Genomic DNA, 261877 nt, shown 5'->3' on the forward strand with positions numbered 1-261877 from the left:
AGTAAGTTCCAGAACAGCCAAGGTTACCTAGAAAGGCCCTGTTTTTAAGCACTAACTTGGAGGCACACATTACAGAAGAAGAGTGGGAAACAACAATCGGGGGAAAGGCCAATAAATAGAGCCAATATGGTAGAACTTGTAATCCTCCTGCCTCTGCCTCCCAGTGCTGCGACTGCAGGTGTGAACTGTCATACAAGACTCTCAAGATTCTTCTGATTTTATTCAGTTTTTGTTTGTTTTTGAGACAGAACCTCTACAGAAACATATGAATTTGAATCCCTATCAAAATAACTAAAACAATTATTTGAGAAATAAGACTATAATGGGGCTGGAGAGATGGCTCAGTGGTTAAGAGTACCCGACTGCTCTTCCAGAGGTCATGAGTTCAATTCCCAGCAACCACATGGTGGCTCACAACCATCTGTAAAGAGATCTGATGCCCCCTTCTGGTGTATCTGAAGACAGCTACAGTGTACATATATATATATATATATATATAATAAAATAAATCTTTAAAAAAAAGACTATTGTATTTATCATCATTTGAGAGAGAGAGAGAGAGAGAGAGAGAGAGAGAGAGTAGGTAGGTAGGTGGGTATACATGTGGAGGTCAAAAGACTTGTTGGAGTTGGCTCTCTCCTTCTAAAAACTCACTGGCCCAAAATTCATAGTTTTACACAGTTGGTTAGATATGTAAGCAAGGCACAGAACAACAACTTACCATGCTCACCCTAAGAGCCTGCCGGAGGGAGAACAAACCAAACCCAAGGGGAACAGGATGGAGGGAATGGGAAGAAAGAGACAAAGTTTACAGAGAAAACAAGTGAGACACTAAACACAGCTGACACATTTTTAATCAAGCTGACTAAACAATGTGTAAATTACCGAAGTCAGGAATGAAGAGGGGAGAGGAGTGTCTTCCTCAGCCAAGCCAGGACTAGAGGGAGGCAAATGGGAAGCCTGGTATGCAGGGACTCAGGGAGTGCCGGCCATGATGCTGAGCAGTACCTGTGGGTGAACACAGACTCTGCACTCTCAAGGCCTCATCCAGAATCAGGAGTGCAGTCCAGCACCACCTACAGCTCTGCTCCAGCACAGTAGAAGAGAAGGATGGGTCCCCAGCAAGGTGAGCATGAAAACCACAAGCCCTGGGGAATCTGACTGGATTTCCAAGAAAGTGAAGGCGCAAGTAAGTATCTTACCACGAAGAAGCCCAGCTCTCGGGCCTTCACTTCACCTTTCACTGCTTAAAGGAGAAGGAGTACAAGTCCTTCACAGACTCTGTAAAGGAGGAGAGAGAGAGAGAGAGAGAGAGAGAGAGAGAGAGAGAGAGAGAGAGAGAGAGACCTCCTAACACTCAAAGGTCAAATAACACAGCACAGGCGAAGTTATCATATCCCTTCCAAAGAGTAGGAGCCCCTAACAGGACACCACCCACCAAACCAATAATAATAATGATAATGATAATAATAATAATAATTAATAATAAATATGAAAACCATACACCCCAGCCAAGTGGGCCTATCCAGAAGTAAAAAAAAAAAAGCTTAAAATTAAAAAAAAAAAAAAATCAGCCACCAGGCTCTGTGGTACGTACGTACCTGTAATCTCTCGTGTTTAGAAGGCTGAAGCAGGTGAGTTTCAAGTTTAAGGACAGAGTGGGCAACCTAGTGAGTCCCCAGTCTCAAGTATATATCCATTCACAAATTAATAAAACAGCCTATTCAAAAATCTCTACCGTGATGCGCCATCTCGGGTAAAGACAAAACCCAACCGGGCCATCGTCAAGCATGGGCTCTCCCTGCCTCGGTCCCCTGATGCTGGAACCGGCATCGGCCACCTGGCCTGCTTATTTGTCATTTGCGACCATGGATCCACATTTTCATTCAGCATTTGCCATGGATCTACTTTGGTAGTCTTACTGTTTCACAGTGTGGGGCTCTATGGATGGACTCCATTAGACTCCATTACCCACTTATCCATTCTTCTATAAGAAGCCCACTGTTTTAATGACTATAGTTTGCTTAGCCCATGAATACGTGGTAGGATGGGGCCCGGGCAACAGCTTTAGTCTATGAAGTACTGCAATGCAAGCCTGAGGACCCGCCTTCAACCCCCGGAATCAATAGGTGTTGTGGGCACTGTAAAGCCAGACAAGGCAGAGACACTAGGAGTTCTGGGGCTCCTGGGTCAGCCTAACTCAGTGAACCCCAGATCCTGAGAGATTCTGGCTTTAAAATAAAAGGACCAGGGCTAGAGTGATGCCTCAGCAGTTAAGAGCACTGATTGCTCTTCCAAAGGTCCTGAGTTCAATTCCCAGCAACCACATTGTGGCTCACAATCACCTGTAACGGGGTCTGATGCGCTCTTCTGGTGTGTCTGGAGACAGCTACAGTGTACTCATAAGTGAAATAAGTCCTGAAAAAAGAAAATGGGCTGCTCCAAGGAAGGGCAGCAGGATCTCTTTTCTCTCTGTGGTGAAAATAGTCTTAGCTGTTCATGCTCTTCTAACCCATATAAAATATAAAAATAACATCAGTCCACAAACATGCTGCCAGGATTTTTAACTGAGTGTACTGGACCTATGTATTAATTTTAGTGGAACCAACACCTTTTGAATGTTAAATATTCCCATCCTTCCGAAAGGCCCGTTCTTTTTTTTTTTTTTTAATTTTTTTTTATTAACTTGAGTATTTCTTATTTACATTTCGAGTGTTATTCTCTTTCCCGGTTTCTGGGCCAACATCCCCCTAACCCCTCCCCCTCCCCTTCTTTATGGGTGTTCCCCTCCCCATCCTCCCCCTATTGCCGCCCTCCCCCCAACAATCCTGTTCACTGGGGATTCAGTCTTAGCAGGACCAAGGGCTTCCCCTTCCACTGGTGATCTTACTAGGATATTCACTGCTACCTATGAGGTCAGAGTCCAGGGTCAGTCCATGTATAGTCTTTAGGTAGTGGCTTAGTCCCTGGAAGCTCTGGTTGCTTGGCATTGTTGTTCATATGGGGTCTCGAGCCCCTTCAAGCTCTTCCAGTTCTTTCTCTGATTCCTTCAACGGGGGTCCTGTTCTCAGTTCAGTAGTTTGCTGCTGGCATTCGCCTCTGTATTTGCTGTATTCTGGCTGTGTCTCTCAGGAGAGATCTACATCTGGCTCCTGTCGGCCTGCACTTCTTTGCTTCATCCATCTTGTCTAATTGGATGACTGTATATGCATGGGCCACATGTGGGGCAGGCTCTGAATGGGTGTTCCTTCTGTGTCTGTTTTAATCTTTGCCTCTCTATTCCCTGCCAAGGGTATTCTTGTTCCCCTTTTAAAGAAGGAGTGAAGCATTCGCATTTTGATCATCCGTCTTGAGTTTCATGTGTTCTATGCATCTAGGGTAATTCAAGCATTTGGGCTAATAGTCACTTATCAATGAGTGCATACCATGTATGTTTTTCTGTGATTGGGTTACCTCACTCAGGATGATATTTTCCAGTTCCAACCATTTGCCTACGAATTTCATAAAGGCATTGTTTTTGATAGCTGAGTAGTATTCCATTGTGTAGATGTACCACATTTTCTGTATCCATTCCTCTGTTGAAGGGCATCTGGGTTCTCTCCAGCTTCTGGCTATTATAAATAAGGCTGCTATGAACATAGTGAAGTACGTGTCTTTGTTATATGTTGGGGCTTCTTTTGGGTATATGCCCAAGAGAGGTATAGCTGGGTCCTCAGGTAGTTCAATGTCCAATTTTCTGAGGAACCTCCAGACTGATTTCCAGAATGGTTGTACCAGTTTGCAATCCCACCAACAATGGAGGAGTGTTCCTCTTTCTCCACATCCTCACCAGCATTTGCTGTCACCTGAGTTTTTTATCTTAGCCATTCTCACTGGTGTGAGGTGAAATCTCAGGGTTGTTTCGATTTGCATTTCCCTTATGACTAAAGATGTTGAACATTTCTTTAGGTGTTTCTCAGCCATTCGGCATTCCTCAGCTGTGAATTCTTTGTTTAGCTCTGAACCCCATTTTTAATAGGGTTATTTGTCTCCCTGGGGTCTAACTTCTTGAGTTCTTTGTATATTTTGGATATAAGCCCTCTATCTGTTGTAGGATTTGTAAAGATCTTTTCCCAATCTGTTGGTTGTGAAAGGCCCCTTCTTATTCAGCCCTCTTGTCTGTCCTTTAAGAGAGGTAGAAGCTCGCTGGCCATAAAGGTCAAATGAGGTTTTTACCGGTTTAATCTCTGGGTGCATTTTCCTTGATCTGTATCTTACTTTCTATTGCATATAAAATGTTCGCAGAACAACGATTTTTTTCTTTTATCAGACCCCTTCCTCAATTAAGAAGTTCTGTGAGCTCGCTGATTCTTTGGTTTTCCTATGCCCTGCCCGGCGCTGTGAGGGAGCAGGAACTTGGGCGGGACCCCTGTGGGTTTCTTTCACCTGTTACCTGGGCCGGGCCAATGGCAGCGCGGGCTGCGGGCGAGCACCAATCCGACTGCCAACCCCCACCCCGCCGCCAGCCCTAGTCCGGACGCCCGAGCCCTCGGGGGAAGGGAGCCGTGGCACTCGGGGAAACTTCTGGACAAGATGGCCAGGCTCTGACTGGTTGGGCGCGCACAGTCCCCTGCAGCAGCAGCAGAGGAGGCCCATGGCGGTGGCCGAGCTCTACGCGCAGGTAGGGGCGCGGGGACACATCTGTGCACCTGCCCGGACCTGTGGAGGAGCGGAGGCCGGGAGCAGCTGCCAGCTCCACCCGGGTCCCCTGTGGGTGGGTACACCCAACGGAAGGCTGCTATTCCATGCCCGGTGGCTAGATCACCCAGACCCTTCCTGCTGCCACTGATGGAATCTGAGTCCCGCAGTGGGCAGGAGCTTCGATCCAGCACCACAACCTTTGTAACCAGCATTGTGACCTTCCAGGCCCTCGGAGTCTGGAGGACTCCGAGGCAAGATCGGTGGTGTCTAGAATGCTGGTGAGCTTCCCTGAGCGGGTTGAAGACCCTCAGGGGAATCTGCCTGGAGCTGCCTGGTCTGAGCACATGAACCAGCAGCCCAGAGTCCCAGACCCCGGGCTCTGTTGGGCTCTTACTAGCCAATGTGCTCAGAGAGTACCTCCGACAGGCCTGACCCTGAGCACGAGCATTGTGGAAAACTTCCAGGGGTTAAGAGCTTCATTCTCATCCAGAAAAAAAAAAAGGGTGAAAATAATTGACGCTTTAAAAAGAGCCATGACACAGATCCTGCTACACTGTTGCAGGGGAAGTTAGAACCCTTTAAATTCTGACAGATGGGACTAGAATGGATTCTATTGGAACATTTACACACACACACACACACACACACACACACACACACACACACACACGAGTAGCTTAATGGGGGTTTGGGGAGGGGTATTGTTTGGTTTGGGGTTTTGTTTATTGAGATTGTGTCTCACTGTGTCACTCCAGGTAGCCTGGAAACCACTAGGGAGATGGGGCTGGCTTCAAACTTACAGAGTTTTGCCTGCCTCTGCCTCCAGAGTTCTGAGATTAAAGGTGTGGGCTCCATGCTTCACCATATTTCTTAGGACAGGTTCTTGCTTTGTGTCCCTGACTGGAGTGGCCCTCCCTACATAGCCCAGGCTGACCAGACTTGAGGAGACTTTGTCTCAGCTACTGGAGCAGTGGCATTAGAGACATCCCCCACCCCACCTATCTTTATGCCTTAAATGTAAAAGGCACTTCCACTATCAATGTATAGTAAAGGGTCCTTGTCAGGATTATCTTTCCATGGGGGTTGGGGGAAGAGTTTTGTTTAAGGAATAAATTACAGCACACATCGAAGAGGAAATCCCTCTGAGGCATTTAAACCATTGCTGATCAATTCTGCACCTTTATCCTTGTCCCAAGCTGGGGTCTGAACCAAGGGCCTGTGCTTTCTGGGCAAGCACTCTACCAGGAAGCTCAACCTTTTATCTAGAATATTTTACTAGAGACAATGTAAACAAGCAGGTGACCTGCCATGTTTCTAAGTCTTCATGTGATTATCAGAAGAAGAAAAAAAACTTTAAAAAAACCCTGCCTTGTTGGGTATTTTGGGGCATAGGTGGCTGATCATTGACCTGTTTTGAGTAACGATTTTTTCTTGAAGCAGAAATACACGGGTATACCTACCCCTATCTCTAAGAACCCTATCACTGTCTGTGACCCCAGCACTGAGGCAAGAGGCCTTGGGTTTGATGTTAGCCTGGGCTACATAGTAAGTTCCAGGCAGCTAGGGTTAAATAGCAACACTTTTCTCAAAAATAAGTTAGGACATTGTAGAAAGGGGGGTGGGGTGTTCCAGATTTCTCTGTAGAAACACTGCAAAGAAAGGTGTTTTGTTTTGTTCCGGAATTGTTTCGCCTACCAAGGTATTTTCTGGTTCTTTGATGTGAGAAATGACAACCTGATGTCTGCTGGGGCCTAGAGAGTGTGGGGGAGACAGAGCTGGAGCAGATGGGGGTGTTGAGTGGAAATGGAAGGACCGGGTGGTAGGTAAGCTGTCTCCTCAGGATCCCAGCCATTCAGGGGCCTGGATAGATCCTAGACACAGAGGGTGGGGACGCCAAAGTAGAAACTGGCCTGGAAATATGGGGACAAGGGACACGCCAAGGATGACCTGGCGTCTGTGTGATTGAGAACAGGGTGTGTATGGGCTGCATAAAAGCCATTAGGAGAAGAAAATGTTTCTGAGAGAGGTCATCAAGCACATTATTTTTTAACCAGCGTTGTGTTGAAGTAAGGAGAAGACACAAGGGAGAGTAAGTGAGTGGGGAGTGCAGAGCCTGGGGTATCTCTCAAAATGAGCTCAGTCCTCAGAGGGGAGCCCTCCACCGGCTGTGGGCACTGAAACCAAGGCAGGAGTGCCACTGCAAGAGAAAAGAGAGCCAAGGCTGGGACAGAGGAGTGTCTGCATGCCAAGGGAGCAGCAGCCAGCAGCCAGATGAGCCATCACAGAGGAGGAGCCAGAAAGGCTGGGAAGTACCAGGAAGGGAGCTTCCCAGAGGGAGAGGGGACTCCTGAGAGAGTCCATGGGGCAGGAAGTGCAAAGCAACCCACCTCTCTCCATAGCTGCCGGCCTTGGAAATGTTCCAAGCAGAATTACTCGAAATCCCTTTGAGAAAAACTGGTTTGACCAATCCCCACTTAAAAACTGTGGTCTGTCCCTCTCAAATCCCAATGCAGCCGTAAGGCCCACTTCTGCATCCTCACTGAGCCCCTGCCACTTTTAGCTGGCTCATGCCTGCTAGGCAGCCTGCCTGTTCTTCACAGCTTGGTCTGCCTGGTCACCACTGGCTTGGCACCTGCTTCGTTAAGGAGCGAGCACACCATTCAGCGTCCATCTGAGCAGCCCTCCTGCCGGCACCCACCGGCACACTGTTAACACGGTCAGCTCTCCTCGGCCGACCACTACCTGTAAAGACCAGGACACAGTGAGAGCACTCAAAATGCCTGCTCTGTGCACACATGAAGGAACGGGGGGTTCTGTTTACAGTGACAGCTGTGGACATAATCTTATTTTTTTCTTATCTTGCACGAATATTTCCATGAACCAGAAATCACCCTCAGAACCTTCTTTTGATCTGAAATAGTCTAGAAAAAAAATTATGTGTTACACCTTCACATCCCATTCTATACAGGGCTCAGATCAAGGACGTTGTCTGAGGTTACGCAGAGCTGACAGAGTCGGATCCTTAATGCCTCTCAATGCCTTGACCTGGGCCCTGTCCTTATCATCTTCAAGGAATTGAAGTTTTTTCCCACACAGAGGACTTGTGGAAAGTCCATCTGCTTCCTAGCTGTATACAGTAACTATAGAACCAAGCCCAGTGTCCAGCAAGTAACAAGGCCCCACCGTGGTGGGGCAGGGAGCCGTGCAAACCCTGCCTCAGAACTTCACAGTGCCATGGGAGAGGCCTCTGAAGACCAAGAGCCTGTACATGCCTGACCACTGCTGAGAAAGGTTGTAGGGTCAAAAGCTGCTCCAGGCCGTTCTCCAGTCAGCCCCTCTGCTGGTGATGTTGCCATCTACCAGCTGCTCAGTGGGCTGTGGGCAGAGCTGACGTAGGCTTTGCCCAGAAAGGTACAGTCTTTAAATTGTGTACCTGTCTTGCTTGAATATGAAGAGTTCGCGGGTGAGATTGGGTGCCAGGACTGTAGACACACAAGGAACTCGTTAAAAAGTTAGAGTCACCATTGTTTGATCTATGAGTAGTTCAAAAGGTCAAAAGTGAAGAAGGGTCCATCGACAGTCAGCCCTGTCCACCCTTCAGCATCCTCTACAGCTGCACACACACACAGACACCTTTATCGAAGCCGCGTCACCACTTGAACTAGGACTGTGGATTGCCAAGGACTTTGGGGTCTGCTGTCTAAAGGTATTAGAATTGCAATCTTGAGATCGACTATAAATCTTGGCTGTGGGCTCAAAGGTGCAGGCGCTGGAGCAGTTGGAGAAGTAGCTAGAACTCTCTAGAAACAGCTTGCCACATGGAAGGGACAGAGATCTCAGGGAGGGACCTACAAGGAATAAGTGAAGAGGAAGAAAACAGAGGTGTGATGTCACCTGTCTGGCTCAGGTGCCCTGAGCATAGAGATTCCAATCCAGGAAGTACAGCCAGGAGAAGGCTCCTGTCAGTACACAGTCCGTGTCAGCCTTCAGGCCACGTGCATGGTGAATGCCAGAAGACCCTCAGACAGGTGGGCCACAGCTCACTGGTGACTGTGATGCAGGAGGATGTGACATAACCTTGAGCCCCTGTTGCTTCCTCAAGGCGCTCTCTGGTCCTAGCTTTGCTTCATTCTGGGCTCCTTGGTGAGGAAGCCCAGCAAAGGCCTAGAGGCAGCCTTTTGGCTCTCAGCCCTGCGGCAAGCTTGGCTGGCCATTCCAGGATGTAGGCTTCTGTCTCATGAGTCATGTGAGAGTTGGTCACTCTGTTTGCACAGCTTGTGTGTATTTTTCTAAATGCTTCAGTTAGCTCTCGCTGTGGCTTAGAGTGTCGCCCCGTGGATAGAGGAATGTGGGGAAGGAGGACAATAGATGTCCGTGGAGCTGAGTAAACTGGAGTGTTTGCTTGGCAGGCTGGGTTTCTGACGTAGGACTTTAGATCTCAGGCAGTGTATGGGCCTGGACAGGAGGACCAGTGGGCATGGTTACCTGGGATGCTGAGGTGCGTGTAGCAAAGAAGAGGAGCGTAGTCGCGTGCCTTTTATCACTACCTGCCGCTGGATGATACTTTTAGCTGAAATGACTCCAGAGGTCGCTAGGAAAGCCCTGGACAGTCAGGCAGGTAGCTTCTCAGGGTCATCGTCAGAGCCACACGCATGTCAAAGCAGAAGTCACAGGCGCTGTCTTGGTCCTTTAAGATTCTCTCTGGTGTGCTCTTGGCTTCTCTGGGTTTGAATTCGAACATCAGTGAAATGGGAGTATTGACCAGCTCAGCGGCTGCTTAGTAGCTCCCAGAGCCCAGTGTTCCTCTGAAAGTCTGAGCCGAAGGGACCTCATCCTCCAGAGAGGCTCCCATCTGAACACCTCAACTTTCTCCTGCTTCATACAGCATCTAAAATAAGCTGTCAGCCACTCTAAACTTGACAGGAAGATCTCAGCAGATCATTACAAGACTTTTAGCTCTGAAATCTTATAATGGACGATTCTTGCTACACACAGAACATGTGTGTATCTTGGGATACACACAGAACATGGCTTAACAAATTACAGTGAGAGTGGGCACAAGCCCTCATATCAAGTCTGGATGTTTCAACCCAGTAGGAGAAAAGGGGTCCCAAGAGCAGACAAAAGTCAGAGACATCCACACTCCCACTGTTAGGGGCCACAAGAACACTGAGCTACACAACTACAGCAAATACACAGAGAACGGAGCTCAGACCCACACAGCATCCACGGTTGGCACTTCAGCCTCTGTGAGCTCCTGTGAGCCCTGCTCAGTTGATCCTGTGGACTGTGCTCTTCCGGTGTCCTCTATCCCTCTGGCTCCTGCCATCCTTCCTCCCCATCTTCGGTGGGGTTCCCCAGGTTCCACCTAGTGATAAGCAAACACTTGGATTAGCAGACCTGAGGTAGGCGATGTGTGGTTGTGATGACAAGGATGCACGTGGTGGGTGTGGGTATATCTAAGAGGTGTGTCTATGTGTTCAGGGCTCCATGCAGGTCTGGGTTGTTGCCTGATTGTCTGCTGGGCTACCTCCATTGTCATATTAATTCTCTCTCTCTCTCCCTCCCACCCCCCACGTCTCTCCTGTCTTTCCTCCCCTTTTCTCCTTTCTCTCAGCTTCTCTCCTTTCAGCTTCTCTCCTTTCTCTCAGCTTCTCTCCTTTCTCTCAGCTTCTCTCAGTTTCTCTCCTTTCTCTCAGCTTCTCTCCTTTCAGCTTCTCTCCTTTCTCTCAGCTTCTCTCCTTTCTCTCAGCTTCTCTCCTTTCTCTCAGCTTCTCTCCTTTCTCTCAGCTTCTCTCAGTTTCTCTCCTTTCTCTAAGCTTCTCTCACCTCCCCAACTCCCATTTTACATCTAACCCAGCTCCTGTCTATCAAGGATCAGATCTACTTAGGTGACTTAGTCATGATCAATGTTTAATGACTGTCTGCGAATCAAGACAATTTACGTTAGCTAACAGATAATGATCCCGTCGGCCTATCTAGTATGGATGCCCTGGACCTCTTTGTTTTTTCCTGTTCTACATTTCCTCCAACCCCCTCTTGAGACTCTCGAGCTTAAAGAACCTGAGAGAGACTGTGTGACTATGTGTGTGTGTGTGTGTGTGTGTGTGTGTGTGTGTGTGTGAGAGAGAGAGAGAGAGAGAGAGACTCTGTGTGTGTATGAGAGAGAGAGAGACCCTGTGTGTGTGTGTGTGTGTGAGAGAGAGAGAGAGAGAGAGAGAGAGAGAGAGAGAGAAGAGGTCAAAAGGTTAACCTTAGATATTGCACTTTCTTAGGTACCGTCTTACCTTGCTTTTTTTTTTTCTTCTTTTTCTTTTTTTCGGAGCTGGGGACCGAACCCAGGGCCTTGCGTTTGCTAGGCAAGCGCTCTACCACTGAGCTAAGTCCCCAACCCCTTACCTTGTTTTTTGAAGCAAGGTTTTTCACTTGGCCTATAATTCACCAAGTAGGCTAGGCTGGTTGGCCATGGGTCTACCTGTCTCCACCCTACCCCCACGCCAAGCTCAGGATTATGAGCGTGTCTTAGTTGCCCTTCTATTGCTATGGTGAGACACTATGACCAAGGTGACCTGTATAAGTGGAAGCATTTAACTGGGGGCTTGCTGACAGGTTTAGGGGTGAATCCAGGGCCACCATGGCAGAAGGCAGACAGGCTTGGTGCTGGAACAATAGCTGGGAGCTTTACATCCTGACCTACAAGCACCAGGCAGATAGAAAAGACCTGGAATGGGCTTTTAAAGCTTCAAAGCCTTTCTTTAGGGGTTATGGAACTGTTTAGATGGTTTGTCTGATCCTGATTTAACTTTGGTACTTGGTCTCTGTCTAGAAAATTGTCCATTTCATCCATAATTTCAGTTTTGTTGAGTATAGGATGGGAAAATATCTTTACTAATCCTATATCCAATAGAGGGCTAATATCTAATATATACAAAAACTCATGAAGTTAGACTCCAGAGAATCAAATAACCCTATTAAAAATGGGGTACAGAGCTAAACAAAGAATTCTTAACTGAGGAATATTGAATGGCTCAGAAGCACCTAAAGAAATGTTCAACATCCTTAGTCATCAGGGAAATGCAAATCAAAACAACCCTGAGATTCCACCTCACACCAGTCAGAATGGCTAAGATCAAAAACTCAGGTGAGAACAGATGCTGGCGATGATGTAGAGAAAGAGGAACACTCCTCCATTGTTGGTGGGATTGCAGACTGGTACAACCACTCTGGAAATCAATCTGGCAGTTCCTCAGAAAATGGGACATAGTGCTACCTGAGGACCCAGCTATACCACTCCTGGGAATATACGCAAAAGATGCCCTAACATACAACAAAGAAACATGCTCCACTATGTTCATAGCAGCCTTATTTATAATAGCCAGAAGCTGGAAAGAACCCAGATGTCCTTCAACAGAGGAATGGATACAGAAAATCTGGTACATCTACACAATAGAGTAACTCAACTATTAAAAACAATGACTTCATGAAATTCTTAGGCAAATGGATGGAACTAGAAAATATCATCCTGAGTGATATAACCCAGTCATAAAAGAACACACATGGTATGCACTCACTGATAAGTGGATATTAGCCCAAAAGTTTGGAATACCTAAGAAAAAATTCACAGAGCATATGAAGCTCAAGAAGAAGGAAGACAAAAATGTGGATGCTTCATTCCTTCTTAGAAAAGGGAACAAAATACTCACGGGAGGAAATACAGGGACAAAGAGTGGAATAAAAACTGAAGGAAAGGCCATCCAAAGACTGTCCCACCTGGGGATCTGTCCCATATGCAGCCACCAAACCCAGTCACTATTGCTGATGCTAAGAAGTGCTGACTGACAGACACCTGATATGGATGTCTCCTGAGAGGCTCTGCCAGAGCCTTACTGATACAGAGGAGGATGCTTGAAGCTAACCATTGGAATGAGCATGGGGTCCCCAATGGAGAGGTTAGAAAAAGGACTGAAAGACTATACTTTCAGGGATCATTTCTATAGTTCGTTACTAGAAAAAGGACTGAACGAAATGAAGAGTTTTGCAACTCCATAGGAAGAACAAGAATATCAACCAACCAGAACCCCCCCCCAGAGCTCCCAGGGACTAAACTACCAACCAAAGAGTACATGAAGGGACCCATGGCTCCAGCCCCATATGTAGCAGAGGATGGCCTTGTATGTCATCAATAGGAGAAGAAACCCTTGGTCCTGTGAAGGCTCGTTTTCCCAGTGTAGGAGAATGCCAGGGTGGTGAGGTGGGAGTGGGTGGCTGGGAGGGGAGCATCCTCATAGAAGCAGGGGAAGGGAGGGTAGGAGAAGTGGAAACTGGGAAAGGGAATAACATTTGAAATGTAAATACATAAAATATCCAATTTTTAAAAGTGTAAAAAAAAATTTCAAAGCCCACTCCCAGTGACACATCCTCTTCAACAAGGTCAACCTACTCCAACTGGGCCACACCTCCTAATCCTTCCCAAACTGTTCCACTAACTGGCAACTAAGCATTCAAATATACGAACCTATGAGGGTCATTCTCAAACAACTACAGAGTACAAGACACAACACCTAGCATTGTTATGTAAGGTTTTGGAATTATATGCAGGTCTTCAGGCTTACAAAGTTAGATTTGATGATGATGATGATGTGGTGGTGGTAGTGGTGGTGGTGGTGACGATGACGACGACGAGGAGGACAATGTCGTCATCAACTTGACCCAAGCCAGGTTCATATGGGAAGAGGGAACTTCAGAACTTCAGTTGAGAAAATACCTCCATTAGAATGACCACTAGGCAAGCCTGTGGTGAGCATTTTCTTGATTAAAGGCCGATGTGGGAGGGCTTAGCCCATCATGGACAGGGTTATCCTGGTAAGGTTGCCCTGGGTTCTATAAGAAAGCAGGCTGAGCAAGCCATAGACAGCAAGCCAGTAAGCAGAACTCCATGGCCTCTGCTTTGGTTCCTGCCTCCAGGTTTCTGCCCTGTTTGAGTTCCTGCCTTGGCTTCTCTTACCAATAGACTATGGTCAGGATATATAAGCCAAATAAAGCTCATCCTCCCCAGGTTGCTTTGGGCCAGTGATTTATCACAGAAATAGAGTGCAAAGCACTGTTCTGCAAGGTAAGCACTTTTCTGAGCGGCCATCGCCCAGTGCCTTGGTTCTGAGATCTTTACAGTCAACTTTCAGAAAGTCCGCCTGCCTCGGGGAAGGATGTGGCTGTCTTAGGTAGGGTTCTTATTGCTGTTCTTGGTACTGCACAGCGTCTCTGTGTGAGGGCCTCCCGTTCATGTTCCTGTTTGCCTACCTATTCCCCAGCACAGTGGGCTCTCCTGGAGGGTTGGGAACCTACACTGGTACTTTGTCAGATCTCCTTTTTAAAAATTATTATTTTTATTTATTAATTTATTATTTATATTTATTAGTATTGGAGGGTGCATGTGTGCCATAGTGCATAGGTGCAAGTCAGAAAAAAAAAAAAAAACCTTCAGAATTGATTCTCTCCTTTCACCACATGGATCCTGGAGATGGAACTCAGGTTGCCAGAGCCAGTGGCAAACACCTTTATCCCCTGAGCCATCTTGCCAGCCCTGCCAAATCTCTTCTTATAAGGCCACTGTTCCTATAATCCCATCCTGTCAGGGCTCTCACACCAGACCTCATTTACCCTCGGTGAGCTCCCAGGCCCCAAACAGTCACCACATCAGGGATCAGGACGGCCATACTGCAGGAATCCTGGAGGGACACAGTTCAGGAGCACAGTAGGATACGCTGCACAACACTGACAGGAGACCACCAGCTCCTGTTGGGAAGAGAGCTGAGTGAGCAACTGCCCAGGGCCTTCTGCAGTCCCCAAGGTGAAAATCCTTGGCCACTGCCAATGTACAGCAGTGATAATTGAGCAATAGCCAAGTGCGATGGGTGTGTGTGTGATCCTGGCTCTCGGAAGGCAGGAGGACTGCCAGTTTCAGACCAGCCTGGGAAGCAGGCTGAGACCCTGTTTCAAAATAAGAACAGTCCTGGATAATGCTTCTGTAACAACCGTGCTTCTTTAGTATTTTATGAAGTGCTTTTATTTGCTTGTTTTGTTTTAGAAACAGGGTCCTGTGTATCCCAGGCTGACTTTGAACTCGGTATATATCCATGAATGACCCTAAATTCCTGACACCATACACACACACACACACACACACACACACACACACACACCTCCTGAGTGTTACAAGTGTGCACCACTATGTCTTGTTTATTCAGTCCTGGGGGTAGAACCCAAGGCTTCATTTATGCTAGACAAGCACTGTACCACCAAAGTCACATATGCAGCCTCAATTGCTTTCCAGGACCTATTCTTAGCCTCCTAGCGCCCCTGTAAAGAGGACTGTATATCATTTTACGGGTATAAAAAGAGGTACCAGAAATTAAATAAGTCGTCTATTGATAGAAGCCCAAATCCTCTGCTGAGTCTTGCAGAAAGTTCCCACTTTCTATTAGGGAACCCTCAGATTTTCTTCCCACCCCAAGCTTGCAGTTTTTCATAATCTGTTCCTGAAACTTTGAAACTCAGCTGTCTATGAAACAGGGCCAGTAAGCCTGGTGGTGCATCGCCAGCACACTAAAATTACCTCCTCACAGCACAAGAGGACGCGTTAGTATTCTGAGATGATGTGTGTGTGCCTGTGTGTGAGTGCCTGTGTGTGTGTGTGTGTGTGTTCACATACAAAGGCCAGACATCACCATGTTTGTTGAGACAGGGTCTCACTGGAATCTAGAGCTCACTGATTGGCTAGGGTGGCTGACTGGCCTACCTCAGGGATCCACCAGGGTTCTAAACACCTCGGCTGGCTTTTTACTTGGCGGCTGGGACTTGAACAAGTCCCTGTGCTTAATACAGCAATCACATTACCTACAGAATTATCCCTTAACCTTGAAAGTCTTCTTAACGTGGGCATTGATCCAGTTGACAGGATGTAATCCTGCTTCCTATGGGGATCTAATGATCTGTGTTTGGGGTTTTCAGATGTCGAGATTAAACCTGTCTTTTCCTGTGGTCAGTACAACAGGGTTTGGATCCCAGATCCTGAAGAAGTTTGGAAGTCTGCTGAAATTGCGAAGGACTACAGAGTGGGTGACCAAGTCCTCCGACTCTTGCTTGAGGATGGCACGGTGAGGGTCCCTGCTGTCCATAGTGGATAATGACATAAACAGCCTGGGCAGGGGAGGAACTTGGAGGGAAGTAGTTTGATCCCCAGGCAGGATCCAGATGGGAAGAGGGAGCTAGATCTCAGGGAGAGGTGGGAGGTGTGGAAGGAGACTGCAAAGCTAGGAAGTCAGTCTAGGAGGTATAGATTACGTAAGGGTTGGGAGGCTGTGTGGAAGGCACAGAGACAGAACCAGCAGTGGTGAAAAAGAAGGCTCAGACGTCCTCCAGGGCTCCAGTGGGAGGTGCTGCTGCAGTTAACCACAGGCCACCCCAGTCTTGTTCATCGAAACTGAAGATTTCGTGACTGGCTTTAAGAAGCCACCCCTCTGGGTTGGTTCATAGCCAACATTGGCTTTGTGCTGTTAGATGCAAGTCTTAGATGCAGAGCTGGCCAACTCTCTGTGCTCCTTTGGATCAGGGGTGGGCTGGGAATTCCTTATCAACGTTAAATGCTGGAATTTACAAAAACACACATAGATACACCACATACCACCTCCGGGCATCTGGTCCTAGATATCAGGCATTTCCTGAGATCTCAGAAGTGGCAGAGAAGGAAGGATCCGTGCTCTGGGGTCAGGCCCCACAGCTTGCTAAGTCTGGATCCCTTACTCGCCACATAGGGAAGGAGCTAATGACGGCGTGATGTCACAGGTCAGGATGCTATGGTGCTGTATTGCAGGACATCTTGCTCTTCCGTAGCTCCCTGTAACTCTTACTGAATGCCACACTGGGTCCTAAGTACCTCAGGATTAAACAGGCGGCTGGGCCTGGGGAGGGAAGACTTGAGAAAGCAGCTGCTGGTGCAATTAGCAAGCTCCAGGTGGCCTTTCCCTGGCCAGGGAAACGGAGAATGGCAGGCAGCCAGTGCCTCTTACCTTAACCCTTCCTTGTACCAGAGGACAAAGCTTGCTTTGTGTAGAATATGTCACCCCTGCCTCCATCTCTCAATCTCATGTTTTCCCCTCCCCCAGAGAAGACTAGCTGGCTAATACATTCTCTCTCTCTCTCTCTCTCTCTCTCTCTCTCTCTCTCTCTCTCTCTCTCTCTCTCTCTCTCTCTCACCTGAGCTTCCTCTAGTAGTAAAGCAGGAGTGGAGGCATCAGGATACTGTTATTACGGGGCAGCGGCAGCGGGGGGGGGGGGGGGGGGGCAGTCCTTTCAGTCAGGATGCCATGAAGGACTACAAAATCGCCTTCCTTGTGCTCAGCAGATGCTTTGGGGAATGTGAGATTAGCTCCTAGGAAAGAAGGTCCGAACTGGGGAAGCCATTCATCCACAGTCGAGGATGACAGGGCCAGCCCCCTCCCCCACACAAGCTCCTTTAGATACTTCTCATCCTCCAGTGTGTCAACTAAGGAGACACTTGGCAATTTCAGAGCCATGAGGCACCTGAGGCTGAGTTGTCCCAGCAACAGCATCTTCCCATGTCTACATTCCCATCGCCCCTATGGTAGACATAGAGTGGGGCCACTGGATACATGTCCTTGGCTTCCTACCACCTTCCATCACAGCCTCTGCAGCTCTGAGGACCCCCTCACAGAAGAGGAGCGTCAGGTAGAGGGAGGGGACGTGCTTTAAGACACACAGTCAATGCTTTGATCCCCTGGCTCCCAGTTTTTCATTGCCTTGAGTCACCTAGAAAGGTGATTTCCTTTCTCCTCTACTTAAAAGTTTCTAAGACAGGTGTGGTGACCCACCTGTAATCCCAGCAGTGCTGAGGCAGGAGGATAGAGGGTTTCAATGTGAACTACCTAGTAAGACTCTGTCTCAAAAAAACAAACAACAAACAAAAACTTGTGGGGGCTGGAGAGATGGCTCAGGGGTTAAAAGTACCTACTGCCCTTGCAGAGGACCAGAGTTCAATCCAGGGACCCCACATGATGACTCACAGCCTTTTGTAATTAGTTCCAAGGGGGAAATCCAACGCCCCCTTGTGGCTTCTTCAGGCACTGCATAAATGTCATGCATGCAAGTCAAGCAAACATCCACACACATACACCCCCCACACACAGCCTCTTAAAAAGCATGGGGTGGGGCCAGAGAGATGGCTCAGTGGTTAAGAGCACCGACTGCTCTTCCAGAGGTCCTGAGTTCAATTCCCAGCAACCATATGGTGGCTCACAACCATCTGTAATGGAATCCGATGCCCTTCTGATGTGTCTGAATATAGTGATAGTGTACTCATATTCATAAAGTACATAAATAAGACTTTTTAAAAACTGAAAGAAAAAAGTGTGCGGTGGTGTTGTTTTGGTTTGGGTTCTGTTGTTGTTTTATGGGTTATGTTGTTGTTTCTGTTGATGCTTCTACGAGAGGTGGGTAGGAGTAGACAGTTTAGCGGTAATACTAAAAGTATTACTAAAAGCCCTTTATTTCCAGAAGTTTAGATCTGTCTTTGTTTGTAGGAACTGGATTACCCTGTGGACCCAGGGTCACTGCCTCCGCTTCGGAACCCAGACATCCTGGTGGGTGAGAATGATCTCACAGCCCTCAGCTACCTCCATGAGCCCGCGGTGCTGCACAACCTCAGGATCCGCTTCGCAGAGTCCAAACTCATCTACACCTACAGCGGTAAGGATCCAGTGTAGCCCCGAGGCTGTCTGCGCGTCCTGAGCACTCCGACGCTGAGCGTTGAGAGTGCGTGTGAGGAGTGTCTATGTGCGGAGAGCTGCTCGTGGGAATGAAGATGCGCTACGAGGAAAGATCGCCATGGGCCTGTGTCTGAGTCTCGCACCACATCCAACACATGTATTACTTGTTGGGACATTGTTGTCATTATTACGTTTACGCTGGGACTTGCGAAGACGCAGTTCATTTCCCCACGTGTCACCCCATCCCGACATCAGAACAGCTTTAGATGAAGGGGACTGTCAGATAGCCAAGATTCAGAGCATTGAGTGACCTGACCTAAGTCAAGCAAAGGCTTTTAGTGAAGAACCGGGCCTTCTGGAAAGAGCCTGCGGGGGTGGGTGTCTCCTTCTGTTTTCTGTTGCAGTAATAGAGAATATCTGAGCCTTGATAACTTACAAAGAACAAAAGTTTGGCTCATGGCTCTGGAGGGTGGGAAGCTTAAGAGCTGGCGCAGTCACCCTCTGAGCATCTGGTGAGGGTTTCCTGACGTGAGACAGAGCAGGTGTACGGATGCGAGTGTCTTCCACACAGGCTGCCATGGGGTCCCCCCGATCCTCAGGACCTCATCCATGTTAATAACTTTCCCAAGACGGATCTCCAGGTGCTATTAACATGTGAAGGGTTGGCAGTAAGTTCCCAAACCACTGACTTCCGTGGATAGGGGAGGACCCTGAAACCAAAGGCCCGCCATCTTGATTATGTTCTGTAACCTATTTGCATATGCGTCAAGAGTTTGACATAAAAAGAAGTATGGATTCAAGGGGGGTCACCAAGGAGGGGTCACTCATGAAGGAGCAGATGGGATGAGCCCCTTCAAGTCTGCTAACCACACCTCACCTCTTTCCTCAGGAATCATTTTGGTGGCTATGAATCCTTACAAACAGCTGCCAATATATGGGGATGCCATCATCCACGCCTACAGCGGACAGAACATGGGCGACATGGACCCACACATCTTTGCGGTTGCAGAGGAGGCCTACAAGCAGATGGCCAGGTAGTTTGCTTGCCAGGCTGGCCTTCCTGGCTCTGCCTGCATTCTCTGCATTTGCCCAGCCCTCATAGTGAAAGGAAACTGTTCTGAGCTCCTAAGTCAGGTCTGTGTTTCCCTGAAGCACATTTGGTTGGAGGGAGACCACTGACTCTGCAGCGTGAGATGTCTCTGTTTATGGTTTGGTTTTGATCCAATTTAAGGAGGCAGAATCCACTGCCAGCTAAGCACGGGTTCTAGCCACGGGTTTGGACTTTAACCTGATTTCCTCGCTTTGCTTTTGCATGACCCTATAGATTTTGCTACTGGACATTTACAAAAATCCTCTTGCAACAAAGCACTGGGTTCACACTTCCAGCATCATTGGTACCCTCAGGACAGCCCATAATATCCATGCCTTTCCACAGTAACCTAACCCCTAGAGTGCCAGCTACCTGGCATACACAGTGGGCTAAAGGGAGAGCTGATATTTGGGCCCAGGTTTCCATGATTCTAAGTGTAAGTTGTTGCTCCCATGACTGCCTTCGTGCCGCTCCATTGCCCTTGTCTGTAGGGTGCTGGAGAATAAAAACGCCATCCTAAAATTGTCAAACTCTTCACAGTCTGCAAAAGAACTTTCTCACCCAGTGGTCTCCTTCAGGTTTTGCCACACTCCTGTGAAGTTCGCTGCACTGCTATCATGCCCCCATCTTGCATAAGAAACCAAGGCATGGGCTCTGGACCTGCCTCGTAATTCTGTGTATAGCAGCCGAATGGTCCTCATCTGCAGGGCAGACTCTAGCAAGCTCACTTCTGCTCTGCGCTTATGGCCAAGGAAGCCATGGTGACATAAACAAGGCATGACTCTCTTCTGCAGGGAAGCCTAGTGGGCAACCTGAGGCTAAAGTTCACCTCTTTCAAGCCTTCAGAGACTGAATGATGCCTACCCCCATCCCTTAAGGTAGACCCCATATCCACAGGGTCAAGCTAGTGCCTAGCTATCTCCTTCATACTCTGCGTCACATGGATCAAGAGAAGGGATCGCCTTCCAGATGACAGAGCCCCCGCAGAGCAACATGGGACATACCCACATGGCCAGATAAGGCTGGCCTACCCTTCCACTCAGCAGTAGCTCAGCCTCTCACAACAGGGTCATGTTCCCAAGAAGGAAGAAAGGATGGATGTCTGAGCTGTTGAGATTGCTCCCAACCATAGCACCTCCTGCTTCTGGAGTTTTCTGGTTTCAGCAGACCTCTCAGAAACCCCTGACAGACATTCTGATGACCATCATCTGAAGTGACAGTCTGGTCATCATCATTGTGAGGTCAATGGAACTGCAGGGCCATGTCCGTTTCCAGCTTGAATCCATGTCACTGGAATAAAGGACTAAAATAAAAATGGGCTCGTGGAGGACTGGCTTGGTGGACTGAGCCAACTGCCTTTCTTGAGAGAGTGTTGTCTGCAACCTTTTAAGGGTCTTCCTTTCTTCCTTTTTGAGATGAAAGGACTGGACCAGGGACTTCAGCATCACCATAGGAGGCTACATGCTGTGCCCCCAGTCAACTCCCATGACGGAGTCCCAGACTCACACAACTGTAAAATTGATAAGTATGCCACAGGACTTTTGCAAAGAATAACCGGCGTCTAACACCTAAGTGGCGCCAATCCCACGGCTACAGTATACCACCACAGTCCTGTGGCTTGAAAAGCTTACGGCACGATTTTTAAAATATCTTCATTATGTAATGGTGTGTAGGCTTATAGAACACATATGTCCCCAAATATATTTTGAATCGTTGCTCTTAAAATAATGTGAGTAGGATGTGCAGAAGTTGCTACTGGGGCTTGAGGAAGCTATCCTGAGAACGTCCTTTGAAAGCTAGCCTGAGCCTGGCCAATTTCGGGACAATTCCATCTATCTCCTGTGAACATGGCTCTCTGTACCTAAGCTCACGCTTTTTATCAACGGCATGTTTGGTGCTGAGGACCCGCTTTTGTCCTGGGAGGCTGAACTCCCAGGCCTCTGAGGGCAGGCACAGAGTCCCTGATGTGTGGGTTCCAGGTAAACAGAACTTCTTACAGGCCACGAGATCCATTCCCTGAGTCAGGAACATAGCCATTATGAACAATAAGAAAGCTCATGGGACGTCTGTACCAGTTTCCTGTGTCTTCCGACCATGGCTTCTCCCTTGGCTGATCTTACTCTGAATCCTAGCCATGGTTTTGACTGTAAATCTACACCCTTCTAGTGGTTGATGACTTTGGCCATGGTCTTGGGTACCTCAGCACCGAGGGACAAGTGTCGTAGTGGGAAACACCGTGTGTTCTCTGTGATCACATATTAAAAAAGAGGTAGAAGGAAGTTCATTGAGTATTTGGACCCTGGGGCAGTTCCCCAACAGCCCATTTTCTAAATTAGATAGATGGATAAGTAGGTAGGTAGGAAGGCAGGCAGACAGAAAGAGAGACAGACAGACAGATGATAGACATACGATATTTTGTTTTGCTTTGGTTTGTTGTTGTCATTGTTCTTTTTGTTTCTTTGTTTCTTTCTTTCTTTGTTCTTTGTCTCTTGTAGCCCAGATGGGCCTCTAATATTCTATATAGCTAAAGATGACCTTGAACTTGAAATTCTCCTGCCTCCACTTCCTCAGTGCACCACCATGCCTGGCTTACCGGGAACCCAGGGCTTCATGCCTGCTAGGCCGAGCCACGTCTCTCTCCCTCCTCCTCTGGTCCTCTCTAGAGATAGGTCTTGTTACGTTGCCTAGACTGGCCTTGAGCTTTCCTGCCTTTTTAATGGAGAGAAGCTAAGCTTCCTTAGTTCATTTCAGTGCATCTCTCGTGGGTTACTTTTAGGAACAATAGGAATCAGTCCATAATCGTGAGTGGGGAATCTGGAGCCGGGAAGACTGTCTCTGCAAGATACGCCATGAGGTACTTTGCCACCGTCAGCAAGTCCAGCAGTAACGCCCATGTGGAGGAAAAAGTCCTGGCATCCAATCCCATCACTGAGGTAGGCACAGGGCCACTGAAGGAGATGCTGAGGGATGGAGGTACAGGGGAGAGGGGTGAGGAGGGAGGTAGCTCTTCCCATGAGCTATGTCTTTGATGCAACTTCTTCCTTTAAAGACCAAAGGAGTGAGGGAGGGCAAGAACAGCGACAGAAGATTGGAGGGCGTGAGACCTGCCAAGGCTCTCTCTGCCTGTGGATCTGGACACTGGGTCATCAGATTTCAGGAACCCAAATGAGTCCTGACATCCTGGGAGCAGTCCCCAGCTACGTGGGGATCACGAGTGCTTTCAGCCAGCAGACATCTACTCTCACAAACTGGCTGTTACCCGCTTTAGAGTTTTGCGAGGGGATTGTTTGAGCTTTGAGGATCTAAGGTTAGTCATAGAGTACTGACAGCTTACCCCTGGGTATATGCTAGCTATAGTCACTTTTATTCTTTTCACCAGTGGAGCAGAGCCCCCACATAGCACCCCAGGATGAGCAGACACCCCATGAGACAAAGTATTACCTAGAACGTGCAGGAGAGGGACTCCCGAGGCCAATGATGTACGCCCTACAACATGAGAAGATTGCAGAGAAAGGACTTGGTAGTGCAGCCTGCGAGACGCGCACACACACACACACACACACATACACACAAACACACAATACACACACACACAAACACACACAGACACACACACACATACACATATACACACAAACATACACACACATACACACACACACAAACACACACACATACACACATACACATACATACACCACACATACACACATACACACACACATACACACACATACACACACACACACAAACACACACATGCACGCACACACACTCCCAGAGCCCTCTCCCTGTTTCCCAAATCAGAACCTTCAGGGACTTTACTGCCTGCTTTTTTGAAACCATGTCGGGCAGTATTCAACATAATGGAAAGAAGTAAGGCTCGGTCTTTAAGGTCAGGACTCTGTGCTAACAGAGCATATTTTAAAATGAATTACCACACAGATAAAGGGGGAACTGAGCACACCTTAAGTGCATAGCTACAGGCACAGGCTGGCCACATGGAAAGACAATTCACCATCCAATATAGTAATAGAGAAGCCATCCAGAAGAAGTGTCACGTGACACGTGTTATGGCTATACACACATGTATATACACATCTGCCTGTAATCCTAGCACTAGGAAGACTGAGGCAGAGGGCAGAGGAGTGGTAAGTTTGAGGCCAGTCTGGAGATAGTGAAAATGTTTGTGGGTGTGTGTGTGTGTGTGTGTGTGTGTGTGTGTGATAGAGAGAGAGAGAGACAGAGACAGAGACAGAGAGACAGGGACAGAGAGAGAAGAGGAAGAGAGAGGAGAGGAAGAGTAGGAAGAAAATGAGGAAGGCATTCAAGCAGAGTAGATTCAAGAACCGGGTGGTGGAGGTTGTGGTGTCAGTGCACGCCTTTCAGAACTTGGAAGGCAGAGGCAAATTTCAGGACAACCAGGGCTACACAGAGAAACCCTGTGTTGAAACAAAAGAATAAAGAATGAAAATTAGCCCCTGAGGTGGGAGGTGGGAGGTGGGAGGGGCAGTTTATGCAGCTGACTAGGAAGTCTGCATGGGAGGGAGCAAGGTTAGAGGTGAGCCAATGAAGGTGTGGCCCTCAGTAAAGTCGTGCCTGCACAGCTGACACACTTTATACTCCTACTTTGCTCCTACCAACTCTTAGTGCATTCAGGTGCTATCGCAGAGAACCACAGGGCTTACAAAGAATTGTTATTTCTCACGGTTCTGGTGGTGTAGAACAGAGGCCAGGATGCTAACACGGCAGGGCCCTCTGAAGACTCTGTTTAGTGTCTTCAATGGCTGAGAAAGAGAACATGGACAGTTCTTCGCTGAAGAGTCTTTTTTTATATTGGCATGAAATCCCCTCCCCTCACGCCTTCCCAAAAGTCCTGCTTCCTAATACCAACACAAAACGTGAGGGTTTCAGTGCACAGACATCTGGGCTGGTGAAGTAGTAGCTCGGTGGATAAAGGCGTGTGCTGCCAAGCACGATGACCTGAGTTCAGTCCCGGGACTCATAAGGTAAGGAGAGAAGGCTGAGTTCCACAAGTTGACTTCTGACCACCCTCCGTGTGTGTGCATGTACTCACACACATACACAAGATAATTCTTAAAAGAACCGTGACCGTGGGAGGACATGTTCAGTCCACAACAACAAGATGCATATGTTTCCGTATTGCAAGTACCAGACATGACAAAAGGAGTTAACTTTTACAGCGTTCTACAGAAAATAGTCATGGACCCCAGGGCTGTGAATCCCAGAATCCGTGCTCCTTCAGACTCAGGGGAACCAGGCTGCCCTTCTCAGCCCCAGGCTCCTCCACTAACCTGCCCTACCTCCATGAGTGACGTAGGATGTCACTGGTCACCACTCCCGTGATCCTGAGCCCTGTGTGTTCTAGGCTGTTGGAAATGCCAAGACCACTCGCAATGACAACAGCAGTCGGTTTGGGAAGTACACGGAAATCAGCTTTGATGAGAGAAACCAGATCATCGGCGCCAATATGAGAACCTACCTCCTGGAGAAGTCCAGAGTTGTCTTTCAGGTAGGGATGGGAGTATTAAACTGGGGCTGGAGAGATGGCTCAGTGGTCCAGAGCTCCTCCAGAGGTCCCGAGTTCAATTCCCAGCAGCCACATGGTGGCTCACAACCACTTGTAGTGAGATCCAATGCCCTCTTCTGGTGTGTCTTGGAGACAGTGTACTTGCCTATTTAAATAAATATAATTTTTTAAAAAAGCATTAAACCTCCTTGTCCCTAGCTCTAAATATTGCTTATGTAATTAGACTCATTGGACCGCCTGTGGCTTCTGCAGCCTGAAGGATCCGGTCTGACTGGCTTTCCTTTCCCCTTCAGGTTCTTTTTCTGTTCTTCCTTTTAAAAGCAAAAGTTAATGTGTAGATGCGGACTTGTGTGTTGTAGAATTGAGAATAAAGGTTACTGTTTTCTGACTGGGGAGAAAAGAAAACCCTTATAGTTTAAAAAATCGTCTGTTTCTTTCTCAAACATGAACACTGAAGCAGGCAGGACCACCCGCTGACCTGGCTTCCTGTGGGTGAGAGAGGCGATTAGAGTTGGGGGTGGGGGCGTTGAAAGGCTACTCTGTGTATAAAATGGAGACACTTCTTAAAATGCGTTCGCCAGAGCAACAGGAAACTTCGAGCAGCCTGATGATGTCCCAGAATTTTCTGCTTATAAAAACTACACCATGCCTTTGCACGGAATATTTTCATGTAATGTTTTCCTGGACCTTCTACATGAAGATCCTCTCTGGACCCCAGTTCTTGCTCAGTCACTAGGACAGCCAGCTGATATCTGGCCACAGGCACCAGTGTCTATTCCAGGAATCAACCTTCTAAAAGGGCATCTAGGGGCCTCTAGTTGAAACCCTGGCATTTTCATTGGTAAAGGGTTGGTGTAATTTGAGATTTTTTTTTTTACAGTCAGAAAATGAACGGAATTACCACATCTTCTACCAGCTTTGTGCATCCGCACAGCAGTCAGAATTTAAACACCTTAAACTGGGTACGTGGTGGAAGGCACATGAAAGTCTCTTTTCTGAAGGCGTTTAAATTCTTCGTTAATATCTTCCTTATTATAACATAACTTTAAAAAATGATTTTGTCAATTTTAATCCCAGCACTTAGGAGGCAGAGGCAAGCAGATCTCTAGGTCCAAGGCCAGCCTGGTCTACAGGGTGAGTTCCAGTACAGCCAGGGTTACACAGAGGAAATCCTGTCTTGAAAAAAAAACAAACTATGTTGTCTAAAAACATAGGACAGTCTTTAGACCTGAAATGAATGCATGAAGAAAATCAATTGGGTTGGCTGTGGCACCATGCACTGATGGCCTCAACACTCAGAAAACAGAGAAGAGGGACACCACAAGTTCAAGACTAAACTGGTCTACTTAGCAATTTATAGGTTACATAATGGAACCTGAGGTGGGGGAGGGAGGGATGGAGGGAGGGAGGGAGAGAGAGAGGGAGAGAATGGGCTGGGAATATCTCAGTCGAGTGCCCATACCTAGCATGAAGCCCCAGTACATTCCCTGCCCTGCAAATACCTATAATCCCAGGAGATGTGGAAACAGGAGTGTTAGGAACTAAAGCCAGAGCTTTAGAGTCAGCCCTGCTTGTAAGCCCCTGCTTCACTGTCACATAAGGGGAACCCTGAAAGAGACCTTCGTTTTCCTGACTCCCAACTTTAGTTTCTATGATAGCCTGGTAAAGTGTTTGATGGAGCCCATTAAGTGTGAGCTTCCTTTCCTGTTCCTTCCTCCTCCCCACCCCCATCTCTTTCCCTCTCTTTTTGATGGGACTTTTTGATGTAGCTCAGGCTAGCCTTGAACTTAGCACTGGGACACAGAGGAGAGCAGGCCTGCCTGGCCTTTTCTTATTTCTGATAACCATGTGTGTCAGATTTCTGAGTTGTGGGTGGAATTGACTGTCCTTTCGGTTCCAGGGAGTGCAGAAGAGTTCAACTACACAAGAATGGGTGGGAACACTGTCATTGAAGGCGTCGATGACAGAGCTGACATGGCGGAGACCCAGAAGACCTTCACATTGCTGGGTAAGGGACACCATGCTAGCCAAGGCAATGCACACTCTGGGAACATCAGAACGGGACTTGGCGGCAGGGGTTGGGGGTGCAGTTATGTGCACACTGGCTGCCCTTCGAGAAGACCCAGGTTTGATTCCTAGCACCCAGTTGGCAGCTCACAGCCACCTCCAACTCCAGTAACAAGTTGATTGACCCCAGGCACTGACTCGGCTCTACCCAGTCCCAGCCCTGCACACAGACATAGAGTCAGACGCAGTTCCCAATAGTGGACAAAGAAACACCTCACAGGGCTAATGGCTAGAGCCGCTGCTGGGCTGTGTGATGTGTCAAAGGCCTCAGGTGGTGACTAGGGTGGAATCTGTTGTTTCCGACAAAGAGATTCTGCTCAGGACTGTTGCCTGTGGGTCGCTCTCTCCTCGATTTTCTGGGCACTGCCATGTTAAACACAGGTAGAGATCGCCATCTGTTTCTGCCGTTCCGCAGCCCTTCCTGTCGTGCAGTGACCATTGTCACTGACTGTCATTGTGATCCTTGGTCTCTGTCAACAAGTCAATACCCAGGCTCCTGGGATGGGGCCTGGCACACTCACTCCCTGGTTTCTGATCCTAGCCAATGTGGTATTAGAGTGACGTTGTCTCAGAACAGATGGCGACTTACTGAAGTTTAAAATTCGTTCACATTCAGTGTCGGTGAGGCTGCACGTTTTTGACTTTGAAAGGCCTGGTGGTCAAGAGATTTGGTTAAAGACCACAGAACGTTAGCGGAGTGCCCCTGGTTCTGTGGTTTCCTATGCTTTTCTCAGCCACTGATTTGTCATTTGTCACATCAGTCACCTGCCGGCTTACCAGGCTCAGTTATCACTCAGTTCCCCAGACCCAACAGAGCCAAAATGCTCTGTGAGTTTTTGGTCTAGTATCTCTCATCTGTGAAGCAGAGAAAATCCACACGGTATTGAGATTACTTAGAAACCTGCCTCCCAGACGATCCAGGACCCCAGGTTTCCTCCGTGGAAAGTTTGCATAGCAACAACTGATCTCTGGCACTTAGGGCCTGCTGTCTTGCTGGACAGCAAGGGTGGCACCAGCCTCCCTTCTGGTCTCCACACAGCATGGACAGGGACGGCTTGGACAGGGATGGGACGAGGCCCCAGCATCTCCCCATGCTCACAGGAGTGCTACAATCACCACGCGTGGGTGCATCCCGGTTAGCACAGCACAGTTCACAGCTGGATGCTGGACACTCTGTCCTCCTAGCAGCTGGCTTAGTTTATTTTCAGCACTAGGAAATGGACCAGTTCCCTCTATTCCACACACATCAGTCAAGACCCCAGAGGTATTCTATGGCAAAGTCAAAAGAGGATTAGGGGGAGAGAGGGAGAGTTTATTTATGGCTGGACCAACACAGAGCCTGTGGGTGAGGTCCAGACAAGCCACCAGGGATAGCAGGGACCCAGGACTAGTGGCAGAACTGTCCTTACCTTCTTCCTGTTCAGACTCATCATTGTCCTATGAGTCTGGCAGGAGATTCAGTGCTGGGACAGGGACAGATATCTCTGTCTGAGGCCACACAGCCAAGCAGAGGCCACATTGTACAGGAGCTGGGGCAGACATGCTCATCCCCTCCTCTTTCCCTCTGCCTCCTGCTCCTCCTGCTCTTCCTATTGGTCATCAGCATCTTTGTTGCCATAGTTACCACACTGTCTTCCTTGTCATAGTTATTGTTGCCATATTCCTCCTCCTGTCCCCTTTTCTCCTGCCCTGCCCTCCTTTATCTCCTTCCAAGGCTCTCCATTAATCAGACCCATGCAGAGACCCAAGGACACAAGAGCCCACTGCCTTGATCCACAGTGATAGGGCTGTGCCAACCTAGGGCACACCTTAAGAAGGATTCTGGGAGCTTATGGGCAAAGAGAAAAGAAAATTTTAAAATTACGTATATAGGGGCTGGGGATTTAGCTCAGTGGTAGAGCGCTTACCTAGGAAGCGCAAGGCCCTGGGTTCGGTCCCCAGCTCCGAAAAAAAGAACCAAAAAAAAACAAATTACGTATATAAAACACACCAGAGCCTAGTTTCCTTAGAATCTCACTTAAAATAGCTGTGTAAAAGGAGTTGTCTTTCTTTGTTGTTGTTTTGTTCTGGGTTTTGTTGTTTTTCTTTGAAACAGAGTCTCATGTAGTCCAGTCTGACCTTAAACTTGATACATAGGATGATCTTGAACTTGTAATTCTCTTCCCCCACCTGATTGCCTCAGCTACAGACATGCTCACTACAGCTGGTCTGTGTGATGCTGGGAATCAAACCCAGGGTCCCCCGCATGCCAGGCAAGCACTCTACCAGCCTGGCTATACCCTCAGCCCCAGATACAACTGAACTCTCCAGCAGCCCAGGAGAGAGGAACATCCCCACCCCCGCTGGCTGCAGCATTCTCATCTAGGAGAGGAACTGTGAAGTGCTCTCACTAAGTCCACTTCACACCCCTGCCCCATGACAAGCTCACTTCACACCCCTGTCCCATGAAACTTCACCTCACACCCCTGTCCATGAAAAGCCCACTTCACACCCCTGTCCTATGAACAGCCCACTTCACACCCCCGCCCCAACTCCTGGCACTGCGACTGGAGTGAAGAATTCTTAGAAGAATCCTAGTGCTGTATTATGGGACATAGGAGGATGGCAGTGCCTTGACTTGGGGAATGTTTACTTTGCAGGATTCAAGAAAGATTTTCAGATGGATGTTTTTAAGATCCTAGCTGCCATCCTGCATCTGGGCAATGTGCAGGTCACCACAGTGGGCAACGAGAGGTCTGCAGTCAGTGTAAGATTCATGTTCACTTTGCCCTTCCTTTGGGTGTGAAGGTCAGGGGGGCACAGCTCATGGCTCACTGGCTACCATGGATGAGAACAGCCATGGTTGGACCTGCTAGACAGACTGGTTTAGCAGGAACGAGGAAGAAAGCTTTCCGGGGTTGTCTTATTTGTCACAGGGCATATGTGCCGAGAGAGAGAGAGAGAGAGAGAGAGAGAGAGAGAGAGAGAGAGGGGGGGGGGGAGTGTTGTAGAGGGGTGCTATGTGTTCTTTTATTCAGCAACATCTATGGAGCCTATGTGTCCCAGGGCTTGTTGTAAGCTCTGTGAAACACCATCAGACCAAACAGGAAGTCCTGACCTCACGGGAAGTGTGATCTGGAGAAAGTAGGAAAGCCTACCTACCATAGACTGAGGGTAGGCAGTGGGTCTCGCTCCTCTCCCCAGCTCTCCTGCTCACCTCGTAAGGTGTCTGGGGTGTACTTTTTGCCCTCCTCCAACTCAGAACTGGCCCTCCCTCCACCAGTGTGCAGGCCTTGCAGAGTTTGCCAATCCTCTGATGACTGGGATACTGAGAGAGCAGAGAATAATGTGGTTGTGGCTCTGACCTTTTCCTGCCAAACTCCCATAGAGTAAACATGGTTCCCACCCAACAAGCACAGCCACCGAGAGCACTACTGCACCAAGTTTGCCACTGGGCCAAGAGCTTAGAAAGGAAAGAATTCTAACACTTTTTGTTAAGTCATTTAATTTTATTTATGTGCATGCGTGCTTTGCCTGCATGCATGTCTGTGCCCCCTTGCATGCCTGCTCCCTGGGAGGCCAGTAGAGAGTGTCCGATCCCCTGGAACTGGAAGTACAGGCAGTGGTGAGCTGCTACGTGGGTCGTGACATTCAGACCTCGGTTCTCCCAAAGAGCAGCCAGCGCTGTTAACTGCTGAGCCTTCTCTCCGGCCCCAGCTAAGACTTTAGAAAAAAAGAGCCCTCTGATTATTGACCCTGGCTTTGGTACGGCATACAATTCATCTATTTCAGGAGCTTAGAATGTCAGACAAACTGAATTCGGGTGAAGCTTTCCTCTTAAAAGTCCACTGCCTGCTGCCCCTGTGAATCCCTTTCCTAGGTGACAGCTCCTCCCACTGAATCTCTTTACTTCAGGGATTTGGTCCTTTCTTAGACAGAAAGGCTCTGCCAAGTCCTTCCCCAGAGAGAAGTTCAGGTAGGGTCAGAAGGAAGTTCTGTGCTGGTGTGGCAGCAGCAAGAAAGATGAGGGGCAGGGGCTAGAGAGATAGCTCAGTGGTTAAGAGCACTGATTGCTCTTCCAGAGGTCCTGAGTTCAAATCCCAGTGGCCACATGGTGGCTCACAACCACCTGTAATGAGATCTGACGCCCTCTTCCAATGTGTCTGAAGACGGTGTACTTATAAATAATAAATAAGTAAATCTTTTTTTTAAAAAAAGGGGTGAGGTGAAGAGCAAGGAGAAGGCAGGGCCACTTGGAGTTTAAATTTTTTTCCTCCATTTTCTGAGCATTTAAAGAGCAGTCACTGTGTGATGCTGCCTACCTCAGGAGGAAGGATGGTGTGTGGTCACATGGAATCACGCTCCCTGGCCAAGAGACAAGAGCTGGAGGCAGTACATGCTGGCTAAGGCAATTAGCACCCCGAACCCCTTGTCTGCAGGCCAGCGGGGCACCTCTCATGTTCAGACTCAAGAAGAGAAAAGTCCCCCATTAGCTCCGGTGCTGAGACACTAGCTCAGGCTAGGAGCTCCTCCCAGATCTGTGGTAACAATACTTTGCAGGGCAGAGAGATCCCTTAAGACAGATCCTAGTCGCACCTGGTCCGTGTCCAATCCTCTGCTGACAGCGTGTGTCTGGAGAAGTCACAGAGGTGCAGAGGAGGGGGCACAGTTGTGTGTATGGGTGGAGCAGGCCCACAAGCTTCCACAGCCAGAATGAAGAGACCCAGAAAGACACAGCCAGGGTCGCTAGGCATCACCACAGCAGGGAGAGTGTCACCACAGCCTCCTGCTCTACCCCAGGCTTAGTTTCAACCACGAGGCCTGACTGTCTCACATAGCTACTCTTTCCTTGGACAGCTTTGGCCAGATGGGGCAGTATTAACTTTGGATGTGTGGTGACCCCGATGAGACTTGTGTTTGTTTTTTTACAGGAGGATGACAGTCACCTGAAGGTGTTCTGTGAGCTCTTGGGCCTGGAGACTATCAAAGTGGCTCAGTGGCTATGCAACCGAAAAATAGTGACCTCCTCAGAAACTGTGGTGAAGCCCATGACCAGGCCTCAGGCCATCAATGCCAGGGACGCGCTGGCCAAAAAGATCTACGCTCACCTGTTCGACTTCATTGTAGAGCAAATCAATCAGGCATTGCACTTCTCAGGCAAGCAGCACACTTTTATTGGTGTTTTGGACATTTATGGGTAAGATTCTCTTCTGCGTGCCCGCTTCTCCTCGTTTAAATGTCAAACGCCCTGTTATTTTTAAGTTGCACCCTTCCACTTGTCTTGCATATTTTAAAGATGATTTTTCCCCCTCTGGGTTGCATGTAGAGATGTTAAATATAGCTCCTGGGTCATGGTGTCCTTTCTGTAGAGTGCATTGAATAAACGGCAAACAAGGGCTAGGGAGATTTCTTAGCGGGCAAGATGCCTGCTATACAAATGTAAGTTTGGACCCTGACACAAAGCACAAGGGAGGCAGAGGGAGGCCAGCATAGCTGACCTGATGGGCTCCAGGCTCAACTAAAGACCCTGTCTAAAAAGAGGGCAATAGTGGAAGATACCCTGCCTTCCATGTGCATACATGTATGAGCACATACATGCACCTACAACAGCACAGGTACACAATAAATGCTAAACTAACTCACTGTGCAAACCAGCAAACATCACTGTGTGACAGGGCCCCTGGTAAGAGGCTTCTTGGTCCAAGCCATCTGGAAGCCATCCACTTAGAGATGTAACCACCAAAGCTTGGAAGAATTAAGCTGTTCACAGCTGGTCCTTTGGCAGAGGGATGAGGTCCACTTCAATCCCCTACAGGGCCCTGAAGTACTGAGCCCTGTAATACCCTCCTGTCCCCCAGGAGAACTGCTGGTTATGGTTGGATGGCATCCCCCAGTCTGCCTGGCCTGCCGTCTCCCTCCCTCACACATCTGCATTCCTGTTCTTTCTTGAGAGATAAGGGCTCGGCTTGCCCCACCCCTTCTTCAACTGTCCCACCCCTACTTCAAACAGCACAAAGCTTGGGCCACTTTGGAGTTTGGTCTCATCTTTCTCTTTGCCCTGTCCTGCTTTTCTGATCCTGGATCCTGCTCCTGCTGAAGGTGCTTGCAGAAGGCAAGGTGGAACCTGGTGCTGGGCTGTCCAGTTGTCAGAACCCCCCTCGGTCTCTGTCAGAACCCCCTCGGTCTCTGTCAGAACCCCCTCGGTCTCTGTCAGAACCCCCCTCGGTCTCTGTCCCTGCCACTCTCCCAAGACCACACCTGGCCTCTTGGGCACACCACTGGGAAGATTGTCCCAGAAAAGACTCGATACTTTCCATCAGTTAGGGACTCCTCCTCACACAAAAGGGAGGCACAGCCCTTCAACTTTTCACCCAGGAGAGCCAGCTGTTCCAGGTATTGACGGGAGTTAGCAAAGGGAGGGACTGTTTCATATAGATTTTAAGTGATTACTCATGGCTCTCAAGAAAACATATCAACAGTTCTAAAATACTAATACAGGACAGGATTAGGCTAGTAAATTATTTACCTTATCTTATCCCAAGAAATAATTTGAATAACCAGTAAAAAATTGAGTAAAATTGGGAAAAAAAATAATGTAGCCTAGTTTAAAACTCTTACATTGAAGTGGGAAGTGTTTGCTGTATTTTCTTGAACTTGCCTTTATTTTTTTTAAAAGACTTGTTTATTGTGTGTATATGAGTACACTGTAGCTGTCTTCAGACACACCAGAAGAGGGCATCAGATCCCATTACAGATGGTTGTGAGCCACCATGTGGTTGCTGGGAATTGAACTCAGGACCTCTGGGAGAGCAGCCAGTGCTCTTAACCTCTGAGCCATCTCTCCAGCCAGAACTTGCCTTTAAAAATAGTGGACTTCATAGCTTAGGAATATATTTCTTCATATTTTTAATGATTTATTTTTATAAACGTGTGTTCATGTGTGTACATGTAGGTTTGTGCATGTGTGAGTGCTAGGGCTTATAGAGTCCAGAAGAGGGCGCCACATCCCTGACACTGGAGTTCAGGCACTTGTGAGCCACCCAACATTGGGTACTCGGAACTGAACTCTGTCCCTCTGCATGAACAGTAGGTGCTATTAACTGCCAAGCCATCTCCCTAGCCACTTGTTTATACTTTTATCTAACAAATAAGTACTTGCCAGGCACTGTGCGATGAAAGGTCCCTGCCTTCTGGGACTTCATTTTACTAGTGAAGAAGGCAAGGAAGGAGAAGTCAGAGTGACTACTGTGAGAAAAAAGATATGTGTGCATGTGTGCACATATGTGTGTATGTATGTGTGCATGTGTGTGTGCACACATATATGTGTATGTGTGTGTGCATGTGTATGTGTGTATGCATGTGTGTGTGTGTGTGTGTGTTTGTGTAGTATGATAGGAGAGGGAATTCAGATCCACAGAGTTCCAGACCGCTGTAGTGAAGAACTTGAATTTTGCAGCTAAGTGGCTGACTGTACAATGAAAGTGCTCACAAATTTTAAAACTTGTTAGAGTCCGTTAACATTACTAGTTGGGAGATGAAGCGCTTGTGTAGTGGATATAAAACTGGTTCATGGATTCACAGCTACCCCCTAAGTGGAAGCTCTTGTGGCCCAGGGTGAATCACTCACTCCTTAGCACGCTGGCCTGTGTGTTGATTCAGGTCCTAACACATATCGTGGCTTCGGGGAACTGAGCTCAGCTTAACCCAGATATGACAACGGCTGCCAGGAAAAGTTAGCATCCTTTAGCACAGGTGAAACTGCAGCCGGGAGCTTTGAGGTTCAACTGCAAAGGGAAGGAAACTTAATTTTGATGTCCCGGGCTGTCGTATGTTTATGCTCTTTGGAGCAGGCTTGGAAATGTCTGGGTCTGAGGCTAGCCCTCTGGGCTAGACTCTCCAGCACTGCAGTGGCATGTTTTCAGAGCACTGAGAGCCTCTCCTGCAGGATTGTCAGGACAGTCAGGTGGAAGAAGTCACCAAGCCATGAGCCTTAACGCCCTGGTCTTGGTGCAAACCATTGTCCCAGACAGCACGCCTCTGGCATCTTAAGTCGTAAGTCCCTAGGTTTTAAACTTCAGCTCACGGTACCTACAAAGGATCATCATTTGACATTGTGCCCTATTGAGGGAAACCCTGCTCCTTTTGGCCTTGGCCTGGTCCCTTCCAGGTCCAAGCTGGCTTCCATTTCTGGTGCCTTCACAATGTTACAAAAAGTGGTACAGCTGCCTCCAGTCAGCCTGGAGCTGTCCAGGGACCTACGGTGGGGCAGTGACCCCAGAGGACCAGAGCCACAAGGGACAAAGCCTTGGGCATGGAGAGGAGGGTAGAGGATGGGGATGCAAGCTAAAAGCTGACTTTTGGGTACCATTTGCTGTCCTTTGGGTCTCACCATGGCCTCTTGGACTCTGACCCTCCGTGAAGCAATGAAGTTATATTAATCCTCCACCTGAGGCAGTTAGAGCACAGAGAGGTGAGGCACACAAAGGCAGGCATCTTTTCAGGCTTCCTCCCAGCAGGATGCTCACCCCCCACTACCCTCAACCCTCCACAGGCAGAGGAGTCAGGGTAAAGTGGACACTGCGACCTCCTCTTGAGAATCAGCTAATGTGAAATCCTGGCCTGGGTTCACGAGTGGCCACAGCTGACGAGCTAAGCGAGGCTGTTCCTTCAGACAATCCTGCTTGTCGCAGGCCCCAAGGGGCTCACTGCTGTGCAGTAAGCATCCAATCCCCCATCACTGTATTCTGCCTGACTGCTCCAGGCTCTCGAGTTTACAAGTCACCCAGGTAACCCTGGAGACCGCTATTAAAGCCTGAACACAAGGCAGGGATGTGTGTGGCTTCCTGCTGGGCTAAGTTATTAAATGACCTTAGAGTTTTGTTCCAGGAACTCTGAAAGCCAGCCTGGGGAAGGCAGAATTGTCCTGTCTGCCCTCTGGATGGTCAGCGGGGAGAGGAGAGAAGTGTTCTCCCGTTGAAAGCCTAAGTGCTACTACCAATCAGATTCAGTGCTATGTCCTAAGAAATGGAACTAATCTCTCAGTCATTTTCCATTCTGTAGAGGGAGGACAGTAATGCCGACTCTGGTATTACATGGATTAATCAGTATGCCACTTGTAATGCCTGGCTTGGGGAAGAGGAATCATGTACAGTCAGATTCCTGTCCAGCCAGTGGGGAAAAGGGTAGTTTGTCAACTGGCAGCCAGCTTAGAAGGAGCCAGCAAGCAGCAGCTTTGAAGTCGTTCAGACTTGCCGAAAGCATAGCAAACCTCTTAAGCTATGGAGTCGTCACACACACACACACACACACACACACACACACACACACACACACACGCATGCAGGCACATGCACACTTTGCTATAATGAGCACCTAGGTCCTGGGCTTGCTCTCATTTTATTGTTCAACTGTGTTTCAGTTTTGAGACGTTTGATGTAAACAGCTTTGAACAGTTCTGCATCAATTACGCTAACGAAAAGCTGCAGCAGCAGTTTAACCTGGTAGGTGACTCTTTGTCTTCCTGGGGCGAATGCCCAGCCCTCTGCGTGCACGGAAAGAGACACAGTCCTTTACCAGTTCCTCATTCAGAAATCCAAGCATGCATGGGTCGAGAGATAGAAAATGCCCTGATAGTTCGAGTTATACCTTGAGTTGCTATGCCGCTTTGTGGCTGTATCTTGAAACTGCACCGCCATCTTTGGCTTCCTTTTTGGAACAACTTGGGGTGCTTTCTTTCCTCCCCATCTGTCACCCGTTTCCTTCATCCTCCAGGAGGAGCCTGAACAAGATCCTGGGGAAGCCTCCTTGAAACTCTGAATTCTAATAATACGTTTTGCCCACTGCCTGCATAGCAGACATTCTCTCTGGCTGCCCTGCCCTGGCTGGGCTGATCCAGGCTAAGGAGGCTGCTTTTGTCCCCAGAGAGCAGCAGTAGACCACAGCCACTCAGGATGGTGTCAGGGTGACAGCCAGACCCATAAGAGACCTCTTAGTGGCTCTGTTCTGGGGAGGGGTGGCCAGTGTTCCAGGGTCTTTCTGATCACACATTGGACCCTCACATCTGTACCTTCTGGGCTTGCATCAAGCCCTTCAGGTCTCTCTTTGATGTTGTTTAATTTCCACCTTATCTCCGGGATACCCCAGCACGTCTTTAAACTTGAGCAAGAGGAATACATGAAGGAGGACATCCCTTGGACTCTGATAGACTTCTATGACAATCAACCTGTGATTGACCTGATCGAAGCCAAAATGGGCATTTTGGAGTTGCTGGATGAAGAATGCTTGGTAACTGTCAGAATAACTGGCTTCTTTTTCAGTCTTTGAGTAGCTACAGATAGGCCTACCACCGAGCTTCTTCTCGGAGCTATGTATGGAAAGCCAGATGTTAAATTTGCTTGGATATTAAATCTGAGACACTAATGTGGAGCCTGAACCCTGGGAGCCTGGGATCCTCCCACCTTAGCACATTTATGTACCACCCTTGGGTATGAATGGAAAAAATGAGATGTGACACACGTCTGTGCATGGTGGAGGAGGAGGCTTATTGTGTGTGAGTGAATAACAGATACAGGGAAAAAAGGAGCCGGGCTATGGGTAAGGTAGAGGGAGAAAATTTATTATAGATATGCGGAAGAGGACAGTCAGAGGCAAGGACATCTGGGAGAGTCCAGAGTGGGCGTGACCCTGAGCTGGACCATGTGAGGAGAGGGAGGAGAGGAGAGGGAGAGGGGAGAGCAGGGAACCAGGTGCAGCAGCCAGGAGGCCAATGGTACAAAGAGCAGGGGAACCAAAATGGTTGGACTATATAGAGAAGGGCAACCTAGCCTCCTGGGCTGGAGAATTTAGGGTAGGGGGCAGGATGGCCCTGTAACAGGTAGGGACCAAGGGATGCAGAGAAAACCTAGTAGCCAGGCCCCCTCTGATATGTTAAATAGGCACCCCACCCTTTTGTCTGTGATTTGTAGATATGAGGGAAAGAACAATCAGCGGCATCTGGAAGGGTCCAGACTGAACTGGGCCATGAAAGGAGAGATGGGCAAGAGAGGACAAGAATGGGGCGAGGGGGGCATGAGGGCAGGAGTGGAGGACTGAGAGACCAAGAGGCCATATAGCCAAGAGGGCTGGTTATATAGGAAAGAACAGCTGGGGGAAGGCAGTGCAGCTCAGGAGCTGGGGAAATGGAGGGTATGGGGCAGGATATACCAGCCAGGTGACCCCACAATAGGTACTAGTGAGCAGGGACTGGGGGAGACTGATGGCCAGAGTCCACTTGAAAATGGTAGACACCTCATTCAGTCATTTGTCCTGGTACCAGGCACAACCCCTAGGGTGACATCCAGCAAGGAGCTTGTCTTGGAGGCCAGCAGGCAGGCAGATGTATAGGGTGTACGGTGAATGGCTCCACCCTGTGTTTAGTGTGAGTCACCCGGAGCGGATCGGGAGGGAATGTCACAGCCATATGATTCCAGAGAACCTGTAGGAGTCACTTAAAGGTGGGTCAACACAACCCTGTGCCCCAAGAACAAATAACCCCCTGGAGAGTGTGAATGGACTGGAAACAGTTGCTTCTGACACTTGAGCAGTCACCACCCCCAAAGATATATTTGCTTAAAAATAATGACACACTACTTCAGGTCCAAAAGAAACCAGACAAACAGCTAACTGTGGCGCCTGTTAGCATACCAAAGTGCACCCAGGCTTCCGGGCTCTCTCAGTACCTGTGACTCCTCTCACCCCACCCTTGTCCTAACCATTTCCAGCTTCCCTTCCCCAGCTTCTCAATCCATTTCAGCTATGCGCTCTCGCCCCCCCCCTTCTTTTTTTGTCCCTCTCTTTCTCTTCTCTCTTGGTTCTCTCTTCTCTTCCCCTCTCGTTCTCCTCCCTCTCTTTCCTCTTGTGACCCGCTTCAATCTGCCAGTCAGATTCAGTCTACTTTCTCTCTCTGCTCGGGACTCTTCTAGATGCTTCTGGCTACACCCTTACCTCATATCTACAATAACCTTCCCCTACACCATGCCTTGGAACAAATCATGCCCTCATTTTTATACACAGTAAAACTACCACTGCTCTGTGATTCTTTCCTGGAATTCTTGGTTCCGTGGTTCTTCCCGATCACCTTTTCCAGCACCACCTATGCACCAGCTCTTGCAGGCATCAAGCCAGTGTTCCAGAATGTTCTAGAGCCAGGAGTATTGAGGCTAAGGTAGACTTCAAGTATTTGTAAGTACTGAAGGTGACCCGGAAGTCACTGAGCCACAATGGAGTATGGAATTCACTCTTCAGGTTGAATTTAACTGGTAGTGTTTAAATGCCAGCATTAAAAACTGGTTTTCTGGGGCTGGGGATTTAGCTCAGTGGTAGAGCGCTTACCTAGGAAGCGCAAGGCCCTGGGTTCGGTCCCCAGCTCCGAAAAAAAGAACCAAAAAAAAAAAAAACTGGTTTTCCAAAGAGCTTAGCTGGAGGAAGTATGACCTTGGTTATGGGAGGCAGAAAAGCCAAATAAAATCTATTTTCCCTGAGAGGGGGTAGGGAAGACACACACCTGGTGTTGCCCTTCCCACTCTACTGGGAATGGAGCCAGGTTCCCATCCCAGTCCTCTTTCCTTGAACTTTGAAGCGTCTGTGAGAAGAGTAAAATAGTGCCTATTCTGCATGTATGTAAGTCTTCATTCAGTGTCTTCTAAAGGGACACTGGTATAGCCATTTAAATATTGGGATAAAGAGTTCATATATTTGTTCATAATAAAAAATAATTATCTACAAAGATTAATAAGGCCAAAGATACATGAGTGTTTAGAATTTCTCAGAGCAGTGGTTCTCAACCTGTGGATTGTGGTTCTTTGGGGAGAGTTGAACAACCCTTTCGCAAGAGTCGCCTAAGACCATTGGAAAACACAAATATTTACAATTCATAACAATAGCAAATTCAGTTTTAAAGTAGCAACAAAAATATTGTTATGGCTGGGGTCACCACAGCATGAATAACCATATTCAAGGGTTGAAACATTAGGAAATGTGAGAACTGCTGGCCTAAAGGGAGAAGGCCCACTGCTGTGCAGCAGCTCCCTGAGGCAGCAGATGACCTTGGTGCCCCCAGGTCAGCTTCTTTCTTCCCTCTTCTATCTTGTTTCTGTACTGGAGATTTTCCTTGCCCTTCTCTTCCAGTTGCCTCATGGAACTGATGAAAACTGGCTTCAAAAGCTGTATAACAATTTTGTCAACAAGAACTCTTTATTCGAGAAGCCTAGAATGTCAAACTCATCCTTCATCATCCAACATTTTGCTGACAAGGTACAGTGATGTCTTGACCAACGTGCCATACCCAGGTCAGAACTTTTCTGCTGTGGTTGGATTCAAGCCCCACTGGGGGGAGTGGGGGAGACAACTGCTCAGTAAAATGTTTGCCTTACAAGCATCAGGACCTGGGTTCAGTCCCCAGATCCCTTTGTAAGACAAACCAGGCATAGTGACACACATCTAGAATCCATTAGGAGAAGATGTTTTATTGTTGGTAAAAGAGAAAAAAATTTCTAGGCATCTGGAAGGGTCCAGAGCAGAGAAAGAAGCAGACTGGACGAGAGAAGGGAGAATGGCAGGAGGGAATAGTGGAGGGATAGCAAAGAGAGAGAGAGAGAGAGAGAGAGAGAGACAGACAGACAGACAGACAGACAGACAGACAGACAGACAGAGACAGACAGAGAGACAGAGACAGAGAGAGAGGGGAGAGACAGAGAGAGACACAGACTAGCGAGATAGCTAAAGCAGGACTAGAATAGCAGGTTATAAGAACAAGTATCTGGGGTAGAGAAGCCTATGAGCTAGAGCAGGCCTGGGGGCTGTGGGTTGTGTCAGAAGTCAGCTCTGACATGACAGGTACACTGAGGCAGGCCATAGGGTCGGTGATTGGTCAAACAGCAGACTTTTCTACAAGTTCCTGCGGAATGTTGGCTTATATCTAAACACCAGAAATCCTCCTATTGTCCGGATTGAGTTCCTTTCTGGATATATGTACTGCCTGAGACCTAACAATACACACACAAAGAGAGCCTGGGGGTGTAGCTCAGTGGTAGAATGCATGCTTAGTGCATGTAAAGGCCCGGAATTGACCCCATGCACTACAAAGAAAAGAAGGGGAGAGAGGGAACTGGCTTGTACCTGATGCTTCGTGCTCTGGCCTCTGGGGTAACGGGCTCCTCTCTGCACAGGTGGAGTACCAGTGTGAGGGGTTCCTGGAGAAGAACAGAGACACTGTCTACGACATGCTGGTTGAAGTCCTCAGAGCAAGCAAGGTTGGCAGGGTTCCCAGGGGCACGGGCTGCTGGTCATTGTGTACCTGACACAAGAAAGGGTAGAGTTGAAAAGAGGAACTACTGGGTAGCAACAGCACCTCCAAGTGGTTTTTTTTATTTCCTTCTTTTTCCCAGTTGAATAAAATTCCAGTATATCCGTGCATCACATTTTATTTGTTTTAGAATTGAGGGCAATGTACATTTTAGCATCTGAAAACATGGTCAATTGTATACCTGCCAATGACAGAGAAAGGAGTCAGCTAACACAGCTGACCGGGCCAGTGCAGCTCACACTAGGCTCCTTCCCTGACTCACAGGAATGTGGCACTACCTGGGGGTCAGGCCCTGTTCTCACTTCTGAGGACACAGCAGTGACCTTGCCTGATGGCCAGGTCTTCCCAGGGGCACATAGTGGAAGCCATGTCCCTTCACACATACACAACAGTGTGAGGTCCCCATGGCACTCAAAGAAATCCAAAACCAAGGAGCTGGGGATATGTCAGTGAGTGAAATGGCTGCCTCACCAGCAAGAGGACTTAAGTTTATTCCTCGCACCCAAGTCAAAAAATGAAAACAAAACAAACAAAAAACACTTGTCTATATCCCAACACTGAGGGGGCAGAGACAGGCAGATCTCTGGAGCTTACTGACCAGCCAGAGTAGACAAGTTACTAAGTTCTAGGTTCAGTGAGAGAGCTCCTCTCAAAATACAAGGCAATGAATGAAGACACACCAAATGCCAATACATACACACATGTGCACACATCTACATACAATGGGCACACACATGCATGCACATGGGCATGCACACACATACAAAAGGAAAGAAAATCAAACCAAGTTTAACGGGTGTGGCCTTGGGCATCAGGTTCTAGAATCCACTGCTTGGAGTGATGAACATTATCTCCAAATGAATGAAGGCCTTGTGGCCATTTTCTTTTCCACTTCAGATCTTTCCTGATAAAACTTTAAGAAGAAGGTATTCCATAGCTAGGCCTTCATTTTATAATCATCTGGTCTACATTTATTTCCCTCTTTTAGACAATCCAGTCATTTAAAGTGCTCAGATGTTTCGACAGTTCCCATGGAGTCCAGGCAGTTGCCCTGATGGGTATAAACAAAGGCCACCCTCAGCAAGGCAGCTCACAGAGGAGCATTCGGTGTTGAAACATGGTGGTCGCATCTTTCACATCTTCTGACAGAATTAGTTGACTTTCTTTGCTGATTACTTAGCCCAAGCTTACCTCAGGGTCCTGTCTAGAAGATGTCTTACAGACTAGGTCTGTCTCCTGAACTGACAGGTGGGAATTCCAGACTCAGTCTGTGCTTGAGGGCACAGGAATGCTCACACACACACACTCTCTCTCTCTCTCTCTCACACACACACACACACACACACACACACACACATACACACACATGCATACACACGCACACACATACACACACACATATACACACACACTCACACACACACTCACACATACACACACACATACACACACATACACACTCACACACTCACACACACACATACACACACATACACACACATACACACATACACACACACTCACACACACACATACACACACATGCACACACACACACACACTCCCCACTCCCCCCACCCCTCCCCCACTTTGGAGTGCGTTAGGCAATGCCCAGGGTCCCGCTTTGGAGGCCGTTATCCACTTTAAAAGAATGAAGAGCAACAGAAGACAGACCCTTGACACAACCGATTCACAGCAGAGTATGGATGCCCCAAAAGAGGGGCAAATAAAGATGAGAGAGCAGAGGCAGGACCGAGGCCAGCCTTGGCTATACACTCATAATCAGGTGTAGGTCAGCCTGGGCTACACAGTGAGACCCTGCCTCAAAAACCGAAAGGCTCCGAGGAGCTAGCTCAGTAAGTGCTTGCCATACAATAATGAGAGCCCGAATCCGAGTCCCAGAACCCATGTAAAAAAGCCAGGCGCAGTGGTACACACATGTCACCCCAGCAAGTGGGGGAGGCAGAAACAGGGGCTTTCTAGTCTTCTTGTATTCTGATCTGGGTAAGCGCCAACTCTACATGAGAGGCCCTGTCTCAAAAGCAAGGTAGACCCTGTTCTTAAGATTGTCCTTTGGCTTCCATACACATGTTTACATACACGTTTACACACATGAACACACACACTGTACATGAAAGCATCCACATATACACATAGATATAGGGATATGGGTTCAACATTGTAAGCAGGGTGTGGCCGGATGCCACTAATGGCCCTGATTTGTAAGTAGGGCTTGGATCTACAGAGAGGGGTGGCTGGGCTCTGAAGAGAGTCCAGCTGAGCCAAAGGGCCCAGCAGAGCCAGGGGATGTCTCTTCTCTTCTGCCAGATGGCACAGTGCATGCATTTAGACACTTGTACAGTTGTCCTCTCTCTCAGTCCCAGGAAGCCATGGGCATGACCATGCGGGAGGCCCTCCATACATAATGGAGTTCTGGCTGTGGAGGTGGCGGGAACCATCACCCTGGATCCGCTCATTTAGATAGCCGTCACGATTGTGTATTTGGTCTGTGCGGGTAGGGATACTAAAACCCTCCCTGTTCCCTTCCAGTTTCATCTCTGTGCCGCCTTTTTTCAAGAAAGCCCTGTTCCGTCTTCTCCCTTTGGGGCAATGATCACAGTCAAATCTGCAAAGCAGGTCATCAAGCCGAACACCAAGCACTTCCGGACCACGGTTGGGAACAAGGTACACGGGGGCGAGGTGGGAGACGGTCACGGTAAGGCCAGCTCGGGGGAGCCAGACCGTCGTGGACGCACAGCCCGGGCCTGGCTTCAGACAACCCATCTTCAACCTAACTTCAGTTTAGCACATCCCAGCGCTCCCTCCCTACCCATGAGTAGTCACATGGTGTATTAGGTTTCTGCTGCCAGGGAACCCTGGTCAGGTAGGCTGTACCTGTTAACCACAGTCATAGCGCAAAGCCTGCCCTGACAGTTGCTTGTGCGAAGTTACCTCCTCTTTTGAAAGAAGTTTTAAAAACTTTTCTTTATGTGTGTAGGGGTGTATATATGTGAGGACACGGGTGCTCACAGAGGACAGAAAAGAGTGTTGGAGCACCTCGAGCTAGAGTTACAGGCATCTGTAAACCACCCAGTGTGGGTGCTGGGACCAAGACTAAGGTCCTTCGGTAGAGCCTCAAGTGCTCTCTGACTGGCTCTCCAGCCCCAAAGTTACCTCTTCTTATGATCATCTTTATTTGTCTGCAATAAGCAGTGAGTTATTACAGAGTAACATCTGACCCCGGGTCCTGCTTCCCAGTTCCGCAGCTCCCTGTTCTTGCTCATGGAAACCCTCAATGCCACCACACCCCACTACGTCCGGTGCATCAAGCCAAATGATGAGAAGCTGCCCTTTGAGTGAGTATTCCTGTCACAGAAGGAGAGCCCTTCAAAAGTGACATCCTACTGTGGCCAAAGGCAACTTAAGGAAGAAAGTTCTTGGGCTAGTGCTTTGGGAGGGAGACTCTCTCTAATGGCGGAGGAGGAGGAAGAGGAGGAGGAAGAAGAGGAGGAGGAGGAGGAAGAGGAGGAGGAGGAGAAAGAGGAGGAGGAGGGGGAGGAGGAGGAAGAGGAGGAAGAGGAGGAAGAGGAGGAGGAGGAGAAAGAGGAGGAGGAGGGGGAGGAGGAAGAAGAGGAGGAGGAAGAAGAGGAGGAGGGGGAGGAGGAGGAAGAAGAGGAGGAGGGGGAGGAGGAGGAGGGGGAGGAGGAGGAGGGGGAGGAGGAGGAGGAGAAAGAGGAGGAGGAGGGGGAGGAGGAGGAGGAGGAGGAGGAGGAGGAGAGGCAGCAGACAGTCAGAGCAGGAAGCTAAGACCTGACATCTCCATTCGCGCACAGGAAGCAGAGAGAGCTAATTGGAAATGGGCCAAGGCTACAAACCCTCAAAGCACCTCCTGTCCCCCAATGCACACACTATGTGCTTCCTCTAGTAAGGCTCTAACTCCTAAAGGTTCCATAACCTTCCCAAACAGGTCACAACTGGGGACTAAGTCGTGTCTGGCAGAGGGGGCACACGCCTTTAATCCCAGCAGTTAGGAGGCAGAGGCGGGTGGATCTCTGAGTCTGAGGCCAGCCTGGTTCATAGAGTGAGGTCTAGAAAGAACAGCCAGAGCTACACAGAGAAACCCTGTCTCAAAACAAAATGGAAAAACGCACCAAAACGCACAAAAATGAAAAAAAAAAAGCACCACCAACAGAAAACACAGACTGGGGGGCTGGGGATTTAGCTCAGTGGTAGAGCGCTTACCTAGGAAGCGCAAGGCCCTGGGTTCGGACCCCAGCTCCGAAAAAAAGAACCAAAAAAAAAAAAAAGAAAAGAAAACACAGACTGTGGGTTTTTTTCTCATTCAGAGTACGAAGATTTTGGAGTTTTTCTGAGATTTCCCATGAACTTTCTGAGTTCTTTAATCATTCAAGCAGGGCTACCTTTTACATATTTACACCCCTGAGCTTGAAATAATTGTCTGCAAGCCAAGGTTAAACACCCAGGACCCAGCCTCCCTGCATATGTAAGGGAGCATATGTGTCTGTAGGCTACCAACAGTGGTAGACCCCAAGCTACTGTAGGCTTCTTTTTTTTTTCCTCCATCTTTATGTAGTTGAGTATTTCTTATTTACATCTCAACTGTTATTCCCTTTCCCCGCCTCCAGGCCAACATCCCTCTAACCCCTCCCCCTCCCCTTCTAGATAGGTGTTCCCCTCCCCATCCTCCCTCCATTACCCCCCCCCCAGCAATCACGTTCACTGGGGGTTCAGTCTTAGCAGGACCCAGGGCTTCCCCTTCCACTGGTGATCTTACTAGGATATTTATTGCTACCTATGAGGTCAGAGTCCAGGGTCAGTCCATGTATAGTCTTTAGGTAGTGGCTTAGTCCCTGGAAGCTCTGGTTGCTTGACATTGTTGTACATATGGAGTCTCGAGCCCCTTCAGTTCTTTCAGTCCTTTCTCTGATTCCTTCAACGGGGGTCTCGTTCTCAGTTCAGTGGTTTGCTGCTGGCATTCACCTCTGTATTTGCTGTATTCTGGCTGTGTCTCTCAGGAGAGATCTACATTCAGTTCCTGTCAGCCTGCACTTCTTTGCTTCATCCATCTTATCTAGTTTGGTGACGGTATATGTATGGGCCACATGTGGGGCAGGCTGAATGGGCATTCCTTCAGGCTCTGCTCTCAACTTTGCCTCCCTATTCCCTCCCAAGGGTATTCTTGTTTCCCTTTTAAAGAAGGAGTGAAGCATTCACATTTTGATTATCTGTCTTGAGTTTCATGTGTTCTGTGCATCTAGGGTAATTCAAGCATTTGGGCTAAAATCCACTTAACAATGAGTGCATACCATGTGCATTTTTCTGTGATTTGGTTACCTCACTCAGGATGATATTTTCCAGTTCCATCCATTTGCCCATGAATTTCATAAAGTCATTGTTTTTGATAGCTGAGTAGTATTCCATTGTGTAGATGTACCACATTTTCTGTATCCATTCCTCTGTTGAAGGGCATCTGGGTTCTTTCCAGCTTCTGGCTATTATAAATAAGGCTGCTATGAACATAGTGGAGCACGTGTCTTTGTTATATGTTGGGGCATCTTTTGGGTATATGCCCAAGAGAGGTATAGCTGGATCCTCAGGCAGTTCAATGTCCAATTTTCTGAGGAACCTCCAGACTGATTTCCAGAATGGTTGTACCAGTCTGCAATCCCACCAACAATGGAGGAGTCTTTCTCTTTCTCCACATCCTCGCCAGCATCTGCTGTCACCTGAGTTTTTGATCTTAGCCATTCTCACTGGTGTGAGGTGGAATCTCAGGGTTGTTTTGATTTGCATTTCCCTTATGACTAAAGATGTTGAACATTTCTTTAGGTGCTTCTCAGCCATTCGGCATTCCTCAGCTATGAATTCTTTGTTTAGCTCTGAACCCCATTTTTAATAGGGTTATTTGTCTCCCTGCAGTCTAACTTTGTGAGTTCTTTATATTTTGGATATAAGCCCTCTATCTGTTGTAGGATTGGTAAAGATCTTTTCCCAATTTGTTGATTGCCGTTTTGTCCTAACAACAGTGTCCTTTGCCTTACAGAAGCTTTGCAGTTTTATGAGATCCCATTTGTCGATTCTTGATCTTAGAGCATAAGCCATTGGTGTTTTGTTCAGGAAATTTTCTCCAGTGCTCATGTGTTCGAGATTCTTCCCCACTTTTTCTTCTATCAGTTTGAGTGTATCTTGTTTGATGTGGAGGTCCTTGATCCACTTGGACTTAAGCTTTGTACAGGGTGATAAGCATGGATCGATCTGCATTCTTCTACATGTTGACCTCCAGTTGAACCAGCACCATTTGCTGAAAATGCTATCTTTTTTCCATTTGATGGTTTTGGCTCCTTTGTCAAAAATCAAGTGCCCATAGGTGTGTGGGTTCATTTCTGGGTCTTCAATTCTGTTCCACTGGTCTATCTGTCTGTCTCTGTACCAATACCATGCAGTTTTTATCACTATTGCTCTGTAATACTGCTTGAGTTCAGGGATAGTGATTCCCCCTGAAGTCCTTTTATTGTTGAGGATAGTTTTAGCTATCCTGGATTTTTTTGTTATTCCAGATGAATTTGCAAATTGTTCTGTCTAACTCTATGAAGAATTGGGTTGGGATTTTGATGGGGATTGCATTGAATCTGTAGATCGCTTTTGGTAAAATGGCTATTTTTACTATATTAATCCTGCCAATCCATGAGCATGGGAGATCTTTCCATCTTCTGAGATCTTCTTCAATTTCTTTCTTCAGAGGCCTGAAGTTCTTATACAGATCTTTCACTTGCTTGGTTAAAGTCACACCGAAGGGCATCCCTCCATTGGATGGGAGCCAAAATGTTACCGCCCACACATCTTTTTACCTGTTGATACTGTTGGTACATGTTTTCCCCCACAAGGTGGCCCCTTCCCCATCATCCCCCTTAGACCTCCTTCCCCTACCTACCTACACCCCCAGCTTCTAGCCTCACAGAAAGACTATTCCAGAACATTCTGTCAATGTGTCTGGTGCTCTGTACGTGTGTTGGGGGTGAAGGGGCAATGGGACTGAATCTTGCTGCCTGGGAGTCTGAAGCCCAGGCCTCCCTGTGCACATGGTCTGCATCACTCGGTAGCTATGAAGCCTTAACACATAAAATTGCTTTAAGGTTTGACTCTAAACGGATTGTCCAGCAGCTGCGAGCCTGTGGTGTTTTAGAAACGATTCGAATAAGTGCCCAGAGCTACCCTTCCAGGTAGGCTGTTGTGAGTGAAGGCACAGAGAAGCCACCAAAGGGGACCACACCCATTGGTAGAAAGTTTATTCAGGGGGAATCAAACTGGTGTTGTGTGTGGTGTGTTTGGGGAATCAAACGAGTGTGTGCGTGCATGTGTGTGGTACATGGGAGGTGGGTGTGAACCAAAATCCCTGGGGGCTAGTGTGGGGGACTTTTATCTGTTGCAGACTTGGTTGAGTTAAACAGGAACTGGATGCCCTTTGTGGGAGGTGGCTAACTGTAGGGGGCCGATAAGGGAAGTAAAGACTTTTCCTAACAGAAAGCTGCTTCACAAGATTTCTGAGGAACACTGAGTTTAAGTTTTTGTCTACCCAGTAACTGGTAGCCATCCTTTTCTTTCCCCAATCAGAGTCCAGACTGAGCTGAACCAAGGCTGTCCTTTGGGACGCCATCAATGGCACTGCCTTTTAGGGGTCCACTTCGGACCTAACATTTGTCAGTCCTTGTTCAAGTGTTTGCTGAGAACAGAGGGTGCAGTGGCAATATTTTTTTGCATGCTTTGCATTTTGCAAAGTGCATTATCCTGGGAGAGGGACAGGTGATGAAATTCCCAAGGATGAGTTTATTTTGGCTTATGGTGTCAAAGGTGTCAATGGCCGTTTGGCTCTGTTGCTCCTGGGCACATCACTGACCGCAGTAGGCAGTCAGAGGGATAAGAAGGGGCCAGTTGACAAAGCCGTACCCACAGTGAGCTTCTGCATCCAGCTCAGCCCTTATCTCCTTCCTGGTTTCTGCCCACTCTCCGATAGCATCTAATTCAGCCCCCATCCCTGGGCTAAGCCATGACTTAGGCCAGAACCCTCACGATTCAGTGTTTTTCAAGAGTCTCACCTCTGAGCACTGCACTAAGGACCTAGCCTTACACATCCGAGTCTTTGGGACATATGTAATATCCAAACTGTGACACAAGTGCTGTGTATCTCAGAAGATACCAGCACCCCAGGCCCCCATCTCAGCTGCCTTGTCAGAACAGGAGCTGAGGAGGTCAGAGGGATGGGGGATAGGCTAAGTCCGTTCATAGAGAAGGTGCGAGTGCTGGGTGGTCTTGGTGGTGACACAGAGAGGGTCACCAGAGCCCACTCCACCATGTCCCCTGTGGGAGGGGGCTGAGGGAAGCAGCGCAGTCTACTGCACGAAGAGCCTCCTCCCTGACACACCTGCCTGCTTCTCCCCGACTTTTCAGGTGGACATACCTCGAGTTCTACAGTCGCTACGGTGTCCTCATGACCCAGCAGGAGCTGTCCCTCAGTGATAAGAAGGAGGTTTGCAAAGTGGTTTTGCACAGGCTCATCCAGGTGGGTCTCACCTGCTGGGCTCTTCCCGGCGGTATGCCTCTCAAACGTATCCCTTCCTGCCAGTAAGATAATGGCAGTCATGGCCCCTGAGGTAAGAGCCCTTAACAGCAGGCATCTCCTGTGGAGATCCAAACCCTGGATTCTGCAGCCATCCTCCTGGGATCCAATACCGTCTGACAGGACATGGTCAGATGAGGTGGAACCAGCTCCACAAGGTGGTCGTGTTGCTCAGCATGAATTGAGATTATCGCTGAGGTGATGAGTTAGGCCAGAGAGGAGATGACAAGCTATGACCGTGGGGACATGGAATAGGGGTGTGACGATGGCAAGCTACGATGGCTAGGAAATGGGACAGAGACTTGAACCCAAAACCAGGACAGAAAGCAATATGCACCTTGAATAGATGTTTCTAGATTATGATTCTGGTTTTTTTCCCCCCTGCCTTGTACATAAGCAACACCAATGATTTGAGAATCATTTGACTCTCTCAAATTGCAAAAAAAAAAAAAATCTTTATTTTGTAGTTATATCTCTCTTCTCTTCCAGGATTCTAACCAGTACCAGTTTGGCAGAACCAAGATTTTCTTCAGAGCAGGACAAGTGGCTTATTTAGAGAAACTCCGCTTGGATAAACTGAGGCAGGGCTGTATTGTGATCCAAAAGCATGTGCGTGGCTGGCTGCAGAGGAAGAAGTTCCTCCGAGAGAGACGAGCTGCCCTGACAATCCAGCAGTACTTCCGGGGCCAGCAGACAGTGAGGTAAGTGGTGAGGAAGGTGGCACTGGGGCTATTTCCCAGAGCTCCCCATGGAGAGCAGCTAGGTCACAGGGCCTTCGCTGTCCACGTACCCAGGAGAGGAGGAGCTGCTGGGGACAAGACCCCTTCTCTTGCTCCGTGGACACAGGTGTGGGTCAGAAGCCCCCTCCAGTGGCTGTGAGCCTGGGTATGAGAAGGGCCTGTCCTGTGTGCCAGCTCTCCTACAGTACAATATAGAGATTATTTCATGGTTATTTTACTTATATTTCTTGGCCATTCATAAATCTCCCTCGTCGTGGATCCCTCCCCTTCCGTACACTCTGAAGAGAAGAGCCTGTTTACCTCCGATACTTCAGGCAGACGGTAACACGTTTTTCTGTGTGGAGTCAGATAGTAACTATTGGAGCCCTTAACAGTCATGACCTCTGATTCAGCTTCTGCCGTTATAGCCTGAAAGCAGGTACAGTAGTCTTTTTTTATTCGTAGCTGTAAGAAAGGGCCTGAGGCTTGACACTTTATAAAGAAAAGAGATTTGTTCAGACCACAGTTCTGGAGTACGAATTGTTTTGGCCTCTGATAATGGCCTCTATTGCTATGACACAGTGTGACTGAGAAAGTAGCCAGAAACAGCCATGTGGAGGAGAGACCAAGTGCCTGGGGCTTCCTCTCTCTATATAAATTCACTCTCTTGGGCAACTGGGTCAGAAGAACGCTGGGTTTAAGGCAAGGCTGGGCCGCATAACAAGTACTAGGCCAGTCAAGACTTCATAACAAGACCCTGTCTCTAAATAAGTAAGGGCTGGAGAGTTGGCTCTGTAGGGGAGAGTGCTTGCTACAAGGTGTAACCACTAAGAACAGTTTGTATCCAAGCACCATATAAAAACAGCTGAGCTTGTCCACACAGGCCTAAACCAGAAGGCAGGAGGACGGCTAGAGCTTGCTGGCCACCGGCCTGGCTCCAGGTTCAACAAGAGACTTTGTCTCAAGTGAATTAGGCAGAGAGTGAGAGTCGGAACATCATGTTCTCCTCTGACTCCAGATCTGCAGCTCCCAACCCATCTTCCACAAATGAATGAATGAACAAGTAGGGTTCCGGGGTGCTGTCTCGTCATCACAGTCTCTGTGCACCTGCGCTGTGCGCCTGCACACACGTGTGCACCTGTGCACCAACTGGGCAAGCAGACGCTGTGTCGACCCACATGGCTCCCCAGCGCCACACAGTGTCAGGGGAAGCCCACACAGGCCTGAAGTTGCATCAGGATGAACTCATTGATGGTAGAGATGTTAGAACCTGAGAACCTCCCACCCCTGGCACTGAAAGGTGCCGCCCACTCTCTGGTTCAGGCTGAGGCTCTAGTCACCCACTCACACTGCTGTCTCTCCACCCAAGGAAGGCCATCACTGCCACTGCCTTGAAGGAGGCCTGGGCAGCCATCATCCTCCAGAAGCATTGCCGAGGCTACCTGGTCCGTAACCTGTACCAGCTGATCCGTGTGGCCACCATCACCATCCAGGCACACACCAGGGGCTTCCTGGCCAGGAGGCGGTACCGGAAGGTATGGAGTGAACTTAGGCTGCTGTTCCTCGTTGCACTTTCCTCAAGGCAAGGGTTCTGGTGAGAGAGGGATCCTCACTGCCCTGGGGGTTTGCCTGAGGGGTTGCTCCAGAAGTCTGGGATGAAGGCTCAGTGGGTCGATGATGGGAGACTCCTGTCTGCACCGTGCAAGTGCTCCAGGGCTGGGTCTCCCAGTGATGAAGGACCCAGAGAGAGAAACAGGAGGTCAGTCTGACATTTCACCAAGCTCCTTCTCCAGTTGCTGCAGGAGCACAAGGCAGTGATCCTTCAGAAGTATGCGAGGGCATGGCTGGCCCGGCGCAGATTCCAGAACATCCGCAGGTTCGTGCTCAACATTCAGCTGACTTACAGGGTCCAGCGCTTGCAGAAGAAGCTGGAGGATCAGGTAGGCACCCAGAGCATCTGTGCATGTGTGTGTGTGCATATGCGTGTGTATGTGCATGGCTGGTGTGTGTATGTGCGTGTGTGTGCATGATCATATGTGTAGGGTATATGTGTAGGTGCACATACATGTGTGTGCATGTTTGGTCTCTCTGCTTTATTCTTTTTGAAGCAATGACTGCCAGTCAAAGCCAGAGCTCACTCGCATTGCTAGTAACTCTACCAGGCAGCTTCCTCTAGGAATCCCCAGGCTCGACCGTCCAAGGCTGGAATCGCAGGCCACCACGCCCCCAGCATGTTTGTGGATTCTGGAAACACAAAGCACTTTGGCTTTGGAGGCAGCTCTTCTCTTGCCTTTGCCTGCCTCCTGTGAGTCTATCTTGACCTACTAAGTGCCCTAGCTGTGCTGCCCAAAACCCACTCCATGGCCACTGGAGCTACCCAAGCTCCCTCTTCAGAAGTCCTTTATTTTTTGTTTTTTCCTTTTGTTTTTATTTTGTTTTCTTTTCAAACAGTAATATCTGGGTCCGTGGATGAGGGCACAGCATATGATTTTTTTTTGAGAGAAACACAATACGACTTCAAGCATTAAAGTTCTAGTCCCAGGAGCAGACAGGCCCTTTGTGACCGGAGTCACCAGCTCAGAAAGAATCTGCCTCCCTCAGTTCTCTGTAAAGATGCTAGTAAATGTCACCTGCGGTAAGGGTGACTGCTGTCAATAGATGCCACCTTGGAGGCACGAATGCAGCAGCTGCTTCGCTCTGAGCTAACCTCTGACCTCCCAGTCTTTCTCTAGAACAGAGAGAACCACGGGCTGGTGGAGAAGCTGACAAGCCTGGCCGCTCTGCGGGTTGGTGATCTGGAAAAGGTTCAGAGGCTGGAGGCAGAGCTGGAAAAAGCAGCGACCCACAGGCACAGCTATGAGGAGAAGGGCCGGAGATACAGGGACTCGATGGAGGAGGTCAGGAGTGTGCCACATGAGCGGCGGGGCCCACCTTCCCGTCTCTGCACAGTAGGCAAATGTCGCCTGTGCTTCAGTAAAGCAGGGCTTCAGGGCACTAACGAGGGAGCCCAGAGGACTGGACTCTGAAGCTTAGGGAAGGGCTCAGCTTCCCTCCCTATCCACCTTTACAAGCTGACACAAGTCCCAAGGAGCACAGCTGGCTGCTTCCCCTTCTCCCTCTGTCACATGTCCACCTGCATGGGTGCTGGAGGCCTCCTTTCCCTGACCTGTGACTCAGGATCCGGGGAAGACTTTCATCTCTGTGGTCTAGTGAGAAATCCCAACATCCCCCATTAATCTCCTAACTTTACTGATGGCTACTTGTGCAGCTTGGCCGAGTCACTGACCCTCTGAACTTTTGTTTTCTTATATTTAAAGTAGAAATGACAAAAGGGGGCTGGAAAAATATTTAAGGGTAAAGTTTTCATGTGAAATAACTTAGCCAGTGTCTACCATGGGCCACACACAGGCGTGAACAGGTGCATTCTAGCATTTTCTAACAGATTTTTATTCATTACTGTCTGTTCTCCTGTGCCTTCCAAAGTCTCGAGGCTCCCACATTGGTAGCCATAAGTCCCCAGAAGGGCCCTCTCTGTGACCTAGTGCATGGAGGGGGGAGGGATGGTGCCCATACGGCTGCTGTGGTCCTTGGTGGCTCTGCCAGTCATGGCCATCCCCACCAAGGGGTCCACAGGTCCCTGCAGGCCTGTCATCAAGAGAGGTTGAAAGAACAGACTGTGCCCTGTTCCCCACCCCCAAATCACAGCAGCCTCAAAATGTGAATCCACCGTGTATTGTGAACTAAGACATTAATTAATAAACTGCCCTGGGTACTCAGAACTCGGGAGAGGCCTGAGACATTCCTTGGACTTGGGCTGTTCTCCCAGATGTCAGATGTCAGTCATGGCTGGGGAGGTGAGGACCGATGTCTGATTTGAAGTCCCCTTGGGTCCCTGATTCTGTGGCTGGTGCAGGCTGTTAACACTGGCTGAGCCAAGCATATGTGATTGAAAATGTCAGCACAGAGCTTGTCTCCCGGGCCAGCAGCAGGGTCACCAAGGTCTCCTCATGTCCCTTCCCTTCACTAGAGATTGTCGAAGCTGCAGAAACACAATGCAGAGCTGGAGTCGCAGAGAGAGCGAGCAGAGCAGAGTCTACAAGAGAGGACTGAGGAGCTGAAAGGTACCCGGCACTGGGTGTCACTCAGCACTGTGGGTACCACGGGTCTCCCATGTGTGGTTGGTGTACCATGCGTCAAGGGGATAAGTGTGTATAAAAGGTGTGCACTTCACCCTGTCTGTGCCTCATAACCAGCGGCCCTAAGGTTTTAACCAAGGGAGGAGAATGTGGAGTGCATAGTGTGTTGTATGTTTGCATGTACTGTGTTGTTCATATGTGTGTAAGTGAGTGAGAGTTTGAGTGTGTATGAGTGTATATGAGAATGTATGTGTAAGAGAGTGTGCATGTTTGGGAATTTGTGTGTGAGTAAGAGTGAGTGTGTAAGAGTGTTCATGAGCCTTCATGAGTGTGTGGAGATGTGTGCATGAGTGTGTGTGTGTTTGAATATACGAGTGTATGTGTAAGTGTGTAAGAGTCTCATGAGTGGCCTGAGGGACCTTGCACATGCTTTGCCCAGCATGTGGACTAAAGGGGCACCAGGCCCGGGGTGCAGGACTGAGTGGAGGGGAGGTTATTAGTGCCTCTAGGACAGGACTTCTGGGGTCCCAACAAGAAGGTGCACCCCGACTGTAGACCAAGCTTTGGAGCCCTCTGGAGAGAGTGGGGAGCAGAGGTGTTTGGGAGGAACCTGGAGCCTGAGCAGGGAAGGGCTTGCCTCACTGAACTGCTTTTTGTTACATCATTGATTGCTTTGTGGGGAGGAGGTTCTTTAAGTGACGTTTTCCACAAGAACATTTAAATCCTCAGATATGTAACTGAAAAATGGCCTGGTTGGTACCCATGGCATGTCTGGGTGGATAGTTTTAGAAGAGTTGTTATTTTTTGAAGCCCCTAACCTTCTTATCTAGTTCGTGAGGAGTTGCATGTTCCCTCACCCCGAGTCTCCATGGTAACAAATCCTCCAAGGTGGCTCTGAAGTGTGAGACACTTAAGACATTGTCTGGGGCTGGGGATTTAGCTCAGTGGTAGAGCGCTTACCTAGGAAGCACAAGGCCCTGGGTTCGGTCCCCAGCTCCGAAAAAAAGAACCAAAAAAAAAAAAAAAAAGACATTGTCTGGTAGATTTGTTTCAAATACCATTCTATGTCCACAGAAAAAATGGACCAGCTCACCAGGCAGCTGTTTGATGACGTACAGAAAGAAGAACAGCAGAGACTGTAAGAAATGCTTCCTCGAGCCCCCATGCCCCTCTCCCGTCTGTCCCATCCCTTCCCTTTCCTTCTCCTTTCTCTCCCTCCCTTCCCTTCCCTTCCCTTCCCTTCCCTTCCCTTCCCTTCCCTTCCCTTCCCTCCTCTTCTCTTTGTTTATGATATGGTCCCAGGTATCACTGGCTGGCCTTGAACCTCCTACAGAGCCTAGGATGTCCTTGAACCCCTGACCCCCTGCCTCTCTGTGCATCACCACCGCTGGGAGTGGAACCTGGGGCCTTGGGCTCACTAGTCAAGTCCTCCATCAACAGAGCTACATCCCCATCCACTCTGCTCTTTTCTGACTCGCTTCTCAGCTTGAATCTAGTATAATCCAGATCCCGGCAGGTAGAGCATGGATATTTTTAAGAGGTGGGATTTTTAGAATCTCAAGGGCCCAGTTCTAGGGTGTACCACCTCAAATGATGCCGTGCTCTGAACTGTCCATTCTCCTGCTGATAGATCCTCACTGGTCCCATGACCTTGGGTTGGATCCGCCCCCTTCTGATTTCAATCATAAATCATCTGATAATTCTCAGAGATTCAAGTCTGGGCTCCTTTTCTCAGAGGGAGTCCATGGTTTATAGATCTAAGTGGGGAAATGCCAGAGTGATGGGGAGATGTGGAATATTCTCATCATGTTTCTTGGGGGACAGAATCTCAGGGTGCCTGGGATGATGAGGTACCAGTTCCCTATGCAGTTAGCAGAAAACCGTGGTCTAGAGAAGCAGGTGGGGAAGGAGACTTCCAAAGACTGAGGAGCCAGCTGCACCGGTTACCCTGAGCTCCCAGCTGTCCAGCCTCAGTGAGGCTGTGCAGGCCTGTGAAGTGAGCAAAACTGTGTCCCCCTTAGGCCTCCTCACAGCTCCATTTGGGCCCTGATCATCTATCTGTGTATGCTTGGCCCCTGCACAATCCTCAGAGGCACAAACTGCTAGCAGACCCAACAGGCTCGGTCTTAGGATCTGAGGTTTGTTGTGCCTCAGACTCCGGGTTTAATTTTGGTTTTGGTTTTTACTGGCATCTTGAGAATACTATAGGGGCTAAAGATATGGCTCGGCTGTTAAGAACACTGACTGCTTCTTCTGAGAGGACCCAGGTTCAATTCCCAGCACCCATATAACAGCTAACCATTGTCTGCAATTCTGAAATCTGACACCCTCACACATCCATACATGCAGGCAAAAACACCATCACATATAAATAAAAATAAATAATTTTTTAAAAAAGAGAATACTGTAGTCAGTTTGGGGGGGTGTTACAAAGTTTAAAGGTTTATTAATATCTATAAAAAGAGATAAAACAGAAATCTCTGTGGAGCATGGGTCTCTTCCTCAAAGTCTCCTCCTTTGGGCTGTTAGAGCAAATCTACCAAGGCTCTGGGTCGGCAGCCCAGCAGCGGGAGACTGCAGGAAGCTCACAGAGCCCCCGGGACTGCCTCAGTTCTGACTGGACCCTGTGAATAAGCAAAGTTTGTCTGTGTCATGTGTCTCTTGATAGTTGTCATCTTAGTTCGTCCCTACTTGTTCAGTTCAGGGACGCTCTCACAAGGAATTCAGTTTCCACATACTTTGGGGCACCTTGCTTTGCCAAAATATATTCTAAAATTCTTAAAACAAGGAGTGGAGAGATTGCTCACTTGCTAGACAGCCAGAGTGGGAGTCGCAGCACTCAAATGAGTTGGGTGTCCAAAGACACCTGTGTCTCTAACCCGGAGGGGTGTGATCCCTCTTCTGGCTTCCGTGTGCAGAGATGCAAGCATCAGGGTACACAGTGCATACACTTACAGACACCTGCTTTCACACACATAGACATGTAGATACACAGACAGACAGACAGACAGACAGACAGACAGACAGACAACTTTTAAATTTCTTGGAAGGCAAGATCTCTGGATATAAAAATGGTCCGACTGTTTATGTCCCTTATCTGAAGCTTAGGGGCAGAAGGGTTTTGGTTTTAGTTTTCCATATTTTGGAGACTTGACTTAGACATTACTAACAGAGCACCCCTCCTCCCACAGTCCCAAATCCTAAATGTTTCAAAGATGGAAAGCTTTCATTTTCACACTGGTGGTGCGGTCCTGGATTTTAGCATTTCTGATTTAGTTTGGGGAATTCGGAATGCTCCGCCTGGATTTTTAAGGACTAAACCAGAACCCTGGGACGTCCTGAGAACTTAGAAGGGCCAGAACTTGACAGAATGTGCCAGGTCTTTGCTGAAGGATGTACATCCCACAGTATGGGACACGGGTATGGCCTTGAGATGGGAACACCTTAGCACCCAGTGTGACTTCAAGTCCAGCATCTCTTGTCCTGTGCTCTGTGATCCTCAGAGAGTTTCTCACACCGGATGATCTAAGACATTGGTTTTAGACTAAGAGAACAGGAAACAAACAGGACCACAGGCTGCTGTGATGGCCACATGGGTCCTAACCCATCTCCTCCTTTGGCGTGGAGGGGTCTCTTCAATATTTACTGTATATTGTCTTGTTCAAAAACTAGAAAACCAACTCTAAGTTAGATTTTCTTCTTTTACCATTTAGACTTCTTGAAAAAAGTTTTGAGCTGAAAACACAAGCTTATGAGAAAGAGATAGAGTCTCTGAGAGAAGAAATTAAAGCCCTCAAGGATGAGAGGACGCAGCTGCACCACCAGCTGGAGGAGGGACGGGTCACCTCTGACAGCCTGAAGGGGGAGGTGGCCCGTCTAAGCAAGCAGGCAAAGGTGTGTGCTGCCTTCTAGATCCTCCAGTGACTCCCACAGATCTACACAGAAACAGTGGCAATGTCTTGGATTCAGGGTACGGGGTGGGGGGTGCCCCAGGTGGACTGTTCTTTTGTTGAGAGATTTATTAACACCATAGAGGGTTTCTAAAGAGAGCTCAGGGGAGGCATTGCTAGGGGTCCCTTCTTACAGATTAAGGCAAAATGAGGAGGTTGAGTAGCCTGTACTCCGGTTATCATGGATTCCTGGGTGGCAGGAGAGGGGTTAATGGTTCAGCCATGTAGCTAAGTAAGGTGTGTCTATCACACAGGAGGTGCCCCTGTAACCCCATCTTGCCTAGGGTGTCTGGAAACAGCCTTTCCCCAAGGAAGAATGAGAGTCTGAATCACAGAGAGTGCTTTCTTTTATAGCAGCTGAGAGGGTAGAAAGAGAAAGGGGTGCTGAGGGGTGAGTGGTCCTGTAGCTGCTAGCCCCATCTTACTTTAGCATTTCCGTGTTCCCAAGGGATCAGACGACAGGAGCATCCATGCAGGCTGAAGGCTCACAACACCCGGGTGCTCTATTCTCTCAAGTTCCAGCCTCTGGGCTTTCTGAGAGTGTATTTCATATTTGAAAAGTCATCTTCTAACACTCTAAGATTGTAGCTATGCAGTTCTTTAAATAGACAGACTAAAAGAATACTTCCTATTTAAATTATAAATTCAGGTGAACCCTTATTGTTTATCATGCTATAAACTTATGAACACCTGTACTGAAGTGAAATTGTTGCCTTCTGCCTTTTATACTGTTACCCAAAATTCACATGCATGATCAGGAGGGACCTCAGGTAGGCTGGGGGACACAGCCTGCTTAGTAGACTGCCTTTCTAGCACACAGGAAGCCCTGGCCTTGAACCCCAGAACACCAAAGTCAGAAATAGTGTTGCTCTTCTGTAATTCTAGCATGTGGGTGCTGGGAATCAAGCCCATGCCCTTTGGAAGAGCAGCCAGAGCTCTTAACTGCAGGGCCATCTCTCCCGGCTGACCTTAAACTGGGGGAATTGTGAGCCTGCACTTGGATGCTTTCAGAGGTCTGGCTTTCCAAGACCTTAACCATCATTAAGCTGTCTGAGGAATGTAAGGAGATATAAACATTACCTGAAATATGTAAAGAACCATAAAGAGAATCACGGCTTCTGACTGGGCAGTCCCGTGAGCTTGGCACATGATCCCAAATTCACCTTTTAACCTTCAATTCAGCATAGCTTCGTTTTCTAACCATTGAGGGTTCACCTTGTTCTACTCACTTCAAGATCTGTTAGAAGGACCAGGTGCCTAGGGCAGCACTCGATGTTTGATCCCCCTCCTCTCCGAGTTGGATGCTGGGGCCTGTCAATACTCAGAGTAACAGAGTGTTTAAGGGAAGGGGGGTGATCACCCCTGCAACCCCTGAGAATATTTCTGTCTTAACTACAAAATACACAAGCCTGAGGTATTCCTTGAGATGATCTTGCAGTGTGAACAGCGGTGGATTCAGCCCATTTGAAAGCAGAGGTGCTTATAAGAAACTGTCCCCTGTGATCTTCCCAAGGTGCCTAGCCTCTGGTCTCTGTGATTAGTCCTCCTCTCAGCCTAGCTGAGGACAAAAGCTTCCTAGGAAAGAAATTACCTTCTGCCTTCCCCACCTGTGACATTACCTGACCTGCCCTCTGCCCTTCTCAAGGCAAAATTGTTTTCTTCCTTTACAATAGGGGAGCTAATTCCTGCTGCCAGGTAGGCCTGCAAACAGTTGTGTAGTTGAGCTGCTTCAGGGCAAGCTGTGAGGCTGTCTGTGAGAGCGAGATAAGATTCCAGCTAGGAGGCTGCGTGGAGGCGGCAGGCCACCATATGCTGTGTGATGGGTGTGCCCTCGCCTGATGGGAAGTGTGTAACGGCTGTTTTCTCTGCACTGGGTTTGGCTCTGCTTTAGACCATCTCTGAGTTTGAGAAGGAGATAGAACTGCTGCAGGCACAGAAGATAGATGTGGAAAAACATGTGCAGTCACAGAAGCGGGAGATGAGAGGTACCAGGGCATGGACTGCTTAGTGGGTCGTCTGGACCGCTTGCTGGTTGGCTGCCTGAGAGGGTGGTTGGTGGGCTGGGGGCCAGCTGGTAGGTTATTCAGTGGCAAGAAAGCCGTGCTCAAATTCAATTTATGCTGCTCTCTCTTTCCTTCTAGAACGGATGTCAGAGGTCACCAAGCAACTTTTGGAGAGCTATGACATTGAAGACGTTAGAAGCAGGTAATCAATTTTACATAATCAGACATTTACAAATGTAAAACAGGTTGGAGAAGTGGCTGAGCAAAGTGTTAGCATGTGAGTGTGAGCCCTCGAATCAAATCATGTATTTCAAAAGAAGAATCACGTGCTTGTAACCAACCAATGGGGAGGTAAAGACAGAAGGACCCTGGGCTTACTGAGAAGCTAACGTAGACTACTCAGTGAGATCCAGACCACTGAGAGACTGCCTCGAGATGGTGTTGGGGGTGCTGGGAAGACAGATGGTTCGGGGGTAAGAGTGCTTACTGCTCCTGCAGAGGACCAGAGATCAGTTCGCAGCACCCATGTCAGGCTATTCACAATCACCTGCAACTCCAGCTTCATAGGGGACCTGATGCTGTGTTCTGGTCTCCACCAGCACCTGCACACACATACACACACACACACACACACACACACACACACAGATGCATGCTCACACATGCACACACACACACACTCATACACAAACACACACGGATGCATGCTCACACATGCTCACACACACACACGGATGCATGCTCACACATGCACACACACACACACACAGATGCATGCTCACACACGCACACACTCACACATAAACACATACATAATCTTTTATAAAGCAAGACGAACAGTCCTGTAGGAATGACATACACAAACCACGTGAAGTGTGGGCAAGGCTTCTTGGTTTCGTGCCTTCTTTATTTGTTCTCTAGGCTCTCCGTGGAAGATCTGGAACATTTAAATGAAGATGGAGAACTTTGGTTTGCCTACGAAGGACTAAAGAAAGCAACTCGGTTAGACATTCCCTTGGGATTCTGGTTTGGTTGGTTGGTCTGTTTTGTTTTCCCAGAGACAAGACAATGTTGAGAAGTTCATCTTGCTTACAGTTGACCTATTTCTTAGGGTAGAAATATAAAATGACTCCTAGAAAGACTTCTCTGAGAATTCAGCCGTTTGCCTAGTGTTTGCTAACAACTAGTTACAGGGCTGGGGATTTGGCTCAGCTGAGTGCTTGCCTGGCATGCATAAAACTCTGATTTCCATCCCTCACACTGAAGAAATGGGGCGTGATGAGGCACACCCCGAACTCTAGCACTCAGAAATCCAAGATCATCCTTAACTGCCTAAAAAATTTGAGGCTAGCCTGGGCGAGAGACCGTATATCAAAAAGCAAACAAAATCTGTACTGGAGAGATGGCCAGTAGTTAAGAACACTGACTGCTCTTGCAAAGGACCCAGGACTCACGTGGCTGCTCACGGCTATCTAGAACCCCAGCTCCAGGGGATCTGATGCCCTCCTCTGGCCTCCACAGGCTTTGCACACACACACACACACACACACACACACACACGTGAATTCTCATGTATTCTTTCACTAGCTCATGTAGCCTTCCCACTGCTCCTAGCTCACATCAGCTTAGTGACACAGCAGGGTCCCCAAGGGCTCATATCAGGGCCCCATCTTGTACACTCAGTGAGTCCTCAAATTATATTAAGATGCATAGTCATAACTGTATCACACAGAATAGAGGACTTCAACTATTAACTGTAAAAGCATAACCAAGTTACTTCTAAAATGAAATTTCTTTGTCATTAACTGTGTGTCTGATTACAGTTCCTAATTCCCTCCGCCTCTGTAAAAGCATGGTCAGTTTTAGGTCCTGAGGGTGAAGTGCTGACCCTAGCTTTCTCAGCTGCTGCACCATGACCCCTCTGTGACCAGCCCAGCAACACAGAAGCCATGGGCTCATTCCTCCACCCTTTCTTTAACAGCGTTCTGGAGAGCCATTTCCAGTCTCAGAAGGATTGCTATGAAAAAGAGATTGAAGGTCTGAACTTCAAAGTCGTGCATCTGAGCCAAGAAATCAACCACCTGCAGAAGCTGTTCAGAGAAGAGACAGACATCAATGAAAGTATTCGTCATGAAGTCACCAGGCTGACATCAGAAAACATGGTACGGCCTCACCGTGCCTGCTTATCAACATTGTCCCAGAGACGTTCTTCACCGGCGGAGCAAAAATCAGCTCTCGGCAGCTAAACAACTCGCTTTAACTAGTTCTTTAGTGATAAATAACTAGGTCAGAAGATAGATCTACACAGTGTCCTCAGGACAGAAAACACTCGGATTCCAGAGTGTTTGATTACCATGTGGTGGATTCAAATTGTGTGAATGAGTTTACTTTTATATGTTTAATTCCAGCCCCAAACTCCTGTAAAGAAACAAAATGCAGATCAAGGCAAAAGTGTGGTTCTTGGGGTTGGGGATTTAGCTCAGTGGTAGAGCGCTTGCCTAGGAAGCACAAGGCCCTGGGTTCGGTCCCCAGCTCCAAAAAAAAAAAAAAGAACCAAAAAAAAAAAAAAAGTGTGGTTCTTGAGAGGGAACACGTTCATGTCAGTCCATCTCTTCATCCCTCAAATATCCCCTGAGTCTCCCCTTCTTCTTGTGTTTATCTGGTCTTTTCTTCTCATTTGTACCTGTGGAATGCTTTCAGGACACACACACACATGCACACACACATACACATACACGCACACACACATACACACACACACACACACACACACACAGAGTCCTTTCAAGATACACACATACACATGCTTTCTTGTCTACGATATCTTGTGGCCACCATCCCATGTCTTTGTGAGTTGATGGGTCTTCTCAAAGGTCAGTAACCACTCTTCCACGTGACCTTCATTTTCTCTGCAGCCACCCCGCTCTGTTAAGTGCTTCTCAGCAACTCGTGGCTACTCCCCTGCCTCTGGGATTGCAGAGGATCTCACACACCCACTGATGCTACTACTTCGATCTCACTATGTGCTGCGGCTCTGCTTCTTTCTTCTTCCTCTGGCCAAATCATAAGTTGGGACACTCAGGGCTACATCCCCAGGGAGTCTACAGGAGCAGGAACTGTGCTTCATAGGCTTGTGTATACCTGGGATAAACCCTGATGGGGAACGACAGTGAGATCTTCTAAGAGGTATTCTGTGTTTGGGTTTTAGAAGCCTGGGTGTCTGTTTAAACTCAGAGAACAGAAAACAAACAAATGAACAAAACCAAAAAAACTCTTTTTACCTGGGTGGGGGTGGGAGGGATGAACATCTAACAAAGGAGAGTGGCTATGGAGACCACTCCAACTGCAGAATGTTCTGAGATGGAGTGGCCTCTTTCAGGTGAGATGGTATGGCCGCACACTGGAGCGCCTCAGCACAGGGCACCCTTCCCTTCCCACAAAGCACCTTTTGCCTTTCCAGGATAGCCATGTGAGAACATCTCTCTCTGAGCATGCTAGGATTTCTTGAGACCACCACATAGGTCTTCAGCTGAAGGGGGAGAGAGTGGATGTAATGCAATGCATTGCAGTGCCTCAGCTTTACACAGCCCAAGTATTCCACAAGCTCAACAAGGAGAGGGGTGGGTGTTTTCGAGAGCATAAAGATCCGGACTCAAGCACTGATGAATCTCTCTTCTCTGAAGATGATCCCAGACTTTAAGCAGCAGATTTCAGAGCTGGAGAGGCAGAAGCAGGATCTCGAATCCCGCCTGAAGGAGCAGGCGGAGAAGATGGAAGGTAATGTGAAGCATTCTGGTCCTGCTTCAGACTCCAGCATCTAGGAAATGCTTGGGAGGCCATGGCGCTGGGGACATTAAGCTGCGGTCTCTAGGGCTCTGCAGGTAACCCAGAGTTAAGCTGGTGGGAGGACAAGAATGAGTGGCGAATTAAAGGGCAAGCTTCCTTCAAGTTCCACTGGTGTCTGGCATGGTGGGAATACAGCCTGTTGTGCTGCTATAACTATTTTTTTTAAAGAAAATTCAGAAATCTAGATGTTCATATAAAATGTCATTCTTAAATGATTTGTTAAAAAAAAAAAAAAAAAAAACCTAAACCTTATTCAGACCAAACAAAATCTAGTCTCTGACTGGATGGGGTCAGAGCCTTAGATCTGTGAAAATAACGGCACCCCCAAGGTAGAGCTCAGAGACATGGCTGACCACAGCACTGACAGCTTTCTCATAACAGGAAAGCAGGAAGAACCATTCAGCCACCTGAACCGAGGCCTAGAAGAGGAGGGAAGGCAGGGCAAGTAAGTGTGCTGGTGGGAACTGGGCAGGCTACTTCCATCCACTCACAATCACCCACGGGAGGTGCTCACACCGAGGCCCAGAGCCCCTCGTCCCTTCCTCAGGGCCGTGGAAGCACAGAGCGAGACGCATCCGGAAGGGAAGGAGAGGCTGGTGGGTAAGATCCAAGAACCACAGGAGGCCATCAAGTTCCCAAAGAAGCAAGCAGAAGCTGAGGAGGAAGTCGAGAGTATTCTCCGACAAGAGGCATCTCGGCTGTCTTTGGAAAACAGGGTAAGAGAAGTTTGATTGGGTGCCTGCCGGGCTGTGTTGCTGAGCGAGAGATGGAGCCAGGGACAAGTAATCGGACAGAGTAACTGTACACCAAAAGGCCTTCTGTCAGAGCACCGTGTCCTTATCTCAAAGACAGCTGTTTGTGTGGCGATAAACACTCAGCGGTAGAGTAATTGACACCCCCACCTCTGCATAAGTCCGGGTGGTGGAAGCTGGGAATCCCAGCACCCCTGAAGGGAGTTTGAGAGCAGCCTGCTCTACATGAGACGCTGCCGAAAAGAAAACAGAGGAAAAAAAATAAGGCAGTCACTTTCAGAGCTGAAACACTCTGCCCTTTGTAAGAGATGTTTCTGGGTCAAACCCAGCATAGGCGAGGCCACCTCTTCACCTGAAAGGAAAAGGAAAGCCACGCCCAAACCTCAGGACTGTCTCTCTGGCGCCCTCTTCTGACAGCCAACGGACGCATCTCAGGTCTTACTTTTATAGTCTGTTGGACATTAATTCATAATCACGGAAAAGAGATCAAGATACTATATCCATAGAGTAGGAAGTCTTAAGAAGATATTAACCATACGAAAATATTTTTATGTGGGAGTATCAGAAATACCACGTCTTGTGTAATTTCCTTGGTTCAGAGTGTCTAGAATGGACAAACCCACAGCCACAGTAAATTGTTGAGTCCAGAAATAGACTAAAGGGTAACAACTAAAAGCTACAGTGATTTTAAATTTTTTCAAATTACATTTGTAAGTTTCTTATTTAAGGTTTCAACTGATAGGATAAAAACAGCATGGGGAGGAGAGGGCTTATGTCAGCTCACACTTCCACACCACAGTCTGTCAGAGCGGGGAGTCAGGGCGGACGCTCAAGGCAGAAACTGAAGCAGTGGCCATGGGGGAAGCTTGCTTACTGGTGTCTTGCTGGAGGTTGGCTCAGCATGCTTTTTTATATCCTGCAGGACTTCCTGCCCAGGGATGGTACCACCTCCCAAGGGGTGAGCCCTCCCACATCAGTCATTAATCAAATAACGTCCCCACAGTCCAGTCTGGTGGGGACATTTTCTGAATTAAGGTTCTCTCTTTCGAGGTTCCTCTAGCCTATGCTAAGTGAGCAAAAAACTAACAAGAACTGTGCACACCAAGGTGTGCGCGCACATAACACACACGACTTGTAGGACCCACTACGTGGGTACTGGGGATTGAACTCATCATCGGGCTTAGAGACAAGCCCCTTGACCCTCTGAGCTAACCCAGATGCAGTGTTCCTTTGGAGCATTCTTTAGGGTTAGGGGTGCATGGGAAATGTCTGGAACAGAAAGCAACTGCTGGGCAAATCATGTATGTGAGTGAACTTTATAGTGTGTGAACCACAGCTCCATAAAGGCCATTAACAAATCCAATGCCAAAGAAGACGCTTACAATAAAAGTCCATGTTTCTGTGGGTCTCTGTAGGATCTTGAGGAAGAGTTAGACATGAAGGACAGGATGATTAGGAAGCTACAGGATCAAGTCAAGACTCTGACCAGGACGATTGAAAAAGGTAAGGTGGGGTGGGGAGAGCCTCGTTCTTTTGAGCTTTTAGGTAAGGTGCTGTGTACGGAAGTGTGTGAGCACTGCCTTGTCCAAAGCACACCAACCCCAAGGAGATGAGGCTCCACAGGTCAGGCTTAGGACCCGGGATGAGCTGAAGAGCTTTGGGGACACAGAGGCCACTGCATCTGATACCACATTCTCTCCTTCCATGAGACAAACACATTCTCCACTTCCTCTGTCAGTTCCACCTTTTCAAAATGAATTTGTGATGGAGTGTCCAATTAATCATTCTGAAGACTACACAGATACTGGGTCCATGAGTACCGCAGTCCCTGTTAGCAGAGATAGAGAGAGAGAAGATGGACTGGCATCCTGACCCCAGCTGAATGGCGTGTGTAGCCATGAGACCCAAGGGAAGGAGCCTTCCTTCCTTCCCTCTGCCCTGGAGTCCATGTCCCTTCGAGTCTTCCACTCTCGTCTCCTGGTCCTCACACTTCCGTTCTGTACTCTTCCTCTCCATCCCAGCCTTGCTAGCACAGGCTGCACGGCAGCCATGTCTGTCTGTCCCTCTGCTTGCTCCTTTGAAGAGCTCCTTTATTCTTAGGTACTCCACATTTGCCTTACACTTGAAATAGCGGCAGACACGGCTACTGAGCTGTAAATGCTTCAGCTGAGTTGAGACTCCTTCCTCTTTGGGAATAGATGTCACTGACCCATCTGCCCCGGGAGAGCAGGACCAGGTCTGGACTCCCACTCTTTATGTCTCTACCGTTGGAATTGGTGAATGGATGGACTTACGGATAGATAATGGACTGATGGATGAGTGGATGGCGAGTGAATAGATGGATGGTGCGTGAATGGTAGATGAATGGCAGGGGATGGACGGATGATGGGTAAATGGGTAGATGATGGAGGGATGAAAGGTAGGCTAGGGGGATGAGTGGAAGATAGATGGAGGACGGTGGGATGAACAGAACCACGAGCTACATTCTCTAGAATGCCTACCCAAACCCACATCTAACCCTCGCTTCTTTTCCTGAGCCCCAGATTCGGTTTGTCTCTTTGACCACTTCCTTTCAACTCGACACATTTCCAAATCTTTTCTGCCTGTATCAGTTATCCATTACTAGGTAACACACTATCCCACACTCAGTAGCCCAACATTAACACCACTACGTTTGTGAGTAAAGGAGTCTTGCACCCTTCCCTGTAGATAACATCAGGGCACTCTCTTGGGTTTCTTCCCCTCCCCCAATGTGCTGGAGCCGCATCAGACACTCAGTAGATTCATTCAAGGACATCTCAGCCTTTTCAGCAGTGGCCACTCCTGGACAGAAATCACCACAGAGAGAGATCTAAAGCATCAAACAACTCTAACAGCTGCAAGCCGCGGCCGTTCCTGAGTGGAGAGGACTCGGATGGTATCTTCACTGTGAAACCGGGAGGTGTGGGCTCTGTGTATGTAGCTGACCGTTTACCTCTGTCTGCAGCCAACAGTGTGCCCCTGCCCTCGGGATCCAGGGAGTACCTGGGAATGCTGGAGTACAAGAAAGAAGACGAGACCAAGCTCATTCAAAACCTCATTCTTGGTAGTAAAACTCGGATCGCTGGGCAATGCTTTCTCTTAGAGAACTTGAATATCAGACAGTTCCAAAGTCCTGGACAGAGGCCGACCTTTCTCTTTTCTCTTCTTTCACAGTTTCTTCCCTAGCTTGAAGCTTCCCTGCTTTAGCACTAACTTACCGAGCCATTCTTGGTTGAGGGAGAGGGGCTTTGCACTGCACACCACAGCAGCATACCGCTCGCCTCTGCTTACACTAGATACTGCTGTCAGCTCCAGGGTTTACAGACACTGCCAGTGTCCTCTGGGGAACCAAAATGGTCCTCGGCTGAGAGCTACTACCCCAAACTTCTCCCAAGTCTAATCGTAGGGTCAGGATGGAAGACGCAGCTCCTGGCCCTGGGCATGGTTGGCGAACCTGACATCCCAGCACTCCAGGGCAGAGGCAGGCAGATCTCTGAGATCGAGGACAGTCTGGTCTACAAAGCAAGTTCCAGGATGGCCAGGGCTACACAGAGACATCCATAGGAAATGAGGGGCCCTCTTTAAAGGCCCACCTTTAATGATCTAATTTCACTAGCTAGATACCAGCCTTCCCAGATGGCACCCCTAGTTGGGAAACAAACATTCAAAGCCTGTTTATAAGTGATATTCCAGTTTCAAACCCTAACACCGCCCAACCCGTGCTGACCTCTTCTCTACAGTTCTTATCTTGGCCACAGGGCGGTGCTGTTTTCCCTTCATGCTTCCCTACAAGGTTTCCTTCATCCCTGCTTTCTCTCTGATGTCTTTCTTTAAAAGACTAGTTTATGTATTTAATGTGTATGAGTGTCTACCTGCATGTATCTATGTATGTATATGCACCAGGTGCAGTCTTGGTGTTTACGGAAGCCAGAAAAGGGTTCCAGAGCCCTTGGAACTGGATATTCCAGATGGTTGTGAGCAACCAGGTGGGTGCTGGGAATTGACCTGGGTGCGCTTAACCTCTGGGTGCCTCTCCAGTCCCTCTCTGACATCTCCCTGTCTCCTCTGTGGTACTGCTGGTCACTAGTGTCTCTCTTCAAGACAGCTTCTGGTGACTCCTATCCATATCAGAGTTGACTAGGGCTTGGGTTCCTTTCTTATACTGGGGATCCAATGTCTTGAGCCTCCTCACTAGGGAAAATTACTTGTTTCTCCTATCTGGACTCTTAAATGTGGGGTCACTTTACAAAGGAGGTGAGAGGGGAGCCAGAGGCTCCCCTGTACTTTTGCCACATAAGACCCAGATTGAGTTTCTCTGAGAGAAGACACATCTGTGCTCCTAGCCTCTGCCCAAGCACAGAAAGGTCAGGAACCCTCCCCCTCCCACCCTCCCTCCCAGCAACCTCCACCAGCAGTTGCAGGAGGAGCGCTTACCAGCAGCTGAGAGCACGTTTCTTTCTGCTACAGACCTGAAGCCCCGAGGCGTGGTGGTGAACATGATCCCTGGGCTGCCAGCTCACATCCTGTTCATGTGTGTGCGGTATGCAGACTCCCTGAACGATGCCAACATGCTCAAATCCCTCATGAACAGTGCTATTAACGGCATCAAGCATGTGGTTAAGGTAGGGTAGCCTTTGATGTGGGTCCTTGGCGTGGTGTTTGATTTGGAAACGGTTCTGGGCAATGACCAGGCACCCCGGTCTTTGGCCTCTGACCTTTGGAGAGCTGTGTGATTAATAAGCAGAGCCACTAAGGGAGGACAAATGGACGAGATTCAGCCAGTGGGCCTCACAGACTTATGGAGAGAATGCAGTCTGGTGGTCACCACCCTTGCTTTTCCACCCCTCACGTGTGAGGGATATGTGCTCTACCAGTGTAGCAGTAAGGCAGATGGAACACTGAAAAATTACTCAGATCTTCTGTTGGCAAGTATATTAGTCTCCCTCCTAAAACATTATTATTTGTGCTGGAGAGATGGCTCAGTGGTTAAGAGCTCTGGCCACTTTTACAGGGGACCTGGGTTTGATTCCCAGAACCCACATGGTGACTCATAACCATTGATAACTTCAGTTCTAGGGGATCTAATGGCCTCTTTTAGACACATATGCCAACAACAACAACAACAACAACAACAACACACACACACACACACAATTTTTAAATTAAAACCTTATCGTTATGGTTTTTCCTAGTCCAGAAAAGAAGACCCATGTGCTCTTTAGGTTGGTGACTTTGTAAAGTTAAACACGATAGCTGACACCCCCCTCTCGTCCCACCCCAATCCCACATGCAGTTTGTTGAAGAAGATGGAGAACCTTCTTGTACTTCCCTTAAGGACTCTCCAGGTTGGAGGTTACATGGGGGCCCAAGCTCTATTTGGCCCTAGCTGTGTTCATCAGAATGACCAGGTAGCTAGTCCGCTCACAGTTGGCTACTCTGGGAAGGAGCCACATGTGCATGGCACACAGATCAGCAGGTGCCAGCTAAGCTAGTTCTTATGTTTGGCACGGGGTTTCAGTGTGTGATCCAGACTGGCTTCAGACCTGGAGATCTACCAGCCTCTGCCTCCCAGGTGCTGGGATTAAAGGTGTGTGCGGCTGCACCCATCCAATATTGCCTTCTCTTGTCTAAGGAACACTTTGAAGATTTGGAGATGCTGTCCTTCTGGCTTTCCAACACTTGTCATTTTCTCAACTGCCTGAAGCAGTACAGTGGAGAAGAGGTAGGAAGATGCCTGTCCCGCTGACGGCACCTGGGGCCACCTCACAATCTGGCCCACAGAGGCACACAGTGGTTACCACGATGTTCTGCTCCCCGCTCCACAGTCTCCAGGCCAGTTAGCTTGCTGGCCTCCTCTTCACCCAGGAGGCCAATCTTCCTATCACCTGTTATGTGTCTAGAGGTTTCTACATGCCGAAGACTCCCAGAAGTTCAGACCTTGGCCTTAGTCTAAGGCTTTGATCGATAAGTTTTCAAATCCTCTGGAGATGAGATAGCCTTGTTTCCTCCCGAAGGGGACAATCTGTGAATTTCAACATGATGACCCAAAATGTAACCTCTGGTTTAGCTTGCTAACTGTTCTCTCTAGAGGACTCTATCTTCCCATGACCCATAAGTAGATGACACCTGTACCCCAACTGTCTAGGCACTGATATCATGAAGGAATTCTTTAAGCTTCACAGGGGGAATTTTTCATTGAATTAGAACAACAAAGTGGCTTCTAGGGTGGTTTTATTCCGCCTGAGAAGCCAGAGCAAACATTTGGTGTCTTCCTCTGAAGCACCTGCTCCAGGGGCCGGGTTGTGGTCCCGGGTGTGACTGATTAAGATTATACAATAAATTGCTATCTTCTGTCATGCTAAACAAACTAGTGCTCGTTTAAAAACAGGCATTAAGCGTCAAGCAGCAGAATTACCCTAGATGCTGATGGTAACATCTTTAGTACAGGCAGAATTTCAGTCTCCCTCCTGCCCACAGCACTCTGATGTTTGTACTCACATTACTTTCAGGAATTCATGAAGTGTAACAGCCCACAGCAGAATAAGAACTGCTTGAACAATTTTGATCTTACAGAATACAGACAGATTCTGAGTGATGTGGCTATACGAATTTACCATCAGTTCATCCTCGTGATGGAAAACAATCTCCAGCCGATAATAGGTAAGAAGAGAATTGGTGACCGAGCGATACTGATAGTAATATCGAGGCTGTTCGCTTTGAGACATAGTCTCCTACAGTCTCGGCTGGCCTTGGACTTGATCTGTCACTGTAGCCAAGGAAGGTCTTGAACTCACGATTCTTCCCCCTGTATTTCCTGAGAGCAGGGATGTCAGGTATATGCCATCACGCCTGGTTTTGCTTAGTACTGAGAATGAAACCAAGATTCCATGCATACTAGGCAAGCATCCTACCAACTGAGCTGCAATTCCAGCCCAAGAGATGTTTTAAAATAGAAACTGTGTGTGTGGTATATGTGTTTATGGGTAGCATAGCTCAAAACACTAAGAAGACAATCACCATAAATGTCTACCTTCTAAGTCTTAGCTTGCTTAAAATGACTCTCTAGCACACGATTGACCTTTTTCTTTCTATAAGTATGCCCTTTTCCTGAGGGAAACCCTGTGGAGGGTTTACACTTTTTATTTTAATGTGCTGTTTGGTTTCTTGTGTGGCTCTACCAAATATTTTTGAAATCCTCAAATCCTACTCCCATTTGTGTAAACGTTGCTCTCTGAAACGTAAATATCTTGGGATTTGATGATCCAGACCTCGACCTACTTGCTGTTGGCTAGCTCTCTTTCCCATGAGGATCACTGTTTCAAGCCTCCAGGAGGTGGCCCTGCCCTTCTGTAAGCTGTGGTCCACACCCTGGCATCCTCTGGTACCCCGATGTATCCAGTTCTTTTTTTTTTTAAGCATTAGTACTTTGTTTGTTTGTTTGTTTGTTTTAAAGATTTATTCATTTATTATATATAAGTACACTGTAGCTGTCTTCAGACACACCAGAAGAGGGCATCAGATCTCATTACAGATGGTTGTGAGCCACCATGTGGTTGCTGGGATTTGAACTCAGGACCTCTGGAAGAGCAGTCAGTGCTCTTAACCGCTGAGCCATCTCTCCGGCCCCCTGTTTGTTTGTTTCTATGTCAAAAGAAACGTAAGGATGAGTTTATTTTGGCTCACATATTAAGGAAGCACGGTCCCCAAGACAAGAATGCTGACAGGCAGGACCATGAGGCAGCTGGCCACACTGCATCCACAGTGGGAAAGCAGAGAGAGTTGCTCACGGGAGCTCAGATCGCTTTTTTCCTTTTATTTGGACCCCAGTTCGTGAGTGCCTCTGATCCACACTTAAGGTGGGTTTTCCCACCTCCATTTACCTAATTCTAGAAAATCCCCCTTGGACAGGCCCAAAGTCTGTCCCCTAGGTGGTCCTAAATCCCAACAAGCTGGCAACCAAGATTAACCACACCACTCTCACACCTCTATCCACTGACTGTGGAAAAGACGCCTGAGATTAGGGGATGTGCGACCCCGAGACCCCTGTGTAAGGAGCCTTCCACCCTTCCGGCAGTGCCAGGCATGCTGGAGTACGAGAGTCTGCAGGGCATTTCCGGTCTGAAGCCCACTGGTTTCCGGAAGCGCTCATCCAGCATCGATGACACCGATGCCTATACCATGACGTCCATCCTGCAGCAGCTGAGTTACTTCTACAGCACCATGTGTCAGAACGGCCTGGACCCTGAGATTGTGAGGCAGGCGGTCAAGCAGCTGTTCTACCTGATCGGGGCGGTGACCCTCAACAGCCTCCTCCTTCGAAAGGACATGTGCTCCTGCAGGAAAGGGATGCAGATCAGGTAAAACCCTTATGCTGTGCTTCCCCTCCCACAGGCCAGCTGGAAGAAATGCTGCTGATGCTGGGCCCTCCCTGCCTGCCCCTGGACAAGGCTCCACTGAGCCCCCTGAGTGTTGGCCTGTTGGTGGCTGCACACCAACGCCTTCACACTGAACTGCCAACTCGACGCTTGAGCCTATGAGAACGTCATTAGTATGTTGTGGAGTCTGAGTTTCCAAGGCCATCAGACACTTAACCAGTATCAACCGCCTGCTTGGTGACTGGCCCAGTCAGGTAGAGAATCCAGCAAAAATGCTGAGAGGCTCAAAGCAGCTAAGTAGTAGCCTAAGACACCAATCATATAGTCACAACCAGGAGAGGACCGAGGTACCGAGGAAGCCAGAGAGATGAGTACTGGGTGACAAGCTTGAGAAAGAGGAACACTGCAGGCATGAGATAGATGAGGACAAAGGACTGATTCACCCCTGACCCTGCCTGGAGTAAGCAGCAGTAGTCTGTTAGGCTGAACCCAGTAGGACTGCCGTGGAGAGGTGGGTTTGATCCAGACCAAGAGGGCCAGAAGGCAGGGAAAGCACATGGGGGTTCATCTTGAAGACGTAGCAACACAGTTGTAAGGACCATGGACCTATCTTAAATTGGGGACCCATGAGCCTGGGACTAAGAAACACGTAGTATGGGAAGATATTTAAGATTATGTCTGTATGTTCAGGCAATTGATACTTATGTGTGCTGTGAGAGCTTGACCATAGGTGCATGCTATAATTTGAGGAAGGTGACAAAGTATATTAAGCCAAGAAATGCCTGCAAAGAATTCATCATGTCTTCTTAGCACTCGTGAAATTTGGAGTTGGATTTCCCATAAACCACATGGACAAAATCCCATGATGCCATATGGTAGGGACCCTTTTCATTGAGAAAGGAAAGAAAACCTGTCCATTTCACATCACAGCAGATGGCTGTGAGCCTGAGCAAGCCTCAGCCGAGACAACGCAGGGGACTGGGGAGCTGGCTCAGTAGGTGGAGTGCCTCCTGCCCTGGATATACAAAGCTCTAGGTTCCACCCCCAGGTCCATGCCTTGCTCACACCTGGGATCCTACAGTCCCACACCCTGTTCACACCTGGGATCCTACAGCCCCACACCTTACTCTCACCTGGGATCCTACAGCCCCACACACTGATCACACCTGGGATCCCTACAGCTCTACACCTTGCTCACACCTGGGAATCTACAGCCCCAACCCTGTTCATACCTGGGATCCTACAGTCCCACACTTTGTTCACACCTGGGATCCTACAGCCCTACACCTTGCTCACACCTGGGATCCTACAGTCCCACACCCTGTTCACACCTGGGATCCTACAGCCCCACACCTTACTCTCATCTGGGATCCCTACATCTCTACACCTTGCTCACACCTGGGAATCTACAGCCCAACCCTGTTCATACCTGGGATCCTACAGTCCCACACTTTGTTCACACCTGGGATCCCTACAGCTCTACACCTTGCATACCTGGGATCCTACAGCCCCACACTTTGCTCACACCTGGGATCCTACAGTCCCACACCCTGTTCACACCTGGGATCCTACAGCCCCACACCTTACTCACACCTGGGATCCTACAGCCCCACACCCTGCTCACACCTGGGATCCTACAGCCCCACACTTTGCTCACACCTGGGATCCTACAGCCCCACACCCTGTTCACACCTGGGACCCCTACAGCTCCACACCCTGTTCACACCTGGGATCCTACAGCCCCACACCTTGCTCACACCTGGGATTCTACAGCCCCACACCTTGTTCATACCTGGGATCCCAACAGCCCCACACCTTGCTCACACCTGGTATCCTACAGCCCCACACCTTGTTCATACCTGGGATCCCAACAGCCCCACACCCTGTTCACACCTGGGATCCTACAGCCCCATACCTTGCTCACACCTGGGATCCTACACTTGCTTGTCACCTTTCTGTTGTTTTTAGTTTAGTTCCATTGAGGCCATAGATCATACTTTTGTCAGTTAAACTCTTAGAAATAGGAATTAGAATGATGTTTCCCAGGGACTCAGGTAATAGATTACATTATTAAAGCCCTGGATAAACTGGCCCTCTTGTCATTACATAATGTCTTGCTATCCCTTCCTGGTAATTTTCTTCTCTTTGAAGTCATTTTTTAAAATTATTATAACCAGACTTATTTGGTTAATATTTTCTTTTTTTTTTTTTTTTTTTTTGGAGCTGGGGACCGAACCCAGGGCCTTGCGCTTGCTAGGCAAGCGCTCTATCACTGAGCTAAATCCCCAACCCCGTTAATATTTTCACAACATATTTTATCTATCCATTTACTTTTAACATATATATGGCATATATGAGGTGAGTTTCTTATAGATAACACACACAAGTATGTTATTAAGACTGTTTTTAAATTACTTGTATAGGGGAATATGTACATGTTAGTGCAGTACTCACAGAGGCCAAAAGAGGGCATCAGATTCCTCCAGAACAGTGGTTCTCAATCTGGTTCATCACTCCCTTGGGGAGAACATATCAGATCTCCTGCATATCATATATTTATATTTGAGTCATAACTATAGCAAAGTTACAGTTATGAAATAGCAATGAGATAGTTTTTAAAAAATATTTATTTTATTTTTATGTGCATTGGTGTTTTGCCTGCATGTATGCTTGCATGAGTGTGTCTGATCTTGGAGTTAGCCGTGAGCTTCCCTGTGAGTGCTAGGAATTGAACCCGGGTCCTCTGGAAGTACAGACAGAGCTCTAAATCCATGAGCCATCTCTCCAACCCTGCAATGAGGTAATTTTATGGTTGGGGTCGCTATAACGTGACGCACTGTATTCAAGGGTCACGGCATTAGGAAGGTTGAGAGCCGTGGCTGAAGTTACAGGGAATTGTGAGGGACCTGGTGTGTGTGCTAGGAACTAAATGCAGGTTCTCTGTAAAACTGGTGAGCCATCTCCAGCCCAAGTCATGTTTTATTTTTTAATCCGGTCTGACCGTGTGTTCTTCTTAACAGAGGAATTTAGACCATTTTAGTTTAATGTAATCCATGATACATATTCATGATTTGTCCACCATGTCCTTTTCTTTCTTGTGATTTATTTTTATTGTTTTCAACCATGTATATGTCAGGGTAAGGTGCGTGAGTGAGGTGCCACAGGCAATGATCCCCATGGAGTTGTAGTTCTAGGCAGTTGTGAGCAGCCTCCCAACATGCTGGGAGCTGAGCTGAGGTCCCCTCTGTAACGGTGGAAAGTTCTCTCAACCCCTAAACCATCTCTCCAGTGCCTGCCTTACTGTTTGCTATGTGATCCTTCTGGGGTTTTGTTTCTCTGAATTTCTCTCTCTCTCTCTCTCTCTCTCTCTCTCTCTCTCTCTCTCTCTCTCCTTCTCTCTCTTTCTCTCTCTCTCTCTCTCTCTCTCTCTGTGTGTGTGTGTATGTGTGTGTGTGTGTGCGCATGTGTGTGTGTCTAGAATATTGTGTTATCTTCCTAATTTACTTATTATGTTGGCTTTTAGTGGTTGCTGTGGGGAATCAAAGCACACATATGTGTTCACAACCCATTTAGAATCAACATCACCATGTCAACATTTTCCCACCACGTAGGACTTTTGACTGTCCTAATATGTCACAGCTGTCTTACAGATAATGGTGGTGATTTGAAAAGCTATCTCCTGGTCCATCCCGCTGATCTTAAGGAAGAGACGGCTGGACTTTGCTTCTAAGCATGCAGTGATCTCTGTCAGTCTCTAGGACACGCTGAGGGAGTTGACGCTCCTTCCTGAAGTGTCCTCTGGCTTTCCCCAGGTGCAACATCAGCTTCCTGGAAGAATGGCTAAAAGATAAGAATTTGCAGAACAGCTTAGCCAAGGAGACTCTGGAGCCCCTCTCTCAGGCAGCCTGGTTGCTTCAGGTTAAGAAGACCACAGACAGCGATGCCAAGGAGATCTCCCAGTGCTGTTCTTCCCTGTCTGCCGTGCAGGTGAGTGGGCTGGCCTAGCTCCTCTCTGGACCTTGAAGGGCAGATCCTGAGGCATTTCCCAGCTTAGCCTGCTGTGCGGTGCAACTGACCTCCTGTGACTTCTCTTTTTTCTGATGACTATTTTGTATATATTGATTGCAGGCTTCAAGGCATAGATATGTACATGTGCACTAAACCGAGCAGGGGCTGGGAGGCTGGAAGGGGGGAGTCCCTCGCTCCCATCTGACCATGTGGTTAGTGTGGGCTGCACTCTGTACCCTATGCTGTTTTCTGTTCTCTTGGGATCATACAGCACATGGCTCCAGAGACAAATTATAGTTTAGAAGATTCACCCGTACTTCTTGGAGGCACCTAAATGTCCTTGGTCTGACCCCATGCTCTGTAATGTTCACAGATCATAAAGATCCTTAATTCATACACACCTATAGACGACTTTGAGAAAAGAGTCAATCCATCCTTCGTTCGCAAAGTACAGGTGAGATCTTTACATGGATATGTTAGTCTGACCTCTGATGCACTCCATAAGACACTGACGCTCGATTAAAAATGCTCTAGTCCAAGGTTAGAGCATAGTTGCCACACGTGTGAAACCCCAGCTCAAAGACAGTGGGTGGCTTTTTGATCTCTCCAGTCCTGATAAGAAGGAATAGAAACATATAAGCCAAGACCTGGCCTTCAGCTCTTTTTTTCTTTTAGACAGTGTGTGTGTGTGTGTGTGTGTGTGTGTGTGTGTGTGTGTGTGTGTGCTACAATGTGTGAATAGAGGGGTGAGAGGACAACTTACAGGAGTCGATTACATCCATCCTCCCTATGGGTCCCTGGGATTGAACTCAGGTTGTCTGTCTTGGCAGCAAGTGCCTTTCCCCACTGAGCCATGTCACTCAGTGCTCATCTTGAGAAGTAGCACAAATGGGCAGAGCCCAGTGGGAGCAGACCTCAGACCCATTTTTCCAGGATCACCCCCAAAGTTTCTCTCCCAATAAACTAGGGGGGATCTTGGGGATCCTGGAGACCCTCCCAGGAGTCTGCAAAACCTTCGCTTTTTGCAAAGCTGTGAGTGTATGAAGTAGGGTTCCCAGAGCAATTTATCTCAGCACGGAATACGGAAGCAGGCATCCCACAGTCTCCCACCAGGTCAGACATTAAGAGTGTCACAGAACAGAACACTGCCCTGACTCTCACTGTGTTGTCCTTTTGTTTCTGTTTCTGCTTTTCATTCTGAAAATTTAGCTATTTTTTTAACAAAAATGTTATTTTCAGTTTAAATAATTTATTAATATTTAAATACTGTTTTAGTTACTAATATGGTAAAATGTCACTAATTACGCCCACATATACAAAAGCTCTTTGGAGTCCTCACAATTATTAAGAGTATAATGTAGGGCTGGAGAGATGGCTCAGTAGTTAAGAGCACTTGCAGCTCTCTCAAAGGACACAAGTTCAGTTCCCAGCACCTACGTCACAAGTGAGTCTCACAGTTGCCTACAACTCCAGCCCCAGAGATTCTGATGTTTCCTTTTGACCTCTATGGGTACTGCACACACATGAAATTTTTTAATTTTTAAAAACATATTTATTTATTTGTTTTTTAAGACAGGGTTTCCCTGTGTACTGTTTCTTGCTGTACTGGAACTTTAGACCAGGCTGGCCTCAAACTCAGAAATCTGCCTGCCTCTGCCTCCTGAGTACTGGGATTAAAAGTGTGCACTGCGGAACTTGATACACAAAAGAAAAAATTCAAATAACAAAGAAGCAAATGGATTCAATAAAAACTTGAGACCCAGTCTCTCTCTCTCTCTCTCTCTCTCTCTCTCTCTCTCTCTCTCTCTCTCTCACACACACACACACACACACACGCGCGCGCGCGCAAATGAATAGATGTATTTTAAAAGGGATTTAAATTTAACAGATTTACAGTCCTATGGGGATGAATGGGTTTTGGGGGTGAAACTTCAGGTGAGTATTCCTGGGAGCTCGCTGCACGGAAGGCCCTGATAGGCTTATCCCCGCCCTGTCCCCCTCACCCCCAGCTGGGTCCTAAACCCTCTGGGTGTCACATCCTGTGATTGCTGGGGTCCTCTGACTGAGACAGAGCTGTTGGGTTTTCCTGACTCTTGACGTTAGCTTAGTGGTGAACCAAAATGCACCTGGTCCCTGATCCCTCTCCTTGGTTCTGACCTCAGGCTCTTCTGAATAACCGTGGTGACTCGTCACAGCTGATGCTGGACACTAAATATCTTTTTCAAGTCACATTTCCTTTCACCGCCTCACCGCACGCCCTGGAGATGACCCAGATCCCCAGCAGCTTCAAGCTCGGCTTTCTGCGGAGACTGTAGCAGGAGAGAAGATGGAGTTCTAAGACGACTTCCCGGGAAGACTAAGCGCCGGTGCCACTGAGGGAGCCGGTTATTCACCAGAACTGGAATAGTGAGGGATTGCAGTTTAAGGAGGAAAAGCCACGCCCTAGCTGTCTCCCAGGATGCTATGCGACCGACTGGGCTAGGGAAAGGCTTTTGCTTCTGGCCTCAGGTGTCTATTGCTGCAATTCCTGAAGGCTCAGTTTTGTTCCTGGTGCCTTTGTTTATTCTGTTTTGTGGCAGGGACCTCCCCTCGCCCACATATACAGGAATAAAATCTGGGGGCATCATGGCTCACCAGATTTCTAGGGTTTCCGTGAAGTCCAGAGACATTTATGAAGCCACAATTGAGTTCCATGCCTACATCTTCTAGGAAAGAATCCCACGTGGCCATTGGAACAAAATGTTTTTGCCCCATCCCCGCTGACAGGAAGGGCTCTTTAGCTCTTCCTACTAAAGACACCTGAATTAGAAAGCTATTCGCGTTAGATTCGCTAAGAGAGGATTCAGTCTGAGAGCTGGGTATGGTAACCTGTACCTATAGTCCGAGCACTCAGGAGGATGAGACAGGAGAATTATCTCGAGTTCAGTGTCAGCTTTGACTAAAGTGTGAGAGCCCATCTCAGAAAAAAAAAGTAATATATATAATATACATATTATATATATATATATTTGTGCCATTTATAATTTTTTTCTGAAATTTTAAACAATTGTTATCAGCCAACATCGTTGTTATAATCTCTCATTTAATTTTTAAATACAATTATTTCTTTTAAAACTAAATCTATCTCTGGAGTCAGAGCTCAGTGGTCGAGCGGTTGGCCCTGGATTTGACTTTAGCACCACACGTGCACCCACGTACAAGTTATGTGGTTTCTTTTCCTCTCTCTAATCAGTGTTCTAATATGCTTTTATTTTCATGAAAGAAACAAGATTCGGAGAAGGTCTTCCTTTTGAGAAACCTAGTTTTCCCATTTTTGAGAGAACTAAGTACTCCTTTCCTCAAACCGTCTTCCTTCCCTTCAGAACACTGAGCCCTCTGATGAGCTGAGACCCAGCCCTCTGTGCACCCCTAGCCTCTAGTCTGACGGTCTCGGGCAGTAGCTGTGACACCATGGTACGCTCCTCTCTGGATGCGACTGGGTGCAGTCATCCTACTGACATGATGCCTTTTCAAACTGCTCCCAAACGATGAAAACAGAACTTTATAATGCTTTAATAAAATAAATTATTGAGCAAATTGAATGGACCATTTTTTTCCACCATCGTACATTACCTATCTTCTCACGGCACAGCGCTGTGCCCTTCTTTGAAGGTCAGATAGAACGGGGTTAGAATCCCATGGGTGTGTCACCTGAGGTATAGAAACCTTGAGGGGAACAGGTCAGGAGTGTCTGGGGCTCCCTGGCTATCAGAGGAGGGGGACTGTGGGATGGAGTTGGCTGGGGTTTGGCTCAGTGCCCACTCCAGTCCTCTACCCCGTGAGGAGTCACTATGCTAATGTTTTGGTTCTCCTGCCTCAGATTGATGCCCACTTTATAGCATTTACCTGATTTGTACACCAGTAACTTTGGCCGTGCCTTCCGCTGACCTGTGACTTCCTAGAGACCTGGACCCCATCTTCTAGATTTTATCTGTATGTTAGGTGGTGGGAGACAGTGGGCAAGATCCAATGGAGGTGACAAGGGTTCAAGTGTAGGAGACCTTGTTTGGAGACAGGAGACTTGAGGATGCTGACATGTTGATACACAAAGGAGAAAGGGGAAGGCACTTACCCGTGGCCTTAGATCACTCTGCAAAGGTGAGAAGGAAGGCCAGCGCTGAGTGATGCTGTCATCACACCAGACAGGGATGCCAGTCTTGTTTCGTGGAATAGAGGCAGATTAATAAGATCAAATCAGATTCTGTCTCCTCCAGGGAGCAAAGAAATGGGCCCAGGAAGGGGGGGTCTTTGGGAGTTAAGGGGGCTCTAAATCATGTAGAGAGGTGAGTGTGTGCTTGCAGGTGGTAGTGAGTGGCCTGTAGTGAGCACTGGTGTGCAGATGGGGAGGGGCAGGCCCTGAGCCGCAAGTCCAGATAAAGGGATTAAGTGGCCAGTGGCTCAAATCTTCCCACCACTGACCACAGTAACCTCCCTCATCTCTGCTCAACTGTCCCAGGCATTCATTGCTCTGTAAGGTATGTACTCTTTAACCTCAGGGAACCTAGGTTCTCAATCCTACAGACTAGTATCAGGGGGGATTTCTTTGTGGTGGGTACACAATGGGGAGTGCGTTTATTCTGGTTATCCTGTCTGTGTAAATTCTAATTTCTCTACAACCTTCATGATTTTATCTCAAAATCATAAAGAGGTTTTAAGGAACAGATTCGTGCTGGCATCAGTAAACAAATTAAACATCTTTAAAATAGCTTAATTGGCTTTCAAATTTGGCCCAGCTGCAGTGTAACGACCAAACAGATGGGCCACCTCAGCGGGTCTGTGGGAACTACCTGCTCCTGCCTCAGCCCCAGTGTGTTGTATTCTGCTGCTTGAATCCAGTCCACTCCTGCTGAACACGCGAAATTTCCAGTCTGGGACTGTTCATGCACAAAGCTGATAGGACAACCTTAGGGTTTGTTAGGAAATAAATATGTACTTCTTAGGAGTGGCATTGCTGGGTCACATGCACACATACACACACACACACACAGTGGGGAGGGAGGGAGAGAGAGAATGCAGTATATATATATGTGTGTGTGTGTGTGTGTGTGTGTGTGTGTGTGTGTGTGTGTGTGCCATTAAGAGGTCCTGCCAGCCGGTTCTCCATAGTAGTTGAACCACTTTACACCCGCACCAGCAATGACAATTCCCACATCCTTGCCCATGCTCTGTGTATCAGTTTTGTTTTAGATTTATGTTTATTTTTGTGCATGTTGGGTGCAGAGTAGGTACAGTAGTGCAGCCGCCTGGAGACCAGGAAAGGGTGTTGGATTCCCTGGATCAGGAGCTATAACAGTTGTCTACCTTACAATATGGGAGTTGGAAACAGGACTCAAATCCTCTGGAAAAGCAACACGTGCTCTTAACTACTGAGTCATCTCCCCAGCCCCTGTTTTTCTTTTTCTTTTTCTTTTCTTTTCTTTTCTTTTTTCTTTTTTAATTTTAGGTGTTCTAGCCTAGTCGACAAGATGGCTCAGCAGGCCGAGGGACCAAACTCAAGAAACAGAATTTGATATTGAGGACCCACCTATATGGTGAAAGGAGAAAAATTGACTACCAAAAAATTGTCCTTTGACCTTTACACGTACTAATACATACGTTTTAGGAATTCTCAGGTATAGCTTATAGTGTCCCATTGTGGTTTTAACCTCTGACTTTGACAAGTGATTCTGTGTAACATTTTTCTGCATGAGATTTGACTGACTGGCCTCATTTGAGGAGTATCTACACAAATATTTTTGCACAATTGAAAAATGATTGAGCTACAATGCCCACAGTGTGGAATTCATCATTTAAAATGTTTGGATGGTTCTTCATGTGTGCGCGAGGATGTGCATGGTGTCCTCACTGTAATTTAACTCAGGACCCCATCACCCCTAACCCCACAGGCACGGAACTATCTCTGATTCTACCTTTGCTGCCCTCTCATCCCCCAAGGATGAGCTCTTACTGGTCTTGTGTGCCCTGAACACTCCTGTAATGGTACCATAGGGACATTTTGTCCTTACACACGAGTAACTTACTGATGTGAGAATCGGGGCCAACCCTTCGTTACTGCTAACTAACAAGCTTGCTTCATGGGCACTCTGTTTCGTTTGCCTGCTCTTCCCTGGATGCGCATTTGAATTGTTTCCCTTGTTTCCCTAAAAATAATGCTACTTTTAAACACTCATATATGTTTTTAATGCCAGGGACATCAGCACTCAACCAATGGAGCTACATCCCCAGCCTCGCCTCACAATTTTCCTGGCATTTGTTTTTTACTCTGTGTGTACATGTGTAGACATGAGCATGCCACACACATGGACGACAGAGACAGCTCTTGGAAGTCAGCTCTCTCCTCCCACTGTGTGGATTCTGGGGATCAAACTCAGGTTGTCAGCCTTGGCAGCAGACACCACTACTTACCCACTAAGCCATCTCTGCAATCCTTCACGTCTCAATTGTTCAAGCTAGTTACGCTACGAAGACATTCCAGGAGAACATGAGGTGTGAACAGGTCCAGGACCTGTGGTTACAGGTCAGACTCAGTTATTTTCATGTCCTTCTGTTTCCAGTTATTTATAATGAACATTACAAGCACCTTCTCTGACTTGGAATTTAGACTAAGAAAAGCAGAATTGTCTCTATTCAAACTTGGAAAAATTAGTAATTTTTCAAGGTCATTTTTTCCCATTTCCTATACATCACACACACACACACACACACACACACACACACACACACACACACACACCTTTTCCCTCGTGGCCTTTGTCCCTGGAGATGCTCTCAACATTCATTACAGTTCTTGAGTCTCTTCCTCTGAGAACATAATCTCTTCCTCTGGTTCATCTCCCTGCAGTTCTCCCCGTGACCTACTTCTGAGAGAACAAATCCGAGCAGGATGCACTTGAGGGATGCTGCTCTCTAATGCTATTACCTGATGTCTCAGCTTGACCTTGGGACTAGCAGCAGCCACAGCAGGGCTGAGGAGTGGGGGACATTCACCATGCCCTAAGCTCTGCTGGGCACATCTTTCCGTGTCGTGTGTGTGTGTGTGTGTGTGTGTGTGTGTGTGTGTGTGTGTGTTTGTTGGGTGCATGGGTTTTTGTGTGAGTTCATGAGTATGTGCTTGTGTATTCATGGGTACATGTATGCATGAATTCCTTTGCATGTGTGTTTATGAGTATGTGCTTGTATGTTCATGAGTGAGTGTGTGTGTGTGTGTGTGTGTGTGTGTGTGTGTGTTTGTTGGGTGCATGGGTTTTTGTGTGAGTTCATGAGTATGTGCTTGTGTATTCATGGGTACATGTATGCATGAATTCCTTTGCATGTGTGTTTATGAGTATGTGCTAGTATGTTCATGAGTGAGTGTGTGTGTGTGTGTGTGTGTGTGTGTGTGTGTGTTTGTTGGGTGCATGGGTTTTTGTGTGAGTTCATGAGTATGTGCTTGTGTATTCCTGGGTACATGTATGCATGAATTCCTTTGCATGTGTGTTTATGAGTATGTGCTTGTATGTTCATGAGTGAGTGTGTGTGTGTGTGTGTGTGTGTGTGTGTGTTGGGTGCATGGGTTTATGTGTGAGTTCATGAGTATGTGCTTGTATGTTCATGGGTGCATGTATATGAATCCCTGTATGTGTGTTCATAAGTGTATGTGTGTGTTCATGAGTCTGTGCTTGTGTGTTCATAGGAACATGTGTGTGTGTGAACCCCCATATGAGTGTGTATGCTCATGGGAACGTTTATGTTCACGAATATGTGAGTGTGTGTTCATGGGTGCATGTGTGTGTTCATAGGTAAATGGGTGTGTGTTTTCATGGGTGTGTGTATTGTGTTCAAGGATACATGTGTGTATTCATGAGTACATGTGTGTATGATCACGAGTTCATTTATATATGTGTATGTTCATAGGTACATATGTGTGCATTCATAGGTACGTGTGTGCTCATGGGTCCATCAGTGTTCATGAATACATGTGTGTATGCATGTACATAGACATCCTTAGGCATCCTTCCTTCCTCAGATTCCATTTCCTGTTTTGAAATAGGGCCTTTCTCTTCTCTCTCTCTCTCTCTCTCTCTCTCTCTCTCTCTCTCTCTCTCTCCCTCTCTCTCTCTCTCTCTCTCTCTCTCTGGTCTTCAACTACTCTGCCTGGCCAATGAACTCCCAGAAATCTGCCTGTCTCTGCCTCCCCAGCTCTGAGCTAACACTTGTTACCTCAGAGTATTGCTACCCTGGCTTTTTCCTGGGATTAAAATGAGGCATGCTCACACAGAAAGCACTTTGCTGACAGAGCCAGCATCCCAGCCGCCTTTTGTGCTGTACCTCACTCTTCGTGACAAGCCTAGCAGTAGATGGTGATATCTGCGTGAGGCCTGCTACAATCCGTGCTCAGCCTCTCTCTGACTGACACCACTGTTAATTCCTTTGTTCTCTCAGCTTCCATATAGAAGTCTGCCTCCCTATAGAGAGGTTGTGGGAAGCTCCAGCTGTGCCCTCTGTGTCAGTCAGGATATGGTCCCTTGTGATCTCTAAGGTCTCCCTTGTGTCCTTAAGGGTCTCCTTTGTCACCTCATCTTCGATATTGTGCAAGCCAACCCTTTGCCCAACACCACAGCTTCTAGTTCCTTCTCTGGCCCTGTGGTGATGTCTACATAACACTTTCCTCCCAAGTATCCCTAACATCACCTTCACCCAAAACACACCTCTCTCAGATTCTCCTTTGCTGACAAGTTCAGTCCAGTAATACGTTCAGGGGTAATTTCCTTGAATCTGAAGGTGGGCTCTCTGGAGCAGCTATGAAATCAGCAGGACTGAGCCAACTGCTCCCTGTTAACCTCCTAGTCCTCCATCTCCAGGCTACCATCCCAAAAGAAACCTAGGCCATATCCCAGTCATCATCCCTTCAAGCCCCCACTTCCCCTCTTCCCTATGATCAGTCCGAGGCCACCCACAGCCGTGTCTTAGCCAGTCTTCATGCCCATAGCCCCCAGTGAAGCTGTTGCCCAATGCTGCCATCCTCCCAGGCCTAAACCACTCTGCTCTTGCAGCTACAGGCTGGGCCCCTGAGTGTTTGGTTGCCACGTTTAACAGACACAAATGTGTACTTCATAGGAAGTCAATGGCACACAAATGGCCTTTCCCTTCTGGCTGGATTCAGGCCCATTTTCTAACTCTGGTCTTTAATCCAAATTTTTACATCAAAGTAAGGAGCATTTGTTTTAAAATGGCTCTCCAGGCTAGAGGTAGCTGGGTAGGTGGAGTGCTTGCGTAGCACACACAAAGCCTTGCATCCGTTCTTTTATTGTTTTTTCAATATGTAAGTCTTTCATTGTCCCCAAAGAGTCCAAATTGTCCTTGTGATCAGCATCTTGATTCTGGAGCCAGGAAACTGAGGCCTCACTCATCTGCCTGCTGCAGTCCCTTTCTCAGACACATAGATGCCATCCACAAACTTTCTGATATCCTTGTTTTAACTGTTGTTGCGTGCTGAATCAGAGCGGTTGAATTTGAAACAAGTTCAATATCATTTCCTTCAGAGGATTAATTCTGGGCTTAAGAGTCAGAACAAGCAACACCTGTCCTCATCCGAACCCTGAGGATGTATTTTTCACCAAGTAAATTTCGGATTTCAACTGAAGGCCTGTTCTCCTGAATAACGACGTTGGTAGGGAAGTGGGCACACACAGCTCATCTTGTAACGGAAACCCAGTGTCACACCCTTGATTGTGTTCTACACAGGACTGCAGATGGTTCTGACAGTGGCCAATTGCTTTCTGTTACCCTCCCTCCCCCCTTCCCCATTTGTCAACATGGAGCCTTTTCTTTTTCTTTCCAAGACTCAGATCTACACTGATGTGAATGAAGTCCCTCCGCAGAGTTCCCTGGGGCCCTTCACAGTGGCTGTGTGCCCCTTCAGAGTGATGTCGACACTTACTGGAATGACAGTCTGATTGCTGAGAATGGTCTTCATTTTCACAGTAGATGGGGCAAAGTGTTCCACTCTTAGCACCGTGTAAGCCAGGCGCATGCCTTTAACCTCAGCAACCGGAGTCGGAGGAAGGAGGATCAAATGTTGGACACTCTCTGATACTTAACAAGTTCGAGACCTGGCCTGAGCCCCTGACGACCTGAAATCTGTTCCCTGACTCCCTCAGGTTGTCCTCTGACTTCTGCCCTTTATGCTATTCCTCATGAGATGGTGTGCACATACACATCAATAAAAAGGTATACAAATGAAAAATAAAAGATAGATAACGTTAGGAAAGTAAGTGTATTGTGCGTTACAGTGGTTGTTATGGCGCTCCATGGATCAGTTGTAAGCACGACTTTGTAAGGTTATAGGCAAAGCTGCCCGGACAGTGAACCATGTGTACTTCAGAAAGCTGGCTGTCCGACGCTTTCTTGTTGATAACATGAGCTGCGGTACAGGAAATCAGAGGTCAGCACTCGCTGTGAGCTCTGCCCATGTGCAGAGGCAGGAGAAGAAAGAGGCTCGGGTCTCCAGATGCACTCGCTGTCTTTCTCTACCCCTGTTCACTCTTTTCTGTTCTTTAGCCTCATCTCGACCAAGATGTGCGATCAGACCTTCCTGGTTAACGTGTTTGGCTCATGTGACAAATGCTTCAAACAAAGAGCCCTACGGCCCGTCTTCAAGAAATCTCAACAACTCAACTACTGCTCCCCATGTGCAGAGATCGTGAGTTCTATTTTCCTTTCATCTCGTTCTTTTAAGTTCCTTGCCTTAACGTGGTGTCTATGCAAGCCTGCGGCAGACAAGTTACACAGAGAAGGTTTGTAGGATGCGTTCCCAGACCCCAGAAGACTGTGCTGTCCGCCTGGCATCCTGGCCTGCAGGTTATCCTAGGCTGTAGGGGCTCCCGTTGTCACCAATTTCCTGAGGCCGATTTTCCCACTGGTGAGATTGAAATGCTAACAGATTTGGACTTTGAGGCTTTGTGAGGGTCATGTGAGATCAGGGCAAAGTGTCCAAAACACTCCTCATGAGGGGCTAATGATTTTTGCTTCTGTCTCCTCCCAGCCTGCCTAACGAGCCACCAAGCTAGAAGAAATTCTGGCAGACAAACAATCCCAGGGGACCTGTCCAAGCTTCCTCTTTAGCTGTTTGGATGGCCTGGCTGATCTTGCCTAAGCAGAGAGCCAAACCAAACTCCAGAGCTCCTGAGCCCACCCACTGGGCAGGGCAGAAACTGAACAGAAATCCCGACTTACTTTCTCAAAGTACATCAAATCTTGCCCTCCCCAAAGCTACCCCAGGCTTCGGATTATCACTGAAAAAGTCTATTCAGCCCTGGGAATCTTTAGTCCCTGTCTTAGAAGATCCACCGGGCTGTGCGCAAAGCGATGGCTCACCAGTGCCCCCATCTGGTAACAGGTGGTACTGCACCCTTTCCTGATAGCCCAACTGGAGCACTGCACGTGTGGTATACAGACATACATACAGACAAAACACCCATATACATGACATAAAAATAAATACATAAATCCTTAAAATTTAGATCAAAATATGTGTTTATTTTATGTATATGAGAGGCTCGCCTGCATATATGTCTGTGAACCATGTCATGCCTGGTGTCAATGGAGCCAGATCAGGGCACTGAATTCCCTGGAACTTAACATTATTAAGAATTGTGAACCACCACATGGGTGATGGGAAGAAAAACTGGGTCCTCTGGAAGAACATTAGGTATTTTTAACTGCTGAGCCATCGCCCCAACCCTTGACTCTGTGTGTGTACACATTATATGCATATACACTTAAACGTATGTAGCCTGGTTTATCCATTTAGTAAGTGAGCATAAGCTCATCGCTTCCATAAGCCAACGTTCTGCTAAATTCTGAGGCTAAAACGATGGATAAGGTGCCAGGCATGACAGTGCACATGTTTAATCCCAGCACCCGAGAGGCAGAGGTAGATTGAGCAACATGACTTCTGGGCCAGCCTGCTCTACAAAGGGTGCTGCAGGGAAGCCAGGGCTATAAAGAGGGAGACATGGACAGAAGGGTGGGGGAGAGCAGGGAAGGGGAGCACAGAGAGAGGCTGAGACAGAGACAAAGACAGACAGACAGAGGCATAGGGAATGAAGATGGGTGGTGGATAACCCTCTATTGAAGAGAAAGGAGAAGCAACTGACAGAGAGGTATCCTCCAGTCTCCTCCCCAGCATCTAATTCTCAGAAAGCCCTGGGATGCAGACTTTTCCAGATAAGGAAATGGAGACTCCTAGAATCTTGCCTAAAACACAGGTATGTGTACATTAATACAATACTTTCTCAGACTGAGAAGGCCCAGAACAGATGCATACGTGCACACACACACACACACACACACACACACACACACACACACACACACACACAGGCCAGCACTGGAGACTGCTTCTGCAGTGTTCAGCCCAGAATTTGTGAACTTGGTCCTCCTTCCCATCCTAAAGGTCATGGAGAAAAGGGAGAAGGCCTAAGTGAGAGCCTATCAGTGAACCTGAACTGCCCGGGTCCTAACCCTGCCTTCTTCTCTTCCTGGAAGTGTGACACTGAGTGTTCACGGCCTTTTGTCCCTACTCTGCAAAAATAGCTTGGAGGTGGGGTGGGAGGTGGGGTGTCTGGGATTCCTTTCACAGCGACTCAGGTGAGCACTGAAAGTGTCACCAAGGAACCTAGCCCAGTGAAGTGTAGCTGCAGAGGAGCCACTGGAGTCATCAAATTGTTAAGGTCAATAAAACATAAGCAGGGCTGGAGAGATGGCTCAGCGGTTAAGAGCACTGACTGCTCTTCCAGAGGTCCTGAGTTCAAATCCCAGCAACCACATGGTGGCTCACAACCATCTGTAATGAGATCTGATGCCCTCTTCCTGGTGTGTCTGAAGACAGTGGCAGTGTACTCATATATAATAAATAAATCTTAAAGAAATAAAATAAAACATAAGCAAACCTTCATTCCAAAAGAGAGGACGCCCCTGACCCCAGCAAGGTCTGCCCCTGACTCATGCTTTTGTTGTCTTAACCCAGAACCCAGGCAGTCAGAACTCATTTTTAAAAGAATGTTTCAACTAGTGGGCTGTGAGGCACCTGTATGAAGCCTCCTGCCCCCAAGTCCCCGGGATGCCAAGGGCTGGGCGGTATAGGTTGGACTTCAGTAAGCACCCCTGGAGCCAGGAGACCAGAGTTTGTGGGCCATAGCGTGGTCTGCGAGCCTCAGTTTATTCTAGCCTCCTACCCTCACCCACCCCCACTCTCACCCCAACTCCCATCCCCACCCCCACTGTCCCACCTCCGAGCATCGCCCCGCCCGGTTCTCAGGGAGGGCGCGGTGGGCGGAGCCAGCAGAGTCTGTCACCGCAGCGCTCGCGTCACTGCCGAGGGGGCGGGCCCGGGGTGGCGTTCGGGGTCACGGAGGCTGCTGCTGCGCCCGCCCTCCCGTCGGGCCCCCGCGTCGATTCACAATCTCCCGCTTTGCGTTTCTCTCCCGGCTGCATCCGGACGAAGATGGCAACCGATGGGCTGCACGAGAACGAGACGCTGGCGTCGCTGAAGAGCGAGGCCGAGAGCCTCAAGGGCAAGCTAGAGGAGGAGCGGGCGAAGCTGCATGACGTGGAGCGTGAGTGCGAGCAGGGGGTGGAAGGGAAGCTCTCGGCCGGAGTGGACCAGACTCTCCAAGGGGCTGGCGGACCCGCGTGGGACCGATTCCAACGTCCCTGATGGGAGGATGCCGAGCCCCTCTTAGGGGGCGGGTGGGGAGGTAGTGACAGCAGGTGCGGGCGGGCGAGGAGAGACCGCTTTACAGTTCCACGTTGGGCTTCTCTGCCCCTGTCAGGTCCCTACCTCTGCGTGGATTTTGAAGCTCCCTTTCCCATCTCTCCACTGTCCTTGGGGGCAGGGAGCTGGATGGCGGAGGGAAGCCGATGTGCTTTCTGCATCCGCCGGCTCGGCTTGGGGTAGGCCCTTTTAGGAGCGTTTGATGGATGCTGCGGCTGACATAAAAGAGCTAACGCGGTATAAATAAACTTGCCAGCGTGCCCGCATCCCAGAGACTCTCGGCCAGAGAGAGAACAGAGCTCGGAGTAGGGACCCTGCTTGGGCAGTGGTCTTACCCGTTCACCCTCCCTTACTTACGTACTCCCTTTCAAGGCCTGCCAGCCCCCAACCCTAACACACTTCTGTACGGTGCGCCCCCCCCCACGCCCCTGCCCACCTTCCTAATAGGCCTTGATCTTTTCAGTTCCATTTAGAGAAGGGAACTGGGGGTCAGAGTGAGGCCTTTAGTGTTTAATTTCTTTGAAACTTGCTGGAAGTACAAAACCCTGGTTGTCTGCTCTCGGGGCCTTCTCTTAAGTTAGGAAGGGGCAGCTAACTCCTGTGTGGTTAGAAATGTGCTCAGATGTAAGTGGTTAAATGGTGGGTTTTGGTAACAAGATCAGGTCTGGTGCAGCTACCTGGTGCTTTGAGGGACTCACGCGTTTCCACGCCTTATCGCTGGCACTTATTTACCCAGTGACCCCAAGATGACTGCCACCGCTCCAAACGTTGCCCTTGTATCCAAAGCAGGAAGAAGGGAGAGTGTGAACACCGGGGCTCTTTTCCTTCTTAGGGAAAAAGCAAACATTTCCCAGAATTCCTCTCCTCCCAACATTTCTATCTGCACTTCATAGGCCATGTGGCCCCTGCCAGGGAGTCTGAAAAAGGGGGAGCCAGGCTGAGCATGTTGCCAGCCCTAAATGAGAAGTGAGGAGTAGGTATCAGCTGCGTGACATGGGCCTGCCTTCTCAGAGCCTTGTATGCTACAGATAGATGATGGTGTTGCCTCATCTTGGTATCAGTGCCTTGGACTTCTCCACTTGACAGCTTAGTCTTGTGGCTTGAGCAGTCTTTTTGAAGCCCCACACCGATGGCCCTTGTGACGTGAGCCCCCCTCTCTAGCACAACCCTTCAGCCCACACAGAGAAACCCTTGTCTTGTCGTCTCTCCATCCCTTAAAGTCCCACTCTGACCACAGTGTCTTCCAGGTCCTTAGGAACCCTGGCTCTCTCCTGTACCTGGAAGCCCTGTCCTGTGTTCCGTCACTTCCCTGACATCAGCACAGACATTTTGATCAACTTCTGGAAGTCTTGCTGAGGGACATTGACTCTGGCCCTCCTGCCCCCTCCCCAGCCATGGATGTAGCCATCCTCCTGTCTCCTCTCGCTGAACTCCAGGGGCTACTGAAGAGAGGGCACCAAGAGGCCTCTGTGGTCAGTGGCTAAGTGACCCCTGCATTGCCCTTAGTCAGATTTACCCTGGCAACTGTAAGACGTCAGCAATCTGTGGGAGTCTCTGTTCTGCCCACCTTTTATTTCCCTCACAGAAAGTGGGAGGTAAAAGAAGTGAGAGGCCTGTTTATAGATTTGAGTTCATAGATTTAGCCCTCGTCCCCTGCACACCTGCAAGGGTCAGCTTCCCCTCTCTCCTCATCTCAGGATACCCCTCCTCATCTTTAATTTCCCTTCCATCTCTCTACCTCTGAAAACAGTCACACACACACACACACACACACACACACACACACACACACACACACACACACACACCTCTCTATCTTTTACTCACACAGTTTGTCAGCCCCTAGTGTGTCTGCCTCTGCTTGGTTCTTAAAGATGCTGCAGTGAACAAATCAAGAATGTTCCCTTGTAAGTCTTTGGTCCAAAGGCTTCTAGAAGTTGGTCATTCAATAGGTAAGATGAGATTGGGTTAGACACGTGCTCTGGATAGAAGAGAGGGGGTGGGGATGTGGGAAATGAGTCTGGGGGAGCTCAGAGACTTCCAGAGACTGTGAGCTGGAGTGGCTCCCAGAAAGGATCTTTGAATGCAGACTCCTTACCTGTGTAAAGGACAGACTGTCCCAGAAAAGAGCATTTGAAATAAAGCAGCAGCACAAGCTGGGTCAGGGGAGCATTGATGTAGTGAGGCAAAGCTGAGGCAGGGGACTATGTTTGCTGTACTTAGGGAAAGCTGAGGCTATGTCTGGAGAGGCATAAACAGGAGTAGAGAAGAAGGTGGGGTTACAATGGGAGCTATTGGAGCATGGAGGGACATAGCGAAGGATTGGGTGCTATGCATGTGTGTGTGCACACGCACGTGTGCGTGTGCATGTGTAGAGACCTGAGGTAAACTAAGGTGAATGCTGTTCACCTTGGTTTTTATAAACAAGTCTCTCGTTTTACCTGGACCAAGTAGGTAGGTCAGGCTGGCCAATGAGCTTGAGGGATCCTCCTGTCTCCACCTCCCTGGACTGGAATGACAAGTGTGAGCCACTACAGCCAACTTGATTGACACTTAGGTCCTGATTCATGTGCCATCTCCCCAGCCCTAGGACTTGGGATTTCAAAAAGCCTGAGTGAACTGACCCACAGACATGGGTTTTTTTGTTTTGTTTTTGTTCTGTTTTATTTTGTTTTTGTTTTCTAAATCACCTCTCAATTTTTTATTTGTGTATGTGCATCCCCACAGAACACAGAAGACTGACTGGCCCTATGAAAACTAAGCTAACTTTCTTTTAAAACTTTCTGGGGAGGGGCACCATGAGACGGCTCAACAGGTTGTGGCCAAGGCCTAAGGACCCTGGTTGTATCCCTTGGGCCCACTTGGAAGAAAGAGACAGACAGCTTTGAGCTGTATTCTGAGGTCCACATATGACACGTGAATAATTGGATAAAATAAATATAATTTTAAAAGAAATTTAAGGGTGAATGAAAAATCAATTATGAGTCATAGCTTGGTTGGTAGGGACAGGCCTGGGTTCCATTCTCTGCACGACAGAATGGCAATGCAGGCTTACAGTCCCAGCACTTGGAAGGTTGAGGCATCAAAAGGTCAAGGTTATTCTCCACTACATAATGGGTTTGGGGCCAGCCTGCGTTACATGAGACCCTGTTTAAAAACAAACAGAGAAGTAAATATTTTTAGTCAGTGCAATAGTTGAAGATGAGAAACCGGAAGGGATCGATCGATTCCTGATCCAAACTCGGCCCTCAGTTCTGTAACTTTAGCACTCAGACCAGGGTCTTACTCTGTAGACTTCATTCCCTGGTCAGATCCATGGCCAGCATGACGTGCCTGAAGTAGCTCACGTGGCTTATATGACAGGGAGTCAGCCTACCTCAGTTGCACAGCCAGGAGCTCCTGTCTCCCTAACCTCCTGCAGAGAGCTCTTTCTCCTCCCAGGAAGAGTGGCCTGCCATCATGTTACAACCGCACAGCACAGCTTCTGTCAGCTTCCTTTTCACACTATGCTACACAGACTTCCACCGTCTGGGGGTCGTTAGTTCAGGCAGTCAGAAGTCTAACTTCTGACTGCGTGACTGGGTGAGTGGGCTCAGAGGCTCCAGGGAAAGCCATTCCCTACACCCACAGTCTGAGGGTGCTTGTGGTCCTCAGCTCACAGTTATGTCCTCAGTACCTAGAGCAGTGGCTCCCAACCTTCCTGACGCTGCAACCCTTTAACACAGTTCCTCACGTTGTGGTTGACCCCCAACCATAAAATCATTTCCCTGCTACTTCACAACTGTAATTTTGCTACTGTTGTGAATCATGATGTAAATATCTGATATGCGACCCCTGCAAAAGGGCCTTTCAAGGGGTCACAGCCCACAGGTTGAGAACCCTGGCTCACAGTGCTGTGTATTCCAACCACTGCTTCTGACATCGCCCTCTCTGATCACTTTGTTGTCTCCTATGAAAAGGACCTTCAGGATTACATCGGGTCCACCCAGATCATGGTCCCGTCTCAAAATCTTTAATATAAGGTGGCATCTTCAGTTAAGGTTATGAGCTTCCTCAGAAGCCATGGGTGTAGTGTGTCCATGGAACAGCCCATGGCACACCGAGATCAGGAAGAGTCACTGTCTCCAGCCTCAGACTCCCGATGCAAAGAACGTTCTTCTGTCCTTATCCTGAGGGTCGCACTCAGGCTGGAGGAGAGCAAGGAGTGTTTCTGGTACAGGTCGCCCTCCTCCACATTTCACTATATTCTAGAGAGCAGAGCTTTTTCTTATTAAAATAGCAAAATGAGGGGCTGGGGATTTAGCTCAGTGGTAGAGCACTTGCCTAGCAAGCTCAAAGCCCTGGGTTCGGTCCCCAGCTCCGGAAAAAAAAGAAAAAAAATAGCAAAATGAATAAAGGCCTAGAATCGGACAGTATGTTGGCCATGGTCTAGTCGGCACAGAATGTCTATAAAGATGTACGATTCTCTCCAGAGGGCTCTGGGATGTAGAGACGCTTATCTTTTTTTTTTTTTTTTTTTTTTTTTTTGGTTCTTTTTTTTCGGAGCTGGGGACTGAACCCAGGGCCCTGCGCTTCCTAAGCAAGCGCTCTACCACTGAGCTAAATCCCCAACCCCGAGACGCTTATCTTTAAGACCCATGTCTGCATGCGCCATAGGAGGGGCTGAGTTTGGGGATGGTGTCAAGACAATGGGAGGAAGGAGGACAGGTCGACCTTAGAGTCTCAGAGTCAGAATGAGGGATGCTCTGGAAGGCGGCAGACAGAGACAGAGGAAAGAGCTGGCCGGTTGCGGGATCCTGGGCTGGGGGAGCTTTATCCAGACTCCCAGCTCCTCTGACATAGCTATTAACTTTGTTAAGAAGCAAAACTGAATCAGCAAATGTGTGTAAACTCCCAGTGTACAAATCCAGACTCCATTTGGGTTAATCAGAAGATTTGCCAGTCAGGGCTGATGACTTCTCTGTTCTCAGTGTGCTTTTGTGCAAGGTTTTACCCTCTAAACGGCCTGTGGTTGGAGCTCTGTTCCAATCTGAGCTCATAGCTTAGGGGGAAATCTAGGCAAAGCCATACTGTAGTCGGGCCTGAAGCACATGTGCTCTTTTCAGCCCTGGTTAAAAGAAAGCTGATGTCCAGACAGATGGCCTCCTGCCTGCTGCTCCACTCTCTAATGCCTGGAGAGGGAGCAGGAAGCCAGCCTGCCTTCCATTTCCTGTCCCCTTCCTTCTCCTGGTCTGTCGATTGGAGCATGCTCACTAGGGGCAGTGTTTCTAATGGCTCCTCAAAGTATCCGGGATCACTGCGGGCAGTTAGATAACTCGAAGGAGGTGGAACTTTACAGCCCCCCACCTCCAGGCACCTCTCTCCACCTCTTGCTTTATGTTTATAATTTTATAAACACTCTCAAGATTGAATTAAATGTATTTGAGACACGTTTTACATTTAACCCAATAGTTCCTCCTGCTACGTACAGGAGAAACTGTTTTGGGGAGAAAGAGGAGAGACAGGACTTCATGTATTCCATTGCGGTCTCCAGGTAGGCTCTGTGGCTGAGGATGACCTTGAACACCTTCCAAATGCCAGGATTCCAGATGTGCACCCCCCATGGCCAGTTATCCAGTGTACCTGAAAGCTGAGAGACAGCTCTGTCCTGATGGAAGGTTGGTCTCCCAGACTGAGAAATTCTTCTCACAACACCAGCTAGATAACCCTAGTACTTTCAAGGCACCAGAGGTTCAAAGGAACCTGCCTGCCTCCATGAATTGAAAATGATGTCCTTGCATTGGTCTTGCCCTTCCCGAGAGGTAAGAGAGCCAGTGTGGCTCGCTGGCCTCCTGCTTGCTGGTGTAGCTACCCTTGGAGCCCAGACGTTCTCCCTGGTGATTTCACAGCTTAGGTTCGCTCACTTTTGTGCCGTCTAGACCACGTCTAGTAAGATGTTGCTCTAAGAAAAAGCAGAGGGACACTTCTGCAGCTAAAGTGGAAGCCTGAAAACCACTGTGCACTTGCCCAGTATTCTCAGATCTCAAGCTCCATGCAGCTAGGACTGGCCGTCATGTTCTGCCCTACTGACCCGGAGCTCAGCATAGAATCTGGTCACGGAAGGAGCTGTGGATGTGCGTATTGTGGTGCTCTGATCTAACTTTCCATAACCAGTCAGAGGTTAAACTAGGACAGGCAGTCTCTTAACTAGCCCTGACGCTCACTGACCTGGCTACCTCCCATATGGGAATCCATGGTTAGGGTGTTGCCAGTGCCTGAGTGTCATTTTCCTTGATTTTTCTGAAGACTCATAGCCACATTACATAAAGTCAATCCCACTCTTGAAGATGTGTGAACCTGTTCTCAGGGGCTAAAGTGTGTGTACATAAAGTCCTCAGTCCTCTGAGTTTTGGCTTCCTTACTTAGAGGAATAGGTCTTTAAAACTGGGTCCTCACCTGGCACTGGTGGAGCACATCTTTAATTCCAGTATTTGGGAGGCAAAGGCAGGCAGATCTCTGAGTTCGAGGCCAGACTGGTCTACAGAGTGAGTTCTAAAAGAGGCAAAGCTACAGAGAAACCCTGTCTCAAAAAACAAAAACAAAAAGGAAGAAGAGGAGGAGGAGGGGCAGGAAGAACAAGAGGAGGAAGAAGAAGAGGAGGGGGGAGAGGAGGAGGGGGGAGGAAGAACAAGAGGAAGAGGAAGAGGAGGAGGAAGAGGAAGGGGGTGACACTGGAGAGATGGCTCAGTGGTTAGGAGCACTAACTGCTCTTCCAGAGTTCAATTCCCAGCAACCACATGGTGGCTCACAACTATCAATAATGAGATCTGATGCTTTCTTCTGTCTGATGCCCTCTCTCGTCATGCAGGCATACGTGCAAATAGAGCACTCATAAAAAATACATAAATAAATTGATCTTTTTTAATTAAAAAAAACTATGTCCTCAAACTGTTGTATAAAGCCTTCCACCTATACCCAATTCAACAAATGGGGCATAGTGTCCAAAGTCTTGGCACGGCAGAGGGAGGGAGGGACGGAGGGAGGTTCCCACCTGTCCTTTCCTTACCTCTGTTCTTATGCCTCCTTTAAATTCAGGAGCTTATGGCCTGCCAGCAAGGAGTCCACCCTGTGGCTTCCTGGAATCCACCCTGTGGCTTCCCAACCTCACGGAACAGCCTCAGTTACTGTCACACTAGAGTGCTTGGTACCTGTGTGCTGCCCTGTCCCATGGTTCCAGGCTGTGAGACAGCCTTGTTCTTCTAACAAAGTATTTGGCATGGTATTTAATACCTAGTTGGACACTTCCACTTCCCTCTCGGAGCCGCAGCCATGGCTGCAGGTTCTGACTGTGCTGGTTCCAGAGTATTCAGCAGTTTAAGATGCATGGGCCTCAGCTGAGCAGGAAGGCAGTGAAATAGCAGACGCTGTGGGGATGGCTCAGGGAACAGGCGCCTTCAGATCAGCTTCTAGGCTGTTACAGTCACATCAGACTTTGAGGGATCTCAGGAACGTGGCACAGCAAATGCTTGGTCTCTGAGGAGAGTTCTACCAAAGAGCAGAGTCCCCTGATGGGGGTTTCCTCCCCAGTGTCATCACCATACCACGCTGCAGCCAAGGACAACCACTCAGATGACAGTATACGGAGGACAAACATTACATCACTCTGCTCTCTGAGACAAGTTCCTCCGCTGTCTCTGATGACATCACACCTTCGGACTTTGATTTTCTCAGTTGAGAATGCCCACTGAGAGCCCCTACCTAGACGCATTCTGTGCATGCAGATGTCACCCTACAGCCCAGTGCAGCCTCTGTCATCTGGAGAAGCTGTGTGCCATCATCTCCGGTTTAGCAAGCATCCCCTCCGAGCCAGGCTTGAGTCGTTAGCAAGAGGGACTGAAAATGGAACAGAGCCTCAAGAAGAGAAATGACTTGCTGGAAGGCAGATGGCTCTGTAGCCCGGACAGGGCTCTCAGTTCCCTGAGGTGGCTCAAGCAGCACACACCACTGTCTTCCTGAAGCTTCCCTGCCAGCCGCATTTCCTAACCAGTTAGCGTTCCTATTGTAGAAACCAGCATGTGCCTTACTTCTTTTAAAATTAAATATATCATATTCCGGAAGAACAACCTGTCAGAAGGCAAAGGAGAAATCCTACCTGCCCCAGCCCCACAAATACATATTTAGCTCTTTTCCAATTTTTTTATTTCCTGATATTTAATTTTTTTGTAATTCTTTAATTCAATGCTTGTAAGATTTGGCAGTTAGAAGCAGAGCGGAGTGGGTTGGGAGTGAATCCGTGTGGGAAGGGAAGACTTGAAGAGAAAAGAAAATTGATGGTTGGGATGTGTTAAAATTAGAGTTACGTAACGATGGCCCTCTTTTAGCTGGTGAGACATATTCGGTTCTCTCTCTCTCTCTCTCTCTCTCTCTCTCTCTCTCTCTCTCTCTCTCTCGATATTGAAAAGCTAGGCTTCCCCTATGCTGAAACCAGAGAAGCGGCAATGGTATGGACATGGGGTCTCAATGTAAAATATTAAACAGAGATGGCTCAGGGGTCAAGAGCACTGGATGCTCTTCCAGAGGAATCTGAGTCAGTTCCCACCACCCACATGGCAGCTCACCAACCAGTCTGCAAACTCCAGCGCCCTTCTTCTGGCCTCTGGGGACACTTCCTATACTTGGTGCACATACATGCACATGCAGACAGACACTCGTACACATAAAACTAGGTAAGCCTTTTTAAAAGAATTAAATAGGACATGCTCCCTAGTGGTGGAAGCTTGTGTAAAAGGCCTGTAAGAATTCAGAAAACTGAGTCTGTTCTTTAATTTTTGTCAGTAGACCTTTCGAGGACTCTATCTGTTGGTGGGCTGTCCGTGGAATCACTCAGCTTCTCTAGGCCCTGCAGCATGAGCACTGAGCTCTGACACAGCATTTTGTAATGTACAAGAGCTTTTACCACTGAGGTTTTCTGTCCTTTGAGTGCTTTCATTTTGTTTTGGGGCCCGGTAGTCATTATATAACTCTAGCTGGCTTTAAACTCACCTGCCTCGGCCTCCCGAGCTCTGGGGTTACAGATGTGCACCACCACACAGACACAGCTAGAGTTTTCATAGGAACTTCATGCCTTTGCTCTTCTTCTCAAGGGGCACTAACAGGGATCAAGCTTTCTTGGAGAAAGGACTGATTTAATGGTTCTCATAGGGCAAGAAGCCTGAATTGGGAGCTCACAAAGAGAACGAGATGTGGTAGGAAGTCCTGAGAACCTGCATGATGGGGCTTCCCTGAGCCATGCGGACAGTTCGAGCATTTGGAGCAGAAGCACAGAAAAGCTGAGAATGTCGCTCAATAGTTGAGCGCTTTCCTGGCATGACACCACATAAACCATGAATGGGGGCACATGTCTGCCATCCCAGCATGGGGGAGGTGGAGACGGGAGCATCAGACATTCAAGGTCATCTTCAGCTACCTAGCAAGTTCGAGGCCCGCCTGAGTTTAGTGAGAGACTTTGTCAAAAACTGCTCTCTAAAAGTTGGAGGAACAGCACCCTATTTTGTCATAATACATCCCCAGACATTATTTTTCATGATGTAAGGAGGGATGACATCTGACGGGTCACCTTCACCAAGTAGTCAAAGTCACCATCAGCAGAAGAGGGACGGGTGTAGGCATATGCCTCTAGTCAGTTGTCTCCCTGTGGAGTTCCTGACAAGTGTTTCTGGGCAGAACCTCATCATGAATGATTACCAGACTGGGACTGAAAGGTTGAAAGGATGCTGTGAGTGACCTCAAAGTTACCTTTTCTATAAAGGGTGTTTTTGGGCTAGCGTACAGTGGGGTCTGTACTAGCTAGCATTAATTCCCTGGCTTGGATCTCTGTACTGTGGTTCTATAAGACAGCTCTTTGGACTCGGAGTCGAGGTAAGAGCACAAGAGAGGAAGCCAGGAAGATGCTCATGACGGGCACAGCTGTCATGGCCCTGGCTTCCAGCTACAGGGTAGAGGAAGTCCACCATCAGCTTCCCCATGAAAGAAACATCTCAGTACCTCTCCCAGCCCACTGCCCTGACTGTTCAAGAACCAGGCCTTCCCTGGGCTGTTCCCTAAGTCCCCTGATCGCTAAAAGGCACAGGAGCCCAGGCCTACCCTGGTTCAGTCTCTAACCAGGAAGAGAGTGGTACCCCTCAGGTGCCTCCCGTGGAGGGGAGTCCCTGAACCCCGAAGACCTCCATCTCCCTTCTGCTTTGTGATGGACTCTACTTCCTGACTGTCAGCGCTTAACCAGCACCAGCCACGTCTCTGAGCTGCTGTAGGGGCTCTGATGTCACAAGCGGGTTCTGTCCAGACTTTTAGGACAATGTTGATTTCTGTGGACTCAGAGTTCTCCAGCAATCTCACACATGCATCGCTGGCCCAGTGCTTGTTTGTGGATTCCTGCAGCTCCCAGCATGCCCCAGGCCTTTGCTAGGGACAGTTAGATGCATACAGCATTTACTGCCAGGCAGCAAGTTTTTATAAAGTCAGTTTCCCTTGTGAGTAGAAGGGGGTAGAGGCTGAATATAGTTCACTCAGTAAAATGTTTGCCAAGAAAACACTAAGACCTGAGTTCAATCCCCAGCACCCCATAATAATGCCTGGTGTGCACTTCTAACCCCTGAACTGGGGAAGCAGAGACAGGAAGATACATAGCTAACCCACCGACTCTAATTGGAAAATTCCAGACTGAGTGAGAGACCCTGCCTCAGAGACATCATTCCTGAGGATGGCATCTGAGGTTGTCTTCTGGAATTATACATGTAACGCATGCACACACACACACACACACACACACACACACACATGCACACACACACACACATGAATGCACATGCACATGCACATACACATACACATACACACAAAATACACACACATACACACACACATACAAACACACACACAAACAAACATGCACACAAACACACACATACACACACAGACACACAGACACAAACACACACGGAAACATACACAAGCATGCAGGTACACACATGCACAAACCCCACCCCCTCGCAGAAGAACTAAAAGGTAAAATACTGGCCCAGCCCGGCTCCCAGCCACTTATACAAAGACTTGTATTATCCAAAGAGTCTGTGTGAGTCTTTGTGTCTGCTGTCACATGGAGACAGTCGCCATACTCTACCATCAGCTCTGCCCATCTCTGAGCCGGGAGAAAGTAGAATGCTTTAGAAATATGAAGTGTCTTGCTAGTCCCGTGACACATGCCTACAGGAATACTTTGAGAACTATCAGTTCTTAAACACAAAGAGAACCCCTTTCTTCCTGAGCTCTCTAACCTTACAAGAAAGCTTTGCGTGCCCTAAGAATAAGAAAAGGATAAAAGCCCTTTGGGGAGACAATGGCTTTCCTGGTCCTGCTGGGCCTTAGTGCCTGGCTCTGGATACCAGAACTGACTGTGCTCTTGTCCTTGCAGTTCACCAGGTGGCCGAGCGGGTGGAGGCCCTGGGCCAGTTTGTCATGAAGACCAGAAGGACCCTCAAAGGACACGGGAACAAAGTCCTGTGCATGGATTGGTGCAAAGACAAGCGGAGGATCGTGAGCTCCTCACAGGTACTGCATGTGTGGCTGCCACACTGCCCTTCTTGTGCAGCCTCAGTACCTCTCCCAGCCCACTGCCCTGACTGTTCAAGAACCAGGCCTTCCCTGCATGCACGCACGCGCGCACACACACACAAGTAAAAAGAAAAATAAAATGTGCATGCTCTAGACAGTGTCTTTCTGGTTCAGACAGGTGTTACTAATTTGCTGTGTGACTTTCGGATCTAACACATTGTGTTGCGCTTGCTTTTGATTTTATATCTATAATAAATAAATATCCATTTATCACCATGCATATTAAAAACACCTGAGAGTAAAACAGAGTTCTGACTCCCCTGTTTCAACCATTATCTTAATTAAATTTTATTTATTGTTTAGTTTATCATTAGAAAAGCTGTTCTCATACTTGCAATCCTCCTGCCTCAGCCTCTCAGGTACTGAGACTGCAGGCCTATGTCACCACGGCAGACTTACAGTTTTAGAGCGCTTCTGTCTCGTCTTTACTTGGTTTTGTGTCGTGGTTGCTCCTTGGCTATTTGACTTTTCCGTCTTTGCAAGCGCACTAACTGAGAGGGATTTTCTGTCACTCACAGGCTTCTTTTTTAAAAAAGACAGGATCTCCTGTTTCCCGGGCTGGCCTCAAAACCATTGTTACCTTGGATAACCTTGAATTTATAGCCCGCCTGCCTCCACCACCGAAGTGCTAGGATTACAGATGTGCACCCCCTCACCCAGTGTGTGAAGTGCTGAGAACTGAATCCGGGGCTTCAGACATGCTAGGCTCTACCAACTCAGTTACATCCTGGCCCCTCTTGCGCCACTCCTGTTGGAGGAGGAACTCTGAGGCAGGGCCATGTGAGCACTTCTGCGCACTCTCTGTGCGTCCCTCTCTGCTCCAGAGTGGAAATGTGGGATGGAAGCTTGTCTCGGTTAGGGGTTTGAAGAGATGCTGTGACCACAGCAACTCTTATAAAGGAAAACATTTACCTGGGGCTGGCTTACAGTTCAGAGGTTTAGTCCATTACTGAAATGGCAGGAAGCATGGCAGCCTGCAGGCAGATGTGGTGCAGGCAAAAGAGCTGAGAGTTCTGTGTTTGGATCCAAGGCAGCAGAAGGAGACTGTGTTCCACACTTGACAGACTTGAGTTTTAAGACCTCAAAGCCCTCCCCCAGTGACATACTTCTCCAACAAGGCCATACCTGCTCTAAGAAGGCCACACATTCCAACAAGGCCACACTTCCTAATAGTGTCACTCCCTAAAAGACCAAGCATTCACACACATGAGCCTATGGGGTCCTTTCAAACCACCACAAGACTGGAAACATTGAAGATTCTGGAACAATCTTTGGATTACCAGTAACCCTTTCCCTTTAACAAAAGAGATCACTCACAAAAGAGGGTGAGTGGGAGTCGGGTCTGGGGGTGGAGGTAAATTCTCTCCTGGTATGTGGGCGCCTGGCATGTACGTCAGCTTGTGGAAGATCACAGTTTAATGAGACTTCAGAGTGCACAGTGGGTAGGCAATGGGAAATGGCAGGCAGCAAGGCAGAGGAAACAGCCACACTGAATCAGTGTCCATGTCTGGGGAGTACAGAGGGCCCTCACATGCAGACGCAGAGCCCAGGTTGTATTACGAAACATTGACTTTCCTAACCCATCCATGTTTGGCCATTTAGGCAGAAATTAGATCTAAAGCCATGTGAGCCTGGGATCTTGAAGGACCCCACACTGTGCTCTTTGACCTCAGTCACCCAGCATTATCCAGGCTTGTCCCACCAGATGTGGTAGAGAAAGATTCTGTCACTTTAACATTGCTTCTTCTACGGGGTATTTTCCAGCCCGCTCTCCTGCTCCGTTCACCACCTTTACCTCCACACGTCTAAGGGATTAATACACTGAGTCTGAGCCAGGCATGGTGGTGCATGCACTCAGGAGATGAAGGCGGGCAGATCCAGTGTTCCAGGTCATCCTTGACTACATATCGAGGTTTAAGCCAACCCAGGCTACCTAAGACCCTGTCCAATGGGTATCTGAGTCTTGCTTTCTCTCACTTTATCTGAACCAAAAATTGTAAATCGGAGAGCTGAGCCTTTATAAAGCTCACTGGAAAACCCAGCCCCATCCCCCTCACTCCCCTTTATTCACAGGCAGGTGGGAGGTCTCGATCATCCTGGATTTCCACTGCCTGCCCTCACTGCCCATCAGGACAGGGTGCTCTGTGGACTTCTCGGCCATTACTGATAAGAGTACTCTGCCAGGTGCCGACTCCTGACCTGTTGGGGTTTTTTCTCTTTCCAGGATGGGAAGGTGATTGTCTGGGATTCCTTCACTACTAACAAGGTGAGGTACCCTCCCAGGCACACCCTGGGCCTCGGGTTCCCAGCCCAGTCCCTTCTAGAGCTCTGTGAACCACCATGGAAACAGCAACTCTGCCAGTGCTCCCTGCCCCGCCCCTAGAGGACCACCACCCCTGACCAGATAGGGCCCAGCAAGAGGAACCTGTTAAATCCCCACACATGATGTGCTCTGCATTTATCTTATGAGTGAGGATGAAAAGGATCAAATTCTGTCTTTTCTCCCCTCTCTATGTCTGGCTGGATCCCATAACCCTGTAGAAACGAACAGAGGTCAGGTGAGGTAGGAGACTGCAGGGGGATCCGACAGGCAAAGCTGTGGTGTGGGGCTGTCTGAGGCCAAGGCAAGGGTGCTCTCGGCATGCACATCTCAGATAGATCTAATAGATCAGATAGACTGTTTCCATGAGATAAAGACCGAAACTCTAAATGCAGATGTGGTTCCAGCCAGGGGCCCACCCTCTGTACAGGACAGTGCTGTCTGAGAAGACCGGTGCCAGTATCTGTCTGCAGCAACAGGCTTGTTCCTCACTGTAGAAAAGGGGATCAAAGTGTACAGTCTACTTTATTAAGCAGGTTAACAGATGTGGTTAGCAACGAGCGTGCCCTGATCAAGTGAGGGCCGTTTTCCAGGGCAGAGTCACCAACAGTCAGGCCCTGGCAAAGGATAAAAACCAGTGGAGGAAAGCAGGCTGTCTCTTACTAACTGAGATTTGGTTGGTACCAGAAGGCTGAGTCCCCTCGTCAGTGCAAAGCCCAGTTTCATCCCTTGCCACTGCCATGTAAAATGGTGACACATCAGGGACCCCGTTTTTTGTGTTTTGTAAAAGCTCAGACATTAAGACCCATGTGCACGTGCCCTATTTATTCCTGATTGGTGCTAATGTTTCAGGAGCACGCGGTCACCATGCCTTGCACCTGGGTGATGGCGTGTGCTTATGCCCCATCAGGATGTGCCATTGCTTGTGGGTAAGTTTCCCAAATGTCCCATTCGCCACAAACTACTGCTTTGTATGGGCAAATATTCCAAAATCCAAGCCGTCTAAAACTGGTACAGGGCTCTACTTTCTAAACCATGAAAAACAATAAAGCCCAGAATGAGCAACCCTTAATAATATCTGGCCAAGCACTGCCCTGAACAATAAAAAACAGCCAGAGGCCCGGGGAGATGGCTTAGTGGGTAAATCAATGTGAGGCCTCAAGTTCAAATCCCAGTATACACATGAAATGCCACACAGAGACCCTCGGGATGGCTCAGCTCTTGTCTGCTATGCAGGTTGCTGACCCGAGTCCAACCCTGATCCCACTGGAAGGAGAGAACCGACTCTTGAGAGCTGTCCTCTGTCATCCGCACGCATGCTGTTGTGCCTCTCTCTCTCTCTCTCTCTCTCTCTCTCTCTCTCTCTCTCTCTCTTGCATGCACACACACACATACACACACACAATAACAGTACTCTTTCAGTTAAAAATTTAGATTTATTTACTTTACATTATGTGTCTGAGTGTTGGCCTGCATGTACATGGATGAGTACACCATGTGCATGCCTAGTGCCCACCAGGTCAGAAGAGGGTGTTGGACCCTCTGGAACTAAAGAGCCAATATGGGTGCTGAGCAATGAAGCCAGGTCCTCTGCAAAAGCAACATGCGCTCCCTCGCTTCTAACAGTTTCATAGATATTTTGCATTTGCTATTTTTGCTTATTTAATCTTATGACTATTTGTATAGTCTATACATTGCATGCATGCCCGATGCCCTCAAAGGCCAGAAGAGAGCTTAGGAGGCCCTGCAACTGGAATTACAGGTGGTTGTGAGCTGCCCTATGGGTCCTGGGATCGAACCCAGGTCCTCTCTAAAAGCAGCTGGTGCTTTGAACCACTGAGCCATCTCTCCAGGCGCTAGGTTCTCAGCTCCTTGGCTCGGTGTTAGCTGGTGGGGAGCTCTTGCTAATCTCTCAGCTGTGATAAAGACCAGCATATGCATAAGGAACGTCCTTATCTGGGGGAGATGTACGTGTGCTCCCTGATCTGTTTAGAAGTTGATGTTACGTTTGTATCCATCTGGTTCTGCATTCGCTCCCGCACACATGGTGAGCTGTTGGTGAACTGAGGAAAGGAGTTTCCATATTCATTTTTGTGGGTTTGCTTCCATTTGATTATAGATTAGAGGGTGTGGAGTCGAAGGGGAAAAGGTTGCAATGTAAGACAAATAAATAGAGAAAGTAATAAAGAAGGCATTTGCACAGTCAGTATAAATGAGAAGGATGCATGTGTCTGTCCTTCCATGCCAACCTTTGGTTCTTCTGTCGTCTCCGCTAGTGGTCTGGATAATAAGTGTTCCGTGTACCCACTGACATTTGACAAGAACGAGAACATGGCTGCCAAGAAGAAGTCTGTCGCTATGCACACCAACTACCTGTCTGCCTGCAGCTTCACCAACTCAGACATGCAGGTGAGTGCCCCCATCCCCCTGGGGCACTCCCCATGCAGAGCACATCTGGGAAATACAGGGTAAGGCGAGCTCTGTGTAGCGCAGGCTCCAGAGGAAGCGCCTGCCTTCTGTCTTGGTCACTGTTCCTAATAAAATCAAAAAGAGGAAAGCTGGGGTTGGGGATTTAGCTCAGCGGTAGAGCGCTTGCCTAGGAAGCGCAAGGCCCTGGGTTCGGTCCCCAGCTCCAAAAAAAAAAGAAAAGAAAAGAAAAAGAGGAAAGCTGGGCCTCCGGATGTAGAGTTGAGACAAACTCTGGCTGTGGTAGTGAGCACTCTGCTCTGGGCGGACGAGGGTGGGAATGCTGTGTGTAAGGCAGGCAATATAAACTCCACAGCGGCTGAGCTTCAGAGCTGTACACTGCCTTCCTGTTCACATTTGCCCACATGCGTGTCTGTGCATCCACATGCATGCAGTGCCCATGGAGGCCAGAAGAGGGCGTCAGATTTCCCCTGGAGTTATAGGTGGCTGTGAGCCACTGTGGGTGCAGGAAACTAAGCCCTAGACCTCGGCAAGAGCAGCCAGTGCTCTTAATCTCTGAGCCATCTCACCAACCCTTATCTATTCTTCAAAAGATAAAAAACGGAGCTGGAGAGATGGCTCATAACAAGCTAGGCGTTTCCAAAAATGCATCCCTATAACTACAGCTATGAGAAATCCGAGACCTGTGACTTCATCTCGCACAGGTGCATGCATGCATGCGCGCACACTCACAACTCACACCTGTAAATAAGCAAAATTAGTCTTTAACTTAAAAAATCAAGAACAAAATGTAATGGGCATTAAGTCTGTGCCCTACTTTGCACAAACAACAGCCAGGACAGTACACCTCTAACACTCTGACAACATTGCTATAGCAAGTCATGACTGTTACCATAGTTGATTCAGTCACACAGATCTGCAAGGCAGACAGAAACCTGGTTTAGGACCTGATAGTGCTGGACAGGAAGTCTGGCAAGCTATGAGTCTTAAAGTGAGACTTGGTGGTCTGTTTACCTTGGTAAGTAAGTTGTATGGGGCTGGCTCTGTCTTTTCTTCTGCAACAGTATTTCCTGGAGCAAGTAGCTAGGGGGTATGAGTGTGTGTGTGTGTGTGTGTGTGTGTGTGTGTATGTGTGTGTATGTGTGTGTATGTGTGTATGTGTGTGTATGTGTGTGTGAGTATGTGTGTGTATGTGTGTGTATATGTGTGTGTATGTGTGTGTGAGTCTGTGTGTGTGTATGTGTGTGTATGTGTGTATGTGTGTGTATGTGTGTGTATGTGTGTGTATGTGTGTGTATGTGTGTGTATGTGTGTGTATGTGTGTGTATGTGTGTGTGAGTCTGTGTGTGTATGTGTGTGTATGTGTGTGTATATGTGTGTGTGTGTGTGTGTGTGTGTGTGTGTGTGTGTGTGTGTGTAGCCTGCTATGCTCTGTGGAAGGTTAAACCTTTAGCTAACCTTCCCCAACTCTCTTTCTTCGTGCAGATCCTGACAGCCAGCGGTGATGGCACTTGCGCCCTGTGGGATGTGGAAAGTGGACAGCTGTTGCAGAGCTTCCATGGCCATGGGGCTGACGTCCTCTGCTTGGACCTGGCCCCCTCAGAAACTGGAAACACCTTCGTGTCTGGGGTAAACACAAAGAAACTCTCTGGGGCTTTTGTCCACCAGGGAGGTAGATGCTGGGTGTTGTTTTTGTTCTTAGCTCTGGTCCTGTCTCTTTCCTAGAAGTGTCTTCAGCTTCCTGCAGCTGTAAAACCTCAGTTCCTACAGTCCTCCTTCTTCCAGGCCCCCTTCGTTCTGTCACTACCATTCAGAAGTCTATAGAGATCTGGCATGTTCTGTTTGAATGTTGCAACTCAGGGTGTGTGTCTGTCACCATGTATTTAAGGTCCCTCAAAATTTGCATGTTAGCGTAACCATGGGCCACCGTGCTTGCATGCTAAGATGAGGCAGTGCCGGGACGTCACAGAGCTCAGGGCTGGAGAACACTCCCATCCCACATCCTTTGGCCACCACTCTCCTCCTCATCCTTGGATGCAGGAAACAGAAGAGGAACTATAGGGATCAACATATGGGCCTAACTGATATCATACCATTGAGATCTCATTTTCTTCCCGTGTGTTTGGCCACCCGAGTATGTCTTCTCCTTGTGCCTTTGCAGAATTGCACCATCCCTGCTCAATCATTGCCCTCTTGGTAGGACCCTTATCTCTGTAGATTATATTGTCTCTTAGCATCCAGCAGGAAGGTGAAGGTTCTTGAATTTTATTGTCTCTGTCCTCAGTGAAACTCTTGGGGTCCTATACCCCATGGCAGGTGCTCCTAAGATGTCATCCTTGCCTCTTCACATCTTTGAGGCCAACAAACCTGAGTGCTTGAAGCCATCAGTTCATGTAACTGTTGAGAGAATGCTTTTGCTATTGGAGCTCTGTGGGAATTCATCAAAAAGCTTTCCAGAATCTCTACCACATGATATGAGAAATCTTTTGTCTATGGTTGTCTGCCTTATGAATGACTCAGAGAGAACATCAGGGTTGAGGGGGAAGGCTGGGACTGGCGGGAGACTTGCTGCCCTCTCCCCTAATTGTTCAAGGGCAGGCCTATGAGGAGACTCTGGGACCGCTGTTCCCCAGGTCTGCGTGCTGCTAAGGTACAGACAGCCCAGAGGAGCCCATTTCTAGCTCTGCTGAAGGTCGGCTCTACAACTCCAACAGCTGAGGCTCTTGGCTACTCTGTTTGGACACCACCCACCTATCCTTTGGTGTCACCGACCCAGACTCCATCCCATCCCCACCACATGTACCAACACCCGCTTGCCACAGGACTGAGGAAAGTGGACAGGAAGAGGAGAGAGTGGAAGGGAGTGGAGAAAAGTAAAATTCCCCAGAGGAAGTAGGGAGGAGACACTGAAGGTCTTACTCCAACTCAGAAATTCACAAAAGAAGGGAGGGGCGTCATGTGCCCTCCTGCTCTTCAGTCCTGGGAAGGTCTCCTTCCTCAGGCTAACTGGGTGGAGGAGAGTGACTTGTTAAGATTCATCCTTGTCTGTACATAGTTCTTGCAGTATATAATTGTATGATTTTCTGTTTGTAGGGTTGTGACAAGAAGGCCATGGTGTGGGACATGCGCTCTGGCCAGTGTGTGCAAGCCTTTGAAACTCATGAATCTGATGTCAACAGTGTCCGGTCAGTAAGTAAAATATTTGGGGTCCTCTGACCTGGGGCTTTACTGAGGTTTAGATCATCCTTAGCAGGACACACATACACACACACACACACACACACACACACATACACACACACACACACACACACACACACACACACACACACCAGAGATTACCTGAGAAAAAAGGTTCCTCAACAGGAAAGGTTCCAGGTCCCAGGAGCCCTTCATCTACTTGCTTTAGAGACAAGCCATACCCTCCTGACGTGAGCCACTATTTCTGAGGCAATCTTCATGTGTGTATTGAATGCATCCATGCCAAGCATTCCCTCCAAAATAGGATTACAGCAGTGAGCATGGAAGATAAAGCTTCTATTGCCCTTCAAGAAACAGACCAAATACAAAAAGAGACACACGTATACAGTAGGGGGGGGGGGATGAGGAACAGGGATAGAAATGTCTGGGCTGGGCTGCTTCTAGGAGGTCAAAGGCCTCTGAGAAGGTGACATTTAAACTGAGGCCTGGAGGATGAAGAGCCAGCCTTGCATATTGAAAGGGCACTGAGGTGAGACGGGCCACACTGTAAAAGCACTGAGCTCAGGAAGCCCACATCTCTAATCTGAACAGTCAGCAGTGGCCCGTTTGTTTACACAGGGAAGACTAGAGGAAGGACAAACGGGAGGTGGGCATTGAGGAAGGACAGACGGGAGGTGGGCATTGAACAGCATAGGGCTACTTCAGTCGAGAGAACCCTAGTCAGCCAGGCTGAGATGCTCAGTTGGTAGCAAGCTTTCCAGAAGTGGGGTTCTAGAAAAGGGATGGGATTTCACTTGTTCAGAAGGTGTCACAGCATGGCTCAATATAAAACATCTTTCTACTCAGAGCCCTAAAATTTGCCATCGTGCCTAATGAGAAAACACTAGATGTGCTCCTCTGAGTTTCCAACTCCCACATCAGATGACTCACAACTGCCTCTAACTCCAGCTCCAGGAGAACCAATATCCTCTTTTGGCCTTCTTAGGATACCTGCATTCACATGAACACACACACAAACACACAAGACACACACATAGGACACATAAACACACACACATATACACACACATGACACATACGTACACACATACATACACATACATATACACACATATATACACATAAGACACAAACATACATACACATACATGCATATATACATACACAACATATACACACACACATGCACAACACATACACATGCAAAACACTCACACATACACACATGACACATATATATATACATGCACACACATGACACATATACATACACACATATATACACACAACATATATACATACATACACACACATATACACAAGACACCCATGACACATATACATACATACCTATATACATACACACACATATACATACACAAGACACATACACACATATATACATAGACAACATATACACTTACATACATACATGACACACACATGGCACATACATACACACATGACATATACATACACATACACACATATATACACACAACATATATACACATACACACACAAGACACCCATGACACATACACATTCACATACAAGACACCCACACATATACACGACACATGCACATACACATGACACATACATAGACATACACACACATGTACATACACCTTACATACACACTCACATACACAAGACACACAAACATAGTTTTTAAAAAACACATAGTATGTTCAGAGAATGGCATGGGGCAGACAGAGCTAAATAAACTTTGTGGACATGCAGGGTGAAGGGGAACAAGGTAGTGAGTACCCTCCAACCTTCCTGTTCTCATTCCTCCTGTCAGAAACTTTGTAAGGTAGTCACCCAAAATCAACCTGAGGCTGGTTGTAAACCAACTTCAATCTCTGAGCATCTGCATAGCAATGCACAGTTGCAGGTGGCTGTAATTCCAGCACAGAGGTGACAGAGGACTCACCTGGGGTCCCATCCCCATCTGGGGCTGACTGGCCAGCCAATCTAGCCTCTCGGTGAACTCCAGGTCAGTAAAAGAACCTGACTCAAAGGAAGGGGACATTTTCCAGAGATTGATACCCGAAGCTGCCCTCCACCTTCTACACCTACACAACTGTATGCATTAAAAACAACAGAACCAACCTTCCCTATTAGCAGGCTTTTACTGTCATCTCCCCAGTACAGGCTGCAGGCTGGAGGCCATTGTAAGCAGAAAGAAGATCATCGAAAGGGAGGGACACATCGGAGTGTGGGCGCTGTGAGGGATTAAAAGATGCTCACTCAGGGATGTGGCTCAGGTGGCATTGTGCTTAACTAGAATACATGGAACCCTGAGTTCCCCCTCTAGCAGGCCATAAAACCGGGTGTTGTAACTCTCCTGGACTCTCAGAACAGAGGAGTGGAGGCAGGAGGATTCAAAGTTCAAGGTCTTCACAGAGTTCAAGGCTAGGCTGGGCTACATGAGACCCCACCTATTAGTAAATAAGTAAACAAACTAATAAATACCCCCACTCTGCTCCTGTCTGTGGTTTATAATCTAGCATCCATACTTCCCCCTGAGTACGGAGAAGATGACGGCGGGATGCCACCGCCCACTGGGGCTTTTTAGTTAGCAGTATGCTGTGTTCTTGGTACTCACTACCTTGTTCACCTTCACCATGTAGACAGGCATAATTATCCTCGCTGTCCAGATGAGGAAACCAGGCTGGGGAAGATGATGTCATTGCCCAAAGCCCTGCATGTCCTGACAATGCCGACAGCTGATGTGGCTCTGTCCCTCTGACTCCATTGCCCCTGTGCTCTGAGCCTCACTTTGTGAATGAGGTGCATTGCAGGACTGCTCCTGCTCTGCTCAGTACCTGGTGTGAAGGCACTGACTTCATCTGGCCCTCAGCAGACCTCTCTGTAAGGCAATGCCCCTGTCCTGGGTTTACCCGAGGAACCACACGAGGCTCCCCTCAGTCCTGTGTCCCAGAAGCGGAGCTTCTGGCTGTGTGACCTAGGATCCCTTCTCCTGGGTCATGAGCAGAGTCATGGGCGTGACTACTCCTCATAACGGGCTTTCTACCAAACTCTCTGCAGATACTACCCCAGTGGAGATGCTTTTGCTTCCGGATCAGATGATGCCACGGTATGTTTCTCCGATACTGATAGCCCTTTCAAGGCAGAGGGGAGGGGTAATAGCTTGTTTTTACTTTACATTTTGCAGAAGTAGCAAGGAAATTTTATTTAAAGCCCAACAACATGAAGGACCAGAAAACACCACAGGAAAACATCAGGCCTTAGTTTGGTTTTGTTTTGTTTTTTCTCAAATTTTACTTATGCATTTTAATGTATATGGATGTTTTGCCTTATGTGTGTCTGCACCACATGCATGCTTGGTGCCCTCGGAGAGCAGAAGAGGGCACTGGGATGTCCTGAGACCAGAATTACAGATGATTGTGAGCCACTCTCTAGGTGCTAGTACTTGACCCTAATTCCTTGAACAACAGCCGGTGGTCTTGATAGCTGAGCCATTTCTCCAGCCCCTTAGCCATGGTGCCTTGGCTACCTTGAAGGTTCTTCTTTCCTCCAACCTTTACCCTCCCCACAATTTCACCCCCTATCACTAAATAGGAGAGAAAGGAGAGAGAGAGGAGAGAGATCTGAATCTAATCTCCTTGTTTATTCTTTGAGCATGACTATTACTAACAAACCACAGCCAACCCGCCTAGCATTATATACCCTCTGACACCTTCCCAGAATTCCAAACGTCCCAGAATCACGGAAATTACCTGCAGCTGGCAAAGCCATGCTTCTGCTAGAGCACAGGAGAATCATGGTCCGCTGCTGTAGGCCACCCGAAGCAGCCCACACCCCTACACCTGGGATTAAAATGAAAGTACATTCTTATATTTCTGTATTTTTAAAGAGCCAACTTTCCAAAACTGTCACTATACCTTAACTTTATTTTATTTATTGAAACTTGTTTTCTAGTCACAGGATTTATGTGTAGCCACTGAATTAAAATGGAAAGAATTTCCTCTCCTTTCCTAAGAAAAAAAAGTTTAATGAATCCTGACTGCCCTTTCTCTCCATAAATACAGTGCCTGTTTGTATGTTTGTCTTTTTTACACGATGACAACCTGTGTGCGCTCGTCTGTGACCAACCAGCATTTTTCACTGCTTATTTTCTCGATAATTGTCTGGTATTTCATATTATTGGCATGCCGTCATGTACTCAAAGAATCTTCCATCTGGAGAGAGCTCTTTGTAAGTTCTCCTCCCCCACCCCATTAAGAACACTGCCATAGGGCTGGAGAGATGGCTCAGTGGTTAAGAGCACTGACTGCTCTTCCAGAGGTCCTGAGTTCAAATCCCAGCAGCCACATGGTGGCTCACAACCGTCTGTAATCAGATCTGATGCCTCTTCTGGTGTGTCTGAAAACAGTTACAGTGTACTTATATATGATAAATAAGTAAATCTTTAAAAAACAAAACAAAACAAAAAAAGAACGCTGCCATAAAGCCAGCATGGTGGTTCAATGCTTGTAATGTCAGTGTAGAAGAGGAAGAGATGTTCAAGGTTATCCTTAGCCACATATACACAGCAAGTTCACAGCCAACCTAGACACAGGCACATACATCCATATTCACATTCATAAATAATAAAATATTTCAAAACTCTTAGATGTGTCAAGAATATGTAACAAAATATAAAGGCATACACATTTTGGCTACACCATTTTGTAGAAACAAATTTTGCTATAAGTAAGTATTTTTGTGGGCTGGAGAGATGGCTGGAGAGTGGTTAAGAGCACTGACTGCTCTTCCAGAGGTCCTGAGTTCAATTCCCAGCACCCACATGGTGGCTCACAACCATCTGTAGTGAGATCCGATGTCCTCTTCTGGTGTGTCTGAAGACAGCTACAATGTACTCATATATAATAAATAAACAAATCTTTAAAAATATATTTTTTTGTGCTTTTCACTACTTAAAAGCCCTCAGGCAATTACTGCTTACCTAAAACCAGATACAGTTCTCACAGTTTGTTACAAGTGGCAAATTATGATGACATATGTTTTTAAAAGAAAATTTTTTTCTTGTTGTTCTCAAAAATACCAAATATTAAAGGGCTTCACTCTAAGACGCTGCTATAAGAAGATGTTATAAGAGAACTTTCTGAGTTTTGATGATAGTGAAATCTCAGAGTTGAAGAAATGGCTCAGAGATTAAGAGGACTTGCTGCCCTCCCAGAGGACCTGAGTTCAAGTCCAGCACCCCTGTCAGGTGGCTCATGACCTCCTGTAACTTCAGTTCTGGGGAACCTGATACCCTCTTCTGTCCTCCCCACACACCCATGCATGTGTGCATTCGTGCACACACAGGCACATACATCCATGTTCACATTCATAAATAATATAATATTTTTAAAACTCTTAGATGTGTCAAGAATGTGTAACAAAATATAAAGGCACACGTTTTGGCTACACCATTTCACAGAAACAATTCTGTTCTAAGTGTTCTGCTCCTAAGCCAATGCCAGGGAGACATCAACATGTATACAAAGATTTTTATATAAAAAGGTTCATCATGTGGCTATGGGGAGTTAGTTCTATTGTTACTGCCCAGGCCATCGCCCCTTGTAGTGTATTCAAAAATCAGTTTTCTTCACACACACACACACACACACACACACACACACACACACACAAATATTCATCGTAGAATTGTGCATAAAAGAGAAAGTTTAGTCATAAGAAGAACGTTTAGCTGGTTATTGCCTAACAGATTGAGACATAGCCACATGGGGAATATTGGACTGACATGTAAATCATCTTCTTTGAAGACTAATTTTGGTAAGTGCTTGCCACATGATGTTGACAGAGCCAGCAGTGAACACTCACCCCATCCATTTCCACACAGTCTTAGTCAGGATTTCTACTGCTCTGATGAAACACTGTGACCAAAAAGCAAGTTGGGGAGGAAAGGGTTTATTTGGTTTCCATATCACTATTCATCAAAGGAAGCCAGGACAGGAACTCAAACCCGGAGGCAGGCACTGACACGGGCCATGCAGGAGTGCCGCTTACTGGCATGCTCCGCATGGCTTACTCAGCCTGCTTTCTTTATAGCAGCCCACCAGCCCAGGATAGCACCACCTACAGTGTCCCCACCAGTCACCAATTAAGACAATGCTCTGCAGGCTTGCCCATAACCCAATCTTATGGAGGCATTTTCTGAATTGAGGTTCCTTCTATTCAGATGACTTTGAACTTGTGTCAAATTAACATCAACTGTCCAGCACACACACATAAAGTAGGAAAAAAAACCACACCAAAAACTAACATCCCAGACATTAGCAAATGCCTCTAGGACTTGGGGTGACTTTCATTTCCTCATTGTGAATTTCTAAGCATCATGGAATGTTCCACAATGCCTGTGAGTGCTTCATCAAGGAAGAGAAGGCAGGGCTCTATGTTGTCTCTGTATGTGAAACTTTTTACACTCACTGTGTCTTTGAGTCCCTACTGACCCATAGAGATTAACTGGAAATAGGACTGAAGGAGAGAACAGAAGGAGAGAGAACTAAAGAGGTTTTCTCCTGCCATGCCTCAAACTACAGAAGCTGATGGTCTGTACTTCGACAAGTTGAAGCCAGAAGTAATTGTCCCTTTGTTTCTTTGTACCTCAGTGTCGCCTCTATGACCTGAGGGCAGATAGAGAGGTTGCCATCTACTCCAAGGAGAGTATTATATTTGGAGCATCAAGCGTGGATTTCTCCCTCAGTGGTAAGATTTTACCTCAGAAACTTCCCCGGGACTGTAGGATTAGACCTAAAAAGAACAAAGCAGCTCTCTGCCAAGCCTCCCATCACTGAGCTTTCTGTGAGGCAATGTGCTGAGGCCACATGGGACCTTCAGATACCCCTCTTCGGCCCTTCCCACTTCATGCTCTGAAACCCCCTGCAACCCTGCCCACACCTGGGAGGCAGCCAACAGAAGCCAAGGCAGTGTTGATGGGACACCCTCCTGTTCTAAGTCTGTCTTTCCGCACAAAGCTGCAGTTACTTTCTGGCACCTCTACCCAAGCATCAAAGACCACTTACTGCTCAGCCCTTGAAAACACTGTCACTTTGTCTTAATCTCTGTGAACTCAAGTTGAAGGTTTAGAAATGGCAGGAATGTTCCTGCTTCCTTTAAGGCCCAGTGGCATCCTATACACATGTGACCCTAGCATGGTGGCTTCTACCAATGGCATTACAGTGATATTCATCTCTGTCCTGTGCCTTCCCCAGAGGACAAGGACTGCTTCTCCTGAATTGCAAAGGCAACACACACTGTCTGCCATACGGTGGGCCTAGATTAATCTGTTTATTGTGTGGGTGGGTAGATGGGTGGATGGATGGATGGGTGGATAGGTAGGCGGGTGGGTGGATGGATGGATTAGAAAATTAATTGGTGAATGAGAGAGAGAGAAAGAGAGAGAGAGAGAGAGAGAGAGAGAGAGAGAGAGAGAGAGAGTCAAAAAAGGAAAAACAGGAACTGACTTAACCATTGTATCTTTTCCAGGCCGCCTGCTCTTTGCTGGGTACAATGACTATACCATCAATGTCTGGGATGTTCTCAAGGGCTCCCGGGTCTCCATCCTGTTTGGACATGAAAACCGTGTTAGCACTCTGCGAGTGTCTCCTGATGGGACAGCATTCTGCTCAGGGTCGTGGGATCACACCCTAAGAGTAAGAAGGATGTCCGTTTTCCTGTGTGAACGGAGAGGAAGGGTGGTGGCCGTCCTGAACAGTCTCTGTCCCTGTCCATAGGGGTGGCAAGAGGGTGTCTCTGGGAGGTTGGGAGCCTTGTCCACACAGGTGTTCAGCATGGTGGCGAGAAAATAACTGAAGCCTGTGAGAGCCCTGTTCAGTAAAGTGTGTGAGCATGCATGTGTGTGTGTGTGTGTGTGTGTGTGTGTGTGTGTGTGTGTGTGTGTGCAGCCCAAAGTCCTGTCTTTAAACTCTTAACTCAACTCTTACAATACAAACTATCGACTATTAAAAGGGATCTATCTGTGTCTTCTCAGGTTTGGGCATAATCCTCTCCCAGCGTGCAAGAAGGACACGTGCTCTCCCGTGTGGATACGACCTCTTGATGAGCCCAGGGCTTCCCACAGGTAGCCTATGGGAGCAATCCCAGTCAGCACTCACTCACCCGTCCAGTGTCTCCATGAAATCCGCCCTCCCAGGAAATACTCAGATAGGCCCTGGCTCTTCAACTGGCCCTCCAAGCCCTTCTTTCATCTCAAACACTCTGTGAAGTTTTGTCCGTTTTTGAAGCTATTCCAACCACCAGAATTCCACGTCTGTCAGCATTTCAAATGTCCCTCATTGCTTCCTTGAATCCAGTCTGTCTTCAGAGCACTTTAAAGTCTACCTTTTCTTGGTGTCGACTGTGGTTTCTAGAGCCATCGTCTGGACATGCCGGCTATATGGACTGTGAGAGTGGCTATTCAGTGGTCTGTAACAGAAGGAAATTTCAGTTCCAAATGTACAGAATCACACAGAATCACTTTTTAAAACTGTTTCTAGGTAAAAGTATCTTTTTCAACCTGTTCGTTGTCTTTTTTTAGATAGTATGTTTTTGTTTGGGTTGATTTGTTTGGTTGGTTGGTTGGTTTTGTTCTGGGGGAAGCTTTAGAAATGAAATGGACACATGCAGAAAACAGGCTATGTATTTGACTTGTGAAAAATGCAGTCTAGGGCTGAGCATTCCCCTACACCTGAGGGGAAAACCAGTTGCCATTCCTGGCACCAATACTGCCAAGAGCAAACAGAACCTTCTGGCATGGGAACAGGTCACTAAACTGATTTAAAAGCCTGCTAGTAGTGTTATCAGAAATGCCTAAGATAATGTGTGTGTTGTCCCTATAAATTATATTCGAATGTCCTGCACAGCAGCTGTACCGACACAGACTGATGGGCAGGCCATGAATAATAATGTCTTTGCTACCCAAGGGGTATCTTGTCTTTATTTGAATCATAAATCCCTTCTAGAAGCGACTGGCTGCTGTGCGTCACAAGGTCCCTGCTTTCTCTTCCTTTTTTTTCTTTTAAAGGTACAGAGGTTTGTTCTTTTAGAAACTCTTCCTGTGTTAACATGCTGTGTTAACAGAAATCATGGCACAGACTTGTAAGTCCAGGTCCATGGGGCAGAGGCAACAGGATGGCTTGAACCCAAGAGTTCAAGCTCGGCCTCAGCCGCATAGTGAGGTCCCATCTTCCCATCGCTTTGCTTTCTCTAGTTTGTTTTCATGTTTATTCGTTCATGTATTTGATGTTTTTTTTTTAACTCTGTGTGTGTTGGCGGGGGTGAGTACCCATGCCACAGGGCACACGTGGAGGTCAGAGTATAAGCGTGGGAACCTGCTCTCTCCTTCCACTGCATGGTGCCTGGGGATGGGACTCAGGGTGTCAGGCCCAATTAGTAGCAGTTGGCAGTCTCCCTGCCCTGCCCTTGTTGTTTTCTTAGAGAAACAAGGTAGCATGTATCCCAGGCTGCCCTCAAACCCTCTACACTGTCGAGTGTGAGTGTGAACTTCTGACCCCGCTGCCTTCGCCTCTCAGGTGTTGGTACGCTGAGATGGCCAGTGTGCATCGCACACTAGATGCACTAAGATGGCTGGTGCTGTCAGAGATCAAACCCCGACCTTCCCTCACGATTCACAAACACTCCACCAACTGAAGTACAGCCCCAGCCCCAGGACCCCATCTTTTAAAGGAATGCTCAGTTTTGTTCTGTGAAGTGTACTGGGAACCAAAGGTCACCTCGGACACTGGTAAAACTGTCATCGAGGGTGGCCTCGGGCATTTGAAGAGCCTAAGATTTGCTGTCCCTGAGAAGCAGGATGTATGTGTGTCCTCAGATTGTCTGTTTCCTGTCTTATCCTATTCTGCCTGTCTCTTTGCTTAGTGCTGGTTTGTGGCCCCAGCAACAGCCCCATGCTCCTCAGAGAGACCCTTGGAATGCAGAACGACACTCTCCCAGTCAGCAGGATGGCACTGTCACCACTTCAGCAGTCTCTGTGGGACTGAGAGTAACAAAAGCCGCTTGTATTTTGTTCTGTCATTAACAGTGTATAAATATCCCTCAGGGACTGGAGAGACGGCTCAGCGGTTAAGAGCACCGACTGCTCTTCCAGAGGTCCTGAGTTCAGTTCCCAGCGACCACATGGTGGCTCACAACCATCTGTAATGGGATCTGATGCCCTCTTCTGGTGTGTCTGAAGACAGCTACAGTGTACTCACATACATAAAAATAAATCTTTTAAAGAAAACTTTAAAAAATATTTAAATATCCCTCAGAAGCCCTGAAAGAGTCTTGGGGACTCACAAGGGTTCTGGATTATACTTTAACACTCTAAAGAGCGCTCGTTCCCCTCAGGGAAACTACTGGATTAAAGCAGGCCTCTAGAGAACATGGGCATACAGAAGGGACCAGGACAGCTGGGAGGAGTTGACCTCTGGGAAGGGGCCTCCGAGGAAGCTTAGGGTAGCATCAGCATCACAGAATGTCAAAAAGGAGGTCCAAGAGGGCCCACAGGGCCACAGCCCAGCAGGTCTGTGAACTAGAGCAGGGGTTTCTCCACCTGTGGGTCTCGACCTCTTTGGCAGCCATATGTCAGCTCTCCTACATATCAGAGGTTTACATTATGTTTCTAAGAGTAGCAAAATTACAGTTATGAAGTAGCAACAAAATAATTTTATAGTTTGGGGTTACCACAACCCAAGGACAGGGGAAGGTTGAGAATCACTGTACTAGAAATGTATCAGTGGAGGAGAGACAGGGGCTCTAGGGGCATAGCTGGTAAGTCAGAAATAGGCAAGAGTCAGGGGTTGGAACCACATTGCCTCCTCTAGCCTAGGACAACCACTTGCAAAATGGTTTATATATCTTTATTTCCCAAACAAGTAGGCTCCATCAATAATATCAAGTAAAGACATCGCTACTAGCTGGGCCTGACAGCCCAAGCCTGAACTCAGGAGGCTGAGGCAAGAGAATGACAAGTATAAGACCTACTCACCCCCTAAAAAGTTCCAGCCCCCATCTGTTTAATCCTTAACAGTAATTTGAGGGTCTCCTCTGTTCCTGCTTGCTCCACCCCCACGGCTCTCTCCTTGTAACAGGTGCAAGTGATATTCCCAAATGTCCAGGCGGGTCAGAGTGGGAAATAGCTGAGGCTAGAAAGCCGGCTGAGGTTGGACCAGGTACAGAGGCCAAAAGATGGGTGACCCGCTGCAGGATCGCACTAGACGGCTGCTGACTGACTACATATTGTTCTGCGCACGGGCGCCGAACACCCCTGAGCCACTGCCCACGTCTGTTGAGGCGGCCTTGCTGCGCTCTGTGACTAGTCAGATCCAACAGGAGCACCAGGATCTTTTCAACTCCTTCCGCGACTACCAGGGCAACCGCCTGGAGCTGGTGACACAGATGGCGGATGAGTTGCTCTCCAATGACCAAGAGTTCAACTGGGGCCGCCTGGTGATGCTCCTGGCCTTCGTGGGGACGCTAATGAACCAAGACAGGACTGTTAAGCGGAGGAGGGATCAAAGAAACCGTCTCCTACTGGAGCGAGACTGCTATCTCATAGTGAGCTTGCTGTACAATCGACTCACAGGACGGCATCGCTCCTGGCTGGAGGCTCACGGTGGCTGGGTGAGACCATTGGAGCGTGATGGAGATGGGTTGGAGGAAGGGGCCAGGATGCTGTGCTGAGTGCCTTTATGTCAGGGTCTTACGCAGCCAGCTCAGGCTGGCCTCAAACCTCATCAGATACTCTCTCCTGCCGCTATGGTCCTCCTGCTCCCATCCCAGGAGCACCAGGATTACAGGCTAGGTCATTATGGTGGGTTTATGTGGTGCTATGTAGGGAAGACCGGGACTTTGAGCATCTTGGGCAAGCACTAAGTGAACCGCATCTCCAGCCTGGGGATTTCTTTATAGGCCCTCAGACTGCTCTTGCTCAATAGTTCTTACAAAAGTTCATTCAGGGGCAGCCGGGCACACGCGGCTTACCCTAACTCTTGCCCCAGGACTGTCAGGGAGGGTTGATTAAGTCTGATATGCCCAAGTAGTATAAAGGGAGCAGTAGCCATGCCCAGGCCCTCCAGAGCTTCTTCTCTTACCCTTTATTAGAGTAAGGTCTTAGGGATTGTGAAATGTGTGTGGCCACCAAGTGGGGACCCTAACTGGGATCTTTACTTTTAGGCCATTGCACTTTTCCCTGCTGGGCAACCTCCAGGCTCCTGGCTTTCCTACGGTCCTTAATCTTTGTGGTGTAGGCTAAAGAGGCAGTCCTTAGCCTCCGGCTACAGAGCTATTGATCAAGGAAAACACGCAGGATGAGGATAAAGCTTGTTGGTACGCAGTTAGCATCTGTAAAGCCCTGGGTTTGATCTCCAGCCTCACCGGAGAAGGAAGGAAGGAAGGAAGGAAGGAAGGAAGGAAGGAAGGAAGGAAGGAAGCTTGCTCTATCCTAGGTTAACCCACAACAGGCCCTGGAAGCTGAGCTTGGCCACAGGTTTCTTTACCTCCCTCTTCATAGGAATTGAATCAAAATGGAGGTGGCCTGTGTTATGGAATAAATGTAACTTAACTATTAAAACCTGCTATACAAAAACCAAACAGATCACACTCCTGTCAGGAGTCTGCACTTAAGCTACGGGTGAAAGAAAGGGCAGCATGACGTGTTAACACCTGCCCTGCTCCCGATGTGTGGGTTGCCACTGGCCTGCAGACTGCCTTCAGCTGAGTTTCTCAGGACCCTCTCTGACAAGGTCATGAAGACAGAGTGATGATGTTTCCCTCTGTGTCCTGGCTCCTCCCTACCACCTCTCTCTCTCTCTCTCTCTCTCTCTCTCTCTCTCTCTCTCTCTCTCTCTCACACACACACACACACACACACACGCACGCACGCACACACACTCTCTCTCTCTCTCTCTCTCTCTCTCTCTCTCTCTCTCTCTCCCTCTCTCACATAAGATCTCAGACTTGGGCAGATTTTCCCTTTTGGGAGAGAGATTCACCAGCAGACTTATTAAGACGAAGGGAAGGCAGCATGGCCGCAGCTCTACACAGAGTTTAGGTTCATACGGCCAAGTGAGGAATCCCCTCTCATAGGTTCCAGAGGAAGGGGGAGGTCTTGTGCCACGTAGTGATGAATCCGTGTGGATGCATGGGTGTGTGTAGCTGTCACTGGTTCTGGAGCAGGAAGGGAAAAGGGAAGGTTTCGCCCTTTAGTTAGTGTCCCTTCATGATACAGGATTTGCTACCCATAGTACCTGATTACTTAGGGTCTCAGGTAGTCTGGTGTTGGTTAAGCTCCCTTTGAGGAAGAAAGACTTAGGAGTTCCCGGGCTGACTTTCAACAGGGTATCTGCTATTTCTTTGACGCAAGCTGTGAAGGTAGAGAAGGCAGCTGCTGCCAGTCAGCATGGCCTGAACACCCTCTGGTTCAAAGGCTAACATTCCCAGCCTTTTGTGGTCTGGGGATAACGGGCGCTAAGTTCAATGTCTGATTGCTACATATGACCTGGATGGTATGGTCGGCAGGTCTCCCATCTCCGGGTATCTGAGTCAGAGATTGGCACAGTGGAAGGATGTGGTCACCATGAGTCTGTGTCATGCACCACTCAGCAGTCTGGATGAATTGAGAGGAGAAAGAGTGCTAAAGAGGGGGCCTGTAACTGTAAGACCCAAGATACTTATTAAAGGAGTAACCAGAACTGTGACCCACAAGGTCCCCAGTGAGTTTTGAAAACCTTTTGAGTTTGATTTGTAGAGAGAAGGTCAAGAGTGAATAGAAAGACTGAAGACAGACAGGTGCTGTCAAAGGAGGAAACAGCCAAGGGTTTATGTTTTGTAATTTTTATTGGAGATGGTGGGGAAGGGATCAGAGGGTAAGGAGAGGTTTTTTGTTTGTTTGTTTGTTTGTTTTTTTTTTTTGTTTTTTTTTTCAGTTACTACTGTACTTTATTGTGTTCAACCAAGTCACCATGTTACAAAAATAGCAAGCTGCCATAATAAAAAATAAGGCTCCTCTATCCAGCACCAGATAGCATCATTTTGCTTTCAAGCCTAGAAATTGCACACTTGTATATAAACCAACTGAAGATGAGGATTGAGAGTTCATCTTGGTGGATTTTTCCTTTGATGAATATGAAGTGTCCTTCCTTATCTTTTTTGATGACTTTTAATTGAAAATTGATTTTATTTGATATTAGAATGGCTACTCCAGCTTGCTTTTTCTGACCATTTGCTTGGAAAGTTGTTTTCCAGCCTTTCACTCTGAGGTAGTGTCTGTCTTTGTCTCTGAGGTGTGTTTCCTGTAGGCAGCAGAATGCAGGGTCCTCATTGCATATCCAGTTTGTTAATCTATGTCTTTTTATTGGGGAGTTGAGGCCATTGATGTTGAGAGATATTAAGGAATAGTGATTATTGCTTCCTGTTATATTCATATTTGGATGTGAGGTTATGTTTGTGTGCTTTTCTTCTCTTTGTTTTGTTGCCAAGATGATTAGTTTCTTGCTTCTTCTAGGGTATAGCTTGCCTCCTTATGTTGAGCTTTACCCTTTATTATCCTTTCTAGTGCTGGATTTGTAGAAAGATATTGTGTAAATTTGGTTTTGTCATGGAATATCTTGGTTTCTCCATCTATGTTAATTGAGAGTTTTGCAGGATACAGTAACCTGGGCTAGCATTTGTGTTCTCTTAGGGTCTGTATGACATCTGTCCAGGATCTTCTGGCCTTCATAGTTTCTGGCGAAAAGTCTGGTGTGATTCTGATAGGTCTGCCTTTATATGTTACTTGACCTTTTTCCCTTACTGCTTTTAATAGTCTTTCTTTATTTTGTGCGTTTGGTGTTTTGACAATTATGTGACGGGAGGTGTTTCTTTTCTGGTCCAATCTATTTGGAGTTCTGTAGGCTTCTTGTATGCCTATGGGTATCTCTTTTTTAGGTTAGGGAAGTTTTCTTCTATGATTTTGTTGAAGATATTTACTGGTCCTTTGAGCTGGGAGTCTTCACTCTCTTCTATACCTATTATCCTTAGGTTTGATCTTCTCATTGAGTCCTGGATTTCCTGTATGTTTTGGACCAGTAGCTTTTTCTGCTTTACATTACCTTTGACAGTTGAGTCAATGATTTCTATGGAATCTTCTGCTCCTGAGATTCTCTCTTCCATCTCTTGTATTCTGTTGGTGAAGCTTGTATCTACAGCTCCTTGTCTTTTCTTTTGATTTTCTATGTCCAGGGTTGTTTCCATGTGTTCTTTCTTGATTGATTCTATTTCCATTTTTAATTCCTTCAACTGTTTGATTGTGTTTTCCTGGAATTCTTTCAGGGATTTTTGCGATTCCTCTCTGTAGGCTTCTACTTGTTCTCTAAGGGAGTTCTTTATGTCTTTCTTGAAGTCCTCCAGCATCATGATCAAATATGATTTTGAAACTAGATCTTGCTTTTCTGGTGTGTTTGGATATTCCGTGTTTGCTTTGGTGGGAGAATTGGGCTCCGATGATGCCATGTAGTCTTGGTTTCTGTTGCTTGGGTTCCTGCGCTTGCCTCTCGCCATCAGATTATCTCTAGTGTTACTTTGTTCTGCTATTTCTGACCGTGGCTAGACTGTCCTATAAGCCTGTGTGTCAGGAGTGCTGTAGACCTGTTTTCCTGTTTTCTTTCAGCCAGTTATGGGGACAGAGTGTTCTGCTTTTGGGCGTGTAGTTTTTCCTCTCTACAGGTCTTCAGCTGTTCCTGTGGGCCTGTGTCTTGAGTTCACCAGGCAGGTTTCTTGCAGGGGAAAAGTTGGTCCCACCTGTGGTTCCAAGGCTCAAGTTTGCTCGTGGGGTACTGCCTAAGTCCTCTCCGCGGCGGCAGCAACTGGGAAGATCTGTGCCGCTCTTTCCGGGAGCCTCCGTGCACCAGGGTTCCAGATGACGTTTGGTGTTTTCCTCTGGCGTCTGGATGTGCACAGAGTGCAGTCTCTTCTGGTTTCCCAGGCGTGTCTGCCTCTCTGAAGGTTCAGCTCTCCCTCCCACGGGATTTGGGTGCAGAGAACTGTTTATCCGGTGTGTTTCAAGGAGAGGTTTTAATAGAGTTCTCCAAGATGCCTTTCCTAAGCACTGAGGTAAAATATGAGGCGTATCGAGGGATCTCTGCCATATGAAGCAGTTAGATGGTTGTTCATACAGCAAGTTGGATGGCTAATTACAAATCCCAGCTGGAAGGTATCTGGTAGCCATGTGCCTTTCATTTTTAAGGCATGATCTAGAACCTTCCATGTATTTTGGAGTGTTTTTCATACTGGAACCTGACCCAGGGCCTTGTGCATGCTGATTGCATGTTTGACCTCTAAGCTCTGAGCTAACCCTTGATGTAGATGAATACCTGAATGTCTACCATGGATGTGCAGTGCTCAGGGAAGCCAGGGAGGATGTCAGATCACGTATAACTGGAGTTATGAGCAGTGTAAGACACCATGTGGGTGCTGAGAACTGAACCCAAGTCTTCTGCAAGAGCAGACAGTGCTCTTAACTGCTGAGCCATCCCTCCGGCTGCACCTGCTGTGTATTCGGGGCTCAGGTCTGTTCGTGGAGAGACAGTCTAATTCTCCTCTTTTGCCCCTTGCAGGATGGCTTTTGCCAATTCTTCAAGAACCCCTTACCACCCGGCTTCTGGAGAAGATTGCTGATCCGGGCTATTCTGTCCTGTTTCTTTGCAACGGCCATCTTTTATATCTGGAAATGTTTATAAGTTTTAAATTTTTAAATCGATCTTACCTGCCTAACTGCGGGCCCTCTAAGGGACAATTCTGGGTAGTTGGATAAGAACTGAGGAAATCCTCCTGCCTAGAGACATTTCTACCTGCATGCTACACGGAGTTCCGGGTTTGGGATGGGCCTAAGTAGCTCTTTGCTAAGTGGGGAGATGGTCTATATCACTCCAAAGAACTTCAGAAAAACGCTGCACCCACTCACTAGATGTGTTGTTGTCTGCATTTGGCTGCAGGCACAGCAGAGCCACTCCCATCTGTTGCAGGGTTCTCAGCTGCTGTTAAGTAGCCAGGGGCAGGGCAGGGGGTCCTAAACCCCAGAGCCCAGAGCCCGGAGCAATGAAGAATGCAATAGGAAACCTGAAGGAATCCTTTGAAACCTAAATCCTTCCATGCCTCATTCCCAGGGCTTCTGAATTTATAATGCTCCCCTTAATACAGTTTTAAGTAACTTCGAATTCTTAATAAATGTATACATTTAAAAAGAAGAAAAGAACGTGTCTTTCTACAATTCAGCAAGACTCTTCTTCTTGGGAGTAACTCGAATTGATGACAACTTACTTTTATTGTCTACAGTATAAACCAGGATTTGGTTTATATTGCTATGGGGGGGTAGTTTTTATTTTTATAATGTATATGTGTGCTCTGCTTCTATGATCTGTGCACCACTTATGTGCCTGTGAGGCCAGAAGAGGGTATCAGATCCCTGGAACAGGGGTTACAGATAGTCGTGAGTCACCATGCAAGTGCTGGGAATCAAACCAGGGTCCCCTGGAAAGGCAGCCAATACTCTTAACCACTGAGCCGTCTCTCCAGCCTTAACAATGCTTTGTTTTAAACATTTAATCTGCATAAACGTCCACTGCTCATTCCTCCTTTCCTCTGTGCCCTCTTCAGTCTACTCAGAACCGTATGGTAGGCAAGCACTGTGTCCCTCCCAACCTCCCTGGCCAATACTAGCTCACCGTTTCATAAAACTGGGTTGGTCTAATCCTGTTTTGTTTCGTTTGTGCGTATGTCTGTTTTGTTACAATATTTCTGACTGGAAATGTGGGTTTTGGGGATCAAATTTGAGCCATCAAGCTTGCTGGCAAACACTTTTACCTACTAAGCCAAACTACATTTGTTTGTTTTGTTTTGTTACAGTGTGTCCATTGCGTGTGTGTCCTGTGGTCCTGTGTGTGTGTGTGTGTGTGTGTGTGTGTGTATACCATAGTACACATATGGAGGTCAGAAGACAACTTATAGGAGTTGGTTCTCTCCTTTCACTATGTGGTTTCCTGGGATCAAAATCAGGCCATGTAGCTCGGTGGTAACCACCTTTACCTGCCCAACTAGCTCTCTGGTCTTGGCCTCTTCCTACTGTGAGGTTCCTAGGGAAATCCTAATTCAGGGGAGTCCCCGAGGAGGGGAATCAGAGCCTGTGTGGCAGAAGTGGGAAAATGGGGAAGGCACAAGCCTACAGGGAGGCTGGTTCCAGGGCAGTAGGCAGGGAAGAGGGTGCTGAGCGGAGACACCAGTCGCCCCTTTGCTGAAATCTCTGTCCCCAGGTGAGTCTGTAGCCAGAGAGCTGCAAGTGCCTCAGCAGCTGCCTGTCTGCAACTGTGAGAGGGAAGGACTGAGCAGAGGCTGGATGCTCGCTCGCACCACACTCTGACAGTTGTGCTCTTCCATTTGTACTGAGGTAAAACTCACACAACACAAAACCCCATTCACCATTTTGAAGTGAGCGCTCCACTGGCTGTTAGTGTGCTCATAGTAGCACACAACCATCACCCTTCATTTAATCCTGTCACTCAAAAAGAAATGCCACACCCATTAGCAGCCTTCTGATCCTCCCTTCCCCTGCCCCAGCAACCACTAATCTACCTGCTGCCTTTGAATCTGCCTCTTCTAGATGCTTCATACGAATGGAATCAGACAGCTCGTGGCTCTTTGTGTCTGATTTCTTATTTAACCAAGTGTTTTCTGGGCTTCTGCACGATGTAGCTTGTCAAGACTTCACGCTGGCTCAAGGCTAATGCTGCATGGTGTTTACCACACACAGCTAGCTGGAATGTGGGTGGCTCTCAGTCATTGGACAGCATGTGGAGGTGGTGCTCTGAGCATGCTTTTACGTGTTTTTATGCAGACTTGGGCTTTTTATCACTCCTGTGTGCAAGCCTAGGTGGGATTGCTGGGCCCTGTGGTTAACTTCGGGCCTTAGAGTGGAGCAGATCTACTGAACTCTTCTTAGCAGCTACGCCATTCAGTATTCCCACCAGCAGGACATGGGGTTCTACCTTCTTCCTTGGTTAAACCCCAGGGTTGCAAAGGAGAAACAGAGAGAACTACCTGGGCCAGATCAGGGAAACACAACTCTTGAGTTTAAGATGGCTTCTGCCTCCTTGGCTTCCCAGATACCACGCACGCAGCCCCATGGGTTGACTTGGCACCAGCTATGAAGTAGAGTCCTCCCCTAGAGAAGGCCAGGGGTCCATGCGAAGTCTCCTCCCCCTCTCTGAAGGCAAGTGGAGCTTTAGTGAAGCCATCGCTTGGCACTTCCTGCCCTGAGGCCCTCATGCTAGTCAGCCTAGTCAGCCTAGTCAGCCTAGTAGCCTAGTCAGCTGTTGTTACAAGTTCTGCTCAGTATCAGTTTGTGGGGTTTTAAGATTTTGTCTTTATTTTTACTCGTGTGTGTGTGTGTGTGTGTGTGTGTGTGTGTGTGTGTGTGAGAGAGAGAGAGAGAGAGTGTGAGTGTGTGTGAGTGTGTGTGTGAGAGTGTGAGTATGTGTGTGTGAGTGTGAGTGTGTGTGTGTGTGTGTGTGTGTGTGTGTGTCTGGGTACACGTGTGTGGGTGTCCATGGGGACAATAAGAGGGCTTTGGATTCCCTGAAGCAGGAGTTACAGGCAGTTGTGGGCCACTGCAACCAAACTCATCCTCTGCAAGAGCAGCGAGTACTCTTAACAGCTGAGGCGTCTTTCCCGCCCATGTTTTCTTCCTTTTAAAGTTTGTATTTTATTATTATTATTATTATTATTATTATTATTATTATTATTTTCAGTTGGATGGGGCTGAGGGGCAGGCATCACAGCCCACATGTGGAGGTCAGAGTTCAACATTGTGGAGTTGCTTTTCCCCTTCCACCTCACTTTGTGTGGGTTCCAGGGATCAGGCTTGCCAGGAAGGGCCTGTGCCCCTGGGCTGGCTCTCCAACCCATCTGTATTTTGTAGCTATGCCTCTCAAGAGCTGGATTTGGTAGAATTGAGAATACAGGTGAGGAGCTCATCAGATAGATGTCCCATTGTATAAAAGTGATTATCATCTGGCCTGCTGACCTAAGCTCAGCTCCCCAGAACCCACATAAAAGCCAAATGTGGTGATGTGTGTGTCTGTATTTCCAGCACTCCTACTCAAGATAGGAAGCAGAGACAGGAGAATTCCCACAAGCTAGCAAGGCAGACCAACAAACCTGGAGTTTAAAGTTGCAAAACAAGAGGCCTTGCCTCAAACAAGGTAGAGAGACAGCACCGATGCCTAAGGTCAGCCTCTGACTTCCATGGGCCCTTTGTGGTATGTACAAGTCCACACACATGCACATCGTACACATGCATGCACATCACACACACATGCACATTGTACACACATGCACATCGTACACATGCATGCATATCACACACACATGCATGTCACACACATCCACATCACACACACATGTGCATATCTCACACATGCATGCACATCACACACGCATGCACATCACACACGCATGCACATCATACACACATGCACATCACACATGTTCATATTGCACACATGCATGCACATTGTACACATTCATGCACATCACACACACATGCACATCACACACAGATGCATATCATACACACGTGTGCATACCACCCACATACACATCTTACACGGACATGCACATCACACACACATGCACATCGTACACACACACAAGTATCTTAAATAAATAATAAAATAAAGATGAAGGAAGCCAGGGAACAGAGGTGTGGCAGAGGACACAGAGCTTCTTGTTCAGTCGCTCACACGAACCAAGTGTGGTGATGACACCTGCAATCACGGAAGGCTGAGGCAGGAGGATCAGAAGTTCAAGGTTATCCTAAACTCTACTGGGAGTTTAAGACCAGCCTAAGATACATGAAGGCCCTGTCTTTAAAGTAATAATAACTATTTTTTTTTGGTTCTTTTTTTCGGAGCTGGGGACCGAACCCAGGGCCTTGCGCTTCCTAGGCAAGTGCTCTACCACTGAGCTAAATCCCCAACCCCAATAATAACTATTTTAACAAGGAAGGAGATAGATCTGGGTATGGAATACTGGCTAATAGCTGTGTCTCAGTATCACAGAGGGTGGGGCAGCCTGGGCTACACAGCGAGTTAAAAACTGCCCTGAGATTCATAGGTATGTCTCAAAACCAAAAGTGAATAAATGATTAAATGAAGAGGTAAATTTAAAACTTTCCTCAGGCCCTGTTGGCCTCAGCAAGCTGCACATTAGGTACTCCTGAAGTGCTTTTAACTCTGGTACCTCGTCTGACAGTCTCGGTGATTCACTGGCTCAAGTGGAACCCGCTGTGAACAGGCTCTCAGAGCCCCGCATGTGGCTCTGGTGTGAAGGCAGGGCTGTGCCTCCAGGGCTTGGAACAGCTTTGCTAAACAAATAACCTACAATTGAACGATAAACCCTGCTCCATTTGAGCCCAATCAGTTTCTTTGACCCAGACGAGATTTCAATTACATTTTAAGATACTTAAAATTTTCCACTGTGAATTAGCTGAGGGTCAGCTCCCCCCCCCCTCAAATTATATGTAATTTAGTTGAAAAGAAATAGTTTAAAGGGCTGGAGAGATGGCTCAGTGAGTAAGAGCATTGGCTGCTCTTCCAGAGGTCCTGAGTTCAATTCACAGCACACACATGGTGACTCACAACCATCTGTAATGGGTCCGATGCCCTCTTCTATCATGCAGACATAGATACAAATAGAGCTCATGTGTGTGTGTGTGTGTGCGCGCACACACACACACACACACACACACACACACACACACACCACTACACAAATAACAATCTGAAAGAAATAGTTCAGTACTGTTTGTTACAGAACCTAGTCTTCTCCTGCCAATCAATCCCACAGGAACTTCCTGATCTTTTCCTGGATGATTTTTACTTTCTGCCTTATTTTGTTTTGTTAATTTTGAGACAAGGTCTTATGTAACCCAGGGTGGCCTTGAACTTGCTATGTTGCCAAAGATGACTTTGCATTCCTTAGAGCTTCTACCTCCCAGGAGCTAGGGAGCTTGCAGATGTCTAGCACCACACCCAGCTAAGTCCTGTACCTTTAAATAGAATGCATTTCTGGATTCTCAGGTTGAGACATTATCTTTATCTTTATACTGCAAACCCATCCCTTGCCATCTCCTAGCCCTGCCCATGTAATTATATCATAACTTTAGTTCCATCGGTATTCATTATCTACATTCCGGCTTCTCATGCTACTCCAAACTGAACCGTGTGACCTGCTAAGGTTATTTCTTTCTCACACCGTCATTTCTCTGAGTTAATGATTGCCTTAGTCTTTCTTACTTGGTTAGTTTGGGACGGGTTTTGTATAGGCCTTTTAACGACCTGCCCTTAAGTTCTCTGGTAGTTGTGCAAATCTCTTCTGGAGATGCTCACTTCCGTCAGGCTTCTCCCATGAGATCTTGCAAGGTCTCCCAGCTCGTTCACACTGTTTGCACTGTTCACACTACTTCAGACTAACACATCCAAATGCACACATTCTAGATTGTTCACTGCTTCCTCTCAGAATTTGCAGGAACTTCACCACTTCCTTCTAGTTTCCAGAGTTTTCCCAGCATGCTAATACGAGGGGTCCGTGTTCTTTCTCTCCAGAGCATGCGAACCCTCTCTTGGACATAGTTTGAAGCTTTACAGTTGTGGGTGGGTATTTCCATCCATCCTACTCAAGGTAGAGGAAGTTTTTCAATCTGGGCTCATCTGGCCTTCTGTCCTGAGAGCATCTTGATTCCCTCCCCTGCTTTCTCTCCTACAATTTCTAGTATTTAGATGCTGAACTTCCCTTGTGCTATCTAATTTTCTTACCTTCATCTTTTAAGGTTTGTTTGTTTGATTTCCGGTGGAGCTCCCTGGTGGAATGGAGCTGCCGTTATGACAAGGAAAACATGGCGGGGGTGGGGGGAGTGCAGCAAAACCCAGATGGCGAAGTTTTCTGAAAGAACTGCATTTCAGCTTGACTGTGATACTATGTTTCCACAGACACCCACAAAGCAACAGTCGTTGTGCAAGAGCAAATCCAACTTAAAAGATGTGTATTTAGCCAATTGCCTGTCCAGAAAGGGCCCAGTTTAGCTAGAAAATTCTGTCTCTTGCTGAGTAAAAGTAGGTCGGATAAAGAAGGGAGGAGACATTACCCTCCCTGAGGATCTTGGTATCCTCTTGACCCTTCTGGGAACTGGAGTGTCCCCCACCAGAGGCCAACCTGCTATTCAATGGCAAAGACTATTTCAAGAAGATAGACACTGAGTTTGCTGGGTGTCACAGCTCCGACTACAGTCTTTACTGTGATCACTTAGATTTTAAAGCTGCTTTCCTGTAACTCTGAGCAGCCCTCTAGAGTGGCAATTCCCCTCAGAGGCCTGTGACCACAGAGGCTCATCGGATTGGGCCCAGGGCCTGATCCTTAAGGAGAAGGAAGGGGGTGTGTAAAGGGCCAAAAGATATCAAGTGCCCGTGTAGGCGTGAGAGTGTAGGCTGTCCTATCTACTCCCTGCTTCCCTGCTCTCCCATACAGCCTTCCTGTGGATCCTGCAGACTTGAGAAAAAGAGCCTGAGTGGGAGTCCTTAGTAGCTATGGCTCCTCTCCTTTTTGGGACAGGGTCACACAGCCTAGGCGACTGCTGTGGTGTCTTTCCTTGCAGGAAGTGTTGACCTCCAAGCAACCAGGATATGTAGTGGGAGAATGTAGGTCACCTATGTCTTCTGACCCACAGACATGGTATTTGAGAGTCCCGTGGGTACTTACTTTGCCTTCTCTCTACCCCTAGAGGATAGAAGAAGGGGATCCTGAGGCAGGATTCCTGATCATTGCTGGGGATGGGGGTTCTTGTGGCTTTGGAGGGAAGCGGGGTTGGTTTTTTTTTTTTTTTTTTTTTTTTTTTTTTTTTTTTGAGACAGGTTTTTCTCTGTGTGGCCTTGGCTATCCTGGAACTTGCTTTGTAAACCAGGCTGGTTTCGAAGTCACAGAGATCCACCTGCCTCTGCCTCCTGACTGCTGGGATTAAAGACATGCAACTACCACCTGGAGGCGTTTCTCTTGACCAGAATTTAAATTCTCTCCCAATCTCAGCTTTTCACCCACTAAAGCTATAATTTTTCATTACTTACTATATTCATAAATCTTCTCGTTGGGGATTTAACTCAGTGGTAGAGCACTTGCCTAGCAAGCACAAGGCCCTGGGTTCAGTCCCCAGCTTCAAAAAAAAAAAAAAAAGAAAGAAAGAAAGAAAGAAAAACAAAAACAAAAACAAAAATAAATCTTCTCATCACTGACAGGATACATGGCACAATTTTTAACATATTTTTAAAGATTTATGTATGAGTTCTGAATCTGCGTGTACACTTTTTTTTTCTTTTTCTTTTTTTTGGAGCTGGGGACTGAACCCAGGGCCTTGTGCTTGCTAGGCAAGGGCTCTACCACTGAGCTAAATCCCCAATCATCTGCATGTACACTTACATACCAGAAGAGGGCACCAGATCTCATTAAAGATGGTTGTAAGCCACCATGTGGTTGCTGAGAATTTAATTTAGGACCCCTGGAAGAGCATCCAATGCTCTTAACCACTGAGCCATCTCTCCAGCCCGGGTACAACTTGTTTTAAAGATGTTTTGTGTGTACTAGAAGAGGGTGTCAGATGCCCTAGACTTGAAGAAACAGGCAGTTGTGAGCTCCCGACATGGGTAATGGGAAGGTACCATCGCTTCAACCCCAGAAAACAACTTTTACCTTTTCTATGTTTATTTTACCTTTTCTTCCGTGCTGAGGGTGTAATCAGAGACTTGTGCTTAGGAGGTGCTCTCCCATGGAGCCAAATCGCCACCTAGAAAGCAACTTTGAAGACCTAGAAAGCAACGTGGAAGGAAGTATTTATTTTGGCACAGGACTTAGAGGAGGCACAGTCAATCATGGTGTGGAAGGTATAGCAGGAGGTGTATATGAGGACAGCTGGTTACATTGTGTACAGTCAGAAAGTAGGCAGAGATCAGGGCTGCTGCACTGTTAGCTGCCCCTCCTTCTGCCCCCTTTCACCCATCTGTTTAAACTGGAGAGATGACTCAGCAGGCAAGAGTACTGGCTGTTCTTCCTAAGGACCAGGGTTCCATTTCGAGCACCTACATGATGACTTACAACCATAAGAAACTCCAACTCTAGGGGATCCTAGAACTGCCCCCGTAGGCACACATGATGTATACATATAGGTGGGACACTCATACACATAATTCTGGCTCAGTACAGTGGTACATATCTTTAATCCTAACTCTTGCGAGACAGAGGCAGAAGCAGGCAGACTTCAGTAAGTTTGAGGTTAGCCTGGTTCTGGGCTAGCAAAGGCTACATAGTAAAATTCCCCCCATCCCAAAAATATATAACATTCGGGGCCATAGCCATGAGATGATGCCATCCGCATGCATGGTGGGAAGACCCAGAGGTATGTCTTCTAGGCGATTCCAAATCCAGTCAAGTTGACAAGGAAGATTAAACATTGGGTTTAACCATTTATACTTATATAATGGGTCCTTGTGGTTTGTTTTATGATTCAAAACTCTTGACGCTCCAACTTTTAAACTCGCAGCCTGCATGACAACTGTTTAAAGTATTTAACACAGTGTGAAGTAGATCCTTGGGATACTTCAATCTCTTGTTATCGTTTAAACATGTCTCCCTCCCCTGCACAGAACGAACATGGGGTACAGCTGTGTCTTATGAAACATAAAGGCGACCGTTCACGCCCCTTTCACCGCCTTCAGACATTGTAAGTTTATAGCCAATCCTGTATTGACTATGCCTGCACTCTCACTTTCGCATAGCAGCCCAGCCTCTCCTGTAAGCTCCGTAGTAGATATAACCGCGTGCCCTTCCACCACTTCCTTATGGCTGGTGTGACCAGGCTTCGCACTCTAAATCCACCACCCAGGCTAGGACCAGCCGGTGTCCTTAAATGGGAAAGAGACCTAGGCCTTAGGGTGCTAGCAACTAATTGATTTTGAGGTAACCGGCCCACTTTGGTGGTTCTCCTGGACTTGTGAAGAGTCTTAAGCACAGTAAACCTCATTTGGCATTGTCTTCCTGTAGAACAAAGATTCTAAGCAGCATATATAGTATGCAGTCTGTTCTTATTTGGCCCTTTAGCCCACTGCCCCCAAGACACAATGAGCTCGGGGAATAAGGAAGGTGTATGGTAGGTAGAAGGCAATTAGTGCTGTAAAAATGAAAAGCCACAGCAGACGTACTGAGGGCTTGTGTTGTCCACTTGACGCAATCTAGAGTCATTTAGCAAGAGGGAATCTCAACTGAGAAGATGCTCCCACTAGATTGGCTTGTGGGCAAGCCAGTTTTCTTAATGGATGACTGAGGTGTCCAGTTCACATGGGTGGAGCCAACCAACCCTAGCAAGGTGGTCCTCAGTAGGAGGAGAAAGCGGGCTGAGCAAACTAGGAGGAGCAAGTCCATAGCAGCATCCCTCCAGCCCGGGCCTCGGGGATCCTGCCCTGACTTCTCTCAGCAGTAGAATAGGGCCTGAGAGCTGTAATATGAAATAAACCTCTTTCCTTGATTTGTTTATGGCCGTGGTGTTTTGTCACAGTAATAGAAGCTCTAAGGCAGGTGAGGGCAGGTTTCAGACCAACCGGGGCAGCAGGATTCCAGGCCATCGGCCCAGTCATCCAAGGAGGAGTCATCAACTTGTAGGTTAATGTAGATGCTGCGTTCAGACACCTATGCGAATTGCTTGTGTGTTTCCTGAATCTCCTTTGGAGATTACTTTACTGAGTACATTGCAATAGAGTAGCATACAGCCAGCTTCCTGTGTTTTCATAGAAAAAGAACTAAGGGGTTGGAGTGATGACTCAGTCCTTGCAAGCAGAAGAACCTGAGTCTGCATGCTTGTCACCTCAGCCCTGAGGAGATGGAGACAGGATCCTTGAGGTTTGCAGTCAGTCAGTCAGTGTAGCCAAATCAGCAAGGTCTAGGTGCAGTGAGAGCCTGCCTTAAAAACAAGGGGGAAAGTGCAAGGAAGACACACACACACATGCATATGCATACACTTACATATACACACACGCACATATGTTCATATATATATATATATACATACAGATACAGACACACACATGCATATGTATACACTTACATATACACACATGCACATACATTCATATATCCACATACATAGACAAATACACACATACATATATACAAATACACACAGATATGCATACACATACATGCACATAAATACACATATACACAGAAAAACACAGACACACGCATACACATACATATACAGAGATACACACATACATATACAGAAGAGAGAAACACACAGAGAAACACATATATGCACATACACAGAGACGCATACATACATATACACACATACATACTCACGTGAGACATACACAGACATGAGGAAGAACTGGGAAAAAAATACACCAAGAATTCTATGCTTGGCTCTGTACAGGGTGGGAATCGTGATGACTCCTTTATTGATCCTTATCATAATTCTCTACAACTGCGAAATTTTATGACTTGAGGAAGCAGAGTTTTATTATCAGGAACAAGATGATACATATTATTACAGACATTAAACAGTAATCAGCCTTGTGGTCCCAGGAGAGCCTCGCTGCTGGGTGTAATTTGCCTGTTGTTTGGCTTTTCAGAAAAGGCTGTGTTCCTCCACCAGGGGGCGCCTGGCCTTCAAATGAAGAGACAAGCTGGGGGATAGAGGGAGCTGTACTGTGTGAGGGGTAAATCTTGCATAATTGCCGGACACACTTAACTTTACTAAGAGTAGTTCGAAAGCTTTTGATATTCAATGCCTGCCTCACTGGTTACTAAAAGTATAAAATCACATTTTCCCTGGAGTGGAGAGATGGCTCAGTGGTTAAGAGCACTGACTGTTCTTCTAGAGGTCCTGAGTTCAAATCCCAGCAACCACATGGTGGCTCACAACCATCTGTAATGAGATCGGATGCCCTCTTCTGGTGTGTCTGAAGACAGCTACAGTGTACTTATATATAATAAATAAATACGTCTTTTTTTTAAGTCATATTTTCCCCAGAATCAGTAAAAATACAGCAAGATTGGACTCAGCTAGCCAGGAAGAAAGCACATGCCTACCCTTTGAAAGTTAATGATCTAACCAGAGAAGCCGGTTGCACGATTACCCTTCCCCATGTGAACATCCGAGAGATGAAGAGACAGAGGAAATGTCTGATACAGGATTACCTCAGGAGAGATGCAGAGGCCAGGGAATTACACTGTCAAGCTTGGCCTACAGAAAGCCCAAAGAGATGCCTGGGGCTCATGGCTCAACACTTGGCTTGTTAGTATCTATGTATGTGGGCAGAGGGAGGCCGGGTAAACACCAACTGTGGAGCAACAGCTAGCCTCGTTACAGTTGTGCAAGAAAAATGGAGTCAGACCTGACCAGAGGACTGGGGATCTCCAAACTTATACAACACATGAATGCCATGAGAGGATAGAAGAGCCCACAAGCCCAGCGTGTCAGAGAAGACTTCCTGCGGGAGGTGGCACTCGAGCTCATGAAGAAGGGCCAGGGGGAGCCTGCAAGGAGAGAAGTCCAGGCAGAGGAAACCCATGTACTCAGATGGTACAAGAGAAAACATGGCATCACCTATGAAATCCTTCTGTGTGGATCGAGCTGGGGCTAAGTGCACGGGGTGTAGACAATGCTGGGGCAAAGATACTCTGTCTGAGAGGCATTGTGAAGCCCCTGAAGGATCTCTATGGTGGTTACCTGCCAATCGTGGACACTCGATGACATCACCAGCTATCTTTTATGTGGTCCAGGTGTCCTAGTTAATTTTTTGCGAACTTGATACAAGCTAAGGCCAGCTGAGAAAATGCCTCCATGCGATTGGCCTGTGGGCAAGGCTGTGGGGCATCTTCTTGATTAACCCGACCTGAAGTCTTACCCCAAGTCTGTGCCTCCTCTGGTCTCTGCATGCAGCTGACCTGTGTGGCTACCCTTGCCCCCCTCAACACGCTCCCTCCTGCTCTCATGATTTCCCATGACTTTGGAAGTTTTTGTCCTATTTACCAGTGACTAGAGAAAGGGTGCTTTAGGAACGAGCATAGGATGACATCTCCTGGGTGTTGAGGCCAGGGAAGACATGTTCAGACCATATCGTGAGCAACTGTGGGAGGAGGAGAACACATTGTTCAGGGATAAGCAGAGGCATGAACTGGAGGGCTGAGAGCTGTTGACAGGATAATGTCCTGGATCCCAGTGAGGTTCAGAACTCACTGTTCTCAAGGGCCGAGAGATAGACACTAAAATAAGGTCAAGTCCAAGGTCTGAGAGCACGATGAACTCAGGGAGAGGCAGGAAACACAGATAGGCCCAGTGGGGCAAGGGAGACTCCAAAGTCTGGGGATTGGCCAGAGTAAGACTCTGGACCAGAGAACTGGGTGTGGCTAAGCTATGTTGGGCACAAAGTGTCCAAGGATGTGCTCCCGGCCTTGTGGGCAGAGAATGGAGGATGTGTGCAGGTCGTAAGCAAACCTCAGCTCAGCCTGAGCAATGACGGTTGGAAAGTCACAGTCCCTGTCCTGGCCCCCTGTTTCCAAACTTCACATGCCTAGAGGACGAGGAATTTCTCTAGGCTATGGCTTGCAGGCCTCTGATAAAGCAGGAGTAAAGACAAGAGCGAAACCACCAACATGTTATGTGCACAAATTTACAATGGAGAGGAACACCTAGATTAATTTAGTAAGTAGTGTTAGAAGATTAGTTACCTCTTCCCCTTAGAAACAAACCAAGTCAGGAGTCTATCTTAGCTTCAGACACAGAAAGTTAACCTGTTAATAATGGCTTTCAAAAGTTCCCACAAAATATCAGGCCCAGGCCAGTGAGATTGCTCAGTGGTTAAAGTCCCCTGCTGCCAAGACTCAAGTTCGATATCCAGGAACCACAGAGCAGAGGGAGAAAACCAACTCCCAAAATCTGTCCTCTGATCTCCACACACATGCTAGAGCACACACACAGCCCTCCACCCCACACAAAATAAATAAATTAATAAGTGTAATTTTAAAAAGCCTAGGCAGTTTTACTAGTGAATTGTACTAAAGAACGAATAGCAGTCCTTCACAAACCTTCCAAAAGCATAAGTGATATTCCCCAACTCATTCTATGGAAAGATAGCCTACCAAGATGGGATATTTGCAAATCATCTGTCTAATGAGAGATTTGTTTCTAAAGCATCAATCCTCAAACATAATAATAAAAAAAAAAAAGCAATCTAATTGGAAAGTGAAGGAGCTTGGATGATCATTCCCCAAAGATTATATACAAACAAACTTCATGTAGACATTCTCGTGCTCACGGAAAGTCACCAAGAAAGTAGACATCAAAGCCATTATGAGTTCATGTTTTGCATCCAGTCGGATGGCTGTAGTTTGGAAGACAGGCAAGTGCTGGAAAGAATGTGGAGAAATTGGAACCCTTGATCTAATGCAGTCTGTGTGCAGAAGAGTGTGTAGCATTTCTTAAAACAGTATCATGGGACCTAGCAATGCCACGTCTACGCATATGCACAAGAGAATTAATCAAATGCTTCCAACAGAAAGTATACACTAGAGCTGGAGAGATGGCTCAGTGGTTAAGAGCACTGACTGCTCTTCCAGAGGTCCTGAGTTCAATTCCCAGCAACCACATGGTGGCTCACAACCATCTATATTGGGATCTGATGCCCTCTCTGGTGTGTCTGAGGACAGTTACAGTGTACTCGTGTACTTAAAATAAATGTGTGTGTGTGTGTGTGTGTGTGTGTGTGTGTGGTTATCAATAAGAGCCCCAAAATACAAGTGCTACCAAGTGCTGATGAACAGGCAAACAGCCCTGATGCCCACACAGGAAGGAGACTGTTACTTGAGTGAGGAAAGAAATGAAGTCATGCAGAAGAGGTAGCATGTAAAGAACTGCAAACTTGTATTGCGTAGGTGTGGACCATGAAACCTGAATGGGGAGGGAAAGGGAAGGAAATGGACTGCATGTGACAAGAAAGCATCTGGAAGGAAGAGAGGAGAGCAGCCAGAGTGGGCAGCTGTGGTGATTTGAATAAGAATGATAATGACCCTTGTAGGTTCATATATCTGAGTGGTTGGTCACTAGGAACTGCCACTATTAGAAAGGATTAGGAGATGTGGCCTTCCTGTGTCCCTGGAGGTGGGTTTTGAGGTCTCAAAGACCCAAGTCGGACCCAGAGGCTCTCTCTCTCTCTCTCTCTCTCTCTCTCTCTCTCTCTCTCTCTCTCTCTCTCTCTCCCCTCCTGCTGCTTGTTGATCCTGACGTAGATCTCTCAGCTCCTCCAGCAGCATGTCTGCCTGTGCACTCCCAAGCTTCCTCCCATTCTGATAACGGACTAAACCTCTGAACCTGTAAGCCAGCCCCATTTAAATGCACTCCTTTATAAGAGTTGCCATGATGACAAGAGTTGGTCATGATGACTCTAAGCAGGGAACAGGGGAAAGACATGAATTACAGGAAAGAATAAAAATTCAAGTATAAAAATACCAAGAAACCCATTACTTTATATTCTAACCAAAAAAAGTTTTATTTTATCACATCTTGTGTGTGTGTGTGTGTGTGTGTGTGTGTGTGTGTGAGAGAGAGAGAGAGAGAGAGAGAGAGAGAGAGAGAGAGAGAGAGAATAAGCACACACGGGCTAGGATGACTGTGTGACAATTAGAGGACAACTTACAGCAGTCAGTTCTCTTCTCCCACCATCCTTGGGTATTGGGCATTGAATTCGAATTGTCAGGCTTGGCAGTGTCTGTACTCTTGCTACACCAAAAATCAAATAGAATCAACAAATTATGTGTATATATACATATATATAATTCCAATATATTTGATATACTTTTTAAGAAAGGATATCCTCAACGAACCTTGAAAATGTTAAGGTAACTAAGAGTCAGTCCCAGTGACCATGTGCTCTGCGACTCCATTATGAGATGTACACTGAGCCCATCTGAAGAGCAACTCCGGGTCCTGAATTAGAAGACAGCGATAACTGCTAACCCGGCTAATCGAGTTCAAACTCGTTTCCCTTTCCAAGGCTACGTTGATGCCAAATTTGGCGGGGCACATCTGTAATCCCAGAACTTGGGAGGTAGAAGCCAGAAGTTGAGTTCAAAGTCATTCTCCTGTGTACAGACCAAGAATACATGAAATCCTGGGGGGGGGGGGGGGACAATAAAAACTAGATAGCCTGAATTCTCAATTTCACCACTGCCAGAACCCGGGCAGGCTATTTAATCAGCGAATTTCTCTACTTTCACAGATGGAAATACTTCCCGATGCACCGGACCTCTTAGGGAAAAGTGAAACTCATAGCAAGTTTCTACTATCAAAGGTGCCCTAAAGTCAAGGGACTGTGACTGAAACAGCTATTGATTGCCCTGATGAACCTAACAAACATGACTTAATGGCACCCAGGCCTGGAGGACCCCAGTGTGCCCAGCTGAAACATTGCCCTGCAGAACAACGACCTCTTGGACTCGCCATAGAAAAAATCATTGGAGCCTGCGACGCAGGGAGACCTGCTAGTTCAAGGCCATTCTGGCTACCTATGAAACAGAAAAGACAAAGCTGAATAGCACATTACTGTACGCTATAGGCACATTTGGTGACGATCAGACAGAAGCAACCCTCATGCCTACCTTGCTCTCCCCATCAAAAGCTGACTCCCAAGGGCAGGGTTTTTTGGTTTTTTTTTTTTTTAAAAAAACATTAACCACCTCCTGGCCGTGGCAAAATGGACCTTCCCTCCCATCCTCCCCTCCTTCACCCCTTCCCATGGGTCAGACAGAGGGACGGACAGACAGCAGGATTCTAAGGGAGCTGGGAGGATTCTATCTGTGGCACTATGGGCAGCCAATACTGCCAGTTGCCTCCATCAGGAAGTCTTTATCTGAAAAGGGACAGAGATGAGAATCGGCAGCTGGTGCCCCTCCCCCAGCCTGCTTACGATTCTGCCCGAGACCAGGTTGAAGGGCTCCTAAGAGAGCCATCCTTGAATGAGAAATGTCCCCTTTCAGAAAGACTAGTCTAGGTGGTCTGCTGCCAAGGGTCCTTGGCTAACCGTTTAGTCTGGGCTCGGCTCATGAGACCGGGAGATGGTGCACAGGGATAGCGCAAGGCTCTTGGAAACAAACGTACTGCACTGTCTTAACTAGGTCACGGACATATTGTGCAACCCTAACAGGTACAGTCATCCGCTAAGAGCTGGGGAAACCTTGGAGCAGCTGACCCAAAAGCAACGAAAATGCTCTAACCTGAGCTGCACCCACATTTGAAAATGCAATTAAAGATAATAAACCAGCCAGAGCAGGCTTACATTTTCCCAGAACTTCTAACTGCTTCTGGGACTGCAACTCGGAGCTTGCTCTTCTGCTGAGTCACACGTCAATACCCTCTGGGACACCAGCAAATTATAGACAATTGAGAACTGTGAATCCTGTAAGACGTCCCTCCAACAAGCAAACCCCAGTGATGCCAATAAAGCATCCCTGATGGAGAAGGAACGGAGCAAGTCTCCTTCATGCCTTCATCCAGCTCGAAAACACAAGGGTTCCTGTGGAGAAGCTATGTAAACAGGGCCCTGCGTCAAGAAGCTTATTCTCTGATAGAAGGGTAGAGAGTCTTAAGTATGTGATGTCAGTGGTTGTGAGCTAGAAAGGAAAATCAAGCAGGATGGCACAAGAAGGACGTGACACGAGCTGCTGTACACACACTCTCAGGCACAGCCGCAATAGGAGCACACTTTTTTTTTTTAAATTAAAATATAGTTACAACCTTTCCCCTCTCCCTTTCCTCCCTCCCACCCTCTCATCCACCGCTTTGAAATTTATGGCCTCTTCTTTTGTTCTTAATACATACATTATTATTATATATAATATTTATATATGTGTTACATAATTGTATTTATATATTTGTGTGTTTTATTTATATTGTGTATATAACATGTATTAATATATATTATAATCATATATACTAATGTCATATTATATATTTATAACATATTACATACTATATACATTATATAATAAAACACATAAATATATATAATACATCCTACAGAGACTGTTTAGTATTATTCTATATGTATGATTACAGGGCTGATCACTTAATATTGGATAGCCAGTTACGGGTCTCATCCCTCTAGAGGACTAAATTCCTCCTCTCTCAGAAGTCTTTAGGTGCCTGTAGTTCTTTGTCTAGGGATGGGGCCCCATGAGATTTCCAAGTTAGTATTCATATTAGCATTCTCCTAGGTTGGGTCTTATTTAGGTAAGCCAGATTGGTGTTAGACCATGAGTCTTCGTCATTTTTAGGAGACACGATCTCACAACAGACTTCTTATTTCTCTGGCTCTTAGGATCTTCCCACCCTCTCTTTCATAGCCTCTCTTTCTTTTTTTTTTTTTTTTTTTTTTTTTTTTTGGTTCTTTTTTTCGGAGCTGGGGACCGAACCCAGGGCCTTGCGCTATAGCCTCTCTTTCTTGAGCCTTAGGTTCAGGAGTTGATTTGCATCTACAGCCATTGTGGCTGGGCAGCACATAACCAGTTATTCCCTGCATGTTGACCTGTAGTGTTCTTCTGTAATGGCCTCTCTCTTCTGCAGAGAGAAGCTTCTTTGATGAGTGATGAGAGCTACATGTGTCTGTTGGTGTAAGGATAAGTAGTTAGAATGCAGTTAGGGAGAATACCGGACTCAAAAGGTGGGGATTGAAGGTTCTCCTCCAAGATCCATGACCTCACTAGCCCCAGGTAGCCTTTTAGTACCAGGTACCATTTCTCTCTGTCAATGGGCCTTACGCCCAAATAGATGGCTGATGGTTATCACCAAGATATGAGTGCCACGTTGCACCTCTAGGGATATCTTAACAGGCTGGTCATTGATGAGGTTCATAGGCGTCACAAGTGTGTAGGATTATTGGCAGCTCCCCTCCCTTGGCAGGTTACATAACATCTTGTGGTACTGTGAAAGCTAGCTCTCAGGCAGGACACTTTCAAGTCAGATCCAACTTGGATCCTCCAAGTCCTGAGTCCGAAGTGCATGATGTCTCCAGTAATAGAACTCACCTTTGACCTCTGGGAGGCCACCAAAGGCAAGAGCAAAACAATGTTTGTTTTGGGAGTCTCTTGGACACACCTAACCAACAACTTGAAAGGGAGTTTCTCATGCCTGGTACTAAAGTTTTTATTAGTTTATGAATCTTGTGGGTGTATTGCCAGTCTGAGAGGCTTAACTTCACTTAAAATACATATATTTGTGTGTGCATGTTTGTGCTATACATAAAATTTTAGGTAAATAAGTGGTATGATTCTTTATGATTTTTTTTTTCAAACATTCCTAGCGTTATTCTTTCCCCTTCCCTCACACCTCTGTATTGGCCTCCCCTCCCCCACCATTTCACCCATCTCCCCTCTTATCACATGCACCCTACTGTTTCCCTCTCTCTAGCATCCCTTCCTCGACCCCCATTGCTCCCCTTTAGTTCTCTGGCTTCTGCAGGAACTCCAGGCTGTATACTCACAGCTGAGGATTTAGAAGCAGGAGCCACGAATGAGAGAGAATATGCGGCACCTGTCTTTCTCTGTCTGGGTTTCCTCACTGGAGAAAATCACTTCCAGTTCCCTTCATGTACCTGCAAAGTTCATATTTCTTTACAGCCAGATAGTATACATTGTGTATGTATTCCATTTGCATTATCCATCAGTTGAAGGACATTTAGATTATTTCCACATACACTGTCACCGTCTTCACACACACCAGAAGAGGGCATCGGATCCCATTGCAGATGGTTGTGAGCCACCATGTGGTTGCTGGGATTTGAACTCAGGACCTCTGAAAGAGCAGTCAGTGCTCTTAACCACTGAGCCATCTCTACAGTCCTTGAGTTTTTTATATATTCTGGATATCAATCCTTTGTCAGATCTAAAACTGGCATTCTTCCTTGTTTTTTGATCTTTCACTTCAATATGTTGTTTCCTTCATTATGCAGAAACTTCTAAGTTCTACAAGGTCCCATTTGCCAACTGTTGGACTTATTTCCTGGGCAAATGGAGTTCTATTCAGAAAGCCCTTTCCCACATCAATATCTTGTAGGGTACTGCCTGTGTTTTCTTCTAACAGTTTTAGGTTTTACATTGAGATCTTTGATTCATCCGGAGTTAATTTCTATGCAGGGTGAGAGATATACGGGTCTAATTTCATTCTACTGCATGTGGACTTCCAGTTTTCCCAGCAGCATTTGTTAAGATTCTGTCTTTTCTCCAGGGTATGGGTTTTTTTTTTTTTTTTGTATCTTTGTGAAATATCGGATGGCTATATTTATGTATGTGCACTCACTGGGGTCATCTACTTTGCTCCATTGGTCTACATCTTCATTTTTGTGCCAGTGCCACACTGTTTGTATTACTATGGCTCTATGATATATCTTGAAAACTGTAACAGCAATCCCTCCAGCATTTTTCATTTTACTCGGGATTGCTTTGGCTTATCCAGAGTCTTTCATGGTTCCAAATGAATTTTAGGATAGTTTTTTTCCCTATTTCTGTGAGGAATGAGATGGGGATTTGGATTGGGTTTTCAGAGTCTGTAAATATCTTTTGGTTGTATGGTCATTTTCACAATATTAATTCTTCCAGTCCATAAGCGTGATGTATTTTCATTCCCACTTTCTGGTGTCTTTCTTAATCTCTTTCTTCAGAGCTTTAAAGTGTTCATAGTAGAGGTCTTCCTCACACCTCAGTTCAGTTTGTTTCTAGATGTTTTATTTTCTTTAAGACTATTGTGAATGAGAGTGTGTCCACGGTCTTTTTCTCGGTGCACTTGCTGGCATATAGAAAAGCTACTGATGTTTCCAAGTTGATTCTCTATGTATCCTGACGCTTGCTCAAATTTTTTTCTAGAAGTTTCCTGGTAGAATCTTCCTGATCTCCTTTCTTTATTATCATCTGTGTGATGATAGGTTAGTTTTATGCCTACTTGACTAAGAAGTCATCTAAGAAAAGGGAACCTCAGCTGAGAAAATACCTCCATGAGATCCGGCTCTGGGAAAACTGGTGGAGCATTTTCTTAATTTGTGATTGATGGGAGAGGGCCCAGCCCACTGTGGGTGGTAGTGGTCCTGGGTTCTATAAGAACCCAGGCACAGTAGTCTGTAAGGAGCAAACCAGTAAGCAACACTCCTCTATGGCCTGTACACCAGGTTCCTGCCAGGTCTAACAGTGGTGAGTAGGGTGGCTCTGAGCATGGGGTTCTTTGGTCACATGGTAAAGAGTGATCAGCTGGATCCTATGATAGACTTATTTTTAGCTTTGGGAGTACTCACCACACTGACTTCCAGAGTGGCTGCACCAGTTCGCAATGGGGGTTGCCTATCCTCCTCGACCTCTCCATCCTCCCCATTCTCCCCATCCTCCCCAATCCCCCCATCTTCCTCAGTCCTCCCCATCTTCCCCAGTCCTCCCCATCTTCCCCAGTCCTCTTTGTCCTCCCCAGACCTCCCATCCTCCCTGTCCTCCCCAGACCTCCCCATCCTCCCTGTCCTCCCCATCTTCCTCAGTCCTCCCCATCTTCCCCAGTCCTCTTTGTCCTCCCCATCCTCCCCAGACCTCCCATCCTCCCCGTCCTCCCCAGGATTTATTCATTGTCAGTTGTTTTACTGATCTTAGCCACTCTGACCAGAGTATGATGAAATTTCAAAGCTGCTTTGACATGTATTGTTCTAAGTGCTAAGGATAATGAACACTTCTTACAGATTTTGTAGCCATTTTTGTTTCTTCTTTTGGGAACTTTCTGTTCAGCTCCATAGTCTCTTGGAATGGGCAGCTTGTTTTCTTGACTCTGGGTTATGAGATTTTGGGTTTTGGGGGGTTTTTTTGTTTGTTTTTTTCCTTCTGTGGACTTTGATTCAGGAGAGGTAAGCTAAATAAACCCTTTCCTCCCCACGTTGCTCTGGGTTATGGTGTCTCATCACAGCAGTAGCCACCCTAACGAAGACAGAACCTGGGACGAGGTTCATGGGCTATTGCCCTGACAGACCTGAAAGTTGCGGGAGGGTGAGGGGAGACCTTGGAACTTCTGGCTGGAGGGTGAGGGGAGACCTTAGAACTTCCGGCTGGGAGGGTGAGGGGAGACCTTGGAACTTCTGGCTGGAGGGTGAGGGGAGACCTTGGAACTTCCGGCTGGGAAGGCCTTTGAGTGCTCAACTTGGTGAGCTGGTGTGAGAACTTGGAAGGTAAAAGGGTAGAGTTAAAAGCAGGATAGATGGAGGCGGCCTGGATTGTGAAATTCCTGAGGGAAGCAAAGACTCTTATAAGGGCCACTGTGTATTTTGAATTAAGAATCTACGTTGGTCAGCTGGGCCTGACAACTATGGTTAACAAGAAAGCAGGACCACTGACATAACCTTTGCTTTATTTGAGACAATTGAGGCTGATCAGCTGGAGCTCAGATGATACTGGTGCCTAGAAGAGACCAGCCCCACGGAGAGACGTCTCCGTGGTTAGGAGTACTCACAATCCTTCCAGAGGGGCTGGCTGGCTTCATTTCCCAGTCCCAGATCAGGTGGCTCAAAAAAAACCTTCTGGAACTCATTTCAGGGGTTGTGATTCCCTCTGACCTTCACCAGTACCAGTGGTGCACATAAGCCCACACGGGTCCACACACCACACCCACCCACCCACCCACCCCACCCCTACACACACACACACACACACACACACACACACACAGAGGCCAGCATCAATGATGTGAAATCTGGGAAGATTTCCTCCGGGTCAGCACACACAGAAAGCTATGCTTCGGAGGCAGCCAAGTGCTGGCAGGCAAGCCTGGTAGCGTGAAAGTCTCCCAGGCGATACAGGTTTGGAAGGCATGAAGGGGTCATGGAGAACAGCTGAAGCCCCTGAAGAGAGCCCAGGAGAGGCTACTGATGAAAGTGTAGCCCACCTGCAGGAGAACACTCCTCAAATTTTGGAGACACATAGCGTGGGATGACCAGCAAGAGCAGCAGCATCTTGGCACAAAGCCAGCCTGAGCCTCGGAGACAAGGTGTGCTATGGACAGAAGGTGGTGCTGGAGACGAAACCCAGACCTTTGGAAGAGATCAGAACACCATAAGTGAGTGCCAGACATTGGGCGATTAAGTTAGTTACTCTGTCGCTGCCTCCTGAATGCCGGGATTAGAGGCGTGCAGTACCACACCCAGCCGTTTGATTTTTTTAAAGGAGTTAATTAAACTTACTCACCTCCCTCATGTGGCTACTTTTAGAGTGTTTCAAGGTTTTGTTTTGTTTTTAATGGTTTTTATTAATTTTTATTTATATGAGTACACTGTCACTGTCTTCAGACACACCAGAAGGGGGCACCAGATCCCATTACAGATGGTTGTGAGCCACCATATCGTTGCTGGGATTTGAACTCAGGTCCTCTGAAAGAGCAGCCAGTGCTCTTAACTGCTGAGCCATCTCTCCAGCCCCAAGGTTTTGTTTTCAATTAGCTCTAGGAATTTTTTCTTGATCTCTTTGACCCATACATCATTATGAGTTAATGATTCTGAGTACCTACCAGAGATTTGTTTTCTGTTGGTCTTAAACTTTATTACATTGTGTTCAGGTAGTATACACTGAGGGAATTTAATTTTTTTCTGAATTTATTAAGGTTTGTGCCCCAGGATGTGGCCTATTTAAAGCAGCTCCCATGGGCTGCTGGGTAGAATGTCTATTACTTGGTGTTTGGGTAAAATATTCTGTAGAGATGTACTAAGTCTATTTGCTGTGTGACGGCTTTTGATTCTTATGTTTCTGTTTTTGTTCAGGTGGCCTGTCAGTTGGGACAGTGGAGTGCTGACATTGTCATCTACTACTGAGTGGGTGTGAATCTGTATCTTTTTTTTTTCTTTTTTTTCGGAGCTGGGGACCGAACCCAGGGCCTTGTGCTTGCTAGGCAAGCACTCTACCACTGAGCTAAATCTCCAACCCCGTGAATCTGTATCTTTAATCCCAGCAGTGCACTTTCTGTGAAGTCAGATGCCTCAGAGTTTGGTGCATTTATGTTTAGGACTGTAATTTTTTTTAACTGTTCTGAAGTGTTGTCCTTTATCTCTTCTGATGAGCTTTAGGGTGAAGTCCATGTTGTCAGATACCAGGATAGCAGTGCCTTCTCACCTTCTTGTTCATTTGATTGGAGAACTGTTTTCTGTTCTTTCACTTTAAGATGATCCCCGATTTTTAAAGCATCCTAAATGTGAGTTTATTGCAGACAGCAGAAAAAGGAAATTCTTTCTTTTTTTTTTTTTTTTTTTTTTTTTTTTTTTTTTTTTTTTTGGTTCTTTTTTTCGGAGCTGGGGACTGAACCCAGGGCCTTGCGCTTCCTAGGCAAGCGCTCTACCACTGAGCTAAATCCCCAGCCCCGGAAATTCTTTTTCTTAAGTTTGAGATTTATTAATTAATTTACTTCTCTGGGGGACAAGGTCTCCTGGAACTCACTTAGACCAGGATGGCCTCTAACTCACAGAGATCCACCTACCAGGGCTTCCCAAGTGCCAGGTCTAAAGGCACATGGCGTCATGCCCGGTTTATCTTTCTCTTATGTGTATGGGTGTTCTGCTTGCATGCATGTCTGCAGCCCACATGTGTGCAGTGCCCATGGATGTCAGAAACAGCTGTCAGATGCCCTGTAACCGGAGTTATAGTTATCAGCCATGGTGTGGGTCCTCTGGAAGAACAGTCAGTGCTCTTAGCCACTTGGCCATCTTTCCAACCCCAGATTTTGTTTCTTGATCTATTCAGCCAGCCTGTGCCTTTCGATTACAGTGTTAAGTTACATTTGAAGGTTGTACACTGAGTGCATTTTATTGTCTTTTTGCTGTTTGTGATCTTAGTCAGACTCTGTTTCAATGTTTGCAGCTTTGTTTTTTAACTACAGCACCTTGGTTATACTTATTCCTCTCTTCAGGCTGGAGAATTGTTTCCAATATTCTGTTAGAGTTGGTACCCTGGATATGAATTCTTTTCAGCTTGTGTGTATCACTGTTTTCCCTCTCCTTCAACGATGGCAGACAGTTTTGGTGGGCAGAGCGGTCCACGCTAGCAGCTATAGCCTCTTATAATGTGCAGTGCATTGTTCCAAGATCTTCTGGCTTTCCACGTTTTCATTAAGAAACCAGTTGTGGGCTGGTGAGATGGCTCAGGGGTTAAGGGCACTGGTTGCTCTTCCAGAGGCCCTGAGTTCAATTCCCAGCAACCACATGGTGACTTACAACCACCTGTAATGAGATCTGGTGCCCTCTTCTGGCCTGGAGGCATACATGCAGGCAGAACACTGTATACATAATAAATAAATCTTTTTAAAAAAATGTTTCCAGGTAGTGGTGGTGCACACCTTTAATCCCAGCACTCAGGAGGCAGAGGTGCATCTCAATAAGTGTAAGGACAGCCTGGTCTCTAGAGCAAGGCTCAGGACAGCCATCTCTACACAGAGAAACCCTGACTCAAAAACCAACCAACCAAACAAGAGATGTCATTCTTTTATATGCGACTTACATTTTCTTCTCTAGCCATTTCTAATACTCTGTCGTCTACATAGTGTTTTAGCTATGACATGCCCTGGGGAGCTCTTCTGGTCTCCTGTAGTTGATGTTCTATGCATTCATTGCATCTATCTGTATGTCCTCCCTTAGTTTGAGGACGTCTTTTATGATCCTGTTGAAAATCTGGTTTATGACAATGACCTAGAACTTTCCTACTTCATCCATGCATATAATTTGCAGATTTAGTCTTTTATTGCATTCTGTAGTTCTGCATAACCCCGCCCCCTTCCACACCCCGCCATGTGTGTGTTTCATATTCTTTGCTCCTGTGGTCTGATTCTTCTGCTTGACCTTCAAATCCTAACATTCTGTCTTCTATTTGATCCGTTCTACTTGCAAGGGCTGCCCCTGACTTTTCTACTTAGGCTATTTTAATCCCGTCTTCACTCCAACCTGTGTGCTCACCAGTATTTCTCTTTATTGGATTCTGTTTTCGAATTCCAGATCATCAATTTCATTCAGAATTATGTTTGTGTTTTCTTGGGCATCTTTCCAAGATGTTTACTCTCTCATTACATTTTCTTTAAGTGTATTGAGCTGTTGTATTGTTTGCCCTCCTTGAATTCTCTGAAGCTTATGTGTATTCTTTTAAATTCTGTGCCCTTGTGTTCAACTAGGTAATTCTACAGGACTGGTGAACGGGGGAGGGGCACATACTGTGTTCATCTTTTATATTGTTTGGTTTTTTTTTTCCAATGAAGCCTGGGCATGTGGACATCTTTTGTTTGTTCTGTGTCAGATACAGTGTCACCAGACTGGGCTGCAGTGTGAGGTGTGTTGGCTCCTGTTGGTCCTGGAAGTTGGTTGTGACACAGGTTGAAGTCATGTGGTAGGAGGTGGGGCCAGGCTGGGCGGGCAGGCAGGATGTGTGTTATGGCCAAATCCTGGCAGTTTGGTATGACATGGGTGGAGCTGAGTAGACTCCCACTCCCTAGATGTGGGCCCAGGCTAGATCTGGGGATTGGAGAGCGTACACACAGGGCAGAACCAGACAGATATATCAGGCTTGGCCATAGCTCAAGATGTGCAGCTTGGACTGGGTCCGGAGGTCGGATAAGCCGGGGAGGTATGAAGTCAGGTGGTGGGAGGGGAGCCTGTGCTGGCAGGTACAATGTGCCTCCCGGTCAAAACCTGAGTGTTGAGGACTGACCAGATGAGCTCAGAGCACTGGATATGTATGGGCCCCAGACTACATCTGGGGTTTGGGGATGGTAATTTACAACTGCCTATCATGCCAGGAACTCCAGAGGACCTAATGCCTCTTCTGCCTCCTCAGAAGCCTCTCTCTCTCTCTCTCTCTCTCTCATAAATTTATAGGTAATATTTTATTAATAATCTTTAATTTTTTTTAATAAAAGGGCTCAATCTGCTTAGGCATGGTAGTTCATACCCATAATCCTCAGCAGAAGCAGGGGAACTGCTGAGTGTTAGACCAGCCTGGAAACAGAGTAAGATCACATCTTAAAAAACAAACAAAGCGGGGTTGGGGATTTAGCTCAGGGTAGAGCGCTTGCCTAGGAGGCGCAAGGCCCTGGGTTTGGTCCCCAGCTCCGCAAAAAAAAAAAAAAAAAAAAAAAAAGAAAGAAAGAAAGAAAAGAAAGAATGGCCATTGTAGGCTCATATATAAAAAAAACAAACAAAGCAAACAAGTGGTTAGAACGAAGCTGTCAGAGATCACGGCAGCAGCAGGGAACCTATCAGGATATTGTCCAAATCCCTAAGGGCAGGCTGCATCTCACAGAGACCAAAGCTAGGGAGGTGGTGAGAGACTGATTCTTGCTATTACCACAGGACCTACAGATGGATAGGGCATGGATTTCTAGAAAAGGTATAAAATTTACCCAAGGCTAGAGAAGACTTCGGTTCCAGACCCCAGGGCTTTCGGCTTCCTGATGAATATTTTGTTTGGGATTTAGGGACAGAGACTGCTCTTGGCAAACCTGGAAAGTGGATATGAATCAGGCTGGCCTTGCGGGCAGAAGGCTTCCCACATGGAACTGTTTGTAGCAAGAGTCTGGCTCAGTGAGAAAAGACAGAAAGCGAGCCCAGAGCTACAGCAGAAAGCCCTGGCCGTCAAGATACGACGTTCTAACGTGGAAAGATTACTTACTGAAGACAGTCGGAGTGTTTCTATCTGCTCTGGAAAGAATGAACAAACAGTCCTGGCAGGACAGATTTCTAAAATACGTGTGTGCGCACAGAGAGAGATAGAGAGAGAGAGAGAGAGAGAGAGAGAGAGAGAGAGGGGGGCAGAGGCAGGCAGGCAGATGACAGAGACCATCAGACTATTGAAACAATGAACTCTCCAAAGCTGGAATATCCAGGGCTGTCTCATGCTGATACCTGGATACCTGAGGGGTGGGGTGGTGGAGAGGGACGTTGTCTCCTAGAAACAGAGTTACAGCTTGTCCACCATTTAAAAGAGACTGGAGCCCATGCAATGATAATGAATGGGCCCAGGCCTCACGTGAGACCTGTTCTACACCCCTGACCCCTTACTTTTTTTTGTTGTTGTTGTTCTTTTTTTCGGAGCTGGGGACTGAACCCAGGGCCTTGTGCTTCCTAGGCAAGCGCTCTACCACTGAGCTAAATCCCCAACCCCCCTCCCCCTTACTTACACCAGAGCTTCATGTTAGGACTTAGAAAATAGACTCGGGAGGGGGCTGGGTGGTCATAGGACCTTTGATTTGTTTGTCTCCCAAATCTGCCCTTTTCCGGTTTTTAGTATCAATTTGTCCCTTCAGCAGGCCTTTTGAAGGCAGATGGCTGAGCCTGGCCTATTTGAGGATTGTCAGGGTCTAAGCTGGCCCTAACTCCAGTAACAAATGGACAATAATTCAAATAGGACAAATATTATAAAAAAAAAAAAAAAAACTTACTAAAGGGGACTGGAGAGCACACACTGCTCTTGCAGAAAACCTGAATTCAGTTTCCAGTACCCACACTGAGACGCTAATAGCAGTCAGTGACTCCAGCTTTGGGGGATCCAATATTCCTGACCTCCGTGAGCACTGCACAATACACACGCACACACACACCCACTCACACATAATCAAAGATAAATCTGACTCTGGAATAGTGGCTTAGTAAAGATTTAAAGCCCTGACAGCTCTTCCAGAGGACCTAGGTTTGAATCCCAGCATCCGATTGGTGGCTAGCAACTGTCATTAATTCTAGTTCCAAGTCATCTGACACCCTCTCCTGATCTCTGGACGCTAGGCATAGGCGTGATAGACAAATGTACATGCAAAACTCACACACGTGAAAATCAGGCATATTCTAAGTACCAAGCACCATGCTAAATGCCTGTATTCAGTGTTCTCGTTTAAGTCTTTTTTTAAAAAAAGATTTATTGATTATATATAAGTACACTGTAGCTGTCTTCAGACACACCAGAAGAGGGCATCAGATCCCATTACAGATGGCTGTGAGCCACCATGTGGTTGCTGGGAATTGAACTCAGGACCTCTGGAAGAGCAATCCGTGCTGTTAACCACTGAGCCATCTCTCCAGCCCCTCCCTCATTTAAGTTTTATGGTAACCTGTAAGTTGTATATTAATGGCCCTGTCTATGAATAAGAAGCCTATGCAAGGGCAAAGCTGGTAAGCCACGGCTGAAGCGTGAGATTTAGTCGGGACTCGACTCTGAGGCCTGCATGCTTAAGTCAGTACTGCCCAGGGCACTATCTCAGTTGCAGCTGGAGCTAGTGAGAGGTTCAAGTAAGGCAGCTATGGGAGGAGTCTAAGTGTACAGACATCAGTCTGCGGTTTAAGGTAGACATGAAAAAGAGGCTTGGGGTGAAGTTTAAAGAGGGCAGCATGAGCAGAATCCCATCACCTGGCCTGCAGCAGCACGCGAGCGGCGAGGCCCTCCAGGTGCTGACATGGACACACGGACATGTCTGCTTGGTGAGCTTAATGACACCTGTATGCAGCACCATAGCAGACAAGGTGGCTGATGAAATCCCACCTCTTTCCCCAGGAACTCTATGACTACCAGCTACACCCCAAAAGCCACTCCTGGCCTACTTAAGGAGAGCTCCTCAGGCCTGTGAGCAAGGAGTTCCGCATGTTCAAACTTGACAGGCGAACCTCCGGATTTTATCAGTCAGCAAGTGCTGGTGCACAGAACAAAGACACTTCCCAGTGTGTTTAAGGGGTTAGAGTCTAGCCCGACCCAGACGCCTTAGAACTTGTGAGCACCTCTGTTGAGGGCTTCAGTGACATCACATAAAGCAATGAAGTCTTCCTCTTGGAGTAGCATAGACCAAGGTTGACCCCAAATATAGATTCTCTACCTCTCTCCCTATATCTCCCACCATGTAGTTTGTGGCCGGTCTGAAGTCTGTCTGTCCCAAACAAATGGCTTTGTTCCGTATTTATTGAATAGCACAGAAAACATAGTATGGGAAAAATAACAAAATAAAAAATACTGTTTGCAGAAATCATCAAATGAGGAGTGGGGGCTGGAGAGAGGGCTCGGAGGTTAAGAGTACTCAATGTGGGGTTGGGGATTTAGCTCAGTGGTAGAGCGCTTGCCTAGGAAGGGCAAGGCCCTGGGTTCGGTCCCCAGCTCTGAAAAAAAGAACCAAAAAAAAAAAAAAAAAAAAAAAGAGTACTCAATGTTCTTCCAAAAAAGCTGAGTTCAATTCCCAGCACCACTCATGTTGGCTCCCAAAGACCTGTAACTCCACTATAATGGATCCAATCACATCCTCTTTAAGACATCGAGTACATGTGGTATACATGCAACACATACAGGCAAAACAGACATATAAAATTATTTTAATAAATACTTAAGTTTTATGAGAAGTTACCCCAAAAAGCACTCAAAACCACAAAGACATTATCAACCTACACCCATGTTACTTCCAGGAATTATGGTAGATGCCCATTTGAAATTTGCTCTCAGGGGCTGGAGAGACTACAGGTGAGAGCTCTGGCTGCTATTCCAGAGGGCCTAGGTCCAACCCCAGGCATTCACATGAAGCACAACTGCCTGAGACCTCAGTCCCAGGGACTCAATGTCTGGCCTCAGTGGGCTCCAAGTGTTCACATGGTACATTGGCATACATGCAGCCAAAACACTCATACACGAATGTATGTATTTTTAAAAATTAAAAAAAAATATATATTTGTGTGTATGTCACATGTGTGCAACGGCCACAAAAGCCAGGAGACGGTGTTGGCTTCCTGGAGCTGGAGTTACAGGTGGCTGTGAGCTGCCGATGTGGGTGCTGGAAGCAGGGTCTCCTGAATGCAGCAAGTGCTCTCAGCTGCTGAGCCCTCTCTCCAGCCCCAAAATTACTCTCGCTGGTGTGGTGGCCACATCTTTAACCCCACCACTCAGGAGGCAGAGAGACGGGTGGATCCCTTGAGTTTGAGGCCAACCCGTGAGTTCCAGGACATCCAGGAATATAGAGAAAGACCCTGCCTCAAAACAAACCAAAAAAGTTGCTTTTAACTTATTGGCTGTTGTTAGCAAATACACGTACACACACCCACACACACACACACACACCTGTACAACCATTCTAGGTCAGGGTCATGGGCCTGAGTCCTTAAATACTGAGTAAAGGATTTAAGGTTAAAGGTATGCACTTGACTTAGGTTTAAAAGCTGACTGGATGAGAAATGCAAGGCATAATAAGATTGGTTATATTGTTCTCCTAAAGGCAGGTTAGACTGAAACAGACTGAGCACACAGTAGGATAGCACACTGAGTACATAGCTTTAGATGATCTCAAGGCCTATGGTTACTTAGCTGGGATGTCCAGTGTCTTTAAAGGGGAGTATCACTGGAAAGCTGCTCCCTGAGACGGGTGCTTGTGCTCTCCCAGTGCACTGCGCAATCACAACTGAACACTGGACACACTGTCCCTGTCACCCAGGTGGACTGGATTGGCTTTTGCATCTCCATGTTCAAAAGGAACTTTGAACTAGGTGTGGTGGTGCACATGTCTAATCTTGGGACTTAGAAAGCAGGAGGTTCTTGCAGGCTATAGCAACATGAAGAACGTGGGTCCAAGATTGACAAGCAAGTGACCGGGAGAGTCCATAGCGATGAGATCACCCAGAACTCAGACCTCCCTATTCCAAGTTTAATGGGCTCTACTCGGACCTAGGTGAACACATGAACCACAGACACGAGGTGAAGTGGCTGAAACGAATTACTGTTCTTGACACGTCTGTGTAGGGTGAGCGCCTAGGCTGGTTTTTTGGCTTTAATAATGAGAACTGAAAGGGTGAAAAATGAAGACAGGAACAGTTCTGGAATCCACCCTGTTCCGTATTAGTGTTAAAAGTTCTTGGGGCTGGGGATTTAGCTCAGTGGTAGAGCGCTGACCTAGGAAGCGCAAGGCCCTGGGTTCGGTCCCCAGCTCCAAAAAAAAAAAGAACCAAAAAAAAAAAAAAAAGTTCTTTAGAATAGAGTAACCATCTAAGGGGCAGGCTTTTAACTTGGAAACAACAGTTAAGTTGCTACAGTTTTTATTCTTGCTTTTAAAACACCATTTGACTCCTGATTCTCTGATTCCTTAGACAATGGGGCACAGTGCAAATTACATGTCACACATTGCCTAATGATAGCAAGTGTTCTGAGAATCCACGTCTCTGGCCGCTTTCATCACCATGGACTTACAGAACTAGATGGGACAGGCCAGTCACGCCAAGAAATAGGGAAATAAGCTCTGAGACGCTGCCAACACAGAGCTGTTACATTCCTAAAAGCACAGGGTAGTAAACCCACTCACCCACCATTTGGAGCTGTGCTGTACTCTGTCATTTGTGAGTGCTTTGCATGTTATGGCTGTGCACTACTTGCCTGCCTGATGACTGAAGAGGCCATTAGACCCTTGAAACTGGAGTTAAAAGATTGTTGTCTCATGAAGAGTGGGTGCTGGGAAGCAAATCCACGCCCCCAGAACGGAAACCAATGTTCTTAACCCACTGAGCCATCTTTCCAGGCCTCAAAACTTCAATTTAAAACCAAAACACTGTGTGTGTGTGGGGGGGGGGTGTACGTGTGTGTGTGGTGTGTGTGTGTGTGTGTGTGTGTGTGTGTGTGTGTTACCTCTGAAGGCCCGCATTGGGCATCAGATACCCTAGAACTGTAGTTAGATTGCTGTGAGCTGCTCCACGTGGGCTAGGAAATGAACCTGTATCCTCCAGTTAGCAACTAGCACTCCTAGCTGTCCTCTAGCTGACAGCTTCTATCTTTTGTATTCCATGCGCATTACCAGTCTGGAAGCTGGTATGGTGGCGCCTACCTGCTGACTACACATTTGAGGCCATGGGGCTGTTTAGTGACTGATACCCTGACTCGATGCATTAAAAGGTGGGGGCTGGGGAGAAGGCTCAGTAATTAAGAGCTCTGGGTGCTCTTGATTTCCAGCACTAATGGTGGCTTACCACCGTCTGTAACTCCAGTTTCTGGCCTCTTCAAGCACCAAGCATGCCTGAAGTAGGTAGACAGGCATAGATGCAAACCAAACAGCCACATACAGTCAACCAAAAAATTAAAAGGTAATGGCTGAAGCTGCTATCAGTGTAAAACAATGTTACCATCAATGCTTTATATAATTCCTATGGTAAGTGCAAAGAAAATGCCTACAAAAGACACATGCGCGCGCGTACATGCACGCACACACACACACACATACACACACACACACACACACACACACACACACACTCGGGCATACAAATCAACAGAACACAAGGCAAGCAACAAAGTAGGTAAAATGAGAAAAATAAAGGATGCAAAACAGTAAATTCAGATTCCTGACTAAATGACAAAATGGCTAAATGGGGTTTTAAAATCCAATTATATGCTACATACCAGATTCGTGTAGGTCTTTCAAGACCTACCTTCCCATGTAGCCTCACTGACTTGTAACTCACTGTGTAGACGCCGCTGGCTCTGACCTTGGGGCTTATCCTCTCGATTCTGCTTTCCAAGTAATAGGATGAGTGGAGGCCCACCACCGTGCCTTGCATCACAAAACTCATTTTGAATATATGTAGTTCAGATGGCACTTTGCCTCATATGCTCAGACCCTGGGTTAAATCTTCAGTACCACCTAAAATATGCATGGAGGCTCATGGCTGTTACCCCAGTGCTTGTGGGGCAGAGGCAGGAGGGTCAGAAGTTCAAGGCCAGGCCAGCTGAGCCTACTTGAGACCCTGTCTGATGAACAAAATGAACACGAAACACCCAGCCTAGATGGCCACAAAGCAAGCAAGCTTTATATAGTTCCGAAGTAGTTATCTGTCCTCCTCCTTACACAGCTTTAAAATGGCTAATCTTTAATTAAAGTCCAGCCACTCCTGATGCTAAGTTGACATTAATAAGTTCAGGAGCAAGTTTCACAGAAGAACTCTTAGCTTCCCTCAGACAAGAGCACATTGTTTACAGCCGTGCTCATGGAGGCCAGGTTGGCATTCCACTCCTGACCCCTGCCACCTACTGAATGCTGGGTCAGGCACACGTCATCTATTGAGTACTGAGGAGCAGATACAGGCTTCTCTGTAAGGTTCAAAGCTTCCCCAGGTTTTAACAGCTTTGAGGTACATAAAGGTTTATCCCATTTGAATGTATGAAGGTATACCGGCAAGGAGGTTTTGAACAGACAGACCGCCCTTTCCTGCCAGTCTCCTGAGATGAGATTCGCAGTGGGGATGAGTAAGCTTTTGACTCAGTGTCTTCTATACATGCCGGGACACAGCACAGCATCCTGGGACCTGTGCACACTCGGGACAGAGCACACCATCAATGGACACACCCAGTAGTGACTTTCCTTCTAAAGAGTCAAACAGGAGCCGTGCCTGCTGGCCATCTTTATTTTTCTTTTTCCTTCAAAGAGGATAACCAAAGATACAGACAGGATTCAGCAAAATAAAACAGACGAAACAACTCTAAAAGACTGAGCAGTGACATGCTACATTTAACCTAATTTTATTCATGCTTGCCTAGGGATGGGGAATAGATCATTCAATAAAAACATACAGTAAAAACGGGGGTGGGGGAAGGCTTATCATGTACAATGTTCAAACTACAATAATGATGTACCTTAATCACTTCCATGCACACAAGTCTAACATTACAAGGTTTTAAAAAATAAACACCATTAAGACTTCTAGGAGCATTTTATAATAAATTCCTAATTTTTTTCTTTGTAGATAGATCAAGCACCTCCAAAATACAGATTCCTATACACAGTGAGCACTTTACTTAACGTACATGGACAGCCTCGGGACAAGCTGACTTCTCAGATCAGCTCGGCAGGCAACAAACCATAGTGCCAAACGGGAAGAAGGGCAGTTGCAAATAAACTTAAACTAAGTTACCTTTTATAATTAAATACAGAAAATATACTGATTTGCTAAAAATAAATAAGATGTGATGTATCTAACACTTCACTGTAAAGGATGAACACCAGGACATTGATAAATGGCGGACGAGTCTCATTGGTTACTGCGGCCAACGCTGGCTAGATACAAGTGCATATGCCGCGGAGCACTATGGGTGGGTTAGGTTTCGCCGCATACTTTTGTTACCTTGAGGTAGATAACACATGTGTACCAAATTCGGCATTCGTTTTCAGTTGCTGCTGGTATCATGTGTCTTAAGAAATGTGTACAGTATGAAAAACTTGAAAATACTAATGAATGAAAAATGTTTCAGGAAAAAAATAGATCTTTTCATGCAATTATGTACAGTCTCACTGTGTAAGTTTCAAGGCAAGGTTTTGTTTCCTGTAAGCAGGTCACTGGTCTGTGAGAATGTCTGTCCATCCTAGCGCATCTTGTCTCCTCCTGCACTGCATTGTTTTGCTCTATTCTTTGTGTGTGTGCAAACGACATGCCAGTTCAAATGAAAACTAACTCACATGTAGAAAAAACTCTGTGTTTTACAAACTGAGAACCAAGAAAAATCCTTGCAAATTAATGACACCTTCTGATTCAAGTAAAAAAAAAAATGACTTAAAACATTAGTGATAAAAAAGACACAACACATTTCATGAAGAACAAAGAAGTGTCTGCTGAGTGTTTAGTTCAGATGTTTCAGAATGTTGCTGTATGTCTTGTGAGGGATTTGAGGGGAAGATTTCATAGCGGAAGGTGTTAACGTGGCCTGGATGGACTTGAGTGGGGATCCCCCTGGACTGTGGAACTGCGGGGTGCCTATGGACTCTAGCTGCCTGCTCAGGAGAAACTCCCCACCGCTGCTCAGAAGCCCTGCCTCACGGCCTCTCTCCCCACGCTTCCCTTCTTCCACTGGCTCAGTTTCTAGCATTTCAGAATCCTCCTTCCTGCTAAAAAACTTGTCCAAATAGCTGGTGTAAGTGTTCTCCTTCTCCACGTGTTCGTCCTTCCTGACCTCACAACAAAACTGACTGATAAGGAAGCACTCCTCCCCGCCACTCACAAACTGGCTCTCCCAGGAGGGCTGGTACAAGGCTCCCAGCTGGGCCAGGTTAGCCCTTCCCTTTTCTTGCTTTTCTCGGCTGACTGACTTGGATATCAGGCTTTTCATTTCTAGCTGGGACACTGAGCTATTCAAGTCGTTTAACTTGTCAACTACATCAGCAGACTCACGCTGGGCACTGAGCTGAACGGTGCCTGCGATGAAGGCATCAAAGTCAAAGCCTTGGCCCCTCTCCCTCTCAGCCAGCTGCTGGGACGCTTCCTCAAGCGCAATCTGCGCCTTGACCAACCCGTTCCTCTCACACTTGGACTTGCCTCTCTTGTCGGATTTGTCCTTACTTTGCTCTTTCCAGTTGGAAAGATCTATAATAAGCTTGGGCTCATAGTAATGGTTAACCTCGCTCTCCCTCCACACCAGGTTATCTAAGTATGATGGCGACCTTGTTTTGTAGTTACAGGTGTGGCTACACTCCAGATCACAGTACTTGTTCTCGTGGTGATCTGGGTACTGCCAGCAAGGCTCAGCAGAGTAGCTGGTGTCGAAGGCGGGATCCTCCAGATACTTCTCTCGGTCTCCATCCAAGTACTTTCGAGGATCAACTTGAACTTCTTCTTCATCGGTGACATCAGACAGAGCTCTCGGGTCAAGCTGAACCTCATCGATATCAAAGTTGTTATGAATAGGCCAGTCATGCTCCGAGAACTGACAATCGTGGTACCTGAAGCAAACACAGGCATTACTCCATGTGATGGCTTCACTTTCTTTTTTTTTTTTCTTTTTTAAAGAGTTATTTATTTTATTTATATCAGTACACCGTAGCTGTTTTTAGACACCAGAAGAGGGCATCGGATCCCATTACAGATGGTTGTGAGCCACCATGTGGTTGCTGGGAATTGAACTCAGGACCTCTGGAAGAGCAGTCAGTGCTCTTAACCACTGAGCCACCTCTCCAGACCATGGCTTCACTTTCAAATGCAGTGTGCTTTCTGTGGAAATACAGAGTGCTTTCCATTTGGCTAAGTTTTTAAGAGAGTTTCACTATGTATAGTCAGGCTGACCTCACACATGTGTTGGTCCGGCTCAGCCTTCCCAGTACTGAGATAGTAACAGTACTATGCAGGGTCTGTGAGGGGTAACAGGAGAGAAGGCCAGGGGCTGTCCCTCCTGTCAGAACTTGTCATCTCCAGCTGGAAGCTATGCTACTATTTAAAACACGAGACGGCAATATCTGATGATGGCCAACAGAGTAGCAGTTTCAAAGGAACCCCAGGTCCTCCGTTCTTAAGCAAGAGGAGTGCCACCTCTCACCCACACCCTTTGCACTCTATCTACCTCGGGTCACGGTCATCTAGGAGGCTGGCACATCTAACCGTGAGCAGGGATTTTACCAATCTTGGTTCCAGCGCTAATAAGGCACCCACTACAGGCAGGATTGCACAGCTCAGCATCCCCTGAGGTTTAGAAATACTAAAGGAGGCTGCAGAGGGCAGTACTTTAGATGTCCCCAGTCAAGTCACAGTACTCAGACCACACAAGCCCTTTCACTGAACCTAGTCTATGCTTTTACAGTATCTAGAAAACAGTTACTTTTATGTCATTTGGAAAACTAATTATCACATGTACAAGGAATCAAAATGTCTAGTCATTGAGATACCTAGATCCAGGGGATAAAGTATTTATCACAAAGCCCTGGGGTTTTAGTCTCATGATGAAAAAGATTAGGTATGTGATTAAAACAATTTTTAAAAACTTTGAATGACTTCATAAAATCAGTAGTTTAAAACCAGATTTAAAATGACAGCTTAAAACAGCACTGTTCTCATCTTTTCCTCATCAGTGCCCAGTGCTGAAGAATCTAGAGAAGCTATTTAACAGAGACAGCAACTTAACATAAACCCCAAAGGCGTCATTTATTAAAACGTTAAGACATCTGTAAAGTATACAACATATAGTACCCTGAAAATTCAATAAATTATGTTTTTCTAACTTAGGATGAATTTACCTTTCCCAGTTATAAATGTGACTGTGTGTTTCATCCATTAGCAAAATGTCGTCCACTTCGTCTTCTATGTGGAAAGGATGGCTGGAAATAGGCTCGTCCGTTGGGAAGGAGTAGATGCTCATGTAAGGATGGGAAAGTGCTTCCTCGGCTGTCAGCCGGTCCATGGGACTGAACGTCAGAATCTGTTCCAGGAAATCCAGTGCTGAGGGAAGGAGGAGAGGGTCACCTGAAGAAACTGAAAACTCCAGGCTCACTTAATACAGTGTGTCTAGCTGGCCATGGCAAGGGTGGTGCTTTTTTTTTTTTTTTTTGGCCTTTTCCACACAGGGTTTCTCTGTGCAGTGTGTAGCCCTGGCTGTCCTAGAACTCACTCGTAGACTCAAACTCAGAGATTCAACTGCCCAGGTTGGTGGCACATCTTTAGTCCCAGCACTCAGGAGACAGAGGAAGTCAAATTTCCGAGTTCAAGGCCATCACCACCAGCCAAGTGTAGACAGTGTGTTTGAGACCAAGAGGACCATAAAGTGAGACTTCTCTCAAGAAAACAAGAGTCTCCCACTCTTATCACAGAACACAGAGTACCACAGCAAACAACTCATAGGGAAAAGTGGGCTCCACTATTAAAAGGTATGCTAATTTTTGCTACAGAAATAAAATTAAGATTTAAAAGACAGTAATCTCATATGCCCCTTTCTTTATAAGCAGTCACAGTGTATGTTGAGTCGTGTGAAACTGCTCTTTTATTAGTAATAATGGTTAAGTAGCAGCAATCTCATAGGGCTCAACCTGGAGTTTTAAATCTACACCTGCCTGTTTCTCGTTGAACACTGGGTTTCAGAGGTGCTCCCACAGTGACTGGATAAGTGTGTGTATTCTAGTTAGACAGAGATACTGTGACAAGGCCCTGTGCGCGAGAGCTAGCACAGAACTGAAGTTGTGAAAACAGAGTCAAAGCCTGGCTAGAAATCTGTACTAACCACTCAAAGGGACGTGCTGACATCAAACACAGAGGTCCCCTCTTAGTGTGCATTTACTCCTTCTGAGCACGTCTGAGAAGATGGTGCCTGTCTGCCTAATACTTGCCATTTCACACACTCGGATGCACACTGAACACCAGGAGAGGATGATAAAGTGGGTGGAGGTGTAAATGAGATGACCGCGCTCACAGACTTTGCTTTCAGTGCTGAGGACTGGGCCCAGGGCCTGGTACACACTACACAAGCTCTCTATCGCTCAGCTCCACCTTTGACTACACAATCCTGACACCTTGCTGTATCTGCTATCATGTGTGCACGTTCAGAAGTGTAGCACTCCATCTCAGTATGATGCTAGGGTTAACCAGAAGGCCTGAGCATGCTAGGCAAGAGGTCCATCACGAGCCACGCTCACAGCTAACAGGTTTTTTCCCTTTTCTCAAAAAAAAAAAAAAAAAAGAAAGAAAAGAAAAGAAAAAAAAAAGAAAGAAAGAAAGAAAAGTTCCTTATTACAGACGCATACAGAAGTTAGACGTCGGAACAAGTATATCACTCCATGGTACTGAAAAAATGAACTAACTTCCTAGTTGATGATGTTAGTTTTAATTCTCACCAAGTTTCTAGGACACTCAAGACCGCACGAACTGCACACCCAGCGCTCACACTGCAGGACTACTGCACAAGCTCTGCGTGTCCGTTCATTTGGATCGTCACGGGGGTCACTGTTGCTTGCGTTTTGCTCCTTTATCCTTGCCGTGAAGGCCTCTGCCCTCCCTGACTCACTTCCTCCCATACCAGTGATGGCTCAGGAGTCAAGGTGCTCACTGACAAGCCACAACCTGAGTTTGATCTGCTGGACTCAGATCCTGAAAGCTGACAATGTTTAAAGATACAAGTGGTTGTTTGCTTTTATTTTAAAACGTGGCTTAACCCCCAACCCCTTTAAGTACAGCTGTTCTGCCTGAGTACATATCTGTGTATGACATGCATGCCAGATGCCCAGGGAGGTTAGAAGAAAAGGCATCAGGCCTCTTGGAACTTACGTTACAGACAGCTGTAAGCTACCCTGTGGGTAATGGAATTGAACCTGGGTCCTCTGGGTTCGTGCTGTTATTAAGCACTAAGCCATCTATATAGCCTCATAAAATTACTTTAATAAAGAAAATAAGTCGCACTGATAGGCATTCCTGATTGGTGTCTAACACTGACAAGACTCCATTGCAGCTAATCCAGAGCTAGTCATTTCATATGTTTACCCACAGGAGGTGGGAAGATAAATGGAAATGGGGTTAGGATCAGGAGATGGGGTATGCTTTCTATACTCCAGGGGAGCAAAGAAATGGACGATAGCCTAGGGGCCAGGTCAAAAAGGCAATGATGGAGTCAAAGGCCTGGGTCCACCTGAAGTCCTACAGACTCTGGAGAAGGAACACAACTCAAGACGGAAGCAAGCTACAGCCTCACAGAGACATTGCAGTCACCCAGAATCACAATACCTTCCCGACTAATCCCCGGAAGCAGCTGAGTCAGCGGTTTGTGTGGCTCAGTCATGTCGTTTCTAATGTAAACTGGAATCACGCTGAGAAGCTCCTGCCGATCTTCCTCGTGCACAACAGGGATAGACTCCAAGATCAGCTGCATCTGTTCAAGTTCATGTGCACCTAAGTGAAGCAACCCCCAAACAGTGAGCAAAGCGTCCGCAGCTGCCCTTTCGTTGCAATAAATACATCCAAAAACATTTCCTACTCTTTCCTCTCTGCACTGGGTCTGGGGTATCTTTGGTGACTTGCTTTAAAGCATAAGATAAGGCTGAGAAAAGATCACAAGGTGGTTTGTGTTTATGATCAACTCTTTTTTTCTTAAATAAAGGTATCTTACTATTCAATTTGTAAATAAAAACCTTACCACCAAAAGACTCAGGGACAACTAGACATCCACAAGCAAAATAATGAAACTGGACCCCTGCTCTCACACTCACACACAATTTGTCCCAAAATAAATGATGCCAGCACCATTAATCCCAGCACTAGGGAGGCAGAGGTAAGTGGATCTCTGTGAGTTCAAGGTCAGCCTAGGCTACATAGTTCTAAGACAGTCAAGGCTACACATAGAAACCCTGCCATGAAAAACAAAAAACAAGCTAAAACTATAAAATGCTTTAAAGAAAACAAAGAAGTAAATATTGTGACCTTAAAGTAGAGAGCAGTTTCTCAGATACATTAACACAAAAGATGTAAACGCCAGCCTTCATCAGAACTAAATGTTCTATGCTTCAAAAAACAATCATAAAAGGAAGACACTGCACACAGCATGGGAGAAAATAGAAATTATATCTGATAAGAGACTCCATGTCCACAGTATGTAACGAATTCTCATGAGTGCAAAGGATAACCCAGGTAAACAAAGGATCTCTAATCCTTTAATTTAATTTAAAGGTAAACACCGTATCTACGAAGATATTAAAAAGGCCAGTAAGAAGAGTGGGCATGGAAGCTTACACTGTAACAGCCAGGGAGCTGAGGCAGGTGAACTCATGAGTTCATGTCCCGTGAGTCAAGGCTAACCTGAGTTCAGGTGTGAGATCCTACGCCAACAAACAAGAGGTCAGGAAGCACACTGAGATACCCTGTCTGTACACTAGGATGATCACACTCAACAAAGACACACGATTCTTTAAAGTGCTGGTGAGGAGGTGGGGAAAGTAGAGCTGTTGTGGTTTACCCTGGAGTTATCTATATTTTGATGCTAATTCCACTGCCCCAAGGACAGCTGCCCTGACACTACTCAGGACTCAGGTGACTTCACCAGAACCTTCTCCCCATTGAATTTGTAAAATACAGGTGAGGGACAGGTACAGGATAGAAGGAGGCCTGTCACTGGAGAAGAAGGAAGGATGGGCGGAAGAGAAGTTTGAAGGAAGAGGAGGAGACTGGAACAGAAAGGAGAAGAGATGAGAGGAGAGAAGCTGTGACAGGACAATGGAGGCTGATGTAAAGATCTCGCTCTGTGTATTTACAGGTTGTTATTAATGTTCCTAAGGGATGGATGGTACCGGGCTTTGTATGTTTAAGTGGGCAATTATATCTTACCAATTGGGTCAAAGATTATTGTGTTGTGTTGTCTTTTATGTGACAGTTTGAGTGTAAGAAAGTGTGTGGTGGCAGGAGACACTGGGCCGCTGCTGAGCTGGGATGTGTTTCCGCCAAGATATCCAGCAGATATCTTGGGGCACTGAGGTGCTGGACCTGGAGCAGGTAAAAGACAACTGTATCTTCTTTTATTTTGTATATTTTTACAATAACATAAAACCTTCACACTTTGCTCAGAGGACTGGGGAACATACAACACAGCTGCTTTCAAAAACTACTAGTCTTCAAAAATTCAACCTAAATTACCATGTGTGACCTAGCTGTCCTATGCCTGGGGTGTCAACCCATGATAACTCAAAATATGCTCGCACAGAAATCGGTACACAAATGCTCACAGCAGCGCTGTTCACACAAGCCAGAGAGTGAGAACCCAAACACCCGTCAACTGATGAGTGGAAAGACAGTGTGGCCTACAGCATCGGGAGCAGGCACAGCATGAATGAATGCCGCGAGAAAGCAGCCCAGTGCATGGTTTTATCCAGTACATGAGGCGTCTGGAACAGGCAATCCAGAGAGAGTGACTGCAGGAGCTGGGGAAGTGGGAATAACTATCTTCAGAAGGACAGAGGTGTCCTAAAATCAGACATAACCCCATCAATATACCATGAACACTGAACTACACACTTAATGCTCCGCAGTGCTGGGGGGTTTGAACCCGAGGCTCCATGAGCACTGGAACCTGGAGTCACATCTCCAGCTGAAACTCGCTTTAAATGAGTTCCTGAGCATATTTAAAACATTAGCTTTTGTTCGGTCCCCAGCTCCGAAAAAAAGAACCAAAAAAAAAAAAAAAATTAGCTTTTTCCTTGCTCTTTTAAGAAAAAACAGGGGTTGGGGATTTGGCTCAGTGGTAGAGCGCTTGCCTAGCAAGCGCAAGGCCCTGGGTTCGGTCCCCAGTTCCAAAAAAAGAAAAAAAAAAGAAAAGAAAAAGAAAAAAAAGCTTTCTCACTGTGAGGACACACATGCTGTCCGTATACAGTAAGTATACAGTAAGTATACAGTAAGTATACCAGGAAAAAAGTAATGAGAATCAGACATGACTTAGGACAGGTCACCAACAAAGAGTGTGAATCCACAACACTAAAGTTTAGAAATAAGCTGGCACATGATAGAACACCAGGGTGCTGGAGCAACTTCATGAGTATGTGAATAAATGTCTTCATTTCCCAGTAATACAAACACCATTTTATCTTTGCATTTGAATTTGCATTTGAATATTCCAGACTGTAATATGTTCTTTGAATCTTATATAATCTTGCCTTAGAGATAACATGACTTCTGATACACTTTTCCCATATAATACTGACCTGCAAAGAGGGTTTTACCAGTCAGCATTTCAGCAAAGATGCAGCCTGCAGCCCACATGTCAATGGCTTTAGTATAGTTATTAGGAGAAAGTAAAAGCCGTGGAGATCTGTACCATTTGGTAACCAATCCTTCAGAAAGATGACCCTGAAAAGAAACGCCAAACAGTTTTCATTATCTTTTACTTTAGAGAAAGAGGAAAACAATCAGTCTCTGAAAAGCCATACAACTTTCAATTACCAGTGCTGATTTCTAAGCCCATTTCCTGAGAATCCCTGAGATGGGATTCTCTAAGGTGACCATCACAAAAAGCACGGAACAGAATATACTGTGAGGCCTTAATGGCAAGTCTAGGCCAAGTTCAACCTGTTTCATTCAGGAGAGAAACAAGTTCTCACCACAAGTTTTAAGGAGCAGGTTTGCTTTGGATCAAAGGGAAAGATGGGGGAGAGAGCACAGCAGCTCCTAGCTATGACAAGGAGAGACAGAGTCTCCGAATGGCTTTGTTCTAGCCTCAGAACAACAGAGACACTGTACTGGCAGATACTGCTTTGTGGGTCAAAGAACTGGACATATGGTCTGCTTAAGGACACAGGCTGGAGTAAAGGTCTGGGTGTGGCTCCTTCTAGTGCTCTGCAGGGACTCTGCCTCTATGTCAAAGGTTGTTTATTCATCTGTATGGCTGAAGGAGGAGGGAGAGCCAGCAGCTATACACTTCAGAGCTATACACCTCAGAAAGGTCAGAGGACAGCTTGGAAGAATCCCTTCCTCTCTACACTGTAGGTTCCAGGGACCTGGGTTACCAGGCTTGCTGCCGGGGCCTTTCTGCTGACCCATCTCACCCACAGCCCCTCTCCCTCTTTTGAATGGATAGAAGACAACAGGCATGAATGAAGATTTGTTTCAACATGGCTTTGGAATGCCACAATCTTTCAGGGGTTCTTTGTCATCAAACATCAGTTCCACTTTTATATTTTACTTATTTTATTGAGACAGTCTCAATCCTAGTTGGCCTGGAACTCACTGTGTAGACCAGACTGGCCTTGACTTACATAGATCCACCTCTGTCTCTGCCTTCTGAGCACTGGAATTAAAGATGTGCACAACCACACCCAGCTTACTTTTATATTTTTATATCAAGATTCTATAAGACTCCAATTTAAAACCAAAAGGCTAGAGTTCTGCTTGGAAGACACTATTAAGTTCTTATATGAAAAAGAAAAAGTTGCTTATAAAGAGAAATTGCTATAAAGTGACTTGGCTGTGTTTAATTGCCAGTTGTTCGTGCAAATTTAAATTTCAAACTAGATTCCACTTAAGTAACGTATAACTACGTTCAGTGAAGAACAGTTCAGCAGCACCAAAAGGACAAAAGACTACCTAAAGCTAAAGCTTCAAACAGGACACCAGACCCAAGCACAGAAATATATTCTACTTTGAAATAACTAAATAAGAATTTCAATTACAATACATAACTACATGCCACCACATGCTTGAAATCCCATCACTTAGGGGGCTGAGGACAAGTGAGTTTGAGGTTAGGTTAGACTATGCACTAGAATCAAGGTACCTTGATTACAAGGCAAGACTCAGTCTCAAAACACAAACCAAAAAAGTTGTACACATCAGAACTTCACTACTAGTGCACAGCCATTCACTCTGAGGAAGTTGTATTTAACTAGGATTCCACTTCACCTTCAATTCAAATCCTGAAGACTGTGAATGAAAGAAGACCTACATCAGAAAAGGCCCAGCGTCAGTCTGGAGGTTGGGTGAAGAGAGCTTTCACATACCTTATGGGAATAATGAGGATCCATGATCCGGGCCAGGCCAAAGTCACCAATCTTCAGCACCAAGTCTTCAGTGTTAATGAAAAGGTTGGCCGGCTTGAGATCCCTGTGCAGCACGTTTGCAGAGTGGATGTACTTGAGCCCACGCAGCAGCTGGTACATGAAGAGCCTGGCATGCTCCTCCAGTAAAGGGCCCTGCTCCAGCACGTTCGCCAAGTCTGTCTCCATGTACTCCTGAACAATGTAGACGCTATTCAGCTCTGTTAGAGAGCCCACATCGTCTGTCAGCTGGCTTCCACTGGGACCAAGAATTTCAAACACTTTCACAATGTTATCGTGGTCAAGTCTTCTAATAATTTTGATTTCACGGAGGGCATGTTTGACACTCTGGGGATCGGTGAGGACAATTTTCTTGATGGCTACTCTTTTGTCACAGTCATTGTCTACAGCAGAAAAAACCAAGCCATTGCCTCCACAGCCCAATGGTTTTAAGTCCATGTACCTGGAACCCAGATCAAAGCCATGAATGTTCATGAGACTTTCAAATTTCTCTGCCATTTTAAAACCCTTACAATTGCCTTTTCCTTTCAAATTGTTGAACTTGTGTAAACAAGGAAGAAAACTGGCATCAAAAGGAAAGATCTCTCAAAAAGGGAGAAAAACGATCACATTCCCACAGCACGATGGTTTCTTGATGTTCATTGCAGACGCCAACCAGGCCTGCTGAGTTCCCCTCAGACTTAAAGCTCAAAAATCTCTCTTCATACTGAGAATTAAGAAGATTGCAGTGCTCATAGTTCAAGGAAGGGTAGCGACTCTGCAGACATTTAAAGAAAACACTCGAGAAACTCAACGGAATGAAATGACATACTATGCACTCAGATTCACTATGCTAACCGACTTAACATGGGACAAAACTGTGAATAAATATGCGCCCGGCAGGCCTCCGTGGACATCCTCTCACAGTGCAGATACATTCAGTGTTGGACTGGTCCTGAGCAGCATCCTAAGGCGCTGGGAAGCACTCGTTCCCTCCGCTTCCTCGCTTCCTCGTTGCTGTTTCAACAGGAAGCCCTGGTGATGTTGGCTGACAGGTGTCTCTTCTTAGTGATCAGGTGGCTCCAGCTCACCACAGTCACAGTCAAAGCTACCATCCATCTTACTCTGATACAACCTGAGGGAGAAACAAAGAAGGGAAGTGACCACCAGAGGAAACACTTCCTATCTGTTCAATGACAGGGCAGCAAAACACTTCACGGGGACGACAGCAGGCATGGAGGCACACACCTAAAATCTACAGAGGCTGTGTAAGACAGTGCATGGAGTTCGAGACCAGCCTGGGCAACAGAAAAAAGTCCCTTAGTCTGTTTGTCTGTCTCTCCCTCCATCCATTCACCGTGGTACACCACATTTAGGCAAGTGGTAAGTCCCCCAGACCTCACAGCACTGAATTCTCTAGAGCAGGCTTCCTAAGCTGGAGTTTCAGGAACGGCAGCCAGGGAACCTGAGAAGATGGCTCAGTGGCTAAGAGGGCTGGCTGTGCAAACATCAGGGCTGAGGTCAAATCCTAGTCCCACGTAAGATGCTTGTAGCCCAGCATTATGGGCAGTATATCAGCAGGACCACCGGACCCTGATTCAGGATAAGTCAAAGAATGATACAGCAGGATGCCCAACACCCATCTCCTGGCCTCTGCAGTGACCACAGGCATGTGTCTGCACAAACAGGTATGCACACAACCCCCCACCCCACCCCCAAACCACAAAATGCCAACCAGTATGGGAAACCATAATTTTTTATTGTTTTGTTTTGTTTTTGGTACAGGGTTTCTCTGTGTAGTTCTGTCTGTCTTGAAACTTACTCTATAGATCAGGTTGGCCTCAAACTCAGAGATCTTCATGCCTCTGCCTCCCAAGCACTGGAATTAAAGGCATGTGCCATCATGCAGGGCAACTTCTTAGTATTTTTATAGAACTTTTTACAAGTAAAATTCATTTGGAGACTTTTTCCCCCCCCTTCGGAGCTGGGGACCGAACCCAGGGCCTTGCGCTTCCTAGGTAAGCGCTCTACCACTGAGCTAAATCCCCAGCCCCCTAGTAAAATTCATTTGGAAGGTTAAATGTTCATAGTGCTTTTTCTTAGTTGGAACACTGGATTATTATCATCGACTAAGTGTTCGTATCCAGTAACCAGCATCTAGCAGCACAGGAAGAACTTGCAGAGCACACTTTGAAGCTGGTCAAGAATGGGCAGCTCGCTCAGGGGACATCACCGACTGTCAGGGAAATCTAAGTCTCTTAACATTTTCAACTGCAAAAACTGCGGTTATGGGGCTGGGAGGAGGTTGGTCTGCATGCACATTTGTGCCACCATGCCTGGCTTGTACATGGGTCCCAGGACTGGACTCAGTTTCTCATGCTTGCACAGCAAGCACTTTACTCACAGCCATCTCCCCAGGCCCTAAAAGTATGTTTTAATATTCCATTTACATCAAGTTTGAGAAAGAATGCAAAACAGGAAAAAAAAAACCCAGAATATTGATACAGTATTGGTAGAAGTTTAAAATGGTATAAAAGAAAGCAGGACATGGTAGTTTGCACTTGTAATCTTAACACTTGGGAAACAGAGGCAAGTGAATCTCTTTGAGTTCAAAGCCAGTCTCCTTTAAATACAAGTTCAAGTCCAGTCAGGGGTACGAAGTCCTCTGTCCCAGAAAATGAAAAATAAGTAAGAATAAGAGTCAAAGAACGTGGGGGCTGGGGATTTAGCTCAGTGGTTAGAGTGCTTACCTAGGAAGCGCAAGGCCCTGGGTTCGGTCCCCAGCTCCGAAAAAAAAGAACCAAAAAAAAAAAAAAAAAAAAAAAAAAAAAAAAAAAAAAAAAAAAGAGTCAAAGAACGTTAAAGCAACGTGGCGCAAACACACAAAGTAAAGAACGAGCAAGGACCATCCTTGGACCCAGCTACTTCTGGAAAGCTCCTAGAGAAATGCTTTCTTTTTATGTTGTCAGCCTTTTGTTCATTTGGGGGTTTTAGGGTGTATGGATAATGCCCCTACTCTATAGAAACTGAATTTTCTGTTCTAACTCTGTATTGGACATGTATCAGGAAGGCTGTAACAACAGTCTTAAAGGTACATGTGTACACACACACACACACACACAATTGCAAGCACATTGCAGCTTCTGAGGGTAAAGTATACACCTAGCTGTTCACAGTGACAGCCTCTGAAAGGCACTTGCTCACCTTGCTGTCTCAGGAGTTAAGTGAGCAGCAGCCTAGGTTAACGGAAACCCAGCCATCTATCTGCCTTGGGAAGGGATGGGTCTCCTAAGCCTGGCATGATGGATGGTACTGTTATCAAATTCATCCTTGTCTGCCGTCACGCCTTACATTCTCCAGTTACTGAGTTCCCAGGGCATAGAAGGCACAGCTTGGCTGCCTGCTCGCAGGCATTTCTTGCTCCACAGGTTGAGTGGCCCGAAGCCTTATTATCCCTTTCAGGATCTGGACTCCAAGGAAGCCAGTGGTATACGCCAGTACTACTGAACCTCTCAGGAAGCTAGAGAGACTTAACACATAAACAGCAAGGCCTAACAGGCCTGTTTCATGCAGACCCAGTAACCACTCAGCTACCCTCTCCATCATGTATCTTCTTCCTGTCTAAGACTCTATCGGGAGGAGGATGAAGGAGGGAAGGAGGATGAATACAAAGTTCATTATATAGCTCAGCTAGCCTGAAACTCACTACATAGACCAGGTTAGGCTGGCTTTGAACTCAATGAGGGCTAGGATTAAAGCTCTACACCACCATGAGACTTTGTTTCTAAAATGCAACATTGACCTAAGATTAAAGAAATATAGAACAAACCCAGGACCATGAACATTTGAGCAATTCATCAGATACCATTGGATGTGATGTCTACAGATTCCCATCGGATTTGTGTGGCAGTCAGGATAGGTCAGATAACCCCCAAAACTTGGTGGCTTACTCTATGTCACTGTGCCACAAGCCCAACAGTTGTTTTCTAAGCTAGTGAAGACACCACCTTTACTACTGACACTCTGTACCAAAGGCCTCAGAGAAGCACCTACACCTATCATCCCCATATTGACCCTATGACAGACCCAAGCAGGTCACATACCTATCTCACAGATATGCCCAAGGAAGGTGAGGAAGTGTTATCCCAACCAGGACCCAGAGCACAAGAGAATCAAGACATTAACAGTTCTAAAAATCTAAGAGTCAGGCCTTCTAACCATCCACCTCATCCTGTCAGACAGAGAATCCTGAATGAAGGCTCACCGTACCAGCACTGTCTTCAGGCGTTATGGTATATGCACTGGAGAGAAACACCTGTGCTCAGTGCTGACTGAGAACCCAAGTCTAAGCACCTCCCTCCCGCGCTCTTCCCTACCTCCTTCCTCCTCTCTTACAGCATTCTCCTTTTCTACGAGGTTATTCTTCAGATCCTTTACTCTTCCTGTCCCTCCCAAGTCACCATCCCTCCCTCTTCCACTATGGTGGCTGTCGAGACTAAGCAGTGTGACTAGCATTTTCTGACCACAGCTGGCTGTTCCTAGGTGCCCTGTAAACTGTGCTGAATGACTAGAACAGCATATCCAATGAGGTGATAAGCCATTTGGGGGAGATGAGCCCTACTAGGTCTCAGATTTTCTAGAGTCAGAGGACTGGCCTGGCCACTGGAGAGTATCTGTGAAGACGCTTTCCGGGCACTCCCTCGGGAGCCTCACCCACCATGCTCAGGAGAGCCTGGTCTCAACCCTGGGAGTGAAGAAGCAAAAGCACTTGAGCTTTGTTACAACCCCCTTTTCCTGTGTGGAGGTGGAGGGACAGACTGTCAGGGAACTGTGCTCCACGTAACTGCAGATGCAGCCTCTGTAAAAGCCGAGGGAGCCCAGGCAGGCAGCAGCAGAGCACGTGTCTTCCATGCACTGTGGTCCTGGCAGGGTCTACAGCACCTAGGCCCTTCCCAGACCACAGATGAAACTGACCACTGCTGTCCTGGAGCTAAGCCTGCTCCCAGTACAGGACTTTACAAAACTGTCCACAATTGGGCTGACTCGACCAGTTGTTGCTCCCAGCCCCTCAGGAGGCTAAGGAAGGAGGATCAGTAGTTCAAGACTGGCCTGGACAACAAAATCAGTCTCAAAAGATTTTTCAAAGGACTGTTAGTATGGTTCTGCAGTAGAGCCAGCCCTTCCTTGCTCAACACTCAGAAGGTCCTAATGTTGATTCCCACCCTTGGCAGTTACAGGAGAGCCACATGCTCTCTGGCCTCTAGTCACTAGGCACAAATGTGGGGCACACACATTCATTCAGGCAAAACACCTATACTCACTTAAAAAAGAAAACCTTAAAAACAGCTTCATGGTTGCATGTGAACACAGAGGCCAAGGTGGCACGCCCCTCTCTCCAGCTCCTTTCTTCCTATTGGTCTTCAATGAGTACAAAAGACTGGGGAAGTCAGGTATAGGGCCTGCTCACTTCTAACCCCAGCACTTAGCAAGCCGCAGAAAGGACAGCTGGGGCAAGTCTGAGGCAAGTCAGGGCCACGTATGGAGAGCATCCTCAAAATAAAAGGGGCTTGAAAACCCACCATTTCCAAAACAGCTGTCCCTGAGAGTGGGGCCAAGACATGAAGCTGAGATGAGCACCTTTGCAGGAGTCCCCATCTTCAGAAGAACAAGTTCAGAGTCTCCTGTGACCGAGTCAAGGAGAGAGGAGCTGCCCTGGAAAGCGGGAGCACAGCCCCCTCCTGCAGCCAGAGGAGGACCCAGGAGCTGGGCTGGATTTAAAAAGCAAAAAACAAAAACAAACAAAAAAAAACCCCCCAACTCCCAGAAGAATTCATCCCAAACTGGTAACACACACAAAAAATAAAGAAAAGCTCTTAAAACCAATCAGGAGGGAGAAACAGTGTGTGTCGGGAAGAACTGAGAACTGGTCACCACCAGGAATGAACACAAGCCTGCAAGGAAGCCAGAGAAGCGGTGCTGTCAGCAGAGAAGAATGAAAGACTAGTTCACAGTATTTTCCCAGATGTCTGTACCATAGTACTCCACAGGGTAGCCATGAGATGGAGAATAAGTAACTGAAATACGACTGACTCCACTAAAGGACCTGTTCATTCATTCATTGGACTTTACGGTACTAGGGATTGATCCAAGAAAGAGAAACAGAAGGAAACCTGTGTGTGTGTTGTTTCAACTGAGACTAGCTTTGTTGAACAGGAGTATCAGGAAACTGGCACTGCTTTCTACCAGCCATTAATAGAATACCCAGGCATAAAGTAAGCTAGGACAAAAAATATCATCACTTCAATTTGTACAAAAAGGAGGGATAATAGATAATTTCAAATTTAGTTAAAAAAAATCTAGACTAGACTAGGATTACAGCTCGTTTAGTAATGTTTGCCTAACACACAGGAAGCCCCTGACTCAATCTCCAGCACCACACAAAACCAGGTGTAGCGGTGCATGCCTGTAAGCTCTGAAGGAAGCAAGGAGATTGGGAGAGTCAACTCTACACTCATTTTTTTTCAGGAGGGCTAGGGGAAAGAATTCACAAGACCTGGGTTTTCAAAACCAGTCACTGACCAGCTAAAGGCCACTAATGTCCTCTGAGCATAGCCTTTAACCGGATTGGCATTCAAATCACTGAGAGTCATGCTAACACACAGTTTCTTGTTCACTAGATCTGGATGAGACAATCATCTGAACCTTAAGGCGCTCCCAAGGCTCTAGATCAAACTCAGCCTCAGTTTACAATGTAGCTGGAGCAAAACATCTGTCACCCTTCCAAAAACACATGCATAGTTCTATGGCCACAGAGGTGGATTTCCCTGAAGCAAATGTTAAGGTTCTTACATCCCAAAGCCTTTCAGGTTCTATGTATTACTTTTGTGTCTATGATCGGTGCTCAGCACGGCATGCATACAGAGGTCAGAGACAGCTCTGGAATCGATTCTTCCTTTCACCTTCACATGAATTGCTGAGCCCTATCTCGGGTCTCCAGGTTTGCACAGCAAGCACCTTAACCTGCTGGGCCATCTCAGACCAACATTCTAACAGCTTGTTTTTAAAGAGTTATTTACTTTATGTGAGTGCACTGTAGGCTGTCTTCAGACACACCAGAAGAGGGCATCAGATCCCATTACAGACAGTTGTGAGCCACCATGTGGTTGCTGGGAATTGAACTCAGGACCTCTGGAAGAGCAGTCAGTGCTGTTAACCTCTGAGCCATCTCTCCAGCCCTCTAACAACTTTTAAGCCACCAAATTCAAATAAAAATCAAAGGAAAAACTTGATGTACTAATTTGCCTTCACTCCTGTGATAAACAGGAGTTCATGTCACCTACTGTTCACAGTCTATCTCTGGTTAAAGGGAAGCCAGGGCATAAACTCAAAGGATCCTGGAGGCAGGAACTCAAGCAAAAGCCATGGAGGAGCCCTGTTGATTGGTCTGCTGAGCCTGCTTTCTTTCTTGTTTGATTGGAGGTGTTTCTGTGCTTGAAGACAGGCTCTCACTGTGTTGTAGCCCAGGCTGGCCTGGAACTTCGGTATCTGCCTGGGACCTCCCACACCAATTAATCAAGAAAATGCCCTACAGACTTGCCCACAAGCCAATTTGATGGAGGCGTTTTCCCAACTGAGGTCCCTCTTCCCATGACTCTAGTTTATGTCAAGTTGACAACAAAACTAAAAGGCAATCATTTACTATATTAACATTCAATATTTCTAAAGGACTGACTTATTTTAAAAGATAAACCATTTATAAATCGCCACTACTCAAGGCAGGAGAATGACTTGAATCAAGGAGTTCAGAGCCAGCCCAATAAACATGTTCAGAACCTGTCTTTATACACACACACACACACACACACACACACACACACACACACACATGCTCTCTTCAGACACACTCTTTTTAAAACAATAAAGAAGAAAAAAAAAAAAAGAAAGAAAGAAAGAAGGAGCCAGAGAGATGGCTCAGTAGTTAAGGGTGTTTGCTGCTACAAAATTTGAGTCTCAGTACCCAACTTGAGGCTCATAACTGCACATAAATCCAGGCCCAAAGGATCTGACACCCTCTTCTGACCACCTCTGGCACTTGGTGCAGGCATGAGCATGCATACGAAATAAAATAAATAAATAAATAAATAAATAAATAAGAATTTTTCCCCAAGACCTGACTGGCCTTAAACCCAAGGGTCCTCCTGCCTTGCCACCCAAATGCTAAGAGTAAAGGTGTGCCCCCATACCCAGCAATAAATCTTTAAAAATGCAAAAAAGCAAAGCAAACATCAAACTCTAGCAGCCAAGCAGGGTATCACATGGCAGTGGTTTCACGAGGCTAAGGCAGAAGAATAATCCATTTGTGGCCAGGCTGGGCTATGCAGGGAGCTGTCTCAACAAAACAAAAGTGGGAGGGGTGCCGCATCAGGACACACTCCATTTCCCAACACACAATTCACAGAAAGAAGAGAACTGGACTCACAGGAGCCAGCGTCACCTTAATAGCATCAACACACATGAGCAGTCCCTGGCAAGAAGCCATGGAGTACAGTCATGTCAGTTTTATATTTGTGAAGTCTTGAGGACGAAACAATAAAACTGACCGAGACCTGGTACTGTAGGCAGGTTATAGTGTAGAGTCCACAAAACATCCTGCCAGAGCTGGCAGAGGAGTGCCAGGAATGTCACGGAGAGGTGACTTTTGAGGTGTCTTCTTCCTGGTTTAACAGGAGCCCTGAGAGCAGTGGAGAGAAAGCTCCCACCTCACCTCACGAATCCATACTCAGAGAAAGCCTGCTCTTAACTTCTGAGTATGTAAGGCCTGACTACCTGCACTCAAAAAGCCCACATGTTCAACTTCTAAGTCATGTGATGCTTTGAAAACCTCAAATTTTATATGTGTATCTTTGTGTTTCCTTTAGTGGGAGACAGTGTGGATTAATCTGTTAAAATTACCTGTGTAACGCATGCAATACAAGTTCAGAATGTCTCCCAAGACTTAGTTCAAACCCACAATACATTTACTGCCCAGGAAACCCACCAAACAACTTTCAGAAAATGAACAGTATAGAGAAAATAACAAATGGGTGGGAAGATTTTACTTTATTTCCTCACTTAGGAAACAAATTGTTATCTTCCATCTGTCTTGTTTCCCCTCAAAATTTTTGGACAGGTCTCCCTCCCTCCCTCCCTCCCTCCCTCCCTCCCTCCCTCCCTCCCTCCCTCCCTCTGTGGCCCTGGTCCGGCACTCTCAGACTGCCACAAATTCACAGCTCTGGTGGGCTCTGCCTAGGCAGCAATGGCTTTAAAAGTGACCACAATCCCAACTCGGCCCTCCCTCAATCTTATTTTAAGCCAATTTGTTAAGTGCAGGCCATGAAATGTGTCCCCTATCTATTTTATCACCGAGCTGCTGCTTAAGTCCTAAATTTAGAACTATTCATTCAATTTATCTCTTTAAAAACTACTGATTAAAAAAAGTGCTTGTAACAATGCCTGTTTCAACTTGTCTTTATTAAAATCGCAAATTCCTGGGACTGGGGGGGATAGTTCGGCAGTTACAAGCACTGGCTACTCTTCCAGAGAACCCAGGTTTGACTCCCAGCAACCACAGGGCAGCTCACAGCCCTCTGAAACTCCAGTGCCAGGGGATCCAATGTCTTCTTCAGGCCTTTCTGAAAGCACCAGTCAAATGGTGCACAGACACACATGCAGACAAAACCCATAACGATAGAATAATAATTTTAAAGTACAGAAAATGCATAAATATCACAAGAAAGTATATTTAGCAATTCCTACTAAACTCTGGTGGTATTTGTATAACACTTAAACCAATACCATCTAGATGATCAATGAGAACTAGTCATTTTCCACCAAAACTATAATGTACTGTCTGTCCTAACAAATCTCTCTTACTAGCACCCAAAGACCTGTTAGTATCAAACATTTAATTTCAGCAACCAAACAGCAATTGACTTTCAACCAATGTTACACAATTGTACCTGCAGGGTACGGGATATCCTTTTAAAAGGCAATTTAAGGAGCCATTACTTCTTTTTTTTTTAATTTGGAGCTATCCTTCAGAGAAAAGAGATTTTTGATATGGACAGAAATGCTTTAGCCTATCATTTAAAAAAGGAGAGAGAGAGAGAGAGAGAGAGAGAGAGAGAGAGAGAGAGAGAAAGCCACGTAGTAGCAGCGGCAGTGGGCAGGGTGACTCATCACCCAGCTCGACTTGCAGCCGTGCTTCTGTGCCTCCTCCCACCGGACCCCAGGCCCTCGCAGGGTCCCCTGAGTCAAGGAGCCTCTAGTTTGTCAGTTATGAGCTCTCTCATCCTCCGGGAACTTATGTAAAATGCTGCAGCGCTCTCGGAGCTTACACTTGTCTTTAAAACGGGTGCCTTTTCTACTGCAAAACTAAATGTTCTTCAAGCCAGTCCTCTCCAGAGTCTTTTTTAATCGCAAAAAGTGGGCAGGCTAGTTTTAATCCTCTTCTGTAAATGACTAAACTCCAAAATACTCTCATATAGAAAGCTGATTTTAAACAATGTTTCATTTTCCCAGGGTCTTTTTTCCGGAGCAGTAGAACTGAAGCGATAGAACAGTCTGCTCAAATCTGGCAAGCTTCCGAGATGACCATTATTAATTGGGACATCAGTAAAGCGAGATTTATGATGTAATTACATTAACTAATACAACTATACGTTAAAGCACCTTACAAACAGGTTTTTAACAATTACAAGCTAAAGATATGCTTCTTTTACCCAACTCAAAATTATTTCCAAACACTAAAATCTGTCATTTCTAAGAAACTCTAAAGCTGAGCGTACTGGTGCACACGTGTTAAACCCAGCAGGAAGCTGAGGCAGGAGAATCTTGTTTCCCAAAGCCCAGCTGGGAACTACGTGGCGGCGACTCTCTCACCAACCAACAAAAACCCTTTGAGGACTGGACCCTGGTTAGACCCTACGTTCTTCTCTACCCAAATCATTCTTTCCAACTCAGCTCTCCAACGTTAAGGAGACAGAACGTCAAAACCCAGAATTTTACCAAAATAAACACGCTAGAATAATCAACAACTAGAAAAATATTCCGAAGCTAGTTGTTCTTCGTTTGATGGCCCGAGAATGTTTTTATTTCCCCCTTCTGACAATCATCTGTATCCATAAAAAGTTAATACTGACACTACCTCCGGACTCTTAGCAACGAACACGAACTGTTCAAAAACAGTAAGGAGCCCTAACTCCCCTTTACCGGGTCCGTTCGCTCGATCTTTCCTACTTTCGAATCGAAGAAAGGTAAAACACGAAAGAGATCTAAAGGAGCCTGCTGCACGTAGCTTCCCTCAAGGCACCTGAGCCGGAAAGCCCACGCCAGGCAGGAACAAAAGGCGGCCGAAAGCCCTCCACTCCTCACAACTCCCAAGTCCGATTATAACAAGCTCCAAGTGAGGAGGCCTGTAACCGGTAACGTACGTTTTCATCAGGGTGTTTTTCCGGATCACACCTTAACGTCCGGAAAGGTGTCAGGAGCCCTGTCTCAGGCCGGTCCCCGGCACCTCGTGGACCGCCAGGCACAAACTTGGGCGGACTTAGGGGCAGGAGCAGAGCGCTACGCAACGTGCCGGGAGACTTTGCCCGGCTGGAGTCAGCTGAGGCCGAGTCACCCGGGCGGGCTTGGGGGAGGAGACAGGAGAGCTTGAGGGAGGCAGCGAGCCAGGAAGGCAAGCCTCCACCGCCTCAAGCGCTCCTGGACCACCGCCCTCGCCTGCGCGTTGGCGGGGACTCGAACCCGCGGAGCCGGGCGCAGGTGACGGGGACTCGAACCCGCGTAGCACAGCCCAGTGCAGGCGGCGAGGCCCGCCAGCTATGTTCGGGGCCGGCTGCCCGGCGAGGGGCGTGCCGGGTGGGAGGGGCGCGCCAGCCGCGCCGCCAGCCCCACGCGGGGACCCGGCCCTCGCAGCCGGCCGCGCCGCCCGGGCCGAGCGGGCACACGGAACAAAAGCGCCTTTGTTGAGCGGCGGCCGCCCGGAGGGTCACACACAATGGACGCGGGAGCCGGCGCCGCCGCCGGGCCCTCCGCCGCTCCCTCCTGCGTCGGCCCGCACACGGCCTCACACACATACACACTCACGGGACTTCTCCGACTCATCGAGAGAGTGCGGGGCCCGCGGATAGCCCCCAAGGTCGGCTCAGGTCTCCGGCTGTGCTGGCGGCAGCGGCGTTTCCGAGGCTCTCGCTTTGCCGCAGTCGCCGCCATGTAACCCCGACCCGCCAGAGAGGGCGCGGAGAGGAGGCGGGGCCTCGCGGAGGCACGCCCCTCACGTCACAGGCTCACTCCACGGCGGCCCCGCCCCTCCAGCCGGGAGCCGCACGCGCCGGAATTTCCAACGCCCGTGACTGCGCGCGCCACGGGGGCGGCCGGAGCTGCACGCGGCCCACTGGCGGGTACACCCCGGCCTCAGCTGAACCACCACCCAGGGTGTCGTACCAAGTGACCCATCAGGGCGAGCCTCTGAACGGCAGCTTGATCCCTGGCTGTCGGGAGGAAGAGACCAAGGGCGAATACGCTAGGCCAGATTGCTGAGCAGATAAATCAGGGTGGTGCTGGGGAGGCTCCCGGGATCTGTTCCCAGGGCCCGTCGGGTGCTTCCAGGAGCATCCGCTGTAACCCAAGAGGTGAATGGGCGAGGGGTCCTGAGAAAACCGTGAGCAAAGGCTCCGGCAGCAAAGTGGTTGCCTTGTTGAGATCACTGGAACCAGGCGAGTTAGACGTAGGTGTGCTGAGAAAGGTGGATAGCTTCCCTTCCAGTGCTTAAGTGAAGTTTACATAGTTAGGAAATTAGATATAAAGGACACAGGGTTTTGCTTGGGAGTAGTGGCACATAAAAGAGACCGGCCTAGTTCCAAGACATACTAAGCTGTAGAATAGCCCCTATCTCAGAGTGGGTGTGGAGGATTGTTCGTGTGTCCCTTATGATCCCTGTCTTGGGAGACCAGAAGGATCAGGTGATAGTTAATCCTTGGCTGCGTAGTGAGTTCAAAGCCAACCCAGACCCTGTCTCACAAAAAGAAAAGAAATTAGAGATTCGGTTAGCCCTTTTTATCAGAGATAATTGACCATCCTAAGGAAAATATGACCACAGCAGTCCATTATCCACTGTATATGCAGCAAACCCCTTCAGAGATGACACAGTCACTTGAAGTCAAGAGCTTGAGACGAGCTTCAATGTTTTTTAATACAGAGATACATTAAAATATATGCTTTGTGAGACAGCATCTCTCTATAGAACCCAGCCTGCCCTAGCACACCTAATCTCCCTGCCTTAGCTTCCCCAGAGCTTGGATTATAGGCTTAGGCTGCTGAGCCCAGCTCTATTATATTTAAAGCAATACCATCTGAATACCAAGAGAAATCCAGTATTGCCAATAGAAAGCAAGATTTACAGCTGTCACATGCAGCCAGCGCTGTGGTGTTCAGCGACACCAACCTGTTCTGTCCCCCTTCCTGTTCCTCTTGATGGGACTCTCGGACTTCCATCTTTCTCTAATGTCTGGACGCCCGGTGGGGTGGTGAGCATAAATGCAAACAGTTTTCTTTCCCTTAGAAAGTTAACGTATCTCTCCTGACTTCCATTAAAGCCAGCCATAGTGTTTTATAGCAGTCAAGGGAGTCCATGATGTTAAGTCTTTGTAGTATCTTAAAAGAGAGGTCAGGGATGAGCTAGTTACAAGATTTTAGGGATTTGGTTTATGGCAGGTCTTTCATCGAGGGGACTTGACTGGGACAGAGTGGTGTGTAACGGTTTAGGATGGGAAAGGGGAGAGTTTTGAAAGAAGCCTAGGAGAGTTGAATGTTGGGTAAACCCAGTAATCTTACTGAGCTGGTGGCTGCTTACCCTGATGAGTTTGATCACTTACGTATTCTTTCCAAAAATAGACTTTGAGGAAGTCCCTGCCTGAAAGTGCGATAAGGTATTTGCAAATTCATCTTCCTGGATGAGAATTTCTTGAAGTTAGTCATGTGTACAAGCCAGGTGTGGTGGTGAGTGCTTGTCATTGGGGCACTCTGCAGGCTGAGACAGGAGAATCTTGAGGTGAGGTCAACCCTTGGGGTTCCAAAGCAGGCAGGCAATCAAGCAAAGAGATGGTAATGGGGAGTGGAAATGACTGCATTTTATTATATACGTGTGTGAAATTGTCCAGGAATTTTTAGGAAGAGAGAGGTCACGTTTGTACGCACAGCCAAATTGTGTTCTGGGTAATACAGCCAGGCTTATTTTAATCCTATTGTATGAGCGTTAACGTGAGTGGAGTCCAGTTCCCGTAAGGTTTGGTTTATTTTGAAAGGGGTTGTTTTGAAACACATGTCTGAGCAGCCCCAACTGGCCACAACAAATTCATGATCGTGCTACCTCAGTCTCCCCAATGCTCCACACCCAGCTTCTCCAAATAGCTTTGGAAGCCGCATATGACAATCATTTAATGAGTAGGCAAATCATTTTCGTGAGTCATGACCAACAAATTTCATTAGAAGAACAAGAACAAGATGAATAAGGGGACATCCCCTATAAACAAGAAGGGTAACAAGGAAGCCTGCAGCTTTGGGCTACATTACAGCAAATCAAAATGCCACCAGAAAGAAGCCATGCCATTAATCTTTGTACTACTAAGAATAAAACCAGGGCTTGGGGACTGGTGAGTGGCTCAGTGGTCAAAGCAGACTCGATTCCCAGCACCGAAATCACAGCTCACAGCCATCTATAGCTCTACTTCCAAGGGATCCAACCCTCCTCAGACACATGGTACTATACAGGCATGTGAGACAAAATAACCATGTACATAAAACTTTTAAAAATCTCACCAGGTGGTAGTGGCATACACCTTTATTCCCAGCCCTTTGGAGGCAGACGTAAGCAGATCTCAAAGTGTTTTTTTTTTTTTCTAAAGAATTATGAGTACACTGTTGCTGTCTTCAGACACACCAGAAGAGGGCATCAGATCCCATTACAGATGGTTGTGAACCACCATGTGGTTGATGAGAATTGAACTCAGGACCTCTGGAAGAGCAGTCATTGCTTTTAACCACTGAGCCATCTCTGCAGCCCAGACCTTTTGAGTTTTAAGTCCAGTCTGGTCACAGAGTAAGTTCTGGACAGCTAGGGCTACATGATGAGACCCTACCTCAAAAAGGCAATAAATAAAATCTTAACAAAATGTCTCATTGCTTTATTCTGATTTCAGGCTGTTAAAATGAACACAGCATTGAGATGTAAGGCATTGGATCACGGGAAATGAATTTGGTTTTTGTTCATTATTGCTAGGAGGGTTTGAAGGCTGTGGTGGAAGTGTGCGGAAGAGGCTAAGCATGGCTGAAAGGGCGGAATCTGAGTACTCTGAGGTGTCATGGGCTACCTGTACAAGTCGAGCTGTGATGGGACAGTTACAAAGAGCATGGGACACCAGGGAAAGCAAGAGAGGGTCTTGCCTGGCTCAAGTTGGTTGGCAGGACAAAAGACATTCTCAAATGACAGAATATAAGAAGGCCTGAGCCTGCAGACAGGCCACATGGGAAGCTGAAGTACCGGAGGCCTGAGAGAGTTGGCGGCAGAGGCTTTGGTTGCCCTGCCAACAATTTTAGCCATTAGTCATGCTAATGACATCAGGCAAGGAATTTAGGTGACGAAGCTAATTGTGGATGGTGGCAATGATGACGACAATGTTGTGTGATGAAGGCCATAGAACCCAAGGCTTCGGAACGCTTAGCAGGCCCTCTGCTGCTGGGCTCCCAATTGCCCCAGCCCACACCTAGCTCTTTGAACTGAAAGGGCTGACGTCAATAGCATTAATGGGAAGGCAGATTGATAAGCAGAAGACAGAAGACCCTGAAAGGGCAGGAGAATCTATTGTTTCTGCTCAACTTTCCTCATTCTGCTAAACAACAGATGCTCAGAAAAGCCACACACCTGAGGTAATGCTCTGCCTTGTGACTTTCCTGGTCATTCCTGTTTTGAAGTCAGGTGAGACAAAGGAGTATGGGGTGAGCAGAGGAGACAGAGGCCATATGTCCACTGTCTCACCACTCCATTAGAACATTCTCCATGCCCACAGCACAGGTTGCTGATGGAGCTGCAGGCATCCCAGCAACAGCTGATAAGTCCTAGGGAGTGAGCGATCAGCCCCTGAATGAGGAGGGAGCTTGCACCTCCCAGAGGCCATGCTTTCCAGTAAAACTGAGACTGAAGTGTGCTGTCACAGCCACTCTTGCTTTGTTTCCGGTGTTAGCCAAGAACCTGTCCTGATTACACCTTTAACCAGTCCCTTGTTTAGCTCCGGAGACTCTTGGTAGAGTGTGTATCAAGAGGCAAGACAATAAGGGGTGAGGAGGTTTTGTGCACCTTATCTGCTACCCTGATCAAAACAAAATGTAAAAATGTTTGAACTGAGACAGAAACTGTCATGCTGGCAAGCACACAGAGAGGGTAAATGCTTGGGTTTGCACGCAGAGTTAACTCTCCTACAGCATAAAAATAAAACTTTCTCTAGAATCACATTAATAAATTGAAAAGGAAAGAGGTGTTTTGTTTTATTTTTAGGAAAGAGGTTTTTAATACCATAGCTTTTTTAAAATTGCAAACACTGACCTCCATAGCCAAGCTTAGCTTTTCTTTGTTATGCCATTTGAACAAAGGGCTTCAGAAATTGACCAGCATTGCTAGCAAACCATCCCCCACCTTCAGCCTGGCATCTCCCCAGCCCCAGAAGAAGGGGGGTCAAAGAAAGACGCCCCACCCTGCGGGCACTCCCTCACTTCCTGAGCAAGCCAGAACAGACTAGCTGTGCTCTGCACTGAGGATCGGAGGCTGCCTCCCAGCCAGCTGCCCCACTTGAGGCACACTTCCTGTAGTAAACACTAGATGGGCTTCATTATTCTGGGGTTAGGTGAGGAGGAGGAACCCAGCTGAGTATTTATAACATGGTGTCTGAGGGAGACAGATTAGACATTACCTCCTAGAAGTCCTCTCAGTCACAGTAAAGACTGTCTTCCAAGCTCAGGAAAGCCAGCACTCTCTAGTAGGGTGTTAAGACTGGGGGAAATACAAGTTATAAGACTTGCCTTGATCACGATGTCTGTTCACAGCACTAAAAACCTAACTAAGACACCATCTGAACTGTGGCCTTTTTACTTTAGAGCCCTGGTGAGTCTGCTAGACCCTCTTTTCAGGTTTTGCAGAAGAATTTAATGCATGCTTCTGAATAATGCTGCTTTACTCTCTTGAACAAAGTCATGCTTTCAGCTGTTATATTAGTTAGGGTTCTCTAGAGTCACAGAACTTTTCTTTTTCTTTTTTTTTTCTTTTTTTTCGGAGCTGGGGACCGAACCCAGGGCCTTGCGCTTGCTAGGCAAGCGCTCTACCACTGAGCTAAATCCCCAACCCCATCACAGAACTTTTATGGGTAGTCTCTATATAGTAAGGGAATTTATGACTTACTGTCTATAGTCCAACTCCCCAACAATGATCAGCAGCAGCTGTGAATGGAAGTCCAAGGATCTAGTAGTTGCTCAGTCCCACAAGACAAGCAGGCAAGGAAGAGTCTTCTTCCAATGTCCTATGTAGGTCTTCAGCAGAAGGTGTGGCCCAGATTAAAGATGTATACCACCATGCCTGGATCTGGGACTTGCTTTGTCTCGGATGACCTTGAACTCAGAGATCTCCTTGCCTTAATCTTCTGGGGTTCATAGCCACTATGTCTCAAGATCTGGATCGTAGGTGAGCCTTCCAATTCTGGATTGTAGTTCATTCCAAATATAATCAAATTGACAACCAGGAATAGCCATTACAGCTGTGTACTCTCCTTCTTAGAATGGAGGCTGTTGTATTTAGCAAACAATGTTAACTCAAGCTCTCTTCTTGGAACAAAGCATGCTTCCAGCTCACCTTGAGCACAGTTCACACTAACAGCCTCAAAGAAAGATTGAGTCTATTTGCCGTCCTCCAGTCATCCACTTGTCCAGCTCTGTGCAGTTTCACTTTTCTTCAGCTTCGATACATGGGCTAGGAGTTCATTGCCTTGCCCCGTGACTCTGCTACGCAAGATCATCCGTTGTCTCAGAGTCTCACACCCTGTAATTCAGGAGAGCTCTACTCTGAAAGCCCCAGGAGCTGCCAGTGTCCATCTCGTGTCCTGATACCACCAGCATCGTTCACCAAACTTGTGGATTGGCCCCACTGCTGCCACTGATTGCCTTTAGGCAAGTGGTCTCATCATGTCTTAGGACAGCTCTCTCTTACAGAGCCATTCTGAGGTTTTCATCAGCTACTGTGTGGAAAGTACCTGAAGCATAGAAGAGAAGCATCTGGGGTGTTCAAGTCCCAGCCAGGAACCTATTCTTCCCACCATGGCTTCGGGAAGTTGGCCAGGTCTCCCTTCACTCCCTGTAGTCATTCAACAGTTACTCTTTCTTTAAGTACCTACTTTATCTAAGGTAGAATATTTTCCCAGAGCCAGGATCCATATCTGTAACATACAACACAAGCAGCCTGAGTTCGATGCCCAGCCATGGGAGAGGGCGGATGATAAAACAACTTCTCCACACTTTCTGGGTTAACTTAGTTGGGAAGTCGTTTCCAGCGTTTAATGTATCGATTGATTTTTAAAGTGTGTTGTGTATTGTTTTGCACTTAATTACTTCTCAAAGACAAGATGAAATAGTGCGGCCTGACACATACATGCCCAAGCTTGTTGCTCAGGGACAAAGGGCCAAACAGTCTACCTGCACCTCTCCCTGGAAGGAAGGTGTGTTTCTGCTCCCTGGGAAGCAGCTCTGCCTTTTGCTCTCAGCCAGGAGAGGGAGAAGGAAGGTCACAAAGAATGGAAGAAAAGCACTGGGGCGACGCCAGGGTGACTGGCACTCTCCTTCCCAGCATGCAGCACCACTGTGTTCATTTTTCCAAAGGCAGCTTTTCATGCTCTGTAGTTTAGCCCGAGGTCCATTTGAGCAAAGAGAAATCTGTTCTACGTTTAGAAGCCTTTGTTGAAGGGTTACGGATACGACTTCGGAAGCAAAGACAGAAGGCTAAATATTCTTGGGGGAGGGGGGCAGGAAACATTTGCAAAATGACTTAGCTGGACAAGAAGGCAGGAAAGAATGACAAGGAAGAAAATGGCTCCTTCCTGCCTCCCTCGGTGACTCAGTCCCAGGCCTGGTACAGGGACGCTGAGGAATCATCTTCCATGATAGTCAAAGTTTAGGAACAAAGGGAAGGAGGTGGAAACTAAATTTTTTTTTTCCAGCAGAGAGAGGTGGTGGTGGGTTTTCAGTTTTTTGGTTTTCAATTTTTGAGACAGCATCTCACTATATGGTCTAGATAAATCTCAAACTTTCAGATCCTCCTGCTTCACCTCCCCTGTGCTGGGATGACATGTGCACTAGCCCCCACCCTCCTTCCTTTTGAAACAGGTTCTCTAATAAGTTGCCCAGGCTGGCCTTGAACTCTCTATAGCGGGGTCAGGCCTTCCTTCTTCAGTAATTGAGATGACAGGCCTGCGTCCCTAGGCCCAATGGAATCGATGTTTGTGGTGCTGGGGATGAGCCCAGACCTCACTCATGGTTGTCAAGTGCTTTTTTCCCACTGAGCTCTGCTTCTACCCATGAACAGTTAACACTGTGTAGAAACTCAAAAGACTGATGTGCTCAGTGAGGCACAACTAAAGGCCCATCTAGCTGTAGTGACATCAGTGTCCCACTCTTGCCCCACCGTTCTTTGCTTTTAAATACATATATGAGTGTTTTGCCTTGTATAGCTGTGCCCTGTGCACGCACAGTGCTTAGAAGAGGGCGTTGAATGACTGGAGAGGAGGGAGAAATGAAGGTTTGAGAAAATGCCTCAATAGGAGTTGCTGTAGGCAGGCCTGTAGGACATTTTCCTAATTCGTGATTGAACTGGGCCCATGGTGGGTGGTGCCATCTCCGGGCAGGTGGTCCTGGGTTCTATAAGAAAGCAGGCTGAGCAAGTCACGGGAGCAAGCCAGTAAGCAGTGTTCCTCCATGGCCTCGCTTCAGTTCCCGCCCAGATCTGTCCATGCTTGAGCTCCAGTCCTGAGTTCCTTTGATGATGAACAGTGATGCAGAAGCACAAACCAAATGACCCTCCCTCCCCAATAAACCTGGGCCACAGTGTTTCATCAGAGCAATAGAAACCCTAAGAATTGGCCCCAAGTCCTCTGAATAAGCAGCCAGTGCTCTTCACCCAGACATCCCTCCAGCCCATTGCCCCATTCTTATGACTCCCACATTTTATTGCCTCAGGAAAGATAAAGCTCGACTGGCTGCTTTCAGCCTTGTCTCCCACTGGAGACTCCTAGAGAGCCAGGATTGCAAACCAAATGGATTTTCATCATCTCAGCACCAGCAGTGGGTGGCTCTTTCCTATGCTTCTTCAATCATCCAGTATTCTTTTTGAAAAAGCCTTTTTAAAATGTATTTAGGACTTACGGAGAAGTTGTATACTTAGGCTGGGGGTGTGGCTTCCTAGTAGAGTATTTGCCTAGCATCCAAGAAGCCCCAGGTTCAAATGATGCTACTGTAAAAGGGGCAGGGAGCCTGGAGAGATGGCTCAGCCAGTAAGAGGACTCGCTCCTTCTGCACAGGACCAGGCTTTGGCTCACCCACGTGGTAGCTCACGGCAATCCATAATGACAGTTCCAGGGCATCTGACACCCTCTTTTGACATTGCCTGTACCAGACATGCACAGAGTACACACACACACATGCAGAAAGAAAAAAAAACACTCGTGCACATAAATATAAAAAGAAATGAGGAAAAACTGACCACATAGCATAATGGTTTCCCCCCTATGGGTTTTACTTAAGTGCTCCACGGTTTTGCTACCAGTCAAACGTCAGTTTTCACCTGAACAATTAAAGAATAAGTTGCTGGCCTGACCCCTGTGGTGAGTATTCAGACCACTGGCTAACTCTTCCTTTGAGCCATCAGGACTGTGGTTGTATATGGCTGTCACAATCATTTCTTTTAGCATTTGTCTTATCTACAGACAGCAACCTTGCCTCTGCAGAGACACACACCTTTCCTCAGTGGCCCAAACCTATTGACAAGTTACAGCAAAAATAGAGCCAGGAACTTCTGCCCTGCACAGGATGGTGGTATGGGCTGTTCTGTTTAAGGCCTCCCTGGTGGGGTTAGCTCAGGCCATCCGCCTGCCCTCATTTCAACCCCTCCTGCTCAATCCTGTTTCCTTCCCCTCCCTCCGGTCCACAGATGTTGATTCCAACGCTCTCTCTCTAATAAAATATCCTGAGCACTGAAATCTGTCTCAGTCTGCTTCCTGAAAAATCCAAACTCATGCAGTTGGAGCCTGGGGAAATCTGACAAGTGAGAGACCAGACTGGGTTTGAAGCTGGCCCATTCACTGGCAAGACCACAGGTACCATGGGTGCTGGAGGGAGCACAGATAGCCTTTAATACAAGACAAACAAAATGATAAGTATCTCTTCATTCATTTAAAAAAAAAAAGATCTATTTTTAGTGTCTGTGTATGTGCCCACAGAGGTCAGCTGTCAGGTCCCCCAACTGACATGGGTGCTAGAAATGAAACTCAGGTCCTTTTCAAGAGCAGCAAACACTCTTTTTATCCCTAAGCCATCTCTTTGGCCCTCTCACCATTTTTTTTAAAGGTCTCAAGTAGTTCAGGCTAGCTTCAAGCTTCCTATGTAGCCAAGGATAGATAATTGTCCTGCCTCTACTTCCTGGGTGCACGTATTATCACACCCATCTTGAAAACACTTTTTTTTTTAACACGAAAGGAGTAATGGAGGAATAGAGAGGCAGCACAGACACAAGGAATAGCAAAATGGTAGATATAAAATGACTCAGCCAGTTGAGTCAGCCTTTGTCACCAACCACACCATTGTTGGCACAACAGAGCCATGAGTGAAGTGACCATGTGGCAGAGTAAGGCTCTTTTTAGCCCAGTAGCACAGGCTCTTCCTCACTGGAGCTTAACTAGTTATTGCCCCTACCAGTGTCCAACCTGAGAGTGAGAGCCCAGTGCTAGACCCCCCTATGCTGTCACACCCCTAAGACACCATCTGGAAACACAAGATGGATACTTTGGAATCCTTTGGTGAGTGACTCATTCTAACAGGAATGGACAAGTGTTTGTTCGGGTGAGTGTTAGAATTGTCTCACCCCTCAGGCATCACCCTGGGGTTCTGGAATATTCCATTAGGATAGAATCTCACAGAACTTTGCATCAGACTGTTGAATTCAACTTGCAACAAAGAAGCTGTGATGGTGGATTCCTGATGTGGAGTCTGCATCGCTCGCTGGCTGCATCTGCACCTGCCCAGGGGCCTCACTCTGCAGAGATGGAATGCCTCTTCCCAGGTTGCATAAGGACAGAGTAAAGAACTTTTACTAGGATGTTATGTCTCCAGCAGGGAGGATATGTGAACCTGGGAAGCAAACCATGGAAGTAAGGGTAAACCTGCTTTCATTTCCCGGGTCCCAGATCCACCCCTGCTGTTCTGATTCTACTGGGCTAAGGAACCTGGTTCTTGAAGTGAGTTTTTTCCACCACGTGATGCAGCAGAAAGTCCCACTGAATGCTAACAATAGCTGTTGCCTGTGTGCTTTGTGTGCCTGGTATCTAGAGGGAAGGGGAACAGTCTCTTGGGGGACATTACCCTCATCTTCAGGACCCTTCACATCTAATAGCTGATTAGGGTATGGTTCTAAATCCAGGCCTGGGCCAGGGAACTGGCACAGTTGGTAACGAGCTTGCTTTCTGGGTTTGAGCCTCAGAATCCAGGTAAAAGGCTGGGTGTGGCAGCATGTGCTTATAATGCTAGAGACAGAATGACCTTATGAGACTCACTAACCAACTAGCCTAGCCTACTTGGTGACTTCCAAGCCAGTGAGATACCCTATCTCAAAACCCAAAGTAGCCAGGGGGTGGGAGTGGGTGGCACACACCTTTAATGCAGCCCTTGGGACGTAGAAGTAGGTGGATTCCTGGGTCTACAGAGCAAGTTTCAGAATAGCCAGGACTATACAGAGAAACCCTGTCTCAAAACACCAAAAAAAACCAAAACTCAAACCAAAAAGTCTTGAGAATTTCTGCTGGGTGGTGCTGGCCCATGCCTTTAATCCCAGCACTCAGGAGACACAGGCAGTCAGATGTCTATGAGTTTGAGGCCAGCCTGGTCTACAGAGCAAGCCTGGACTACAAGAAGAAACCCTGTCTCAAAAAAACCAAAGAAAACCAGAAAACAATCAAACAATAAGGTAGATGGCTCCTGCACACGTGTGCGGGCGTGTGTGCGCGCACACACACACCCCACAGTAAAAATGAAGTCCAGCCCTTTCAGTCTAGTTTGGGGCAATGCTGAGTGACACTGTAGTTCTGAGCTCCTCATGGGTCAGTTAAGGCTGCTGACCCATGGAAGCTGGTGTTTCCTTCCTCCAACCTACTTCCCTCTCTTCCCTTCCACAGGTGTCAATTTCAAAGGCACTCCCTAATAAACATCCTGGATGCTAAACTCTGACTCAGAGGCTCCTTCCTGCGGAGTCAAAGCTCTGAAGACGCCCTGTTGCCCCTGTAATGTGTTTTTCTTACTATGAGAACGCTCACAGCATTCCAGAAAAACCATCTAAACTGGGAATTTAACACATTTGCAGCTGATCTCCAGACTCCATTGAAGCCGTCGAAGGTCTTAATAGTATGTGCTCATGTGTTTGGGGGCAGGGGAGGGGGCTGTGCACACATTGGGGTGTGTGTGTGTGATGGTTTGTATATGCTTGATCCAGGGAGAGGCCCTATTTGGAGGTGTTGCCTTGTTGGAGTTGGTGTGTCACTGTGGGCGTGGGCCTAAGCCCCTCACCCTAGCTGCCTGCCAGTCAAGTCTTTTGCCAGCAGCCTTCAGGTGAAGATGTGGAACTCTCAGCTCCTGCACCATGTCTGCCTGGATGCTGCCATGCTCCCGCCTTGATGATAATGGACTGAACCTCTGAACCTGTAAGCCAGCCCCAATTAAATGTTGTCCTTTATAAGACTTGCCTTGGTCATGATGTCTGTTCACAGCAGTCAAACCCTCACTAAGACAGGGGGCTTTGTGTGTGTGTGTGCATGTGTGTGTGTGTGTGTGTGTGTGTGTGTGTGTGTGCGCACGCGTGCGTGCAGGCCTATAGGTAACTTTTGGTATTGTCTTATTCTGAGCCACGGTCTCTCATTGTTCTGGAACCCTCTAAGTGGGGAAGACTGACTGGAGAGCCTCAGGATCTCCACCTCCCCAGCTCTGAGATTACAAGTGGACACCACCATGCCTGACTTTTCCACATGGGACCTGGGGATCTAATTCATATCCTCATGCTTGCAAGGCAAGCACTTTGCTGACCAGGCTGGCCTCCTAGTCCCAGTGATATCTTTATAGTGAAAAGATCCTTCCTGAACCATATCAACGTTTACATGGCACAACTCTCCAGTTGGGTCTTGTTTTCTGGGTCTTTTTTTTCTATCAGTTTTATGAGAATTAACATGTACATGTATGTGTACATGTAGTACATGAGGACAACTTTGTGAAGTTATGGAATTGGTTTTCTCCTTCCACCTCTGTATGGGCTCTGGGGATTGCATCCTGAGTAACACTATATACTGAGCCATCTCACCAGCCCCTCCAGTCTTTTTCAACATTGAATCTTTTTGTTTTTAATTTATTTTATTTATGTGAATGCACTGTAGCTGTCTTCAGAAACATCAGAAGAGGGCATCGGATCCCATTACAGATGATTGTGAGCCACCATGTGGTTGCTGGGAATTGAACTCAGGACCTCTGGAAGAGCAGTCAGTGCTCTTAACCTCTGAGACATCTCTCCAGCCCCCATTGAATTATTTTTTAGTCACCTTTTACTTTACATACTATTCACATGTGCAGTATAATATAACACTCACATACAAAGCACCCCAGGCTGGTCTTAAACTTCTGCCTCTACTTCCCAAGTGCCACAGGTGAGCCCCACCATGTTTGGCCTTCTTTGGTGTTCAAGACCCAACAGTTTTCAATAGTCAGTATAGGCGACTTCTTTCTGTAGGATTTATTTTAATTAGGCTTATATTGCAACATAGAAGCTGTAGAGATCAGATCTGTGGTGACAGATTCCACTGGTTGTTGCACCTGCCACACCTCCTACGTGTTGCACCCCGGGTCTCTTCAGGTGCCATGCTTTGCAAGCACGGAATGCCATCTTCCAGGGTACAGAAACACAAAGAATCAAAAGCCGGAATTTTATCACAATTAGAATCAGGTCGTGCACCTTGGGTCAAACTACCAGAGAAGCCACTTCTCATTGCACCCTAGCAGGTGACACATGACACTAATTTGTTCCATCACCAATGTGGGTAACTGTGGTCACTTGATTAGCTGTTGAATCCCACTGTGAAATGATTTTTCCCCCTTTGTAATTAAGCATTTGCGGGAACATTAAAGCTATGTGAATATCCTAGGCTCCATCAGACTTCAGTGTACTTATCCACTCCTTCACGTCTGCGTTGGTTGAAGGACTCCTATTTCAGTAGGGTTATAATTCATCACTCCATCATTGTTTATTTGGCTGTTTATTTATTTGGTTATGGGACCAGGTGGAGCAGACCTGGAGCAAGAGTAGGGCCAAGGAGTGCCCCAAACCCTGGAGATCTCATCCTGAGGTCAGCAGGAATAGGATGGACAGCCCCCTGCCCCAGGCTTTCACGTCCTGGTGAATGTAGTCCTGTGTCCCCCACCCTTGCTTCTCTACAGGAGGTTAGGTAGCCAATAGGCAGGTTAAACTCCCTTTCCTTGTATAAGATCATGTCCAGCAGCACCTGGAATCCCTCCTCATGTAAATGAAGCATCCCCAGCATCCTGGTCCCCTACAGTCATGATGTACACTCACCCTCAACCCCCTACTCACCCACCAAACGGTTAATAGCCTTTTCCCACCCAATAAGTGGAACCAGTTCTTCGAATCTGTTCGTGTGTGTGTGTGTGTGTGTGTGTGTGTGTGTGTGTCTGTGTGTCTGTGTGTTTACCCACATACTCACCCACCGACCGAGATCCTGTCGGCACCCACCCTGGCCACCTAATCTTCTCTCCCTCTAGCCCAGCCCAGTGCAAAATGAGCCTGGCTATCCCAATTGGGAGAGTTGGACACAGGCTAGTGTTTGGTTTTGTTTTACCTTGTTTGTCAAGACAGAGTCTTTCTGTGTAGCCCCAGCTGTTCTGGAATTGACTCTGTAGACCAGGCTGGCCTTTAATTCACAGAGATCCACCTGCCTCTGCCTCCTGAGTGTTGGGATGGGATTAAAGGTGTGTGCCAGCCACCGTGCCTGACTTCACTGTCTTAACTTTCCAGTTTCCTCTTCTGGCCAGCCGTAGCTCCTGCATGTTGGCCTCCTTATCCTTTTTCTTGTTTTTGTTTTTTCTTTTCTTTTTTTCGGAGCTGAGGACCGAACCCAGGGCCTTCCTCCTTATCCTTTTAACGGATCTTCTTCATTTCTTTTACACTTTCTTGCTCACTGTGCAAGACACCCCAAGCTTACCTGGTATCTTCCAGGCCGCAGCCCTTCAATCAGCCATTTTCTAAGGAGTATTCGCTTAGAAGTCACGATCTAGGCCTTAAATGTGTTACTTGCTCTTCTGTTCTTTGGGCCCATTAACACATCTAGCTAGGGAACATGGGAAGTACATGTGCGTACTTATAAAAAATAATGTACCCATTTAGAACTATTTTCCAGACTCATCTGGGTAAATCCAAAATGATATCCCTCTTACCTCCAATTCTAGTCCACTTCAGTCCTCTCATTTCCTGTGCGTGTAGTGACTATCTCTAACTGGTTAGAAAGCTTGGGTCCCCATGACTTATCTAATCATTTATTCCCTGTGTCAACAACCTTCCCTGACACCCTGTGAAATATAGACGTGGCCATTCCAGAGAGATCCACAAGCCTCTGCAATTTCCTGAGTAACATGGCTGCTGGAAGAATCTTTTGTTCTTAATATGTGGTCATTGACCCTGGTTCCTGACTCAGAGGTCTTTAGACCTGTGTAATTTCCTGAGTTACTTGCACATCTAACCCAGGGCCCCGAAATCCTTGGAATTTCCCTAAGATAGGCGCTGTTATAAAGAGGCAACTCTTTGACGCGTTCCTGGAAAGCCTCAAGATGGAGCTGGTTGCCAAGGGAACTAGCCACGTGATCAGATGGGGCAAGAGCCGCTGAAGGTGGATCTGGTCATGAATGGCCGGCACTGTAAGCAATACTGTTTCCTAATGAAGCCTCTATAAAACTTCCAAGGTTGAGGTCCAAAGAGCTTCCGAGCAGGTAGCCGACCGAGGTGGTGGAGACTCGGAGAGCATTGGACCTCTGCAGCCTTCCTCCCATCTCCCGTCTAACCGTCAACCGCACCCCTTGTATTAGACTCTTTCATATATGGCTGATTATCAGTAAAGTGTTTCCCTGAGCATGTGAGCTGCCCGGGCCAACTAGGCAAACCTAAGGAAGGTCTGTGGAAACTCAGACCTCGGGCTTGAGTCTGAAGCATCCCTTCGCACAGCTTGAGAAGTGGGGCAGTGTTATGCTACTGCACCTACAATCCGGGTTCCGTCTCTTCTGGGCAGATAGTGTCAGAATTGAGTTGTAGGGCTCCCAGTCTGAGTCCACTGATGAGCCTGGTGTCAGAAGTGTTGAATGTGTGACTGAGAGTCGGAAAGACACAGTTTTTCCTCCTGTGTCTTGCACTGTTGTGTAACGTGTCTGTCCGTCGTGTGCCTCCCCGGGCCCCATCCGGTCAGTGTGATCTTCTTTCTCGCCGCACTGCAGGAGATATGACAGATGTGTCAATCTGGCTTAGACCAGTGCCCTTGGTCTCCTCAGGCGACTTGACCAAAGCACAGTGCAGGCTTTCTCTCTTCTTTCCCTACCCCTTGCCCCTTGTGTTTACTTCTCTTAACTTCCAAAGCCTGACACCAGGGTGCCTCTCTAAAGGGACTTCATTCTCCTGTCTCAGACTACTCCACAGGTGTCCTTTTCTTGGGACAATGCTCTCTCCACCCCAGTAAAGCCCCTTTATGTGCAGAATCCTTCTTATCCCTCTTGGCCTTCACCTCCTGTTCCAGACCAATTTCCCACCCAAACCCGAGACCACCGTAGCTCAGAAACCTCCACCTCCTTCAGCTCCAGCCTCCGTTTGCTTTCTATGGCTATCACAAAAGAACCGAGGTTGGACACTTTAAAGAAACAGGTATTTAAATTAATTCACAGTTCTGGAGACCGACACTCTAAGATCAGATGGTTTCTGGTAAGGAACTTCTTGGCTACCTCACACCAAGCCAGATGGCATCTTGGCAGGGGAGAGAGAGAGAGAGAGAGAGAGAGAGAGAGAGAGAGAGAGAGAGAGAGAGAGCGCTACCTTTTTAGAACAGCAGCACATTCTCCTGAAAACAAACAAACGCCCTAATTCCTTCCACCAGCAACACCTCTGATGATTTAACAAGTGCCCTGAACTCTAGCCCTTAAGGGTTCCACACTTTCCAACATCTCATGGAGCACAGAGCTTCCAACAAGGGAAGACACACCCAAACCACAACAGCCCTGCACATGGGTTGGTTTGGGAGGAGAGGAAGGGAAGAGGTGACACACAGTTAATCACTTTTCAAGGTTTCTTTTATTATTATTATTTTGAGACAAAGTCTCATGTAGTCCAGGTTGGCCTTCAACTGTCTACATGGCTGAAAACTGACAGCAGACTTCTGATCTTCTTGTCTTTACTTCTTGACCACTGGCATTGCAAGTGTACACCATGCCTGGCTCATGCAGTGCTGGGATCAAACCCAGGGCCTCCTGCATACCAGGCACTCAATCTATCAACTGAGCCACATCCCCATTCCTTTCCTTCACTTGCAACAAACAACTCTCCTGAGATTCAGCTCCATGGGGCGTTTGCCCATATCTGTTTGTTATCACCTCAGCTACATTTACATTGGCCAGGGAGGGGGTTGGGGATTTAGCTCAGTGGTAGAGCGCTTGCCTAGGAAGCGCAAGGCCCTGGGTTCGGTCCCCAGCTCCGAAAAAAAAAAAAAAAAAAGAACATTGGCCAGGGAGCCGAAGCTGCCTGCCCAACTCGTTCTTTTAGCTTTTGTCTTTGTTCTTTTGAGACAGGGACTTGCTATGTAGCCCAGGCTAGCCTCCAACGCATACTGTTGCTCCTCACAGTTTCCCAAGGGTCAATTACAATCACGGCCACCGCATCACTTCCGCCCGCTCTTTGTGGTGCCACCCCCTCTTTTCCAGCCGAACCTCCACGGCTCATGCAGGGCAGGGGCTAACCGTGGATCCCCAAAGTCTCCCTCTCACCATTTCTGTCAGCAAGTGCTTCAGGATAGCAGATAGGGCGTGCTATTTTGGGAAAGGGCAGCTGCTTTAAACGCTCTGATCCCCACCCCCTTTTTGCTCTCCCGTTCCCTGCTAGACTGTTTGCTGATCTTTCCAGATTATATTTGTGTGCGTGTGTGTTCTGGGGGACCAAACTCAGGCCCCTGTGTTCCTGTAGCACTTACTGAGCCCTCCCCCTGGAATTCCAACTGCCTCTAAATGTCTTAGATTTTAGAATTATATGTATTTCCGTGTGTGTGTACCATATAGTAGGTGTGGAGGGTGGAGGTCAGAGGAAACTTTCAGGAGTTTTCTCCTTTTACCTTTTGGGTCTGAAGATCAGAACCAGTCAGGTTGGCAGCTCATTTACCTCCCGAGCCACCTCTGCCCATGCATTTAGTCCAGATCCTCCTCCCCGCCCCCAACAAGGGAAGATAGTTCAAATGTCCTAAAGCTACACAAGCCCAGGGTCACTTTTCCTGGTGCACATCCCAAGCTGTCTGTACCTTACTTGTTCAAATTCTTCTCTCAGGCTGGTCTTCCCATTGGATCCCCAAAGATCACAGCCCTGGCATCCTTAAAGGCAACCCACACGGCACCCAAGCTTTGCCATTCTTCCAGCTCTGATCGCTGGCATCTGTGTCATATGTCTTTTTCTGTCTTATATTCTAATTACCACCATTGTGCTTTGAATAGGAATGGCCCCATGAGACTCCTGCGTTTGAATGCTTGGTCCGAAGGGAGTGGTTTACAATTTACAGGTTTAGTCCATTAACATCGTGGCGGGAAGGATGGTGAGAAACAGGAAGACATGGTGCTGGAGAGATAGCTGAGAGTTCTATATCTGTATCCACAGGCGACAGGAAGAGAGTGTCTCACCAGGCATGGCTTTAATACCTCATCACCTCCACAGTGACATGCTTCCTCCAATAAGACCACACCTACCTTCACAAGGCCACACCTCCTGACAGTGCCACGCCCTACGAGGCAAGCATTCAAACACACGAGTCTATGGGGGCCATACCTATTCAAAGCACTACAAATCGAAACATCAAAAAAGTTTATATAGTTTTCTTTCTCCGAGACAAGGTCTCACTTCCAGGCTATCCTGGAACTATGTAGATCAGGCTGGCCTCGAACTCATAGAGATAGGTTTGCCTCTGCCTCCTTAGTGCTGGGATTAAAGGCATATCCCAACATACTTGGTCAAGTCTGCACATGTCTTACTGGCCCCCTTTTTGTAGCCAACATAAGACCTCAGTTTTCTACTTTAGGGAACATAAAGATACATATTTTCCTCATCTGAAGGGCAAGAAAGTTAAAGTGTTTGCCGTCCTCTCCCAGGATGTAGTGCGCTGTGTTAGTATCCCACGAGCTAAAACCCGTCCACGCTGCAAATCCAGGCTTGCCCGTGTCAGTCCACATTTTTATCTTGCCCAATAATGCTCCATCCTAGCCTCTTAAAGTTATGAAATATCGACATATTTTCATTTCCCACAGAATATATTACCCGTTACTTTCCTATTGCGTAAAATCCTATTTTCATCTGCAGAGACATGGCCCCAATTCCTCACTCCTGGTAGGAATTACATAAGGACAGCAGGAGAGCAGCTGCTTCCTTTGTGCCCGGTCTTAGCCTGGAATCTCATAATCTGTTCCAAAGCTGGGCATTAAGGAAAACCTGGTGAGGCTGCTCTCTCTCTCTCTCTCTCTCTCTCTCTCTCTCTCTCTCACACACACACACACACACACACACACACACACACACACACACACAACCATTTAGAGCAAGAGGACTCACTCGGTTATAAACAACAGTGGTTGTTACCTAACGGTATCTTCTAATGCTCGAACCCTCCTTGCCACCCTTGGGGTCATGGGGTACCATGGATCTGTAAGAGTGAGACTTCGCCAAGTTTGACTTTGACCCTGTCACATCTCTCAGTGCCGTCTGCTACTGATCCTGTTGTGTTCCGCAGCCGAGAATATAGTCTTCTGGTATTTTCCTCACGCTCAACCACACTGCTTTAAATGTCTGTTTGTCCCTACTGACCTAGTCGTGAAGTTATTAGAATCAGCTGTTTTAGGAATTTTAATCTTTGCATAGAAGAGAAAGAGGGGGCTGGAGAGAAGGCCAAGACTTTCCCTGCGGTTCAGAGGAAGGCTTCATGCCAAGGTCCTTACCCTCGTGATCTGTGAGTGTGACCTACATAGTGAGAAAACCACTGCATATGTAGTAAAGTCAAGAGTTTTGAGGTGGGCCATGGATACAGTGGCATATACCCTTAGGGGACAGAGGCAGAGGGAGGGTTGACACACTGAAGAGGCAAAGGCAATGTGGCAGCAGATGGAGAAACCAGGGAGTGCTGACCTTATCAGGAGCCCAGCACAACAAAGGACCAGGCTCTCCTGAGCTCTGCTGAAAGGAAGGCAGCTCTGCTGAAGCCCTTTCCCACCAGGGAGACGAGCTTCCAGCCTACACACGGCGAGTGGTCACATTTCTGCTGAATTCAGCCACCAAGCTGCGGTCAGCCACAAGCAAATAAAACAGCAGCTTATCCCTGAAATGTTTCTATCTTCGCTGCTTTCCTTTTTGAGCCTATATATTTTTAAAACCCCATTTATCCTTTGCAATGTGTTTTCTCTAAGAAAATAACTTTTTCATCTTCTTTTCAATTTCCTTAGATGCTGGTTTTTGAACTAATTTAACAAACTTTTAGGACTCATCTATGATGGCCCTGGAACGTTTAGCAGACACAAAGCAAAAACAGAGAGCCTCTCCTTAAGTTTTAATAATGTTCATACCCAGTGTATGGTGAAACACAAAGATAAGGGCCGAAGTCAGGACTGACTGGGGCAGCGATGAAGAAGGGAGGAAGGAAAGAAGAAACGTGAGTGGCCTGGGGTTCTGGGGTGGGGCCGGGCCTTGAATGAACAAGCAGACCTTGCCTGGAGACTCCTGGACAAACAAAGAAGACTTCAGAATTCATCATCTTTCCCGAAACACGCCCCCCTCCCCCATTTCAGTTCCTTCTGCATTGTACAAGGGGCCTAGATCCTTCTTGTCCAGTGTTATGGATTCAAGCTAGGGCCTCATGAATGCTAGGCCAGTTTTAAACCACTGAGCTACACTCCTGGCTTCTTTTACTTTGAGGCACAGTCTTGCTCTATCACCCAGGCTGGCCTGATTCTCCTGTCCTCCCCACATCTCATGGATGACTGGAGTCTTAGGTGTGTACTACCATGCCGCACAAGACATCTCCTGAGACGTTTCAGAAACATAACAATTGCAACGTAAGACACCTCTGCAATCCCATATTCCCAGAGAAAAGCTTTTCTGACGATTCAAAGTATTTTCTTCAGGCCATCCTCCCAAACACGGTGATATGTTCAGGTAATTGTTACAGGGACGAAAGCATGGTGCACACACATTCTTTCTCTGCTTGCTGTGAACAGAGAAGGGGCGTTTGAAGATAATCCATCTTTTGGCAACACATACACACACAGATTTCCCTAATCACATTCTGATCACGTGTTTTAGAAAAATCACCCTTTCTAACCACAAAATGACCTGTGCTGAGAGAAGAGAATTGGGGCTAGGTGGAGGGAGGTCGGGGAAGGGAAGGAGAACGGGGAGTGAGAGAGAGGTTTGTTTGGCTTCTGTTTTTTTTTTTTTTTTTTTTTTTTTTGAGGAGGAGGAGGTTGTTTGTTTTTTTTTTTTTAACAATAATCTGAATAAACATAGGGAAGGTGAGGAGAGATGACTAAGGCATGAAGAGCATTTACTGCTCTTGCAGAAGACCTGAATTCAATTCCTAGAACCCATATCAAGAAACTTCCGGCCACCTGTAACTCAGGCTCCATGGGAATGGACGCCCTCTTCTGGATTCTGCGGGCACTGCACTCACATACTCGGGCACATACACAATACATACACATGTAACTAAAAAAGAGTTAATTAAAAGCTAGAATCAGGGTCTGAGGGCATAGCTCAGTCACCACGTGACATGCACATAGCCCTGGGTTCAATCCACAGCACGGCAAAATTAACTAAAAGCACCATGTGATCGCATGTATGTTTTACCCAGCATTCAGAGGCCGGAGTAGGAGAGTCTACATGAGTTCAAGGCCAGTCTGGCCTACAGAGGGGTTCCTGGTTTGAAGAAAAATAGAAAAAAAAAAGTAAAGCTTATCAAGTAAAATAAATACATGTTAGAGTAGAGTACAGCAGTAACCGATAGACTCGCGGACAGGAAAGATTTTTCCCCACTATTTCAAGCTCTTGGACCATGTCAGTAAAAGTGAATCCCCCTTTTACCCCCGAGAGGCAGAGAAAGATGTATCAAAAACACTGAAAATTGAAACAAAAAGCTTAAACTACCCAGAATCCCTGTCACTTAACTATAAGCACACAGTACGTTTTGCCTTTTTTCCTTTCAAATGTTTTCATGTGTACGAGCGTGCTTACACACGTACTTCCCAAAATGAGACGGAAGGCTGCTGACAGGTCTCAGCCTGTGATGCACTTGACGTCCAGCCCAATGACCCAAGTTGGCTCTCTGGAATGTACGTGGTAGAAAAACGACTCCCAACAACTGCCCTCTCATGTCCACATCTGTACTGTGACAAATCTGTGTGCCCGTGTACATAAACACAAAAAAATGAATAAAATGTAAACAAATTTTAAAAATTAGTACAAGGCATTTTTGTGACATATAATGTATGTGAGGTGTGTGTGGTATGTGATGTGTGCATGCATAAAGTATGTATATGTATTGCTTGTGGTTTGTGTGTGTTTGTAGTACTTGGTGTTGGTATCAGGAATTGTCTTTAGCAGTGACACCGTTTGGTCACTGTTGCCATGGCAATGGCCATACATTCCCAGAGGACCTTTTGGCTCAGTTTGCACCTCCACCTGGGAACCTTTACATCACATTCTAAATAAAAGGCAGACTCCTTCCACCCTGGCTCTCTTTTCTCTTCTTTCTCTCACCCCTTCCCCTTGACTCGTTCCCCCATTAAAATCTCACCATGAGGAACTGTGTTAATGTTGGTTTGGTGTGCTCTTTTTCCACTGGTGTGGCCGATATCTGATATTATTAACAACTGATATCTGATATTAATAATGACACTGGGGACCAAATCCAGAGCCTCAAACATACTACTGAGCTACAAAGTAGCTCTTCCTCAGATATAATTTACTTGAATAATTCTCCATTCATGGTTTTGTTTGTTTTCTTGTTTCAATTTCTGATTATAAGAAAGTTTTCTGGGCTGGAGAGATGGCTCAGGGGTTAAGAGCACTGACTGGTCTTCCAGACCAGAGGTCCTGAGTTCAGTTCCCAGCAACCACATGATGGCTCGCAACCATCTGTAATGGGATCTGCTGCCCCCTACTGGTGACAACAGTGTACTCACATACATGAAATAAATAAATCTTAAAAAAAAAAAAAGTTTTCTGGCCAAGTGGTGGCGACACAGGCATTTAATCCCAGCACTGGGAGGCAGAAGCAAGCAGAACTCTGAATTCGAGGTCACCCTGGTCTACTGGGTGAGTTCCAGGACAGCCAGAGCTACACAAAGGAACCCTGTCAAAAACAAACAACTAACTAACCAACCAGCCAACCAAACAAAACAAAATGAAAAAACAAAAAAGAGAAAGTTGGACTGGAGAGATGGCTCAGAGGTTAAGAGCACTGGCTGCTCTTCCAGAGGTCCTGAGTTCAATTCTCAGCACCCACATGGTGGCTCACAACCATCTGTAATGGAATTCGATGTCCTCTTCTGGTGTATATGAAGACTTGATTCCGTATAGAAGAATAACTTGTAATGAACAACATGGTTGCCAAAAGATTTATGGGTTTGGTGGCATTGTCTGTGTTCTATTTTCCTTTGCTTAGTTTCTCTTGCTATTTTAAGCCTAAGATTATAATCTATTCCGCCATTACATAGTAGATAACGGAGTATGCAGATGTAGCCCATTTGGGAGAGAACCCTTCCTTTGCTCGAGGCCCTGGTTTGATCCTCCGTGCTCACATGATGCAGCATCAAGCCTAACTCATAGGTTCCCACATTTGAAAGCTGAGAATTTACCCACACATCGGTGTGAATCATAATTAACCTAAAATGTCACACCCATTAAAGGTAAGGGACTATCCCCAACTGTCATTTCCTGGTAAGTAAGGAAATTCCAGTCAAGGAAACAAAACCTTTGGTGGACTCTTTAGGGGAAGTGTACCATTTTACGGTGCCCAAGAAGAGAGCGGTTTCCTGGAATGGCAGCACTTATTTAAAACTGAATCAACAGCCAGGTGTGGTGGTACTTGCTTGGAATCCCAGTTTTTGGAGGTTGAGGTTCGAGGATCATGAGTTTCAGGTTAGTCAGGGCTACACAATGAGAGGCTATCTTAAAACAAAACAAAACCCTCCAGAAAAACCACAAAAACAAGAACTATCACCCTCTTGTGGCCTTTTGCCACATTACTTCAAAGCTTCTGTAAATTGAGGCCTGAAGCCAGCCTCCTCCCAGTGACGCCTGTGTGAGAGAGGAAATACACGGGCCAGCCAAGCAGGCACACCAGTTCCCACCCTCTGCTGAGATGGCATCTCCGTGTTTGCGCAGGATTCTAAAATAACCAGTTAAATAAGGAAATACACCAGACAGATTTAATCTGGGTAGTGCCACTATAAGGAGAATGTTTCAGTTTTGTCTTTGGGCCAAGTCTATTTTATTTATTTATTTATTTAACTTATTTTTCTCGAGACAGGGTTTCCGTGTGTAGCCCTGGCTGTTCTGGAGCTCTTAGACCAGGCTGGCGTTTTAACTCCGAGATCTGCCTGTCTTACCGCCTGAGTGAGAGAACTGTCCCAGGAGCCGGACAGGAGCTGGACAGGAGCATGCTTTGGCTACATGAAACTGCCTTTTAAAAAAAATCATGCTCACCAGGTCGTGGTGGTACATGCCTGTAATTCCAGCATTCGGTGATATGTTTTGTAATGTGGCTGCATGACGGGGCGTTGTATCAGCAGGCTGAGGCTGAGGCATCTCCCCTGAGTTAGCAGTCATATGACAGGTCTAGTATAAAATGAAGTTTATTCGGCACAAGGAAAGGGGCTGTGAGGAAGGGAGTAGAGGCAGAGTAAGAAGGGACAAAGAAGGACAGAGAGAGGAGAGATAGAAGGGAAGAGGCTGGCCAAGAACACTTGGGGAGAGAGAGGAGAGGGAAGAGGGGGAAGGGGCGGGGAAGGAGGAGGTGGGGACAGGGGAGAAGAAAGAGGGAGAGGTCAAACAGTCCTTTATAGCAAGCCCAAGCTCTTACCTGGCTGTTGCTAGTAACTGTTGGGCGGAGCCTAGAGGATGTTAATGCTAATTAACATTCTAGACGGATAGCTCTCTCTCTCAGTTTAAGGCAAGCCTGGTCTACAGAGCGAGTTCCAAGACTACTAAGGCTACACACAGAAACTCTGTCTCCCTTCAATCCCCCAGAAGCATATACCATACATTTCCCTGATTTTGACTTTCTCCTTTATGTTTAAGAAGTTGAGAAGTGTTCTCCCATTTTTGTCTCTATACCATTTTAGGGGCGGGAGTGAGATAGGGTTTCTCTGTGTAGCTCCGACTTTCCTGGAGCTTGTTCTGTAGACCAGGCTAGCCTTGAACTCAGAGATTTGCCTGCCTCTGCCTCCTGAGTGCTGAGATTAAAGGCGTACTCCACCAGAGTTTAAGACCAGCCCACAGTCAGCGGGGTGTACACACACACACAGAGCTACCTTCTCTTAACCACTGAGCTCTCTCTTTAGTCCCCTCGTCCTCCCCTTGCCCTCCCTAACAAGATTTCAATAGGCACTTTAAAGCTGTTCTTTCATCTCCTTTCACCATCTCTATTGTCCTCTGGTCTCTGCTTCTGGGTACTGGGTTTCCTTGGTATCCTTACAGCTGTCACTCTCCTCCCTCCCGGCCCCGCCTCCTCCGCGGGTTCCTCTCTTCTAAGTCCCCTCCCCTTGCTAGTGCAGCAGCTGACCTCATCCTGCCTGCTGGCTGAGGTCTTTCCAGGACATAGCTCCCTGGTAACCCTCAACAGGCAGGAAGTAACTAAACCCAGCCTCCTCCCAAGCCCCTTTGCGGTGGAGGGGAAAGCTCCCAACCAACAAAAGGTCCACCTTAATTTCTCTCCTAAGAAATGCTTTCTGATTTAGTAGCGTTCTCCTGTTTGATGTGGTTTGGTTTTTTTTCTTCTCTTTTCTCCACATAAATACACATTTTCATAGGAAGTGTACCCAAACACTTTCCACATTCATCTTTCCTTGTCCAAACTCTCTCATTTATATTGGGAATTTACCAGGGCTTTGAAGTTGACAATCGAATCTCCTAAAAGCCCATGGCAATGGGAAGAAATGAAGGTTAAGAACAGAATAGTTGTCAGAATTTTGGGAAGAAAGCTTAAACTTAATTTTAGGAAGTGTATTTTCTGTCTGTTTCTAAATAACCAGAAAATTCTTTCATATGGAAACTAGCTTCACGTCCAAATAAGTTTTATAGTGCCAAGTATGTACAGACACACACACACACACACACACACACACACACACACACACACACACACACACACAGAGGGCGGGGGCAACTAGTGTGATTTTCAGTTTATACTACATTATGCATTGCCGCTACAATTATAAAAACAATTGTCAGAATCCTCCACACCAAATGTCAGTTTACTTTTTATTGTTGTGACAAAACATTGACTAGAAGCAATTTGGGAAGGAACGAGCTTATTTCACCTTACAGTGTACATTCCATCTTGAAGGGAAATCTGGGCAGAAACTCAAGGCAAGGGCTGAAGCAGAGCCCTGGAGGCAGGCGTGCTGCTCCCAGGCTTGGTATATGACCCAGAACCACCTGCCCAGCGGTGGCGCCACCCATAATGCACTGGGCCCTCCCACCGCAATCATTAACGGAGAAAATTCCCTACAGCTTACCTAAGGGCCAATCTGATGGATGCATGTTCCTGCTTGAGGGCGTCTCTTTCCAGATGACTCTAGCTTATGTCAAGTTGACAAACGAAACCCTAACCAGCACGCCAAATAGTAGGAAAGCCACAACACAGTCTGTACTACTAGATAAAAAGAAAATATGTCCTTACTCATTCTAATATATCCCCATTGTACAAAAATCTAAAAAAGAGAACAAAAAAAAAAAAATCTTTGCACCCAGAGCTAATTAAGCACCAGTGGCATTTGGTAACGTTTTAGAATTTCTAAATTTGACTTTAATTTTAGAGGATATTTTATACAAAACCCAGGGGGTATTTTTTTAAAAAAGGCAGTAGTGGAGCAGGAGAAATGGCCCAGCAGTTATGAGCTGGTACTACACTGAAGATTTGAGGTTGGGTCCTAGCATCCATTTTAAGTGGTTCATAACTCCAGTTCCAGAGGATCTGATGCCCTCTCCTGGTTTCTGCGGGTGGTACATGTAGAGACACCAGGCACAGGTAGGGGCATATGTGTGTGTGTGTGTGTGTGTGTGTGTGTGTGTGTGTACAGATAAAAATAATTAATCTTTTAAAAAAGTTAATGATGGCATTTCTCCCCTGCCTACTCTACCGTTCTTGGGTTTCTTTCTCAGGAGGCAACCACCATTTCCAGCTTCTACTGATCGGCTTTTCTGCAGACAATTGGTCAATTTCGTGCTATACACAGAGGTTTGGGTTCTGTTTCCTTTTTTGCTCTTTTGAGACAGGGTCTCAAATATGCCATCCTGGTTGTCTTGGAACTTGATCTGTAGACCAGCCTGTCCTTGAACTCACAGAGATCCACCTGCCTCTGCTTGCACAAGTGCCACTGTGGCCAGGACACAGAATTTTAATGGTAGTTTTGCATGTATGTACGGTACTTAAATTTTTCTTCCTTAACTATATGTCTTAGACGAATTTCTTTTAATTTGTAATTTTTTGTTTTGTTTTTCCAAACTGTCTCTCTGTGTAGCCCCAGCTGTCCTGAAACTCACTCCCTTGACCAAGATGGCCTTGAACTCAGAGATCAGCCTGCTCTGCCTCCCAAGTGCTTGGATTAAAGGTACCCAACTGACTTATTTCTTACCATCCACTCTTGAGAAGCCCAGCATACCTCACGTACAACTGTTCTCTCTGTCCCTCACTCCTTCCCTTCCCCTTCTTTCCCCTTTCCTCTTGCTTTATTTAATTTACATTAAAGATTCCCTTGGGATATTTAGTTACTAATTATGGATATGTATTTGTTATAAGAGTCAAATACCAAACCAGGCCAGGTGACTCTAATCCAGTTTTTACACTTAAAGAGGTAGGAGGATCTCAGAGGTTCTGCAGGCCAGCTTCAGCCACAAAGAGAGTTGAAGCCAGTTTGAGCTACATGACATCCTGTCTGTAAAATAAAATAAAATGAAATGGTTAAATGTTAAATGCTTACAGTCCAAGCACTCAGAGGAGCCTGGGCCTGAGACCAGCCTTGTTTGTGACAACAGGACAAGCCCTACACCCAACTCAAAGACTGCTGACAAATTTTACGTGATTATTTACATTATGGCCGAGCAGATCATATTGGCTATGTCATCAAGAGCCACTTAACCTCTCTATCTCCTCCTGCTTTTCACACATCAAAACAGTAATACAGTAGAATATATCTTCTTGCAATGGTTCTCATGGTTCTCCACCTCCCTAGTGCTCCCGCCCTTTAATACATGTGTGTGGCCACCTCCCAACGCCAACATAAAATTATTCTTTTTTTAAAGATTTATTTATTTATTTTATGTACAGCATTCTGCCTGCATATAGTGACTGCAGGCCAGAAGAGGGCACCAGATCTCATTACAGATGGTTGTGAGCCACCATGTGGTTGCTGGGAATTGAACTCATGACCTCTGGAAGAGCAGTCAGTGCTCTTAACCACTGAGCCATCTCTCCAGCCCATAAAATTATTCTTGTTGCTACTTCACAATTGTTTTTGTTTGTTTGTTTTTGCTACTATAGTGAATCACGATAGAAATATTTCTGGAGAGAAAGATTTGTCAAGGAAGTCACAACCCACACGTTGAGAACCATGCCCATCTCTCTTATAGATCTACAATCTCTTACCTAAAATTCTAAAGCAAACAAACAAAAATGGTTGGAAGCAAAGGTTTGGAGAGATGGCTCTGTGGTTATGAACACTGGCTGGGTTGCACTGGTTGTTCTTCCAGAGAACCCGGGTTTGATTCATAGCACTCACCTGGCAGCTCACAGCCATCTTCAACCCCAGGCCCAGGGGATGTGATTGATGCCACTTTCTGATGTCTTCGGGTACCAGGTGTGCACGTGGTGCACATATGCATCTATCATCTATCTATCTATCTATCTATCTATCTATCTATCTATCTATCTATCTGCAAAGTAAAACACCCAAGCACATTTTAAAAAATAAAAATAAATGTATTTTAATAGTAATTTAAAGAAGAGATCAGAAGTTGGCAAATACTGTCAGACACTAACCTAAAACGCTTCATCCTTTTTTTTTAAATTTCTTTATTATGTATATGAACACACTGTAGCTATATCTTTAGACACCAGAAGAGGGCATTGGATCCCATTACAGATGGTTGTGAGTCACCATGTGTTTGCTGGGAGTTGAACTCAGGACCTCTGGAAGAGCAGTCAGTGCTCTTAACCGCTGAGCCATCTCTCCAGTTCTTCATCCTTCTTCTTAATCCAGCTCTTTTTGTATCCCGAACTGGCCTCAAATTCTGTTGTCTTCCTGCCTCAGCCTCCCATGTTGGGATTATTAGTCCTAAATCTTTTATTTTTCCAGTGCAGATTGAATTTGAACGTCACTACTAATAGGCAAGCTCTGTACTGAGCTACTGCCCATGTGCCTAGAGGTCAAAGGCCCATTTCCAGTGTATTCCTGGATTGCTCTTCACCCCGCCCACCCCACCACGCAGAACCTTTTTTTTTGAGAGACAAGTCTCTATGTATAGCCTGGCTGTCCTGGAACTTGCTCTGTAGACCAGGCTGGCCTCGCCACCACCATCCAGCATCTCTATTTTAAGAGAGGGTCCTTTATTAAACCTGATAGCGGGATTATGGATGTTGGAAGCCATGTCTGGGTTTAAGTAGGTGCTGGGTTTTCTGAAACCAGGTCTTTAGTCTTGAAGGGCAGGTCATTTACCGAACTATCTCATGAGGTCTTTTTTTTTTAAAGGGTGTGGTTCTCAAGGATTCCAACACTGTTATGCAGTCGAGGATGAATTTCTAACCCTTTGCCTCTAGAGTGCTGGATTACAGGCGTGCTTCAGGCTAGAGCTCTCAATGACTTAAGTTTTATTCTTTTGTCACAGGGTCTACGTGTGTAGCCATAGCTGTCTGTCTGTCCGAAACTTGCTATGTAAACGAAGCTGGCCTGGTACTCAAAGAGATCTGCCTACCCAGTGCAGAGCGACCACACCCGCCCTCAACTATTTTTAAGAAACCTGGCCGCAGCTGACAAGTCGTAAACAAGTCGGCTGGACATCCCATGCTTCATAATGCAGGCGAGCAGGCTAACGGGCTAGGTGGTGAGCACAGACACTCTAGGGGCGGAGCCCGCCGACTGCAGTCCAAAACTAGGTCACAGAGGCAAAGTGGGTCTTTGTGCGGCTCTTTACGACACGTCGTGCGTGGACTGCTCCGGCCGTAAAGCAGGCTCGAGTCGACCAGGCCAAGGCCGCGGACCCAGCTGCCATGGCGGACATGGAGGACCTCTTCGGGAGCGAAGCTGAGAGCGAGGCCGAGCGCAAAGGTGCGTAGGGCGGGGAGCTCCGCGGATGGGTGCATGGGGCGGCGGATTGCTTTCCGGCCGGAGGCGCGGTTCCGGGCAACGTGATTGCCCCCACGCTCTTGCCCAGCGCCCCCTGCATGCCCGGCGGTGCCAGCCTCTCCCGAGACACGGGCGCGGAGTCTGTGCCTGGACGGTTAGAGACCGGCCTGGGCTCGTTGTGGGGCAGAATGAGAACGAGTGGCTTGTGCACCTCCGTGCACACTTGGCCGATTGATGGGGTGGCTGTTCAACTACCCATCGGGCGTGATAACGCCCCTTGTGAAAGAGCGACTCAACGGGGAGACTGCAGATGCTCCTGGAGGGTCTGGGAGGGATCAGGTTGGAGCTATACCGAAGGTCTACGCACACTGGAAATGGGGTGCCCTTGGAGAGCCTGTGCAGAAAGCTGGTTTCCTTGTCTGTGATGTAAGAATGGGGAAGCTTCTGGGGGTGGTTGGAGAAGAGTGACAGAGGATTTGTGATGAATGAATGAATTCTGGTTCATGGGGGCACTTCTGGCACAGGTCTACGAATATCTGAATTTGAGATATGAATAGAAGAAGAATGAGGAAAGATCCGAGATGATCTTCAGAATTCTTGCAGCCCTCCGGGCCCAAATCAACCTGTACACATGTCATTTCCTTGCCCCCTCCCCCCCATTTGTCGCCAACTCCAGTTAGTATGTAATTACTCCAGTGTGACAGGAGCACTAGGTAAAAGTACAGAGAACTGAACTCCCCTGTGATGGTTCTACTCAGGTTAAGCCCGGAATATGACCGTATACTAATTCCTGCCCTGCTAGTGTTTTTGCTAGTGTGTTTTTCTCTTAGTTTAGTCACCGTGTCTTCGAGGCACAATTCTGTGTAAACCTTCCCATGTTTCCCATGAAGCTTTTCATTCATTGAGTAAACAAGGACTCCTAGCACTTCCTAGCTACCTCTTTTAGGTGTTGGGACGCGATCAGGAGAAAACAAGTTCCCCTCTCCCAGCTTACATTAATGCTTAGCGCTTTTCCGATACACAGTTGAAAGCATTGTTTAGTGAGGTGTATCTGCGGTGCTTTCTCATAGCAACCCGTAGCCTAGGGAAGTGGAGTTTACAGATTGCAATTCGAAGATCACCCCCCAACCCCATCTTTTCTTTTTAAAACTTCTTTTAAGGTCATGGCAGTTTCCTTCCACTTTACCATTGAGTTAGTGGGCGCTCTAAGATTTACTTCCAGGTCTGGTGTGCTGTCCTTGACAATTGCTCTTGGTCTTGAAGTTGCTATGGATGTAACAGTAGAACTTGGTAGGCCTGCCTGCTTGTCTGCCTGCCTTGCCTGCCTGCCTCCCTCCCTCCTTCCTTCCCTTCCTTTTCCTCTCTTTCTTCTACAGATCTGCTGTGTATGTTGCCTTTGTCGACTTTATACTTCTGATCCCCCTACCTCGGTGAGTGCTGGTATTAAGTATGTGTACCTCCGCTTTCAGTTAGTAGTTACTTCATATTTTTTATTTCTGCTATACGTTGATCTTGTGACTTGGTGCTATCCTGATACTCATATATTCACTGTAATAGTTTTTGTGGCTCCCATGGGGTTTTCTACATGTGAAACCATGCCAGGGTGATTAGAGATAGTTGTCCCGTTTCTTTCCCTTACCTGTTTATTTACCTTCCTCCTGCTAGTGCTCTCTTTATGAGGTTTGAATGGGGCTTGCAAAAGTAGATATTGTTCTTGACCTCAGAAGGAATGTGTCTAGGTTTCTAGCGTTATTTAAGGTTTATAATCTTTGTCTCTGTGAGATCAATAATGGCGTGCCCACTTGCATTCCTGACTTTAGTAATTCGAGTCTTGCTTTTTTTTTTTTTTTCTTGGACAGTCTGCCTGAAGGTTTAATTTTGTTAGTTTTAAAGGAATGAGCTGTTAGCCAGGCATGATGTGCATCTCTATGATCCTAACACTCAAAGACAAGAGGCAGGAGGATTGGCACAAGTCACAGGCAATCCAATGAGACTATAAGAACTTATTTGCTGAAGAAAAAAAAAACTACTGTTTTTATTGATTATCTACTGTTTTTTCATTTTCTGTTCCCTTGCTGCTTTCCCCCTCCAGACCCTCCCCCTCCCAGACAGGGTTTCTCTATGTAGCCCCGGCTGTCCCAGAACTTGCTTTGTAGAACAGGCTGGCCTCGAACTCAGAGATCTGCCTGCCTCTGCCTCCTCAGTCCTGGGGTCAAAGGTGTGCGCCACCACTGCCTGGCTTGGGCTTTCTTTTTCTGATCTCTTACGATGTTAAGGTAGGTATTTGACTGAGATGTTTCCTTTCGAGTGACACTGCTTTCCTTTTGTCCCCTAAGAATTGGTGTAATGTCTTCACTTTCATTCATTCATTCTAAAATGTTTTCTATGACTCCTAAACCCCTTTAAATTATTAAAATTTCTTTGAAGCATAGTTGCAAGATATAAAACTCTGAGGCTGAATCATGGCTTAGGGTTCATGCTCTTGACTAACACTGCCAGGTCCTGTTGTCAGCACTTCAAAAAAGAAAAGAAGAAAGTGTCCTTGTTGAACAGTCTCTCCCTCTCCACATTAGGATGCCTGGTTTGCTTTTGTGGTTTCTGTCATCCTTGTAAGGGTCCCTTGTATGAGATAATTCTCTTTTTGTTTGCTTGTTTTCAAGATTCATATCAAACAACTTGATATGTTTAAGTGTGGATTCCTTAAGTTTTTTCAATGTGGCATTTATTAATTGAACTTCTTGGATGTGTAGATTGATTAAATTTGGGTCATTATTTCTTTAGCTATTACTTTCTTCTGTTGGCATATTTGTTTTATTATTTGATTGGATTCGGGCTGGAGAGGTGGCTCAGTGGTTAAGAGCACTGACTGCTCTTCCAGAGGACCTGAGGTCAAATCCCAGCAACCACATGGTGGCTCACAACCATCTGTAATGAAATCTGATGTCTTCTTCTGGTGTGTCTGAAGACAGCTACAATGTACTTAAAAGATAATAAATAAATAAATCTTTATTTGATTGGGTTCTTATACCTCTAACTCCCTTCCAACCCTTTTCTCACTCTGTTCCTTTCCAATCCCCCCCCACCCCCAACACTAGGTAGGAGAGAAAGAAGGCTAGAGGGGAAAGGGGGTACAAACCTCTATAGGCTACTTCCTGCTGATTGGGGTCATCGAGTTTCTTGGGGCTGGGGCTGGTCCAATCTCTGTCCTCAGGATATCTGCAACTTCTTTTTGTTTCTTTGCTCCCTTTGCTCACGAATACTTGACAAGACACAATAGAAACCAGGAGTAGCAGTGTTGGGGCTGCTGTCTTGAGGCTCTGTGTTTATACTTTCTCCAGAGTCCCCAGAATTAAATTATCTGCAGCTGGCAAAAATCACACCCCTCCTAGAGTAGTAGACAATTGTAGTTAATGTTTGCAGGCAAACTGAAGCAGCCCCATAGCACACACCTGGGATTTAAACAAAAGCACACTCATATAACTGGGTTTGTAAACAAACTAGAACTCACTACTTTCTTCTCGAACTCCACAATGCATATGTGGTATTCCGATGGGACCTTTACAATTTTTTTTTTTCTATTCTTACGCTTCTAGGCTCTGTTTGTTTTCTCTTCCTGCTGCATTTCTGGTACAGGAACCACTACCTGCTGGTCAAGAAAGTGACCAAAATGAAAGGCAATTCAGGACAGAACTGTTGGAGATGACAGTGAGGAGGAGGGGCCCCTCATCACAGTGGTATCGATGTCACTCTAAACCAAGAAGTGCTCTCCGTACCAGAACGTAGGGCTGCTTACTGGTTTATTTCATGTGTGAGAACTAGGCAGTGGAGGCGGGGACTGGGTGAGATAAAACATGAAGAGTTCCACATTTATTTACTTATTTGTTTATTTATTTATTTGGGCTTTTTGAAACAGGGTCTCACACTGGGATGGCCTGGGACTTAACTGTGTAGCACCGGGTGGCCTCAAATTTGAGTTGATCTTTTTACTTCAGCCTCCTGGGTTGCTGAGATTATAGGTGTGGGCTACTGTGCCTGCTTACTGTGAATCTGCTAACCAAACCCTCTCCTGGTTCTTGAAACTTCTTTATTTCTGGAACAGAGAGAAAGTTGGCTTCAACAGTTTTGCTAGTTCCTGTTTGTCTTTTACCAAATTGAGATGAACTTCTACAGTTCCTTACTCTGCTGATGTTTCCTTGTGTTTACACGATCCTACAGATTCCGATTCTGGGTCTGACTCAGACTCTGACCAGGACAACGGTGCTTCTGGTAGCAATGCCTCTGGCAGCGAAAGTGATCAAGATGAAAGGGGCGATTCCGGGCAGCCCAGTAACAAGGAACTGTTTGGAGATGACAGTGAGGAGGAGGGGGCCCCTCATCACAGTGGCAGCGACAATCACTCTGAACAGTCAGACAATAGGTCAGAGGCTTCCGAGGAGAGATCTGACCACGAGGATAATGAGCCCTCTGACGTGGATCAGCACAGTGGCTCTGAAGCCCACAACGATGACGACGACGATGATGATGACGAGGACGATGATGATGAGGGCCACAGGTCAGATGAAGGGAGCCATCACTCAGAGGCAGAAGGTTCTGAAAAAGCACAGTCAGATGATGAGAAATGGGACGGAGAGGATAAAAGCGACCAGTCAGACGATGACGAAAAGCTGCAGAACTCTGATGATGAGGAGCGGGAACAAGGGTCCGACGATGAAAAGCTGCAGAACTCTGCCGATGAAGAGGAGAAAATGCAGAACACAGATGATGAGGACCGGGCCCAGCTTTCTGATGATGACAGACAACAGCTGTCTGAGGAGGAAAAGGGGAACTCTGATGATGAGCGTCCAGCAGCTTCTGATAACGATGAGGAGAAGCAGAATTCAGACGATGAGGACCGGCCACAGGTGTCCGATGAAGAGAAAATGCAAAACTCGGATGATGAAAGGCCACAGGTCTCCGATGAAGATCGAAGGCACTCAGACGATGAGGAGGAGCAGGACCAGAAGTCGGGTAAAACACTCACGGGAGCCAGTGTGGCTCAGTACAGGTGTCTGGGTGCAGCCATGGTTCCTGCTTGCTTCTTTTTAAAGACTTTTTTCATCTTGCTTTATGCAGATGGGTGTTTTCCCTGCATGCATGTCTGTGCACCATGTGCATGGAGGCCAGAAGGGGGTGTTGGGTCCCCTGAGACAGGAGTTGCAACCAGTTGTGAGCCACATTCTCATTGCTGGGAATTGAACCCGGGTCCTCTGGAAGAGCAGCCAGTGCTTTTAACCACTGAGCCACCTCTCTAGTCCCTTTTATTCCCATCTTTATTGTCCTGTTTTTCATTTATGTTTTCTATTCCTTCATATTCACCTCTACCTTTTTGTTTGGGTGTGGTTTAATTTGTGTTGGCATGTGTATAGATTTCTGTAGCTACCACTATACAGGTCAGCGTGGTATGAGACCTATTTTACAGCCACGCCCCTGGCCCAACCTCATCACATACTGATCTGTTCCGTCTCTATGCTCTTGCCTCTGCCTCATTGGGTCTAGGGTGACAGGTTATGACTTTGCCAGGTTAGATTTTCTTCTTTGACTTAGCGTAATGTGTGGTGCACTGATCCAAACTGTTAGATTTATCGTTGTTTTCTACTCACTGCTGCACTAAACAGGTAGCATAAATGGTGCGGTTTCCTCATAAAGCTTGCATGTGACTATGTACACCTCCTGATTCTGCTCTTTAGAATCTGCAAGAGGCAGTGACAGTGAGGACGAAGTTTTACGAATGAAGCGCAAGAACGCGATTCCATCTGACTCGGAAGTGGACAGCGACACCGAGGTGCCCAAAGGTAGCCTTTGACTTTGTATGCCGGCCTGGTTCCTAGCTCTCCGTGCTTTTAACTGTAGTGCCCTGCCGGACCTGAGACTGCATGACTCACAGAAGACTGTGTACTGTCAGTGTGAAGCTCGAGCTGTTAGGAACCTGCTTCTTTGTTACAGTTTGAGTGAATTTATCGACAGGGCTGAGCCTCTGGATGATTTGAAAGTGTTCTTCAGCCTGAATAAGGATAACCCTGCATTGACTGCCTTTGTTCTCCACAGTGTGATAGACACTGTTAGATAGATGAGTGCTCTTTGACTGCGGGGTACCTGAAGTCATTCATACAAGCATGGCATTCTGTAAAGGTGGAGGTGCACAGGTCATCTCTGAGATGTATTTGCAAACAGCGGGTGGCCCTGCAGGGAAGATGTTAGTATGAAGGTTACAGCAGATGAGATCATGATAGATATTTGGCCATGTGCGGCAGTTACTCTAAAGCATAGATAAATTATCTTAAGGAATGCTATAACTAAGGCAGATGTTTAGAGGGTCAACTTTTTTTTTTTTTTTTTTTTTTTGGTTCTTTTTTTCGGAGCTGGGGACCGAACCCAGGGCCTTGCGCTTCCTAGGTAAGCGCTCTACCACTGAGCTAAATCCCCAGCCCGAGGGTCAACTTTTAATGTATGTGAGTACACTGTCACTCTCTTCAGACACACCAGAAGACGGTATCAGATCTCATTACAGATGGTTGTGAGCTACCATGTGGTTGCTGGGAATTGAACTCAGGACCTCTGGAAAAGCAGTCAGTGTTCTTGACCACTGAGCCATCTCTCCAGCCCAAGATTTCTTACTAAACTCATTTTCTGAGGTGCAAAATGGGGTGATACTGACTGTCTTAGACAGTGGTGAGAATTAGTAGGTTGTGTCCATTGATGTTTCCTGAGGCTCTGCTGTACACCGCTCCCTTCTAAGCCATCTTGTAGGACTTGCCGTCTGGTGGCGAGGGCGTGCAGACTACGAGACAAGTAAAGCACGTGCACATACAATTGCAGGATGGTGACATGAGCTAAGAGCTAAGAGGGGACTACGAGGAGGGCATTGGCAGGAAGTCATATAATGAACCTCCAGTACTCTGGTCACCTCTGCCTTGCTGTCCAGCGGCTGTGTCCTTTGCCACATCTCTGACTCAGTCTCATAGTTTTATCCTGGACCACGTGATTACTGGTAATTCAGTTTTAGACAGATGGCTCTCTAACCACTTTCTGTCTCCCTGTTTCCTTGCTGTGGGGCCTCACCTGGCTTCGGGGCTTGCATACATTATTGTTTTGATGGGTGCTTCAGTGATGCTCTGCCTGTGAGAATGGGACCTGGCTAGCTAGATCGGTAGCTAATTCTGATGTAGCATGTGTTAGCTCAAGTTTGAGGATCTAGCCTGGGAGAAACAACTGGCTTTGGACAGTAGGGAAAATGGAAGAAGGATGCAGAGATGGAGGGGAAAGAAGAGCTTTGCGGGCAGTGTGCCAGCCTCTTCACACACATGCCACAGTGGCCGTCTTTCCATACATGTGCCACACTGACTTTCTCTCTCCACATACATGAACAGTTCCTGTCTTAACACAGAAGGGCCACAGTGCCTTTCTCTCTGCATACACATGCCACAGTACCTGACTGTTCACACATGTGCCAGTGTCCATCTGTCCACACCTGTGCCACGGTGTCCATCTGTCCACACCTGTGCCACAGTACCCTTTTCTCCTCTAATATGCTTGAAACTTGGGTTTATGACATTTCCTGGAGCTGGCCCAGAAATCTCGGGGATGTTAAAATGAAGACCAGATGTTAACTCTCTCTATTTTTCCCTCTGCACTGAAGATAATAATGGAACCATGGACTTGTTCGGAGGTGCAGATGACATATCTTCAGGGAGTGACGGAGAGGACAAGCCCCCTACTCCAGGACAGCCTGTGGTAAGTGAAAGTAGCATGAGCTGGCCCATATTCAAGTGAGACAGTTTTGGAGGGGAAGGATCTCTGTCTTAGAAAAGGAAGTTGTTTGTTAAATTATAATATGAAGCCATAAGGAATAGATGACTTTCTTGATTCTGTAGGAAGCGTTTGGTTCCAAGGAGAAGTGAGTGCTGCTACCATGAAGTGTGGTACCTGCCTCACAGGGTGAGACCATGAGCACCCAGGATTTGAGAACCTTTCACCTAATTTTTTTCTTATTCATGCAAGTAAATGTGTGCTGTGTTAATAATTTTTCCTTCATTCCTTTTTATTTTTTTATATTCATTTTATTTTTACTATAGCTGTCTTCAGACACCAGAAGAGGGCATCAGATCCCATTACAGATGGTTGTGAGCCACCATGTGATTTCTGAGAACTGAACTCAGGACCTCTGGAAGAGCAGACAGTGCTCTTCACTGCTGAGCCATCTCTCCAGTCCCCTTTTTAGTTTTTAAGTTTAGTTTTGGAAGCAGGGCTGGCCTCAGACCCACCATGTGTAGATAACCTTCTCTGATGCCATTAGAGTGGCTGCGTAAATGCTGGCTGATTGAACATTTATCAGGGACTCTCTGGGAGATAACTGATCACACAGCTCTGTACAGAGGTGGCTAGGCTCTGCTTGCTTCTCTTGAGATAGATGAGTAGTGCTGAGCCCTGGGATAGTATCTAAATAAGGTTCTTGCTGGACTTGTAATCCCAGTACTGGGAAGGCGGAAGCAGGAGGGTTTCTGTAAATTTGAGGCCAGCATGGGCTAGATTGAATTCTAGATCACTCTGGACAACGGAGTGTGATCCTGTTTCAAATGAAACAAACAAACAAAAAACAAAAAAAAAGACAAAAAACCAAACAATGTTTCTTGCTCCCTTGAGTAATAAAACATGGAGCTTAAACTGGACCATCATCCAGTCCCCACGGCTCTAACCTTCCATTTTCTTGCGCTAGGATGAAAATGGCTTGCCTCAAGATCAGCAGGAGGAGGAGCCGATACCCGAGACCAGAATAGAAGTGGAGATTCCCAAAGTGAACACAGACTTGGGCAATGACTTATATTTTGTTAAACTGCCCAACTTCCTCAGCGTAGAGCCCAGGTAAGGACATTAAGATGTCTTCTGGGTGTTGGCTAGAAATATGTGGGTATTAGCTGGGTATGATGGTGCATGCCTTTGATCCCAGTACTTGGGAGGCAGAGGCATGCAGATCTGAGTTTGAGGCCAGCCTGGTCTGCATAGTGAGTTCCAGGACAGCCAAGGCTGCAACACAGAGAAACCCTAGCTCAAAAACCAAACCAAAACACAAAGTAAAGAAAAAAAAGAAATATGGGTATACATATGTTTTGCTTACATTCATTGAGTCGACTAACAGAGAAATGGAAACTTCATTCATATGTCTGAAAAAGTAAACCAAGCATCCCACAACAGAGCAAGCATCAGGGAGCCCTCCTGACTGTGGCTGTTGTTAGGAGTTTGATATTCTCTTAGGAATGAGACACTGCATCTCCAAGGCGCTGAGTGGCTCCTACAGCCCAGCAGTGCTGCAGTGGGAAGCTGTGAAACTGCTGGCCGGCTACTGTCGTAGCTGTTGCCACACTGTAGTTAAGCCCTGTTGATGGAGGTTCCTAAGGTAGCACTCAAACACCTGGGTCATTGATACACTTCCCCCACAGGAAAACAATGTGGGAAGCTCCAGCATTTATGCTCTTTTCTTTGGAAGACTTATATAATATGAAAAATTGAGAACTTTTTTTCTTTTAGACATTGTCTCATTAAATAAACCCACTGGACTGGAACTCAGTGTGTGGATCAGACTGATTTGAAACTCACAGGTCTGCCTGCCCCTCCCTTCCGGGTACTGGCATCACAAGGATGTGCCACCATACCCAGCTGCTCGGAACGGTTAGCCTTGTCTGTACTTTATTTCAAGTCATATATAATAGCATCAGAATTGTAAATTTTAGTATATTTTGAATACTTTCAAGTTGAACTTAAAAATATACTTAATATATAACTTATAGTAACTATATTGTGGCAGTAGTCTTTATGAAATATTAATTAATAGCTTATTTTAAAAATACTTTGTAGGCCTTTTGATCCTCAGTATTATGAAGATGAATTTGAAGATGAGGAGATGCTGGATGAAGAAGGGAGAACCAGGCTAAAACTGAAGGTGCTGTGCAGACTGTGCTTTTCTTTTTATAGAGTCAATCTGGTAGACACCAAGTCTCCAAGACTTGAGCTTTGAAGATGGTTTGTGTGTTTCTTGTTTCATCAACCAAGTGAGCCATCCATCTTCTCAGAATCCTTTTGGTGCTGGGGCCTGAACTCCGAGCCTCTGCATGTGCCCTTCATGAAGGTGCATCTTTGGTCCCTCACATGCCGGTTGGGGATTGAACCCACGTCCCTGCCTTGCAGTCTACACTTGTGGTTTGTTTTGTTTTGTTTTTTTTGAACTTAAGGCAGAGACTTACTATGATCTAAAACACATGATCTTCCCTCCTGCACCTCCTGAATGCTGGGATTAGCAGGCATGAGCTCCATGCCTGACTAAGGGTTGAGCTTCTTCAATTTCTGTAGTACTGTCTTCTCCACATCCGACAGCTTCATAAGTGCCCAGGAACATTGGTAAGATGGTTCCTGTCTAAGGGCACAGGTGTCTAGAGCTGTTCTGTGACTACTGTGGGAATGCGGAGCACGTGAGAAGGGGGCGAAAAGTGCCAGTAATTTGTTCAAGAGCCTCCAGCGGGTAGATTGAGATGCTGGATGTTTGCGCTGTCTGCACAGCTGGCCCATCCATCAATATCATTTGCTTGGAACATGTGTGTGTCGGTTTACAGTTAGCACTATTAATTTTTCATAGCCATTTAGATGCCTCTGACGTATTTTTTCTGCTTTTCATTCTTTCCATCATTTATATAAATTAATGTGATAGTTCTTTGCTCCTCTTAATGTACTCATTTTGGCATTTTCTGTTTTCTGTGATGGCGCAGCAGTGAATAGCAGTATAGCCAGCGTATGGTCCAGTATAGAATCACAGTTCAGGCATTGCTGCTTTGCTCCAAAGCCTCAAGTGCTTCCAAGTACAAAGTGTCAGGGTTTAATATAGCTCTCATGCTGACTCTCGGGCTACAGTTGAAAGTATCCCTAGATGCTTTGTTTTTTGAGTGATGGTTGAGACAAGGTGAACAGTCTTAGAGTTAATTGGTGACATTGTTAGTTCGTTAATGAACCAGTCAGGCTGTGTGACTCGGTGAGGTTTTCTGTCTTTAGAATTATTTCCATGTGCTTCATTTCTGTAGAATGACACTCATAGTGTGTTCTCAACAGCATCTTTCAAAATGTCTTAGTTGATAATACCTGTACTAGTTTGAATGAGAATGGTTGTCAAAGGCTCATCCAGCTAAATATTTGGTCCTTAGTTGGTGGAACTGTTTGGAAAGGATTAGGAGGTGTGGCCTTGTGGGAGGAGCTCTGTCACCGGGAGTGGGCGTTGAGGTTTCAAAAACCCATACCACTCCCAATAAGCTTTCTGTGCCTTGTGCTTGTTCAGAATGTGAGCTCTCAGCTATTGCTCCAGTGCCATTACTGCCTGCCTGTTGCCAAGTTCCCTGCCATGATGGGCATGGACACTTAACTCTGACTCTGTGAGCCCCAAATAAGTCCTTTCATACTTTGTGTCGGTCATGGTGTCTTATCACAGCGATATAGAAGTAACTAAGACAGTACCTATATATGTGTTTGTACATTTATATGTAGCTAACTGCCTTAGGGTTTCTATGCTGTAATATAACACCGTGCTCAAAAGCAAGTTGAGGAGGAGGAGGTTTATTTCATATTACATATTACAGTTCATCACTGAGAGGGAATCAGAGCAGGAACCGGGAAGTGGGAGCTGAAGCAGGAGCCAGAGAGGAGCGCTGCTTACAGGCTTTCTCCTCCTGGCTGGTTCAGCAGCTGCTTACACAGCTGAGGACCACCTGCCCCAGGGATGGTACTGGGGCCTCCCACATCGATCATTAATCAAGATAATATACCACAGACGTTACCACAGACCAGTCTTATGGAGGCATTTTCTCAATTAAGATTCCCTCTTCCCAGATTTGTCTCTGAGTCAAGTCAACAAAACCAACCATCACTCTAACGTATAGTACGTAAGAGGGGAAACAGAACTAGTGACACATTTTTTCACTTTAATTCCTTTTTATTTATTTATTTAATTAATTATTATTTTTGTCACAAGGTGTGCTTTATCTTCATCAGCCATACAAGTAATTTTCTATAATATCCCAGGGCAAACCAGTGAAATTTGGCAGTTTGATTAGTGAGGGAGCCTCTCAGAGACCCTAGGGCCTGTGGCTTCAGTGAAGAGTGCCAAGGTTCGAGGTACAACTTGTAGCTGGGGTCCATCTTGCATGTGTTTCCTCTTCCACATCAGCAGGAGTCTCGGAGATGATGGGGTGGGGAAATCCTCCAGTCTAGGCTTTTAGGAAATTTCACTCCTTTTTTCCAGTTCAGTGGTCTTTGGTCGGCAGGCTGTTCTTCTGTGTCAGTTTTTGTTGTTGTTGTTTTTGTTGTTTGTTTGTTTTTTTAGCTTATTGGACTTATTGAAGCTGGCAGTTTCCCCCATGTCTGGTTAGTCTGACATTTTTTTACAACCCTGATGGGTGAACCAAGGGGATAGTGGGTGGTCTTGGGGCTTAGGAGTGAGCCCATACTCTCCACAGTGGCCTCTCAATGTGGCATTCCAGGTCCAGGGTGTTCCCACAGACCCAATTCCTTAAAATTTTTAAAAATTACATATATTTATGTGTTCATGTGGTGTGTGTTCACAATGCACTCTATGGATGGGGAGGTCAGAGGACCTTCCGGCGAGGCTTTGAGATTGAACTTGGTTGGTTAGGCTTGGTGGCGTGGCGGGCACCTTTACCTGGTAAGCCATCTCACTAGCTCCATTTTAATTCTTATTAAAATTCCAAGCCCACATGAACACAGGAGGGATGCTACAATGAGTTCTTGTATGCCTGTCAGCTTGGCTGTCCTTGTTTCCGTATTCCTCAGCTGACCTCCCATAGACAGCTATGGCATTATCTTAGAAGTGCTATCCCCCTGATGCTATCCAGTCTTAGCTGACTCAGCAGTCACTTCAGTGAGCAGTCGGTCCATGGGAAAACTGGACGCGAACCGCTGGGCGTCGAGAGCGGCTGTACCGGAAGCCTGTGGAGCTGAGGCAGGTGGTAGAGGAGGAGGGATGCATGGAGCAGAGTGTTTGCTTCTCCTCCTTGCCATCTTCATCTTCATTCCAGCCCTGCCCGTTTAGCCCAGGCTAGACTCCAACCCACAGTCCTCCTTCCTCAGTGCCCCATGCACTGGAAGCACAGGCCTGCACCACCACACCTGGGGTGCTCTCATTCTTTTAATCCTTGTAGTGATCGACTTTACATTCCCCTTTCTTATTTTAGTGTTTCCAGGATGTAGTGTGAGAGAAACCATGCATTTAACGTGCTGTGTTCTCCTGGAAGGGCCATCAAGATGGTATTTTCCCATCCTGCAGGTGATGAGTCCCCGCAAGTGCAGGCAGGGGGTATTAGTCTCACTTTCAATGTCTTTAGGTCTGTGAGACCGCTTACTCCCCATATGTCTGCAAATGCCCCCTCAGGGCTCGGGCTTTGCCTCTTGTGCCTCAGAGCTTTTCTCGTGTTTGTGATTTCCCAGGTGTGTGCAGGCTTTGTGTGTGTTCTAATGCTCTGGCTGTGAGCTACGGTCATAATTCTCACGGCATCTCAACACTGTCTCCTCCTGTCGCTAATTACCCAAGAGGCTCTCACTGTTGTCCGTTCCCGTCAGCACATGCACTTACTCTCCGGCTGCGTCTCTCCGGGGAGCCCGCGGGCCTGCTTTCTAAGGCCCTGTGTTTTAAAACAGGTAGAAAACACTATAAGATGGAGGATGCGCAGAGATGAGGAAGGAAACGAGATTAAAGAAAGCAACGCCCGCATCGTCAAGTGGTCGGACGGAAGGTGAGTGCGCCGGGACCGAGTGCGCCGGGACCCGGCGGGGACGGCAGGAGGCGACCGCCTCTGTGAGGGCTCACTGGAGAATCCCCACCACTTACTCCCTGTGACTGCACAGAAAACCTGACAGAAATGGTCCGTGGAGGCTGCTGGTGTCGGGGTCCAGGAGGCACTCCACAGGCCCCGGGAACAGCAGTCTCAGTCAGATGATGAAAGCTAAAACGGCAAACCACAGTGCGCTCACACGCAGGCACTGGAAGGGCTGCCTGGTGGTCGGCCCTGGCTCAGCCATTTTACACATAGCAGTTCACATTGACCTTTAAGTTGACGAGTCCTACATGAAGCTCATAGTTGGAGAATTTCCTAAGATTAACAAACTTCATAACGTACAGAACATTACAGGGTATGTGGTCAGCGTGACCCTGCTCTGCGTCAGGTCATTTCTCTGCATCAGTGACTGGCAGGCTTGTCACAGCAACAGTATGAGATAGCTGGTGGGCATGGAGCAAAATGGCTGCAGCTATGCAGGGGGGGAGGGGAGGGAGGTGAGACAATAAACTAACAACATGTAAGTTTAGAATCTGAAACCCTCTTCTCAGCCCCATGGGCCTGAGTCACAGCAAGTGTGACTTCTGTCAGGCCATTTTCCCCCAGCATGGTGATTTTCTTCATTCTGTGTAAAGAGGGAAACGGATTGATTCATGTTTTCAGTAATTAAAGCTGCACAGTGAGAGCCTTCTTCTTAATATGTGAGGTCTTCTTTCTCTTCAGCATGTCCCTGCACCTAGGGAATGAGGTGTTTGACGTCTACAAAGCCCCACTGCAGGGCGACCACAACCACCTTTTCATCAGACAAGGTACTGGGCTGCAGGGACAGGCCGTCTTTAAAACGAAGCTCACCTTCAGGTAAGCGCTCTTAGGAATGTCGCTTGGTTTTTGAAGCCCCACACACACCCCAGTGGAGCTCTGTAGCTCAGCCCAGAGGTTAGTTCTCAGTCCTGGAGGCTCAGAGGCTTTACTCAAGGACAGCTGAGGTTGCTTTCTCAGAGGCCATGACGTAAAACAGAAAGTTGGTGTTTTAGTTCCCTGCCAGGAATCCTAAAGTGCTTGTCTGTGCTGGTCAAATGTATCCTTTTGTTTTCAGTAAAGTTGACTTGGAGACAAACTGTTAATTAGGGTCTGTGTGTGCTAGTGTCAGAGGAAAGGCTTTGGTTGAGTCGGGGGTTGTGAATACTGGGGCCATCCCATCGACCAGTGCTGTTGCAGCAGGCCTCTGTGGGAACGTGTTCCCCAGGTGATTGGAGCACCCTGGCACGTGTAGTTGTCCTTTCCTGGGGATAAGCAGACCCCCTTCCTGCTCTGTAGGGAGCACAGACTTTCAGAGCTGCAGTGCTTAGACTGTTTCTGCTCATGACCTTGGACAACTTTCATTTTGTGAGACTGTCTCAGTGGGTAGCCGTGACAGGTGAGGTGCAGGGTGAGGTGCAGGGTGAGGTGCAGGGCACACGGTGTGTGCTGACACTGCTTGAGCCTGGCTGTTTGCTGCCTTGGGGTTTGTCTGTATAACAGTCTTCACCCCACCCCCACCTTTCACTTTTCAGTTTCTCTGTGTAGCCTTGACTATCCTGGAACTCACTTCGTAGACCAGGCTGGCTTTGGACTCAGACATTTGCGAGGCTCTGCCTCCCAGGTGCTGAGATCGATGGGGTGTGCCACCCCTGCCCGGCTGCCCCAGCTTTTTCTTTTTCACTTTTCCTAGCATTGAGCTGGAGCAGTGCTTTTCAACCTTCCCAGTTCTTCATGGTATGGTGACCCAACCATAAAATTATTCATAACTAATTTTGCTACTGTAATGTAAATGTCTGATATGCAGGATATCTGATGTGTGACCCTATACAAGGGTCATGCAACTTCTGTGAAAGTGTCATTAGACCCCTAAAGAGGCCACAACTCACAGGTTGAGAGCCACTGAGTTAGAGGAAGGAAAGTCTCGTCCTCCAAGTAGAATATTCAGTTCAGAGGTCTGGCCTCTAAACTATTCTTTGGTGACTGGGAAGCGCTGCTGGCTTTGTGTTTTGTGGTGTGGGTATGACTGGCTCACAAGTATCCCTGAGAAACAGTGGGAAGTTTCTGTTCATCCCCACAGGCCACACTCTACAGACAGTGCCACACACAGGAAGATGACCCTGTCACTGGCAGATCGATGTTCAAAGACACAGAAGATCAGAATCTTACCAATGGCAGGTCGTGACCCTGAGTGCCAGCGCACAGAGATGATTAAGGTATGTTGCCTAGGCTTTATCCTGGAACAGTTTTGTGTATTAAGAACAGACTGCCCAGACTGCCTGCTTGTCTGTTTGTCATCTCTTGTTGGACTTCCCTTCCCTCCTCCAGTGGCGTGAGCCAGGTTAACGTCCTAAGCTCTTACCAGGTGGAAAGATGTGTGCATGCTGGGTTGTCCCCCAGCAGGGCTTGAAACTTCCACAAAACTGGTCCCTGAGATAGCTGAGTTTTCACATATCAATACCACTAAATCATCTACACTAGCTTATCACGTCAGAACTCAGTGGGCAGGCTAAGGAGAGGACACAGCAGGCCTAGAGCAGAGTCCCACAGAATCCCTATGTGAGTTTTGTTTTGAGGTGCTGAGATTAAACCTCCATCCTCGGTCATTCTTGGGTTGTGAGTTCTAGGCCAGCCTGGTGTCTGCTTAGACCTTGTCAAAAAAGCAAGGTATGAAGTGTATTCCGTGTAAGCCTAACAACCCAAGTTTAATCTCCAGCATCTGCATGGTGGAAGGATAAAGCCAGTGCCCATAACTGTTCTATCAAAATAAATAATTAATCTAAAAAAAGGTCTCATGGTTAAGAACGTCCAAGAGCAAGGGAGCAGCAGCTGATGAAGGGCCTTCTTCCTGTATTCCATCATGGGGTTGAAACCATCCATGGCAGTGCAGAATGAAAGACAGCAGGCTCACTTCTGTAATGGTCAATCTCACCACAGCCCATCAGTCCATTAATTTACCAGTTAACCCATGAATTAGCTAACTTGGGATTCAGCTTCCAAGACATAAAATTGGGGTCACTTTCAAGCCACAGCAGATGGCTTATTTGCTTTCTTACAGAAAGAAGAAGAACGCCTGAGGGCCTCCATCAGGAGGGAGTCGCAGCAGCGCCGGATGAGAGAGAAGCAGCACCAGCGGGGGCTGAGCGCCAGCTACCTGGAGCCTGATCGCTACGATGAGGAGGAGGAAGGAGAGGAGTCTGTCAGCCTGGCTGCCATTAAAAACCGCTACAAAGGAGGCATCCGCGGTGAGTGGGGTATAAAGCCTTGTCATGTGTGTTCACCTGAGCATGCACTGACCCTGGACATTGCAATAAAGAGTCGGTGTTACTGAGCGTCTCCTGCTAAGTCTCAGTGAGGACATCATTGTATGGCTGTTTGAGGCCATCCTGAAAGAGCAGGACTCCCTCCTTCTGTGACTCCCTTCAGCTGTTTTGTCTTCAGAGTCCTTCATTGCATGGCCCGTTGTGCCCTGGAGTTGTAGGCATGGGCATATATCAGGCCCCATACAAATTTACCCCTGGATCTTCTGGTTTCCAGTTTGAAAGGTTAACAGTTTTTGTTTTGAGGAAGGGTCTCATTCTAGTCCAGCTGCCCTCAAACTTTCAGCAATCCTCCTGCCTCAGCTTCTCAGGTGCTGTTGAAGTTTATGCCTAGAATACAACAGCTAAGTTGACTTTACTCAGCTAAGTTGATGGTTATAAAGAAACCAGCTACTGAGAACACATGGTGCCTTCTTCTGCCCGCCAGTTTTGCAGGGTTGTCCTTGTAGGGTTTATTTCACAGTGCTTGGCATTTATTAGCACACATGAGACAGCTTGTTTGACCTCTAAGCAGTGCTCTGATGGCTTCCTTCTTATTGATGAGGCTCATTGTTGTAATTCTAGTCCCAGGAGATATGATGTCCTCTTGTGGCCTCGGCAGGCACTAGCAGACAAAACACCCGCACATTAAATAAATAGTCAATAATGTATGAGAGAGAGAGAGAGAGAGAGAGAGAGAGAGAGAGAGAGAGAGAGGCAAAGAGCAGACTCGGAAGATGGCCTAGATTCCTGAACTTCTCTGCCTCAGCTTCCTGAATGTGACGGGCATGCATCACTGTGCCCAGCTAGTTCTGCCACCTTATTTTTGTTGTTGTTAAAGATGTATTTATTTATTTATTTTGTATGACAGTACACTGTCACTGTCTTCACACACACATGTGGTTGCTGGGATTTGAACTCAGGACCTCTGGAAGAGCAGTCAGTGCTCTTAACCGCTGAGCCATCTCTCCACCCCGTTCTGCCACATTTTAACTGTGACTTAGGAAAGGCTCCATATGGAAAGGCTCTGTGAACTTCTTGTATGTGATCTGGACTAAGTCAGCTGACTAATGGTGCCTGGAACACGGGGTGGAGTGTGAAGGAGTGCGCTCAGTGCACGGTGCCGGTGCGTGGTGCGTGAACGTTCCTAAGCTGTTTTTCTCCCCTCGTCATCTTCAAGCAAGGTACTTCTCATTTCCGAATGTCATTTGCCTTGTCTGTGATGTGAGAAGTGAGGTTTGCTGACGCTTTGTGTCGTGTATGGCACTAGATATGAACTCGGAGCCTAATGTTTGGTCCCAGCTGAGGGATAAGCTTTACCAATACCCAGGTTTCCCTTTACCTGACTATTTTCTTGCAGGGCTATATTTGTCCTGCTGACCCAGTATACCTTACCTACCTATTTTGAGAACCTGGTACAGTGGCCTTCTTTATGTTGCCAGTGCTAATTTATCACAATCTTAACTGTAACAACTCACATGCAAAAGTATTAGAGACGCATTCAAGGATTAGGGCATTTAACATCCAGTTCATCAGAGACTTAAACCAGGTAGACAAGGTCAGTGGTTCCCAGCATAGCACAGTACTCACCTAGCTGGGAAGGCATTTTCTTCGGAAAGAACAAGCCTGGCTCATTTAAACATATATAAAACAAAAAAAGTTAAACTGGACTGAGGAGGCTCAGTCGTACTTGTCACGCAAGCACGGACTGGGGCTCAGACCCCCAGAAGCTGTGTAAATGCTGGGCGGTGTGATCTGGGGCTCCCTGTAATTGAGCTTCAGAAGGCAGAGAGGAAATCTCCCGAGCGCGCTGGCTGGCAAGAGTAGCTGTACTGAGGAGCTCTGAGGCTGACAGGAAGACCCCGCCTTGCTGAATCAGGCAGAAGAGCGGCTGAGGCCGATGCCTGTCATCAACCCCACCCTCTACATGCTTGTGCACACACATGCATAGCACGTGTACACAGCACAGAATGGGACAAATAAAAATGATTTTGTTCCTCTGTGGAAAACGTAGAGAGAGAAGTGATGGTATTTATTGGAGGGAAAATCCAAGAATGAATAGATTCTTTAAAAATGACTCTGTGTAATCTTTTCGTTTTCAGAGGAACGGGCCAGAATCTACTCCTCAGACAGCGACGAGGGCTCGGAAGAAGACAAAGCTCAGAGGCTGCTCAAAGCAAAGAAGCTCAACAGTGACGAGGTAAGCCACACATCCGAGACTTCCCCTGTACTCAGAGCTTGGTTCCTGTGGTGATGAGGAGATCCAGGACAGACACAAATGACTTCCTCAGAAAAGTCCTAGTCCAAGCTGCATGGGGCGAGACCAGGCTCAGAGCCTACAGTTGTCTAAGTGCCCACTCCATTCATGAGGTTCTGCCTTTGTCCTGATTACTGTTGTGTGACAAAACTTTCCCTGGGGAGACACAACTCTACTCACCGCAGATAGGGAACTCATGACAGACCAATGCCCGAACACCACCAAAGCCCAATTTGGTGAACCAGTGAGTTCTAGTGGACTTACTTACAGGATTAGATATGACTCAAAGACAGTTGCATCACCAAGGCCCACCGCAGCATGAGTGACAGCCCACAAATGCTGGGAACTGGGGGAGCACACTGCTCAGACTGTAGGCAGCTCAACAGGTTGGAGTGTCCCTTCCAGGGTCCTCCATTGGTCTAAACTTCCAACAGCTCAGTGGGTTTTTGCTTCTTCCAGGCAGCTGGTGTGGTCTTGAGGCCTCTCAGCTTGTCACAGTCTTCCTGGCAGCTCTGCTCACCTCAGAGTCTTTGTAGCTTCATGTCATCTGAGAGGGACTCGGCTTTTATTGCTTACTTTTCAGGAACAGGTATAGTGAGTCTGGCAGTTTCAGGGACTTCCTGAAGTCGTTTGAGTTGTTTACCTTCCTGCTTAAGAAGCTTCCTGTAGGATAGAATATTTCAATCCTAGGGAGAGACGGTTAATACAACACTCACCTTCCAAAATCCCTAATCACAGAGGCTAGTATTTCAACTGTGAGTCTTGAGACCCAGACAAACCAGGGCATTTTTCTGGCTGTATCTGTTTCTTCAGTTTTCCTATTTTCTGATCTAGTGATTGATTTGGATTGGTTTACTGAGTTGATAGTCATGAGAACGTCTTTTAGACTTATTTTTATTTATGTCTGTGTGTGTGAGTCTCTCTCTTGGTATGTGGGGGCACACAGGGGCTACAAGAGACATCTGACCCCTGGAGCTGGAGTTACACATGACATGGGTGTTAGGAACCGAATTTAGGTCCTTTGCTATAACAGCAAGTGCTGTACCCGCCGAGGCTTCTCTCCAGCCCCTCCACAGGAGTTGTTGATGCCTAGATTGATTTCTCTGAAGATGATTTTCTTGATTTGGTTTGGTTTGGGGTTTGGTTTTTGGACTCGAGTAGTTCAGGCAGACCTTGGATTTGCTCTGATTCTCCTGCTGACGCTGAGACTTGGGACACAGGCTTCCACAGCCAGGCCTGGCTTATTGGTATGTATGTCTCTGTGAGGTGCCCTGGGCCTCAGCTGTCTGGGACCTCCTGAAGCTGCATTCCCAGAATGAGGCCTTTCTAGATAACTGGGGCAATGAAAGTGCTTGATTTGCTGCAAAGCCTGACCACCCAGTTTGATCTGTGTAGTCCACATAGTGCAAGGAGAGGTCTGACCACCACAACTTGTTCTCTGACCTGCACGCGTACGCTTTAGTACAGTGTACCCTTCCCCAATATGCTACACAAATACTCTTTTTACATTTGTAGACCGCTGACTCAGAGAACCAATGCTAGGCTTGTACCCCATCTGTTTTTACATGACTTTGGGTCCTCCTTGTCTGCTGTCCTGCCTGCCTGGAGTGATCACCGTTCAGTGTCTGTGAGGAGGAGCCTGCTTCATGCCCTGCTTTGCTTTGCTCTGCTCTCTTGCTCTCGCTTATTTTGTGGCCTCTGGTGTGCTTTAGCTTTGTTTTGCCCATCATTGTTTGCTGTTTTCAGCGAGGCTGTTCTGAGTACTGGTCTGCCATATTGTAGGGAGTAGATGTTTTCCTGTTTTGCTTTTGAGCTAATTTACTCATTTGGGGATTTTATGAACTCTTTCCTCACGTGAAGCAAAAGTATGTTCTTGGGCTTTTGTTGAGTACCATATGTAATACTCTATGATGTTCTTGGGAGTAGCTTGCCACAGACAGAATTTCTTACCGTTATTCTGCAACATATTTGTTGTGAGTTAAATGAAGTAACATCTCAATAGTGTGTTTACAGTGTGATGAACAGTTGGCAAACGGGGGCTCTCCTCTAAGCAGATGCTTAATCCTTGGCAAGCAGAACTGTGAGAATTGAGAAGTGCCATGGAACTGTTTATGCCTAGGAAGAGACATGCCTGACAGCTTCCCCTGTGGCTGGCCGGGCTGGGAAAGTGCAGACCTGTGACTTCAACACACCTCTGAGTGACCTTCGAGCTCTCTTACTGCAGCCCCTCCCCCTAACACACACACACTCAGAATCTCTGTGCTATCTTTCCTGGCAAGTGTTTTACCTCTGCCTCCAAGCCTCTGCCTCTTCCTATCGAGGCAGCTCGTGGAGGGTAACCAGTGCAGTGAAGACAGAGGAATCTTTCTGCTCTGTTTTGCATAACAAATCCCCCTCCAAGGAGAGTGTTCAGGTGTCTGGATGCCCACATCAGGAACTACCACGGTTCACAGCTCCCAAGAGGCTACACATACTGAGTTCCAGGGCAGCTGTACTATGAGTGAGAGCCTGTCTCAAAAGACAAACTTGGGGAAAAAGAGCTATCATCAGCTACATCATTGAATTTGAGGACTGCCCATGTTCCAGTTCCCATTTGCATGCTATGGTGCAAGGCAGCTGTCTTCCCTGTGTTGCCCTTTTCCTGGGAGAGGTATTGCACTGTAGTCAGTACTGCAGGATGTGGGGACATGGTGATGCCTAGACTGACAAGGAACGCTGCCTTTCTTTCCCCAGCCTAAATGGAGAACAGTGTAAAAGAGTGTGTGATATCCATTGCCTTCCCTTTGGCTTGTAAAACCTGTAGAAAGCCTCTCTCTTCCTTCAGAGACAGTGAAAAGGGGAGAGCGGGACTGCCTTGTTCACTGCTCCTGGGAAAAGGGAACACTGAGTTGACCGAATCAGATGGAAACTGGAAAGCAGAGGTGGGAAGGGTTAGCCAGAGGGCCTGGCTCCCCTCTCCCCTCTCCTGCCTCTCCTTTCTGGAACCACTTAGTTGCTCTGCCATATGTCACAGCTGCCTGTGTCGGTAGGAACCGGTGTGCATGACTGCATTATCAAGCTTTAGTCAAGTCTTGTTTTTATTGTTTCAGTGTGTACATCCCAGGGGCATGTTTCAGTCGTGTTCAGTAAGGCAGCATTCCCCATGCTTGGGGTCCTCTCGAAGGGCTCCATTGTAGCTCTGGGCTCCTGTGCTGTGAGTGCTTGTAGCTTCTAGGGAATCAGTTGCTCTTGGCTGACTTTCCACAGCTGCTCAGCCCCGACAGTGAGCTGGACCTGTTTAGACTTCCTTGGGAGAGCCCTGACCATGGGGCTGATGCTGTACCTTGTCTAAGAGCTTTTGGAGCAACAACATTGTACAGGTTTAGACATGCCATGTCACTTCCGTCAGCCATGAAAGTCTAATGTCTACCATTAAAGAATTTTAGCTGGACACTGAACACACTGTTTATGTGTAGCCATGTAATGTGTTTGCAAGATTCTTCAGTGGGAAGAAACGTCAGTGTTGCCCTTCTTGATGGGGGCCCTAGAGAAGGATTTAAGTCTGCTCTAGGCTGGGGAGTGGGAAAGGAGGTGACATGAGCCGTCTTTCAGTATTGTTACTGGGTTTGCTTTACTGCCCCCACCTGGCGGTCTGTGTCCTTGTGAGGCCTCATCACGTTGTTGAGCCCTCTGTGGCACTCCAGGTTATAGGAATACCTGTGGGATAGAAAGGCAAGAAGCAAGTGCAGGGTGTTGCCTGTCCTCAGAGGTTCAGCCGGGAGATCAGGAAGAGTGTGCATGCCGTGTTGCATCTCGAAGCCTTCTCTGACTGTGTCCACGGAAGTTGTTCTTGTGGTGCTAGGGACCCAGTCCAGGGTCTTACTCATCCTGCAAGCAGCCGGCCTCTGGTCTATGCAATCCAGCTTCTTATTTAGCTCAGGCGGGGGTATAGTTTGTGACAATTCTGAAGTGTCAGCCACTGTCAGAGTTGTTGAAGGAGTGTTGGTGTCAATGTGAAGCTGATTCCTTAGAAAACCTGCGTGATGTTGCTATTAGAGGACCGTGCAAATGAACTTAATAGACTTTAATAAGTTTAAGAGGATTTAATAGATTCTCTGCATGTGTTTCTAGGCCTTTGATGTCTTTAAATGTTTTTTCAAAAACCTTTATGATGTTTTTAATGTATCCAAACAAAAATTATTTTAAAAATTGATACTTACTACAAGAAAGAATTTTAGATAGGGGAAAAGAAGTTGAATGCTGAGAGAAGAGAGATACTGTTGATTAAATACCTGGTCATGGGGGAAATGTTCCATCAGGACAAGTGAATCTTCATTTAAGAAACTGTGTGTGTGCGCAAGTGTGTGCGCGCGCGCTCACTCGCACATGCACGAATCATACCCTATACCACCATGCCCTGCACCTCCATGCCCTGCTTCTTTTTGTTGTTTTTATAGAAATATGGAAACTTCACAACTTGCTTGTTATCCGCGCATAGGGGCCATGCTAATCTCTGTAGCATTTTAATTTTTAGTCTATGTGCTGCTGCTGAAGCAAGCGACTGCAAGATTTTTAAAGTCACCTTAGTGATGAGTAAAGCTGTTTTGATAAACTTCCCTAGTTCTGACTTCCAGACTGTAAGTGTTTTTATCTGTTCAGGAAGGTGAGTCTTCTGGGAAGAGGAAAGCAGAGGACGATGACAAGGCCAATAAAAAGCATAAGAAGTATGTGATCAGCGATGAAGAGGAGGAGGAGGATGACTGAAGCACAGACTGTGAATGCATTTATGTATTTATTGTACAGCTTGTCTATAAATATGATGTAAACATGAGTTATTTTGATTGAGATTAATTGATCTGTGTTTGTGAAATTTTAATTGTAATAAAACATTTAAGGCAAGTCCCTATGCCTAAGAAAACTGCTTTCCCCAGAAAAAACATTTAAAAAGCAAGCTAACTTTGTAAGCATTTTAGAGAGCCCAGGTTTGGTGGATTTCCTGCTCTTTGCCATCCGTTCTCTCCTTCCACACAAAGATTTGTTTCCTAGGTCTGTCCTGAGGGTCCCAAGGTGGTTGGCTTCAAACAGTAAAACTTGGGCTGGAGAGATGGCTCAGCAGCTGGGCGTTGACAAACGTGGTAGAGATGACTCTCCCCAGACTTTCGGGTCGTCCGTAGGACTGAAGTGGGGGTGTACTGGTTAGTTTTGTGTGTCAACTTGACACAAGCTGAAGTTATCTCAGAAAAGGAGCCTCAGTTGTAAAAATGCCTTCATGAGACCCAGGGCATTTTCTCAACTGATGATCAAGGCGGGAGGACCCAGCCCATTGAGGGCGGGTACCTGGGCTAGTGGTCTTGGGTTCTACTAGAGAGCAAGCTGAGTAAGCCAGGGGAAGCAAATCAGTAACATCCCTCCATGGCCTCTGCATCAGCTCCTGCTCCCTGCCCCACTTGAATTTCAGACCTGACTTCCTTTGGTGATGAAAGCAATGTGGAAGTGTAAGCTGAATAAACCCTTTCCTCCCCAACTTGCTTCTTGGTCATGATGTTTGTGCAGGAATAGAAACCCTCCCTAAGACGGGGTGAATGCAGGACCATACTCCTTCCCACCCTTTGCATTCTGTTGGCAAGAACAAGAATCACTACCCACAGGACCAAGTTAAATCCAGCACAACCTCATTTTAACTGATTATTTTTGCAGAAATCTATCCCAAGTAAGGTCACACACTGAGATTCTGTGTGGGCACGAATTTATGTGTGGGGTTACAATTCAGCCTGCTCGAGTAATTACAGTAATCCATATATACTTACTTAAAAAAGGTTCTGTTTTTAAAGATTTATTTATGTATATGAGTGTTCCAGCTTCATGTACACCCTGTGTGCCAGAAGAGGGCATCGGATCCCATTACAGATGGTTGTGAGCCACCATGTGGTTGCTGGGAATTGAGCTTAGGACCTCGGGAGGAGCCATGACTGGCTCTTAACAACTGAGCCATCTCTCCAGCCCATATATATACATGTAAAATGAACAAAACATAAAAGTTATAAATTTTTTACTTATGTGTGTTTGTGTATATGTGCCATGTGTGGGGCAACTGAGGAGGCCAGTAGAGGGCATCAGATCCCCTAGAGCAGGAGTTGCAGGTGATTGCGAGCTGCCTGGTGTGGGTGCTGGGAACTGAAACGTGGGTCCTTTGCAGGAACAGCATGCAGGCTTAACCACAGGGGCATCTCTTCGGCCCTTAATTTTGATCTTTAAAAAATAACACTTTATAAGAGCTGAGGTCTAGCTTCAAGGTTAGAGTACATTGTAACTTTTTTTTAAAAGAAAAATCCCGAATCGCCATCCCACCCCTTTTCTAACTTAGAATTTGAGTCCCTATGTGTTTTGTGGCTGAGTCGGCACTCCTATACCTGACTTCTGAGCCCTTCCATCCTTCCCAAGGCAATGTGTGTGTTTATTCCCTTACTAGTAGACACGTGTGTGTCAGTTGTCAGCCTGTCTCTAAGCCCATGTATTTTTGTGATGCTGTGGTCATCTTTGCCAGCCAGCCTGTTGGGGGCGCTATAGGGAGACTGAAAGGCTGGATAGCAGAGAGGGGTTAACTCCTTCCTGTTTGCCCCTGGGCCCTTCAGGGGGTTTCCTCTTAGAGTTCCTGTGAGGGGTCCACCGGCAGTTCAGGTCAGGAGAGGCAGGCAGTTCCTTCTGACAGCAGCTGAGTCCAGTAGGAAGCCTGAGAGCCAGAGCCAAGCCCAGTGTTCCCCAGAGTCACCAGGCCAGTGGACAGCTGCCTTCCTCAGGTATGAGGGGCCTTTGGAGTGCCCGTTCCTTTTTAAGACAGTGTCACTCTGTAGTCCTCACAGACTGAAGTTACCCCAGAGGTTCTCCTGCTTCAGCCTCCTGAGCTGTGGGATTACAGACATGTGCTACCATCCCGGCTCCTCAGGGCCACTTTCTCAATGTATTTTACATTTATTTTGTTGGGGTGAGGAAGGTATTTTGTTTTGTTTATTTTTTTTATTTGTTTGTTTTTCGAGACAGGGTTTCTCTGTGTAGCCTTGGCTGTCCTAGAACTTACTCTGTAGACCAGGCCGGCTTTAAACTCACAGAGAGCTTCCAGGCTGTTAGTTTTATTTTTTGAGACAGAGTCTTACTCTGCAGCCTAGGATGGCTTCTAACTCACAGTAATCCTCCTGTCTCTGTCTCCAAAATGCTGGGATTACAGGTGTGAGCCACCATACCTGGCTAAATATTTAAGTTCTAACAATTCTACCTTTTCCCTGCATTTTCTCAGGTCTGGATTTGAAAGTTATTCTCTGTATTTAACTGTCTTTCTAATTAAAATTCTATTTTTTTAAAATTTTCTTTTCTTCCCAAATTTAAAATTCTATTTTTTATAGTAACCTAGTAAACAACTTTAAGCCTAATTGTAATTTTAAATGTATTAAATTTTATTTGCTTTTAAATTTTATTTATTTATTTAGGCAGTGTTTTGCTATATAGTCCAGGCTGTTCTTGAACTTAAGGTGTTTTTTTGTTTTGTTTTTTGTATTAGTCTCCTAATTGCTAGGATTACTGCTACCACCCATGCTCTTTCTTTTTTCCTTTTCTATTTTTAAATTTTTTTTTTTTAAAAATTGTTTATTTTATGAACATAAGTACACTGTCACTCTCTTCAGACACCAGAAGAGGGCATCAGATTCTATCACAGATGGTTGTGAGCCACCTTGTGGTTGCTGGGAATTGAACTCAGGACCTCTGGAAGAGCGGCCAGTGCTCTTAACCACTGAACCTTCTCTCCCCTCCCCTCCCCTCCCCTCCCCTCCCCTCCCCTCCCCTCCCCTCCCCTCCCCTCCCCTCCCCTCCCCTCCTCTCCTCTCCTCTCCTCACTACAGTCCTCAGCATGTAGCCTACATTTAGGTATGCTACCATGTCTGGCTTGCTGAAACATTTTAAGAAAGAAAATAATTTAGAAACAGTTTATAATGTTTTTACATTTTTTCTATAAGAATTAAATTTTAGAAAATTACTTTAAAACGTTTATCATGATTCTGTCATGTTAAATGGTTAGGACTTATATATTAAGTATACCCAGCTATCAAAACCCAATGGAGCTTCCAGATCTCAGGGGTTTCATTTGTTCTTTTCTTGTTTTTAAAGATAGTTTCTGACTGTAGCTCTGACAGTTTTGGAACACCCTCATAGACCACACTGGTGTCAAATTCAGAGATCTGCCCACCTCTGTCTTCCAGTTCTGGGATTAAAGGCGTGAGTTACCATGCCCAGTTTCTGGGTTTTTCTTTTGTTTTTGTTTTTGTTTTTTGTTTTTTTTAGACTTTTTAACTACCAATTTGGTTTCCTTAATAGAGATAGGACTGTTTTGATTATTTCTTCTTTAGTAAATTTTGGTGGTTTGTAATCATCAAGTAACTGGATTATTTGCCTGAGATGTTGAATTTGTCTTATCCCCCTGTTATTGTGGTATAGCTCTCTTTTACTCAAGGTATTTGTCATTTGTGTCTTCTTGGTCTTTCAGTAGGGCCACTAAGATGGCTCAGTGGCTGAGGACGCTTGGTGCCATGTCTGATGACCTCAGTTTGATTCCGGAAACCACACAGTAGGAGAGAAGTGACTCCTGCAAGTTGTCCTCTGACCTCCACCATATATACACACAGATAAATGCTAAAAAACTCGTATTTAAAATCTAGGCTATGTTCCCAGGCTAGAATTTGGTTTTGCTTTATTGGCAAGCTGTTAGATTGTTTACTGTTTCAGGATGCTGGTTGTCATGCGCACAGGTAATTAGTGTAAGTATAAAGTAGTTTTGTTCAGTCGTGGGCCACAGCATTTCTTTCCAGAGTTGTTGAGGGCCTATAGAAGAACTGCTGGAACGGCAGGACCTTTGAGAACATCATTATCTGGTCTGTGATTATAATGGCAACTCCAGCATCTCCCTCACTAGACAAGTTAATAAGCTGGGCATTGTGGTACATACTGAGTGTGGAGAACTCCAGTGTCCACGCTAAGTATCCTGAGGCTGTACAAGGCCATTGGGGATCCTGGAGAATAAAGGGAATGGGGAAGGACACGAGGAACGAGGGAAGGAGGTGCTTCTTGGGTGACTGTTCAGTGTCTGCTACATGACCAAATATCCCAGTGCACAACAGCTTACAACAACATAGGAATTTTTCACTCAGATCTTTGGGGTCAGGACTTGGAAATGGCTTAGCTATGAGCCTCTGGTTCAGGTACTCACAGGGCTGTGCTCTCGAAGGCCTGTCTGCAGCTGAAGGATCGGTTTCTGAGCTAACTTACACAACTGTCTTTCACCACATGGGTGGGAGTCCCGGCAGGCAGAGTGTGTGTTTTCACAGTTGCTTCCCTCCCAGTGAAAACTAGCAAGGCAGAAAAACCACAGCATTAGTCATAGTGAGGTGGTGGTTTGCTGATCCCACAGACGACAGACCTGACAGACAGGACACGAGAGAGCATCACAGCCAGTGGACTTGCTAGACCCATATTTTTGTTTTGTTTTGTTTTTGAGGCAGGGTCTCATGTAGTCCAGGCTAGCCCTAACTCCCTTTCTACTTCCAAATGTTGGGATCACCATCATGTATGGTGTGCACCACCATGCCCAGCTCTCTGGGAACCCTCCTCAAAATGGTTATCCTAGTGATGTCGCCTCCTTCCTTCTCTGAAGGCACTCTAGTGAACTTGCTTAAGGCCAGGCTTGAGGGGCCAGCTTGAGATGGCTTTGGTACAGATTTGGTTTGTGAATATTGGGAATGTGTTGGGGAACTACATAAAGAATGTCGGCTAGGGGACAGGATGGGGGACACTTGGTCTTGCAGAAGACTCAAGCTCGGTTCCCAGCCCCCGGTGAGAGGCAGCTCACAACCGCCTGTATGTGAGTCCACCTCCAGGGTATCTTACTCATCCCATCTGACCTCTGCCTCAGTGGGCGCCTACACACGGTACACCTATCACCGTCCCTCAGGTACCTTCTTAAAAATTAAAGATAACTTTAGTTAGACCAATTAATAATGTCTATTCCTTCAACACTGAATATGATAGTGGGAACATGGATCTGTTTGGAGAGATAGATGACGTTTCCTCAGAGAGCGACGAGGACCAGCGAGCACCTGCTCCAAGACGGCCTGTCGTGAGTACAGCCACCAATCACGACGGACCGCAGGATTGAAAGCTAAGACAAAAGATTCTGAGGGGATGTGTTCAGAGAGGGTAATGCAGTGACATTCTTAGCTGAACTAGGCATTTGGGGAAATAATTGGAAGGCACAGAAGGAACCATTAGGACGAGACCAGTGCCAACCCTCAGGGCTAGGACTATGGGACTGTTAACCATGAACACTTTCGATTTACAAGGTATTTCCTAGCCACACTTGTGCTGTGCCCTGTCACTGTTCTTTCCTGATTTTAGTAGTTACTTAGTAATGATGAGCTGAATTCTTTACACTCCTTAATGTCTTACGCAAAATAGAAAAATAGATACGCCAACAAAATATATTCAGGTTAATACATCTTATTCACCCCTGGGTTTTATTGTGGCTCTTTTTTCTTTATGGGTGTGGTTGGAGTGATGTCTTAAGGAGAGACTTGGAGGAAGGAGTGGCTGTCCCTAAAGTGTGTGTGACATAACTTCCTTTCAGACAGGTGTCTGCCAAACGCAGAGCACAGCTGGAACCATTGTCCTGTCTCTTCACGCCCTCCCATTCTGATCCCTCCCAAACGCAGAGCACAGCTGGAACTTGTGGAGTGCCTCAGAACCAGCAGGTGGAACGCCGCATCTCTGAAACCAGAGTGAGAATAGCAGTTCCCAGCATCAAGTCCGACTTGGGAAATGAGTTGTATTTTGTTAAACTACCCAGATTTCTCAGGATAGAACCCAAGTAAGAGAACTGAACAGAAGGTTCAAGAGATTGAACAAAAGAGCTGTGTGAAATGTGATGTATGTGTCACGAGTTGGCCGATCAGGAGATGACTGAGAGTGAGAGACGCTAAGTTACTGCAGAGAATTACAAGGCTAGTTGTCTCCTTAGCCTGGGGGCTCTGCTGTAAAGGAATAGGTGTCACGTGGCAATGTCACCTGTGTAAAGCTGAAAATATGGAGCAAGAGAGATGCCTGAGAAGTCACAGGTATTCAGTAAAAATGACAGGGACTCTCGATGGGATGACTTCGAAAACAAAATAGTGTTGGCTTTTCCTGCTCACTAAGCCTCACAAGGCAGAAATTTTAATTCCTGAATTAAACAGAGGTCTCGGGTTTTAATTTGTTGTTAATTTTTATTTATTTATTCTCTAAAAATATAAAAATGTCATGTCTAGATATTGCTTAATTAAGCTACTTTTTTGGGGGGTGGGGGTGAGGGGACAGTGTCTCTCACTGTGTAGCCCTGGATGGCCTGGAACTCCACAGACTAAGCTGGCCTTGAGCTCACAGAACTCTGCCTGCTCCTCAAAGGCAGGCACCACTGTGCCCGGCCTAAGGGACACTTTTAAAGCCTTTCATTGGGCTCACAGCCCTTCAAACATCACTGTAGGAGTCAGAGTCTTGGTTTTTCAGGATATGGATAGAGTAGGTTATCACCTATGTTTTATAGGATATATTTATAATTATAAGATGTGCTTCTTCAACAAGTTTGAATTACAAATCATGTTTGGATCTCATTTCCAGAAGTTTTTTTGTTTTTTTCTTAACTTTTATTTTATGTTTGTGGGTGCATTGCTTATGTGTATGTGCCTGGTACCCACAGAGGCCAGAGAGAGCATGAGACAGTTATGAGCTGTCATATGAGTGCTAGGAATGGAACCCAGGTCCTCCAGAAGAGCAGCCATGCTCTTAGCTGCTGAGCCATCTCTCCAGCCTCCCCAGAAGTTTGTTTTAAAAAGAAATGTCAAGGAAGTAGTCATTGGCATACTTCCTGAAGGGTCTCACGAAGTTACTTTTCAGCTGTGATATAATGTTACAGTGTTCTAGAGACGATCGGTTTATAGTCAATCACTAATTACAACTAATATGGCAAACATTTTTAGACCATTTGATCCTCAGCATTATGAAGATGAGTTTGACGATGAGAAAGAGCTCTACGAGGAAGACAAAACGAGGTTAAAACTAAAGGTACTGTGTTGCCTTCTGTTTGCCTTTTTTTTTTTTTTTTAAGATTTATTTATTCATTTATTATATATGAGTACATTGTAGCTGTTTTCAGTCACACCAGAAGAGGGCATCAGATCCCATTACAGATGATTGTGAGCCACCATGTGGTTGCTGGGAATTGAACTCAGGACCTCTGGAAGAGCAGTCAGTGCTCTTAACCACTGAGCCATCTCTCCAGCCCTCTGTTTGCCTTTCTTCTGTCCCCTCCTCTCAGCCTCCGAGGAGCTGTGGCCACGGGCACGCACTACCGTGCTGGCTGAGTTCTTCCTCACACTGGTTCTTAGACATGTTTGATTCATGAGTGGGAGTGCATTGACCGCATGTATGTATGTGCGCCACGTTTGTGCCTGGTACCTGCAGAGTTTGGAAGAGGGCATCAGGTCCCCTGGAGCTGGAATTTGTGGATGGGTGTGAGTCACCCTGTGGATGCTGGGAACCAAACCTGGGTCCTCTGAAAGAGCAGCCAGTGCTCTTAACCATGAGTCATCCCTCCATCCCCCTGACTCTTCCTTTAGACAGTAAACACAGGGATGATAATGAGCCCAGCACCTAAGAACATTCCTAACGTTTCTTGCATACTCAACAGATTCCGCTAGAACATGGAGGTAAACGGCCTTTCCCGGTATTTTCCAGGGAGTAAGCACACACCTTTTCTCCCTCCTTTAGAAGCGACACTTTTCTAATGTTTTCCAGTTTTTATTTTTTGTTTGAGCTTCTCTGTGTTCTGTAGACCAGGCTCGAACTGAGAGATCTGCCTGCCTCTGCCTCCAAGTTGCTGGGATTAAAAGTGTGCGCCATCAGCCCGATCTCAGTTTTAAGTTTTAACTTAAACCTATATTATAATCTAGGTATCAGAAATAAAAGTGAAAACTGTTGGCACCCACTAGCATCCCTCAGGATAGATAGTGGGAGGTGTGGCCCTGCCTCGACACTTCCTCCCAGGTATGTCCCAGCCACCTCCCACCACAGGACTGTCTCTCCATGGAGACTGCACAGCAGCAGACCTTGCCATTAGGGCATCTCTTGAGAAAGTTGGGATGATGAAGATGACCATTGTTCACACAGGGATGGTAACACTTGGCAGGGGCCATTTTTAGTGGTCTTTTGTGACTTGCAGTTCTCTACTTCATGCGATAAATTTGGACTCAAACAGAACTAAGTGTAGGTCTCAGATTTTAATTTGCTGGTAATTGTTTTATTGTTCTTCAAGATGATGATGATGATTGTGTGTCTGTCTGTCAGTAGACTCTGTGTGTGTGTGTGTGTGTGTGTGTGTGTGTGTGTGTGTGCAAAGTTCAGAAGAAGGTATCAGCTTCCTGAGCTGTCTAACATGGGTGTTGGGAACTGAACCTGGGACCTCTGAAAAAGCATTTGTTGCTCTTAACTACTAAGCCATCTCTCTAGCTCCTAGTTATTTAGTCTTTGAAAAAAAAACAAACAAACCTTAAACTGACATGTCTAGGGCTCTTCCCATTAGACTAAGAAACACTTTTTTCTTTAAAACATTACATTTATTTGCGTGTGCAAGAACGTGCACGTGTATGTGCACATGGACCAGAAGACAATGCAGAAGTCCTCTCCTCCCCTCACATGGATCCTGGGTATTCAGGGTAGTCAGGCTTGGCAGCAGGAGCCATTATCCAGTGGGTCACCTCGCTGGCCCTGAGACACCCCTCCCCACCTTTGTTTTGGAAAAAGGAGGAATTTCATTGATGTATTTATTCTCTCCTACATTATGACATCCACACTACAGTTTCCCTTCCTTCCACTCTTCCTAATCCTCCCCCCAAACTTCCCTCTTCCCAAGATCCACTCTTCCCCCCAGGGATACCAACTGAGCATGGCATAACAGGTTACAATAAGACTGGACACAACCGCTCACATCAAGGTCAGACAAGGCAACCCAGTAGGAGGAAAAGGGTCCCAGGCACGGAGGAGTCAGCAACACCGCTACTCCCACTGTTAGGAGTCCCACAAGAAAACCAAGCTATACAGCCATAATGTATGTGCGGAGGACCTAGCTCAGACCCACACAGGGTTCCTGATTGTCAGTTCAGTTTCTGTGAGCTCCTATGAGTACCTCTTAGTTCATTCTATGGGCCACATTCCCTAAGAGGCACTTTTAAAGCTTTTCCTCCCATTGGGCCTATAGTCCTTCCAAGTGTGTGCGACGCGCGCGCGCGCACACACACACACACACACACACACACTGGGAATAGAACTGGGAACCTCATACACACTAGGCAAGTGCTCGACCACTATGCTATATCCTCAATTGGTGTTGATTTTGGCTACTTATCTCGTGTGGACCAACCTCTGCTTTCCTGTGGAGCTCCTAGCTGTGGTTACAGGCAGCATCCTGCCTAGCCTCCTCCATTGCTCAGGCCTCAGGAAGTGTGCAGAGTGCCTGGTTAGCTCGACCAGCACATCCAGACACCTGTAGTAAACTGGTGGCAAAGCTGCCGAGTCAGCCACTTTCTTATCACCCACCAATTCTTGGCGTATGATTATGCATTATTTGGGAAACAAAGAACATATAGCTAGGTAAACTGGTTGTCTAATACTTTTCTGTTTTGAACCAGGTCGAAAATACTATACGCTGGAGGATGTGCCGGGATCAAGAAGGTTCTAAAACTAAAGAAAGCAATACTCGGATAGTCAAGTGGTCAGATGGAAGGCAAGTGTTAGAACACTTGAGGGAGGCCCGGAAGCACTGATGCTCTCTGTGCAGGACTTGAGAATTGGGAAAATCTGGGCTGCTGCCTTTGCCCAGGAAACCTCAGTGAGATAAGCCGTTAGGGCCATACAGCAGGGCTAGTGGGAGAGCTTGAATCTGCCTGGATTCCATCAGCTAAAGGCTAGCCTTTGATCAATCAAGGCAACGTGAAATAACCTGGTTTTGGCAGTGCTGGGGATCAAACCCAGAGCTTCGTGCTTGTGAGGCCAGCGTTCTACCAACTGAGCTATAGCCCGAGCCCCTAAACTGAGATGTTTTGAGAATCCATTTCAGCTTACTAATTCAAAGATAGAGATGGGGAGGTATTTATAAGACCATTCTGTTGTAAACTGAAAAGTAGATTTTGCCACTTTTTACTCTGAAGGACATATTAGTTTACTTTTCTATTGCTCTGATAAGAATACCACATCTGAGGCAACTTATAGAAGGGGTCTATTTGGACTTAAAGTTCCAGAGGGACGTGGAGTCCATCACAGAAATTGTGGCAACAGGCAGCGGGCATAGTGGCCCTCACCTCTCTCCAGCCACGCAGGAAGCAGAGTGTACACTAACTGGCAGTGGCTTCGAAACCTCAGAACCCACACCAATGACGTTACTTCCTGTAGCAAGGCCACACCTCCTAAGCCTACCCAAACAGCAACAGTTGGGGACCAAGTACTCGAACCTCTGAGCATTTAGGGTAACATTCTCATTTAAACCAGCACAGAGAGAACAGATTCAGTTTTGATTTGTTTTTAAGACAGGGTCTTGTGTTGTAGAGCACACCTTTGGTCCTAGCACTGGGGAGGAAGAGGCAGGCTGGCTTACACACTGATTTCCAGGCTACCCAAGGCTACATAGACAAACAAAAGACAGAGGTGCATAGCCTGTCCTGGCCCGGAACTCACTTTATAGCTGACTCTGAGCCCTTGCTCCACCTCCCAAGTGCTAGGATTGCAGGCAAACATTCCCATGCCCAGTTTGGAAGTAGGCTTCGACAGCGCCTGTGTTTGTCGTCCTACGACGTCTACGAGGACAGGATCCTGTGCCACTCACTGAGCATCCTAACACCTGAATTGTTTCCTCTTTCCAGCATGTCCCTGCATTTAGGCAAGGAAGTGTTCGATATCTACAAAGCCCCCCTGCAGGACAATCTAAACCAACTGTTTATACGGGAAGACACTGGGCTCCGAGGACAGGCCATCTTTAAATCCAAACTTACCTTTAGGTAACTTTGTTGTTGTTTTTCTAGACAATTGTGTAGCCCTGGCTGTCCTGCAACTCTGTAGACCAGGCTGGCTTCGAACTCAGAGATTCGCCTGCCTCTGCTTCAAGCACATCACCACCCAGCCCTTTTGGTAACTTTTAAAAGTTACCCTTCTCTACAGGGACTGGTGCATGGCCTGTCGCTGGCCAGTGCTCCTGGGAAAGGCTTGTCATTGGAGCTTGCTGTCTGCTGGGTCCTTACTCTGTAACTATCAACAGTGTAGTGCTGGGGTGGCAACAGGTGTGCCCGCTCAAGGCATGGGCCCAGCTCTGCTGGCTGCAGTGGGTGGCGCTTCGGTCCCTTCTGCACACACCTTCCCCTTTAGGACACAGCCGTCACTAAGATCCAGTTTTCCTTAAGAGGCTCAGCACTTTCCATGATGGTGGGCACGTGCTTCCTTTGAAAATGCTTTAGTATTTCAAAGTCAGATTGTGGGCACAATCGAACAACTTTGTAAATAAAAATCTACCATATACATTACGTAGTCCTAGGGACCTCAATCTCACTAATTTGCAGTTCCGTTAGATATATAATGCACGTGTCACAGGGAGCATCCTGAAACATGTCCGGTTCTGATTTTGCTTTTTACTACTTGCTCTGAGCTGCACTGGGGTAGTGTTTCTTTCTTCAGGTCCTTTCTTCACTTTGGGACCCAGTTAAGAGCTGTCCTCCCATACTCAAGAAGTGTTTACTGTTTGTAAGAGGCTTACCATGTAACCCAGGCTGGCTTTGAACTTAGCACCCATCTTCTCTTCAAGCTCACAGTCCTCCTGCCTTTGCCTGAGCTGTTTCCCTGCTGAGACGGACTCACGACTTGGCCTGAGCTGTTGAGGCCCCTCCTGCCACCATGGTTCGCGTTGGTTTTGAAACAGAGTCATGCACCCGGCTGCCTACATTTTAAAACCATCCTTCTACTCCTGTTGAGTGGAGGGAACAACTCAGTTCCCACTCGAGCCTGCTCCACCCTGTGGAACGGAGGTTTCATGCCCCTTGTCTGTGACTGTAGTTGGGGGTATTCTTTGTAAAAGCACTCCATCTGGCCACCCATCTCTCCTCCTTCAGCCTGGGTCAGTCCACCCCACTTTCCCTGAGCAGTGAACAGATGGACCAGAGCTGTAATCCTGCCTGTTTCCTCTGCCTAGCGTGCGGTCATCATTACCCACTATCCATGGGCGTGTTTGGTGTTTCTGATCAACGTGAGACAGATATTTTCTGTTCATTTCCTGCAGACCTCACTGTACAGACGGTGCCACATATAAAAAGATGACCCTTTCATTTGGGACCAGAAGTTCAAAGACACAGATTAGAATCCTCCCGATGGCTGGTCGAGATCCTGAATGGCCATGCCCAGATTTGATCAAGGTATAGTGCCTCAGCCTTAAGTTGGAACAATTTGTACATTTAGGGCTGATTTCCTGAAGTGTAAAAGACTATTACTCCCTCCTCCATGTGTGTGTGTGTGTGTGTGTGTGTGTGTGTGTGTGTGTGTGTGTGAGAGAGAGAGAGAGAGAGAGAGAGAGAGATGTGTAGACGTGTGCATCCATAATGAGTGCAGAGGACAATTTTCAGGAGTTTGTTATTTCCTTCATTGTGGGCCCTGGGGGTTGAATTCAGGTGGTCAGACTAATGCAGCAAGTTTTGACCCATGGAGAAGTCTTGATGGCCTATTATTATGTCTGTTATCATTATCATTATTGTTATTATTGTTGCTATTTTAATTGTTGCAATTACTGGGGAGCCAGCTTGCTCTCCTGCCTATAGTCACCACTAGCAATGACTGCAGTGGGATTACAGATAACTTCACTCTCATCTCCAGGTGACTCCACAGAAAACGTAACGTTAGAAAACTGCCTTAGAAAAAAGTACAGCCAAGTTCAGTAGGAGAGTGTTTTCCCTTGAATGCAGACAGCCTTGGATTTGATTCCTGGTGCCACAAGAAGTAAAAGGAAATAAAATAGGAAGGAAATAAAAAAGAGAGGACTATAGAACCCTCGGCCCTGTTACGCTGGCTCGGCTCTTTTAGCTCCTGAGTGTGGCAGGCCGGGCAGGTCTAAGAAGATGGCCGCCTCCTCAGCCTGCTGTGGAAGCTGGGATGTAGTATTTGCATTGAAGGCTACACCAGGAATGTCTGGGAGGCATGGGAGCCTGGTCCAGCCTCAGCAGCCAGGCGTCTGCCACTTAGGGGTGAAGCACAGGCAGCTTTTACTGCCCCAGACGGTCACATCAGAAGGGGCTTCTCAGGCTGCCACTTCTGAGCTGTGTGACATCATCAGATGTACACAGCTCCCAGGTGCACACACACACACACACACACACACACACACACACACACACACACACTTATCAGGGTGGTGCCAGCCTTCTTCCCTGATCCCACTTGTGTGTGTCGCCTTTACCCCACCAAACCATCTGCTGTGTGGGCTTATAGCAACTCTGGTAGAAGACATGCTGTCAAATAAAAAATAATAAAATAAAAAATAAAGGGGGTTTGAATGGGCACAGAGTGGCTGGCTCCATTTTCCTTTCCTCTCCTTCCCCTCTTCTGTTAGAAACTTTCACCACATTGCATGCACTGTTCTTGGTCTTGGACTCCTGGTTAAAGTCATCCTCCTGCCTCAGTCTGCATTACAGGTGCATGCTACCACATCCTGCTGAAAGTAGTTCTTTTTTTTTTTTAAGTTGAAAATGTGCCTTTTAAAAAATTATTTATTTATGTATATGAGTACACTGTAGACACACCGGAAGAGGGTGTTACAGATGGTTGTGAGCCACCATGTGGAATTGAACTCTGGAAGAACAACTGCCGAGCCATCTCTCCAACCTTTTTTTTTTTTTAGATACAGAAGAAAGAACTGAGGGTATCTACTCCCCGAAAAGTCCGTCTGCAGAGGAAGAACCAGAGGCAGAAGAACCAGCAGCGTACAGATCCAGTTTCCACCATCCAGAAGCCTAAGCATGATGTCGAAGAGGAGGAGGTGGTGGTGGTGGGAGAGGGAGAAGACGGGCGAAGCCAGGCCTCCAGCCTGGTTGCCACTAAGAGCCGTCAGCAGGGTGCAGCCAATGGTAAGTCAGCACAGCTGCCTCACCTCATTGTAGGCAGGGCCTAGTTTCTCTCCGGAGCAGTCTTCATCTTGCTAGTATTATTTCTTTACGACAGTAGAACACACACCCTCTTTTACATTTTTGCTTTGGCTAGGGCCACTCACCACAGAAAAAGTTGAGAACAAGACCTCTCTAGAAAACATAAAACCTGTTCAACATGTGGTATGTACTGTGGAAGGAAATGTATGTATTAGCACAACTAAGAACTCAGTATTTAAACCTTATCATTTTTTTTTCTTTTCTATTTTTCGGAGCTGGGGACCGAACCCAGGGCCTTGCGCTTGCTAGGCAAATGCTCTACCACTGAGCTAAATCCCCAACCCCTAACCTTATCATTTTTAAAGCTGTTATGAACAACCAGACATGGTAACACTGTGGAGGCTGAGGCAGGAGGATTTTGTGTTTGAGGCCAGCCTGGGCTGCTACTTAACAAGTTCTAGGCAAGCCAGGGTGAACTGTCTCAAAAACAAAATAAAGCAGAATCATAAAACCAAATAAAAACCCACAAATGAAACCCACACAGCAATGTGTGTCTCAGGCTCCTGGACACTTAATAGCTCAACTGGAGAATGTCTCAAGCTGTCTTCAGTTCACGTGAAAGACTTAAATAAAAAAGGAGAGGATTGGAGAGATGGCTCAGTGGTTAGGAGCACTGGCTGCTCTTCCAGAGGTCCTGAGTTCAATTCCCAACAACCACATGGTGGCTCACAACCATCTGCAATGGGATCTGATGCCCTCTTCTGGTGCGTCTGAAAGACAGTGTACTTATATACATAAAATAAGTAAATAAAAGTTAAAAAAAAAAAGAGACCCCTTCCCCCAAACAGAATGCTAATACCTTACTTCTTAAGGAAAAGCACAGTGGGGAGTGTAAGAATCAGGGGTAAGTCTTCATCTGTGAAGGCTGTTCCGGAAAAGCCAGCACGGAGAGTCTGGTGGAACATGCTGGGAGGAATGAGACAGGTTGACGAGGACTGCAGGGGGCAGCAGTGTACTGGGCTCACACCAGCAGAGACTTGGTCAAGGGAGGCAGCAAGAGTCCTTGTAACCTGGGTGAGATGGCAGGAGCTCAAGGAAGGAGACACCAACAGTAGGGAACCAATCCTGATGGCGTTATCACATCCTGACTGTGACAGCACCACAACCATTCTAATGGTTGCTTGCGGTCCTCTGTAGTGTGCTGGGAAATCGTAGGGAAGGCAGATAAAGGTTACTCAGGGGCAATCACGGAAGTTGCAACTCAAGGCGGCTGGGCTGCAGTGGGTAAAGGTGGGTCCCTTCGAAGGTCAACCCCATTCCTAAACTCCCTTTGTTTTCAGAGAAACAAGCCCCATCTTCTTCAGATTGCAATCACGAGGGACTGGAAGAACATGAAGCCAGAGGGTTACTCAAAGCAAAGAGACTCGGGAGTGACCAAGGTAGGTGAGCCATGTTTAGTCAATTCCAGGGTGACCTTGTGTCTGTGAGCCAGCTCACAGATCAGGAGCACAGTTCACGGACACCCAGTGTCAGCCTGGCAGGGGTGGCTCCTGGGAGGCCACACAGACCCTGAAGAATGAACAGAAGCTTTGCGAAGGTGGTCAGGGTGGTTTTCCAGCTACACAGGGAGTGCAGGCGGGACCCAGAGCCTAAGCCATCAAGGTCTGTCTGGAGAATGGCAGGCACGCAGTGTGGGTAGCCAGGTGCCTGACGCTGGGACAGAACAGCAAGCGAAGGCCACTTCAGTTGGTGCTGTTTCCCACTCATTCCTGGCTTCTCTTTCTCTTGTAAGATCACAGAGCAAAGACATTTTAAATCATAATTATGCAAGCATTCCTATGTTATGGCTCCTGAGAAGTCATTGTTTCCCAGCATTTAACATGCCTTATGCTCCAGAGTAGGGATAAGCCTTGCAGTTGCATTCATGTTTAAATAGTGTTCACTTGTCAATTCATTTTATGTGTATACATATGTAAAAAATTTAAAACATACATAAGTATTCTGAAAATTCAGTCTCTTCAGATTCTTTTTTTAATTTATGAGTGGTTTCCTTGCATGTATACCACATGCACGCAGTGTCTGGGGAGCCCAGAAGACCGTGATGGAGCCCTCTACCCACAGTGAGTGACAAGTGGTTTTGAGCTACCCTGTGGGTCCTGGGAACCAAACCTGAGTTCTCTCCAACAGCCATCTCTCCAGCCTCTAAAATCAGACCCTGAAACACTGAAGTTTATAGAAGCGTGGAAAGAAAATAATGTACTTCAAGTAATGCGGTAGAAATGCCACTGAATGAAGTGTCCCTCCTACCGAGACAGCCACCCAGGGCAGCCAGGTCCCAGGGGTCTGACTTCCGGAGGAGGAGTTGTGAACTGAATTCCTCCTGTCAGTTCAGAACTAGTTTGAATAAAGCTGTGAGAAATGCCTTAGACTGAATTCTATAATGCACCCTTCGTATTTCTTCAGGAGACAAGCCCTTCAGGAGAGAACAAGGAAGAAAGAGGAAGACTGAAGAGTAACTGTGCATTGGTGTCTAGCATAGCCGTTAGATTTCCCTCTGTCCTGGGACTGGTTCTAGGGCTTTGTGTGTGCTGAGCATGCGTCCTACGACTCAGGTACATCCCTCGCCCGTCAGATCTACTGAAGACAGAACAGTTGTTCTGACCTACATGAACCAATGAGACGGGCCATGCAGAAACCCCTAAATTCCATTCTCCTTTCATGCATATATATTATGTATTCTTTGTTTTGTTTTGAAATGAGCTGTCACCAGGTAGCCCTGACTGGCCTGGAATTCACAAGATGTACCTGCCTCTGCCTCCAGAAGACTGGGATTAACTGTGTGCGGCACCACACCTCCCCTCTTTAAACTTTTATAGCACTATTCTGTAGCTGTCCAATAAAACTAGTTAATATTAGCTCCAGAAAGCATCCAGGCTCATCTAGAATACCCAGAAGTCCTTAGCTTCGGTTTCAGTCAGGGCTCCTATACATGGTGCTGATCTGAAGCCTCTGACAGACCCATTACTCTCTAGGCATGAACTCTACAGATCATGCAAGAAAGCTTAACATTTGAACGGCAAAACCGTTTGGCAATCTTGCATTACAGGTGGTTTAGCCACACACACTTCATCCCTGGGCTCAGCAGTGTCAACTGCCTCAGGGAACACATGGTCCTCAGGGACCAACAGATGGTGGCACTGTTCAGGCCCAGTGCATAGCACTCTAGGCCTCTCATACTTGGGAGAGCTGCAGCTTGCGCTGCATGAACGTCCATGACTCATCATCCTCAGGAGAATAAACACAGCCATTTTTATTCATGAAACAGTGATGTCAGCCAAGCATGGCTGACTTACAGCTCACACCTGATTGCAGCATTTGAAAGACTGAAGCACTTTGAGTCTGAGCCCAGCCTGGGACCTTCAGTAATGTACTTCAAGTAGATTACTGCTATACTTGAACCAAAAATAATTTCATAGGGTTTAATTTATACTCATTCTTGTCTGTCCATAAAACTAAACTGACATATACAAAGGGCACATTTTGCAGTAAGGTAAAGGCCATTGGGCATCAGTCACCCCCACCCTACCCTCGGAGTCAGTGAAACATATCACAGACAGGCACAACTGTGCACTGATACAAAGATGGCTGACTACAGACCATTCTGCATGGTTCCACATGGTGGTGCAGGCTACAGATTGGGCGGCTCCAACAGACTTAATGCCTTACATTCCTAGCACCAAGGCTGAGTCCTAGTGAGGACTTGCAGACAGCCTGCTACCTTCTTGCTGGTCCTAAAGAGCCCTTGAGGTCCCTTGAGGACCTTGCATACCCCTACTTGCCTTCCAAAGGCCCATCTCCAAATCCCACCACCACTCCAAGTTAGGGCTTCAGCAGAGGAGTTTGGGGAGGGATAAAAATAGAGTCCATAAGGCGGGAAAGAGTAGCTCAGGAGAATGAAAAAGCTTTGTCTTTTACTAATAAATCAGCTTAGCAAACAAAGCAGGTTTTCTTCATACACATGGTGTACTCTGTAACCATTCCTTCTCCTCCCCACGGTAAGCTTGTTCCTGACGGAGGCTGTAAGGAGTGAGTGTCAGATTCTAAAACTAAAGGGATTTTTTAAAGTCTGAATATAGGATATTTGATAAACTTTAATAAATTTACTTGTTTCTGTATGGAATGTTTAAATGCCTCTAGTCTTCAAAAGAAACTTTATTGGGTTAGAAACTGGGTGGATTATACTTGTTATTTAAATGTCAGAAAATTAATTGCTTTTCTACTTATAAAACATTTAGAGTGTTCTGATATGTATTAGGAGAACTTTAATGCCTGACTTCAAAGGATGGAGAACTATACACTGCCGTAAAGGTCTCTTCAGGTGTCAAACCAAGACAAATGTAATTCAGCCACAGGACTGAGACAAATAAAGCAGGCATGTGGAATCACAAGGGCTTCGTGTGTGTGCACATTGTCTCGTTCTGCCTTCCAAAGGCTCATCTTTAAATCCCACCACTCCTGCATATCCGGCCTTCAGCATGAGGATCTGGGGAGGACACAAAGGTTGAGTCCCTAACAGATAGGAAAGAGCTCAGAGGAGTCAATAAGCTTGCTCTTCTAAAAGAGTCCTACGGTTTTAGGTTAGCACACAAGGCAATGGGGGTCTTGGACTGGGATGCTACTGCCTCAGGCTGCATGCTGGGATTCCACCCCAGCCAGGGCACTGCTTTGTAATTAGCAATTCCTAAGCACATGAAACTACTAAACAAAAGGTGTATTGCTCAGCTGAGCAAAGCCCCATCTGCTCAGGATGCAGAACTCCCTGAGCTCCCAAGCTGGAGCCCAGCCTAAGCAACATAGTGAGAACCTGTCCTAAAAACTAACCTCACCTTGTTTCTGAGGCAGAGATGAAATAAACTCCTAAAAATTGCTATATATACCAACTGAGAAACACACAGAGGGAGCTTGCTTGTAACCGTACTTTTGGGGCTAACTTACTGGGTTATTATCTACTGCCCTTCTCCACCCGAATCCCTTCCAACCCCATAACACTAGGTAGGAGGAAAAGGTTAGAGGGGAAAGGGGATGTAGATTCTTTAGACTATTTCCTGCTGACTAAAGGTGTCAAGTATCTTTGGGCAAGTTCAACCTTGTCTTCAGAATATCTCCAACCAGCAAAACCCACAATCCAGGAAGAGCAAAAGTGGGGAGGGTGGAAGGGTGACAGCCAGAGGAAGGAAGGAAGGAAGGGAGGGAGGAAGGAAGAAAGGAAGGAAGGAAGGAAGGGGAGGAAGGAAGGAAGGAAGGGGAGGAGGAGGAGGAGGAGGTGGAGGGGGAGGGGGAGGAGGAGCAGCAGCAGCAGTAGCAGCAGCGGAACTCCCCAGAATCATGCTTCTGCCAGAGCACAAGACAAATCACAGTCACCTGCTGTGGACAATCTGAAGCAGCCCCATATATCCCACACCTGCATTAAAAACAAAAACATTTACATAATTGGGCTTTTTAAAAAATGAATATTCTCACTACATTTCTCTTTTTTCCAGCCTGGATTTCTTTTGAAGACTTATTTATTTATTATATATGAGTACCCTGTAGCTGTCTTCAGACACACCAGAGAGGGCATCAGATCCTATAACAGATGGTTGTGAGTCACCATGTGGTTGCTGGAATTTGAACTCAGGACCTCTGGAAGAGCAGTCAGTGCTCTTTCTTTTTTTTTTTTTTTTTGTTTAAGAGATGATAATAATTTATTAGTACAATAGTAATAAAATTATCAGGTGTCATATATCTCAAATCTTTTTTTTTTTTTTTAGTTCTTTTTTTCAGAGCTGGGGACCGAACCCAGGGCCTTGGGCTTCCTAGGCAAGCGCTCTACCACTGAGCTAAATCCCCAACCCTGCAGTCAGTGCTCTTAACACTAAGCCATCTCTCCAGCCCTCAGTGAGAAATTATAAACAGACATTACCAATGAAACAAATTTGGATTAGTTTTTTTTTCCCCTATAACCTGGTGATTCTCGGCTGTTCTAGTCTGAAAAGGCTTGTGTGGGGCCTTGAGGTAGCAGGTGCCCCATTTTGTTTCCCAGCAGCAAGTATTTACCTCGTATGTCCCTTGGACCTGTACTCACTGGTCCAATGGTACTTCTTTCCATGACACCTGCATACCCTGGGAAGCTCAGGTGTTCTTTCAGATAATACATTGCTGCTGGAAAGGGCTTGTTTGGCTAATGATGGTAATCTCATAACCCCAGGCTACCCTTCTGGAGGCACAGGTGGTTCCAGGTAGACCCTTTCCCTGAAAACCAGCTGTTTTAGCTTTTCCTGCATGGCCTCCTTCTCCTTGAGGCTGCACATCTAGCTCCCTTCCTGGTCCAGGGGCTGTGGCACTCAGTGCCAGGCTGAGATCTGCCTCCCAGCCCCATTTGCTTCCCTCTTTCATCCTGTGGGAAGCTCCGACTATCAGCCACCACTGGGTCTGAGTCCTTTTGGTCCCCCTTTCCCAGCACTACTTGCTTTTCAAGCCCTTCCACCTCTACCCATAACCTCCCCAGTTACACAGCCAGTTCTGCAACCTTCCAAAAAGAGAATGGTGACCCTTCTAGTTTCCCCATTTCATCCATTTTTTGTTTTCCCTGATTTCTTCATTTCCACTTGCAAATTTTCAAACTGTTCAGCCATTCTCCTAATCTTTTTTTGAGATAAAATATAGGAAGAAGAAGAAATAGAGAATCCCTTCTGGGAGCAAAGTGGGAGAGAACCCTCAAGCAGGGGAGAACCCTGTGGCAGCAGCTGCGATAAACTTGTTAACAGCCTGAAATAGAATGTCTATTCCTTCACACCCTGCTGTCTCCTCTACTGCATTAGAAACCAAGTTTCTTGTTCTGATTAGCTCATCTGGGTGCCACTTCCATTTTTTTTAAAAGATTTATTTATTTAATATATTTGAGTACACTGTTGCTGTCTTCAGACACAACAGAAGAGGGCATCAGATTCCATTACAGATGGTTGAGTCACCATGTGGTTGGTGGGAATTGAACTCAGGACCTCTGGAAGAGTAAGTAGTTAATGTTCTTAACCACTGAGCCATCTCTCCAGCCCCTGGGTGCCACTTGTAGGCGTAGTTTTTGGCTACTTTACTTTTTTTTACCTATAACCCTCCACCCCAATCCTTTCCAACTCCCCAACACTAGGTAGGCAAGAAAGGTTAGAGAGGAAATGGGGTGTAGATCTCTTTAGACCACTTCCTGCTACTTAGGGGCATCTAGTTCCTAGGGGCAATGTTTATCTTTGTCAGGACATCCAATTTCTTCCCATTTTTTGCTTATGACCACCTGACAAACTGCAGCAGCAGCTTCCTCTCGTTGGACTCTGGTATTTTTATACCCTCTCAAGAGTTCCCAGAATTCTAAACGTAAATATCTTCAGCTGGCCGAATCATCTTGCTAGAGCACAGAGACAGCTCACAGTCAGCTACTGTGGACAATCTGAAGCAGCCGTATATCCCACACCTGGGATTAAAAGAAAACTATATTCACATAACATAACTGGGTTTTTAAAAGAACCCAAAACTCTCACTACACTTGCTGCTTGCTCTGCCACATGGTACACCCACAGCAAGGGCTCCATTTGCAAACCAGATCCCAATCTGCTGGTACTCAGGTCCTAGCTCTCCAGCCTTTAGAACGTGAAATTTCACATTACATCAAGAACAGTATTTACTGGGCACAAGAGAAGGAAAACGATGAGATCTCACAGTTGTGCTCACAGAAACCTGTCTAGTTTTCAGACTGCCTCCAAGGCACGACCTTGGATGCTACATCCTCAGGAGTACAGGGCTGCAGTATGCTCAGGTGATAAAAGGTGAAGGACAAAATGTGAACCTGTGAGGCCTGTGCTGGTTTGGATATATGCTTGGCCCAGGGATTGGCACTATTAGTGTGGCCTTGGAGGAAGTGTGTCACTGTGGGGGTGGGCTGCTTTGAGACCCTCCTCCTAGCTGCTCAGTCTTTGGAACAAAATGTAGAATTCTCAGCTCCTCTAGCACCGTGACTGCCTGAATGCTGCCATGCTCCTGCCTTGATGATACTGGACTGAACCTCTGAACCTGTAAGCCAGCCCAAATTAAATGTTGTCCTTATAAGAGTTGCCTTGGTCACGGTGTCTGTTCACAGCAATGAAACCCTAAGACAGGCCCTTTTGCTGCTGGATGACTGGGGAGGAAACAGGGGTGTCAAAAGCAGTACATGAGAGGTCCTATGGTGCCAAGCCTGAAGCAAGACAT

The 261877-nt window shown here is 46.9% G+C and overlaps 6 protein-coding genes, 1 long non-coding RNA gene and 1 pseudogene across 18 annotated transcripts; 7 read left to right on the forward strand and 1 right to left on the reverse strand.

Moving 5' to 3' along the window:
* Positions 1 to 4317: 4317 nt before the first annotated feature.
* Positions 4318 to 81520, forward strand: Myo5c (myosin VC). 9 transcript variants are annotated; one of them, XR_015626653.1, is made up of 41 exons: positions 4318 to 4660; positions 15723 to 15833; positions 18276 to 18441; positions 19351 to 19495; positions 22328 to 22484; positions 24941 to 25084; positions 25983 to 26064; positions 27003 to 27110; positions 29809 to 29915; positions 32080 to 32345; positions 36567 to 36648; positions 37292 to 37432; positions 40313 to 40438; positions 41353 to 41436; positions 44040 to 44174; positions 44748 to 44845; positions 48644 to 48730; positions 49956 to 50067; positions 50614 to 50825; positions 52213 to 52378; positions 52637 to 52783; positions 53576 to 53740; positions 54871 to 54964; positions 56054 to 56117; positions 58693 to 58873; positions 60821 to 60914; positions 61071 to 61134; positions 61854 to 61934; positions 62914 to 63094; positions 64616 to 64709; positions 65160 to 65223; positions 65305 to 65494; positions 66946 to 67033; positions 68517 to 68615; positions 70019 to 70173; positions 71184 to 71273; positions 72125 to 72211; positions 73626 to 73908; positions 77739 to 77913; positions 78308 to 78388; positions 80097 to 81510. XR_015626653.1 is itself a non-coding variant. In XM_087562208.1 (41 exons), exons 1-41 carry the CDS (start codon positions 4634 to 4636, stop codon positions 80247 to 80249), a joined length of 5250 nt encoding a protein of 1749 aa, XP_087418334.1. In that variant the 5' UTR covers positions 4318 to 4633; the 3' UTR covers positions 80250 to 81510.
* LOC120094537 (small nucleolar RNA U3) lies at positions 12647 to 12731 on the forward strand (annotated as a pseudogene).
* A 9832-nt stretch (positions 81521 to 91352) lies between the features above and the next one.
* Positions 91353 to 120288, forward strand: Gnb5 (G protein subunit beta 5). Its single transcript, NM_031770.4, has 11 exons — positions 91353 to 91571; positions 103179 to 103315; positions 105603 to 105644; positions 106551 to 106627; positions 107975 to 108107; positions 109611 to 109754; positions 111219 to 111310; positions 114384 to 114432; positions 117977 to 118073; positions 118854 to 119020; positions 119359 to 120288. The coding sequence occupies exons 1-11, from the start codon at positions 91460 to 91462 to the stop codon at positions 119368 to 119370; spliced, it is 1062 nt and encodes a 353-aa protein (NP_113958.1). The 5' UTR covers positions 91353 to 91459; the 3' UTR covers positions 119371 to 120288.
* A 2256-nt stretch (positions 120289 to 122544) lies between these two features.
* Positions 122545 to 128588, forward strand: Bcl2l10 (Bcl2-like 10). Its single transcript, NM_053733.1, has 2 exons — positions 122545 to 122990; positions 127961 to 128588. The coding sequence occupies exons 1-2, from the start codon at positions 122556 to 122558 to the stop codon at positions 128081 to 128083; spliced, it is 558 nt and encodes a 185-aa protein (NP_446185.1). The 5' UTR covers positions 122545 to 122555; the 3' UTR covers positions 128084 to 128588.
* A 33240-nt stretch (positions 128589 to 161828) lies between these two features.
* Mapk6 (mitogen-activated protein kinase 6) lies at positions 161829 to 184996 on the reverse strand. Of its 2 annotated transcripts, none has more exon segments than NM_031622.2 (6): positions 161829 to 164181; positions 165466 to 165667; positions 167936 to 168100; positions 170896 to 171040; positions 172687 to 173857; positions 184852 to 184996. In NM_031622.2, coding segments are annotated over 5 exon segments (2163 nt in total). In that variant the 5' UTR covers positions 173242 to 173857; positions 184852 to 184996; the 3' UTR covers positions 161829 to 163085.
* A 9057-nt stretch (positions 184997 to 194053) lies between these two features.
* On the forward strand, positions 194054 to 196792 carry LOC102551227 (uncharacterized). Of its 2 annotated transcripts, none has more exons than XR_015627893.1 (3): positions 194054 to 194165; positions 196236 to 196461; positions 196550 to 196792. It is a non-coding gene; the product is annotated as an uncharacterized LOC102551227 (long non-coding RNA). The 2 variants fall into 2 exon arrangements; XR_015627894.1 differs by lacking the exon at positions 194054 to 194165 and adding an exon at positions 194654 to 194864.
* Positions 196793 to 214845: 18053 nt separating this feature from the next.
* Positions 214846 to 239261, forward strand: Leo1 (LEO1 component of Paf1/RNA polymerase II complex). Of its 2 annotated transcripts, none has more exons than XM_087561196.1 (12): positions 214846 to 214929; positions 219163 to 219954; positions 220674 to 220778; positions 222623 to 222717; positions 223700 to 223845; positions 224836 to 224920; positions 228673 to 228767; positions 229533 to 229667; positions 230908 to 231043; positions 231886 to 232072; positions 234229 to 234326; positions 239026 to 239261. In XM_087561196.1, the coding sequence occupies exons 1-12, from the start codon at positions 214872 to 214874 to the stop codon at positions 239092 to 239094; spliced, it is 2001 nt and encodes a 666-aa protein (XP_087417322.1). In that variant the 5' UTR covers positions 214846 to 214871; the 3' UTR covers positions 239095 to 239261.
* A 1733-nt stretch (positions 239262 to 240994) lies between these two features.
* On the forward strand, positions 240995 to 258048 carry LOC100912347 (RNA polymerase-associated protein LEO1-like). The gene is made up of 11 exons (XM_087564166.1): positions 240995 to 241159; positions 242520 to 242627; positions 244434 to 244521; positions 245114 to 245268; positions 246413 to 246497; positions 249119 to 249213; positions 250346 to 250480; positions 251749 to 251881; positions 253357 to 253582; positions 254941 to 255039; positions 256064 to 258048. Exons 3-11 carry the CDS (start codon positions 244441 to 244443, stop codon positions 256114 to 256116), a joined length of 1062 nt encoding a protein of 353 aa, XP_087420292.1. The 5' UTR covers positions 240995 to 241159; positions 242520 to 242627; positions 244434 to 244440; the 3' UTR covers positions 256117 to 258048.
* The last annotated feature ends 3829 nt before the right edge of the window (positions 258049 to 261877 follow it).

The sequence above is a fragment of the Rattus norvegicus genome, chromosome 8 (assembly GCF_021556685.1).
Source record: "Rattus norvegicus strain SHRSP/BbbUtx chromosome 8, alternate assembly SHRSP_T2T, whole genome shotgun sequence".
Lineage (NCBI taxonomy): Eukaryota > Metazoa > Chordata > Mammalia > Rodentia > Muridae > Rattus > Rattus norvegicus.

Coding starts and splice junctions, on each gene's coding strand:
- Gnb5 (NM_031770.4), top strand. CDS start 91,460: ATGGCAACCGATGGGCTGCACGAGAACGAGACGCTGGCGTCGCTGAAG. Junction 106,628..107,974: donor GGATGTGCCATTGCTTGTGG/GTAAGTTTCCCA, acceptor CGTCTCCGCTAG/TGGTCTGGATAATAAGTGTT. Junction 111,311..114,383: donor TCTGATGTCAACAGTGTCCG/GTCAGTAAGTAA, acceptor AACTCTCTGCAG/ATACTACCCCAGTGGAGATG.
- Bcl2l10 (NM_053733.1), top strand. CDS start 122,556: ATGGGTGACCCGCTGCAGGATCGCACTAGACGGCTGCTGACTGACTAC. Junction 122,991..127,960: donor TGGAGGCTCACGGTGGCTGG/GTGAGACCATTG, acceptor TGCCCCTTGCAG/GATGGCTTTTGCCAATTCTT.
- Leo1 (XM_087561196.1), top strand. CDS start 214,872: ATGGCGGACATGGAGGACCTCTTCGGGAGCGAAGCTGAGAGCGAGGCC. Junction 229,668..230,907: donor AAAACGAAGCTCACCTTCAG/GTAAGCGCTCTT, acceptor TCATCCCCACAG/GCCACACTCTACAGACAGTG. Junction 234,327..239,025: donor AGAAGCTCAACAGTGACGAG/GTAAGCCACACA, acceptor CTGTTCAGGAAG/GTGAGTCTTCTGGGAAGAGG.
- LOC100912347 (XM_087564166.1), top strand. CDS start 244,441: ATGGATCTGTTTGGAGAGATAGATGACGTTTCCTCAGAGAGCGACGAG. Junction 245,269..246,412: donor TTTCTCAGGATAGAACCCAA/GTAAGAGAACTG, acceptor AAACATTTTTAG/ACCATTTGATCCTCAGCATT. Junction 249,214..250,345: donor GTCAAGTGGTCAGATGGAAG/GCAAGTGTTAGA, acceptor TCCTCTTTCCAG/CATGTCCCTGCATTTAGGCA.
- Myo5c (XM_087562208.1), top strand. CDS start 4,634: ATGGCGGTGGCCGAGCTCTACGCGCAG. Junction 29,916..32,079: donor ACGAGAGGTCTGCAGTCAGT/GTAAGATTCATG, acceptor GTTTTTTTACAG/GAGGATGACAGTCACCTGAA. Junction 63,095..64,615: donor GGCTGACATCAGAAAACATG/GTACGGCCTCAC, acceptor TCTTCTCTGAAG/ATGATCCCAGACTTTAAGCA.
- Mapk6 (XM_087563507.1), bottom strand. CDS start 173,241: ATGGCAGAGAAATTTGAAAGTCTCATGAACATTCATGGCTTTGATCTG. Junction 171,041..172,686: donor ATCCTCATTATTCCCATAAG/GTATGTGAAAGC, acceptor GTTTCTTTTCAG/GGTCATCTTTCTGAAGGATT. Junction 164,182..165,465: donor CACATTTATAACTGGGAAAG/GTAAATTCATCC, acceptor TGTTTGCTTCAG/GTACCACGATTGTCAGTTCT.